We start from the raw sequence: 283,618 nt of genomic DNA, 5'->3' as shown, positions 1-283,618 counted from the left end.
CAACATTTCAGTCCTCAATGATGTGAATGGAAGCTCTTTAAACTTGTATTTTCCTGTAACGCTTCTTAGAAATGCTCTCCAGAATGGGTCTTCTCACTCTGATTTCTCACTGGACTTCTGTTTTCAGCATTACTGTTTAAAATCCCATCTCAGAGGTTTGACTTGCGTGTGGTGTGCCATGCCCAGGAGCACTTCACTAATTGCTGTATCGCCGACGGACCTGGTAGTACACCACACAGTTTCAACATCGTTGGCTCAGGTGCAAACAGAATTTCGTAAGAGTTTTACGAGTTTGACAGCACATTGCTGAAGTAGGGAGGAGACAGGCAATTCATCAGCTGCAGAGAGTCTCCAAGCCGTAAGACATTACTCTTTCCATGCTTGGTATGGAGAACTATGTCAGCATTCAAGCCTTGCCTCGAGAGGCTCCTCACCCCACTGTCAGTGTGCGACCCCAACTACTTGTTGTTGAACTACTGAGTCTTTGCTAACAATTATGCCTGATGGATCCCCAAAACTTCCCAAACCTCCACAAACACTGTCAGATGGAAGCAGATTTGACTGTCATTGTATGAAACAAGATGCTAATAACTAATAGGCAATTTATTTGATGCTATCAGCTTCATGATTATCCACCTCAGAGACATGGCCTAAGAAAAAGTGAATAAAATGTATGGGCTAGATCCTCATCTCTGCAGATCTGCCTCATTAACACCATCGGTGCAAGGGAGATTTTCACAATCTGACAATTCATGTGAAGGACCCATGTCAGTCACCGGGAAAGCTGCACTTCATCGAAAACAGGAGGTGTGCCATAAAACATTTGGTGTACAAGGTGGGAGTTGAGTGTAGAGGCAAAAGGGCCCAGGAATGGTAAAGTATTAAGCTTAATTTCCCACCTGTCTTGAAGACTCTCTGTTGGGTAGTGCTTATTGTAAGAGCGAGTCTGTGCTTGAGTGTCTTTTGGCACATGTCGTGTTGGGTTTTTTTATCAAACTCAAGTGAGGGAAAAGCTGGGCACTCAGACACACAACCTGTGCTTGCTCGGGTCTTCCCAAGCTGATGCTGGCCTGCAGTGAGCACAGGGTAGGGCAGAGTTTTCCACCAAGGGTCGCAAGACATTTTGGGTCCCTTGGACAGGTACATGCTTGGAGGTCCCTCAGAGCAGGAGGTCTAGTGGCCTGCTCTCACCCAATGTCACCCAGTAACAAAAAACAGTCAAAAATAGCAGCCACCCTTGGCAGTAACAAGGAATGTAATAGGTCCAATAGTCAGAAAAGGCATAACACTCCTGAAATCTGCCCATCACCTTTCCCCCCACTCTATACCTTCTTACACAGACAGTTATTCTCAAAGCCATCACCTCCAAGCACGCACCCGTCTTGCTGGATGCAGGAAGGAGTGTTCCCCAGCACCCCGCTCTGACCCTGGCCAGGACAAGGGCTGCTTTGCCACCATTCACCTGCAGCTAGTGCAGGAATGCGACCTTATGGACAAGCTAGGAGTTCACCTCACTTTTCTACACCCATCACCCTTAGTTCATTACCTCATGCCCCGAAACTTTCTGCTTGTAAGTCTCTTTGCAGAGGTCCAAGTAACTTTCATGGTGCTCCATCAGAGCACCAGCTTTCAGGGCAATTTTTTTTTCCAAGCTTCCCTCGTTTGCATTCCCGGTGACAAGGGCTGGCGCATCGCATAAAGACAATTTCATACCTGTTTATTATGGGGAAGGACACATGCATCTGTAACTGATTTGACAGGAGACAGCATGACAGCTGTTTTACAGGATTCTCCATTGAAATAGCAAATGAGAGCCTTGCTAGCATGTATGGGACATATTTATATCCTAAACAAAAGGGCAATAACGTACATAGTGACAAGCCTTGTTTGTACACAGCTTTCAGCAAGTTTGTGCCAAGCGCTGGCTCCCAGCCAGGCTCACGGCTGGTACAATCTGGCACAGCCCCACTGACTCCAAGGCAGCTGCATCAATTTACACCACGGAAGAAATGAGGGATAATTTTCTCAGTTACACACCAGAATTACAAGAGAGGGGAAAAAAACCCTGATGATCTGCAGGAAGGCTGAGGGCAAGCAGCATCTCAGCCTGCCACGTGCTGGAGGGGGATAACTGTGAGCATGTTTGCAAGGCTCGGCAGTTGGATTTGTGTGTGTTGTCGGGGCTAGCAATAAAAATACAACCATTTTACAAGCCACAGATAGCTGTCCGCATCCAGCATGGCAAATGGCTCTTAATACGGCAGCCACCTTGTTTTCAACCTGTTTAAATGGGAGATAGGTACAGAGGGAAAAGCTGCACCTCTGTGGATGCTTCCACACAGGGAAATGGGGACAGGGCTCTCCTGTACCCCAGGGCCTCTAGTCATTCTGCAAATAGCAATTTTCTCACCCAGGGAGGAGGTATGAAGGGAAATAGAGGGAAAAGAGGGATGACGATCACCTCCAGCCCTCACTCGGTCCCCAGCCATCTGTGTAATGCCAAAGAATGCTTCAGGGAAGAGGCTGATGGCAGGACATTAGTGATCACACCACCAAGCCAAATTTTGACTGAAACTAGCAAAGTTAACAACCTTTGCCATAACATTAGTGGCTTTTTTTAACAGCAGCACGCTGTCAGGAGCACAGTGAGTGTTAATGCCATTTCCAGGCACTAGTTCAACATGCTTTATAGAGGTCTCCACCTTAAGTCTATTTTAAATTGATTTTTATAACTCAATGACCAAATTAAAAAATAACGTGGTCACTTAGTCCTGCTCTCTAGAGAAGGCATTGCTTCTCCATGGGTATCTCCATAGCACCTTGCACCACCAGGCTGTTGTCTTGACTTAGACATTTGCACACTGATTCAGTAAGAAGAGAAAGAAGTCACTGTTATTGTTTATTAAAGTATAGTATAACCCCCTTGTATCAGTTCCTCACGTATAGCCAGAAAGCTGCCCAACAAATGACACTGTCAGAAGGCTGGGAATTACAGAGTGGCCCAACCAGGTAACTTTGCCTTCACCTTGGCAAAAAGTCATGCAGAACACAGGAAAACACATAGGACATAAATCTTAGCAAGAAGCTCCCATAGATCTACATTCATGCCTATATCACAAGGTTTATGACGATCTTGAAGCTGGCTTATTATGTCAAAGATAGGTATGTTAAGAGAAAAGGTCCAGGGTTTTTTGTTTTAGTTTCCATTAAGGCAGGAACAGACATCTCATTAGCTTTAATTTTAGTTTTCCAATACTAAAACCAACTTTCTTGTCAGGAAATTGAGATAATATTGCCTCCAGCTATTAAAAGCAACAATATGGGTATCATATGCTAAAAACCCCAGGAACAATGGCAAAACAAGAAGCCAGTGTAAGCAAATGGATGAGGCAACAAAAACTGAATGAGACATTTTCAAACATTTAATGATTACATGTCAAAGCACAATTTAAATGTCACAGCGCCTTATGTGTTCATGAAGAGGAAAACAAAATGACTGAGAACTCCTGGCTAAAATAGTCTTGTTCCTGGCACTGATTGATATTCTTGAATGGAGGACTTGATGGATTATGATTTTTGCAAGAGAATCATTACACGCCAGGTGCACAAATAGAGAAGTACAGCTTGTTGACACCTCTGTGCAAAATAAAGCCATTCTAGGAATTTTGATTCATTATATCTCTATTAGGAATCAATCCAACTGACCTAAATTTTGCATCATAAATCAGATTAAGAAACCAGGCTGGATATCAGCAAAGGCTGTACGTCCTTGGTTTAAAACCACTCCACTATATCCAGCACACCATTATTATTCTAAATGCAATAATCTATACCGTATAATTTAGGTCAACTTGATTTCAGAGTAGGCAAGAGCATTTCTACCCACTCACCTGCATAGGAATGTAATAATTTTAGGGACATTATTTGTCTTTTTGTATATGGGTTGTTTGGGTTTTTTTTATTTTCACATTCACTGCTCAAGATGTGGGGGAGAAAAATACAACAACATGCATAAAATACTGCAGGAAGATCATAAAGCAACTTTGGACATCCTTAAAGTAGAGCCATATCATTTTCTTAGATGGGTAATTACAGTAAATGGGATTTGCACAGCTAAGTAGAGAGGCATTGATTTTTGCTGGCTGGCCACAGCGCTTAACAGAAGCCAGGTGGGTTTGTGATGCTGCCCAAAAGGCTTTGACAACTGAAAATCTCCCCCCCCCAAAGTATATAGGAGCGTATAGGTCTGGCTGAAAGTCAAAGGGATTTGCATCCAAGTCTGAGGTGCTTTTGAAACTATCCCCGTTGGTATCAACCTGGAATTTGGAGTAAGTTTTAAAAGGAAAGATGGCAGCATTTTCTGCATAAAATTAGACAAGTTCATTAACCCTGAGGATTTTTTGTTTAACTTTGAGGAGCTGCGCCGCTCGCTCCTCTTTGAGCTGCACAAGCAAACCCAGGGGTATGGCACCAGTCTTTGATGATGAAAGAGCTACGAGCAGAAACAAAATGGGCTTTTGAAAGCTTCAAGCCCATGACAGCTGCAAGAGAGCAATAATTCAGGAAATGTCTTGGGTAAAATCAGCTTGAATGACTTGATGCTTTGTTTTATCATTATGAACATAAAGGAGTTTCTTTTAGTTATCAGCTGCAAATCTCAAGGGGCTCCCTGCAAGATTTGATAATAACATGCCTTGAATAGAAATGGCTGCAAGTGGCAGCAGAGTACCAATAGAAAAGGGACTTTTTACCCACAAGTGTCAGTTCTGTCACTAAAACATGAGAATCCCTAGCTTGACACCTACACCCTATTCCCAGCGCTGCCTCTAACCCCAGCAGGGCAAGTCTCTCTCCACCCTTCAATGTACTCATCCATAAAACAGGGATGTCACAGCTGGATATTTACCTTCCAATGGAAAGTTCCTGGGAAAACTCCAAGTGAGGAGATTTGTTGCTACAACCCCACGTTTTTTGGTGGTCTCTTATACCTGTGCATGGGGAATGGGGAATAAAATGTCCTGTCAGTGTTGGATAGTTTTGCAGACACTTTGCCAAGGCATAGGCACCAAGGCATGGGGGCTCAGCCCTGCAGAGCACCCCCATGCCTGGGGGAGCTGGTTCCCATCCAAACACCATGCTGCGATCAGGCAGAGTCAAATCAACAAGTATTTTTCTAATAGCATTTCTACACTGGGCTTGCATGGACCCATTTCCAGATGAGATGGCCCTTTTTCTGGTGAAGTATTTACACACACCATGTGCTGATTTTGTTTTGACCCGTAGCCTTTTTGTGCCTTTAAAGAGGTTTCCTATGATGGGCATAGCTGAGATGGTCCCAGACTCTGAGCCTGGGCAGGACCAGTCTCCACCCCCATGGATGGATAATACGCTGACCCTACCCTTGCCCCAGCAGAGCCCCCCCCAGCCTCAAGACAGCTCAGCATGAGCCCAGAAGAGCACAACTTAGCACTGGGGAAGATGCCAAAGGCAGTGATTATCAGCTGCGCTAGCTGGTAGCATTTACACCTGCAGTGGAAACAGGCTTTAAAGGGAACATAAATGTTCTTGGCTCCTTCCTCAACCATTCTTTTACCCAGCACAGCAGTGTGAAGGGACTAAATAAACATTAAAAATCATACCTACTCTGTATTCTGCAAAATAAGACCCTACCAACTTTCTTTTTATCTTTTTAACACAAGACAATGAATTCTCTTAAGGCTTCTCTGACTTTTTTCCAAGTCCTCATATATACTTTCTTAACAAAAAACTAAGTTGAGCCTTTCTTCCAGAACATTTGGAGAAATGACAAGACCGGATAACAGGTTGCCCATATCCCTTAAGTATACATATATTTGCTGACTATCTGCGAGGAAGCCAATAAAAGATTTAAAAAGCTATAAACAGTAACAATAACACTTTTGCAGTGGGAAGGCTTGTGACGAACATTGTGTTGAGAAGGTTACTTACATTTCTTCAGTAATTTCTCCCTGTGATTTAGTAGCATTTTTGATCTAAATGGTTAATGGTGGAGAAGCACAACTGCCAGTGTCACAGTCTTCAGGGGACTTTGAAACGCCTTGGCTGAAAAGCATCTCTCCTGAATGCAGTTGCACTGTTGCTGCTTCCCAGAGCACTGGGTTTAACTTTTTTAATCCATTCCCAAACTCGCCCAAGTACTGGCAGCACCGAGGTGCTACGATGGGTGATCTGAGGATGCTCTGGGAGCACCGTGCCGGCGTCACCTAATTCCCCCATCAAACACTGCAAAGTCCCATTGCGCCATGTCCCCATCACTGGCAACACCAACATTATTTTCACAGAAAATAAAGACTTTCAGATAGACACAATTTAAATAATATAGTCTTGGCTTTTTAAAGGGAAAGAAACAAACCATTCAAAAGCGGAATTATTTCTTTCTCGGAATATTTCAAAGTCATGTCAGTCTATCCATTACCCAAGACAAATTACTTTGACAGCACTATCTACTCTTGACATTTGAGTTGTCTCTCTAGCCTATTATATTTTAGCACAGGCATAAAATATTGTTCAGACAGTATGGTTAGTCTAAAAGAGTAAATCTAACTGCTTTGAAATGGCCTATTAGGAGATGAACTCTCAGTTTAGCTGCAGGCAGAGAATTAATCCAGTGTTTTTCTTAGTTCTTCAATGGCAATCTTTTCTTCCCCGCTAACTAAACGCTCTTTATTTGCAGGGATGTAAAAAGGGAGTAATCTTCAGAAGGAAAGGGGGCAAATTAAACAGAAATCAGAGGGGAAACACTCACTAAGAAATTCTGACACATGACTTCGTTAGAGGACATGTGTCTGGGCTCTCCTGTTGTGGCAGAAATGGAGACAGGGTTAAATTTTTACTTCAGTCCTGAGAACAATTACACATATAACTTACTCAGCCTCCTGCATGCCTTAAAATGGAACACCTGCCTCTGTTCTCTGGCTTGGTATATTGTAAATATTCGGTTATAAAAAGGTACACCCTGGGGGATCCCTTCCCAGGGCGCAGCCGCTCCCGAATCCCGAAGGTGGGAGCGCTGCAGGGTCCCAGCCTCTCTCCCACCCGCCCGGGCTCCAGCTGGTTCAGCAGGGGAGAGCACTGCTGCTCAGCTCGCAAGGGTTTCCCACCACCTTACAGCTTAACCTTCGGCCATGGGAGTGGTGTGAGCTTGTGCTTGGCCACAACACCCTCTCACACATGTGTAGATAGGTGGTTTTTAATAAACAAATGGTCTCAGCTGCTTCAGAGGAATTAATTTCAATTCTGCCCTGAAGCTGCTCCTCTCTTTAGCACCTGCCTTTTCAGTGCTTGCCTTTACATTACAAGTTTAACGTTTGTCTATTTAACGTCTGCTATTCAGCAGCTACTTGTGTTGCCTCTGATGCATCACTTCGCAGCTTCTGCAGGAGAAGACCTGAAATTAGAGCCACACATGTATTTACAAGGCCCAATTAAACACCTTCAAGTAACTCGCTCCCCACCGAGTGTGTGACAGGCGTTTTGCACAGGGTATCCTGAGTGAGCAGCAGGTCTCAATGCTTATCCAGAGACCTCACAAGGAAGCAGATTTCCCATCAGGCCCGGCTGATCCACATCAGCCATGCAGCAGGTGGTGGCACCCCAAGGAGATGAGCAGTGGCAGGGTGGACACCGAGACACGGGACCGTAGCAGGGGACATTACCAAGAGCCACCTCGAAGCGCAGCGATGGGCAGAAACACCCTGTGATGTTGAAGAGGTGCCAGCCCTGGCCAGCAGCACCTCCTGCCCAAGGCGCCCAATGTCCCTGTCCCCACAGGCTGTACTCAGAGGCTATGACCGAGCCCCCGGCAGCACCAGTTGCCCAGGGACCCGCTGGCCCTGGGGTCTTCAGCTGCTCCCCAGGAGGATGTGTGCTGCAGCAGCGGCAGGACTGGGCTGCTGTAGCTGAAGGCAGGCATTGCCACCCTGTGGAGAGAGGAGCGGTGAGCTCAGCTGGAGAAGGCTTTCAGCACCGCCTGGCACTGCCACCTCCTCGGGACCCCACCGCTGGAGCCCTGAGCTGCCCCAAAATGCCAGCACAGAGGAGGCTCACAGGCCTCCATCACAGAAGGCTCGAGGCCCTGCATGGCAGGTCTCTCCCCGCATTGCTGGGGCTGCAGGAGAGCACGGTTCGACATTTGGCTGCTCCCACTGATATGTACCTGGCAGCTGTCTCACCCTCAAGCTTGGTCAGCCTCTGCATCTCCTGGTTCAGACCGCATCCTGGAGGAGATGTGGTCAAAAGGATGCCCACCGAGGTTCCTGAGGTTCCCCAGAAAGCTGAGGAAGAGCATAGGGTGAAGCACAGCATCCCAGCAGCTCCCAAGGGTAGGAGCATCCCATGTTTCCTTTTGTGGCTGCCCCGGGATGTGTCCATCCGATAACTCCAAGAGGCTGGCAGGACCTGTGATACATCTGAAAAACCAAATTGCAAATCAAATGCCTGAGAAACAGCCACCTACCAGCAGCACCAGAGCTTGCTGAAGCAGTATCCAGAGCCTCTGCATATCCCCTGTGACAAATCCCAGCAACACTTACCATGTGGCAAATCCACCTTTATCCCCCTTGTCCCTGGATGATGGTGAGGTTTAAATGCTTCTATGCTTCCCACATCATGAGGTCATTTGCTAAAACACATTTATCCTTGTGACAGCTTCGCTTTGTGTAATTATCTGCTTATCAGCCATCAGCCTACTCTTACTAACATGCTTGCCTCTCTTCTTTTTTATTCATTGTGCCTGATTAGTCTTGAAGATAGATGATATCGGATTAAATGAGCTTCCTGGGCCAATCAATCAGCTCCGGAGATGGCACCTCACATTGCTCGATGAAACTCCCCGGTTGCCCTACCTGCGCCGGGTGATTACCTCTCCCTTCCCCCGGGACTGCAGCAAAAGGATCCAGGAGGCATTTGTTTTGCTTTCTTTAATTGAAAGGTGAAAACTCCCCTAATTAATGATCCAACTACAGGGCCTCATTGTGTCATTACTCCTTATTGATGAAAAAGGAATAACAGCCATCGCATAAATTAGGGCAGGCACGTTAGGGCCATCGTGGTGCTCCTAAATTGCATGTGTTGTCTTGTGAAGGACTGAGCATGAAGGGGCTCATTACGAGTGGCCTGATGATAGAAAGGGACACCCAGCATTACTGTCCCCTGCTATTACATGTGTCTGAGTTACACACCCTGTTGGTAAGCCAGGAGGTATTTGTGCCCTTTCTCATGCACCCTTGGGAGCCACTCCAGAAGCTCTTTTGCTGGTAGGTAGACATTTTTGACCCCCCAGTTCCTCATGGCTATAGTTATATGAAGTTATAGCCGTCTTTTTTTCTTACCCAGCATTGTCCTCTACTCAAACTGTTCCTTCTCCACCCCCATGTCTTTGTCAGAGAGAGCACTCAAAGACAAGTGCTCCTGTCCCTGCTTACCAAGCACTCAGCCTCCTCTGCAGGATAAGCTCTCCCCTCTGCTCTGTTTCTATCAGTCTTTCTCTGTAGCCGTTCCAGGATGAATTCATCTTTCTTGAGGACGTGTGACCCAAATATGCAGTATTCCAGGCAAGGAGTTGTACAGACCTTGTGTGCTAGTAATGATATCTCACTTTCCTGTTTTTGGGGAAGTCCGTCCCCTCCTAAGGTTACAGTTGACTGATACCTGGAGGAAAGGGGGTGGTTGCCCTCACTAGCTCCCAGGCCCCAGCGTGTACCACGAGCTCCCGGCACTGTCTCGAGTGCCCAAATGCAGGACTTTGTACTTCTCACAACATTTCGTTCCATTTCTGCTGGTTCTTGAACAAAAATACTGTGATTCTGCTCTCCACTGACCAGATCTCCTGAATGTGTCTCAGTGGCTAATGCAATAAATACTGTCTTGCCTTTTGGGCCATTAAGGAAACGTCATTAAAAAAAAAATCTGTCCTATGACCTACCTTTGAGAAAAGTCTTTATTAAGCTCCTTGCTTGCTGTTGTCTGCCTGCAAACTAATTCCCTATATCAACCTTATTTGTTCATCTGTTGAGAACCAACTTTTCTAGTTCCACCAAGGACTTCTTGTAAAGTACTTTCTCAAGAGCACATTTCCAGGGAGGAGATTTACTGCATTTGTGTTGAGGGTGTTAGCTTAGCCAAGGAGAGAAAAAAGTCAGGCTAATCTGGCATGAACTTTCTGACACCACCTTGCAGGATTTTGCCTTGCCAACCTTCCTTTTAAACTGTTTGGGACTCTGATCCTCTCTCTACAGAAATCAAAGCTGCCTTTTCTACTGTTTCAATAGTCCGTGGATCAAATCTTCCTTCTGGCAGCAGCCTCTGAAGTGTGAAACAACTTGCCATGTTCTAATCTTTCCCAGATCTCTACCCTGTGTGGTGCCACCTCCCACCCCAGCCTTGTTCTCCCCCTAAAGATGGGAGGACACTCAACCAGTCTGAGGATAAGAGGAAGAGACAGGGAAATAATATTTGCCTTTGAAAAAATTGTAAGGGAAACTGAAGGGAAACTTTCTCCAGTTGCATGAAACCCACCTTCATGCAGAAAACTGAAGAGTTTAAAGACTTATGGAGACCTTCCCACCGGAACATCGATCCACCTGTCCCAGCTCGCTGCACAGCATACGCTGGGCAAACACCTCTGCTACAGCAGAAGTGGTACAGCAGAGGCTACAGCCTAGTCTGTCTCAAACTCTGCTCAGACGAAGATGACATCTACTACTGACTGCTCATACTGTACTGAGCAAGAGGCGGACGAGAGGTATCACTGGAGCACAAACAATTATCATGAAGGTGTCTTCAGGGCACATGAGCTGTATATGCACACACAAAACTATTTAAGTACATTATAAAATGTCTCACCTTCTGAACTACTCCAAACCAGCCATGGGGATTCTGCAAGCCAAGCAATTGTAGGGGAGGGAGATCCAGGAAAGACTGGCATTTTTATATAGGCAATAAATCCTACTTCATGAAGAAACATGTTGAGGTAAAATTGCCAGTGGCTGTTTTAATAAGTATTTATGATACATAAAGGGATTTGATTCATAAACGCAGTAATTATGCCTTTACTACAAAGCAGTACAAATATAAAGCCTCCTACCTATTACATTGAAACTGTAATTGCATCTCATTAAAGAATATAAGCAAATCAAAATTAAAAACTGTGGGGGGGGGGGGAGGGAGAGAAGTACTACCCAAAACCTTGGTGGTTGAACATTATGGGCTTTGTGTTGTGCCATTCAATCAGCCTAAATACCTCGTAAAATGGAGTGAAGCCCTGAAGATCTGGGTGGTGTTCCTGCAACCCAGAAGAAGGTTTTGCTCACCTAGGACTGAAGTTTTCAAAGAGACCTGTCCACTTCAAAGGCATAAAAGAAACCTTAGCTTTAACCTCAGATGAGCGGGAATTCCACCAGTGCCTTCTACACAGCCACAACTACACCACTCCAGCCATGACAGAGCCACAAAGGAAGGTTAAAGCCTTCCCTGTCCAAACACAGCTGAGTGATAGGCTGAAATAAGCATTTTAAATCCTATTTAAGTACATGCACCTGAAGACAGAGTCTTTCACACTGTGGCACCAGAGAGGTGTAACATCACTGTATTCCTGTACTGCAGGCACCAGGTAGGTAGAGGGTAAATTAATGTCACATAGAGAAATAACAGCGTTGGGGTTCAGGCACTGGTCACAGAGGCACAAGAGCCTAGTGAAATCCCTGATGGTTTTATCCCCCTCCAGGCTAACCCCATCCTGTGTGGCCTTCACCAGGACTCCTATGGGTTCCTCACTGGGTCTTCCTTCAGCATCTCTGGAGTTTCAGCCTTTTCCCCTCTGCTACATTCACTTAATTGGTGTGATTTTGGGGCGAGGGGCTCTCCCTCCTCCCAGCTGCACCTCGTTCCTGGCTAGTTTGGGTCTCTGAAGGCATCTGGCTCCACTCACTATGTTCAAGACAAGCTTCTTGTGGTCCAGCACAGCTTTCATTGACCCAACTTACTTCAGCCCCAACACCTGCCCACCTCGGTGGCTGGCCTTGCTACGAGAGCACCTCCACAACATGCTGGAGCAGTGCTGGAGTTATTGACGCAACTTTCCTACCTAATGTTCTTTGGTCTAATCGCTTTTCTTAAACTGCACAAACACAATCTCTGCATCACGATCAATTATTTAACAGAAAATGATGCATTGAGTTAGAAACTAAATGCCATTTAATATGCTCCAGGAATTCTAATTGAGAGATTTCACTGTATTGCTAATGAAAACTTTAACTTTGCAGCGTTTTTAAATCTTCCTTGAATATAGATAAGCCAATATCTATATACTTTCTTTTAATGTCTGGAATTATTTTGCCATTTTAATGTAATCAGTCTTTCTATTTTGAAGAGGGTGCCCTTGTAGGTTATTTGTTTTCCTTCTGTTTTGCAAATTGTTCCCTTTTCAAGATTGTTTGTTTAGTGTCAAGAGGTTATTAAACAAACCAAGCACAGTCCTTAAACTAATCAGCTAGAAGTGACAGTAGAGATCAGGAATAATGCAATATTAAAGAGGTTACTTTTAAAATTGATCTGAAAATGTAACGTATTGGGGGGGGAAAGGGAAGCACATGCAATTAAAGTTGAAAGGATGAGCTGGAGGGACCAGATGCCTGAAGAGCACGAGCCAGGAGCCCCCATTGATGGGAAGAGTTGAGCTCCGACACCCTGCAGCTGATTTCCACATTCATACATGCTCTCCCCACCTCAATGACTCAAGCAAAAACCCCAGGGGCCTTGGAAACAAGTGAGGGCTGCCTTTCCACCAGCGTTTGCTTTCAGTTGTTATCAGTCTTTGGGATCTTTCCGCAAGTACTTTGTGTGCTACCACAGCTCAGGGTGGACCCGGACTCATGAGGACACTACAATTCATCTTTCTCTGCAGTGAAGGCTGAGGGGTCTGTAAGTCTGTCTCCCTCCAACAGGCTGCTTATTAGCTAATTAACACAAATCACTGCAGGTCTCTGCCCAGGTCTTCTGGAGTGCGACTTCTCACATGCCTTTCTCAATGCCCTCTTTGAAGTGGTGTTGTGGCACAGTAGTGTTCCCCAGGGTTTACTCACTTTCTAGTCTCTCTTTCCACTTGCCCACAGCTGGCCAAACCACAGAAGGGGAAGGAAAAGAAAACTGTCCACTAAGGGACTGTCTGAAGGACTTTTAGTCTTAGTCATTTCAGCTGGATACTAATCCTTATGTAGCGAGGACTGTACCTCTGCCAAGGACCCAGCAAACTCCCGGCACTCTAAGTAGCATTTTCCATCCCAAGGGCTTTACATCCCCTCCACTGACTTCTGCCTGGGGAAGGCTGTGCAGGCACAGGACCTGTGTAAGTGGCCCTCAACACAGCAGTTTGTTGAAGTAACTGTGTTGAAACTTCACAGTTTGTGAAGTACCTAGGAGCTACCTGCCCAACACTGCCCATACCAAGAGCCTTCGTTCCCACCAGCCAGCTACAAACAACCCTCACGGCGCCCGATGTTCAGTTTAATCAGCTTAGAGCTCCTGATCGAGGCAGAGCAGAGAGCTCTGGGGTCCCTGGTTTCAAACACAGCTCATAGAAAAGCTGACATGTTGAATTAACATAAAATCACCCTCCCATCGTCATTTTGGGCAAAAGATCCTCCAGCCAGGCTATTTATACCGGAGACACGCAGCGCAGAACATGGCACGAGTCCTCTGGTGCTGCTCGCTCCTGGTGCTAATTGTTCGGGAAGTGTCACCAGGATCATCGCTCCGCTCATGTTGTGACCGGCTTTGGGGAAATTAATTTAAAGGGAGCAGCTGGTAACAGTCCTGTGCTTTCAGAGGCAGCAGCGCCATGCCTTACAGTGTGTTTCCATCTCGCGTTAGGGTGCAACAAGCAGTGGCAGAGAGTCCCTGTGTGTGGCGCTCACTTTTGCATCTTTAATAAAGAGTAAACACCTAAATTCTCACCTCTGTAGTTCAGGAGTTGCCTAGAAATCCCCCTCTGGCCCCTCCGCGGGCTGGTCAGCAAGGGGCATGGCAAACAGCCTCCAGCAAAGCTGCTGCTGCAGGAGCTGCTGGCTGGGCACTTGCATGATGCTATAAGTGGGGTTTGGGGATCTGGGGTTTTTTTTATTCTTCTTGATGTCACATGAAATCAGATTTAAGCTGAAGTGAACAAAATAACCCATTCATGGGTGGAGATTTAGTAAATTTACTGGTCTCGTCATAACTTAAAACTTCCCTGTTTATTTAAAGCAGCTGAGGGGAAAGAAGGAAGGGTGGAAGGGCAAAATCTGGCAAGAAAGTTGCTGTTGTAAGCCTGGGTGGTGACTGCTGCTGTCTTTATCACAGAGGGGGGCTCTTAAAAGCAGAAATGATATAACCACCGAGCCAGCCATCAACTAAGTGCCACTTTCCTTTTTTAAGCTATTCTGTTTACAGTTGTCTTCAGAAAAGGGAAATAAAATATGCATTAAGAAAGACCCACAATCACAAATGAGGAATAGGACACCGCAAAGAGGACAAACACCACAATCTAAGTCACTTTCTTTGTTACAATCCTGGGATAAACAAAGCTGCTTAATAAATATTGATATTGTTTGTACATCTTGCCTTTGGAAATGAATAGTCGAGTGATGCTCTAGCTCCTTTCCCTCCCTGGAGAGACACTAGGCTCAACACATGTGCGTGTATATGCACCCCAAACTATTTTCCAGAGAAAGCTGGAAAACAAGTCCACAGCACCATTAAAATATCCGTAATGGGTTTTGGAAGTGTTTGGCCAACACGACCCTTTACTCAGCTGTCTGCAGAATGCCTAGGAAAATCAAGCTTTCCCAGTGCAGAATAATCATGGTGACTCGCATGCTGGGACCTAGTGTTTGCCCAAGGAGTTAATGCAGGGCGGCTCTGAGGGTCCCCTTCGATAATCCCCTTTGGCAGGACAGGGTGCACTGCTGTACCTCTAAAGGCTCCTTTGTAAACCTGAAGCCAGTTTGGTTTCCACCCCAAACTGGTCTTTACTTTCCTTGGGACATCTCTAACAAAGCCTGCCGAGTCCTGGCTTCATGTTTCAAGCTAGTACCGCAGATCCAAGCATCACTTTTTCTTCTATGTCTCCCACCTCTGTCCCGTGTAAAAGCTCATCCATTGCTACAGACTCGGCTTTGCTTCAAACCGCTGTACTCCCAAAAGAGCTCTGTGCTCAACAGCCGGCCCCTCATGCCGTCTCTAAAAAAGGACACGGTGACATTCCCACAGCGGTGTTTGGTCTCACTCGTTCCAGCTGAAGCTTTTTAAACATGTGTCAATGTTTATGTAAATATTGAAGCAAAGCTCCAAGGCAGGGAGGCCGAGTGCATCCCCTGCAGTCACAGGGCTGGGATGCAATGAGCTCCCGCTCACCAGGCCGCCCCACCTGGCATCCTAACACAGCGTCCCTTAATTCACAGCACGACCGGGAACACCCAGAAACCACCACGGTGATGGCAAAGGCACAGCTAAATTGCCTCCAGGCTCCCCTCCTGCTCCCGTCAGGAGACGTCAAGCCAGTCCTAACTCCAGCCGGCATCTCCAGCACAGCCGTCGGGAGCAGCAGCTTTTTCCCTCCTGTCTCCACGGGCAAGGACGATGCTTCCCCAGCACCAAGGGTACTGCTGCCACATCAAGCGGCTGACTGCCAGCCGGACTCTGCATTTTCCTCCATCCTATCTTCTGCAGAGCCCCTGCAGTAGAAACCTGCAAAACAAGAGGCCAGGCGACATCAGGGGATGTCAACAGAGGACCTGGCCTCTCGTTTTGCAGGTTTTTACTGCAGGGGCGCCGCAGAAGACAGGATGGGGGAAAATGCTCAATCCTATGGAGGAATTGCTCGTTCCTTCAAGGATTTAAAAATAATGAGCATAACTCTGCCAAAGTCTACTGTCCCAAATAGCGATGAAGCGCTGGATTTGGTGACGTCCCAGCAGGTCAGCACCAATTCAGCACCCTAGTAATGCACAGGGGATGGTCACCAAAAGAGTTGGTCTCCTCTTCCTTGCTGGAGTCAATGGGGAAACTTCAGTATGTTTGAAGCAGGCTGCCAGCACTCCCACAAGATATTTAGCCACTCCGAGTCTCACCAGGAGCCTATGGTGCTGGAGTTGAACTTTTCTCTCCTTGTTTTTGGCTTGAGATTGAATTCCAGAGCCTTGTGCACATTCCCACCAGATACTCTCCTTCAAAATGCTCAGGCAGTTGCCCATGATTGAGCTGAGGCAATTTAACAGCTTGCCAGGCTGGGCTCGAGGGCAGCTGCCCCTTCAGCTGGAAGTTTCCTCTTCACACCTGATGGGTGGTAACCATGTGCAAATCCTGTCGTTGCTGTAAAAATTCAGAGTCTGGCTCCAATGGGCTTTAGTGGCTCAGGCCTTGGGGAAACCACCTTCCTGGAGGTTCAAGCTAACACATTTGCCCTCTCAATTCAACAGCCCTGACTGTGAGGGTAGACCTCCCAGCTGAAGGGACAGTTGCTTCCTAGACCACCCTGGTTCAGTCGCTCACAATCACGAGGCCATGCCCTGACCTCCATCAGGCAGTTACACCTCGGCCATCAGCTCCAGCATCCATGCCATGATGGGCTCAGCGACAGCAGCTTCATGTTTCGGGCTTTGTCTGGCTGTTCTTCACCAAGCACCGACCCTCATCAGGGCAGAAACGTGGCTGGTGAGTGAAGGCGCTCAGGACCACAGCCCCAGCTGCCCTCGGTCACCCTGCTCTGATGGAGGGAGAGCAAGGGGGTGAGCTACACCCGCCAGGATGGGGAAGGAGAGCAGAAAGCATCAGCTTGAAACACGCTGACGTCCTTGCACAAAAACAATGCACATCGGGACGCACAGCCAATGCACCCTCCACAGTCGTCATGCTGGAAAGTGGATGCTTTAGACAGGAATTCAGTGTTAAACCATGAATAAACCCAGTGGCACCCACCTACCCCTGCAAAGGCTTTGCTGGGTTCTGGAGACACTGGCAGTCCCTCTCCCTCCCCACCAGAGCAGGACCAAGGATTAATTTGTGAAGCTACTTCATTCTCCTCCATACCTTTTTTTTTTAGTATGTACCACATCTGTTTGTTTTCTCTGTTAGTCAGATGGTGACATGAACCACTAAAAACTCTCTTCTAAATGTGCACGTCTCGTTTAAACTACCTGGAGGTGTTTAATTATGGCTTAGCTCTAGCACACGCTGCCGCTGTTGCTGAATCTTATTTTATACAAGCGCCTGGGCGAACCCCAAGGCTCTGCGCCCTTTCCAGCTCTACACCACTAGGATTACATAGGGATGTACATAAAGGATATTTACAGTGCCCTCGGCCTCCCCCTGCTCTCTCTAGCAAAAGGCATGGCTTAGCATCATTTATTGTGTATATTTTTTACCATCACCTTACCAGCTTCTCTGGTGGTGGAGAGGTAATTTGCATTTAGCAGCCTCCCTTGAAGAGAAAGCAAAAATCAACATTCAGGTGTAGGTAGTACAAGACGTAGAAGATAATATAACACTCTTTGCTCTCACACTGACCGTGCATCATCCTTCCCCAAGTTTTTGCCCGCAAAGCTTCAGCAGAGGCAGCGTGCAGATTTCCTCTGAAACAGCAGCTGGGGGTGAAACCATTGAGCGCAGCCAGTGTGTGCACAAACCACTACACAAGCAAGCCCGGTGGGTGTCTGCATTAGCAGGTAATGCTTGATGCACCCTTCTTCCCATCCCCATCCATGCTCTTCAGCGCTCCTTATGCACAGAGTATTATTTGCTTTAGACTCCAATTTTTTGCAGGTCACAGACCCCATTGCTCTAATCTCTCCAGATAACACTGGTTCGCCTCAATCTTGATGTGTTTGTTATCCCTCTAATTTTGGGGTGAGATCAAGGATGAAATTACACCTGAGAGATGATACCCACCATGAAGTATAGGCACTGAATACAGGGGTGGGGTTTTCTGGTTTAGTTTAGTTGCCCCAAACCCTGCTGGGAATATTTAAAAAAGGCTTTACCTTGAGGATTGCTATTAGCAGATGTTTCCCCACCCTGCACCAAAATTTGAGAATCACAGGGCAGAAGAACAGCATCAGATCCTTGTCTTTTCTCTCCCTCCCTGCTCCATGCAATGAGGAACAGGTTAATGTTGGTTTGAATTAAAATCATTTTGATCAACAGACCATACGGACCCCTTTTGAAGTAGGTGGGCGTTCTGCCAGGTTTTTGCCTGCTCCGTTCGAAGCACAGCCTCACCTCCTCACCCCCTGGCTACACGGACTCCCGCTTCCCGCACAGGCTAAAATAGAACCGTCCCACAGAGATCACACCCCCGCGGCAGCTCCCGGACAGCCGCGACTGCACCAAGAAATGCAAATTTGAAGTGTGGTTATTTGGGGCTGAAGATGCTTTCGCTTCTCTATTCCAGACATGGTCTTTTTATAAGCACTGTAGTACTTGTAAAGCCAGGGCTTGGCTGCTTGTACCAAAGCACGGGTACAGCGGAGGGATCCCTGAACACAAAGCAAAGTGACTTGTGTTGCTCTCCAGGTCCAGGCTCACAGACCCCCTTTTCTCCACGGGATTTGAAGGGGGAGAGAACAAGAAAGCTGGGAAAGTCCAGAGGTAGGCAGACATGTCCCACCGTACAGAAGGGGGGAGCAGCTAACGAAGCAATGAGGCAGCAGCTCAAATGGAGAGAAAGAGGAATTGCTGTGCATAGCAGATATCAAATCTGGGGAACTCATCACTGCAGGATGATGGCGTGGACACCCACACCACACGTGGTTTGGAAAGCAAACTCATGGATGAAACAATACGAAGTCACCACCTCAGGCTCAGAAAGTCTGAGCCAGGTCCCAGCAGGCTGGGAGCAGGTTTGGGAAGGTATCCCAAAGGCACACTCACTCTCCGAGGCTCCCAAAGGTATAACTTACTTTGCTGTGAGAGTCAGAGACCCAAACTCTGCTGTCCAAGACACGCTAGCAGTGCAACCCTGCGCCACTCCATAACTTCTACAATTTCTGTTTGTTAACCCTGGACCATGGCCCCACCACACACCACGCAGGCCACAAACACCAAATCATCCCTACCTGGTGTGAGCAGAGGACAAATGGCACGGGATGGAGACAGAGACCAAGGAGCATGGGAACACAGCAGAAAGCCTGTGGTCGGGGTGGTGGCAGTGAGCTGGGCACCCCCGCTCCAGCCACGTTTTCATGGACACCAGAGCACAGAGGACAGAGACAGTATATGGTGGAGGAGGTGAGATGAATGACCTAGCCAAAGAAAGGGTGATTTTTCTTCCTAGAGACACATACGGATCATATTTTATTTCAGTTATAGAGGTGGAAAGTCCAAATAGCTCCATGAGTTATGACTAGCTCTACAGCAATGCATGTTGTTATCACTGAATTAAAAGTGGTCCCTGTCAGCCAGGAGGCAACACCCCAGCGAGAGGTTCCCAGGGGAGGCAGGAGGAGGAACCCTCCAGCAGGCAGAAAAGGCAGGCACCACTGGAGACTGCCTTTACACCTGTACTCTGCTAGCATATTGCAAGTCAGTCAGCCCTGAAGTATCATCCAAGCTGCATAGCTAATGCCAAATTTTAATCAGTGTTACTCTTGGGCCATACGGACTAGCTGCCAGCAGGTCAGTACAGCCTGCTGGTGGTCACCGCAAGTGACACTAGACCTGAGGTGTGCAGGAGAAGCAGGAAAATCTGATATGCTGTTCCCCTGTGCCAAGCCTAACTCCATCTTTCTGTTGATCACTTTACTGACACAACTAATAAGTTCACAAATCCAATTGAACACCAGGGAAGAGCCACATGTTACAAAACCACCAGATGAGGAACCAAGAAGAAGAAAAAGAAACTTTTTTTTTTATTTAAGCCCAGAGTCAATCTGGGAGTGATATGTAATAAATATATTAACCAGCTGGATAGCGAGCCCAGCAATGGTCTGCTAGTTCTGCAGTACCTCTGCCAGCTTTCTCTGACATGAATTTCTAATGCAATTGAATCTGATTTCACTTCCCAATGATCTCATTTCAGTCACCGCCACATACCCCACCGCCCCATTGCGCGAAGCCGGTGACACCGGCTCAGCCGAATGTCAAGCCGGCGGTGGCTGATAGGGCTACATCCCCCTCCGATGGGCTCAGCCCTGCGAGGTGCTGGGCTCTGCCCGGTTCGGCTGCGAGGAGCGCGGGTCCTGACGGCGGCTGATGCATCGCAGGAGTCACTGTTTGTGACTCTTAATGAAGCGTGAGTCAGCACCGCCACTGTAAACTCCGTCCTGCAGAGGCTTAAATATAGAAACTCTGGCCCAGGATGGAAACAAGGATAGTCAGACTGTTGTGAATGAAGTAAAAGCAAACTCCAGCTGAGACTTGAAAAGCGTGAGTGTTTTTTACAGTGTTTTTTTTTTTTTTGAACAAAATTGTCATTTTTCTCTTTTGTGATCTCAGTTGATAGCAGAGAAAAAAAAATCCACAAGCAGGGTACCCAAACTATGCCGTGTTCTCCCCTTTCTTTTTACATTTCAAAGCTTTTCTTTCAGTGAACGCTATATTTTCCATGTGTAGAATTGGCACACCTGGAAGAGCACTAGCACTTGGAGACCTCGGAAAGCCCCCCCAAAACCAGAGGTGTAGGGCAAAGGGGCTATTAAGTGGGAAATTAAGTGATAGGGATCCAGGGAGACAGAGCTTTGAGATAAACCTCTGCATCACTCACACATATCCACTAATGGCGAGTTACACAGGAAAAAGGCTTGAGGTTATGTTATGTTATTTGTTTTTTAACAGAAAACCTGTAGATTATACAGATAAAAATACAGTAGAAAGTTTTGAGGCATCCTCACTTTGAGCGGGGGGCATTACAGTGAAAGCAGTGAGTGTTCGGCCCCCCTCAGGCTCAGCCCCACGGTGCCGTGTGCTGGTGCACCAGGCACATACAGGCAGGGCTCCTGGAGCTCAGAGGTATATAAGTTTCTCATATCCGTGGACTTCAAAGGGATCCGAGTGTTAAATGCCTTTGGAAACCTGACCAGCAGGTCTGAGTTTCCATCTTCTTACCATAGATGTAAAAATAATGTGCTCAGATAGATTTGTAGGGGTAATGCCAAAAGGGCATCCAGTGCAGTGATAACACCTTTGCCGGTCACTCAGTAGGACTTGGAGGGATCCTGGGCAGCACGAGCTGCAACAGTCTGGAGCTACGAAAACAGGGATGATCCAGGGCTTAGATCCAGGGGCTCACTCCTGACAAGAGCCCTTCCACAAGCACCACCCTGCACACCCCCCATCACTCCGCGCACCTCCATCTCCTCCTCACCCCAAAACCCCCGCACCTCAGAGCCTGGAAGGGATGCTATTTGCTACTTGTCCCTGCTGTGATACCGAAGCGTGCAGCCAAGCAGAGCAGAGCACCAGTGGGGTAGAGACCCCTCCATCACCAGCTAAACGCCGTGGCCCTGGCCCCGGCCCCAGCCCCGGCCCCGGCCCCAGCCCCAGCCCCGGCCCGGAAGCGCTGCCATTCCTGGCCATCGCACACCCTCTTTTCAGGAGGGACCCTTAAGGTCAGCCCCATCCCTGATGCATCACCCACAAAAAAAAGCCCTCTCGGGGGGGGGGGGGGGGGACGGGACGGACACGGCAAGCTGGGAAGACCCCAACAGGAAAATCTAGCCCTTCCGAAATGGACCTAACAGAGATGTAGGCACTCCGGTGTGCAGTGACAGCATCACCTGGGACACAGAAATGCACCAAGCTTTGTTTTTAGAGGGCTCTATTACAGACAGGCAGATGGGTATGTATATAACTCTGCAGATAGATACACAGAGAAAGAAAGGGTGAAGGAAAATCAATAGTGCATATGATCTTGAGAAGTCATCTGGCTTGGCTCCTCATCCCAGCACAGCTATGCTACAGCCAAATCTGATGGATGTCTAATGCACTCTCAGAGACCTTCTGTGCTGGAGATCCACAGCAACCTGCTCCCACGCCTCACCATCCAAAAGCTTCTCTTTCTGTCTGACCTTGCTGCTGCATCTCAAGGCCCTCACTCTTTCCTATCCAAAATGAGCACAAAGAACACATATCCCTCCCTCTCTTGCCCTTAAGGACCATCCCCATGTGCCCCCTACACCCTCTTCTGCAGGCTGAGCAACCCAGTCCATCCCTCTTTCCTCTCCGGTTGCATTTTCCAGGTTGTCAGACTGGAAATGTGGTTGTCTCTTGGACCATCCCCAGCTTTCTCACAGCTTTCTGGTGGCATGGTGCCCACGAGTGGAGACTGCACCAGGTGAGATCTTCCCAGAGCCCAGGAGAACAGGATTACTTCACGTCCCTTGGAGGCTCTGCTCCAGCTTGCACATCTCAATATGTGCATGTCTCAATACGTATGCTGGCCTTTTCCACAGCATACACAGTCACCTCATGTTTAGTCAGTGGTCCTCCATATCCTCTCTGAGAAGCAGCTCCCTGGCTACTGCTCCCAACCATCCCCTCTGCTCCTCTGGCTTCCCAGCATGTGTCCATGCCATGGGCTGCCTCCAGGTAGAGGTAACTTGCACCTCTTGAATTCTCTCCTGGATTTTTACATCCCTTTCCTCTGTTTTGTCAAGGTCATTTTGAATTTAATCCTCTTCTCCGCCTTCATGTCATCTGCAGATTTCATAGGCAGGTCTTCTACTTAATCAGTCCCAGCACTAACGATGGCACTGAACAGAGCAGAGCACAGGACACACGCTGGCACCGTCCCACACAACACGGATTCTCCTGGCAATGCATCATCCATAACTGGTCTCATGGTATGTTACCAATGGGCTTTGAAATCACTGTATAGGAGATTCATCTAAGTCACATGACCAATATTTGTAATATTCACACAGCTGTTTTGAATGTAATTTGCTACAGTTGCAGATCATTTTCTTATTTATCAGCAATAAAAGAGAGAAAGGACGAAGACAGCTTCACATCTGTTAAATCCGCAGTTTTCTCTGCTTTACCTGAGGCCGACTCTGATGCCTGCCCAGGGAATTGCCACCAACAGAGAAGCCCACAGGGAAACACATGGGAAATCACCAGGCCACTCTGCCCTTAGAAGACTTGTATTCGTGCCTTGTAGGTACAGTGAGTTTAAAATATCCGAGGGCAGTGACTGACCTCAGTTTGCAGACAGGGACGATCGCTCAGTCTTACCCCAAAACCCTCTGTGAACCACGAGCCTTATTCCCCCCCGTCCGCTCCCTCCCACCACCAGTCTGTGACAGCTCAGACAAATTTTTAAAAACTCAGCTCTGCCATTGTTCATACTTCCATTTGACAGCACAGTTCATGGATTTTTCAGGCCAGAGGGGACTGTTATATTCACCTCGTTTGACCTTCTTAAGCAATCCAGGCTCTCATATTTCACTCAGAGATTTACAGGAGCGAATCAAGTGATAAACACTTACAGATACCTCAAAATTTAGCTATTGCAATGAATCCCTGCCTGCCTGACAAGTTTGCTTTTCTATTGCTTGGAGAAAGTAGCTGGAGAAATCTAGTATGAGAAGCAAGCTCCATTTTTCAATTTAAAGTCTGCTGGAATACAGAGGTTTCCGGTGGCTACAAGCTGGCATGAATTCATTCTTTCTCCAGGCATCTTGCTTCCATGAAACAAACTGCTTCCCATTTAAGACCCATCTAAGAAAGTAAAACTTGGCAGTCCCATTAGTCCACTAATAGAAAAGCAAAAGTAAAAGGACAGCTTGTGGTTAGTTGTAGGTAGTTAGTTAGTGCACTAACTCAAAAGAAAATTAGCTTGGACAAGCTATCAAGAATTCTGCTTCATCGTTGTGCCTGAAATCAAAGATGCATCTTGTATACTGCTCATCTTCCATTCTCTAAAACCATCACACAGCCCCTGCGTACATGGGGATCACACTAGTCTACAATTGCTTCAGTTTTACCTCTGTTGCTTCAGTTATACCTCCCTGGCTTTTTTTTTTTTTCCTTCGGAAGGATGGTAGTGGGAAACAGAAGAGGAAATCTGAATTGCAGTTCTCAGAAAACACCAACGACAAATTAATTCAAAAGCCATGTATTTGATTTGTGCTGTTTTGAAGTAAAAGCACATCCATCCCATGCTCTGCTCCACAGGCTTCAAAGACTGTACATATCAATACAGAGGCTTATTGATTATGCCAAGACCAAATCGAATAACTTCATGAGAACTGAGAACAGCAACAAAAAAGACCACCACCACAAAATCCCAACCAAAGATTAAACCTAACCTTGATCCTGCCCCACTAAAGCCACTGAGCACCTGCCCGCCAGCTTCAATGGGGATCAGACCAACCCCACAGAGAACATCTAGTCCACCAGCCACGTGCCTTTTCTTGAGCCCGTCCACCTAGAGAGCAGAGCTGTTACAGACCTGGGGAGGCTAATGAGTCCAAATGTAAGGAAAAACAGGCAACAAAATCTCGTGTAGGTGGCCTTCTCAATTAAGTATTTTGAGACTAAGACCCAATTACTCCTTACAATGTCCCCCTGATTTTGCTGCCTTAGGGAAAGATGTTGGAAAAGATTTGAGCAGAACTCATTTTGATGCTGCAAAAGGCGATTTTAGGCAGAGAGTCACCGCAGGGTTCAGTAGTTGTGGACTCTTGTCCTGTCTTAGGTTGCCAAAACAACTTTCCCCTGGAAGAGAGAAAACATGATGTCTCTGAGCAGCCTTCCTGTCCCATCTCCCTTCTCATAGCTTTGAGCAAACTTTGTTTGAAGAAAGATTATTTAGATCCCCCAATCAGAAGTTAATTAAAGCTAAGACTCTTTTAAAGACCTGCCTTGCTTTGATCCAAATACGTATTTCTTTTACAATCAGGTTCTCTTTGCATCAGTTTGAGCCTTTTTTTAGGACCAGCTGGAACACCCTTCCTCTTTTCCACCATAATTCTGAAAGCAATATAAAGTGCAAATAGCCATTGAGACACAGCCTATGCTCAACAGAGACACACTTCTGTGTTGTCTTCCTACCCGCCACAGACAGCCGAGGCTTCGGTAGAACCTGATGCAGCACCATGACTCACTCAGCCTTTAATGGCTTTACTGGGATCACAGCAGTATTTTTACTATGTACAGCAGTGTCTTTCGGAGACTTCACAGTGTATGCCGTCAATATGTAATAACACTATGCATCGTGAATTATGGAGTTGCCGGAATCAATGGGATTTTGCATATTAATTGCAAACACACCCAAAAAGACAAAGGAATTTATTGTCTTAATTAGTGTTTCAGCTCTAATAACGTTCAAGCTTCATTCTCACACAAATTGATAAATAGCAGCACAGCATTACTCCTCAAGGATGCTTTGCCTTTTGAGAGGGGATGCTAAAAGTTTACGATCCAAGCTCGCTCAGCTGCAGCGATGCGCTCAGCAGGGTCTTGGAGGAGTTGAGCTTCAGAGATATTCGACACCTCTTTTTCCTAAGCAGGTTGCTAGATGCTGGCAAAAGCAGCTACTCCACCCTCTCCGCAGATGCTAATGGTGTTTCCACTGAAAGGTATTTATATAGTGACACTTACTGGGCAGGACACAAAATGGAGCTGGACCATTTCTGTCTCTAGGGTGCAAAGACTGAGATTCACTATAACACATCCCCAAACACTACATAACAGGAACCAGTTGCCACACTGGCAATCTGAGGGTAGCTACATGTAATGTACTTAAGGATTGATTCTGACTCCACGGATGCTGAGAAAAACTAAGTTTGAAAAGAATTAGATCAGTGCACCTGCAAGCAGACTTTGGTCCTTGGGCTCCCAGCTCCCAGCAAAGACAGCTCCATGAAAAATGAGGTGCCAGGAGAAGGAGAAACAAACGTCAAGAATTCAACTGTATACCAAAACAAAACAGAGAGAAACCCACCTGGATCTGATCTCCATCACCTCATGCATTCACATGCTGCAGCACAGCACGGCTGACGTGAAGTTTCAGGAACAGCATTACAATAATGAGGGAAGAGCAAGACACTACCTGAAAAGCAGCTTCCTCCCCAAGGAGTTAGAACATTTTCTGCATTATCATACCATCAAAATTGCATCTGAAAACTAAGATTGGACAAAGAATCATTGTTCATAAAGCCTGTGCAGAGAATAGCTCACATCTTCAAACAAGTTATTCTCCTGGGCCTTTTTCCCCCCCATTCTCAGCAGCAGATCTCTCCTCTTCAGGATGGGGATCACATCACAACACTTAAGCAATAAGCAATTTATTGACAAAGAGAAATGGCACCAAGAAAACATTTCAGCTGCATTCAAGACTGGGGTTGGATATTTTTTTGTTTGTTTTTCTAGACATGATCTGGCAGCTGCAAGCAAAAAGAAGAGCCAGAATCATGTGAGTGTTGCCTCTCCGGGAGGAGCAGAGCCAAAGGCTGCAGGCAAGCCATGCTCTCCATGTCACCATCCTCACAGCACACTGGAGGAAATAATCCTGCATTAACAGGGCAGTGGATCACAGAGATCAAACAGGCCGTTTCTGTTTCTACCCTAGCTCATGCCAAAAAAACAAAACAGGAGCAAACGGAACACAGAGAGGGATACGCCATCAGCCCCCTGTGAAGAAAATCCACTCCCATTTATTAGAATATAGAGCTGTGCCACACAGGTTAATGGTTAATTCAGGCTGGTTTATAATTGGAAGAACCCAAATAAGATGGGCATTTATGGTTTTGTCTACAAGGAAACAGGGCCATAACTCACAGCTCCTTCAGAATTACGCTCTGCAAAAGCTCGAGGGCGAGATCCCACCGAGCACCCTGTGGCGGGGGCCAGGACGCAGCAGTGGCTCGGCACCTCTCAGGCTGTGACCTGAAAACACCAGCTCTCAGGGCTTCAGCCTGAAACACAGGGCGAAGGAAGGGGAATTCCGATGTACGTTCAAGCCTAGGACATCAAATCACACTGCAGCCTCAGCTCCTTGTCTACCCAGGAGGTAACAACGCCTCGGTCCCACGGGCTTTTTTCCAGGGAACCAGCATTGCCCTCTACTGGCCTCTTCGTCACTCATGGTTAAGGCCGGTAACAAATTGGTCCTACATCAATAGGAATCAGAAGGAGCTCAGGCCCCTGCTTTAATTCCCCAGGCAGCCTTCAAAAATGAAGCTCACTCGAGAGCAAGTGTGCTCAAGAAACAGTGAAGCATCTCCCCCGCTTCTGCTGTGGCACCAAGGCATTAACCTCTGAACTGGCACAGGCTTGGTCGAGAGAAATGGGCGCCCGCTTGCATGTTAGCCATAGCTTATAATCAAGCTGAACCTCTTTCTGCCATTAGACGTGAAACCAGCTGAGGGAATGCTCTCACCTGTAAGTGCCAGGGTGTCCACACAGTAACTGTTTACCTCTCTCATCTGTAATTAATCTTCCAAGTCTCTGCACGATGCAGACATTTGCAGTAAAAAGGACCAAACTCTTTGGAGTCTCAAAGTCAGTGAACATTCAGTTAGTCTTTATTTTATTCTGACAGGCTCCTTTATCCCAGAGACAATACCAAGACATGGGATCTTAGCAGGAATTTCTCCCAGAGTTCAGTCCAATCACAAGGAAAAAAAAATGGCATGTTACCAAAACCCAAGGTATTTAACACAAACATATTAGATTTAAAATAGACATATATGCCATTTTGCTTATGTCCTCCACAGACCCCTTTAATAAAATTAGTCTGTGGCATAAACTGAAAAAGATCACCTGAGCATCCACCAAACCCATCCTCCCTACGTTGAGTTCACAGATTACACCCATCCAGGCATCGTAAGCCACTGAAGGAGCCAAATAAGGAGATAAGCAAGCATCAAATCACTGAGAAAAATGTCCAGAGTGAGTTTCAAAAGCAGTAAGCCCAAGTCCAAAGCGTGGTTCAACGCATGTGTGTAAAGCCATGAAGCACACAAAGCAGCACTTTGCTTTTCTAACAGCAAAAGGGAAAGAGGAGAACCCAGACGTGGGACTGTCCTGCCTGTGGACCAGTGTGGCCCCATCAACCCAGGCCCTGCTCTGCAAGGGGATGAGCATCAAGGAGAAAATCTGCAAGCCCAGATCTTGGAAAACACAGAGGCACCAGACTTTGCACGGGACACCAGACACTCAGCTGCTCTTGCAGCACAGCTTCCTCAGGAAACTCCTTCTGTACACTGGCTGGCGAAAACTTAGCCCCAGCAGCTAACCTGCTTCACTCAAGCCAAAGCAGGATTTCCTCACCCATCTCACCAGAGACTCGCCAGGAGCTCCCCAAGCCAACAAAGGTCAAAATAGAAGAAAACAAGTGCCCAGCCACAAGCCCGCTGGCTTGCGGGAGAGCAGAGCAACCTGAACGCCCTCCTCCAGGGAATGGCCGCAGACAAGGGGTGGCTGGCACCCCTCTCGGGGCTCTCAGCAGCATCCCCATTTCCCCTTCTGTGGTGTTTTGTGTGCTTGGATGTCTCCCTGCTGCCCTCTTTTCCAGGGATCCCTTCCATAGCCAGTGCTGCCCAGGCCCAGTACAAGGGTCAAGGATTCACATCAGTAGCACAAAGATTGGGGATTTGTTGCTGCAATATCCAAGATGCTTTGAGAGCATGAACACCTGTCTATTTTTTTTAACCTTAACTTTTTTATTATTATTTTAACGTGAGAGCGCAACTGGGCACAAAACAGCAGTACCCTTTGTCTAAAACTCCGACCTTCCACTCCTTTCAGGGAGGTTGCCCTATTCGCATCACATCTGATCACCTCACAATTTTAAAAAGAATTTGTTTTACTCATCAAGTTAAGATAACACTTTGAGGGGTCAAACCTCCAGAGCAGACACTGGCTAATGGTTGTTTGAGATGCCAGTATCATTTGGGAAAACCAGTCCCAGAGAAAGCTGAAGCCAGCCTCTGAGTAATTCTCCTCCTCCGACCCGAACCAGGGGACCAGGGTATCCCCGCTACAAACAGCCCCTTCTCCTTGTGCCATGAAACATGTAGAACCCACGGACCACATCCAAGGGGAGGAGGACTCGGTCGAAGCCCAGAGGGTTGGGATCCCACCGCAGGCTGCTTGCTGGGCTGCGCGTCACCCTGCTCTCGCCCGCAGCCACCCGCAGCTCAGGGACTGCCATCCCCATCCACGACGCTGCCCCTGCTTTTCTGGATAGCTGCACCACCAAGCACTAAAGTTTTTCATCTCCCAATTGCTTTTCCCTGTGTTACTTCAGGAAAAAAACAACCCACACACTGAGCTACCATCACGATGACCGGGATGGAGGAGCCTGTCCAAGCACCACCGCCACAGACGCTGGGTGAGAGCCATCAGCCCCCCACAGAGGCAATCTCCGAGGTCCCTGCGATGGGGAGAGGAAACAAAAAAGCCTGCAAGCGCCAAGGGAGACGTTCATTCTATCGATTGTGTAAACTGTCAGTGGAGTGGCAACGAGCATTTTTTTTTGTTTCTATCCCAGGGAATAATCCAGCCTGATAATTAGTACATAAGAGATAAGTGGAAAATGAGACATCTAGCGAGGGTGGTTCAAGCCTCCTCATGACATTGATAATGTGCAGATACATAGATCACTGTCGGGGCAAACCGCCACTGTGAGCCTGTGTCTTCCCATTGCCTCATCAATCCATCATTCGCTTAGCTACTGACACCTTGGCAGGCTCACACCACCAGCCCTGCATTTGAATTGCGAGGAGCAGGCTCCACCAGGGAAAACAGATTTAAAAATCTAAGATTCAAATTTGTTTAAGTATTGTGAACAGCAATTCCCTTGCAAGGCATCTTCATTGCCCTTTTGCCAAGGGGGAACAGTTGGGTCTTTGTTAGAAGTACAAATTGCTTCTTAATGCAAAGGATAAAGCAGAGCCCAGGCACCTCCTTAGAATTCCTCCTGGCTCCTGCTAATGCTGCTGCATGTCAATTTTAATTTTTTGAAATTTAAACCGAGGGCTTTGTGTCTAAGCTCCATTTTGTCGAAGGGGAGGGGAGGAATAGTCAAAAAGGATTACGGATCCGTGGGGAATTGAGGATCCATAGCAATTATACTTCATTTGGGTCTCAGACACTGGTTTTAATCATATTCTAAATAGTACAAATCGACAAGACATTAGAGATTGATAAACGTCTAACACATGTACCTTGTTATGAACTCTGCTTCCCTCAGCTGGGGGATGTTTGAGGACAGGATGAAGGGAGGAACTGCTCTCTCTCTCTGACCCTCCTCTTCCAGCCAAGGAGAAGACAATACCCACCGAGGACTAGGTAGGAGACAGAAGAGACTGTAAGAGCTCGGTCATCATTGGGCTATCCCAAAGTGGGGCTGGAACAAGTTATCCCGGCTGTGGTTCCCCCTCCTCCTGCAAAGTCAGGGCAGGGGCAAAGCTCAGCCTTGGCCGAGCAGTTGCAGGCCAGCTCCTGTCTCTCCTACTTGTGAAACTCCACTAAGGCTGCAAAGGGCGGTCAGCTGATAGGAAGGTGGGACCTTCAGGAGGGAAAAGTGGAATGACAAGACAACAAAATGAAAGTAAGAGCTTTTGTAAATCAACTTAGCTCTTTTAGCTTCAGCAGAGCAACCCAAATTTACCCAAACTGAGGAGGTTACCTACTGGGGTGATGATGAAAGATGCACCTCCTCCACCAAAGGCTCAGGACCGCACGCACTAGTTACACATCTGTGAGCTTGTAAAAAGACACAGAGCGGCTGGGATTTACTGAGGACCAGCAGGAGAAAACTTTTCCAAATGGTCTGAATCCGTCAGTCTTCAGCGAGCTTTCTCTGCCAGCGCGTCTCGGGGACTGTGCAGACCCACCTAGGGTCAGGTGTGGTTTCCAACCCATATACGCACTGCAAGCGTGGGGGTTTGGACAGACTCTCTCCCCCGCTGCCTTCTTACACTTGTCAAGCGTGTTACAGAAACACGGCTTTCTATAATAGCCGATTAAACCGCTTTTCTTGTACTTCACTAACCTCTACATCAGGCTCAGACCCAGTAAATCTGTTTAGGAGATCTGCTCCACATCCCCACTTTCACCTCTTGATGACTGTGTGCTGCTTTTTTACAAAACTTTTTTCCCTCTCCCTCTGCTTTTTCCCAGCCCCCTTGAAGCATAATCAAGACCTAGCCAAGGTGCTCCAACCTAACTTTAAATTTTGCCGCAGGGACTGAAGTGACCCCCCCCTTTACCTCCCACCCTCCCGTGGCACCACCACAGCGCTCCTTTGCAGCACTGGAAGAGACAGACAGCAAAAAGGCATTGTCTAAAAACATAATTTAATGTGATATTTCGGTGATAGTGGTCAATGACTGAATTCTTTTGCAGACAGGAACAGGTTTGACGTTCGTGACACCATCATTCACACCAGCATTGCATTGCACAGAAAAGAAAAGTTTACGCTTGACCCCATACAAACAAAGTAGCAGAGGAAAAACCAGTTATGGTCCAGTCCCACTTGGTGAATAGCTGATCTGAAAATTCATCATCATAATTAATACTCATTGACAAAAAAAAAGTGACCAGTACAAATTCCGTGTGCGGCACAGTCCAAACTCAGGGCTCTCTTACAGCCCCGGGAACCACTCGAGAGTTTCAAGCTGCTGAGTTCCTTGTGTGACACAGAAAACACCGAGGCTGACAAAGGGAGAGGGGGGTTCAGAGCAAATGGGGGAGAGCAAGGAAGGGGATCGCTTTGTTTCACTTCTATTTCGTTTCCACATGGGTAAAAAAAAAAACAAACATAGAAACTGATAATGAAGCTAGTGACCTGCGGAGACAGCGGACACCGGGAGGAACAGCGGCACGATGGGGTATGGAAACGCCAACCAGCCCAACACACATCGGTGGCGGGGCCAGTTGTGTCGTGCTGTTTGTTATGTGTTAATCGGGGTATAAAAGAAAGCCAGAGAAAGTGCTGTACTTATTGTTGTTGCCTCCGTGTGCTTTGCCTCCGTCCAGCTTGACGTACACCTCATCGCCGGAGTCCAGGTGCAGCACCACGCTGTTGCTGGCGTAGTCGTAGTTCTGGTCCGCGTCTTGGGCAATGGCACTGGCCCGCACCTGCCAACACAGCCGCGGGGTCCATCAGCCCCCCTCGCCCCTCTCCCCCAGCCCCTCCACCACCCCCGTGCCCTCCCTCCCGCCCCTCTCCTCGCTTCTCCTTCCCCCCACAGCCCGGCAGGAAAGTTTGCAAGCCGAGAGTCTGGAGTTTGTGGCGGCTCTAAAGCTGCTCCCCGCCGCGCACCCCCGCCCCGACGGCGGGGACGATGCTCCGGCTGCTCCATTCCCCGGGAGCGGCGGCGGCCGGTGCCCGCGGGCGGCCCCGGAGCCGGGAGCGGGTGGGACCCGGAGCCGGCGGGGGGGACCCGGGGCGCGGAGGGCGGGCCGGGGAGCGGCGGGGACCCACCTGCCCGTTCTTGCAGAGGTCGGCCCACATGCTGGTGCCGTCGCCGCCGCGCATGAGGATGTGGTAGGTGAAGAAGTAGATGCCCCGCACCTGGCAGGTGAACTTGCCGCTGGCCGGGTCGTAGTGGTTGCCCAGGTTGGTCACCACGTCGTCGAACTTGAGGACCTCGTAGCCTTCGTGGGGGCTCTTCAGCCCCACGTAGAAGGCGATGCGCGGCCCGCTGAAGGCGGCGCTCAGCCCGCCCGCCGCCTCGCCGCCCGCCGCCGCCCCGCCGCCGCTCCCGCCGCCGCCCGCGCCCGCCAGCGCCAGCCCGGGCAGCCCCGGCTTCCCCGCGTCGCCCCGCTCCCCCGGCGGGCCCCGCGGACCCGGCGGCCCCGGCTCCCCGGGGGGCCCGCGGGGGCCCGGCTTGCCCGGCCGGCCCGGCTCCCCCTTGGGTCCCTGGACGAAGGGCGGCGGGGGGTTGGCGCCCAGGTCCTGCAGGGCCTCCACGGCGGCGGTGCTGCCGGGACCGGGCGGGCGGCCGCCGCTGTAGGGGTCGCAGATCATGCGGCAGGTGCCCATCATCTCGTAGTGGGCGCCGCTCTCGGCGGGCGCCTGCAGCAGCAGCAGGGGCACGGCGACGAGCAGGGCGACGGCCATGGCCAGGGCGAGCCCGGCGGCGGCCAGCAGCCGCCTCCTCCGCTGCCAGAGCCGGCCGGCGACGGCGAGCAGGTCCTCCTTGCCGTGCGAGGCAATGGTGGCGCGGGGGGCCGGCCGCTCCCTGCGGGGGACGGCAAGAAAAGGCGGTGAGCCCCCCGCCGGCGGCGCCTCCCCGCCCGGCCCCCGCCTCAGCCCGCCCGCCGGCCGGCCGCTCGCCCCGCCATGCCGCCGCCGAGAGCCGCCGCCGCCGCCGCCGCCCCGCTCCGCTCCGAGGGGACGCGGCGCCCCGACCGCCCGGCGGGGCTGGGCCGGCGCCCGGCTCTGCCCCTCGCCCCCGCGGGGGGGACGGGCCCGCCCGCCCCAGTCGCCGCCCCGACGTGGGGGGCGCGGAGCCGAGCGGGGCGGACCCAGGGACCCACCTGCGGGGCCGGGGCGGAGCCGCCCGGGGGGCCTCGGGGCTGCGCCGCCGCTGCGGGGGGCCGGGGCCGGGCGGAGGGGAGAGGCGGCGGCGCGTCCCGCACGCCCCCGGGCTCTCCGGCCCCCCGACGGCTGGCACTGGTGTGGGGGGCATCCCCTCCCGCCCCACCGGCACCGGCGGAGTCCCTGCGGGTACCGCCCAAACTGCGCCCCACTGAAACCGGGACGGTCGGGGATGCATCGCGTTGCCCCGTTCACCTGCCGCCCGAAACCGCCTCCTCCCTCCATCATTCCTCCATCATCCCTCCATCATCCCTCCATCATCCCTCCATCATCCCTCCATCCCTCCCTGCCCGCGGCAGGACGGCCCGGGCGGCAGCCGGAGCCCCCGGTCCCGCCGGGGTTCCCTCCCTGCCGCCGCCCAGCCGCACCGCATTCTGCGGGAGTGGGTCGGGGACAGCCCCGCGCCGGCCACAGCTTGCCCCGGCGTGCTCCCCGTGGCTTCCTCAGCCTCCCCCCCGCCAGCCTCGGCGGCCCAACGACGGGCAGGACAACATCGCGGGTGGATCTTGCTCCTCAACACGTCCAAGTGTGACTGAAGTTCGTTCCACCCGTCCCGATTTCCCGAGGGCAGGCAGGTGGAAGGGGAGCCCTGCGAAGAAATACCTTAGAGCAGAGTTTAGGTTCGGTTACAGCAGAGGATTTTCTATGTTTCCCTGAGTAATGATGGGTCCAAATCAAGTGGGTTTTCCTCCAATGGAGAAATTGTGATTAATTGCCTTTGATTTTCTGAATAAACGCTGGTAGTGCAGCGGGAGCTCTTGCACTGTTAACTGCCTGCAGGGATCTCGCCTCTGGGAAGGAAGCTGAGATCTTACCCACGCATCTCGTAGCGCTGGGTTAAGAACCCGTCCTAGAAGGAAAGAAGATACTGTACAGAGATTACATAGATTTCCTAAGGGCAACATTTCGGGGTCTCCCGCTTCCTTGGTGCATAAGAAGGGTGAATTTCCACGGGTTCACCAGAGTTGAAGGCAGGCTGTTTTGTCTTAAAACAGGCAAAGCTGCAGGTCGTAGGAAGCCAGCCGCTCAGCCTGATCCAAGGCTTGTTGAAGCTGATGGCCTGGAGGCATCACAGGCAAACGGGGACATACAGGCTTCTTCCAAGAACTGCAGAAATGCCCTAAAAGGACTTGGGACTCTTCTGTTAGCTTTCCTTGAAATTTAAGGAGGGGACATCAAGGCTTTCCCATCTGGAACGCACGCACTTCAGGACCAGATCTCATCTCAGTTACATCCCTGTGTGCATCCAGCATTTTTTCCTGGAGTTATTCGGGCTTTGCTCTGCTGCTGCTGAGATCAGGATTCAGCCCTGCCCCTCCAAGTCTCTCTGATTATTTTTTTTTCCCCACATCTGTGTATTTGAAGCTGGAAGGGAAACTAATCTTGCAAATGAAAACCTTTCCCTGAGAATTGTATAGATAGTCGTATTAGAGTAACTGTGTCTATTACTTAGCACAATGCAGCTAAATGTTTTAAGAGACGAGGTTGTGACAAAGGTGTAAGTCCTTTTCCTCTCCTCTGAATTAACAGTTGCATCCCACGGTGTTATTTAATAAGCCCCCACACTTGTTTAAAGCCTTGTAAAATGATTTCTAATAGTTGTTTCTGTTACAGCCCTAGTATAATTTTCCATATATTAACCGTGCTAAATACAAATAAATTCACAAATAAATTACACTGCTTTGCTGATCATCCCTCCTTAAGCTTCTGTTAATTTCCCTTTTGTTCTGGTATTTGTCACTAGCTCGGCTCTCCCCCTGTATGTGAATCCAGAGCTCTGCAACCCCCCCTAACCTGGCTTTTTAATCTCCTGTTTTCCAAAGGCAGCAGCCACATTGTAGCTTTTCTAACCCTTTTCTGAATAATTAAATTCTTGTATCATCTGGGCTTTGTTGCAACTTCCCTATTTGCATTAACTCACTTTTATAATGAGGTGGCTGGTGCTGGGAACTCTGTTCCAAATGGAGGCTCACCAGCCCCTTCTGCAAAGCCAGAACAATTTTCTGTGACGGGGTCTGTTATTCGCATGGATCAACAAGGACAGATGAAGAAGAAGAAACATATTCTAACTTTCAGCAGGACAAAATTGGCACAGTTCTTAATAAGGACAGTTGAGCAATTGAAGAAGCCAGCAGAGAAGATTACAGAGATAGCAGCAGTTAGGTTACATGTCAAATTCTTGCAATTTTGTTTGGGAATAATTTAATTATTCCTCTGTGATGCAGTGAGATGAACTGATCACCTACTTAATCCCTCCATCAGATTACTTTAAGTCACACAGTGTGACTTTAACATGGAACACATCATCTCCAGTAGGATCTACGTTCTACGTTCCTGGAGACCTGGAGTTACGGGCTGACTGGTGTCATGCATCTTGTCTCCCAAGAAGTAGCACTGTGATCGGTGAGGCAGCTGGTACCACCCACTGATGCTGCACTAGTAAATGTTTAGGAATATAGTCACAAAAAGCTACATGGCAACACTCAGTTTACAATTTTGATCCGGGCTGCTGCACCCTGTTAGGTGCCTGCTTTCTGTACACAGAGGGACGCACCACAGCAGTACATGGAGCAGCGAATTACCAGATTAGCTAATCAGGCGGTGTCTGAGGTACTGCCTGCCCTGCCAGGAGGTGCCTTTCTTCCTTTGAAGTCCCAAGTACCAAAGCCTCCTCTCAAGTTAGGCACTTCACATCTTTCGAAAAGCGAGTCAGGTTGGTGCTCCATTGCAGGCTACTCAGGGCTGGCAAGACTCAAGTGCCTCTGGGTGTGCCCAGAGAGATAAAGGCACCCGCGGAGCATCCCTGGTGAAACACAAAGGGTGTCTGGATCTTGGCATTAGATGATGGCTGAACAGGAGCTTTGTTGATTGCCGTTGTTGGCCAAAGCAATAGTTAAACACCTAAAAGCTTGCGTGGATCTAACTCGAAACTTCATTTTCAGATGTGGTGTAAGGACTTGGGAACCTGACCACTCAGGGAAGCGTTTGACAGGTCAGGCACAATTCCCAAATTTAGACAGTCAAGAGCCCAGACACTTCACATTGAAGATCCAAAATTCCAGGGGCACATGAATTTCCATCCGTTACCTCCTCCTTAATTTCTACTTCAAGGCACAGCCACCCAGCTCAGGATGCTAGTAACTCCCAAAAGATGTTTCTGCTCCATCAGATTCATCAGCTCCATCTGCTCCATCAGATCCATCTCTCACAGGCATTTCCAGAGAGTATCTGCTGGATCCAGCCTCTTGCTACTATCACATGCACTTGTCACTACACACGAGGTAGAGGTGAGGACACCAACCTGGGATGTTGGAGACCTGTTCCAGTCTTTCACCCTTTACCAGATTTGGAGCAGGTTTCTAAAACTATCTTTCCAGTCTTCCAGGAGAATAGTCTCAGCCTTCCAGCTGCAGGGTGTTGTGAGCTGGATCTTCTTCAGCTCATTCTTTAGGATGTATTCTGCTGTAAAAATAGTGAAATATTCACAGAGGCAGAGGAAGGAAGAATAATTCCACAGGCTGGTTAGGGCTCCCTCCCGAGAGACACAAAGAAAGCAAGCCAATGACTGAAGGAGCTCAGGGCTGAGCTTTCAAACCATACCTGTCCCCAAGGCTGAGCCACCTCACATGGTACGACCAGAGCCTGTCCGTCCAGGGGCAAACACGGGACACTCCTCAGGGCTGCGGCTCGCCATCTGTATTTCACAGGGAGGTTGTCAGCAGGGTGACAAGGAGGAGATCTGGGTTCAGCTTAATTTGCTGCCTGAGAAATCCTAACCTGTGTTCCCAAGGAGGCTGCCACAATCTTCCAGGGTGCAAGCTACCCAGGGGAGATGGGGAGAGCAGGGAGGAGAGCACCGCGTGCCCTTACGTTGAATCTGTTCCTCTTTGCATAAAAATAGTTAAAGATTCATTGAGCTAGAAGGAGAGGAAGACCAAAGGTGAGTATAATTTTTAGTTTAGTAGTGGGAGCACCTACCCGATCCGGAGTTTCAGTCTGTCTCCAAGAGCTGTTTGTGAATTCCAGCCAGGAAGGTGAGGTACAAATGCAACATGAAAGAGAGCGGGTGGCTCAGCCATGCACAATTCCCCTTCCTGAAGGACCATCCCAGCTGCTGAACTAAAGACACTTCTGCACTGTCTCCCTTTTCTCTCAGAAGGTTTGCTTTTTTTTTTTTTTTTTCCCTTCTCAGCTACACATCCTCAACACAAACTTAGCTCATGAACTGAAGCACATGGTTTTCTCCACAGCCAGCAAGAGCTGGACCATCCCCTGACCAAATCTGTAACGCCAGCAGGACCCAGCAGGACTCAGACCCACTGTGGTGGGGGCGTTTCTGGGCACACGTGCAAGTTGACCATCGTACATTTGAGGCTCCTGGAGACTGAAGGTAGCTGTCTCCCCAGTTAGGTGCCTCTAGGCTGGGACAGGAGCTGAGGGAACATTTTTATTTCAAACTTAGGTGCTTAAATTCTTCTTTAATCCCTTCTTTTGGTTCCTTCTGGATTTGACCCTTAACTTGAAAATGTAAAAAGAGCCGTACCAGCTCAGACCTCTTGCTTAGCAAAAATGTCAAGATCAAAGTAAGTCTATGGTAATACTTCCCTGGTATTTTCTCTCAACCTCCAGCAATCCATGGCTTAAGGACCTCCTGAGCCGAAGTAAAATACTTCTAAGAAGCTGAAACCAAGATTACTGTGAGTAAAGGCACAGACCTTGGGTCAGTACCCTCACCCATCCCAGTGAGTAGCTTTGTTTTGCAATCTTTCGTCATGATTGATGGACATTATGGATAACATTATCCTCTGATCCTCTGAAGTGCTTCATTCATTGTCTTCCTCACATCACAAGGCTTACAGATATTTCTCATTGCCAGAATTAACTATCTGGAACTCCATGTATTCAACAGCTAGTAAAACATAAGATATATAGTCCTTATGCTAAAATGTTCACATTTCTTGCTGAAAGCAAATTTGAATCTGTTAATGTTCAGAATGCATGTAATATTATTTTCATTCACAAAATATAAAAGATAATGATACTGATTATTTTTGCTTAATGGAGAGAAAAGTTTAGAAATGGTTAGGCTTATTGTATTAACTGCCATCGTTCCCCACAAATACTGTGCACTTCTTTTTGACCTAAGTTGGGATTTCCAACAGTACTTGTCCTAACAGCACAATGCTGAATTTACTTCCACTTGATGGACCCAGTGGGTAGATGGGGTCCTGCACAGCAGAAAAAGCCTTTTATTGCATAGAACAAGGACAGGAGCTGGCTCTTGTCTTACTGTCTGTAAGGCAGAGTTGCAGTAGCCCACAGAAGCTTGTGCTGATGTAGCTATATATAAAATTCGGTCCATATAGCCAGAATCAGCCCCCTTGCACAGACACAGTATCTATTACAGATCCTGAGCAAGAAGTTTGCGTACAATCCAAACAGACATTGCAGTTGGATAGGCTTTGTTGTATGTATTGATCACTGTGAACTGCTGCTATTTGCACTTTACCATATCCACTTGCTGCACATGGAAGACAAAATCTGCTGGCTCTCTCTTTGCAAGGGGGTGTTTCGGCAAATACATTTAGCTGTTTACAAGAGAGCAGTTCACGAACCTCAGCCCTGCCTTCAGGGTGCTGCTTGGAGAAATACCAAAAGGTGTGGAGGGAATCAGTGAAAGCCAAATGCCTTCGCATCCCCCCAAACAGGTGCTGTTCACCAAACTCAGGAGAACTCAGAGCAACTGAACCTTGCTTCCCACTTTTGAGCCAGTGGGACTTTTGCCCTTGCCTTCTCTCAGAGCAGGGTCACACCCTGAAGTTAATTCATCAAAGCTTAGATAAATTCTGTGGGTACAGAGAAACCTCACACAATGACTGAAGCTGGTATTGAAGGTGCCTGGTCCAAACACACGTGGCTGCTCACATCCCCAAGAAACTGTTAGGAACGGTACAGGAGCAGCAGCTGATACCTGGCCCCAGCAGCTGGGGTGATGGAGGAGGTGTTACAGGAGCTCCAAGCCGTTTGGGAGCTCCCTGTTCCCAGAGCAGGTCTTCAGCTGGAGCTAAAGGAGGTTTAGAGAGAAGCAAAACTGTCCTTAACAAAAGGCAGGATCTGAGCAACCTCACCTATCAAACTATCAGGTTTGAATGACGTCTTGCTTAAAAACAGTAAATTAAAATGAAGCGAGAGGCCAAGTTTGCTTGCCCTTAAGCAGCTGAAGGCTGGAATTTGGGTCACAGAGAGAGCAAATTCAACTCTCCTTGCCTAATTCTCTGCTTCTCGGTATGTGTTTACAAACTGCTTGAGGAGAAACAGGTTGGCCCTAGATTTGTCTTGTTCAATTTGTCTCCTTAGATAACTAATGCTTTTCCAGTGTGACAGCTGGAATAACTCTGGACTATCTATACAACCAAGCATCTGCTTTTTTAATTGAGCTAGGGCCTTCTGTACAAAATACAAATAATGAAATAATAATTAAGCACATTTATAGCAAACATAAGATTAACCTGAATTTGGAAGTCTAGTAGAAGCCTTCTGAATATAACACGTGTGCACTTGGCCAAGCTGCTCAGCAATGTGTGTGTGTATTAAAGCAAACCCCTGGCAGGCCTCCAGCTGAAAGTCACCCATCTCCTTTCCGAACCCTCTGAAATGCCTGGCAGGACTCAACTCTCAAGCCTTCATGACTTCAGAAGAGGGAAGGGGGAGGCTGGAAGGTCAGAGCGTTAAAATCAGTCCATTTATGCAGATCCCTTGTCTTAATTTAGCAAAATTTCCACACCCAACCATGAGGCTGATTATTTCTATTCTGTGAAGGGAAAAATTGCTGCAGGGAATTGATGTGCATGGGCAGCTGGTTTCACCAGGATGAAAGACACACATTAAAAATGCTTTTGAAGTGCATTTGGGCTTCCCTCTGGGAGTTTACTAGACCTGCAGTCAGGTACCAGAGAGAATTTGTTCCCAGAAGGCAAAGACAAGAATAAAATTAGTAAGAAATAATAGCCAAACCCACAGGTGTCACAGATGGCGTTGAATGGACATCTGTTGGAGTAACATTCAGTTGCCATGATAAACTTTAGCCTTACGTCCTCCAGAATTAAATGTATTCCACTGTTAATCATGTAGCATGAAGAGGAAGATGTGAGGATTGCAGACCCAAAGCTAAGGATGTCAGGAATTGGCTTTACACCTCCGTCAGGTGTAGGAAACACACAGCGAGCAGGGTGTAAATGCTGGCGGAAGGCATATGGACGAGGTGGGGCAGATGGTCCGGCTCCGTGATGCTTTGCTGGGGTTTACTGGTGCCTAGTGGAGAGGAGTTGTTCTGCTGAGCAGAGGTAGCTCTAAGGCTTGTGCAGAGACAAGTTGCTTTGTTATGTTCAGACAAATAGCTCCAGATGAAGAGGTTTGACTGCCACTTCGGGACTAAGGGTAATTTGGGGTATAGTGAGAGAGGAGACACAGAGCTGGAGGCAAAGGTCAAGGAGAATCAGTCCTGTCACAGTAGCATGGATCAGCCGGACAAGGTCACATACCTCTGGGATACTCAAGGAATTAATAACCAGACTAACTGTGACAATTGTTTTTTAAAAAGCCTGGTTAAGCTGAGAGAAAGAGTAACTGTGAGAGAAAACCACGGATTTCTGTAAAAATGAAGCTTTAAATAAGCACCAAACCAAAGTAGGCAGGATGGTTTTGCAAGATTAAAAAAAAAAAAGTTTGATTAAAACATGGTAAAATTGTCCCAAAATATGTAGCCATCTGTGATGACTCTTCAATATAAACCCAAATTAAAAGCATGACAATGGGCTTTATTTAGAAACATCCTGACCTTTCTCGTATGACTCCTGTCCTGCCTTCTCGTTACTTGTCATTCTCAGTCACTGTATCTTGCTTAAATGAAAAGTGTAAGCTCTCCAGGGCATAGGACTGCATCTCTTTTTTTTTTTTTCTTCCACTCTGTACAACAATGCATGCAGCAGGGAGACTCTTAAAACTGTTAAGTAAAAGACAAATAAAACATTTAATCTCGAATTTTGCAACTTTACTGAATTTCTTCACAAGAAAAAAAACAAACAAACAACTAGTGTGGATATTAGTAAGAAGTTATTTGCTCACATAAGTAAAAGTTAAGCTAAAGAATAATCACAGAAAAGCAGTGCTCTCCTTGGTAATGATGTTTATTAAATCGCAGGACGGTTCTTGGGGGGGAGCAGTGGAAGCCCATTGCTTGGGATTCTGAGCGCGAGGCTGGGCAAAGGCAGAGACCGCACTGCAGGGCTCAGTGCCCCGCTGGCAGGAAGACGGATGAGAAGCCCTAACAGTCTTCTCTATTTTGTTCTTCTATGATCCTTATAAGAGAGATTGATGCTGACAGCATCCAGGTGGTGCGTCCGTGACTCAGCTGTCACGTCACTGCTTACGGCTTAAAGCCAGTGAGTCAAGGAATGAAAAACAGGTGGAAGGAGGAGGAGAGCCCTCCCGAAGTGCTCACCTCCAGCCATCTCTCGCTAAGCTGGCGGGGCCAATTGCAGACCACAGGGACATGGAAGAAGGAGAGGCAATGACAGAAGGAACGGCTGGTCACCTTCCTCCAAGGGCAGCAGGGTTGCAAGCCATTCTCCACGCCTTACGTGGTGTGGAAGAAAAGCCTGGTGTGAGTTAATGGACTTCTGCGAGCCAGAAGCGCCCACCCCATGTGGTAGGTCTGAGGCCCGCTGACTCTTGTAACTACGCTCCGTAGGCAAAGCTGTAGATGAAGTAAATAGTGAATCCATCTAGTTTAGTTCATGCTGGGCAGAAAAAGTAACATCACAGATGTCTGGCCACATATTTTCACCCATACAAAGTTTACTATTATGGATCTGATTTCAAGTGACACCCTAAATCCTGTTCTGAGAATGGCTCCTCAATGTGCTAGTGACTGTGACAACAGACACCGTTTCTCTGAAAATCCAGGAAGTCCTGGAAGACAGAAGCAAGACTCCGTGGAGGCAGAGTCCTAGGTTCAGGTGGCTTCTGAGACCCTGCTGTCTGTCTGGGAAGGTTCACAAAAGAAATCTGCCACACCTGAGATCTAAAGCTGAATGTAATTTTTTTGCCACTGCCTTGATTGCAAGGCTAGCCTCTTGTAATTCACAGTAGCAGAAGGTCAATGGCATCTCTAGAAGGTGGGTACTCCACCTTTGTCTCTGCCTTTGGTCACGATCGGTGTCTAACACATGGAAATCTCTCCAGGGATGGAAACTTCATAACATTTTCCAGCATCTGTTCTTAATTTCTCTGTTGCAGTTTAAGCCTCTAATTCCTTGTCTTATCCATCATGGACAGAGAGAGCAGGTAATTCCCTCCTTTTTGGTAGTAGCCTTTCACGCACTTGACAATTGCTACTTTGCTTCCCTGGTCAGTCTGTCCTTCAGAAGCTCAGTCCATTCCACCTTTCTTCATCACTGTTCTTTTCTAGAGCTTTGGTCATTCCCACTGCTCCCCCTGGACTTTCTCCCATGGTCCATGTGATTTTTTATGTGCAGTCCTCAAGACTGGGCACAGGAGTCTTCGGCCAAATCTTTCTATTAATCTATTGCATAAGAGCACATCATTGTTGACTTGTATCCAGCTTGTGACCCCCATCACCCACAAACCCTTCTCCAAAGAGCAGTCAGTGCCCTGTGCATGCCTGAATGTGTCACCTCCCAGTTGTCCCTGGTGAATGACATTCTGGTCTCCTTCCCATGCGAACTTTGATTTGCCGCTATTGTTTGGACATCTCTGCCTCTCCTTCAGCCTGCCAGCTGTCACCACCTGCCTGTAAGTTTAATAAGTGCTCCCTATCCCATCATCAGTGTCTTTACTAGTGATATAAATAGTACCAGACCCCTAGAGAGTCCCACCTTCCCTTTTGGCAATGACCAGCTGATACCTTCTCTGTTCAGCTCAGTTTTGTAGCCATCCTACAATGTTTTGGACGTTCCTGCAATGTTAGGAACAATCTTCCCTAGTTTCCTTACAAGAATATTGTGTGTGACAGTGTTAAAAGCTTTTTACACCTACTGCTTTGCTACACACAGAAAGAAGATTATATTGGTGTGACATGACTGATTCTTGCCAAAAAGAAAAGTGTGCTGACTATCATTTGTCCTTTTCTTACATGAGTACTGCATGTTTTGGTAGCTGCCAGGAAGCTTGTCATGCATTGGCACCCTCTTGTGCAAAGTGCTACGCAAACTCGTAACCAAAAGATGGGTCCTGAACCAAGAAATTCACAACCCAATTAATCTTAATTTTTTCTCCAAAAGAAAATTCCAGCTCCTTCCTTATCAGACTTCACACTGAAACATCTAGAAAAAGGAGACTATTCATTCTGCAAACCTGTTTTATCACAAAAGGACACGACCACTTCTTTCCAAGGAGTCCCAAACAAGTAGTTATTACTGGCATCATCAAGAGCCATATCTAAGCCTTGATTTTAACTACATTAAGCCTTGCTTAAGGCCAAAAGGCATCATCTGTCTGCAGCCCCCTCACTGTCTGCTCACTCACTGTCTGCTCCACCTAGGATGCAAGTCAGGCAGTTCTTTGGTTTTCAAACCTGACTGCTTCCAGTATGAGTGACACATCTTATGGTGACACAACTGCTGCAGGGTCTGCAGGAATTGTCTGAAAGCCAAGAGCTCTGTCCAAAGGAAGGAAAAACAGCAAGGATATAGTTATGTGAAGTGAATGAGTAAAAGGCATCAACTCCAAAACTGCAAGGCACAGTAACTGAAAATGTGGCGTTTTGCACTGCTTCTGCTGTGTAAAGTAAACCAATTTTAAGAAGTGCTAAATCATGGCACTGGTTGTGGCGAGCAATGAAACTTGATCTTATTTTATGGAGTTTTGATCTTCACAGGCACAAGGAAGACTGTTATCAAGCTAAAGTATTCCAGCCAGATAGTCTCTGACTGTATGTTTGCAGAGCACCTGTCACAGCAAAACGTGGGCTCTGCTGTTGCTTCTGCAACCAAAGACTTAGTAACAACTAGTGTTGTTTATACGTGCAAAGCATTTGGAATGAATTACAGTTTTGTGCTCTATTTAAGTGTACGTTTAATTACTTTTGATTAGGATAAAGAGGATCATTTTCTTTTACCAATTCTCGGAATATTCAGAACATGTGGAAACTAAAGCAATTCTTTGCATACCAGGTTATTAGTGTAAACTTCAACATTTCCACAGAAAATGCTCTGTGAGTGGGGAATGGCTGAGGCACCTGGCATGACGTGGATGACCTGGGACCTTGGTGCCACAGAAATGGCCAGACATGCAAACCTTTCCCTACAGTAGAGAGAGCTGTTGCTCCACCACGAATATTTGCCCAGCTTCTAGGTGTTTAGAGGCCAGAGTGCCAAAAAGTCCAAATTGGAAACACTTACTTTACCCATCCATCTTGCCTTCTCCCATGCAGCAGCTTTCTGAGATGAAGTGCTCATGACCCTGCCGTCAGCCCTGGCTGGTACCAGCAGGGAATGGGGGTCTGTTCTGGCTCAGCATAGCAGGTGCCCCTGCAATGCAGCTCACTCTCCATCTGCCTCACAGCTCTATTAAATCATGCCTTTAAAGGCTGTCGTTCAGGGCCCTCTGCTTGTTTTGTGGGGACTTTGCTGAGGTGGACCCCAGCCTGCCTGAAGATGGAGCTCACTGCTTTAGCAGCTGGCAAAACCCAGCTCCAGAGAGGAGGCGGAGGTCATCAGCCCAGAAACTGGCCAGTGTGGGTGGCCCCACAGTGCCTTGCTCAACTTTGCTGTCACATGCACAGCTCTAAAACCCTCTCCTCTAGCCAGACCTTCAAAGCACATGAAGCACACACTTCCATAACTAACATTAAAACAATTCTTCTTCTCTGTGGGACAAACTTGGAGAGGAGAGGAGAGGAGAGGAGAGGAGAGGAGAGGAGAGGAGAGGAGAGGAGAGGAGAGGAGAGGAGAGGAGAGGAGAGAGAAGAGAAGAGAAGAGAAGAGAAGAGAAGAGAAGAGAAGAGAAGAGAAGAGAAGAGAAGAGAAGAGAAGAGAAGAGAAGAGAAGAGAAGAGAGAAGGAAAAGCCAATGCAATGAGTCCAGCATCGTCATCATGGGATCACAGCAAGTATATCATCTTTTATCAGGGAAGGACTACACTACAGCCAGGGATGAAGCACAGGCAGGCTGGTTTTGCAGCTGAACACAGCCCCAAGGCTCCACACGGGACCTCCCAGCACCACGCTGACCCAGTGGATCCATGCTGATGGAATCGGGAAGCAGGCACAATGCCAGTGATTTACTGGGAGTGCAGGAGGCTGCTCGCTTTAATATATGGCACATATGGCATCAGAGTGTTAATGGAATTTATACTGTAAAAAAATTATCTCCACACAAAGTATGGAATTACTTGGGAGGATTTATGCAACAGACATAAAATCCAGTGGAAACAGTCTAACCTTTCTGAGGCTTATTAAGTTTTCTCTTTATTTATGGAAATGTCTTAATTTATGCAAGGTGAACGCAGAAAAAATGCTATAGATTTAGTCAGAACCTAGCTCTTGCTATTTATAGACTTTCACAGCTATATTCTGCTCTTGTTTACATCGGGAGTAAAATTATTTGAAGTCACTGGGCCCAATCCAAAATCAGCCACATGACTCTGTTGAATGCGTACCAGCTCTATGGTATCAGTTGACCCCAAAGTGATGCTAATAATGAGCAAAAAATGTGAAGAAAAAAATTTCAGTAACAAAGAATGTTAGAAAAAATTGCTTTGTATCCTGCTTACCCTTGGTGTACATATTACATGAAATATACATCAAAGCAACACTCTTCCATCTTTGCCTGTATGCAAGGAGTAAGATGTAGAACTCCCTGAGGACAACAGGGTTTTCCTGGGGTCCCCAGGACAGGATGGTGCTTACTCCTTGGTGGCGAGGAGGATCTTTAGCCATGTTACTAAAGAAAAGATGACACTTCAGTAACCACGCTGTCTCTCCATCAGTGCTTACCCCATACCCACAGTTTCAATCAAACTGTGACAATGTCCTTCAAAAAATTATGGTCCTACAAGTGTCATGAAAATCAGAGAGGCATAAATCAGTGCTCTGGTGAGAGGAGACAGTCTCCCCAAGGGTTACACCATCTCTGGCAGGACTGGCCAGCCAAGGAGGACACTTTCAGCCAGCCACCAGGAGTGTCACACACAGGTTGGCATTTGTAGCATAGAGGAAGGAGGTGAATGGAGGGGGAAAAAACACACAAATCCATTGGAAAACAGGCTTCTGTTCTTCATCAGTCAACACACCTTATTCAACACATCTAAATCCTGCACAAATTCCATCCTGTACTTTTCCACAGCTGTATCACTGAAGCATCTAAATTTCCTACAGACACTAATGAATGCAACCTTAACCTTAAAATACCCCCCCGAGGTCAGCTGGGGTTATTAACCAGAGGTGACAATAAATGAGCTCCAATAAATCTTGCTCTGGTGTCTTCTGACACCATCACCCCATTCCTCTGCTTCAACTTCTCCCCAAAGTCACCGCCATGCAGCTAACAGAGGGGAACTGGGGCTGGCTCCCCAGTGCCTCCAGCTTCCCAGCCTACATCCCAGAAGCAGGAAAAACAGCACCAACAAAGCCTGGCATCTTGTAAAAGAAACTTGTAAGTCAGCGTTCCCGAAGCCAGGTGCATAATGCGAATGCAGGAGGAAATCAAATGACATTGGGCAGAGAGTCTCTGGCCTGGCCTTTGGAGACCTTGCCCCTGGAAATGAGTTTGAAGTGAAGCAGTGTGTCTTTTCCTCTGATTATTAAAAGCAAAGGATTTTTAAAGCTCCTTGATGAGCAACTGTCCTCGCCCCATGGGGGAGGGGAGAGTCCAGGGTAGGGCCAGCCAGCAGGAGGGGGAATTTGGGCCTCAGAGCCCAGATTTTGCCAGTCTGGCTGAGGGTGAGCAGAACACGGCGCATCCTGCCGGAGAACCAGCCCCTCAAGGGAGGCATGGACCCAGGCTTTCTCAGCCGCTTTCCCTGCTCTCTCCAGCCAAGGGAAATTAGGGTCAGCTCCAGGCTCTGAAGAAGCATTCTCTGCCACGCTTTTGGACCATCTCCTCCAGCCGCACCAGCACCACTTCTGCTTTCTTCGTTGTTGCCCCCCATCTGGTGCCGTTTTCCCCACCCGAGCTGTGTCTCACTCCTGTCCTCCCTTCTCCATCCTCTGCCCCACCTCCATCTCAGTTCTCTCATACCCCAACTCCCACTGCAGCTCTTCAGGTTCCTCACCTCTCCCCACTGTGTCCAAACCCACTGAGGTCTGTTCCCTACACCAAATCTAACCCCCAGCTCTCATTTAACACTCTCATCCTTCTGCTCCACACCCCTCCCTATGGCAGCATCCCAGCACGGTCCATTCCTCCTGCATCCACCCTGGGAGCATGAAGAGTACCAGGAGACAGTCCCCAGGCTGTGCCCAACATCCCAGCGGGATGGGCAGGGAGGGGGAAAACCTGGTCAGTAAAGGTCTCTCCCGTCACCCTCCGGAGCGGTGCACACAAGGCCCAGGGGCTGTGCTGGGCACTGGCAGAATCCCTCGGGAAAGGAGCTGCTGGCCCCCCTGTCTCTCTCCTATGCACATGTGAACCGAGACTTTTCAGGCTTAGCACTTCACCCAATCTGAGATTTTAAATAGGGGTGATACAGCCTGGAGAGCATCTCTGCCATCACACTTGGAGCTTCCACTCCAAAGCACGGAGTTTCTTGCAGGCAAAACATCCGTAGCAATTTCTATAATATAGATAAATCATCTGTTTTTCTCTAAATGTTTTCCCAAGAATAACTGTATTCTGCTAGCTGAAAATCAGCATTGCTACATACAAACAAATATAATATGACCATGTGTATGTACCAGCCACAAGCTGAAAAGCTTCCATGCCAAGAGCTAATGTTTGATAAAGTTATAACCAAATGAAACCATAATCTTATCATGAAAAATGTTTAGAAATCTTAACTGTAGATATCACAGTCTGTATTACAACAGGATAAGGACTAATTTCTACATCATTCTGTATCACAGAGAAATCCAAAAACAATGTTCGTATTTCACTTATTCTTCACTGCACCGAAACTCCCTTTCAAATCAAATCAATGTTAGCTGAAAGTAATGTTTTGCCACAAAAAAAGGATCTTCAGATTTGTTCTGCTTCCATCATTTCAGTTATACTTTTCACAATTATTTTGAATGATGCCCTGCAAATCCTACCGTGTGCTACAAAACCGCTTCAGCATCTCCCATCTCCCATCTCTCTGAACTCATCTGTTTTCCCTTTGCCGTTATCTCATCAAACTGTGCAACACAGTCATCTCTGCCTCTTCTGTAACGCACATCGACCCAGAACAAATAGAGGGAAAATATTATTAAATGTGATTCTTTTAACCAGGATCTTATGCGTGCTCTCTAAACGGTATCTGATGTAGCGCGTATGTAGATCTGCCTTTGAAAGTGTCATTTGGGGGAGATGCCTGGAGGATTCCCATCCTCCAAGTTTGCCAACACCACCGGCATTTCACTGCAAACACATTTAGACAGATGGGTGGGCAAGATGGCTTTTACAAACTCCCAGCCAGGACTTCTGCAAAAGCTGTGTTTGCCTGCTTAACAGTTATAAAAATGGAAAAGAAGAGGGTGGAAAATGTGATAAGCGATCCATCTGCATTACTGAGCAGCTTTAACTGCTTGCGCATCGCAGCTGGTGCGGTGGTACAGCCCCGCGCGGGGACGGAGCGGGCTCGTTGCTGCAGCAGCGCCATCGCTGAGCCCCGCAGAGCCGCCACGAAATCCCACCGCAATTCCCGTCCCCATTAACAGCAAAATATGTAGAACAAAGGTGCTGAAAGGATATAGCCAGCTTTTCTCACTGACCTGTCAGAAGAGGGGTTGTGTACTACCTGGTGTAAAAATGAAGTTCAGCTATTTCAAGGATGTGGGATCAGACCCTCATGTCATGTCCATCTTGTCCCAGCTGCTCTGCTCCCAGGTTCAGTGGGTGTCTTGCTTGTTTGCTGACAGCCCGGTGGGGTCCATGGAGACCTCTCGGCTGGTTGCAGTACCATCCTTGTTGTTCGTTATACACAGTTTTAGACTTAGGCAGTGTTTTATAGGACACGTAAAGCCAAGGCAGGGGGCCTGCCCCAGTTAAGGCAGGGGCCGTGACCCTGCAAACACCAAATCCCATCACTCAGTGACTCCAGAGAAGGGACAGGCAGGTGGCACTTTGGATAAAGGCTGTACAGCACAAGGACCTGACTCCCTGACCCCTCCTCACATTCCTACTGTATACTCATATGTATTGTATGAATATATATATTGTATATTCGTATTGTCTTACTCACCCATGCATGAATTATCTAGCCCACTTCAGCCTCCACAGCAAGGCATGAGTCCTGCCTCCACCTGCCAGGGCTGGTGTTGATGAAGCTGACTCCCCAAAATAACAAGCCAAATCCCTCTCCTGACTCAGTGTGGAGTTTCCCAAGGATCTCGAGGGAAAAAAAGTATCAATGCAAAACCTAAGCACAGCAGCAGGGCTTGCACCAGCAGCTGTAATCGCACCGGAGGGCACAAATGAAGAGCAATTCAGCCAGAATAGGGAAGCACAGGACATCACCGCGCTGCCAACAGCAGCTCCCAGAGGGGCATAACCGGTGCCTTTGGCTCCTTCCAACCCCCAGGCTCTGCTTTGCACCCTTCTGCAACGTGCTGCTGTCGGGTTATTCGGCTCCCTCTCTGCAAGCATCCTGGCTACCGGGCTGCGTTGTGATCCCACTGCGGCTGTTTGCTTGTAGGTACTGTAACATGAAGGTGCAAAACCTCAGCGTTTAGTGCTTCAATGTGTATTGCTTGTGGGTTTGGGGTGGCGAAGGTGTGACGGGTGAAATTGCCCTTGTCCTCAGGGCAAACAAAGATCCAACTCCAGGTACAGTTCTCCAGGCAGGATGGTGTATGTGCTTGACAAACCTTGGTTTAGGTCCCTCAGGATCAAAGTGAGAAACAACTTTAATCCATCACCCTAAGTAATGATGGAGAAATGGGAAAAATCAAAAAGACCCCCAAAATTTGAGAGTATTTATTTCCAAGGCAGTATTTAAAAATAAAGATCTGAAGGTTTAAGTGCCTGATCATTTAGATAGCCACACTCTTTGCAAATCTCTTGCAAAAATAAAAAAAAATAGGAGGCTGAAATAAAAGAATTAAAAAAAAAAACCCAAACAAATAAACGCTGCTGCACTGACAAGGCATTTCACTGGCCACTGTAGTTTCGTGAGCTCATGCCCAGCCCCACGGCCAGGCAGACACTGGAGACAGCTGGGACCCAGCCGACGGGAGAATCCTGAGGAGGAAAGGAAAGCGGGGTTTATGGTCCAAACCCTCCGTATTTTGGCCTCCTGGCACACTGTTTGTCAGCGAGGTGACTGAGGGACACAGGGCACATGAAAGGCTGCTCCAGGTGAGAGGGAGCTGGGCACAGGTAAGCACAATTCACCAGCAGTGGTTGCAAGGTGCCACAGAAAGACAAAATCCTGCTGCCGAGCTGGCACTGGAGAACTTCTCCTGGACTTGAACCTTGTTTTAAGAAAACAAAACCCCTGTATCGCTGCTCAGGAGACCGTGATGTGTCCGAAGGCTGGCAGCGGCACCGGTCGCACGTCACTCAGCCTGTACACGGCACCACGCAAGGCTCCCTTTGAGCGACAGCTCTGCAGCGGGAGCCGAGCTGCACAACCCATCCTCGACACAGATATCAAAAGAGAAACAAAGCGCTTCAAATTTGTCACTGCCTGTTCTTCATCTGTGTGATCCAGCTCACGCTTTGCTTTAGCACAGCAATATCCTCTGGGGTCTCCTTATAAACCTCCCCGGGGAGCCGTGCCTCCTGCACCGCAGCCATTCCCACCCCACATCCCCAGCATGGCCACTGCAGGGACCCTGGCCCCAAATCCTCCTCTCCTTCTCTCCATTTCCCTTAAGAGATGTTAGCCTTAAATCAATGTTGACTTAAATGTTTTAATCACTGGTACGGAGTTCCTCCTCCTGGTTTTATTAATTCATCAACGATTTGTGATGCTTTGCATTATTAGCATCAGCACTTCCTTATGCAGTGGCCATCAGAGGTTGAACTTGTCGCAGCTGCATCCCAGTGTCACACCAGTAATCCTTTTCCAAGTTAATTGGCTCCGGCATGCTGCACACACCATTGCATAAAGCTCTGGTTTTACCTCTCCGGCAGCATGAACAGCTTTGCTCCTGGGCTGACGTCCCTACGCTGGCAGTGTGGAGCCTCCCAAGCTCATGTCAGACACCCCGGCACGCTCACACCAACCAAGCCCGACACAGCGCAGGCAGCCTGGAGGGCTGGGTATCAGGATGAGTGCAGACAGCTAAAAATAGTTCAGAAACTGCAAAACCAGGGCATCCACCTGGACACCAAGCAAGTGACTTCCTTCCTTCCAGGGATCACATGCAACTGGTGTCTCTGCAGAGTCAGGCGGAGAAGGAGGATAATTCAGAGCACCCACATCACTGCTGTGTTCTGGGGGAACATCTCTCCATCACCTATAGAGAGTCTCAGAAACCAAGCCTTTAAATCAGGTGCCTGAAATCAGACAGCACAAATAGCCCGTTTTTATTCACTGTCCACAGCACTTCGTTATTCAGTAAATGACTTTATTTAGTAGCTCATATTAGAGAAAAAGAGTTTTATACAAAAATAGAGCCAGAACACCCCATTACACATCCCAGGCTATGCTGCATGATAAATTTGGGGACCCCTTGGACCTCGCCGGAAAGGACTCACAGAGGCTGAGCCCGTTCTCAGGCGCAGCATCTGCTCTCCAATACAGGTGGCACGTGTGTTTGACTCTGCCATCCCCACTGCTGGATCTAGCGCTGGGAAGGGGAATTCATCAGTGTACTGAGTAGTTTCAGTTCTGAGCAGGTAAGGCTTAATACAAGTGATCAGAAGGAGAAACGATCCTTTAAAATGGAAAGCAAAGATGAAGAAACGAGTAGGGCAGCTCCCACCTGACCTGCCACTGCCCTCACCCACTCCGCAACCATTTTTTCAGGAATCTCTGTTTCCTCTGCTATCATCTTCCCATCAAGTCTCTTCTCTGTCCTTTGATCCTCTTTTTCCCTCTCTCGGCCACGGGATGCGATGCTTTCCCTCTTCACTGGCACAGAGGCCCCGTTCTCCAGCAGGAGCGGAGCTGCTTGTGTGGAGTGCTGGTGACATAGTGTGGCTGGGCTGGTTAATCACACATATTCCCAAGAGCTATCAAAGCTGGTTGGATACGAGATCTGATCTAACACAAAATACTCATAGTGTTGCCCAAAACTTACACAAGCCAGCGAGGGCTGTGGTTATCCACCTGCTATAGGTTCAGCCTTTCTGCCTGGTATGGTTAGAGGTTGAAGTCTGAAGGGTTCTACACTATTGATATATAATTATATACATGCATGAAGTATTATTTAACACACTATCTCAACTTAAAAAATATTCTGATTTAAGCTTGTACTTGATATTTACATATAAAATTCTCAGCTTACCGCTGCCTGCAGGCCCTACAGTTCAGTAACACTCTTAATTAAGGCACTGATGGGGCTCGGTGTTTAAGACTATGCTTAAATCTATTGACTTAATAAAATTAAATATGCTTAACTATTTATTGCTGACCAGTGCAGACAAGTGTGGGTAATCTATTCCATTCACACTCAGCCTGTGCACTTCTGGGGGCAGACCTTGGCTTTGTGTTTAATTTGTGTAGCATCAAACAGAATGGTGGGGCCAGGCTCTTTGGCACCACAAGTAAGATGCCGTTTCACTGGCATCATTATACTGATTTAAGGCAAAAGGACTTCTTCCATGCTAAAGCACGTGCATAAATTGTTATCAACTTATTTATTAATTGTTATCAATTGTTCAAGCCTGTGTTTGTGAACTTTACCAGCCCAGAGCCTAGATATACCCTACGGCAGCAGGTCGAGGGCAGCTGCAGCACCTGCGAGTGCTTCCAGCAGAACATAGTCGGGCTATGGCATAGCTGCACAGCGGTACCCAGAAAATATACAAGTCCTTCCTTGTGCCCTCATGCCAAACTGACATTTCAGAACTGCGATATTGAGTCATTTAAATACTGCCAGTTTATGCGGCATCTCAGTTATCCTTTAATAGTATACTTACTTACTTTTTTCTCAGAAGAGAGTGGTGTCTAATCTTGTCAGGATTTTCTTAAGTAATTCTGCCTTAGGGTAAAGAGTACTTTTTTATACAACAGCGATGGATCTATATGGCTTTAAGAGGCAGATTCTCCTAACACTCAGGGCCTGGCTTAGAGGAGGCTCCTGAACTGATTCTGTCAAAAAGTGTTTGCATTTTCTTCAGGGCGAGTTAGAAAAGGGAAAAAAACCTAAATGCGTTGTGACATTTGTATTTCGAGTGTTATCTGTCAAATATGCCAGGACCAGATCACAAATTTCCTAAAGATTGTCTTGGCTATCCAGCCTATCAATAGCAATCGGGAGCTCAGATACGATCCAGGCGGAAAGGCACATTGATAGAGTGCAATGACAGATTTCTCATTAGGACAGAGGAGGAACAGGGGGCAGCTAACGGCATCTTTAAAATTGCACATGGGTCTTCTCGGTAACTGAGGTCTGACAGACCAGTTTGCAAAAATCAGAGAGGAAACAGAAACCAGAAGGTTGCCCGAGGCCATGGTCGTGCTACCTGGAGCTGATCAGTGGCTTTGTCACGCAAGTCTTTCATCCCTTACGTTCTCTGCTGCTGTGGGTGAAATTACTCTGTAGGAAGCCTTGACCTTTCACTTCCTATTTATATGTTATTTTGGAGAAATGGATCTCTTCCAGTCCCCATTCCTCTGAAACCAGCTACGAGCAGAGAGACTATGCAGGGAAAGGCCAGCAATGCCACTGGTGGCTGAGGGATGCTGAGGAGCGGAGCCGTCCCAGGATGGGCATCCCCACCTGCAGAGCCCCAGCCCTGGGACCGGCTGCAGCACCACCCTGGGTACCTGCTCCGGCAGGACAAACAGCGCTTACGGAGGACGTCCAAGAGCAGCCTTGCATATGCCCAGTCAAAATCAGCGGCAGCAGAGGACAGAGGCTGCTTAGATTTTACATTGCTTCCTCTGTTTAGTCCCCCAGGTTCGTTATTGATTCCACCTGTGACATTACACAAAAGCCCCCATCGACTACAGGACCATTTTGGATGATTTCTGATACTCCAGCAGCATCAAATTAGATCTGCTTCAAGATGATCTGCCAGCTCTGCCTCTCCATCACACCGCATGGCTGTTTCCAAAGCACCCTATTCTAATACTCTGTTTTAATACTGTGCAGAGAGGAGATCTGCATATATGAAATTAAAATTCATTGTGCTGATTACATTCCTAGGTTAAATGTATTGGCACCACTGGTAAAACAGCGAGTGCCCACTGAACGCAAGATGCCGTGCATTGTATTAGCTACACGGATTTGTAGACGAGGAATGCACAAATTGATGGCACATTGTACTCTTAACATTATAATGAAAATGCCAATGAAATGTAATGCTGTGTAGAGAGAGGTGAGTTGTTCCCAAGTACAGTAACAGTCAGGCTGTGCTGGGGGAAAAAGGTGTTGGTGTGTTTGTTGCTGAATGTTCTTGAGAGCCCATGTGGTAAAGTGATGCCGGTCTGTTTGACCACGGGTGACATTATCCTTACTAAGAGCGTGCTTGCTCCAAGGTTTTCCAGGGATCGTCAATACCCTGGGTCCTGCTACAGATGCTGTCAACCATTTAATTATGGATGCTTAATCACTGGTGGTGGATTAGCCCCTGGTCTCCTCCAAACACGAGCATGTACGTGCAACAAAGCCTGAGTTTCAGAGCACAGGCAGCGAGCTCCCAGGTAACTTCGATTTCCCATAAGGTTGTCCCTGTGCGATGAATACCTTTCAGTCACATCCAGGTGGACGGGAAGAGGCTTCAGCAGGTGTTTGCTTCTCACATAGCGAATCCTTCTTCAGAGCCAGAGCAGGGCACGGCCTGCAGGAAAGATTCTGCAGTGGACTGCGTTTTTGTGGGGTTTGAGAAATCACTTGAGTATGCAATGAGCTGAGGGACCGGTTCAACATGCAATATTGCAGGAGGGACCACGATTCCCCCTGTACCATATGACGTGGAGCCTATACGCCATGTGCATCTTGCCTCCCCCAAGGTTGCCGGGGGGATGCTCTGCAAAGCACCGAATCTTAAAACCAGCTGATGCTGAGCACCAGCCCCTCTTTTCCCTCCCAGTTTAATTCCAACCTGGTCCTTGTAGCCCCTGCCTCCACAACCTCTAACTTACACTGCACACAGACACTAAGCTTTTGTAATCCTTCCTCTCCAGTGGGTCAAGATATTAATCACTGACTCCGCGAACGGGAATCATTGGCCACCACAAGATTGATGGAGTCCCCGGAGGGCAGGTGGGATGGTGAGGTGGCACACGGAATGACTCTTAAAAGATAGCTACCATCTATTTCACAGTATTGATAGATTTGAATATCAGCTGTGTACCTGTTATGAATAGTTTACAAAATTTAAGGGACTTTTAATAGCCATGTTTTAGCTGTAATTCCACTTTCCTACCAAAATCTAATGTCTTCTGAATCCTGTCACTGCTGACATAAACAGCTTCTGTTTCTCCCTTCAAAAGAGGCAAAAATAACCCATCAGTAATATGGAATATAAAGGGTAGATTCATTTTTTAGCATCATCAGGATGCCAGAGCCAGGATATAGAAACAGATGTGAGTGCTATGGCACGGCCCCGTCGCATGTGCTGCTGGGAGGCATCGATGCAGAGCAGAATAGAAGCATTTCTCTATTTTGTTTTGTATTGTGGAATCAGAGGGTTTTACAGGCATCATAACCACTGGGAATAAATCGTACAGGGCAATAAGGGGCAGTTTGGAGACTCGGCAGGAACAGCCCCAGAGAGCAGCAAGGATGCTTGCTGGAGCAGTAAGCCAGACTGCCCCGGGCAGGACCAGTCTGAACACTCAGCCTGGAACAAAAATCAGTGCTTCTGCTCTGAAAAGGCTCCCAACTCATCCCAGCACAGCCAGAAACCTCTGGCCACCCCTGCACCTCCCAGCACTGCCCCGACGTCAGCCCAGCACCGGCCTCCGGGCTCACCCAGACATCCCCGTGAGATGTGTGCTGACCTCCAGAGAGATCTGTCAGCGGTGGGGAGTGCACCAACAGCCTAAAGGAAAAATCAGGGCCTGGGCTGGGCATTCTGGGACATCTCACTGTCACCGTACCTAAATACCATCTTCTCCCAGCTACAGAAATGGCCCCTGGCCTGAGATCCCAGAGTGCAAACCCCAAGGAGCAGAACTGGTTCCATAACTTCAGGAACTCCCCTCCATCAGAGCATCAATCAGGCTGAAAATGATGCTGCCCACCATAAATGCTCTGGGTGTCCTTCTGTCCAGTTGTAAATACATAGCGCAAGTTCCCTTTGGAGATGAAATCACGCGAATAAGACAACTCCAGAAATCCGCAGCAAGGTCATCCCAGGACACGCCATTACCACCTCTAGTGCTTTGCTAATGGGTTGGATAAATATTTAAATCACATATTAGCTTTCTCACTAGCTACTTGCAAAGCACCTAGATCAGCAGGAGACTCGGGCTCTGCAGCCCACCAGGGAGCTATCAACCCGCTGGGCAGCACAGAGTTCATTCCTGATGGTGAAGAGGAGGGATAGGCACCGTGGGGGACGAAGGGATGTCCAGCAGCGTGCCGAGAGCTGGGTGCTCAGCACCTTGTGCCACTACAGGACCAGCCTCGTGGGGTGGGACACGGTCCCGGTCTGCTCTGCCACCGCTCAGCTGAGCTGGGGACTCACAGGGGTACTTTGGTATCTGCTTGAAAATACATTCAAGCCCTTCCTCTTGATGGACACATTTGCAGTATAAATAGTTATGTCCTCTTTATTTCACTCTGAGGTTTAATTAATATATAAATCAAATGCTTATAAAACTCAGAAATGCTTGGGAAGAAGTAAAATTTAATTAGTTTGCCCACACAACTCCATATGTCAACTGTTAGCTCAATTACTCTTTGCCATGAAATACTGACTGCACTTTCCCGTATTGGTAATTTCCCTCTATCTTGGAGTCATGGTTAATCAACACCCTGAACTGAACACACACACTCGTGTTAAATTAAATATTGAGCACAAGGAGCAAGAACCTCCTTAATGAAATCACAGCTGGATTTTGCTCAGAAATGAGATCCTCATGTAATACTGGGGCAGATGATGATCTCTGGGGTGCGGGGCAGGTTATCACCCTGCTCCGGGACGTGCTGCCGGACCGGCTCGCAGGAGGTGCACCACCACGCTCACGCTGTCACATCGAGGGCTGGAGGAAATATATCTCTGTTCGGGTTTTCTCAGGATGGGAGAGGGATGGGGCAGATGCCGGTCAGGCAGGGACTGGAGAAGACCCAGGGAGGCTGGGGATGAAGCACAGGCAGGCAATAGATACGCTGTGATCGGCTCACACTCGTGCAAAGTGCAGGTGTGCAGCAGTTAAAGACGGTGACAAGCTACCAGTGCACACATTAAGTACACATTAAAAGCACGTTTAGGTCAGCCCCCAGTCTGGCAGCGAGAGTCAGTACAAATGAGCACCGCCGCTGCATTTATTCCTATTTCAAAATGTTCAAGTGACAACAAAATGTCAAAATTATCATCTGGAAAAGGGCCAACAAACTCCCCACCCCTCCGGGGCCCCCCTCCTCCCCATCCCCAGCCCAAGGGCTCCGAAAGCCCCCTTGGCTCATGCCCCACGGGGCGCAGCCGAGCTCTGTGCCGAGCTGTGCCGGCTCACACCCCCGCGGCTTTCTCGCCGGCCAGCCGTGCCGTGGGGTGACTTGGGAGTGACCCTTGCTGGCTGGGCCACGGCGCCCGGCGTGCTTGGCTGCTCCCGGCACAATAGCTGGCGGGTGGCATCCATGGGCTCCTGGCCGGGCCCATCCCGCTGAGGCCGGATCCTGCCCGCCTGTGGGAAGCGGGGGGATGTGGCCACGAGCGCGGCACCGTGGCCGATGGGAGCGTTCGGTGGGGAGGAGGATGCTGGTGGGTGGCTATGCTGTAGCAGAGGGTGCAGCAGTCAAGTGGAAATTAAGAAAGCTGGGGGGATGCACTAAACCATTTCAGCACCTTCAGGAGAACTCCCGTAGAATAAAGATGTCTCTAACTAAAAAATACTTTAAATGAAGCCCTTTTTCTTCCCATTTGTGCCGCTTGCCTGTATATAATTTTCCTGTTTGTGCTGTGAATACAGACTATTCATTTTCCCTAAAACTGTTTTCTTACCCATTTTGCTTTCCAAAGCTGGTGCAGGAGCAGAGCCCAGCAGCAGCCACCATGCAGGAGCCACCAGCGCTGCCTGTCCATGGCTTCTGCTCGGAGCCATTTGCACCGGACTTTCACAGTCCTGGAAACTTTCCCACCCACTTTCCTTCCCAAGGCAAGGGCCCGCTTGTCACTAACGCCTTGGTTTGCCCTCAGGGTTTGGGTTTTGCTCCCCTCCCTGTAAGGGGGGAGCTGCAGACCTCGCTGAGACGATGCTGGGAAGCCATAAGCCTTGGATCAAGCCCTCCCAGTTTACTGTACATAGTTCAAATCTCCCCTAAGCCCATGAGATCAGGTGAGAGCCCCATTTCCCTGTGCAATGTGACCGTCTCCAAAAAAATTCTAATTTCAAGCTTAAAACTGCTTTGGGGGGGTGGTTGTTGGGGTTTTTTTTAAGCTGTCCTGATATAAACAGAACTGGAACCTAGAAGCAAAATAAAATAATTTTCATCCTCTAACTTCTTTCTTCAGGCAATCTGCTTGTTTCTTTAATTCAAAATAGCTCTTCATATTCAAGTCTCATTTTATTTAATCTTCTTTTTCAATTAAATTCAATTGTCAGTGATCTTCTTAACTTCCTATGCTTCCCTGCGTGGCTAATACAGACAAATTTTGCATTTGTTCCTTTCACTTTCCTTTTTTTTTTTCCCAAGCTGGTGACGTTTTGCTTAACGAAACCATCTCCTGGCAGAGACAACTGGGTAAGAGCAGAGCCACGGCTCCGACCCTGAAGCACATCCACGTTGCCCGAACACAAGCAATGGCCACTAAACCAGCACTGCTGGGAGGGGGAATGTGTTTTCCACTGGCCGGCTGCCACTGCTTGACATCGGGGTGTTCGTGGTCCCCGTGGGCAGGGAGCAAACCCGGAGCCGTGGGGCGGTGAGGCTGGGGCAGGCTTTCCACCTTCATCGGCCAGCACTGGGTTAGAGGAAAAGGAGCGTCCCTCTGCTTTTTGAAGTGTCCCTTCAAAACACAGCCTTTACTTCTTCAGCCTTTCTAGAGGGATAAAAGGAAGTGTTTCATCAAAAGCATGGTGTTAAACATGGGTTACAAGTACCTGGGGAGTTCAGACCAAGTCTTTCAAGTGTCCAATATTTAATGCATTGCAATGCCTGCAATGGAGCCGCAGGGTAGCTCCGAGCTACATATAAGATGTTTTTTTCTTAATAAACCCTTTCACAGAGCCTTCCCCAGGACACCCGGCGCTCCAGACACACGAGCACAGCCCACCGCCCCACATCGCCTCCAGCCTCGTCCCTCCTGCAAGCCGTGCACCAACTCTGAAGTCCCACCCGGGTCGCTGCAGCCAGACACTACCCTCGGTCAGGATGGGGAGACCTGGGGAAAACTGGGACCATTCAACAGAGAAGGAAAGCAGCTGTCAGCAGGAAGGAGAATTTTTGGGACAGTTTTGTCCACAGCTGTGAAGCAGGCAGGGAGCAGAGTGGGGAGGCAATGCTGGGAGGCCCTTCCCTTGGAGGTGGTGAAGGTATCACCCATCAAGAAGACTGGGGGCAGTGAGCAGACTTCGGACAACGCTTAGAAAGGGACGAAGTCAGGAAAGCTGCAGCAGCCAAAGGATAAATCTCAATATAGAGAGGTGATGTATGTTGGTCAGCCACATCTTTATCTGGCCACCTCTCTGGTGTAAGAGTGTACAAGGCAGCTGGGAGCACCCTGTCCTGCCCAGTGGCCACCAGACCTGGCATTTGCAGAGGAGATGCTCCTATGGGATTTGCTCGGTTATTGTATTACAAGTGTTTTGCTGCTTTTATGCTGTAGCAAAGCCTGGCTGTTTCACCATCGGTGTCGTCACGATGCTTTCAGCACTTCTGGAAAGGTTATAGGAACCAGAGGACCAGTGATCAGATGAGAAATTCAGTTTCCACCATCTTTTTTAAATACTAATAAATACTTAGTCTCTCTGGTTATAATAAAAAGCTAGACGCAGCCCTCAAGTGCATTTCAAAGACGGAAAGACCAGAAGGCAAAGAAAAAAGGCTCCCAATTTTATTATTTTGTATAATCAGAGTATAATTGGAGAGCAGACACTGTCTGTAGCATGCTGCCATTGGGGACTCTGGATTTTTAATAAGAAATCCATGGGGGAATTAGACGCTGTTTTGGTGGTGTTGTGGCTGACTTACAGGGATGCACCTAGAGCCAGAATCCGTGCCCCAAGTCTCTGTACTTCACCGAAAGCAAAAAATTTAGGCGCTGTTTGTAAATCTCTGCAAAAACTGGGTCTGCCGTGGAAACAGTGATAGCCCCTTAATTATAGCAGCGCTTGTGGGAGCTGTGATAATTAGGAGTTTCTGGTGTTCTGGCAATCAAAGCGGTTTCTATTCTCTTCTTTAATTAATTCAGGCTTTTATCTATGAAAGTGGAGATGAATTAAGGTTCTGCTCTGGGCAAAGTGCAATGATGCTTGTGCAGCCCTGGCAGGGTGAAGCCGCCAGACCCCAGGACTTGGGCAAAGTCCCCCACACTGCAGCATCCCTGGCCTGCGGTTCTCAGTATTTCGGGAAAATGAAGGGATAAGGCCACAGGGAGACGTGCCCCGAGCAGGACCCGTCACGTCACACGCGTATCGCAGGGGCCTGCTGCACGGGGACGTGCGTCCATGTATCCATGGCAGAGGACAGACTGCCTGCCAGCGGGAATTCATGTGCAGCAGATAACAGACACCCGGCATTATCACCTCCCCACAGTGGAAAGGGTGAGTCAAGCTGCGTAAAAATCATAGGATTGGTATAAAATCATGATTATTTTTTTTTGTTGAAAGGAAATTAATGTTTTATTTTGCCCTGGGGCAGGTGATTTGGGGAAGTTTTGTCTGGCAAACCCCTAGGGCTGGGAAATCACACTGAAAATCCATGTGACTGTTAGAAGATGACGACAGCAGTACGGGATTTGTGGTAAAATCATGCGATATGACCAAAGCGGATGCCCTCACAATGGGAAATTGCACATGCATGGATGGCAGAGAGAGGTTTTTAGCTGTAAGTAAAACCTCCAGCTGATGGGATGACCTCGGTACTGGAAACGGGAGCGTCTGCCCACCACCAGAGCTGAAGGCGGTAGCCCAACCCAGTGTATTGCAATCAACCCACACAGATAATTAATTAAATCCAGCCTTGTCAATGTTATCAAGGAGCTGCCTGGAAATGATCCTTTACATCAAAGTCTATTTTTCATATCCAATAAATCAGGACCCATCCTGGACAAGCAATGCTCCGGTTTGGGGCATCTCCATGCCCTCATCATTTCCCATGTAGTGAATTCTGCTGCAGGTTCCCAAACCATGGGCTCAGCACTAGAGCCGTGCCCCAGAGCAGCTTAGTGTTGGATTAAACTCTTCTCCTGGAAAGAAACTGCATTTCAACATCCACCCTCTTTCATTTTTGGTCTTTTTCTCCTTTTCCTACTAGATGGCGCCTGCATGACAGGCGGGGACGAACCCGGCAGTGCCAGCGCAGAGCATCTCTACCAGGTCTCCTCCGCGAAGGGCTGATAAATGACATTTTTCTCCGAAAAGCCAGGCAGCTGCAAAAGCGATAACCTGCCAGGAGCTGATTAGCAGCAGGAGGCCGCTTTTTGGTAGCACTGCATTAACTGTGCTTTCTGAACGACTTCCCCAGGGGATGCTGCCAGACCCCCTGGGGGGCACGGGGCCCGGCCAGAAGCTGAATCCGGGGTACCGCGGGTGTATGTAAGCCCTGTACGGACACTTCCAGCCCGAGCATCCTCCTGAGCACCCTGGCAGCACGGCCGTGCCAGGGTGCTCAGGGTGCTCAGGAGGATGCTCGGGCTGGAAGTGTCCAGCACGGCTGTGCAGCCACTTCAATAGCCCTGTCCAAAATCCAGGCATTTCACTGTCATTTCTGCATCATCCATGGCAGACACGCAGCCAACGGCGGGGAGCAGGCTATCGGCGTGGGTGCGGACCCCCCCAGTTGACTTCAAGCACTGTACAGCCCACAACGCTGCCGCACAGCCCTCAGGTGGGAGGAGGGCTGAGGGGTATCGCACATCCCTCCCCACCTAGGATATTCTGGCAGGGATACGGCAGTGCTTTGTCCTGCCTGAAACCTTCCCGTAAGCCATTCCCCTCTGCCTGCTCCCTCCTTGCAGCTCCGAGGACACGGCCAGGTCTGTCCCCAGCACCGACAGGATTCAGCATCACCCCCAGTACTTCCAGATAACCCCAGCAGAGTCGAGGGACAACATAAGCTACTTCTCCTTCACCCAACGAAGATGCTGTTTGTGCAACTCTGGCTTCACAGAGCTATCGCAGCTCCCCCTGCGCCCATTTTTGCAGCCCCCAGCTCATTCCCCCTGCACATGCTCTCTGTTTCACAACCGCGCCGAATTCATTTCTGGCCTCTGCTTGCTGGCAATAATTAACCACACGTTATCAACTCCATCTCGCCGGCATTGTACAAACACCTTTCCAGCCTCTCGGCTCCTTTCTGGGCTCGGCAGTTTCGGCACTGCCAGGCCACGTGCCAGTCCAAAGCGCCAAACCCGCCTGACGCTCCTGTTGTACTTATAACCCAATTTCTGAAGCCAAACAATATCGCTGCATCCCAAGAAAGCAGCTTTCAGCCCAAAACACAGTTCTGGAAAGGCCAGAGGAGGAGCTACGTTTACCGACTGCCCTGCCAGATAGGTTTGGTTTGCAAACGGTAAGTGCCACTTACTACCGCTGGATTTCAGGGGAAAGCAGAGCCATTCCCTTGCTGTAACACTGCGGGTGGCAGGGTGAGAGAGTGTCCCCGAGCTCTCGTGCTTTTGTCACGATATTTGCTCAAGCGCTGCCGCATTGCCCGTGGCCTCTGGTGCACACCAGCCCTGGGGCTGGCACGTACACCTCCGTGATGCACTCAAGGGAGCTGGCGAGGGGGAAGCGGCACGGGGGGGCTCAGGGACCACCGCGTTGGTGTCTGGGTACACCGATGCTCAGGCATGCCCTGGGACAGGGGAGGGCCACCCGCCTTATTGATTAGGTGTGGGACAGGAGGCGAGCTGGCCCGGTGCACCCCTCCACGTGGCCACCTCGGATGGCTCGAGCATCCCAGCCAGAGCCCCGAGACACAGCATGGGAGGTGGGGGCTCCCCACGCCTCCCTGGCCCGGCAGCCAGGAGCTGCCGAGGTTCATCTGCTCACCCGTGCCACGCTGTGCCGGCACATGGGCACCGACGGAGCCTGCCAGCCCCAGCCCTGAGCAGGTCCAAAGCAATTGCCCGGCCCCGCGGGGGGGAGGACGGGGAGGAGGGGGCGCAGGTGGCACCGCAGCCGAGGAGACGGCGGGGGCACGGCCAGCCAGGCACGGGGACACAGATGGTGCTGCTGGAGAGCCGTGGCTCCGACCACCGAGTGATGGGCCAGGAAAGATGACTGCTGGGACAAGAAGGGTCCAGCTGACACAAGGAAAACCCTTGCTCAGGAGCAGCAAGGAGGAAGAGGCAAAAAACCAGATAAACACACAGAAACACCGGCCAAGTCCTGCATGAGTCCTGCACATTGGGTATCTCTGGGTAGAAGAGAAATGAAGCCACCTTGCAAGCCCACATCAGGTCACCTCATCAGAAAGACGGTCCCCAGGGGCGTTTCTTGAGCAACCAATAAAGACAGTCAAGGACCGGGAGCTGGGGAGGCTTTAGCTACCGAGACGTCTGCAGGAAAAATGGAGCTGCAGGACTCAAAACATCCAGCAACCAGGTGGCCTGGACAGGGCTGGCCACGGGTTTGAGAAGAGGGAGACAGGTATAAAATGGGCGTTCATTTTGAGGTGCTTCTTTGTGACAGGAAGGTGGAAAAGCAGGGGATATTTTGGTGAAAATGATGGGGAAAAAAACTCCCAAGTTTGCTGTTCTATGAAAAGGAAGTGAAATCTCAAGAAAAAAAGCAGATTTCAGTGCTTTGGGATAAATGAACCCCTGAGGGCTGGTCATTACCTGAGGAAATGATCGTAAGCCTGTAACAGCAGCCTTGCCCTGTGCAAGGGAAAGGTAGAGACACACACTGTGCAACCGCAGCATTACGGAGACCTGAAAGATCAAAGAGGAATCATGTAAAATGAATCGCAATGGCCAAGGCAAACAAGGCAATGACTACGGGTTCCATAAATAAATTAAAAGGCAAAATTTGTCCTTTACATAATGCGGGAGTGCAGGTAAGAAGATACAGAAAGCACAGGAGGTTTCAATGATTTCTTTCCTTCAGTCTCCACAAAGGGCTGATGATGGCATATAAATTAAGTAACATTAAGATACACATGAGGAGGCAGGGGCCACAACAGGGAAGAAGGGGGTAAGGAGTAATCTGGGTCTCTTGGCTGCATTCAGTCACAGATGGACTTCACGGAGACATGATGACGTACAGATATCCCAACGATCCTCCTTCTCCAAACCAAGCCAGTATGTTTTTTCTCCTCTCCAGCACTCCCCAATACCCAGGGAACGCACAGCATCTTGAAGGTTGCAGCTTTGAACGCCTCCAGCCTCTGAATCTTTCTCTTATCCAAGGTCCCGGTGCCAGGAGCCACCAATGCAAGCTTTCCCCAGCAATCCCACATCTTCACTGCAGCCTCCCCACATCAGCAGCTTTCTTGTATCTCTCACCCCATGGATGTGAGAGTGGATGTGAGAGGCAGTGGGTACCCCCCCGAGCCAGGATGGCCCCAGCCGGCAGCCAGCCCCGTTTGCAGGCAGCACAGAGGCAGGAGAGGGGGGACATGTGCAGAGGACAACGGCGAGAACAGGCTGAGATGGTTAAAACCACGGCCTGCCCAGAGAGGGTGAAGAAGCGGTGCTTGTTTCATCCCAAAAACACACATCCCGTGTGCGAGGTGGGCACAGAGAGGCTGGCAGTCAGCAAAGATCAGGAGATGAGGAAAACCCTGCTAGCTGCAGAGGCGGTGAAGCACACGGGGCTGGGTTCAGGGGGCTGCACGTCCCTCCGCGCAGGCTTCAAAACCAGAGGGCACCAGCATCTCCCCAGCTATGCCCCGCTTTGGGGACGGACGAGGCAATCCCTTCGGGTCCTCTCCTCTACTGAGTGAGTGAACCAAAGCTCCAGAGGGATTTTTTTTTTTAAATCCCCGTGGGTTTCACCCAGCGGTTTTGCCTGAAGACGCTACTTTTAGTGCCAGCTCTCAGCAGTCTAACAGCATGCTACCGCTGGTCTATCGGAGCCGGGCGGCGCGGCTGCGTTAGGGGTGGCTGCACCAGGACGACTCTTCCCCGGTGCGGGGGTAAGAACCATTATCTGCTCCACACCCCGTGGCACAGCTTTTAACAGCAAGTGCGCGGCCCCTGATAGCATGGAGAGAGGCGCACCGAGCCGCACCCTCCCATTAAAATGAAACACTGGCTGGCTCTGAAATGCACTTACAAATAGAGAATTAAGGTCTGCCTTAGACTCCTGCCTGTAATGGATACCGTGCCCGCTGCAGCCCCGGCAGCGATGCCCTCCCGTCCGTGCGGGTTTAACCCCGGGCATGGCAGTGCCACCCGGGCGGGGAGCGGGGCTGCCGGTGGGGCCAGGGCTGGAGGGCTCCTGCACCCTCACCCCTGGGCCGGGCAGCGCTGGGCCATGCGGTGAGCCTGGCTGGGCAGAGCCGGGCCGGGCCGGGCCACGCCGTGCCGTGCCGAGCCGGGCCGGGCCGTGCCGTGCCGGGCCACGCCGTACCGTGCCGAGCCGGGCCACGCCGTGCCGTGCCGTGCCGCGCCGAGCCGAGCGGCGCGGATGCCGGGCGGCCGCCGGCGGGCACATGGGCAGGAGGGCGGAGCCCGCGGCCTGACATCACCGCCGGGCTCTCCGCTACCGGACGGCTCCGCTCGCCCTCCCGCCGCCCGGCGCCGCGCAGAGGTGAGCACCGCGGGGGGGACGGCCACGGCCGCGGCGGGATTCGCCCTTGCGGGGACGGCGCGGAGCGGCGCGGCTGCCCCACGACCGGGGCCCGGCGGCGGCGGGGCTCGAACCGGCAGCCCCGGGGCCGCGCCGGGCGTGCGGCGCGGGGCTCGGCTCGGCTCGGCTCGGCTCGGCTCGGCTCGGCTCGGCTCGGCTCGGCGGCGCCGCCGGGGGTGCCCCCGTGGAGCGCTCGGTCCCGGAGCCCCGTCCCGCCGGCACCCCCCGGGGCTCGGGCAGGGGGGTCCGGGCCGGCCGCGGCAGCGGCCCCCAGGGCGGTCTCGGCCGTGGCCGCCTCGGTGCGAGTCTCGGGTTTGGGGCTGGGGCCAGGTCCCGGCCAGAAATTTCCGAGGGGGCCGGCGTGTCCCGGATCCGGGTGATCACCGGGAAAAGGCCGGTGGGATGCTGGTCCCGGCGGGGCTGCGGTGAGGGGGCTCTGCTGGCAGCCCTTTCCCTGCCTGACAGGTCCGTGCGGGTGCGGGAAAGCCCCTGGCACCGGGCACAGCCCCGCCCGCAGCCGGTTTTGCTGTTGCAAGTAGACCGGTGGTGCCCGGTGGGGTGGCAAGGTGTAGATGGATGCCCCAGTCGGGCCGTGTCCCTCGGAGAGCAGCTTCCCCTTAGCTTTTACTTTTTCATTCTCAGCTCGCCAAATGCTTTGAGGAGATCGAGTGGCTTCTTCCAGCTAGGAAGAAATCAGCACCGAGATATAAAAAAATCTTGGGAAAAATCTTGGCCAGGGCCCACGGTCCCTCAGAGGCGAGCAGGGAGCGGATGTATAGTTTCTATACTGATGCAGGGGCTTATAAGAGGTACACAGGTTGGATGCTCTATGGGGAGGACTTCAGCATTTGGTCTGTGTCGGAGTGACGAAGGATGAAAGCTGTGAAGGAATCGGCGAGGTGACTTTGTAGTAGGACCATCGCATAGGTGATGTGACCTGGGGTGGGACTGTCCCTGTCCCGTGACCTTGGCTGGGGGTAACCTCTGCCCGGTGGGGTGCGTGGGGCTGTGACCGCCCCTTTGCTGAACAACGGGGAGCTTGGGGGAGCGTTGGTGCTCGTAACGCCTGCACCCCGCTGAGCCGAGCGTAGGATGGACGGGTACTGAGGACCCCAGATCATTTCCTTCAGTATATTCTGAATAAAACCATAGCACAGAAAAATGCTCCCATGGGCTGAGAAGATGGAGGACTAATAAGATTTAAATACTATATCAAGCTTAAGTTTTCTCCTCTTTTAAAATCACATTTGCTATGAAACAAATGTACAATAATACAAGATCCCATAGTCACTGCACGTATTTGATTTCCTCCATAATTGTAAAGAAGAAAATGTTGATGACTCAACAAGTCTCTGTATAAAAAAAACCACACCAAACCCCAGGAAAACATGCTTTTTGAAAGCATAATAATTTTTTTGTTTGTTTGCTTTGCTTTTTATTTTTGTTTTTGGTTTGTTTTGCTTTTTATTGTCAGGAACTATGCTTTGACTGTGACCTTGTAACATCACACCCAGAAATAGAAGCAGGTTTAGATTCAGGGGAAACACATTTTTTCCGACGGTGGGAGAAGTAGGCCAGCCATGCCGGCTGTCTCGAGAGGTGGGGAAGGCACTGGCAGCTGTGGTAAGAGATGTCACATACTAAGAATTAAAACCCACCAATTTGCTATCTATGTTTACCATCACTGATTAGAGTTAGCTTTTGGTCAAACCCACCATGGGGGCAAATGCTAATTACTTCCAAATTTTAAGTTACTGCTTCTTCATCGGGTAGTTTTCCCTGCAGCCCTACAGTGGATTAAGCAGTTTCCCATCTTCATCTAAGTTTAAGTGAAATGCAGCTTAACTGAAAGGATAAAACATTTTGAAAGCATGTCAGTGACGTGGGAGCTTACACCCCATTTCCAAAAGCCCTTAGGTACTTCAGGGCCTAAATCACTTGAACATTTTGAAAATTTTGCCCAGGGTTTAAGGAACTGAGACGGAAATTCCTCCCATCCTTTTTCCAGGTTCTCAGATTTTCAGTGAGTCTCTCTAAAGCCTTGATTGTGTAAACACTTGCTCATGCATTTCCATTTAGTTCATATGAATACACCGCTGTAGTCTTTGGAAAAAAAGTCCTAAGAGCTCCCCACGGACTGTAGGCTTCAAGAATCAGGGTCTGTAGATAACGTGTCCACCACGAAAGTATGCTGATGCCAACTACTGTTCATGTGCAAGCTCTAGTAGATACCAACATGCATCGCTTCAGGTACTTAGAATAAATTAACTTCTCACTGCAAGGGTGTCCTTGCCAAAGGTGGGTGCAGGAGGCAGCGCTCCAGCAGAGCTGGCTTTAAAAAAGACCATCAAAGATGGCTTTAAAGACCATCAAAGAAGGATCCCAGATGGACAGAACCGACCAGGCAGGCAGCATCAGTCCCCTCTGCAGCAGCCAGTGTAGCTTGGCACAGGATGGCTCTCCTGAGCGGTGGTGAAATACGTGGTATTTGTACTTGTCCAGCACCCGCGGGTCTCGCTAAGTCCTTGGGGTCCTTGGGGGAAGGCATGTTGTTCACACTCACACGTGCACACGTGCACACACATGCACCAGACTTCCTTCACCCTGGAGAAGGTAACCCTGAGCTGGAAGCTTCTGCCGCTGCTTTATACAGAGGTCTTCTCCTTCCCAGATACCTTTCCTGCCCATCACAGCTTCTCAGCACAGCAGCTATGTCTGTGGCATGCCTTGAACATGCCCCTGGGAAGATAGTGTGCTCAGGCAAGGCAAGTGCTACATCCACAAGGCAGCAGGATCACCATAGTCATCGTCCTTCCGTGGTCCTTTGCTGGTGAAGCCACCTGCTGCCTTCTCTTGCTTTTCCTCCAGCTCCTCCCAAAGCCACGTTTCTGCCGGACACAGGGACACAGCCAGGGGCAGGAATGGGAAAGCAGGGTGCTGTGGGTCCCAGCATCTCGGGGCAGTGAGCTGACTTTCAGTGGAGAGCATCTCTCCCACCCATCTGCCTCCCCAGACAGGGCCACCTGGTCAGCCGGTCCCATTTACCCCATCTCTCCCAGTAGCTTCCCAGGAGCTGCTGGGAAAGGCAGATGAGGCAGAGGGTGGCCCTACGCCAGCTTCATTGCCTTTCCTGGGCAGAGCACCCCGTTTTCACGGCTGTGCGTATTCAGGGCTGGCTCAGAGCTACCTCCGTGCACTGTGTGCCCTGCCTGTGCTCCGAGGGAGGAAAGCAAGAGATCAGCAGGAGCCGGGCTGACCCCATGCCGTCGGTTGTGTCTTCCCTCCACCTCAACCTGCCTCCCGGGCATCTTCTCCTGATGTGTGGTCCTGTGCATCCTCTGAGTCACTGTGAGAGGTAAAATCAGAAAGGCGAGGAAGTGCTGATCTTGGAGACCCTTCTAACAGGCACTGCAGCGCGCAAATAGCCAATCCAAATATTTTCATGCGCACGCAGCACAATTCCTCTGTGTCTTTATTGGAAAGAAATAAAGAGGTTTTAAACAGCCGGAGCCTGCCAGCTCCCTGCAGTGACTGCTGAAGTCAGGTCTCACCATCTCCGAAGCCCTCGAGCTCCCAGCAGAAGGGCACACGCTGCCCGGAGAGGAGCAGAAGAGATTTTCCCCAGCTGGGTTCAGGCAGGAGCACCTCCTCCCATCGTGTCTGGCCACAGCATGTTATTAGATCTACCTGAGAAGTTTCCAGCACCCGGGATTTTGGCTGCTTTCCCGCTCTCCCTGCACCTCAGGGAGGGGAATGCTCAGAAATGGGTGAGTCTCTGAGATAGTCATTAACCTGGTAAGAGCAGCAAGTGAATTAAGACCCTAAAAGAAAGCAAGAGAAGCCACATAAGACTTAAGTACAGCACCTGAAGTTGTTGTAAACCACCCCTTTATGTCACTTAAGAACTGTGAGATGGTAAGCAGGGAAAATAACTTTCTCATTCAGAGTCACATCAGTCAGATAAAGTCCTGTGTGCTATGTCAGCATCAGCACTGCTCTACCAAAACCCCGTCGTGCTTCAAGTCTGTGCTCTCCACAGTCTTACCATGAAACCTCTGGGCTTCCCAGACTTTCAGATTCCCATTTTATGAAGTTTTATTACAGGGCAGGTTCTTCTCGGGCCTCTCATGACTCTATTGACACAGCAGGCACAGGCAGCAAGATCATTTTGTGGAAGAGCAGAGGAAGCTCTTCAGGCAAGGACTTTGCTGCAGAGGAGTGGTAACTGCAAAGGGAGGCCCCTTGCCTTTGGAGAAAAATTCGGGAGAGTTTGGGGCTACCTATGATGGAACCTGTTGGTAACTGTGCTTAAAAGTACATGGTTTTGATGAAGAGGGCAAGCCAAAAGTTTCTTTTCCAGTTCCATATTGTAGGCGGGTGATTTTTCTGGTCAGCATTAATGTTGCCCATTTAACCTTGGGAAAGGAAATTGTCCCTGCAAAGTGACCACAGGCTGATGTAATTCTATAGGAAAACTGTAGCCAAAATGTCTGAGCTTGTAGGGAAAAAAGAGACTATTTGTCCCGGTGGGAAATTCTAGTAGCCCTTTCTCCTCTGCTTTCCACTGCTTTGAAAGATGTTTTTGAATTTTGGTCACGGTGAAGAACATCCCGTGGTCAGGGACATGCCTTTGGCTTCACTGCTGGCTTCCAAAACCAACATCCTCAATATTTATCAATGTTTAAACCAGAGGGTATATGGAGTGGGGAGGGTCAGTGCCTATCAGCCCGTGTTTTCACTAGTGGGTGATGGAGTCGGGAGGCACGTACTGAATTTGCAGGTGACACTGAGCTGGGAGGGATTGGAAATGTTTTAGAGGAGGAGAGACTAAGAATTAAAGTTTGTGGCAAATGGGAGAAATGGTCTAAAAAAACAGGGCACATGTTATGTCCTGTGTGGTAGGACTCACTGACCGCATGGACACCGGGTGAGCGACCGGCCAGGCAGCGGCTGCGGGGAGCCAGAGGACGGGGTGATGGGCACCGTGATCCATGAGTCAACAGCGTCACGCAATTGTGCAAAAGCAAACAGCATGCTAGGATGAAGAAAGAGAAGTGGCACATAGGGGAAGTGGTGTCTCTGCTCCGGCCGGTGCATTTTAGGGGCTTGATTGGAAAATGCAGTTCTGGGCATCCTCCAAGAAAAATGAGAGCAAGGGAGAGAGGCTGAGTTGTCGGACACTCAGCAAATAGCAGCTCTGAAGAAAGAGTTGGGTTTCACTCGAGCAGGAAAAGCTGAAGGGAGACGTGACACCCGTTTGCAAAATGCAGAATGTGTCTGCGGAGAAGGAGGGGTCAAATCATTTGCTGTGTCCTTTGGGGCTAAGGGAGGAAGCCGTGAGGTTAATTGGAGAGATAGAGGGGAGAAAGCTGTGCTCTGCAGGAGCAGTTTTAACAGATAAACACCTGATAAATGAGCTAATCAGATAAACACCAGCCCTGGGCACCTGTGAATGCAAAGTGCAGTGGGGTGGAGAGCTGGAGAGCGGTGGCAGGGGGACATGCAGCAACCCTGGGAGTCCGTGGCAGATCTGGAGTCACAGCAAACCCAGGAGCCCACAGCAGGTTTGGGGTCACAGCAACCCCGTGGGTCCCATGGCCAGGTCTGTCCCCACCATATCGCAGGGGACAGCCTCAGCACCCATCTCCCCCAGGGCAGGTCCCTGTCCCACCTCCCCACCCCGGCGTTATGGGTGCTGGGTGAACAGCCCCCCGTTCCCATCAGCGCTCCCTGCCCCGTGTGCCCCATGGGCAAAGGGGCCGAAGGACGGTGGTGGGGGAAGCCCGGCTCCCAGCATTTCCTCATTCTCATGGCCTGGCTGGCGTCCCGGGTAGGTTTGCAACATGGCATTTCTGGCTGAAGTAACACCGACGGGTGATTTATTCCCTTTGCCAGTTCCTGGTTTGCGCTGTTGAGGAGTTAACTCTGCTCTGGAAGGAGAGAGGGAAAGAGGCAGCAAGCCTGGTTTCGCCCCCCCTCCTTCCCTTGCCTGCAGAGCAGAGGGGTTATTTCCAGTCAGCCTGGGCAGAACTGAAAGGTCTCTTGAAATATGCATCAGAGCTGGGGATAAAGCAGCTTTGGATAAGCCCTTTTCTTACTTAAATCTGTTCCAGACCCAGCAGGTACGTGGTACTCGCTGTGCTCCTTGGAGGGACGCTCCGGGTGTGGGAAAGAGACTTAAATGTTTTATTTTCCCTGGAAACAAAATGGCTGTAGCCAAAAAGTGAGTATTTCTGCTCACAGCAAGACCTGAGTGGTGACTTCAGGCGCTGAATGCTCCTCTCCAGCTGGAGCTTCTTGAGGGTTAACGCAGCAGGAGATGCAGGCGGCAGGACACTGAGCAGAGGGCTCTGCAAACAGAAGCTGTAGGGCTTCAGCTTCATGATTCAAAGGTCCCTCCATGCAGATTGAAAGTCCCCTGGGGGCAGAGATCACCCCTGTCCCTCCGGGGTGTGTGTTTGTGGGACCATGCTCCATGGAGCTGGGTGCCAGCCGTGGCCGGCGGAGCCCAAAGGGACAGTCCTGGTGCAGAAAGCAGGACGTTCCTCTGCAATGACTTGACCAGGGGCTCTGCTGCATCATTTGATTCCTCCTGTGGTTTGCTGGCCTTTCAACCCATGTGCTCAGTAGGGGATGTAGATAATAATCATGTGTTTTATCTCAAATAATCCCCAATGCAGAAGCTGAAGCACAGAGGAGGCTGTGTGATGACTTGCACTGGGTTGAATCCGCAGCTACTCGAGACTCAGTTGTGGTCAGTCTGAACAAAACCTGACCTCAGGGGAAGACACAAAAGTGGTTGTTTTAGCCAAGGTACCGCAGGCTCAGGCTCTGTACATGAGGCTGAGCTCGGAGATGAGCTTTTGTGCAAACAGGAACCAGTTTGGTTGCATTACTTGGAGTTGCTTCTGAGATTGCTGCCCTGTTCTTCAGCACAGTTTGACTCAGTGATATGTTTAAGACACCGCTTTTTTTATTAGAGTTATTGTAAAACTAAGTTGTCTTTTATCTGATAAATCTGCATACCAAGACCCAGTGAAATGGGTCTTGATTTTTTTGGCCAGAACTGGTGAAGCCTGTGTCTTGCCACCACAGGTCCATCCTTCTTCAGGGTTTGCAACTCAAACACGGCCAGACGGCGAGTTCCGGGAACCAGCTAGGCTATCCTCCTGTACCAGAGGAAATGAAAGGGGCCCAAAAAGAAGGTCTCGTTGTTAAAGACTTGGTCAAGGATATCAGGGTCTTCCCAGGCAAACTCGCTGGAGTCCCGTTATCGTTAGTATCTTGGTCCCCCATGTCTGTTGAAAGAGGATAACGACTGAGCCGGCTCCCCGTTAGCGGTGGGGAATTCTGCTTGGCAGATTGACTCTGCTGTGAGCCCAGAGACACCTGGGCAGGCTCCTGCAGCCTGGCTCCGTCCAGAGCGGCTGTCCTGCTGCAAAACCTGAGCGAGGCTGCTCAGCGTGGGCGGGGAGGCAGAAGAACCTTGTTTGCCTGGCACTGAGCCTAAGCTAACAGCCTCTGCCAAGCCTCAGGTGCAAAATACATTGAATTATCCGTGTTTTTCTTCTGTGAGAGCCCCTCCCTCCCTCTGCCTGGGCAACAGAGATTTGACTGCTTCGTTTCACCCAGCTTTTGTCTGTCTGATCTCATTCTTTGGGGCAGGAGTGGCCTTCTGGCCAGTTTTGGTAGGGTGCCTAGCAGAGCAGAGCTCCCCATCTTGCTCGTTGCCCATCACTGCTATTGTCCTGCAAATAATAGCAGTAATTGCAATGCAGTCATCAAACTGCACACAGGAACAGGCGTGATAGAGCTGGACATAGCATCCCCGTGCAGTGATATAAGGGTGTCGTTAATAGTCTAGCTGAAGGGCAGCTTTACATTGTTTTAGATATTTTAATTATGGAACTGCTTCCCGGTTAGGATTGAAGCTAATTTCCTTCCACTGGGCTGTGCTTTAAATCATCTTGTAGCTTCCTCGGTAAGAAACTGATCTCCTTGAATTGCACATGCCATAACTCAGCAGGCGTAGAGCTTCCTAGGTAGGTAAGATCAATAAATGAGGTTTATCTAAGGCTGCAGCATGCTGAAGATGTGTCCAAGCACCACGGTATTCACTCTTGGCCTCCTCTGCCTCCGAGTGACTCCGCAGCATCCTGGCCACGGTGCTTTGCGCTAATTTTGGGTGGGTTGACCTTGCCATGAAGAATTAGCTTTGGGAGGGAGACTTTTAAGCAGGTAACACATTGTTCATAGGTGCAGAAAAAGCAGCGTGAACATGGTAAGTCAGCGGAGGCAGCGGGAGAGGGGGGGTCTGTGTGCTCCAGAGAGATACAGAAGTGAAAAAACTGTTGCCTAATCAGGCACTTCATTTCCAGGCATCTGTTAGGCAGAGACCACGGTGTTTGTCTTGGTGAAATGTGTTTACAGTGAAAGAGGGATTTTCTCCTCCTTCCTTGGGAGGATTTCGGTGTGTGGCAGTGATGGCAGTGCCACCCGCGGTGGCAGACAGCAGCTGGCGGCGGGGACCAAGCTGCCCTCCCACCACGGGCTGTGCAGCAGGGATGGGTCCTGCTCCAAAGCCCCAGCAGCCAAAGTATGACACAAATAATCACACCAAAATCCACAGAAAACATTTTGAGGCTTCTTACTTTTTAACTATCCTGCTGACTTCAAAGGCCATTTAATGCTATCATCCTTTTTAATCAAAATAACTGGAGACAGCAAAGCTGTTTATCTCCAAATATTGCCAACATCTCTCTACATGCTCAGTGGCAGTTACAGGACGGAGAAAACACACTACAAGAAAATTTGCTTGCAGCAAAATTCGCGTCCCCGTGGGAGCACGGAGAGAGCTTTTGAGGTGCTTTAGGCTGATTACAAAATGAGTCTGCGGGTAACAACCGCTTTGTCACCCTGAATGTTGATTTCTCTCCCCTTGGTCGAGAGCCAGAGACGTGTCTCTATTTTGGGATAACATTTTGTTAGTACAGGTGGTGGAAAAGGAGGGGAAGGGTAGGAAAGAAAGCTGGTTAGGCTGAACAATAGTGTTGGCCCAAGAACAAATAGTTCTGGCCACGAATAAATTTAGGTGGAGCAAGAAGGTTTCTAAAAAGTAAAGCAGTGAGCTTTTGATCAAGCGCTTGATAGGAAGGAGCCATAAAAAAAACAACACGACAGCTTTTCAGATAGAGCTGCTTTACTTTATGTTAGGGGTTTTGCAGCACGGCTGGTTGTGGATGAAGAGGACTGGTCCGTATTGCTCTCCAGCGTTCCCATTGACCTGAGCTCCACTTGCGAGGTTGCTCTTCACCACGAGAAATCCCAGGCATTCCCTTCTCCCTACTCACCGATGTGTTTCTTTTCCAAGCTGACAGCCCTTGTTATCGCTCTCAATCTTTCCCTGTGGCCCCCTTCTAGTTTTATTCCCTCTTTTTTTGCAGGGGAGTGTGCAGAACTGCACTGTGCAGTTCAGCGTATGGATTTATACAGTGGTATAGTAGTGGTTTCTGTGTTGTTTTGTATGCCTTTCCCACCAATTCCTGGATGAAACATCCTAGTGAGTGTGATATACATGGAATATAGCTAAGGCAGGGGTGTGTGCACAGGCAGCAGCCTGGGTTACCCCAGCTGACACAGCCAGCATCACCAAATCAGCCTGGCAGCACACAAACCCTTCTGCAGGTGTGGAACAGAAGCAGAAACCTTCAGAATGAAGTATGAGTAATTCTGAGTTTAACAGGACTCTCTTACTCACCTAGAGCATGAGAGAAAGTTTACGTGATATGTGGGGAGCAGAGGAAAGGTGTTTAATTAAAGGGGAGAAGTCATCACGCCTTTCTTTGGCACCTGTTTTCTCCTGAGAGCACTTCTTCCATGAACACGCACCTTTGGTCGCTGGGACAGGGGGTGCTTGGTGAGAGGCAAGGAGAGCAGACAGACCTCTGCCATAGTAACGGTATTGTCACCATAGCCATGATTTTTTGTATCCAGAACAGTGAATTATAGTTTTGAGCTCCATCTGCTGAAGGTGCTTTGTAGGCTTTCCAGGAGGAGCAGGACTGAGAGATCGTGGTTGCTTTGTGAGAGATCTTCTCCCCGAGTAACTCAGGCTGTCTTTGATGTGTGCCTGCCAGGGAGCACCGAGCTGGTACTTTCAGAGTACTGTGACCTGCAGATCTTTTTTCCTGAGTGGTTTTAACAAATTTACAGCTCATTAAAGTATACGTATAGTTAGGGGGGGTTATGCCCATGGGCAGCTGTTGCCATGTGTCAGTAGTGAATTTTGGTGCTCAGGCACTTTGAATGAGGAGATCCTTCTGCAGATTCTTCTCAATAAAGATTGACTGTCCTAAACGATCATCACCCACAAGCTCCATCTTCTCGGTATTCACTCCCTTTCCCAGATCACTTATGAGCATGTTGAAGAACACAGATTCCTCAGGGAAATCCCTTGATAACTTCTTCCCATTATGAAAATTATTTATTTCTTCTTACCCTTTGTTTCCCGTTGGTAACTATTCATGCAGAAGTGCCCTTCCCCTTTGCACCACTACTGCTCCAATCCCAGAAAAGCCTTGGGTGAAGGACGTTTCCAAAAGCCTATGAAAAACAGCCTGTGCCAGGGACCAGGTCACCCCATCAGAGTGGCCACCTTCACTTTGAAAGACCTTGACTAGCTATAAGGCAACACTGTACTCTACCAAAACCAGGTTGTCGCGGTCCCTGATATATCCTGAGTTTGTTAATTATGGTCTTTATCATAATCTCTACCAGTGTCCCCAATACAAAAGCCAGATGTCCTGGTGTGTAAGTTCCCTGGGCTACCTCCTGAGCCCTTTAAAAATCTGCTCCTAAGGAATTTGCCATTCTTTAAGGGCAAATTTGCCAATCCTTAAGCCGGGAGGCAGATTTGAGCCACCGGTGGCACAGCCCATCAGCAGCCTGGCAGTTCCCTGCCTGAGTTTCATCTGTCCTCCAGGGCTGGCTGGTGTGCTGCCCGCGAATTTATTGATCTGCTTAAAACCTCTCCGTGGCCTCAATATCTAATCTGTTACGGAGAGCAGAGTGTTACAGGGCAAAATTCATTAACGTTTGTAAAGCTCATCAAGATCTTTCATGAGCAAATCCCATCATGTTTTAATATATTTTTTTTAAATGTCACAAGTAAGTTTTCATTACTCATTGAAGAGCTGAAGCAAACAGTGCTTGCCAGACCCAGATATTGGAAGAGGCAAAGGCTGCAACTCTCTTCGTTTACCACTTTTAGGACACTTTCATTTCAGCTTAAACTCCCTGCCTCGATTCTGTTCCTTCAGATCAGAAGCCACCCCCCCAGCTCTCCCAAATGTGGGCTCAGGGATCCCCATGGACCCCTGGACTTTTCAGAAGACGCCAGCTGGCTCCATGGGGCTCTGAGAGTTGCCGGTCCTGGTCACTGTTAGGATTGCACTGGCAGCATGAGATGCCAGCATGAAGAACAGCAAAGGATGGATGAGTGCAGCCGCAGGTGTTGGATCGCACAAACACGGGAAACCTTCCTAAAACCCTTCGCCTCCAACCCAGTGTTGTGTTTTGTCCCCCTCCGATGGTGCTTGTACATTACTGCACACTTGCTGGTGGGTTTGGCAGACGGGTCCTGGGCTACTGGGACCAAAACCACGTGCCCTTCTGTTCAAGTGGCCTAACTGGCATTTTTCCCCATGACCGCAGATGTGGTCTGGGTCTCTGCAAGAGCTTCATAACGAACTTGCATTTCCCCTTGTTTTTCTTGCCAGGATGTCTGGAGGAGACATGGCCAAACCCCTCCTGGGCCATCGGAGCACGGATGGTGACCCCAGCATCACGCCTGCGGCCGGCCGCACCATCGGGGTGCTGGGGAGCGGGGACTTTGCGCGGTCGTTGGCCATCCGCCTGGTGTGCTCCGGCTTCAAGGTGGTGGTCGGCAGCCGCAACCCGAAGCGCAAAGCCGGCCTCTTCCCTTCTGCAGCAGAAGTCACCTTCCAGGCTGACGCAGTGAAGAAGACGGATGTCATTTTTGTGGCGGTTTTCAGAGAACATTACTCCACCCTCTGTGACCTGGCTGATGTGCTGGCGGGCAAGATCCTGGTGGACGTTAGTAACAACACCGAGATCAACCATCACAAGGAATCCAACGCTGAGTACTTGGCTTCCCTGTTCCCAGCCTGCACCGTGGTCAAGGGGTTTAACGTGGTTTCTGCGTGGACGCTGCAGTCAGGTGCCAGGGATGGAAATAAGCAGGTATTGTTTTCTTCTAAGAAGGGCCAAATCCCAACTGCTTCAGCAGCTGAGGGCTGGCAGCGTCAGCAAATGGCCTGAGGCTCCAGGAAAAGGGGTCTGAGTGCTGGCTGTGGCATCCAGAGACCACCCCATAGCTTCTGCATTTGTTCGCTCAGAAATGAAGTACCCCCACTTCATGCTTTCTAGTCTTTGGAGCCTCTGCCTAAGTGAAAAGTAGTATTTTATGGTCTGTTTATCTAAACACAGCCAGTAAAACAAACTGGTGGTGCACACATGAAAGGAAACCTGTCCAGGAGAGAGGTCTCTGGCAGCCATGGTAAATCCCCATCAGAAAGTCTGCCAGGAAGCATGATGCTCGGTGGAATAACGTAGGCTTCCTTTAGCACAGCATCCCTCCTGACGCACTCGTTCCCAGCAGCCTGATCTCTCTTTGCCCTGTGTGTATCTTTGTGTTTGTTGCAGGTTCTGATTTGCTCAAATAACCAAGAAGCCAAGCGCATTGTAGCAGAAATTGCTCAAGTCATGGGATTCACCCCTGTGGACATGGGCTGCATGTCATCAGCCTGTGAGATCGAGAACATTCCCCTGCGCCTCTTGCCAGCCTGGAAAATCCCCATCTTTTTGGCTCTAGGGCTCTTTCTTTGCTTCTTCACTTACAACCTGATCCGGCAGGTCATCCACCCTTACATCAGGGAGCAGAAGAACAAGTTGTACAAGATCCCCATCGAGGTGGTCAACACAACGCTGCCGTGTGTGGCCTACGTCATGCTGTCTCTCGTCTACCTGCCCGGGGTGCTGGCAGCCTGCTCGCAGCTCTACTACGGCACCAAATACAGGCGCTTTCCAGATTGGCTCGACCAGTGGCTCCAGCACCGAAAGCAAATTGGTCTCCTCAGCTTCTTCTGCGCGGCTTTGCATGCCGTGTACAGCCTCTGTCTGCCCATGCGCCGCTCCCACCGCTACCAGTTAATCGAGATGGCCGTCAAGCAGGTAACGTGGGTACTCTTCAGCTCAGCCCCTGTAGTAATCTTCCACACACATCCAGATGTTGGGTAGCAGGCTTAATTACTTGGCCTTTGCATTCACTTTACCAAGCATGTGTGGGACAGTGGGAAGAAGCTGTTACCTCTATGAGCACTTTTTCCACGAGGCAATCGCACACCACGTACCGGGCACGCACCCGTCCGCACTGAGGACCAGCCATCTTAGCAGGGTATTGCCCGCGCATTTACGGCCAGGGCTAGGATCAACCCCTCCGTGCCACTGCTCCCGAGAAGCACAGACAAGCCTTTGAAACCAGCCTCGCCCAGCACCTCAGACTGGGGCAGAGGCAGGAAAAATGCCAGGAGAGGAGAAATCCAGTGGTGGAGGGAGCAGAGCTGCCCTCAACTTTTCTCTCTAGATTTTGGGAGATCCCTGTTTGCTCGCACGGATGTTCACAGTAGGTGCTGGCTGGAGTGACCAAGCCATAACCTGGGCGTTGTTTTGTAGGAGCTGTGTCCTCATCACAGGGTGCCCCCAGGAGTTTAACAAAATGATGATGGTGAAGAACTGGTCATAGTCTAAGAGAACGAGGAAATGGAAAAGGACCTTATTGCCTTATTGAGACTCTCGGCAATGTTTATCCAGTGTGAGATTGCTATCTTCTTCAGGCAATTCAGCCAGCTCTGTTACCTGGCAATGCCATGGGAAAATGTGATTCTGCCCTTCTCCTGCCCCTGGCTCCTTGCTGCTCCACCCTGCTCCCTCCTGGGGTGGCACAAGCTTTGTGCAGCTGAGCGGGTAAACCTGACCAAGGAGTTGCCCCATAACCAGTCTGCTTTCTGCGCTGGGATATTTGCCTGAGTGTTTCCAAATGCTTGTCCCAACAGAGAGGAGGGAAGGGGCCGTGGGGGCAGCGGGGAGCAGGACGGCTGCTTTCGGCAGCAGTGCCTGTTCAGAGCATCCATCAAACAACATCCCCAGCCTCTCGGCTCCAGCCTTGAGCAGGTCCTTCTCAATTGCCGCAGTCGCACATTAATCTTGGGCAAGCATCCTCTGTTCATTTCCCCTCTACCTCCTGTTTTCTGGCAACATCTTTGTTTAGTAAATTAAACCCATTTAATGGGCTGAAGAGGACGGTTTTAAATGTTGCTCTTTGCCATGCAGCATAAAACCCATCTTCCCTTCCATTAGCATGAACAATTTCCCCCCTAAATGCACTTAAAACAAAGGTTATTAGGAGACTACTGCATATTCAAGCATCTGTATTTGTTTTCATGGCTTTAAACTGACTTCTCATTCTAATTATCTTTCCAAATGTGACTTTGGGGCTTGCTGCTGTGGTTACGGGCCGTGGGAGCTGAGAGCACTCAGCAGTGCTTCCCAGCAGGCTTCAGATCTGGTCTAGCTTGGCCAAACGGCGGTGGGATAAGAGAGCATTTTCACACCTCCCAAAACGCAGGGGCAGATAGCGCTGGAGGTGTGAATAGGACCCAGTGTTCATCCAGGAAACCTGCTTCCAAAACCAAAATGAATACAGATAAAGTTCAGTTCCTCTGTTCCTAAGCGCTCCGTTTTAACAAACCTTCATTGTCATGCCAGGCTGTGGAGAAGAAGATGAATATCTGGGTAGAGGAGGAAGTCTGGAGGATGGAGATTTATATCTCTGTTGGAATAATTGCCCTGGGCTTGCTGTCGTTACTTGCCATCACTTCACTTCCATCCATCGCAAACTCTCTCAACTGGAGGGAATTCAGTTTCATTCAGGTAAAGTTGACATTTGCCAATGCCAGAGAGTGATTTTGCAGTCAGAGCCAGGGCCTCACGCAGACCATGGAGGGTAGAGGTTGACCTGCCATCCCAGCACGTCCCTGCTCCGGCACGGCCACCGCAAGCTGCACCCTGGTGTCAGGGGCAAACCCTGCCACTCCGCACCTCCCCGTGTGTGCTGGAGCCGTGGAGCTCCCCCCCCGGGAGGTGACACCGAGCAGCGATGGCGGGGCAGCGGGATGCGGTGTGTCCCATGGGGCCGTGGGGATGGCGGGGCAGCGGGATGTGGTGTGTCCCAGGGGGCCGCAGCGATGGCGGGGCAGCGGGATGTGGTGTGTCCCGGGGGACCGTGGGAATGGCGGGGCAGCGGGATGCGGTGTGTCCCGGGGGGGCCGTGGGGATGGCAGGGCAGCAGGATGCGATGTGTCCCGTGGGGCCGCGGCGATGGCGGGGCAGCGGGATGCGGTGTGTCCCAGGGGGCTGCGGCAATGGCGGGGCAGTGGGATGCGATGTGTCCTGGGGGGCCATGGGGATGGCGGGGCAGCGGGATGCGGTGCGTCCCGGGGGGCCATGGGGATGGCAGGGCAGCGGGATGCGGTGTGTCCCGTGGGGCCATGGGGATGGCGGGGCAGCGGGATGCGGTGTGTCCCGGGGGGCTGCGGCAATGGCGGGGCAGTGGGATGCGGTCTGTCCTGGGGGGCTGCGGCAATGGCGGGGCAGTGGGATGCGATGTGTCCTGGGGGGCCATGGGGATGGTGGGGCAGCGGGATGCAATGTGTGCCGGGGGGCCATGGGGATGGCGGGGCAGCGGGATGCGGTGTGTCCCTGGGGGCCGTGGGGATGGCAGGGCAGCGGGATGCGGTGTGTCCCGGGGGGCTGCGGCAATGGCGGGGCAGTGGGATGCGGTCTGTCCTGGGGGGCTGCGGCAATGGTGGGGCAGCGGGATGCGATGTGTCCTGGGGGGCCATGGGGATGGCGGGGCAGCAGGATGCGGTGTGTCCCGGGGGCCGCAGTGATGGCGGGGCAGCGGGATGCGGTGTGTCCCGGGGGGCTGCGGCAATGGCGGGGCAGCGGGATGCGGTGTGTCCCGGGGGGCCATGGGGGTGGCAGGGCAGCGGGATGCGGTGTGTCCCGGGGGGCCATGGGGGTGGCAGGGCAGCGGGATGCGGTGTGTCCCGGGGGGCTGCGGCGATGGCGGGGCAGCGGGATGCGGTGTGTCCCGGGGGGCTGCAGCGATAGCGGGGCAGCGGGATGCGGTGTGTCCCGGGGGGGCCGCGCTGCTCTCAGGCAGAGCTTGCCTCGTCTGCGGAGGGTCCCACTGTCTGGGGGGAAAGGAAAATGTAATGTGTCATGGGCATCCACGTGAGGATTAGTGGCAGGCTTTGCAGGAGGGAGTCTTTAATGTCTTGGCTGAAGTTCTTTCTCACCCTGCATTTAGCAGCATTACTTAGAGATCCTGAGAAAAAAACAGCCTGGGCTTTGCCTGCAGGCTTTTGCCCTGCAGAGTCCTCCTTTCCCCCTCTGTGCCCGTGAGCAGCACTGCTGGTCACAGCTAAAAACCTCCCAAATTCACACAGGGCAGACAGGCAGAAAGCCTTGGGGTCATTTGGAGAGCTCAGGGTTGTTCCCTTCCGTGGGCAAGATCCCCCTTGGAGCCGGTCGCGTGTCAGTCACGCACAGCGTGTCGGCAGTGCTGCCGGGAGTTTGCACCAGGCTCGGGAGGGCGGGCAGGTAACCTGCCCTGGGGAGAGCTGGCCGTGGGACACAGATCTGCCCTTGCATTTCAGGGAGAGTGAGCTTCTGAAGAGACAACGGTTCGGAAAGCACCTGGGAGGACAGTGCAGGGAGAGGTCAGGTTTGGCAGAGCTTGCATGCACCCAAATATTCAATAGACAGGTTTGAAAAGACCTAGACTGGTGTATAAAGATGCCAGAGCTCAAGAAGCACAGAGAACTGGGTGTGGTTTCAATGAAAAGTCTATGTCCGATTCTAGAAGGTGAATTAGGAGCGCAGGGGTAATTTTTCTTTCTCCAAAGTCATTCAGTGGTTTAGGAGCCTTCGTCCCACTTGCAGCGATGTCCAGGCTCCCAAGGGCCAAATTCCAGCAGTGACGGGAGTCCACCACGTGGGACATTCACAAACCCCAAACTCGGGGGCTGCAGCGCTCTCGGGGATGTGCTTGGAGCCAGGCTTAGGGCTAACTAATGGCGACAGCAGGGCATGAACCTTCAAGTATTCCCCGCACATTAGCGCTCAATTTGAGGCCAAATTCCACTCACCATGTCACTGTCGTATCCCATAGTCCTAAACCCCCTTGTTACTTGTGTCTCCTACATCACTGCTGCTTAGCGTGCGCCAGGCTTCAAGTCCCGCTGCGGTGACCCGCGTGGCACCCCGACACGCGTGAGCCCCCGTGGGACCCCGTCCCCCCACACCTCCCCTGCGGAGCCTGCCCGCGCATCACGCCTAACCCTTCAGAAGGGTTCGGGGGTGCAGAGGTGAATGTCTATCATCCAGCCTCTCCTGCTGAAGCTCTTCAGCAGCATATAAATAATTCAATATTCATTAGAGCAGGAGTTTGAAGCCTGCTCCCCTGCTTCCCACACAAGTGCCCTGATCACCAAATGAGCAAGTCAGTTTGTCTTTTTTCCTCTCTTGCTAGTGAGTAATTATTTACACTGAGTAGAAGAGCCTCACCAGGAGAGCTCAACCCCAAGAGATCGTCCCTCGGGGAGAAGGGAGACTTGGTTTTAAACCTCTCTTTCAGATCGGACAACGGGAGCATATTAATTCTCTCCACCGTGTCCAGGGGAGGGCTGCAGCCGCTGGGGCATTGGATAAATTGATCCTGGCTTAGGCATCTCATAGCAGGAATCCCAAATGAAGGGAAGTATCTCCTTGCAGCCTGGAAGGAGGCTTTGTAACCTTTTCCTTTGGCTCCTCAGGCAGCCCAGCAGCTCTCCTGGAGGGTGCTGGCGGTGTGTCATGTAATATATACGTTGTCACGGCAGGCAATGCTGCCGCCTCCTGCCAGCGTGCATAACACGACTGTCGCATCTGCCCTGCGGGACCCCTTCCCGCGTCTTTCTAAGGGTAGGTCAGCGCTGGGACACGACACATACGCGATGATGTTCGGCTCCAAAATAGCTCTTGGCTGCCCCACGTGGGAACTGGCTGGCTTAGTTCGTGGAAAGATACTCACACCTATTTCTGTCCGCATGGGATAAAGCATCTCCAGCTGATCACATGCAGGAGAGGCACAGCTGGTATTGTGCCCCGCTGTGGAAATATCATGTAAAAAGAGCAGGTTACAGATCTCTTAGCATGTTAGCTTCTGTTTATTTTTTTTTTAAATGAGGACTCTTTTAAATTATTTACTCTTCAATAAGTTGGTGATACCTTCCTTGAGGAAATTAAGAGCACAGCTACTGCTCCCAGGCTCCAGAGGTTAACATTCATGCGGCGCAATGGGATCCTCCCTCAATTAATGCACAGCGGCGCAATGTAAATACAAGGGGTGAAGCGCGAGGCTGCAGAGGTTTGGGATGTCTGGCACTTGACCCTTTTACAGTGCATCAGAGGCATCGTGGTTTCCCATGCCTGGGAAAAGTGAAAGATAGGGAAAATGGGGAGCGCAGCTGCCCCGGCCGGGTGTCTCCCAGAAAATGCAGCAGTTTGTTGCCATCTGAGTTGAACCGGCTAGTGTGTTTGAGAGATGCTCAACCAAAAGCCACATCAGAGAGAGGGCTGGGGCTTGTTACAAATCCAGGAGCCACTTCAGTCCCCTCCTTACCCAGAGCTTCCCAAGTCTGACATTTTCCAGCAGCAGTGTGTGCACCTGTATTAGTGTCACGGGATACTGCCACGCTCTCAAAATACACATCTGTTGCCTGATGGGCTGAAAAATCACGTTTGGTGTGTTGCTAAGGCTTTAGGGAAAAAAAACAGTTCATTTTTATAGTAGTTCCTGCACATATACAAATTTCAATTAAATATAGTTAAATTGGATACACAGTTCCCCTATATGTCCAGTTTTGATTAACAGAAAATGTACAGGATCTAGACACTGGGTAACAGGAATGATTTGTATGTAATTCAACTTACAGGAGGCATTTTTAATGTTCCCCAGTGATTTACAAATCAACTCTAATTGGCTGAGAAGTAAAAATGCGTATGATTGCCTTCCCACCCTGAGAAGTCCTCCTGGAATTTGAAGGTTGAATTGACCTGGTTTCTTTCGTAGCTCGTGTATCGCAAGATAGAAAGCATCTGTCATCAGACCTTTTCTAACCCTCCCGTCGACGAAGCGCGAGGCAGAGCCGCTTCCGCGGAGCTAATGACTTCATGGGACCGACGGCAGCAGAAGTCAGAAACGTATTTGGGTCAGGAAGGGGCCGTTGGCTTTGGACGCTGCCCAGACATTTCTAAATGAGCCACATGCGACTGAATCACCTTCGCTGATGCATTACAGAGAGCCTCAGACACCAAGGAGATGGAGGAGATAGATACAAGAGTTAATACAGAATAGAAAATATATGCGAAGCCTGCATGTGAAGATACCATCTTCGTACAGCCGTCTTCCAGAGGGCTTTAACACCGCCTTACGTGGGTGGTGGTCCCATATTCCCCGTGCTGTGACAGTGCAAAAGAAACCCTTGCCACTGTTTAAAACAAAAAAAAAGAAAAGTTTCCTAGCCAGAAATGGCGTTGAGAGGATAAATGAGAGCAGAGCTTCAAAGCTCAGTGCAGTATCAGGGCTAAGCACGCTGCAAATCAGCCCCCGCGGGGTGCTCAGTAGCCTCTGCGCTGTAGTATACTGAGTACTAGTGAGCTGTACATACTGAGCCAAGCTGCGATCAGCCAAACTTTTGTCTTTTCATGCGCTTATAGATCAACCTGTACCCAGCTGACAGCTTGTCTGGTGGGTGCAGCCGCCGGACCCTGCTGACCACAGGTCCTACAGCCAGCTGATGGCATTGGGACCCCCCTGGGCACGCTGCTCTGCCCCAGCCCCCAGGCTCTCACCGGACAGCCCCTCGTTTGTGCTAGGAGCGGATCAGCCCATTGCTGCGGTCTGAGGAGCTGCCAGTGCCTGTTTCCAGCCGCGACCAGCTTATCCACGCAGTTTTTGCCAATTATTAGCTTTTTGGTTTCACGTGCCCCACTGTCTGCACGCAGAGGTGGGTCACTGAGCGCCAGTGATGGTTTGTCACCTTTTGTCCTACTAATTTCCACTCCTGCTCTCCCCCGGGTACCAGCAGCAGCTGAAAGAGGAACAAACTCATTATCTCCAGCCCTGACACCTCTGCCACGCATAGAGCCCCACTCGGGCTGGCTCCGAAATCACCCTCTGCCCAGGGCAGAAAGTGTCTGCTGCCCTTGGACATCACTCTGTCCCCTTTCCCCCACCCTGCTCTACATCTCTGCTCTGCCAGATGAGCCTCAAGCTGGTACTTCCAACCTTTTGACACCCAGGGATTTTATTGCCGGCTGGAGAGAATCTCAGAGTCGGTAAATGATGGATGAGCTATGGGTCAAGTCCCACTGTTAGGTTCAGCTGCGATCGTGGCATATTCCAGCAAACTCCTCCTTAATTTTCCAAGTGAAACCAATCCTGACCCTGTTTGGGTTTGCTGCTTGTTACCACTTTGGCTTAGGAATCGGACGTGGCTTTTGGTAAGACGGACAGCTGTCCCTGGACAACAGGATGGATGCGGGGATGCACGCAGGACTGAGGTTCAGCTCACAGGTCTGCTCCTGACTCCTGGCACGACCTTGAGTAATGCTCAACTGTAACACAGAGAGGAGAGTTCCCTAACTTGGCAGGGTGTTGTACGGGTGAAATCTTGGCAGGACTGGGTGACACCCACATGACTGCCCGATAGGCGCTGTAAAAGTGAAGTACCTAGATCTGGTAGCACGTTTCGGAGCTCTCCTCCCCTCCCCTGCCCAGTCCTCTCAGCTGCCTAAATGATTAGCTCTGAAGGTTAGAGGATCCTTGGTCTAGTTTGTTGGTAACAACATGGTACATTTTAAAAAGTTATCTGGGCTTTTGAATAGTTTCCCAACAACCAAAAATAGGAAGGGATGCTTTGAATTGAGTAGTTTTCTAGCTGAGATTATTTTTTCAAGAGAAAATGATGAGTCCTTCCTCCTGTCTTGCCCTGGTCCCTTATTTCCCTGCTGTGTCCTCTTTCCTGGACATACCTTCAGGAAGACCGTGTTTCTTGCTGATCTCTGACTAGCTGCACCAAGGCCAATATTTTGACTTGTAAAGGCTTCCGTCCCTAAGTTAGGGACATCAGCAGCAAAATTTTCCCTGTCTAGGCATCTTGAAATGCGGTTGTTATTGCAGGCCTAGACTGAGCATTTGAAGCAGGGCAGCAGAGCGGTATGCTGCACCCGTGCTTTTCTTTGACAATACAGCAGCAAAGGCTTGTACCCGAGATGCCTCTGGGAGTGAGCGGCCGGCTCCCGCCGAGTGCCAGCGGGCAGCGGGAGCTGGCAAGCTCGGGAGCCACCACCTCTGACGCTGGCAGGAAGCCACTGGCGAGGGGACCACGGCTTAAAACTCCTCTTGAGAGCAACCCTCAGAGGGAGCTGGAGATCTTCAGGCAAAATGTTGTCTCCGCGGGTGCTTGGGAGGGATGATCTCAGCTGAAAGTGGGGGAAGTTCTTGCCTGCAGAACGGGGGATGGGTTCTTGCTGCCTCCCTGAGTGGATAAAGGGCTCTCGACTCCCCATTTCAAGGACTTCATCCGTCATACAGCATGACGGTCTGGCTCACGAACCAACACAGATCTCTAGAACAGAGAGGGAAACCCTTCAGGGCTGTTGCTCACCTCAGACCAGAGCACTCCTCTCTCCACAATCTCATTTTCCTGTAGATGACAGCAGTTACCTGAAGGTGTCCTTGCTCTGTGCGAGGCTACAGCTTCCCCGACTTCTGACGGTGCCAACTGCTGGTCCAGAGCCACGATGCTGATGCTTCACCCCGCCGGCCAGCAGCCTCTCGCCAGCCACGGACCAGCAGGCAGCGGAGCTGGCAGCTGCGGCTCGGGAGGAGCATTTGTGAGCTGCCCGCGGTTACGTGCTCGGCAGGGGCTGGGGGCTGCTGCTTCGCACGGAGGCAGGAGCCCACCTCTCAGCCAAGTTGGCAGCATCTTCTGGGAAACTCCTGCTGAGTTTCTAATATCACACTTAACCTCTGATTAGAAAAAGAAAAATGCAGTCTGGCACGCTACCCGGGAAAGGTTTCCAGTAGCGTTTTGTTCTGTCCAAGAAACGCAGGAATACTCATTGCTTTCTCGGTGCTATGTACACTTACAGGATAGAATAAAAAAAATGGGAAAATAGACAGGCACGAGGTCCTCTGCTAACTGGCGTGTGTTCCTCTTCCTTTTAGTCCACCCTTGGATTTATTGCCTTGGTAATCAGCACTCTGCACACACTCACGTACGGATGGTCGAGGGCCTTCGATGAGAACCAGTACAAATTCTACCTGCCTCCGACCTACACCCTCACGCTGCTCGTCCCGTGCACTGTGATCCTAGCAAAAATCATCTTCAGTTTGCCCTGCATCCAGCACAGACTTCTGCGGATCAGGAGGGGCTGGGAGAAGGGGAGATACGTGAAGTTTGTTCTGCCCAGCACAACGGGGGAGTATTCAAGTGGGGAGACCTCTAGCAACGTCTAACAGAGCCCCGGCTGCGACAGAGGATTTCAAAGCCCTATCGACATTTCTATAAAGGTGTTTCTTTTTCTTAAATATATGTATGTTTTGGTATAATTGCATTGTGGATAAATAATAAAATTTGGTGACTTTAGAAAATGGATGACCATGAAACTAGTTGAGACAGTAGTAGTTAAATTATATTGCCGATATGCTAGGACAATTATTGCCTTAAAATGACTGTGAAAGCTGAGCAGGCAGCACTAATATACATGGGAAACGGATGGACTCTGTTAGTCAGATCAGTCACTTGAGGTGCTGGCTGGCCACCCCCCGGACCAGTACGTCTTGGTTGCTTCCCTAGCTGCTCTCATAAATTTCAATGCCTTTTTTTTTTTTTAAATATGAAGTAGCACAAATTTTCTGGGTTTTATGACAGCAAAGATATCCTGCCTCTTGAGTGTCTGGATCAGTCAAGGCAGTGAGGTTTAGAAAGATGAATTGCCTCTGGTTTTGGTCTCCTCAGTGAACTCTATGGACAAGTAAGAACAGCAATATCCATGTTACGTAGCGTCTGCAGATTTTACTAAAAGCATCCAAACCTGACAGCAAGTCCAAGTATCCCTGTTCTCTCAAATACAGAGAGCACTTCTGGTCCTGTAAGCTGTGCCTGGTGCACGTTTATAAGCTATGGAAATAAAGCACCTTTTCCAGCAGTATAGAAGCATTTGAAGAGAGAGGTGTCCCTAACATCACACGTCTGGTCTGCACTGCTGGCTCTGAGCTGACAGCTGCTGCATGTTCTCTGTTTTACTAAGCCAAAGTTTCAAGCAGTATTTGATGGAAATAGAGTGAAGATAATTATGGGAAAGACCTGCTGCTTCACAAAATTACATGGAGAAAACCAAGGCCTTCCAGCTGGCCTTCCATCAAATAACAGGGTGAAGCTTTTAGAAATCATTGGCACCTGAACATGCCCATTTATGCAGACAAAACAGCAGCTCTAAACCCATTGCTTTCACTAGCAATAGTAAGATCTTCGAACGGTCTTGCAAAGGGATCAGCAAGTCTTGACAACAACATGAAAATACAGCAGTTGTACATTTTGGGCACAGCCCTTCATTGCCTTGCACCATAAAAAGCCACTTGCTAGATCGTAAAGCACTTCTGACTTCACACCCGCTTTGGACAAAGTACAGGGCAATGAAGATTTCTGTCCTAATTTCATTTTCCAGCTGTCACTTTCTATCCCTTCAAGCTCTTGCCCTTTATCAGAATAATTCTTTAGGTTTTGGACATCCAAATCACCAAACGGAGAATGGACAACCATTCACAAAAGCTCATTTAAAAGCAAGCAATCGGGATGACACAAGAAGACTACCTCAGTAAGGTCAGATACAAGGAGATGGCTACAACAGCCTCACTTTCCTACAGTTAAGTAAAAGACTCCACTCAGTGTTCAGCATTGCTTTGAAAAACAGCTGTCAGCATCAAACGCGGTACGGTTTGTGGGACAAGAAAGTACTTGTTACTAGACCAGTTAATATCAGTGGGGGGGGGGAATGATCAACTTTGGGGCACATAAGCCCTTCTGCAAGCCAACATTGCTTCTGTAACCTGGATGACTTCTACACAGAGTACCTTAAGAATTCCCTGTTTAACCTCCAGTAACTACAGTGGGTAATATTCTCCAAATACTGCTCACGGTGCCGGTGATGATACTGAGGGATTTCAGTTCTTGCCCGAGGCTTACAGTTAAGTCTCCAAACGCCACTTCTTTTTGCTAAATAGAAAGAAATCAGCATGAGGGAAACGCCTAGATTTCACAATCAGCTGGTTTTTTTGTTTTGTGGGTTTTTTGGCAACACAGGGAAGATACTGTTCTTTCCCACTGTCCCCTTCAGAAAGCTGCGGTTATTCAGGCTTCCCCAGCCACCTCCCCAGCCTAGCCCAGACCCGCACCTGATGAAATCACTCACCAAGCAGATTGATTACCCAGCACTATTTATTTGTGGTTGAATGATAGGTTAAGTTTCCACATGGATTTGAGACAGTTTCACCTGAGTATAATTCCACTCACTCCAGTTTAACTCATCCTTGAGGGAAAACTGGATTCAGCAAGCTTTTTCTTTTAGTCTTCTCTTCATCATCAAGCAAAGTCAACATGAAAGCACCAGTTTACACATTTTCTGGTTAAAACAGTGTATTGCAATGCCTCTTTTTCCCACCTAAGCTTCTTTTCACATCTTTGGGTCAGGCAGGACTACTGCCTGGTGGCAAAAAAAAAGGATTAGGAGGCAGGGAAAGAACATTACACAGGCTTGCAGGCTTTGTCTTCAAGGGGAAAGGCGTGGGTTTACTGTGAGTTGCTGCAAGGTTAAAGACTCATTTTTCTGCCCAGCAGAAGTAAGGTTTGCACCTTTGCTTTGTTTACATGACTTTCACACCCACATACCCTTTCCCATCGATGGCAAAGGGACAGTTTTCATGAGCAGAAGCGGAGTCACACCCGGACCTACCTGAGGAGCTGGCTCCATTCGTGAGTCAGCACGGTGCTTTTCAGATGGACACAAGCCCAGGTGGACAGACGAGCCAGCTCAAAATCCCTGCAGCTCCACAGCATCTAAAAAAAGGCTGGTCAAGTGTCTCCAGCTAATGCCCGTGCCAACATACTGGCCAGCCAGTCACCATCCCTTTTAAAGACTGAAACCAGTTCCTATAAATGCAGAACAGCATTTCAAATGGTGCCCTCTGTAGGCATCTGCTCCTTAAAACCTCTGACACAACAGCTGCAGTAATTTCTTCTGATTCTGGAAGACTGAAAAGTGGTGTGAGGAATTTTTCAATTATCTTTTCCCTATGAATTTTTTTATGTGGATAGAGGGTTTAGTGAGGTTAGCTTAAAATTTACCAATTAACTGGTTTTGTACTTGGAGTTTCTCTCTTTCTCTCTGTATATACGTACACACACATATATATATTATTGCAGAATATATAGCTGTAATGTAAATTCTTTATATTTTTATTTTCTGTATTGCCTACTATGTGCCTCTGGGATATGTAAGAACCAACTGAAAAGCTGTAAGAGTAAGGCCAGTTTTAATCACTGGCATCTGTAGTTGTATAAAAGATATTCTGAACAGGTCTATATAATTATATCAGAACGCATTTGAGTCTTTTTTCCCTCCTCCTCCTCCTCCACAATACCATTACTTTAATAGCAGTAGTAGAGTAGTGTGATTATCTAGAATTTAACCACTAGGAAATAAAACCCACTACAGCCAGCAGCTGGTGAAGTCTCATTATCAAGGTAATAAGTGAAAATGATCATTGCTGTGATTCGTGGTGCCAGGGCCTCAATTACGGAGTTCCTACGCACGTGGGAGGGCCCAGGTGTGTACAGACATTTCATTACAAGAGGGCAGTGATATTACACAGCACTTGTAGCACAGGATCAAACACGCTTCATTCACTAAAGAAAAAGTGCTGCTGATCCAGTGTTCAAGGACGAAGGAGTTCCAGATGAGGGTTTATGGGACTGGAAAGAAAAAGGGAGTCTTAATACTATCAATTTGTTCTCCGTTTCTTAAGTCACTTCTTCATAGAAGTGGCATGCCAGATCAACCAACTTCTGGATCTGCAGCGTTGCATTTTAATGAGCTAATTTGTAAGTTGATTTTAATGAGTTCATTTAAATTCCTGTGCTGAAGATTAACCTCTGCAGGTACAGTTCTCTCACTCCTTCTGTTTTATAATACAAGGCTTTTAACAGTGCAATTGGTTTCTTGTTCTTCAGGGATTTACTTACAAAGTGATATATCAAACTACGGTTAACTCTTTAGGGGATGCAGTCGCTTCAGAACCTCCATGCAATGTATTTCCTCCCGTCTCCACGGTGGCCAGCGCAGCTGCGTGACCTGCTACAATCAGCAACAAAAGTCTGGTGTTATCCTTGAGCTCAAAATTTCACGCACTGAGCTAGCGGGATCTGCAGACTGTGCCTCAGGTTTGAGGAATGAGATTTGTTACACTAGGACAGTTTTATCCGTTTATTGTGCCTTAATAAGCAGCATCAGTTTTGCAGAATTTCTGCACAAGGTTTTTTAGTGCAAGTCAGAACCATGCGTACTGTAAAGCTGAGCATGCAATACACAGCAGGAAGATACCATCTATGATTAGGGACAGTTCTTGTTAGCAGAGCCTGCGCAGGACTTTCATAATCAAAGACTAAAAATAACTGTTGTGTGTGGCCAGTCAGGAGGATCACATATTACAAGGCACAGTATTACAGGAACGTTTCAAAGACTTAAAGTGGCACTACAGCAGTCCTCTTAGAAAGATAATCTGCTTTAGATTTAGAAACCTCAGCAGCGGAGGATCCGCTACAGCTGCTGTTCTGCTGGTTAGTTACTCTTGTTATCTGTTTCCCATATCTGATCTGCAATTAGCTAGCTTCAGCTGCTGCCGCAGCTCGCCAGCCGGCTGGCTTAAAGAGCTATCTACAATCAGATGCCTGCATTTAAGTAGCTGCCTCATTCAGTGCTCCAGAAAACAAAGTTACTGTACAAGATTCAAGTCTGTTTTCTGCAAAACTAGGTTTATGTGATTTGGGAGGGATGGGGCAGGGTGTGAAGAAATGGCCAGGAGATACTAACTGCTAGGATAGGAGGCTTTCGTTTCTAGAGTGCTGCTTTCACTCTAAAACCAACTGATGTCCTCCAGTTGGATGGACACAAATACATGCATAGAGCCAAAGGTGGGACCTCAAAGTACTGTGAAAAACAGACCGATACCACATCTTCCATTTTAAAAAACGCGGTTCACTGAAGAAAAGCTCTGTGTCCCATCCTTTCCCCCTCTGCATCACCAGCCCAAACACCCACCTTGGCTCCCAGCTATCTGCCAAACATGCCATGCTTCAAGACAAGGTCCTGGTCCCCAGCAAAGCAGAACTGGGTGCTGTGCAGAAGTAAGAGAAGCGAGAATAACACCTCCCGAACAACCCGCACCACCGTGCTGGCTGCACCCATGCATACAGTAGTCTTCCTCTGCAGACAGCACAAGACTGCACAGCTGCAATCTCCCATGCATCACCTCCGGACTGTGAACGGTTGTTGAGGGTTATAGCAATAGCTTGGAATCAATAAGCAGTTCTCATACACAGCAAGCTGTGGTAAACCCCTAGCATGACACCAGTGCTACAAGGCTAGAAGAAAGGAACTAAAGCAGCAGCCCAAAACAGAAAGAAGGAAGAATTTAGGTCACCCAGGCTCTACCTGCCACTTAACTTCCCTCTCTTCGATAGTCTCCCTGGCGTCTGAAAGCTGCTGCAAGAAAAGCGACAGGAATCTCAGCAGAAAGCTCTGTCGCACCTTGTCCCTGTGCAACAATTCAAATTTACCCTTTTAACCCGGCAACATCTATGCACACTTCAATCACTGACAGCATAAAGCTGTGCACAGTGCTTGGGTTTGGGCTCTGAAACTCATATCCCATCTCAGTTCATCGCAGCTCAGAAAGCGTGGCCCAGAGAACGCGGTGCCAGGTTCTCCTCAGCCCTTGCACTACAAGGAAGAAATAGTAGGGGCTTAGGGTCAGAAGCATGGAGGATACATTTGTTGTGTGTTTAAGCTGTGTTGCTGAAGATGTTTTGCTCTGCTTTGCATGTGTGTCTGTTCTGGGTGGTTTTCCTTGTGTTTAAAAAAAATAGGCATACTTAAAGTCTACTTTACAAAACCTCAGCAAATTAACACTGATCTTTTCCAGACAATTCTTCAAATGAATGTTCTGCAAATGCCTCCTCACAGCATGCAAAGATTTAGATACGCTGGAACTGGCTCCACAAAGGATGCTCTCTAACAAGAGGAATTTAAGCACTGATACCAGTTCAATTTGCCGCTTTTTGATTTTAATATAAAAAGAAATATTTTCTGCAAGGAAGGATTCAGCTTTCATCACCAGAACCCTAGTACAGACTTTGCAGGCTAAACCAATTCACGGATAAGCACTTTTCATAAACATTACATATTTCTTGGCTTACACAGGTTCTGGAGAATGAAAGAACAGGCTGTGCTGACATCTGGTGGCTTTTTCTGCAGACAAAGACAGTTTATGGCACTAGGTCTTGGCTTTTCACTGCGTATTTTTTGCATTCCCGATGTAACTTCTCTCGTTGCCTTCCAAGATACAAAGCATTATGATAAAAACATTTTTGTTTCCACTGCCCAGTGGACAGTGCTGTCCTATGCAAGTCCTCCTGTAAAGCAAGAAAGGATCCTTTGTTGTGCACTATTAGCAACAGTGTAGAAAAGGTCTCCTCTTTATTTCAAAGCGTATTTCTTTATGAATACAAAACAACCGTACATTCACTGCCACGGGAAATGCTGCTGTTGTATATCAGATGAGGTGTAAACCTAACGATGAAAGCACTGCAAATCAGCAGAGGTGGCAGCAAGAAGCAAAGGGAAGTGGCAAGGAAAACACGCAAAGGTGTGCCTGTTTCTCTAACTCAATAGGAAAGTAGGCAGTAGGAAAAAGTCAATGTCCTAATAATATGAAAAGTAGTAAAATTGTCTTCTGGGCATCATTGCCTGGTTCATTAATCATTTGCAAATCTGTGCCAAGTAGTACTTCGAAAAAGAAGCCAGGGAAGTAGGATCGGGTGCCAACCAGCAAGACTGAGCTCAGTCCAAACTGTTCAATAAGCAAAAGTGTGCCCTTGCCTTAAGCATTTGCAATGCCTCCAGCCGGCTGAAGTTCCTCTGAAGCCAGGATCCTATCAGTCACATGAGACCAAGAACACGTGTCGCATGTTCTGTTTTCTCACTCTTGACCTCTGGACACTCAGGATTTCTGTGGCTATTAGCTTTCAAGGATGGGACCCATGGATGTCCTGTCATGGCTGTGGTAACTCTTGGATTCTTACTTGCAAGCTCGGTTTTAAGTAAATGATCTGTCAGGGGATGTGCTGAATACTCCCAGAGACTGAAAGAGAAACACTACAGCTTACAACTTCTTTCTGGATCACCTCTAAGCCAGAATGTTTACATCTGATAAAGCAGCTCCCCAGCTTTAACAGTGGTGCATATCAGATCTTTGAGGACTTCTTTATGCCACTGGTAACTGTCAACATTTAACTCGGCTACCCATGTCAGCAATTTTCTTAGCTCTTGCTTCTTCAAGAGGCAACATAACTACCTCCGGACAGAAAAATACACAAAAACTGCAGCATGCAGAAAATACAACATGACAGAGTGAGAAAAAACAAGATGCCTGTTCAGCAGTTTATGAGTTCCATTCCAAAAATTATTAAAATGCACCATTTTCATACCTTTAGTGGTATAAAAAGCAGCACTACTCCAGGATTTCTGTGCCAAGAGTGTTGTACAGTCAAGATTTTGTGTGCTTATTCAGTTACACTGTTACCTCTTCTTCCTCTTCATGGCAATTCCTTTCCTAATTTCCTCTCTTCTCCTTTAGTAGCTGTTCTTCCACACCTCCTAACAAAAACTTCAGTCTCTCTGAAGCGATTTTCTTTCTCCAAGAAACACCCAAGCCCCACACACCCTGCCGGCTTCCAGTTTGACTGTCTTTCCCTGCTACAGTGCAATAACCCAGGAAAAGTTGCATTGTATTTCAGCATCCTCTCTGGATGCTGTTCTTTTTCTTTAAAAAAAAAAAAAAAAAAAGGCTAGTGAAAGGCTCCACGGACATCATACTGAAAGATGAATTCTTATTAACCCCACGATGTCTAAGAACACTAGCAAAGCGATATGATTTACCCCACGTAAACGGAGAAGCCAATTACACATTATGGAGAAGCCACCTTTGGCTACCAGTAATTGTAAACTAATGCAGTTCATGACTTCTGCCAGGGTAACAAACCATGGTACCAACTCTGTAGGTGGTTTCCTTCAATAGAAAGAGGATTTCATAATAACATGGGCAAAGACATCTCAGACTTCAGTAATTTATTAGCCAGTGTTTACAGATTTCATTCAGTACTCAACGACCCTGGAATCAAACCTACTTTGATACAAGGCATCCCACCGAAAAACGTTGGAACAGCATCTATCTTAACAAGTTCTCCGTTAGTATCTACGGTTTTGTGGGGTTTATTTGAAAGAACCATTATTAAACGTCCAATGAAAAAAAAACACAGTAGAAAAACACTTCAGGAAGAATCCAGTTTAGAAGTGTGGTCATTGAGAGCATTACAAAAGGCTCTACTGTGCTGCTGCAGAAAGGAGCCAATGAAGTGCCATTGCCAGAGCGAACAGAGCTCACAAAGCAGTAGTTTAACTCTTCCCTTGGAAAGAGAAGCTAATGTGGAGTGCCAGACACATCATCCTTGAATATTTGCATTAAAACTTTTACCATTTTCTCATTGATGCTGTAGAATTGCTCCTTCACTGTGCCACACTCAATGTGGCACTGAACATTTGTAACTGTACTAGCCCAGAAAGGACAATCGTTAAAATTTGGTGACTCTTTCAAACACAAGTGCCTTAGAGAAAATAGATCACAAAAATAATCCAAATCTGTCTGAAAGGGCTGGAGAACAAATTCAAATCCCCAGAACAGGAGGAATCATGTTTGGGGAGCAGGTACCAGCAACAGAAAGGCCACCTGGACAGAAAGAGGAGGTAAGTAGTAAGTTCTCCTCACAAATTCATCAGAGGATGCATAACAGCATCTAAATCCCAAGAGAACACAGGTGACTTCAGTGCCACAGGACTCCTCCTTACAAGAAAAAGATACAACCACCCTTTTAACTGCATATGACAAAGTGGTAAACTACGTTCACAAGAGAATAAAACTCTGTTTGAAGCAAAGCTGTTGGTGAGTAACACCAGCTACTGAAACCAGCTTAAACCAGAGAGTTGTCAGGAAGGATGAAGAAAATGAGGTGGGAACAATGCACAGAGGTTTCTTCGGCCCTACATCTAAAGTAAAGAGAACTTTTATTTTAGATACTTTGGAAATCACACATCTGCTTTCACTATCACATAACAACAACAAAAAAAAAAAAAGCAAAGCTCTAGGAAACAGTAAGCTTACTTCTCTGGAAAGTCTCTAGTGGAAATGGTGTTGTCATCTCTCACCCAGAGCTGAGGGTAGATGACTGGATCTAAAGCAATTGCACATGAGGTCTCATTTGATTTAGCAGAGCCTATGCCCAAAAAGCCTGCTAAAGCAGAGAGCCAGCATCACTTCTATTTCAGTGAAGAGAGGCTTAAAGGCACAGTGTCCCATCTTGGTAACCCCTCAAAGCAGTTTCATAAGCAGTGTCTATCTAAAGGTACTTTATTGGATGCATGATTATTTTTTCTTATTCTTGATTTGGTTAATGTAGTAGGAAAGCCTGGAATTACCAAGAACTAATACATAGCAACAGAGTATTTGGCTCTTGGAAAGCCAGAAAGAATCAATTCCAGTCTTGAAGACATGTGGCTTGCAGACTGGGCCTCTCCTCGCAGTAATGCAATCATTCAGGTTTTATTCTTAAAACCGAAACCATGAGCTTCACTCTGTTTGGAAAAATGCCCGATTCCTACTTATGCACACTGATGTCCTGGCAGAACTCAGGTTGCTACCTCGCACATGAAGGCGTCTCCGTGAAGTAAAGCTAGAAACAGGTGAGCTGGTCCTTGAACACAAAAGCCTCCCAACAGTCATTTGTCCCTTCCAGCATGCTGAAGAGGGCTGGAAGAGAGTATAAAGGAAAGCATTCACCAGTGGGGAGCATGAAACACTTGCCAGTCTGCACCACTTAAACAAAAGAGACCAAACATAAAATGAGAGAAGTAAAGCTATGACTTGAAACAGAGAGATTCTCCTCTCAAGCTCTCTAAAATACCCAGTGATTTGGTCATAAAACGTTTCCATTTTCATTGGAAGTTAGTACTGTGATGGGATCTTACTGTGCATTGTATAATCTCCGTACGCAGCTAATGTCTGCTGTAGGATCACACCAAGAACGCGTGTCACAGGTCAGAGATTGCACTGCCTGCATCGTAAGAGGCAAGCAAAGGAAAAAGAAATGCAAGGAAAAAAAGAGTCTTTTATGTCCCACAGTTTTACTTCTCTCAGTCTTAGCATATTGACAGAAATTAATTTCTATAGGAAGGGAATTGCACTGTTTGCAAAGCAATCCTCTAGGATTTATTGATCTTTAAGAAAAATCTCATTAAGCAGAATAAGGAAAATTTACAACAGGTATGGGAAAACAAAACAATCTCTTGGGATCTTCACCAGGCCGAAACAGGATTAGCTTTGTAGTTTCTGTAATCTTCCTCACAGAAGAATGCTAATTCAGTCTCATTTGCTAGAACGAATAAAAAATTAAATATTTAGCACACCAGTAAATGAACCACCCAACAGCCAGCTATTTACAATCTTAGAAGACAATTGGCAACTTTTTGGTCAAAGACAATTATAAATCACCACATGCTTCTTTCCCCCCCCTCATGTTTTTACAAAAAAAGGTTCCGGTATTAAAGATGTTTAACCTTGTTAAAAAAAAAAAAAAAAACAAAAACAACCAAGAACCTGAATGGAAGTAAATATGTACACAAGACCCCTCAAGATTTGTTTAACACAGCCTTCAGAATTGTTTGTATAAGCATTCAGCAAATTAAGTGATTGCATTTCTAACGCCTTCAAATGCTAGAAAAATAATGAAGCATGATTTTCTCTTTTTTTGTGCATTTTTCTGTTAGGAAAGGGAAAAAGAAACTATTTTTTCCATTAAATTAGCCTGTAGGTACAATAATTTAATACTTAGAGGATCAGTAGAATATTTTACAGATCACTTTACATTCTCCCTCATGACCCATCAAATATGTGTCTGAAGAAGTTAATTTTTTGCCCTGCTGATGATTAATTCATGAGGCTTCAACAATATGCAAAGTGAAAGACACAAATTGGCTTCTCCAGCAATACCTTCAAATACCTCTAATTATTCACAGGGGATATGGCAGAGCTAAAGGACCCACAAAGGTTCAGAGCAGTCACAATTCTTTCAACCCAGTAGGTCAAGGACTTCCTCTTCTAAAACAATAAGTCAGCAACATTACTAATTCAGAACAGAGACAAATCTGATGGAAAGCCTTCACAATTATTAAACATGGAATTCTTTAAGGTGCTGAGCCAGTAAGTTCCACATTCGTTTTTTAAATTAAACCTGAAGTTAATGAAGTCTGCCTGTCTTGTAAAAAAGAAAAAAAAAGAGCAGAAGGGGTTTTAGAATCTCAGCTAGAAAACAAACAAGACTGTTTGCAATGAATACTGAACACTTTATTAACATACACCCTGCTCTTAAAAAAAAAAACAAAAAACAAGCAAGCATTAACTTTGCTGACTAGATAATAGCTGTAATAATAATCACTACCACAGAGGCTTTCCTGAGGATACTTATCTAATGTCCTCATAATTTATAACTCTCTAGCCCAACCCTGTAAAGTGCCAAGGGCAATCAACTGCAGCTCAGAAAAAATGTTCTGCATGTCTCAGAATTTCCCAGATTTTCTAATGGCAATTCTCTGTTTTATTCTAGTAAATCTTGTCCAGACTGGAAAAAACATAATACGTCAATAGGAGGTTTCAAATCTTCTTACTGATTTAAATTAAACTGTACAAAATGAGGACTCGTCGTATACGGTATCATACTTCACTTCCTTCGTTTACTCTTTTCCACTTCTTGTTGAAGAAGGAGGACTTCTTCAAGATTTTACTACAAAGACCCCACTCCTAACTTACCTAATTTTCATATCAAGATATGCTGGAACATATCAAAATTCAAAATGGTGTAATGGCATGCTGCATTTTACGAAGCAAGGGTTTTTCTTTTCTATCACAAATACCCATGAAATACTAATGACTAATTGCTGTTATTCTGAAAAAAATAAAAAGCAGCTGTAAATTGTTTTCTGCCCTGAATAAGCCACCCCTTTCTTTGTACAGAGACACAGAAGAGGCCGGTCTATTCTGATTTCCTTTCACTGTAATATTTACTCTGATGTTTTGACACCTTTTTCAAGATTGCATCCAACTGTTTCACTGCTGTAGCTACAAACCTAGTTTCAAAGATGGATAATTTATACAAATATTTACCAATGCCTTTTTGAAAGAAGGCAGCTCTGGACAATGTTGTCTCTAATTCAACGTTTGGCACTGTCATCAGTCCCTCTCCTGAACTGCATTGCCTCTTATGCCTTATGCATGATAAAAATCATGCTTAAATGAATCTTCTGCTAACTAAATTACAAATCTGTAAGACCTGAATGCCAGTAATCCTCCTTCCTGAGGAACCTTTTTTTTTTTTCTCTCCGGATAAAAAGACCTGGTTTAGTACAAACAGCCAGAGAATAACTATCATTCGTATTATAGGAACACCCGAAGACCCTTATGAAAGGTATACTGAGGCCGGTTGCAGTGCACACCAGAGAAAAACATTAGAGACATCCCAACTCACTTAAAACCAGAAAGTAAATGGCAGGAAACAAAAGAGCCAAGAAACCTATGGGAAAGAAATCCCATTCACTAGCTGAGGAGCAATCAGAGGGCATCAGGAACAGGAGGGAGCTTTCTGTGCGACACCCCTGCACTTAGAGCGCAGGCAGTTATGCGTTTCAGCTAGGCAAATCAGATTCAAATGAGCGAATGTCCATATCAAGGTGGAATGCAACTACATCCCTTAAGTACCCTGCTGCCACAAAGTCATTCAGCCACATTTACGAGAAGCCCAAAGGACATCCAGGGACCATCGATTTTATCATGACAGACATTTCTTTACATTATTACCAAAAGACATGCCCTATATGTAGTCCCCTGTCAAAATGTGAGAAATCAGGTCAAGTTTCAACTCTTTGCTATGTTCAGCACATTCTCTAAATGATAACTGCTTGAGCTTTCCTTAGCAATCTACCTATCAAGCACTGTATGCTGCACATTAAACAAATCTAATCTTATTTCATTATTCCATGCTGGTTCCACTACTTACATTTCTAACCAAAACATCAGTTTAAATGTTACTGATAAGACTAAGCAGACATAGTACTAATAACCTATCTGTCAATCATTTAAAATTACTCTCAGCAGAATTATAAGCATACCCTCTAAAAATCACAATTTGCATTCTGAACATTTGGAGTGCAGATACCTGCTGCCCTCAGTCCAATGATTTGAATGTACATTATCCCCCCTTCTTCCCTGAATAATTATCAAGTAGTGTAAAGAGCATCAGGAATAGCATTTACTTTTCAGCAGGCTATCCAAACATAATCAGCCAGTTATCAGTTTAATGACAACCACAATGAACAGCACCTTCAGTCAATACAAATGTACTCCTACCTACTCCAGCTGCTTTCAGCGTACTGTCTTCTTTCAAAATCAGTTTGTCATCATCTTCCAAACTCACTACAAGTTCACCGGTCTACAAATCAGAGAACCAGAATACAAAGATAAGAATAAGAATTTACTGACTGTCTCTGCCCGAGTCTTGTTTGACGGTGCAGAGATCCGCCTGCATTAAAGCATGTAAAAGGGGAAGAATACAGCTAATAATCATACCTTAGATTTGTGTGCTTGGTGAATAATCTTCATTGTATCTGAAAGAAAATACAATGTTTTCCTAAAATAAGGCTTAATAGGCAGGTAACACCAAAAGCTGTACTTGGGGAAGGAGAGACAAACAACGAGGTGAGGTTCAAAATCTTTTATTAACAACAATTTTGTGTATTCAGTCTAAAAGAGGAGAAAACATCTTAATTTCCCAGTCCTGCAGCCACAGTTTTAAACCAGTCAATCCAACATTAAGGTACCACATCCTATTGGGCTTCTGTCTGCTGCCTGAATTACAATAACTAACTAACGACCATCCCAATTGCCAGTCAAAACACATGAATTTAAATGCAAGTTAGGGTGTTTTAGCCTAACAGGTTTTACACATGCAATTGGGGCAGGACAAACAGCATTTATGCACTGTCAACTACTACAGTTAAGTTGATAGGCAGCAAGTGATTAAGATACAGTAACCTGACCACTTCAGATCATTCCTTGAAATTTTCCTTCTCATGAAGAAAGCACACATGTAGAAATTTTGTTAAGCAAGTCCCTTTTCCATGAACACGTACAGCCTCTCCTCTTTTTAATGCTATACCCTCTTCAGTAATATTTATCTCTGACACATTTGTGCAGTGTAGCACTTTAAGAAATTATGCTGTACAAAAAAAAGAAATATCACTTTCTTCTGGCAATGTGGGCAGGGCTTTGTTAACAGAAATGAAAAACTGGAGAAAATAATGTGGTCACTAAAGCAAGTAGATGAGTGCAAAGATCCAGAGGGAACGGAAGTCAGAAGATGCCCACGCAGCGCTAAAAAAAAAACCAAAAAAAACAAAAAAAACAAACTCCAAAGCCTTTGTGTTTGAACAAATTCAGAATAATATATCAATCCCTTCCCAGCAAAGACACAAAAACCAGTTCTGTTTCCCTGGTCATTTTCTGTTCTAGTTTCATTTTGTGCATTAACTGAACACTATGGGTTGAAATAGTCTGGTAAGAGAAGGATGCCATAAAGTTAAATATAGGCTAAAACGACGACTTTCAAACTACCGAGAGCAAGTATTCAGATGTTCAGAATAACAGAGGTCACGTTCCCATTCAGAAGTTTGCTTCCATACCACTCTGGCCCATTTTGAACGTTTTATTTACAACATTACAGAAGGTGAAAACTACTCTGTTTTGAAAACTACCCCACTGCAGGAGTTACTGAAAAGGCAGCCTTAGCATGCTGTACTAATTGCAGTACTAGAAGCAAGACACATATTAAATTGCAGTTCTCGGATCCATCTTGTGTAGAAGCATTGAAAAAAGACCAAGCAATCCCAGCAAAAATATATTGCAATCATGAAACCTTTCCACCACAGCAAATACAATCCAGCCTCTGCCTGTTCGTTTTAAGCTTCTCCATCCACTTTGTCACATTCCCTTTTCTCTAGTCTTTGCCCAGTCATTCTCTGAACTATTGTCTCAATTTTACTTCTTCACAACTCCACCACTGGCATCCAGCAGTTTACCGTATCTTTATCTGAGCTATTAAATGGCTTCCCTAACTCTGTTTCAGAGACGAAACTACAGTCTCTTCGCATCCTAGCTAAAAAGCCTTATGTCCTCTCAGTTGCCTTTGCTGTATCATCCCAATTTAGTCCCACTCAATCATATTCCCAGATTTTTACCTTTCCTTTTCTGGTAATAGATATCCTGTGACAACAGGTAAGAAATCACTTTTCTAAGTCTGATTCTATGAAGTATCTACCATATTGCTCCACATTCACGGGGAAAAAAAAAATAAATTGAGAAGCAGCTTATGAGACAAGTTGGCACCTAGGCTGCCATCATCGGTGAAAAGATGGCAATGATCAGGTAGGAGAAGAGTGACTGAGAAGAGTTCTAGACAAAGGACAAGAATGATGTGTACAAAGAAATGAAGAGAAAATGAAAGTCCTAAGCTTTGAGATGTGAGTTAGAGCACCAAGCCAAGAGGAAAAATGTGACGGCATTATATATGATGTCGAGAGAACAAAGTGGTGCCGGATTCTGGAGAGAAGGCAGCTGCAATAGGCACAAGGTAAGAGACAGCCAGGTCCAACTGAGATTCCTGGCACTGCCAAACAAAGCAGAACGAAAAATCTGACTCTTACCAGCACTATTCATGCAGAAGTCTCACTGCCCTTTTATCACCAACATACAAGAAAGACAGCAGAGCACACAAGAGATGCCGAAAACATGAACCTGGATCATTCACAGCCTGAGGGGAAGGTGAGGAACTTGGCTTTGATTTTTCTGTGTGAAAATTTCCATGCAGCTAGCACCATCCCACTAAAAGTAGGTGCCCACTTAACTGGTGTAACAGGTTTTAAAGTTCTGCAGTGTTTTTCACCCACATTACGCTTAGTCCTACACAGCACAATCAGTTGCTCAGCCACAACGTATGCCTTGGGAAAAACTACACTGATCCTCTGAGTGATGAAAGAGCTAGCAACAGGGATAGGCAGCACCAGGAATACAACTGATAGCAGCAGTCCTCCATCGGACCCCTTCATCTATCCAAAGCCACAGGTATTAGGGGGAGGAAGGGCACCTCCAAATTCAACTTACAGTTACCTAGATTTTAAGACCTTAAGTAGTATCTTAAAAATAATAGTAATGTTCAAGTCCTTGCCACTGACATACTGTAAATCTTAATCCCTAACTCTTTCTGCTTTAATTTTGCACTTTCACCATCAGCAAGAACACAGAATGAAATACTTTTTTTTTTTTTTTTTTTTTTTTTTTAAACAGGCAAATAGGCTCTATTACCATTCACATGTATTAAACATGTTCCTCATTCAATTCTTTGAATTGCTGTAGAGGAAGGAATTTGTCAACTCCAAGAACATGGGAGACAGAAGATCACTTGCAGCAAAACTCCAAGGGAACTTTCAGAATTGCCAAGCTTAGCAAAAGATATGTTACGGACATCCGAGTTAACAACCTCCAAGAAAGGAAGTACTCTAGTCTATTTTGAAAGTATATTCTGTCCCAAACAGATCAATTGCACATGTTCACACCAATCTTCACAAAAAGCAAATATACACATAGCTTTACATTAGAGGATGAAGTCAGCCTAAATTTCACACCAGGCTCTTTCATTCCATCAGCTTGTATTTAAGAGCTTTCATACCTACTTTGAGCAAAGTTCCCCTGCTTCTCTTATATCGTGTAAATTATTTAAGTCTTAAGCATTTTCCATTTACTGCCTTCAGCTCCGACTACACCATCTTTTCTGACTTCACAATTAGTAAACAGATACTGAAATACATAAGCACAGAGAACTACAATTTCAAAGCATTTGAGATCACAAGCTGCTCACTAGAGTAAAAACAGGCATTCATAAAAGTAATAAAAAATTAATACCAAAACCCATCAGTACCAATTAGCAAATAATGTATGCAGCCTAATTCTACGATTAATACAGAACTTCAAAATAATGGTCAAGTTCTGTGGACGTGATCCCAGTGGCATAACCCCAGCTACAAGAGCTGGATAGAGTTGCAATGTAGGCAGGCACTGCCACCAGCATGAGTATTCTACAGCAGTTGTCTTCTAAATTGTATAGAAACTGGTATAAAATATTATGTCTGCATTTTACAGGAATTAAAACAAGAAAAAACCCCACGTACCATACTTGTAATTTTTGAAAGGAGGAGGAAGTCCTGTCCTTGAAGGCACATCTATTAAAATAAAAGCACCAAGTTAAAACAAAGTTGTCTTTTTTTTTTATTTCCAGTATTTTATTTTCCATTATTTTATGCATGCATCCTGGACATCTTTTACATCAAAATAAATCCACAACACAGGAGACTTGTTTGAGCATCAAGCACTAAGCACAACCTTTGGCTCAGATTCTATAGTTACTCCATATCTGATTAACTTCACTTGAGCATGAAGTCCCTCTGAACAAAACGACCCACGAGGACAGTGAGTCAATGCAATTAGGATGTGATCACGGGATTCTGATCCTTCAGAACTCCGCCAGGAGCAACCTGTTAATGGTTTGCACAGCATCTCTCTCTACCTTATACAAACAGCTGACAAGTGTCATTCATAACTGAATCGTTCAGTAAACACAGTCATGGGAACCAGCCAGAAAAAAGAAGCCAAACTGTAGAAAATTAACTCTTTAGCCACATGCAGGACACAGCCCATAAGCAACTGCAAGAACACTAACACCCTCCCTGGTGCCAGTGTTCCCAGTGACACCCCGGGATTTAACCAGGGCGTTGGAAGGCACAGCCACTTGTGGGGTGCGCAGCAGCAAGGCAATTGAAACCATAATTTCATCAGTAGTTTAACAATTTATCTAAAACTCCCTCTTCGAAACAGATTATAGCAGAGGAAGGAACACGTCTCCTTTTGGACCAGGACAGCACTATCCATCCATCTGTGGAATGAGGTTCCAAAAAGTCTTGTTCAAGACAGTAGCTTTGTCTCAAGTAACAGCGAGCCGCACACATCAAAAGCAAGTTTCTTAGCACTGCTTTTTATTTTATTCTTCATAACAGCAGCTGTACCATATGTTCTGAAAGTGCTTGTAGTTTTCTAAAAGCATCCTAAGATCTTGCCATGCCTATCACTGTCCTGAAAGTTGCTGAAAACACAATACAGCTGTGAGGCCCAGGGCAATATCCTAGGAGTTGCTCAAATGTTATCAACTATAACAGTTTGAGACTTGTTTAAGCTGACTTCATGCAAAAAAATTATGTTATTCTGCACCCTTTGAATGTCTCCATTTAGGTGTGTAGAAATACATCTGCAAGATTAGGGTAACACCCTAACTACTGAGTCGCTGCGTGGGCTGGTCTACATTAATTAACTTTTAGATACACCGTCACTTCAACCAGGCTTCTAAAACATAAAACTCATAGATGAGTAAATCTGCACCACAAAGCTCAAAATGGAGACAGAAACTCAGAAGCAAACATGCACAGTGAGACCTCGCAGTGTCAAAAACAATTTTTCAAGATCCTCTCTTCTCACAAATAGCAAACAGACTTGTGTTCCCACATTCCACATATTGGTATAGTTCCTAAGGATCAAAGGCTCTCTAAATTCTATTAATTTACTCCTGTTAATTTATGAATAGCTGCCAGACAGCACCACTCAAGGAGCCTGAGGCACTGAGCCAAATGCAGCAATGCCCTCGTCTCTTTTTGACTAAACAATGGGGACTTGGGCAGGGGAAGCAGTCTTCGCAAATTTAGGCATGGCACACTGACCATGGAAGCTCTGATTAACTCCAGACCTCTTATCCAAGGGAGGAGAGTACACAGGGGATGTAAATACAAATCTGGCATCTCTGCCAAAGCCACAGAATTCCCATTCATTTGCTCCCCTCCACTTCCTGGTGCATAGACTGGGACTGAAGCGAATGAATACGACAACCGCCCCTTACCCTTCCGCACAAAAGTAATGAACTGCTTTACTGTCTGGTCCAAGTTAACTCCATGATACACCACAGGTCTGAAGTTCCGGTGTTCGAAAGAGCGAACAAGACGGACTGTGATGGTTGAGTTTTCTGCTGACATGAGAATTAATTCTGAATAACCTGGAAAACATTAAAAAGAGGAATTATTGCCTTTCCTCTGTGTATGAGCACAGCTAGAAAACAAGGTGCAGGTGGGCCTCATGCAAAGATTAAAACATTGTGAGAAATTCAATAGCATTATGTTTCTCAGGACTTAACCTCTATTATTTTACAGAAGCAGTAACAGGATGTCAAAACAAACAAACAGGGTTACCTAGGACATTATTGATACTGCACACCAAATAGTCCAGTATTTGTACCTGTGCTGTGTACTACAGCACCAGACCCCCTACTAAACACACAAAAATGTTATGGATAAATGCAAGAATGTCGCCTGGGTTTTAAGTGACTGAAGACTTTACCTGCTGGGTGAGTAACCTTGTGCTCTAGAAGAATGTACCAACGTGAACAAAACCAAAACCTTTTTAATATCCTTATGTTGTAGCGAGCATAATACCCTGAAAAATGCCTAAGCTGTTACACAATGCTCATTTTCACCTCCCCCACGTACACATGCAAATAATTCTCCTGGTATACTACATAATTAAGGGGTTTAATTTAATATATAATAGTAAGTCTTTAGAATAGCTCTACAGGGCTTATACCACTTTAACAGAGAGCAGAACCTACAACAGAATCACCTTATCAACCCAAGCCCCTCTTGAAACAAGCCCACGCGTTATTTCGTTGGGTTCTTTCTCTCCACAGGAAACCAAGCTATTTCCTACGCCAACAACCTTCTCTTTTTGGTGCTGGTATTCCTCAACAACTTTGCTCTCTGGTCACACACGAAACTGCCGTGGCTGCTGCAGCAATGAGCAAAGACTGCAGTCTAAGTGCTGCAACATCAGCCAGGGGCACAGCACAACCTCTGCATCTCCTGTCCCTAAGCAGCCATTTCAGTCCCCACTTCCAGTCCCACAAGGGATTCTCTCACCCATTCATTCCTTTGGGGGGGTGGGTTGGGTGTAGGGGGCTTTTTTTTGCCTTTTTTGTTGTGGGGGGAAATTATTTAAGTGCCCCACCATCATGCAGGTATCCAGGTACCTCCCAGTCTTTGCGATATTGGTCCTAGCTGTATCCTGGCAAAGTAAACCAGCAATATTTTCTTCAAATACTTTCTGCAGAACAGGGACACAGACCCTCCAGATCACAAGGCAATTTTATATCCCCTTGGTTAATAATTCACAGAGCTTTAATTCAATTTTCATTGTAAATAAGCTGTGATACGCAAACACAAGTTGCCAATCAAGAAATGCATACTCCTCTGCACCTGAAAATAACGAGATTTATATTAAACAGCAAAGACGGATATTTTCTTGATGCTATTCCACATGGGCTTGAGATCTGGAGGGGAGGGCACAGCACAGAGTAAAGAAAAGGGGACAGCGTTTCAATTTCTCCTGAGTGGCATGGAAGAACACTGTAGGCATACAGACTTGGGAGCACAATTAGAAATCGCGAATTTTCACATTTACTGCACAGACAGCCAGGGCCGGGAGCAGGTACCACCCAGCTCCTCCTCAGGGACAACATGGGAGGTTCGCCTCAGGGCGCTGCCCGGATCAGAGGGGCTGACGAAGAACACTTCTTGTGAGGACGAACCTCCCCCGGGCCTGCCCGGCTCCCGCCTGCCGGCAGCGGCACCAGGGCCCGCACACCCCCCCAGGCCGAGCGCCCTCCCCTCAGCCCTCACGCCGGCCCCGACCGTTAGCGGCCCTCAGCCTTACTACCGACTCCCCCGCCGACACTTCCGGGTCTCTCTCCTCGCCCCGCCTCACACCACCCCACCAATCACATCCTGCCGGTGCCACCCACCGCGCCGAGGGATTGGCTGCGAGGCGTCCTGTCCCCGCCCCCTCCTCCCTCCTCGGGGCTGGGCGGGGCTCTGGGCGACCACGCCCCCGAGCCCCCACCTCGTTGACGAGCGCCGCGCCGCGGCCCCCCCCGAAGCCAGCCCCTCCCGCGCCGCCCTCGGATTGGCCCTTTGCCTGGCTTCTCCCCGCCCCCTGCAGGTGCCGATTGGGCGCCGTGTTGGCCGTGGCGCTGGGATTGGCCAGCGAGCGCTCTGGCGAGGGGCGAAGCGGCCGAGCGGCGGGGGTGGCGCGGCAGACGCCGGGGGGTCGCGGTGGTGCAGAGCGGGTCGCCATGTCTGAGGTACGGGCGCTGCCGGGGAGGCGGCGGGGAACCGGCGGGCGGCGGTACCTTCCTCCCTTCCTCCCTCCCTCCCTCTCTCTCTCCCTCTCCCCCGCGTTTGGCAGCGGCAGCCCGCGGGTGCTCACCGCGGCCCCGGGGCCTCCCCTTCCCCTCTAGGCCGCGTTCCAGAAAGCCGCCGAGGAGGTGAAGCAGCTCAAGTCCCAACCCACGGACCAGGAGATGCTCGACATCTACAGCCACTACAAACAGGCCACGGTGGGCGACGTGAACACGGGTAGGTACCGCCTCGGCCCCCCCCGCCCGGCCTCTGTGCCAGGGCCCCCGGCGGGCGGGGGCGACGCGGTTGCGGCCTGGGGCTGAGCTGGAGGCGCTTGGGGAGGCCAAGCCTCTCCCTTGTTGAGTGCCTCGCTTCGTGTAATCCTGTGGTTTAGCAAAAATGACTCAATACCGATTTGGCATGGGTTTATATGTAGGCAGGCATAAGCTGACCTGATAAGGGTTTGTGCAATTTTTGGATGAACCCAGCTGCAGTCATCTAAATCGTTAAGCAATGCTCCGAGAATCCTTTGTGTTAGCTTTGTGCAAATATTGGGTCTGGGATTTTTGGAGACCTCTATCAGTAAGCAGCTGCTTAGGTCAAGGGATGTTGCTTTAATACAAACACTTCTCAGTTAAACAGGCTTAAACAGCAAGACAAACTATGTAAGTGTGGAATTGTAGTACAGGGCGGGGGGGCAGTTTGTGTAAACTGAATTGGCTACTAAAAATAATATTGCAAAGCCAATGCAGAAGAAAACGATGCAGATGTGTGTAACAGGAGAAACTCCTGTAGGAGCTGCAATTAAATATAACATCTTGGAAGGACCGTAGCAGAAATATCTCTGTAGGTACACTATGCAAAATCTCCCCTGCTGCTTCTGTTGCTACGCTTCTGTCACTGGCAGCTCAGACTAGGAATAACACTTAGAATGAAGCCTGTCTCTACTGACCTTGTGTTACACTTGAGTAACTAGAATTAGAAAGGAAAAAGGTCATTTGTTTGGAGCGCTGGCCTCCTGACCCAGTTGCCAGTGAAGTTTATTGGGTGTTGACTGGATTCAAAGCTGACAGTGAAGTGTGCAGGAAGTGGTAAGTGCGGGCGCTTGCCGTCTCTTTTTTTTTTTTCCCCAAGATGGACGGCGTTGAGGGAGAGAGGAACTGACTTTGGTTTTAAGATATGATCCTTTTGGTGTGGCTGGACTTCAGCATTATTAATGTTTGCCAAGCTGAAATGGTGCTATAGACCTGTTAATATACCGACATTTCTGTGTTCTTGTGAAGCAGTAGCCAACAGGAGTTGGCTAGAAAAGCAATCCGTGTAAGAGTGAGCTAGTAGGGATTTTGTTAGAGAAGTGGAGCTGCCAACTAGCTCTGCAGGTCACATTGCCATGTGAGCAGCGCAAGGGTATTTTTGTGGCTAATGTACAGGCTACTGTCCAGTTCCATTTGTTAATCCTAAAGGTTGTCTTTAAGGAGACAGAGAAGAAGTAAAAACACAGAGAGGACTTTATGTGAAGAATAACCATACACACATCCATATCTCATTCATTTCTTCTCTATTTGGCTACAATGTGGCCTGTAACGAAGCCAGTTAGCATTCAGTGCTTATACTCCTAGATGACAGCACAAATGAAGAGCTATATGTTAGAAACATACCATTAACTTGACGATAATGAGTTCTAAGCTGTATGCTACTAGCTTTTGATTTCATCGTCTCTGTGTGTAATGGACCTTAGGGCATTTCTGCTTTGGTTTAGAGCTGATGATGTTCTTTAATTGGGTAGCTGTTATGCAACAGCAGTCTCTTCAGAAAGTATGATAAAACCAAATCACACTGTTTGGTGCTCCTCTGCTCAAATGCTGCTGTCTTAAGGGAACTTGACAGAGAATCTCTCTGTTGCCACCGATGGCATTCCAACATGCTCCCTTCAGCATCAGAGGTGATCTCCTGACTACAGGTTAGTAAGTAAGAGCTGCAGAGGTGAATCACTGTATTTTATTGTAGTTAAGAGCTAAATAGCCTTCAGGCAAGGAGTAGGTATTACTTACACCCAGACCATGCAAACTAATTCTGCTGCTTATCCTGTCTTTCTCAGACCGCCCTGGTATGCTGGACTTCAAAGGCAAAGCAAAGTGGGATGCCTGGAATGCATTGAAAGGTAAGTGTCTGCTTAAAAAATAAAAATTAATACATAAAACCACAGGGAAGCTAGTCAGAAAAGCATATGTGGTTCAGCAAGAAATAAAATAGTGTTGCCTTATAAGACAAGAGTTCTAGAAGTTCAGAATGCTGTGATAATAAATTCTTACTTTAGATTATCTCTGCAAGGCAGAAGTAATCCTGAAAAATGTAGCCTGCGTGAAAGAGAATTAAGGTGCAAAATGCCCAGCTGGCCCAAGATGTTACACAAAGGAGAACTGCAGCAGCAGAAACCTAAATCTGTTTTCCAGGTCGCAGCCTAGTACCCCAGAGACTGAGCTCTCCCTCCAGTTGTTGTGTTTCTTCTAAAGCTTTCTTAACTGGAAGATGCAACTGGACTCTGCTCGAAATGAGGAGCCAAACAAGTGGTCTAATCTATGCAAATGGGATTTTTCTGGTGTTTTAAGGAGCCAGCGCTACATCTAAATGCAGTCTAAGTTGATTGAGTAGCTTTCCTGTAATAATTGTGAATGGCAGTGATAGAACTAATACACTGTTTAGTTGGTATCTATACAAATGTAACTTTGCCTCGAAACACTGTTTTCTCTTGACTGCTGAACACATTTGTTTAAAACTTCAATACTAGATTCACAGGCAAGTGACCTTCTTATCACCTTTGCTCTCTGGTAGCACGCAGCTGTGTGCTGCAGCAAGGAATTGTGGCTTGTAAGTAAAAGGTATCCTAATCTGTAAAAGGTGTCTGACTGCTTCCTGTGTTCTGTCCCTCAGGAATGTCCAAAGAAGATGCAATGAAAGCTTACATAGCAAAAGTGGAAGAACTAAAGGGCAAATATGGCATCTGAGGACTGGATATAGCAGCCGCTTGCACACCTGAAACATGCCTTATTTCTAATACTGTGGAAAAATGGTTTCTGACAATAATTTTAAATACCTAATCTATTATAGTCGGTTTTCCTCATGCCTGTAGTTCAGAGGAAGTTGTGTACCTGCCTAATGTACTGACACGTTACAAATTCCTTCTGGGAACAAAATCTGGAACTCATTAAAGTGCATTTGGTACTTTAGCTGTTGTGATGATCATCCCTTAGAGATTATTCTGAGCTCAGCCCTTAATTGCCATGTTGCAGCCGTCAAACGCTTCTTTGTAAGGCGCCAGCCAGCCTCTCCAGTCCATGTGCCACTAGAGGGGGCTCAATAATCTGTGTTTTGTGCAATGCGGACTTGTGTCCAAACCAGCCCTGTAATGTCTGAGACTGCTTTGCCTCCTTTCTCATGGGGATGAGTGGCAACCCACAAAAGCCGAAGCGCCACGTGAAGAGGCTAGGTCTAATGCTGTCTATACCAAGAACAAGGTGCTCGATACTTGTTGCCTGGGGCTTTCAGAGACTTAATCAACAATTGCCAAACCGTCTTTCATAAAACACCTCTTGGAGATGTTATTCCCCAGCAACAATGTCAGGGTTCTGGAGAGAAGGCAAATACTCGGCAGCTGAACACAAAAGCCTCCCTGTGAAAGAAAAGGTTCTCCGGGCAGCAGAGTTGTTGATGCCCTTGATAGCGTACTGCTGGAAACAGAGCGCTGCTGTTGCCATGTACTGAGGCTACAGTGAGGGGCAAATCAAGTATACGTTGGCTTAACGCTTACAAGGCTGTTCAAACAGGAAGACTTACAGTGATCATCAGCAAAAGTTTTATACAAAACACACAGGTGTGACCATGTCTAGTAGGCCTTTAGCTTTTCTGTCTGCCTAGCATAGTCTGCTGGAGTTGCTGAGGCCAGAAGGGGAGACTGCTTTTAAAATGTGGCACTGAGCTATTCCAGCGTAGACCGTGCGAGAATAAAGTCACAACCTTGTACAGGATTAAGGTGTTCGAATTCCTGCTGTACCGGTTAGTGTCTGAACAGGTGAGGACTTCAAATCAAACTGCCTTCAGAGAAGCAAGTGAAGTATAGAAATACATAGGGATGAAATCTGTCATTACATATCTGTCTAGATAAAGACATAGTTCTGTACTAAGTTACGCCGGCTTTGCTGTGTGTAGTATCTAACCTGTATTTTCTTATGCCACTGGGGAGAAATGGAGATAACTTTACCTTACATGCTTTCAAAAATTATAACTTCCCCCTTTGCTACTTTTAATGGGAAATGCCCTTGGAGCTACTTGTTCACCCCTTAAAATGTGTTAGGGTAAGGAAGGGTTTGTTCCCTGTTCTCATAAGGAAAAAGGTTGCTTATTCTATTCTTCCCTGTTCTTCTGGAAAAGTAATGTTAGCATTTGGGTTTTTTACCTCCTCTTGTATCCTCTGTTAGTCATTTCAGATTGCATTGATTACGCTCACCTTGCAGAAGAGGGGTAAGAGCAGATGTTCAGTGTAAGAGATGATCAGAGCTCTTTGCCAGCCCTAAATTCCACAGCCAGCTCCATCTTCACAGCTGTATTTTGTGAAGCTGGTTATCCTTGGAGGATCCTGGCAACCTGCAGCAGAATGTAACTCATACTGGTAAATGCTTCCACCTCTGCTCTTGTTTGCTGGAAGCCGACGTACTGTGAGTGTGCCGTGCTTTGCTAACGTGCTTTCTGTCAAAAGGGGTGTTTTCAGAATTTTTGATTGCTAAAGCAGTGCAATTGCATTCTGTCTAAAGAGTGGGCTGGGAGTAGCAAGTTCTACATCCTACTCTTCTTTCGGCTTGATTTCCCTTGTGAGACTTAACTAATCATTACAGTGCTGCTCTCCTTTCTCATACCTGTCTGGCATTAGGAAAACATTGCTGTGTACACAGTGCTTATCCCAGAGAGGGACTGGTCTTGGCCAGGCTTTTATATGTTGCCTTGTACTTAAAATTAATTCTGTTTGCCACTCTGTACAAGTGATGGAGAACTCTACCTTGAATGTCTTATTTGGATACTTCATTTTTACTGTAGTAACGCTTTCTTCCTGCTTGCAGCTTCACCTTCCTTAGGAAAGTAACATCAGTGGTCTTACTATTTGGAGTAAGCTGAAAAATTCAAGTTGTGGAAGTAAGAGCTGTGCAGTAAGAGACCGTACAAAGGCACTAAGGCAGAAACTAAGGTACTGATGTCTGTGCACGGCGTTTGTGATGAGAAGGAGCAACACAAAAGTTGGCTGCGCAGCCACTAACTGGGGGTACTGCCACTGCAGGGAGAGTGTTGGAAAAAGACTGAACTGAGTCGGGGGGGCTGGGTGTTTGGCGGCAGGGTGAATGTCTGTAAATGCACGGGCTGCTGGGCTGTCTGAAAACATTGCTGGCTTACTGGCCGCGTAGTGCTTGCTGGTATGGAGTATCAGACTGCTGGGCTGCATAAGTAGCACTTCGGCAGTAGTGATGATAGGACAAGAGTGGCTTAAGGACATCTACAAACAGATTTGTAGGTGGAGGTAATTGCTTTTATTAAACTAATAGAGTGGTAAAAATAGACAACCGTTAAGGTATGTAGCCTTGAGATTTGAAGCCGACGTAGCAAGCCTTAAACCAAAATATAACTTCAGAACCATTGCTTTGCCTGTAATAAGGTAGTCTTGATGGAGGAACAGATGCTTTTGATGGCTGGGCTGTGCTGCAAAACAGGGGATTGTTCTGACACCCGTTCAGGGAGTCGCTATTTCCTCTTGTTAGATCAAAGCAAGGGCAGCAACATCCTGATCCTTGCAGCGCTCGCGAAGGGGAAGGGACGTGCGCTGAAACGAGCCCAGCGCGCAGGAGGTCAGAGGCCAGCTGGCACGCATGCACTCAGGTCTGGTTTGCTGAGTTTGCAGAGTGTGCAGGACGGAATCTGGACTTTGGATATGGCAATAATAAATGTTAACTTGCGTCTGCGATAAGACAGCGTTCCTTCTATTGCACTGCTACTATTAGCTCTTCAGAGAAACTAGCTGATTGGTACCCAGTGTGATTAGAGATAAGCTGTAAAGGGGATGTTGTTTTCCTTGGGGTTTTCTTTCTTGTGGGTTTTCCTTGCTTTTAACAAACATATGTGAAGGTGCAATACCCCTAAGCACAGATTTAACAAATCGGTACTGCTGTGCTGCTTAAGGGTTGTAGCAGATTTTCCAGCCCCGTGAAGTTAAGTTTTCTGTTTGAGTAAAAACTACTCTGAGGCTGACTGCAGTGGGCAACTATCTGTCAAAATTCGTCAGTCCTCGTCTGGAGTGATCTTGTTTCACAATGCAAGTATTTTAACCTTTGAACTTATTTGACCCCGATGATACTGCTAAAAATAAATTACAGTTGTATTTGCTGTTGTTTAAAATATTTGCTCTGCCCCCTGAGCATTCAGAGCAAACAATATTGGGCAATACCACTTTGGGGTCACTGGGCATCTGAGCCGTCTTGTGGGATTGGTGGGATTGATTATAAATTGGGGGAGACAAAAAAGAAAAGGCATTTTGGCTTGGATAGGTTTCTAAATACCACAGCTGTCATCCAAAAAAGGTTATGCAGTCTTCCAAGTTGTCAAAGCTGCTTAGAGGTAAGACAAGTTGATATTACATAGGCATAACACATTTGAGTGAGAGTCATAGTAATAAACTCAGAAGTGTAAAAGTTGATAGAATAGAACAAAAGATAGAATCTGATTTTTTTTTTTTTTGTCTACCCAGAAGTATAGGTTAGACATTAGGAAAAACTTCTTCACCGAAAGGGTGGTCAGGCAGTGGCACAGGCTGTCCAGGGAAGTGGTTGAGTCCCCATCCCTGGAGGTATTTAAAAGACGGATAGACGTGGTGCTCGAGGACATGGTATAGTGGTGAACTTGGCAGTGCTGGGTTAACGGTTGGACTCAATGATCTTAAGGGTCTTTTCCAACCTTAACGATTCTGTGATTCTATAGGAAGTATCTTCAGGCTCAGATCTAGAAATTAGCCAGTCTTCAGCTGCTCATTTAAAGTGCAAATAACATCAATCCATTCTAGGCACGAGTCTGTCTTTACTGTTTTTAAGATGAGGTGGTGTTTCCTCTAGAGCCAGCATATCTGTGAAAATTAAACACGGCTTAGTTGTGTTATTCTAGAATGGAGAATTCACGTGGAGTTTGGCTTCCATGGTCTTTTAACTTTCATTCCCATTTCCACCTGTGGCGTCTAGATTTTTGGTTAGTCCCAATACACGTACATTTATTTTTTTCAAGGTCTGACCCTCTTAATGCTTGTTAGCGCTGATTGATCTCTTACAACCATCCCACCATCCACTTTAGTTTTAGAGCAGTCCTTTGCTATCTCAAGAATACCTAAAGATGTAGAGTTGTTTTCAAAATCATCCAATATGTCTTGCCTCTGAAGTCTGAAAGCTTTCCTATGCTTTAGACTGTCTGGAATAATGGGGAAGCCATTCAAAAATGCAGTATCATTAATGAGCATGGGCCTGAGGAGGAACAGCTGGTCAAAATTCCTGGGGCTTGTCAAACTTATGAAAGAGGTGATATGAAGAACTGCCTGAAAGTGGAATCAGTGGCTCAACAAATCCCTTCCAATCCTTATGTTAGCAAGGATTCCTTCAGCTCTAAGTACTGCCACTGCAGCGAAAAGATCCTTACTGCTATGTCAAAGAGCCCAGAGCCCGCACGGGGATATCGAATGATCTCCCTGCCCAGTTGGTTCTGAGCCTGGAGCTTGTTCTGTTTGCAAGCCCAGATTGCCTCGGACAGGTGATCCCACACCCTGGAAAGAATGAAAATAACATTACTTGGCTAGCGCAGCTGGGGAGACACCTTGTTTGTCTCCACCAAAGTGTGCGAGACGCTGACTTGTACCGTGTTCCCCGAAAGGCGGAGGCAGTGGTACGCCATCTCCTCTTAGCACATGCTGCTCGTGTGAGTGAGTTCTGAATCCGAAAGGTGAGCTCACCAGTTCAACATACTTGGTATTTTTAAATCCGAGTATTTAGCTGCATTGATCTGAGTTTTTACTGAGAGAAGAAACATATATGACAGCTGAGAAACTGAATAACATGATTTCCCCCAGCTTACATAGTATTGAAATACAGACCCAAGTTTTTCTAGTAGTGCTAAAGGGGCTGGAGTTTTATTTTCTGTATTGAATGTATATTTTAAAGCATCCATTTGCTGCAATGGACAGATGCGAATAGCTTGAGGTATGTCCTAAGCCAGTGGAACTATTGCCAGAGGTGCCTGAAAAGGGCTGAATGTGAAGCAGAACGAGGGAGCACTTCGTGTTGGGTCTCTGCAATACGATGCTGACATAGGTCCAGGAACCGATCAGAAGTGAAAAAACAATTCTTTCCAGGATACAAAATGTATTCCTTTAAGCCTGTTCTTCTGCTTGAAGTCTCTCTTCTTATTCTTAGAGTTAGTTGGGGCGGGGGGGAAGTCACTGTAATGAACTGGCAAATTATCAGCCTGTTTCTAACCCAGCTAGCAGTGCCTTAACAGGTACCGTTCGATTTGGATGAACGACAGGATCCCGGACCCCGGCGGCGGGCGTTATTGCCATGTCCAGCAGGCCAGGTCTCTGCGCACGTCCAGCAGCGCGTGGGAGAGCCTGGGGCTGCAGCCCGTGGCGGGGGGCAGTCCGCCTTCCCACGGCACCGGGGAGGCGTCCAGGCAGGAGGCAAAGCGAAACCACCCGGCCCAGGAGCCGTCCCCTCTTTACGTGCTTAACCGCATCTCTTTTACGCGCTCGGACGAGGCTGTCGGCTTGGCTGCCGTCACCTGCAGTGATGGGAGGAAAATGGTGAGCTAAGGCAGATGTGACAAGGGGTTGGTCCGAGCTGTACGGGCCCTGGTACAGCCCAAACCCCCCTTATGTTACCGGCGCTGCCTGGGGCACTGTTGGCTGAGGGTGACCGTGCCTGTGGTCCCAGAAGCTGCCTGTTTTGAGCAGCTTGCCAGCAACTTGCTGACTTTTTGCCCCATTCCAGAAGCTCTGTTTCAGCCCAGCGAGGTTGAACCCAGCCTGAGCTGAATGCAGCTTCTTCAACTTGGGTTTTCAATCTACTGCCAGAAAAAAAAACAACCCTGCAAAAGAACAGTGACACAAGACAGCTAGCCTCTTCCTTCTTCCTCATAAAGCTTTCTACATGCTCACTTTTTGGGGAATATATGAATAAAACCATTTTGCCCCTCATACAGGGCATGTCCCAAAGTCTCAGTCTGCGAGATCCTGAAGATCAGCTTGTCTCCAAGATCAGGTCAACTTTTGCCTGGAAAGACACCTTGAAATAGGGATCTGATGAAAATGAGGATTTAAATACCTCGCCAGATCAGTTGCTATGCCAAGAATTAAAGATGTGATCAGAAAGAATTTTGTTCAACAGACAAATGCATTTACAGAAGTGACCTGCAGCAACTTTGAGATGAGACGAACCCACGCTGGTGGTGACTCAGTCACTTGTGTTCTGCTTTACCTTGAAGTAAAATACTTCATGGGGTAACCGTTCCCTAAGCCCCGGGGACTCGGACTTCAGTCCTGAACCTTCTCCGGGCTTCTGCAGGAGAAAAGCTGGAACAGATTCTTCAGCGTTACACTCATCGTGGTTTTAAATGAACCAGATGAAACTCTTTCCATGTTTTACAGCAGTCTCTGGTAATTTCCATTATTTATGAACACGTTTCCCTGAAAACTTTCTCTCCAGGGATAGGATGTGAAATACCCACTTAAACAATAGAGAAAAGGGACTTTCTAAACAAAATACTGAAACTGGCAATATACCAAGAACTCTGCATGAACACAGCTGAACCAAAAATACATCTGAAGTGCTTTAAAGGTCGCTTACTGTGTTGTTATGATGTACGTAATGTATTTTTCAGGCAAAAAAAAAAAATCTTATTTTTCCTTTTAAAGTACTGAGCTCTTTTTATTGTAAAACACCGTCTTCCCATACAATTTTCCAAAATAATCTTGAGGCATTTTTCCACAATTTGTCTTTTCTTCAATCAATTCTGTTTTTTTTTTTTTTATCTTGACAAGACAGATAATATATATTTGGCTTGTTTTGTTATGAGACAGTGAAGATAGATAAACTCATTTTTCCATTTGAAAAAGGTACACAGTTCCAGCAGGCTCCATAAATCCAGGCAGCTTTACCAGAAGGTATCTCCAGCCGAGCGACAGCAGAAACAAAGAGGCCATAAACTGTTAGTAACTGTTCTGTTAACGCAGCCGTAACCATCGTCCTCCCCTCGGTGACTTCAGTAACGAGTGAACCCAAAAGCACCAATTCAATACTGATCTTAATTACAGGTCACGTTTAATTCTGGTTTGTATTTTATATTGGGGGAAACGAAATGAAGTACAACATATTAAAGCAATTTTGTGTTTGCAGCAAAAGTACCATCCCCAAACCATCCTTTTCCTCAATGAGGCAGCTTGGCAGGTACCTGTAGATCTGCTAAAGGATCCAAGCGTGACAGGGAGCAGGTTTAGTTTCAAAAGTAACCACTTTAGGCTCCTCGTTCTACAAAGGTTTTTCTGCACGTGTTTACTCATGTGAACCTTACCACAGGCTTTTACAGAAAAATATTGTCTTGTTCAGCTGCATACACCTTACTATTAAGAACTATTTTTTTTAAATTGCTGAAGTCATTAGGATAACTCATGGTTTTTTTCTGTGCTTAATAATTTTGCTTATTGGGGGCCAAATGTTACAGACAGCGTAAGTTACGGGAGGTTTTTGCCAGATAGGAGGTGGTGTATTTTGTCCGGCCCGAGCCCGCGTTTGCTTCGCGCGGTTACGTGCAAGCAGCGTTTGTTCAGTTCCTGCAGCAAATGAGACAACAAGACCCGCTTGTGCTTTTTGAGCCAAAAATACATAAATATTGTTACATTTGGAACTTAGAAGTGGAAGGGTGTAACAGGGAATGCATGCGATCTGTCTGAACGCTGCGATACAGAAATGCCGCTTAACCTGTGGAATAAATAGCCCAGGATGTTCATAAAACTATTCTATCATCTGATGAACCTAAAATGAAAGGGATGTGGCGAGCATCAAGTCTGCGAGCTTGGATAACATGCTCAAAAACAAAAAATGTTGCAGACCACAAACCCACAAAAGAAGTTTTAACAACAGACCTTGCAAAAATTTGCCGTGTTGCAAAAGCGGAAAATCCCAATGCAGTGTTTGATAGAAATATAATCTAATAGTGTATACAACTTCGAAGAGAACGATTAAACAGAAGATTTGGAAGGAAGAGAGAAAGAAAAAGGTCAGAATTTATCATTAAAATGCGATGTATGAAAACTCAAGTAAACATCTTGTTCAGAACACTCACCCTTACTAGAAACTGTGTTACAGAGAACTCCCCCAGCCGAATCGTAGCAGATATATATCTATTTTTAAAGGAAACACAGAAAGCGCTCATGAAATTGTGCAGAGACTAAAATAACGAGACAATCTATATAAACAACTGATTTGTTCAGAAATGGAAGCTGGAAGAAGGGTAAAGTTACGGTAACTTCCACCGCCCCGTGTTGGAGAAGGAGATCCTTCCAGCTCCTTTCGGCTAGAAAGGGAATGGTCAAATTCCGACCCCGGCTGCGTCCGAGGGAGGCCCAGACCAAGGACCCGTGAGCCGATCCCCTGCAGCCCGTGCAGTCGCTGCAGGCCTCTCCGCTGGAATCGCAGTCAGAATTTGGCAGTAAAACAAGAGTTTCTGATGACACAGCAAAACCCAACTTCCTTGGGCTTTTTTTTTAAAGCTGTTTCTGACCAAAAAGAAAAAAAGTAGTGAAGCAATCAGTAATTCATTAGAGGACGGCAAAACACGAGTGAGAAAAAGAGCAAGGGCATAAAACTTTATGAGGAGAGAGGTTTTTGCTGACGATACAGGTAGAGATACATAAGGAGAAGTATGCAGGTAATAGATAAGAGCGTGCACACAGCCCAAGGTGAGAGGCCGCCATCGCAGCGGGCAAGGAGGAGAGCGAACACGGGGAGCAGAGGCCGGCGGGCCGCTGCCGGGGAAGGGAAGGGCGGGAGGGGCGGTTTTGCGTGGAAGGGCAGGACGGGGTGGTTTTGCGTGGAAGGGCGGGCGGGGGTGGTTTTGCGTTCCGCGGCCGGGTACCGCCGCGCACAGCACCGCAACGCCGGCGGCCGATGCTGAGGCGGTGCGGGGGGGGGCTCCTTCGCAACGCGCTTCTGGCGCAGCGCGGCCCCCCGGGTGGGCAGGTCCCCGCGGGTGGGCAGGTCCCCGCGGGTGGACGGGTCCCCGCGGGCGGGCCCCGGGCTCGCTCCCCGTCCCGCGAAGGCCTGGCGTCGAGGCCACGGACGCTGCCTCGGGAAACAAAGCCCGAGCTGCCCGGCAGCGGGTGGCACAGAGGCAAACGGGGCGGGGGCCGCTGCCCCCCGGGGCGGCCGTGCTCTAGGCCCGTGCCCGGGCTGAGAGCGGCGCTGCCTTCCTCCGGCCCGGCCCGGCCCCGCTCCGCCCGTCGGGGCCGCGCCGCTGACTCAGCCGCGGGGGGGCCCGGAGGGCGCCCCGGCCCCGCGGGCGGGGCGGCAGCGCTGCCCGCCGCCCTCCGGGAACATAAAAGGCCGCGGCCGGAGCCCGCCCGCGTCTTTCGGCGCTGCCGGCAGCATGACGGCCATCGGGGCGCAGGTACGTCCCGGCTCCGGGTACCGGGGCCGCGCATCGCCCCGCCGGGGGGGCTCCCGCTCCGGCTTCTCCCTGCGCGGCCGCCCCGACCCTCCCCGCTTCCCGACCGCCCCTTCCCGGAGCGGCGGCGGCTCCCCCGGCTCCGCGGCTCTCCCCTCGCCGCCGCACCTGGCTCTCGGAGCCCCACCGCCGGCCGTGCGGGGCTGCTGCGGGGTGCGCGGCGTGTCTTGTAACTGAAGGTCGGGGCCCCTTGGAGGGTGTTCGGTGAGGAGGGGGTGTGCGTTGCCCACGCGGGTCCGTGGGGGCTGCAGCCGGGACACCCCCCCCCGCTCCCGGCCCGGGGTGAGGAGCCGGGTCCGGACCGCTGTTGCTGCCGGCAAGAGGAGGAGAGCCCGGCTGGCTGCCGCCCAGAAGGGCTGTGGGAAAAGAAGGGCAGTGCTGGTAATGGGGCGCCCTCCCCGGCCCCGCGTCTGCCGCCTCCCCGGCCCAGCCGCCGGCCTCCCTCCTCCCGGGGCCGGCGGTTTCCTCCAGCCCCGCCGGAGCAGGCGGCCGCCCCGCGGGGGCCGCGGGGCAGGGATCCTGCTCAGCCCACGGCCTTTGTGATCCCGCACCCGGGCCTTGACGTGGGAGCATTGTCCCTGCAGCTGGGAAGCAGGAGAACTTCACCCACCCTTCCTTTCTCCTGGGTGCAGCCTCTGACCGCATCGCCTTCCCCCGCGAGAAGGGGTTTGATGTGCGCGAGCAAATCGCTCCAAATGCTGAAGCCCCGCAGCTTTGTCCCTCTGGTTTCATTTCAGCCTAAAGGAGTACTGTTAACTCAGGTGGTTTTCTTCCCCCCTACTCTCCTTTAAGGCGCAGAGGCTGCTGGCGCACCGGAGACCACAGAAGTCCTTCTTTGAGACGCTCATCAGGAGCCTGATCATCTTGTGCGTGGCGATAGCGGTGGTCTTGTCGTCCATCTCCGTCTGCGATGGCCGCTGGCTTTTCGCAAGGGGCCAGCTCTTCGGACTGTGGCACTTCTGCACCGTTAGCAACAGCAGCGTCCTGAAGTGCGTCACCGACCTCAGCCTGGCCCAGGTGGAGGGGCTGAGCGTGGGGGCGATTCCCATAAGAAGCATGGTGTCCTTCGCCGTCGTGGTCGCCATATTTGGCCTGGAGCTCCTGATGGTGTCCCAAGTCTGCGAGGACGCCAACGCAAGGCGGAAGTGGTCGATGGGCTCGGTTCTCATCCTTGTCTCGTTTTTGCTGTCAGCCACCGGGGTTCTGAGCTTCTCCATCCTCGTGAAGGATCACCTCACCTTCACGGGCTTCACGCTGACGTACTGGTGCGAGTTCGTTGCCGCCTTTCTCTTCTTCCTTAATGGGATCAGTGGACTTCACATCAACAGCCTCACACACCCTAGGAACAGGGTAGGCAAAATCTAGGCGCAAAGGGTGTACCTCCACCTTTGTGTAATCAGCTTTGCCAATTAGAGTGGAAAAAAGGGAGTCTAATGAAGTTTGAAAAGGACACCGTGTCTTAAATTGTGTGCAAGGAGGGGAAGCATGAGTCAATCTTCGTGCCTGTAGAAGACATACCCACCCACTGGTCAGCGCGGAGGGCCGCGCAACACGAGCAAAGCAGAGACTGAGACTGGCTGCCACTGAAATGCGTTTTTCTGGAGGAGTGGTTTAAAGAAGATGGCGTCCCGTTAAGCGTGCGGAGGGGTGGCAGGCTGCAATCTGCACGTGCGGGCTCAGTTTTGAGGCTTACACGAAGCCTGTACTGTTTGGTGTTGCGGGGCTTTCCCCCATACTCTGGAGCCTGTGAAGGATGTGACACAACTTCGGTGTGTCTTATGGCTTTGCTCTGTCTCAGGGACAGTTGATTTGTGCCTGGCCGTGCTCACTGGCTTGGAGTGAAAATCTTCACTGGATCCCACTCCTCCATTTCTCTTTCAAAAGAGAAGGCGCACAGATCTCGATCTGGTCACCCATTTTATGTCCTGCTGGCACGTTCCCTGCATCTGTCCTTTCCTCTGTGAGTTTTTCTGGGACACCTCTGACAGGCGCAGAGAGATGTCGCTGTCTTGGGGCCAAGGACAGGTGTTGGTGGTGCAGGTGGACGGGGAAGGGTCGCGGTGCCTTCCTTGGGCAGCAGCGCATGTTCTGCGCTCGCGGCCTCTCCCGGCCGTCACCACTCCTCTGCCGCCCCTGTAGGACACGTGCCAGTCAGTCACCCAAGCCTGCTCCCTCACAGCCCTTGCAAAGTTCTCTGTGATGGGGCATTGCTCTTCCTCGTTTCTTTTTTGGGGCAAGAGGGACGAGCTCTGCAGGGGCTCTAGGTGGGCGTTGTGGCTGGGCAGACCACGCTGAGACCACCGCATCTTCTGGGGCGTGTTTTGTTTGTCAGGGTTTCCCACTGGGGCAATGCGAAATCTCCTCATCCTGTAGCTGAGAGTCTCCTGTAACATTTCTTCTGGGAGGAGAAAGCTCTAGATCCTCCTGACCAGACCAAGTCCTTTTCATCCCCTTATTAACACTGGGCCTGGAAGGAGAAGCAGCCCAAGATTGCCTAAGAAGGGGCTGATGGGGACAGCTCTAATCTGTCACAGCTGATGGAAATCCAGAGAGACTTGGCCAAATTATATTAAGGCTGGTCTTCCTCCTGCCAATGCCTGAGCCAAGATCTTCAGAATTGCTGCAGCTCTGAAGTTCCCTGTGCTGTCTGATGTAAGAGAAGACTTTGGAGGTTGGGTTGTCCCGTGTGTATCCTCCCTGCCCAACATACAGCCTGCTGTTGCCCACAGATAAAAATGTTTTCAGAGTATTTCAGGGTCTCTGTTTTAATGTTTGTTTTGTATCAGCTGGTAAAACTGCCTGTATTTTTGTTTTAGGACAAATGTTTCTGCATGTTTCATCTCTGTAGCTTGTCTGATAGCTGTTGAGTAAGGTTTTCATTTCCTGTGCAGCAAGTTTGACACAATTTTTCACCTGAAACAAAAGCAGTGTAGCACAAAGGCTGAGAAGGCTGTGTAGGCGAGCCACGAGTAAACAGCTTGGTGTTTGAAAGCCACGAGTCGTAAGTCCTGCCTTGCTGAATGTGCTCCTGTGGACTCGCTGGCTGTCGTGAGGACAGTCTCCGTTCCTTCTCAGATTTCCATAACTTGTTAAGATGACACTCCTAAGCCTGTTTTGTGATGCAGTTTCAGACCAGGCTTGCTCTGGACAGTGCCAGTTGTGCTTTTGCACACAAGTCTGCCCGTCTTTCTGGTGAGATAGTGCACAGAGCTGTGCTACCCAGCCAGCCTCTGCAGCTCTTGCAGTGTTCGGGGCTCTGTCAGGGTTTATTGACCCTGTCTCAAGGACAAGGACTTGCGCCCTTAACCTGCCTCTGGAAAACTGCACTGTGACTGTGGCTCTCTTTTGTGAAGGTGCTTTTGGGTTGCTGAATTGCACCGTTGAAGACGTGCTAGTGGGCTGAACTTGCAGATACTTGTGTGAGCAGTGCTGTTGGCTTTAGCAGAGCTACTTACCCCAGAGAGAGTCTGCAAGGTCCGGTCCCAAACTGTTGCACTGTGGTGTTACCAGGTGGTAGAGTGCCTTAACTAACCAATGCATCAGTTGTGGTGCGTAAGGGTGCCCATGCCAGGCAGGACAGTTCCCCTGCACGAGGTCAAGGGTGTCCATGGCTTGTCTAGAAACATGGATGTAACTTCAGAGTGCCTTCTCGGTGACGTCCAAAACTGGAAATCAATTCTGCATGGGCTCCCTTTCGTGCTAGTGGCAGGCTGTGCCCCCAGCCCCTTCCCTGGGAGAAGGCAGCCATAGCCAGGCCGAGTCCCAGCCTGGTGCCTCCTGCTCGGGGTAGGGGGAGGCAATGGACAATTGGCCATTGAGTTCACCCAAGACTTGGTGCAATTGTGAATGATTTTAGGATGCCCTTTGGTAGCTGAAGAAGAGGCCTTTTGTTGGGGGTAGGGAATCCTCTAGGGAAAATACAGTAACTTTTTTTCCAACTGGCTTTATATAGTACTGCTTGACTTACTAATACTGGGAGAAGATGCGTTTTGGTGGCTAAATACTACAGAAGAGGGGTGATTGTCTCAGAGATATCCTTATATACAGCAACTGGTGCAGCAGTGGGTAACTGTTCACTTTCTGAAGCCTGTGGAAGTGTCAAGCAATATTCCTGAAGTTTGTTAAATAAATGTCTTTGAAATAAGATAACTGTAATTCTCTCTTTTTTTTTTTTTTTTTTTTTATCTTTAGATATCGGGGTGCAGATTTAAGGGGATGAGTGGGGTTTATGTAATCTCCCAGGCGCCGATTCTGCGTGTTTACCCAGCTGGACCGATGAAGAAATGACTGCTTGGCGCTTTGCCGAGCTCTGACCAAGGAAGCCGAGGCTGCGTAGCTGCTGCGCGCTCCTCTCTCCTTTCCCCTCCAACTTGTCCGCACCAACCCAAGCAGGCAGCGCCGCTTTCTTGTCTTGCAAAACAAGAGGGGCAGTCAGCTGTGCTGCTTCGTGGGAATTAGAGATAACCTTGTAGGCTCTTAATGATTTCCTGCTGTTGCATGTGCTCTGTTTACCAGCTAAAGAGCTCTTTCCTGTGTCCTTCACCTCCCTTTTCCCACACCGCACCCTGTGTCTGAAGCATCCTTGCTCTTTTCCCCAGCTTTGCTTATTTGGCCCGCAGAAGCGGTATCTGAGCACAAATGTATTTGTACAGTTTTTCCCCAAGCTCACTGTACTAAGAGGTTTGGTTAAATGTCAGGAAAACAGATTTCCAGCTTCATCACTGAATTAGTTTATGTAATCTCGAGTCAGTTAATTAGCACCTGGTGTTCTCTTTCTGGTGGGAGAGGCCAGTGGCCTGTCTCGGATGGTTTAATATCTCTTAAAAACAGGATAATGAACATCTCCTCTTGTTAATGAGCTGTTCAGACTTGCTCAGTTACTAACTTTAATTGAAAACTTGTGCACAGACCATTGCTTGTGGCTAAGAATAAGGAAATAATGGTACAGGACATGCTAACTAGGGAGATATCCTGGACTGGTATTTTGATTTTAAGTCTACAGTACCTCCATCAGCTGTGCTTGGAGGGACACCTGGTTTGGGGGTTGAGCTTTGCTTGCTTTTGTCAGCTTACACATGTAAAAAGGGCCTCCTTTCTGGGTGAAAGAAAGGTCTGCCCCGGGGGGTGTCCTGGAAGGGGTGTTTGCTGGATTCCTGGGGCCTTTCACCTTCATGTGGATCCAACCCTCTGCATTGGCACCACCCCCTTCTGAAACAGTTCATTTCAGCTCCCCCGATGCCCAGCGAGGCGTTGCACAATGTAATTACTCACTGCACAACAATACTGCTGCTTGATTCCGGCAGTTTTGGTGGGAACTTCCTCGTTGCTGTGTTAGGAGAGAAAATCCATTCATCGCTTCCCCTTCAGTTCAGCCTTAGGTCTTAGACTGCTGGTGTTCGGGCTGCTGGAGCTGCTGCTTGCACCGCTGGCTTGCAGAGCTGCAACTGGCTTCTCAGGGCACCTGGAGTGAACAGCCAGAGGCTGCCACCAGTGTCCCAGAGCAATCACTACTTGTCTGAAAGATGGTACTCAAGTCCTATGTACTGATAACAAATGCCTGCTTTACATTGAATACCCAGGAGCAAGTATAGAGAAAGGGAAGTTGGTAAACTCTGAATATGGAGTTTGTGTTCAGCCTGTGTCAGTCGTTTCAGGCCACTGACGCTGGAGTCTGCGTGCCTCGCATCCGTTCATCTCCCACTTTTTGCATTGCTCACTGAGATTTACTTCCCTGTTCCTCTGCTTATAAACATGTCAGCGTTCCCGGAGCCAAGCAGCTCTTTTCTTCAATGTTCTTCAGTACAGTTAATCAAGAGAGATCCCCAGCAGGGAAGGGTGCTTTTGCATCGCCTGTGCAGAAGATGGGCGAGGTGAAAACCCATCCCGCTGCGGTGGTGTTTGGCAGCAGCTTTCTACATCCAGGTCACAGCACCGTGACGCCTGGGGCTGCCAGCTTCTGGCACCTGCCCGAGTGGGCTTGCTCTTCCCAAAGAGCCGAGGACTCCGAATGCCAGCTGACATCCGAGGGTTTTTATGGAGCCTCAGCTCTTCATACAAACCAGGCCAGTGCCCGACGCCTGAAGCAAACATGTAGTACAGAATCTGGGAATTTTGGGGGTTATTTTGGTTATTTCAGGCAAGTCAAATAAAACCAAAATGGCCATGTAAAACAACTTATGCTAGAATGCTTTTTAAATACAAAAACCAGCAGCGTTTTATTTTGGGGCATGTGGTTCGCCCCTGTTTCACCAGGACTCCTGTACAAACAGGCATCCCGCTCAGCCTGGGCTCCACCCGACCTTGTGCCATCGGTGCGGGTCCTAACTACGCACTGCAGGGCTGAGCTCTTACACTGGCTTGTTGGAGAGCCGATAATTGCATCAGATCTAATTAATTACATGTTATTGTATCTCTGAATCTATATTTCTTCATTTATGCCAGAAGGCGGCACTTGCATTTAAAACATCTGCTTTGGCTTGACTGATAAATGTTTAATTTTCAGACAGGGAATATACAAGTTGCCTCATTCTTCTTGGTCTTATTTGTAGGCCAGAGAGAAAATTAGGCTAATGGTTGTATCTTTTTGGAAGCATCTGACTTGCTAAATGCGCTGGGACAGAGTGAACCCCCAAGAAGGCTGGAGGCTCTGTTTGGCTTGAGTAAGTCAGCAAGAAGTGAGATCTCCCACCCAAATGTGCATGGAGAGGCTTTCACTTCTCCCTCGGTCACGGGACTGATCCTGCTTCTGCTCTTCCTTCCACTTGCTTTGGCTGAGTTTTAAAGGACAAAGTCGACTCAAAACCTTGCCATTTCATAAAACGTAAGTTTAAAATTAATTCCTGGAAACCCTTGCCAGTTCACTGCTTTGTATTTGATTTTTTTTCCTGGTTTTAAAGAGGTTCAACTCTCTTGCTACTGGGTGACCTGCATCAGCAGGCAAAGCCGATCGGGCAGGGGAGGCCAGAGCGAACCCTTCCTCGCCTGGCTGCCGTCAGGGGTGCTGCTGCCTGCGGTGCCGGCTTCGCCGGCGGGATACAGGCTGTGCCGTCTAACTGTCGGCGCCGGCAGGGAAATAACAGGCATTTCTCCTGAACCTCAGGGTTTGAAACAGTGCTAACAGCACTCAAAAACCTGCTTCTGCACAGGTAATTTAACTTTGAAAGCATCCTTTGAATTCCTCTGCGTGTTTGTCTTCTGGTAAAATGGCAGAAGTCTACCATGAGGGTTTGGTGTGAATAAAAGCTCGTTAGAGCGGTTTTGGCAGAGCGGTTGAGGAATGCCGCTCGATCAGCATTTGACATACCACGCGCGTTTTGCCAATGTCTTGTAGGTGACCAGGAGGAGGGAGAAGTGTGATAAATGCCACTAGCTTTCTGTTCAGTCATCTTTGCCCTTCAAGAAAACCAGGCACGTATTGCCCCAACTGGGGAAATGCAGATACAAAATCAAGTAGGAGGCTTGATTGCATTTGTCGGATTAATTCTTTTATCCCTTTCCAACTCAAACCAGGGAAATTTGCTTAACAATTTTATCCTTAAGAACATAAAGCTGTAATAGAAGCTTGGATACCTTGTGACAGCATATTACAGTGCAGTCTTGCAGATTTCAGCACACTGAGCAAGAGTAAAGAGACTGTAAAGAGATTTTTGCCAGACACTGGGCTGTTGTTTTTCATAAGATACCTTGTACTGCCCAGTTCAGTTGAGTTTTAATGTCCCAAGGGCTTTCATTGCTTCCTTTCAAAGACTAGCAGGACAAGTCTCAGAGGCACAGACACAATAAGAAAGAGCCATCTTACTACAGTTTTCTTGGTCACCCTTGGAATATGCTATAATAGCTTTTTTTTTTACCGTTTCAAAAAACATACAAAAATCCAAACTGGACCACTGTTACTTCCAAGATCTAGACAGTTAGAAGAGGCAAAGGAAGAAAACCCTCTGAACCTGCCACCATCACTGGACCGTACCTGAGCAATGGATATGCAGCTGGATAGGAAGCATTAGCTCAGCCATGCTTTATGTTCTCAGTGTCCATCATCCATTACCACAACAGAAACACTCTGAATCTTGGTAAATTTTAGGGATGAATTAATTTTGCATTTCGAATCCATGAGCTGTGTCAAAGGATGGCACGGAACCTTCGTCGTACAAAAGTGAATGTCCTCCCACCTTCAACAGCAGATGAAATAGAGAACATCTAAAACTCACCAGCCTGGCTTAGCCTGGAACATGTTGGAGAGCCACATGGAAAATGAAAGGTCACGTTTAAGGTAGAAATATCAGCTGAAAAATATTGGTGTGGAAAGAAACACAAATTACTCTGGCCAGAAACCCAAGGAAGAGCATAATGTTTCAGCCCATTTTGCCTTGCAAAATAACTCTGGTTCTACACAGGATATAGATGAACAGATGTGCTTCAAGAACCGTTGATCTACAGCCAAGTCCCACTTTTGGATACATACACAGGACTCCCAGCATGGTCCATGGGACTTAATCATGTGTATCTGAGCATGGAGGTATCCTCCAGGCGTACAGTGTTAAAGCATGCTTGATCTTTGGAGGGTTGCCCTCCTGTGCTCTGGTGGGCTCGACCTCACCATCTGCATCTCTTGAGTTAAGCCACTTCCTCCATTACTTGCTGAGGTGCTGAGATGCTGACGCAAGTGTTTGCTTAAATGCCACTGCCTCCATTTTCTCTGAACTTCCAGCTGAACCTAGGTAGAAAGGTCACAAAATACTTAGTTCAGCTAGTTTATCTTGGAGCCTTGCATTGCGGAGAGCAGTGTAACAGGAAAAGGAGAGCGGGTTACCTTTGCCAAGGTTTGCGTTTATCTATTTAAGCCCCATTTTAAGGGGTTAGAGTAGGGCCTGTTTTTTGTCACTTCTAGTGATGCTGTTGTTGCAGCTACACAATTTTCTGTTAACCTGTTTCCCTGTTTAATTGCTGGTGAAACTGTTCAGAGTCTAGCTGGCCTTAGTAAGCATTTGGTTTAGATTTTTCCAAGATTTTTATTTTAGTTATAAAAACGGGACATTTTGGCACTCTAAGGTAAAAAAATGCAGTTTTTCTTTTCAAAACAACTTTTTCTGAACCCTGTTAAAGGATCAGTCAAAGTATTCCAAACCCTTCCTCCATTTCTAAGTGACTTTTTCTTCCAACCTTAGGCACTAATGTTCTTTTTTCCTTCCAATAACCTCAGGATCTCCCAGGTTTGGATGATGTTTCCCCCCACCTCTCCCAGCAGCAGCATTTCAGAGCGCAAGTTCTAGCCCAGAAGCCTGGGAGTTATCATATGACTACAAAGGAAACAGTCCCTCTTCCCAAAGCTTTACCTTATGAGAGTCCTAATAAACTCGGACTGGATACAGCTTTTGATAAATTCCTTCCCAAGGATCAAGCAAAGAAATCAGCCATGGGATGACAGATAATAGCACCAGACTGTCAGCGTGACCGTGTGCGGGATGGTACTCCCACTCTCCGTTCCCAGACAGGAGTAATGCTATATCTGATTTACGAAAGGGCTGCAATAGTTGAGAGGTGAAGTTTGCATCTGGCATACAATTACTTAGGCTTGCCAGGTCGAGGAGGTATTTTTTGAGTGACATTAGGTAGCTGGGAAGAAAACCCTCAGATAAAAAGTGTAGTTCATTGGAGAACGTATCCTACTGATTAATGAGGCATGCTTGAGCAATAAAAAAGAATGTTATATACACGATACTCACCTCACCATTGAGAAAACAATAAAGTACAGCCACGACAAAGCCCTAAAAGATAAAAGAACTGTGGTCACAGAATGAGAACTGCAGTTTCAGCTTTTGAATGGGGATGAGGCATCTCAAGGGAAATCAGACAGCTTACTTTTGCCATTGAGACTCCGCTCTGTTGCAGAGTTATACTTCTTTTTCTTCTTTTAAAGAAATAATAGCTTGTCAGATATTACCTGGAATGATCCAAGAGCCAATTCGAAAAACAGCTGAATTTCCATTGTGCCGCTGCTTGCGTCTTCGGGGAAAAAAGCGAAGATGATGTAGTGGACCCCAAAGAGAGGGATGAGGAGAAGTGTGGACTTTGCAAGTCTCCTGAGAATGAAAACAGAGGGGAAAGCCGGTGTAGAAGGAGGAAGAGGAGCTCGGGTGGGCTCACATGGCATAAAGTTGCAATGTAAGGGACATACTTGTATTGGTTGAAATCACTGCTCCGTCCTTCAGGGGAGCTGAGCTTCCTCATCAAGATTCTTAAAATGTTGACAAAAAGAATGAAATTAATCTGAAAAAAAAAAAACAAAAGGAAGGATGTGAAAAAAACCCTAAACAACAAAACCAAATGCCCAGTAACCACTTGCGTAACTGCCAGGTATCAGCACAGCCAGTTTGGGGTATTTTGGCTGAGCCGGCAGAATAGAGGGGCTGGGGCTGGCCTGCCTGTGTCCCTGTCCCTATTCCAGTCCCTGTCCCTGCCTCTCCAGCCTGCCCGGCTGCCCTGGGCTCCGGTGTTGGCTGCTTTCCCTGCGGGTTTGCTGCAGCTTTAGTTATGGGGATGATCAGGGCTTATTGTCCAGGCAAATCACCAAAGGGCAGGGAGACCAGGTGCACCGGTAGGATCCCTTCTGGCTGTGGGGTTCAGACAGCCCCTGTGCAGTCTGGCCACGCTTTGGATGCCAGTAAAGGGACAGCACCGGAGCTACCGCTTGCTAACTGGGACTGCAAACGCCAAAAGAGACAGCGTGGTTTGGGATGATGGAGGCAAAATGGTTAAAAGTGGGGATAGGAGAGAGTTGACACTGAAATTCTTCCTTTTGCATTTTCCCCCTCTCCAAGGGTGGATATCAGATAAAAATGCTGATCTGCTGCTCTGTTTGGGCAAAGGTGAAGCAATAGCTGTTTCTGTTCATTTGATCCTCAGGCAAAGAGCGGGAGTCGCAGGGGAGGCAGAGCTGAGCCCCTCGCTCCCATGGCATCAGGGCGCGACCTGGGCTTTATCTGCCCTTTGCATCAGGGCTCCGACCTCCGACAGCGCCCACAGCCCTTTTGCAACACCCTGCACCATGGCAGGCCCGTAAACCTTCCCTGCGCTTGGAAACACCATCGCAGTGATGCATCCTCTTCATGGCGGCTTGTACCTGCCCGTGGGTGTCGGAGCAGGGCGCTGGGGTGGTGGGTTTCCCTAAGAGAAGCCGGTCTCCTTTAGATGGAACAGACCCAGGATGGCCCTGGGTTCCTGAAATTATTGTGGATGAAGAAGGAGCAACTGTGACCGCATGGTCTGGGCTGCTGAGGGTGTCTGGAGAGGGCTGGAAGGTTGGGGAGCTGGGGAGGGGTGAGGAAAGGAGCAGAGCTGGGAGGAGCTAGGGGTGGGGAACATGAAGGGAAGACTGAAATATTTTGGGGGTGTTGGGGGTAAAAGGAGGTTCAAGTCTGAGGATTCTGGGGTTTTTAACCCAGCAGGCCAGGCATGAGCAGTGTAAGCTGAGCAGGACTTTTTGCTGATAAAGAACTACTGGGGAAGGGAGGACGGCGGGATTCCTGCTGGGAGGGATTGCCGTGGGCAGCACAGCGATGAATGTTAGCCTAGGAGCACAAAGGAGTTTATCGGTGTTGATTTTCTGCCCTTTGAACTGCTAATGTGCGCTGTGAGGAATAAAGAGATTAGATCTGGATTCTGAAGGACTGGCTGTTTGTTTGTCTGTGGCTATGGGCTTGAGAAAAGCCTCTTTTAGGTAAAGAAGCAGAGTCATGCAGACGGCTCCTGCCTTAAGTGGCTAAGCTAGATGTGATCAGGATTTTGGGGAAACTTGGAAGGGGATAGCGGGGTGGCCCTCAAAAAATAAACTAAGATTGTCCTTTTTGCCTCGCAGAATGGGCTTTGTCGGCATTTAAATATTGCTGAGTGGCTCCTGGAGCATAAGGGTTGACTCATTAAGAAAAATAAATGCTGTGGCCTCATTAAGTTGATCATGAATCATTTGTGTGGCCTTCTGCTTGTCTCGTGGGGCTGAAGGATTGCTCAGTGGTAAACAGGAGCAGAACTTTAACCCACCATCTCTGCTGCTCGGGTTTCCGAGAAAGCGTGCAAGTATTGCAGTTTGTGTTTTGCAAACATAACGGCTCCTACTGGCAACACAAAAACCTCGACCAGCTCTTGGGGTCTCACTTGGAGTGTCAGCAGGTTACCTGAGAGTAACTAGCAGCTTGAGTGTTTCTGTACTAGGCTTTCAGAAGGATCATGGCCGAGTGGTCTGCCCCAGAGCATCTCACTTGGGCAGAACAACCACCTCCAAGAAGCAGCTCCAGCCCCTTGGTACCTAAGGCTCTGAAGGTGAGCACCAGCAAACGCTCAAACCATAGGTGTTGAGTATTATTTGTACCAAACTGTACTTTACATCGCTACTGCCTTGTGCTGGGCAGGTTCACACTGAGTTTCAATGCCTATGCCTTATTTCAGCGAGCCATACCATAATAGTATAATTGCACTCCACTAACATGTGGTGCGTGCAGCCTGTGAGCTGCTTTCATTGCTGAAAACAAAAGCTAATGGTCATGTAAGGCAAGTTGTTTTTGGCTTTGCTGAGAGGGGCATTGACCGGAAGACACAAAGGCGATTGTACTGAAATGTACAGCCACTTCGTTTCTCCTCCGGAGCCTTCCTTGAAACAGTCCAAAACAAGCTTCCACAAGCCAGCCAAGTTCATATGAAATCAACAGGATGTGGAAACCTGATCTTCTTCGGGCTCTTGCTTCTTGGGAGGACACTCGAGCTTTCCTTGTGAACTTAGCTTCGGGGCATCAGTTACTGACTAAATCCTGCTGAGCAGAAGTTGCTTAAGCAGTAATTCATGTGTCACACCAGTTCAGGCACATGCCTAAGATCAGTTCATTAACACACTTCTAAAGCATGTTGACTAGATGATCTCTGACTTCACAATATTTGAAAATACAGTTTGAATCTGCTTGTCCCAGAAAAGACTTACAAAAATAGACAGAACTACAGGGCCTCTAATGATCCACCAGGTATTGGCATTAGTGTTAATGTCCCAACACCTGTAAAAATAGAAGAGAAGGTGCAGTCAGTTATCAAAACACTGGTGTCTTTTCAAGAGGGTTTGGCCTGTTTTGCACTTCAGATAGGTGCCCATTCCCTTCTTCTACAAAATTAATTTCCTGTTCTCACTTAGCTGCACAACATTACTGACAGAAAACTGCCCACCTGCATGGGACGAAAGTACATCCTGCCCTTAAAGTACAACCACTGTTCAAAATTTTGGAAGGGAGAAGAGAAAGGAACAAAGTTTCACTGATCAGAAAGTCAAATGCAGATGCTGAAAACATTGTGGGCTGAATTCATACTTGAAGGCTGCCTCCTACCCTTGAAAATGCTCAGATGAAATTTGAGGCTCTTTCTTAGGTTGCTCAGTCGGACCTCTACTCCCGCCCACGCCAGGATCCAGGCTCGCACCACAGCGGGGTGGTGGTTGGTTTGCTTGGCTGCCAGCGGTGAGGAACGAGCAGGGCCCCGTGGCGCAGCCTGCGCGGGGGCTGCATGCTCCCCGCTGCGTGTCACCTTCCCCCCTCCACGCAACTTACCCAATATTTTCATGGAGCTGCCTGGCAGTCGCCCATGCGGCCACAAACACGGTCGGGGCACCTGCGATTGGAAAAGCTAGTTATTGCTCCACAAGTCCATCCCAAAAGCAAAACAAACCCACAGTTATTCTTACTGAAAGGAGAACCAGTACCCCATCCGAGGGCGATGAACCACCAGAGGAACTTCCTTTCCAAGAAGAAAGAAATAACCAGGAGAGTGTGGAGGTACAGTCCCTCCACGAGGAGCCAGCTGTAGTTAGACATGATGCAATACTGAAAGAAGACCATGGTGAGCTTACACCCAGCCTGAGGAAAGAGAGGATAATTAGCTTCTGCCTGGGTTTGTATCTACCTTCTAACAGAGAGAGCGCTGTAAATAAATCTTGGCAAATAGAGATTTTATAGCAATTAGGGGACTAAACGGGTGGCCTTGAGACAGGCATTCACATGACAAGAAAGCAGGACTGGCACTGGTAAGTGCATTCATCAGATGCCTCACTGGCAAGAACCAAACGTGTCATGGACACATGGGTTTGGGTTACTGTCTCACTTAGAGGAGTTTCACTATTACTACCTTATTAGTATCAGCAGCACTAATACCACCTTAGAGAAGCATGTGAATGTATTTGTCAGTCTTGTTTTCCTAAAAAAAAGGGTCGATAAAACAAGTTAAAATTTGCTCAAATGTTCTTGTTCAGCGACAAAAATCCAGCAAAACTGGGGGGGATAAAACAAAAAAAAAGCCTTCCCCACCCCTCCCCCCAATTCTTATCTTTTGGTTTAAAGCACTGAACATTGTCTCCAGTGCTCCCCCTTCCCCAGTTTTCAAGATGTTTTGTTGCCAATAAAAAGAAAAAGGAAAAAACAATTCAAGATTTGGGAGTTTCCTTTTCCTGGTGCTCTGGTTGCAAACCCGTATCTCGCTATGAGGTCTCACACTGTAGTATAAGCCAGCAGTATTTAATGTGTTCTCATACTTTTACTGCCAGACCCATCTACCAGGATTTAAAATCCACGTCAGAATCTCCACCCTGGTGGTGCATCCTGTGTTCACAGCCTGAGACACCCACGTCTAGGCATTTCTGGGTCAATGTGCTGAACTCCTGGTGCCTTCTGTGGCCATCTAGTCAATGCAATCAAGATGATGAATGCAGGTACCTACTTCAGACTGACCTGGATGCCCTCTGCTCCAATACTTGGAAGGGCATCTATAGCCAGAAGGAACTACACCTGGGTTTCTGTGTGTATGCTCCAGCCTGGGCTGCTCTTGTGTCCTCATACCACCGTCACCCACGCAGAATCCTCCCAAACAGGGAAATCTCAGCCAGGAACAACCAACATGCAGATCAAGCGATGGAGAAGGGACAGGGCATACCTTTCCTCTCCCATAACCCCTCATGCTGAATGGAAATCTGAGACAGAGATTTCCTTCCCTGCACACGAACTACTGCTGGGATCCTGCTGGGAAACTGAGGCATGGAGCAAGCTGGAAGGCAGAGGGTTACCGTGTATGCCCTGCAGTAATTTGTGTCTTCAGAGGAAAACAAAACAGCATCTTTGATGAAGATGGATGAGGCTCGCAAAATGAATGATGTGAAGAGATGCATGTGGATGTAGTTCCTCGTACAGCGAAGTCTTCTGTTACAAAAAGAGAGAGAGATCCTGTGAAGTTACACTCCTAGCCAACGCGAGTAGCTTGTGGCTGTAAACAGCAGGTTTCAATCCTTATTAATATTAAACTGACAAATTAAGAACGCTGTTTTTCTGTCTGTGAAAGGAAGACTAATGCATTTCCCAAGAGGGATATCCTAGGGAGAACCTTAAAAAGCTAAAGTCGCATTTGCTCCACTTAGGTATTAAAACAAGCTGAACGTTGCCAGAAGAATTGCGAACTCACGCCAATATGCTTGGTCTAGCTTCCCTCCCTCCTTTCTGGAGTAACATGAACCCAAGGTGTTTATCCACACCTGGGTGGATTTATTTGGTTTGCCTGCACAGTGCGCTTGTGCCTGCAATGTTTTCTGTATTAAATCTTCACATAATCTGGGTCTGGAGGCTGTGCAGCCTGAAGACGAGTTTGCAAACTAGTTGGGGTTCCTTCTGCCAGGAGATGCTGCCCTGACACTTACTGTGAGGGAAATTCATTTCACTGAATAAGCAGCAAAGTACAAAGTCCAGGTTATAAGGATGCATGAAGATAAGCTGACTGTCAGATCGCTGCTGTAAACCTGAAACACCTTCCCAGAAGTCAGTGCAGTGGCACTTAGGGCAAAGTTTTAGCCAGAGTCTCAAGTGGGGAAAAGACACTCTGCCTGAGGGACACTGAAGTCATGGTAAGACCTCAGCAGGGAGGCGGTGCAAACACCAGTCTGCAAAATACATCCAGCTACATTTTGGAAAGAACAGGAGAGCACAACATGAGGAGCAGCCCTGACATTTTTTGGGAGAAAAGACTCAGAGATCATTTTTGTCACTGATTTCGGTGAAGGTTTTCAGAAATACTGCTGTTTTTAACTTGCCCTGAAAGCCAACAGAAGGATCTGTGTCGGCTGAGATGACCAGAAGTCCTGGCCAAATGCAAACCAGAGATGCTTCTCCTCACCTAAAAGAGACCAGGACCACTAAGGCTATCGTCAGCGTCACGAGGGAGGTGCAGTATCCGACAGTGTACATGGTCTTCAGAGTCATGAAATAGGAACGCTGCAGGGGAACATATATTCACATCTTTACCTTTGACTGCTTAGTAGAAATCAGCCCATACCAAGAGAAAGGTGTCTCCTCCTATTTAACAAATAAATTTTCTTGCAAAATCAGCTCCTGAAGTTTTACCCTGAGCAACCCGTTCTGATCATTTGGAGGAAGGATTTATGCTGAAAAACACCTGTAACAATAGCCCCACCTGAGTTAAATCACAACATCATTCAGTCTCTCCTTAACATGTTCCTCCCCCAGGGCCCCAAAGCAGCAGATCTGTGGCCACAGGCACGCAGACTCACTCTCGCCTCGTTTGTCGTGTCATTGACATTGTAGCCACAAGCGATATCGGGTCTCGGATATGGGTCTGACCAACCCTCGCTCGTACAATTTCGGTAGACAAAACCTGTGTGGTAACAACAAAAAAGACAAAACCAGGTGTGATCATTTCCAATTGTATCTTTGTTTTCCTCAGCGGTCAGTCACCAACGTGTAGGGTTGCTCCAAGAGCAAAGAGAATATTCTCCCCCAGGCAGTACACTCTGCATAGCTGGAGGTGAAACACAGCTGAGCTAATGATGTTGATACTTGCCTAGCATACTTGTGTAGGTCATAATATTGTTTGCCCACTCAGGGATGACTGTGATGGATGTGTTTTTATTAATTGCAACATAAATAATACTGTTCGGTACATCTGGTATTTCTTGGCCAGTATTTCAAGATCAGCAAACACATGACTTGTTCAATCACAGAATCATACTCCATGCAAACCTGATGCTTTTCCTGAATGCTCCCACCTACGTACTGTGGTTTGTCATGGTCTGAAGAGAACACAAAACTTTAGATGGTCACAGATTTTTGGTGAGATTTAAATGAAAACTAAAAGGCTTGCCCCCACAGCCAGATCTGGGCGTTATCTTACACTGTTGATTTCCTTGCTTACTTGTAAATTAAAGGCTAGGATGGGATTCCCCTCACTTAAGTTAGCCTTCTGGAAGCTGAATGCTTGAGTCCAACTGTGTCCCTCGTGGCTGTCTTTCCAATCAGAGGAGAAAAAGAGGCATTTGCAGAATTTATGTCCTTTTCAGACAGACATCCGCAGAGAGCAGTTTGTCTGACCCACTTCTGCTGGGCCGTCTGATTTTAGACTCCTAAAGCTGAGCGAGATGGATCCCCAGCAAGTTGCACGTGGTTGAATAGGACAGGTTTGAACACGTCCGTATTCATGTTTGGCACTGAAGTGGAAGTGGGAAGTCCTCCCCTACACACCTTACCATCTCTTTGGAAGAAAATGACCCTAGCGGGCAGGTAGGTTGCGCGCTGAAAAGAAGAGAAGCTTTTACAAAGAAGTAAAACCACTTCCTGCTGTTCTAATCACATTAATCTGTCAGGTAGGAGCCACGCTTTAGAAACATGGAGTGAAATCCTGGCTTTGCTGCCGTAATGGCAATATTAGCAAAGCCTTGCAGAGGGCCTGAAATCAGCAGTCCTTCTTAGTAGAAGCCTTGCCAGAAGGCACCATAAAAGCCTATTTTTGCCCATACATTTAGCCATAGGCACTCTAAGGCATCCAGTTCCTGCAAAACATCCCTGCAATGTTGAGGGAACGGAGGGAGATGCATATGCATCAGTGCTTGGCACTGGTTTATGCTCTTTGGAGCCCTGCTGGGACCGCCAGGGCAGGGTCAGGGTTCCTGCTACCTCTGGGCTAATTCTGGTGACCTGACAGCATGTCTGCACTTGGTCTAAACTCACCTTTATAAAACTGCAAGGCACAGCAAACATGCTGAGATCTCCAAGTGGGAAGAGCTCTGGGTGTGCCAGTATCAGACTATTATTCTGATGCTTTTATGAATATCTTGTTCCAGCTTAGCATCTTTGGAAGGGCCAGGCTTGCTTTTTAAGCCAGGTTTTCTATACCCTGCTGCAGTGCAGCAACAACAGGAGAGAAACAGCTCTCCCAAACAGTTCTCCCCAACCTGCCTTGGCACCCAGCAAGGGAGTGGTATGGTGGCAAATCCTCTACTTCAGCTACAATTATTGACACATGTACTTAGAGCAGAGCGTTGTGCTTGTAAACGTGCCTGTAACTGGTTTGTGCCCGAGGATGTCAAAGCAGATCAGACAAGAAGAGGTGAAGTTCTGTGTTGGTGTATGCATGCAGCTGAGTTATATGCAAAGCATGGGAGGTTATCCAGGGCATGTTATATTGATGGACATGAGCACAATTTTAACAATGCTACTTGCTTATGGGTGACACACACACTGGGGAAACAGCGTGCCCTGCTCAGAGCAGACTTGCGGTCTGCAGTCTGTCTAAGGATGGGTGCTTGGTGTTTACTCATGCCTTGGAGGCTCTTGGAGTTGCCTAGGCGAGGGGGGACACTGGCTAAAGGGGTGGCTGTGGAACTGGAGACATTTGATCTGACCTTCTCCTCTGCTTTTGAATCCCCACAGTCGTCACATCTTTCCTCATTTCTTACCTGAGACATAATGTGCAGGTCTGGATGTGAACTTCAGTTATGTTACCTGGTTCCAGATTATTTTGCTTCTTTGGTCTGTTATGTGGGAAGGGGCCAGAGAGTCTGGGCTGCAAATGCAAGTCTAGATGTCAGCACAAAGCTCAACAGCACAGAGACCAGGGTTTGGTCAGAGCTCAGAGCTATCTGTGTCCCTAAACATATGGGTCTTTGGCATTTGTGGCTGCCCATCTGCTTTGTAAGTGGTGAGGAGAGAAAACTTTTGCTTTTTTTTCCAAGCAAACAGATCTTTGTTTTTCTTTCGCAAAATTGCTTCAAACGGGGCAATGACTGTAGCAGTAATTAAACACATGAGTCACAAGCCAACCACAGCATAAAATCAGAGAAGAATGTGGCTATGAGAATGAGAAGAAACTATTGCTGACTTTGACCCAAAATGCCAGATGCAGAGACCGAAATAAGATGCAAACGCCAATGGACCATGCCTTGGGTTTCTGGTTTGGACACTGTCACTCTGATTATTGCTTATCAGAAGTGGTTCGGGTCTCAGCTTCTCGATAAGGAGGGCAACTAAAGTTTAAAGCTGTTAGACTATCTTCAAGATAATGCAGTGCACATTTGAGATGTAATTATGACCTTTGAATGTACAAATTCCTGTTTTCCTCCCGTGCGAGGGCCAGAGACAGGGAGTGGTTCCCTCTAGTGGCTGTACCAGCAGGGAGTTCGTTTAATACATTTAAGGGCCGGTATCGCTATGCTAAAGATTTGGGAGTGCATGCCAGACAGATGATTTTCTCAGCGATCTGTGTCTTTGTGTAGTTTATCCTCTGTCTTTAAACCAGATTATAGGATTCAATGGGCAGCTGCTGTTTGTGTGTACAGAAAGTAGCACGGTATTTATTTTAATCGGAATGGCTCATGTCTGATTTTATTTGAAGAGCACTAAGTGCTTCTCCTCTGACTTATCTAATCTTTATTAGACAATCTAATACTTTGTCTCCCATTCCTCCTTCCATAAAATGAATCTGTCTCCTTTTCTGTAAGTACTGGACCTCAGTAATCCGTGTCCTATAACCGAAGAATGCAAAACCCTCTTCCGATTTGAATCATTAACTCGCTAAAGAGAAATGTAAGCACATTTCTTGGGCATTGCTGAGAAGTAGGACTGAACAGAAAGCAGGCAGAAACTCCTACTTAATGGCTCATGATTACTGTAGTATACTAGGAATAAATTTCACTTCATTTCTAGCTTAGAAATCCCAGAGAAGGGACAACAAGCATTGCTTGAGCTCATCTCTTTTTGAGCTCATCTCTCTTCTGTTGAGCTTGAGCTCATCTCTTTTTGAACCCGAGTTCCCATGAATTTGTGCCACTTGTGTGGAGCCTGTCACAGCCAAGGGATGAACCCGCAATGCAGATTTCCTCTTGACGGAGGCAAAAAAAGGATCTTTTCCCCGTACCTGGCTGGCTGTTTTGCCAAAACTTGTATGAACGTAACGCTGTGTGAAGTTTTGTCCCTGTGAAGCTCAGCTGAGATCAGCCACTGGCTCTAAGAGTTAGAAGGGGAAAGACAGACAGAAATACATAAACACAGAGCCTGAGTGGAAAAAACTCTTTCTTTTAAGAAACCATGCTAAAAAACTGGTTTTCAGGATAGCATTTATTTCCTGCTCTTTTCTCCACCTGGCTAAGAAAAATAAACACTTAAAACATCTTTCTACGTTAATTCCAGGCTTTCCCACCTTTAGTTTAGTGTTGCAAATGGAGCTGCTAAGTGACCATCGGTCTTTAAAAGAAGCAGGGACACAATTTCACTTCAAGTTCAGACCTGACAGTGGCCTCTCTGTAAATAACACATTTAAAAATAAAATAACAATAAAAACCATCTGGGCAAGACAAGCATATTTTTAGTGTTACCTTTTTTGCCAGTCAGCATCTGGAAGAACTCTGGGCAGTGAGCATTGACAGTCTGTCCCACGGTGGACGAAGGCCAGCAGCTCATGTTATCCCACATTCCAGCACATCTGCCTGGGGGGGCAAAAGCAACACGTCATGCAGCATCTCCCAGTGATGAAACACCATGAAATGTCTCCCAGCAATGAAACACTATGAAATATCTCTGAGCAACAAAGCACCATGCAATGTCTCCCAAGGACCAAGGCAGCTACAGGAACAAAGATGCTCAGTACTCTGAAAAGCAAGCTGGATGAGACAGAGCACGTCCTGCTGAGACCTGTCGAGACCTGGATAGGACAGAACAGGTCTTGCTTGCTTCAAACCAGCCCCAGCAAGATCCAGGCCCATCCCATTCTGGTCCTTGACTCCACTGGTCTCTACTAGCCAGACAAAGAGCAACTGGGGCCATTGTGAACTTTGCATCAGGCCCTTGGCTACCTATCTGTCTTCTGGTAACTATTGAATGGCCCTGGAAAGATGAAGGAAACCAGATGTGCATTTTTTAGCTCACTTTTCAGTCTTTCTAAAGCTTCCACTTTGAGTTATCCTGATGTTTTCCTTACATAACCCTTTGTAAATGGAAAAAGATACAACTCAACTAGGAGTTTAAACAGCTTCAAAATGATACTGGGGAAAAGGGAGAGAGGAACGGTATCAATGTCATCCTTGTACCACCATAAATACTCCTCCGCTTCTTCACCTCCTACATTATGCCAAGACTGCACTGGAGTGAACAACACCAACGGACCACTTGCTGGGCTTGGCTGTGGGTCTCAATGGCTTTTCTGCTGCAGGGGAGCAAAACTTCGCCAAGCTTTGCCAGCCCCTGGGACTGTAAAGGGAAGATCATCACATTTACAGGCCAAAGTAAAACGTGGGTTCACACCAATATGCTGGCATAATCTGCCTGTACTGTTGTTCTTTCTGAGGCCAGGCCTCTGACAGTGTGACCTGCCTGTTGGAGGACCCATCTCAGAGCAGCCATTGAACCTGGAGTCCCACTGGGCTCTCTGCAGGCATGAGCCCATGGCTCAGTTGCCCTCCCTGCACCTTCTGCCACCTGAGGCCTCCATCACCTGCAGGGACTGACTGACACTGCCCAGATTCACCGAATTTCCCTCAGTTAGGTGCAGGGGCTACTTATTTTAAGTCTGGGCTTGTCATGATCCCCTCCTACAGTCAGGGTGTGAGGGAGGCTTTTCCAGCTGCTCCCTCAGCTTGGCTGTGTTGCCTTCTGGCAGGGCTGGTAGAGATGCATCAGGGAGCTGATGGTCAGTGGAGCACAGCATGATGGTGATCTCAACTTAGACATCTTGCTTAGGTGCAAGAAGCTGGCATGGATGAATTTTGGCCTGCGGTGCAGAGTGTTAATAAAGAAGTCCTACAGCTGATGCCCCTTGTGCTACAGTGAAACTGCAATCCCAGTCTTTCTTATTTTGCTCTTCTCCAGACATAGGCTGAAATCATTCAGGCTGGTTCCCTTTTGCCTCCGCTCACTGTCATTGGTTTTAGCAAAGCCTTCTCTCTGGGTTTTGTAACATGACAGGGAAAAAAAGAGGCCACTGGAGCATGCCAGGACCACCCTACGCCTGGCGGGTCCCGGTGTGTGCTGAATGCCTTGCACGCTCACTGAAAGCAGAGGGGAGGAAGTGCTGAGCCCTCTCTTCAAACGCTTCATGCTTTATAAGGCCAGCCTCCATTAGCCTGATGAAAATATTTACATTTCTAGAAACATATTGATTTCCTCCTGCGTAACAGTCCTAGTGCCTGGAAATACAGAGCTTTTCACAGCCAGGGCACCTCAGCTCTGGTGTCCGCTCTGTGCCAATGTTTGTAGGACTTGGTTACCATTTGCTTCAAAGCAATAGTTTAACAGCAAATGAAACATCACCTTGGGTGATATTTATGCCTAGCTGTGCTGTATTGCTTGGGTTATCAAACCTTCATGCCAACACCACTGGCATAAAGCCCTCAAATCAGACTCAGCGCACAGAAAAACCTGGCAAAATTATGATGTTGGGATGGTCTCTTTCCAGGAGGAGAAAACAAAAGCCAGCCGAGCCTTTCCTCCTGCAGGTGGGCTTCTTGCCATTCCTCGCAGAGCAAAGCCGGTGCCACCCACCCCAGCTAGCTAAAGAGCCTCCTGGGTGGAGGCAGAGCACAGCAGCACCTCCCTGACATCCCTGTGCTCTTTGGGACCTCCCTCAAGTAGCAAACAGAGCCTTCCCCTAGCAGCAATACACAGTGTCACCACAACCAGAGGTCCCAGACCTCCAGCAGCTTCCCTCCCCTGCTCCCTGCAGCTGAGAGAATTGTCCCATCTTCGCCTGTGCGCAAAAAAGAGCATAACCATGACTTGGGTTACATTAATGTAACACTTGCTCCTCCAAGCTAACGGTATCACAAGGGCAGAGTCCCTTTTTCCTTACACTGCAGGAGGATAAGAAACACTTAACTGCTCAGGTGCTTTGTGCCTGATTCACCTGCAACTGATCCTGCGTGTTTGTGCCATTTTCACAGAGACGTGAGCACGGCAGCGGAGACAGCACTGTGGAAGCTTGGCCCCTGCTTTGCCCTTCTTTCTGCCTGCACCAGTCAAAGCTCCTGGGGTAGGTGCAGGAAGGATGGGGTATGGAAGGCGATCTACACCCTGCAAAGCTGCCTTTCCCTCTCCCTGTGTGACCCACCGAGGACACGCACTGAATCCCCACAGCTTTGTTTCTCTCTTCTTCAAACTGCAGTCCCTGTACGGGTTTTTCTGCACACAGACCTCAGACATGCAGATAATCAAAGGCTGGGGGTATTTTCAGATGCATTATTTCCCAGAATAAAAGCATTACTCCATAATTTACCAAGGTAACAAACCCTCCTTGAGTAAAGACCAGCAGAGGGAAATTCCTGAGCTCTCTCTTTGGGATTCATTACTTGGGGAAAGATGTGCATCTTACCCCTGTTTATTCTTCTGGGGTTTCACTGCCAGAAGTTGTGTCTGCAGAGTTACAGAGACAGAGGGGCTTAGTCACTCTGGCCATTTTCATCTTAAAGCTACATGGGTAGCCCCGAGCCCATGGCAGTATGCCTTGTTTGATCTGACTCATAGTTAAAAGAGCAATTTTGACAGCCATTGGAAATGCTTTCTCAAAGATTTAACCCAATCCTATACTTTTAACTTCTCTCTCTGTAGATTTGGGGAGAGGGGCATAGAGGGTAGAATGATCCCGTTTAAAAATTTCCAGTAACAAAAGGCCTTGGGGGAATTTTTAAGATTTGGATCCAACTTAAAACTGGATTGAGTCTCTGCTGAGGAGCTACTATTTGACTGAGATAAAATGAGACCATCTGTAAAACGGTGACTGCTAATGCTAGTGCTGGTCCACGCATGCACGGTCCTGTGAAGTTTAACTTGCTTGCATCTTTGGAGCTCTGGTGCAGAGGAAATGCAGAGCTCAACATTAGAGCCATGTCACAGGATCAAAGCAGAAAAATAGATGGGTTGTCAAACCACCCTCCTCTTTGGTGGAGGGCGCCGGGGAAGGAAACAAGCAATACTCATTTATTCATATCATCCAGCTTCTTATATGTAATGGGACAGATCTGTGTTCTGGAGTATCTGGCAACCTGCCGTGAGGTACCCTGTCACTGCTACATGGGCATTGTGCTGGTTTTATCTGGGATAGAGTTAATTTTCTTCATAGAAGCTGGTATGGGGCTATGTTTTGGATTTGTGCTGAAACAGTGTTGATAACGCAGGGATGTTTTAGTTACTGCTGAGCAGTGCTGACACAGAGTCAGGGCCTTTTCTGCCTCCCACCCCACCCCACCAGCGAGGGGGCTGGGGGGCACAAGAAGCTGGGAGGGGGCACAGCTGGGACAGCTGACCCCAACTGACCAAAGGGCTGTTCCACACCATATGGCGTCACGCTCAGCATATAAAGCTGGGGGAAGAAGGAAGGAAGGGGGGGACATTTGGAGTGATGGCGTTTGTCTTCCCAAGTCACTGTTATGTGTGATGGAGCCCTGCTTTCCTAGGGATGGCTGACCACCTGCCTGCCGATGGGAAGTAGTGAATGGATTCCTTGTTTTGCTTTGCTTCGCTTCTGTGTGCAGCTTTTGCTTTACCTATTAAACTGTCTTTATCTCAACCCACGAGTTTTCTCACTTTTACTCTACCAATTCTCTCCCTCATCCCACCGGGGGGGAGGGAGTGAGCGGCTGTGGGGTGCGTAGTTGCCGGTGGGGTTAAACCAGGACAAGTGTAATGCCATGGAGCCGTGCTCGCACCCATCAGTCTGCAAGGCTCATAGGGACAAAACAAAGACAGAGAAAAATGCTAGGCATCCTAAGAAACCAGGCAATAGATCTTCCCTCTGAGTCCTGCCTTTGGGCCAGGTCATAGCGAAACAGTTCTGCGTCTCCAACACTCTCTGCTAGAGAGGAAGGCTTTGAAACTAAGAAAAAGCCTCAGCTCTTGCTCCACACAGTAGCTTGTCTCTGGACAGGACACCCTGCACACAGGACATCTCATGGGAGCTCCTTCACCTTCCACACTGGTGAGGACCTTGCCATGTCATGGTCCACAAAAGTCACCCAGAAACAGTTCAGTCTGCGAGATGCTGTGAATGACACAAACCCATCCTTAGTGCTGATGGCTGGTCACGCACGAAAAATAGTCACGTCTGTTGCCTCCATCCACATACTCTGTGAGATGCTGACCCAGCTGCTGCCTGGGGGAGCTAACACTCAATTCATAGGCAAGCTTCAATAATTGCTTGCAGTTATCTCTCTGAGACCCCTTGCACATGAACGCACTTGCTCAGCTGTGAAACGGAAGTTGTCTACCTGATGAGGACTCAGTACCACACGACCTTCCCAGGCCAAAAAACTCCTTTATATGATGATAAATCCTCTCTGAAATGCAAGAGCTTTGTTACGTTACAGTAAGTTAGAGCAAGGAGGAAGCAACGAGGACCTTCAGGCCACGTGATTTAAATGTTGGCTGCTGGTATTCATTGATTTTGAAGGCAAATACTGTTAAGTAAATTTGCACTTACTGGGCTGACTATAAAAATATCCTTGTACAACATGAGAAGAATTCCAAATCCTCTGCAATTTGCAAGATTTTGTTGCTGATGTGCTCCCTAGTTGTGAGGACTGCAGTTGAGCAGCTGAGTTAGAAGGCTCCTACGACTCTTGCTGTCACGGTAAGGTCAAAATCCCACTCTCAGAGCCTTATAACAGATTTTACCTGGTTTTCTGCTCCTAAATGAGAGATGCATGCCTCCTATGGGAAGGAATGTGGAGGTATCTGATTTTGAGGCCACTCAGCTCACTTGAGAGCAGTTTTTACTGTGCACATTCATTCAGTCTTTACCTGAGCTCAGGAGCGGATCGATTTCGGGCGTTCTGTTCTTCGCCTCCAGGGAAAGAGTCTCAGCACAGTTCTCTTCCTCCTTTTTCAGGACACTCAGGAGGTCACAGACAGGCGGGACAGCTCTGATCTGCAAATTTTAAAAGCAGTGGAATCACTTTTCCTTTTAGAACTTGCATCCCCTCAACAGGATTTACCCTTCTTATGCTCATATTCCCCATGCAACCCTATCAACTGATTGTGGGTAAGATTTCCTTGAAATACAGTCAATTTCCTTCAAATACAGTCAATTTTCCTAATTAAGTCTGCTTTTCTATAGTAGCATCAGGCAAGCACAGACTGAGTTTCTGCCTTGTCCCTTTTGCTAACATTACTGTTATTGAGAAAAATGAATGTGTTATTCTGCTAAGTTAAGTACATGAGCAGGATGTTCTTCCAAAAGACTGCAGAAACATCCAGGGCACTGCTGGACTCTCCTAGAGCAACAGAGAATTAATTGCTTGCCCCTGGCAGGTCATTTTTCCTGGGCACAAGTGATCCAAATATGTCCACTAGTCGCAGACCACCCAGGCCTGTTTCACTGCTACTGACCATGAAGCTGCGGGAGCCAACCTGAAAGCAGAATCTCACCCAGATTTTTAGAATCATAGAATCGTTTAGGTTGGAAAAGACCTTTAAGATCATCAAGTCCAACCGTTAACCTAGCGCTGCCAAGTCCACCACTAAACCATGTCCTTGAGCACCACATCTACCTGTCTTTTAAATACCTCCAGGGATGGGGACTCCACCACTTCCCTGGGCAGCCTGTGCCACTGCCTGACTGCCCTTTCGGTGAAGAAATTTTTCCAAATATCCAACCTAAACCTCCCCTGGCGCAGCTTGAGGCCATTTCCTCTCGTCCTATCCCTTGTTGCTTGGCAGAAGAGACCGACCCCCACCTCGCTACAACCTCCTTTCAGGCAGTTGTAGAGAGCGATAAGGTCTCCCCCCAGCCTCCTCTTCTCCAGGCTAAACAACCCCAGCTCCCTCAGCCGCTCCCCATAAGACTTGTGCTCCAGACCCTTCACCAGCTTCGTTGCCCTTCTCTGGCCACGCTCCAGCCCCTCCATGTCCTTCTTGGAGTGAGGGGCCCAAAACTGAACACAGGACTCGAGGTGTGGCCTCACCAGTGCCGAGTCCAGGGGCACTATCACCTCCCTGGTCCTGCTGGCCACACTATTCCTGATACAAGCCAGGATGACATTGGCCTTCTTCTTGGCCACCTGGGCACACTGCTGGCTCATGTTCAGCCAGCTGTCGACCAACACCCCCAGGTCCTTTTCCGCCAGGCAGCTCTCCAGCCACTCCTCCCCAAGCCTGCAGCGTTGCATGGGGTTGTTGTGACCCAAGTGCAGGACCCGGCACTGAGCCTTGTTGAACCTCACACAGTTGGCCCCGGCCCAACGATCCAGCCTGTCCAGGTCCCTCTGTAGGGCCTTCCTACCCTCTGGCAGATCAACACTCCCACCCAGCTTGGTGTCATCTGCAAACTTACTGAGGGTGCACTTGATCCCCTCATCCAGATAATTTTGTGAGAACCTAGACAGTAATTTGTCCTAAGGTCATTTTCTCACCTTTCCGTCTTGCCCCATCCTCCTTCCTCACAAAGCAGTGTGGAAATGTTAGTCTTAACTCAGTCCTGATGTAGCAATTAAATGTGCATATGTTATATGTAGCTGGACCAAAATGAATGTACAAAACATCTACTGACCAATAAAATGGCATGTATTAAAAATCATTGCAAAATGATTTGCAGGACAAGGTCCCAGTTGTTATGTCTTGCAGTAAAAAAGTACTTTTACCATTTCTATTATTTTACCGGTTTCTATTATTTTTGACAATAAAAATACTGAATATAGGCGGGTTTCCATTATAACAAATTAGATAATTCCTCCCTCATGAACATAACCAAAAATCTTCATAAATTCCCACCATGTAACTTATATGTACATATACATATATGCACATATACATATATGCATATGTATATACACACACATACTTAAAAGATTACAAGCAAGTCATCAGGATGTATTATTTGGAAAGTATCAGATGATAGAATTTTTTTATATACTTTGTGCAGGGAAAGTTAACCCAGCAGCATCATATTACTACTCAACCTAATCAATCTTGTAGCATTGCTGATCACTTTCAGATTAGATTTAAGAGAGAGAATGATCACTGAAAACTGTGTAATGAGAACTATTACTTTTCTACAATTAAATTTCAGCCTAACAGACATCAGTGACTATATTCCCACTCATTTTGGCTGGAAGTATTCTGGGTATTGTATTTCTGAACAAAGTTTGATCTTTTCAGCAGTGTATCATGCCTCATCTAATTGGTCTGTTGCGTTTAACTTCAGCATCTTTCTCCCCTGTCTTTGTGCAGCACGAAATAAATAAAGTAAAACCCATTTCGTTTTGCATAATATGTAATGAATTTTCTGGAATCACATATGCAAACAATTCAGATGAAATAAACTACCCTCTGATGCCAGGATTTAAATGCATTTTTAATGCATGTAATATTTGAAAAAAATAGATTCTTAAGATCCGTTTAATCTTTGAAAAAAATAGAACTGTCTGACTGGAGTAACATGTCTAAAGAAATGTAATTGCATTTAGTAGTTTCAGCTGTTATTTGAAGGCTGAATTTGATATTTTCTAAATATTGACAGATTTTTTTAAACATGCATTATTTATCACTCTCTACTGTTATCTATTTGATTACCAATAGTAAAGCAATTTAGTACATTTTCAGAGTTCACAAGTACAAATGTGACAGTTAAGACCTACAACATACTTCTGCTGTGGTATTTCTGTCCAAAAGTTGCCTTGAAAATATATTAAAAAACAATGTTAGTGCCGAGCATTTGAAGCGGCCAACAGAACCGGTCTGGCTCGCATGCGGGTCGTTCAAGCTAATACTAAACATATATAAAAATAAATGCTAGCAATCACGTTAGTAACGATCTCAGAAACAGGAAAATTGTTCACCTTAAAAAAGGCTATACATCTTGTGGGCACTGTTTCCTTTTAAGAAATGTAGGTCCTAAGAAACCTTTTGTTCTAGAGACTCAAAGACTACGTTATTTCTTTATGGCTCGAATGAGGCCGCACGCTTTTAGCACATTCAGCTGTGAAGACCACCCTGATGATCTGATCGAGCATTATTTTCTTACATAAAATGTGTTGCTCGAGCAGGAATCTGGTGTAGTTAATGCCTTACAATTACGGTTTTACCCCGCCAAGTGATGTCCACCCTACTCTTCTGATCAGATACCGCTGTCTGGTCATAGACATGCGGGTAACCAGATTTTAAACCCAGAGGAAGCAGAGAGCCGCCAGGCGCTGTTTGAAAGACCTTGTTTTCCACAAACGCTGTCCCTCGGTCGGTCCTTGCCAATGCTGGCATCCGACGGGGCAGGCTGGGCGCGAGCGGGGCCGCCGCGGGTCCGGCGCGGCTGTTTGCCGGGCGACGCGAAATCCCGTTTCCCGTGCCACGGCCAGATAACCCCGCGCCGCTACCGGCTGCGCTCAGTCTCGCTCGTGTTTACCGTCCACAACTGGGAGCAAACAGCCTGCCCCCGTGCCTTGAAATCGAGGAGGAAAACGGGCTCCTCTACACGCGCTTTCTTCGTCTCTTCCTAAACAGTTCGCTGAAACAACTCCCAGCTCACAGGCTGTCAGATTTTGATGAGGGGGCAAGACATTTGCATATTTTGTTTAAAGAAAATATAAGGTACCAAAACCATTCCAAACAGAAATAGCTGTGATAACTAGATGTCCAGAACAGGCAGAAAGCTGCAGTTTGTGATGTTGATAGCAACAGCCAACTACAGCTTTTAACCTGTGAAATGAATGGATCTAAAGACTATTTAATATAAATATTTGCAGCCACAGAATTCACAGCCATTTAATTTGAAAGTAAGTGGGTTTAGTTTAATGACAGGATTTAAAGGAGAACAAAAGACGCCTGGCAAAATCAAAATAGGTATTTTGAAGGATTAGAAAGAGAACAAGTGGAAGAAGATGCTCCCAGTGGCACCCTGAGCAATGACATCTATTTACAGAGTCCCTTAAGTAATACCTAAGAATAAGAAAACAAAATGACAAGAAAACCATCACAGTCACTATTTTTATTGTGGAAGAAGATCAAAAGGCATAAAAATTTGCAGATTGCATTCACTCTGCAATTAAAATGTCTAGGCAGAGCTTGGGTTTTCTCAGAGTTTGAACCAAATCCTCTGCTGGGAGAAATAGATTGATTTTTCCATTAGTTGCAATGAAACAGTGATTTTTTACATTTGCCGAGAGTTTGATCCTTTCCCAACTTCTCACACCCAAGCTGGACATATTTCAGTCTTGGTTTTATATGCTTTCAAAATACGAATAAACTGAGCAGCACCTGGAGATCACAGCCTCACAGATTCAGATGCAGCTGTCCTTCCCGACCGGTCTGAGCGCCCGGAGCTCACCAGTGACAATCTGCCACATTAATTCCCAGTAAAGTGATAAAGCTAAAAGAAAGAAACCAAACTTTGTGGGTCAAACATCGCTTTGCATTCCTTCCATCTGAGGCAAGGGAGGCTTTGGTAGTGGTGGGCATTCCCCCTTAGGGGACTGCTTGCTGGTGTAAATCAGTAAAACTTCTCTAAATGGCATAAAATCTTTTCTCCTTCATCACAGAACCTGCTAGGCTTACCAAAGCAGGTTAGTAACACTACTGTCTTTAAATAGATGGGGAAACTGAGGCATGCCGCTGTCTTTATATAGGTGGGGAAACTGAGGCATCCAGCATCTAGCTGTCTGGCCACTGTCAATTATTGCAGGAAGCAGCAGAAGCAAAAATAAAATAAAAAAATCCCAGCTTCTACACAGACCTTTTTAAACAAAGACACCACAACTTCATGGAATAGAGCTGCACTTACTCAGACAACATGTGATTCCATGCAATGGGGAACAAATAGCTCTGAACACCTACCAGGACGGTTGAAATCCAGAAGATGATCACCCAGATGGTCCACATAGTCAATCACCGGCTGTTTCCTTCATCCCTCGCACACCAGAGGTCACCAGGCTGTCTGTGTGCTCTCCAGCGTGGCTCTTAGCTCTTTCACTTCATCCCTTTCCCTCCTCGCTTTTTTTCCTTCCCAGCTTTGACCATCCTTAGCCAATGTTTCTCTCCAGCTGCTGAGCCCTAGAGAGCATCAGCAGTGACAGGACCCCCCCCACCCCGTCCACCCCCCAAGCTCTCCTCCTCCTCTGCAGGAGCCTCCTGTCCCAAGAATAACAGCACCTCTGTTGAGCATGTTCCTACTATCGTCTGCCTCCCTTCCTGGCTATTATTCACTGTTATCGACGGGTGTCGCTGGGGAATGATCATTCCTCATGCTCCCATGATAAGGGACCAAGGAGGACTCCTGTGTAAGAAGGATGTCAGCCCCACAATGGCAGAGGTAATCGATGGAGGGGAAATACAGCCCTGGAATAAGAGCCCTGCTGAGAAACAGGGTTGGAGGAATGTGATTCAGGCTGCCTGCACTGCTTCTGCTCCCGACAGCTCTGCACATGCCTCCCGCGGCGAGCACACATCCCCGAGAGCCAGAAATCAGGAGGCTGGCAGAGCCTGCTGCAGGAGAGCCGGCTACCCACGCCTCCCACCCAGCCCGGGCGAGCGCAGCTGCCGGAGCTGAAGACGACCTCGAGTCTGGGGTAGGCACCAGAGAAAGGGCAAACGGGACCTCGTCTTCCTACCCCTTCCAAAGAGGACTCTAACTGCTCCCTAGACTTTACCCTCTCATCCAACATCCAGAGAAACAGCCAGTCTGCATTTTGTCCCGAGGCTATAGGCTGCAATATGTCATGGCGTTTGGGTCCCTGTGGTACCTCGTGGTGGGATGCAGATCCGAGCCATCCCAGGTTCCCCATAGGCGGTTCCTCAGCAGTCCCCTTCCCTGGCAGCAGAGCACCCTTTGTTTTTCCAGGTTGCGTTTCTGCAGCAAAACTATTGTAAAGGGGCTGTGTGCTTGCCCTGGGTGTGGGCTCCCAGCTGCCAGGGCAGGCGCTCCAAACCCTTGCTTGCCAAGTTTGCTCATAGAACAATAATGAATATGGCCTCAAAAAAGAGCCGAAGTTTGCACTGTGCACTAGTGCCCTTTCTCAAAGCACTGCAGTCCTCAGCTTGGTCAAGTGTCTCGAAACATCTTTTACCATCTTTTCCAATTCACCACTGCCCGTCACACCAGACAGGTCAAATGTGATGAGGGGCTGCCCAAAACTCAGGGTCTGCTCTCCTGTCTACTGAGGGTGTGCTCCAGATCTACCGGTAAACTCAGTGACTACGGCCATGAAGCATCTGGCTCGTTACCTGTGCACTGAAAATCCAACTATTGCATTAAGCAAGTCATCCGCTGAGCACCGCAATGAAGGAATCCCGGTTTCCCAGTGAGTGTTGCCCTTTCCCGTGCCCACTGTGACCACAGTAACTCCAGCTCCTCTCTACGTGTGCTCCTTAGGACAGCTGAGTTGCAATTCTCTCTGTCTCCCTGCACACCACCCTTATCTCTCCCCACATCCCCCGAGCAGGAATCAGGCAAGCAGCAGTATTTGCTCTGCCTCCATGCTACATCTGTCCTGCCCAGCCGCCTGGTTCGCCTGTTGCTGACTGCCCAGCTGCCAGGCTCGCACAGCATCATTTCCCTCGCAAAGGGTAAATGTTTCAGTCTTCCTTGCCCCTGCCCACACTAAACTTGTAGTAACTCTCATTTCTTGAAGAGCTCTGCTTTCCCACAGAGTTTGGCTGAAATCGGTCGAAGGGTTAAACAAATTGTTAAAAGGGGGTCTGAGAGGCAGCCAGACAATGTCATTACAGTAGTCTGAAGAAACCACATTGGCAACGCCGCATCATCTCAGTGGGGTGCCGAGTCATCCTCTCTCTTCCTTTGGCTCAGGAAATATTTTATTGTTCCATTGATATTGTAACAGTTTCCCCTGAAAGCCACCGCTCTTGCTCGTGTTTGTGAAATCGAGGGAGCTGTGCTCCTGAACGTACTTCTGAATGCGGGGCATTTTCTGAAACAGGCAATGGCTGCCCGGGAGTTTCAGAGAGACGATGTTGGATTTAAACATCAACAGTGTGAATGAGGAGCCTAATATTTTGTGACCTGCCATTGTATTCATGTGCAGCCTGAGCATTTGAAAGAAGCTGGATGCAAAATAAAACTTGGAAAATTCTCACCTGTGCAAACCATTGCTTGATTCGCAGCGCGGCAGATGTCAGCCCAGCGGGACAGACACCACGGGCTGGGAGACCTAAGGGCAGCAGCAGGCTACAGAGAATTATTAATAAGAATTCGCATATCCTGAAACAAGGCGTTTCTTTAATTAAACAACGTAGCGTTGCACTTGGCTCTGTGCATCTACCTGCATCGTTCCTACTCAGTATATCCGTTTTAAATTTGTCACAGCTGCAATTTCTTTCCAGTCTGCAATCTAAACCAGAAATGAAACATCAGAATTTGTTCATGCAATCTTGAAAGACTTTTAATTGTAACTTTAGTAGTAAATAAAAGAAAGTACTTTGCTTTGTATTACTCTGATTGTAGGATTGTTTACTTATCAAACACTAACTAACTTTGATATTCAATATTTATTTATTAATACTTAAAATTTCCATTAGTGCTTCAGTCTAATAATTCATTTTTCTCCCTCCTTTGTTAAATAATTAAATTGTGTGCAATGCCTCTATTACAGCTTGACAATCAGGCCACGCATTTTTCATCTGATGTTTGGAGTATAGAGATAAAACTGAAGTGAGAATCGCCTATTTAAATCCTAGTTCACAATCTTTATTTATACTAGCCATCCCAAGGAAATCTGGAGATTTGTTGGCTGATAATCCCCTCTTTTCACCTACCTTTTTCACTGATTTGCTACCTCTCAGGAAACCTTACAGAGTGCTTTTCCAGAGGTGCATTGTATTCAGCTCCTCTGATGTGGAAGCGGAGATGGATTCTGGTTTACACTCAACTATCACTGTCCGAAGAGACAAACGTACATGCGAATTGTGTTGCTGTGGGAGGAGAAATATGTTAACACGCTATTTGTTGTACTATGTTCCCACGGCCTTTTTCTTGGAAACAGGAACAAAAACCCGGCAAACCCATAGACCTAAACAAGTTCAGCGTGAGACACTGTGATTAAGCTCTGGAGCTGGCAAGTCTATTTTCCGTGCCAAACCGTGCCACTCAAAAAACGTAGCATTTTGCAGAGACATCTCCCCTTGCCCCTGGGAGCTGATTCGGGCAGCCCAGCCCCCTGCAAGGGCTCTCCAGCAGATCCATTCGGCAAGAGAAAATAATTTCAGCCATCTCCCCAGCTTGTCAGGTGGAGAATAAACTGTCTGCCTTAGTCTGTTTACTCAGCTGAGGTAAATAGATAGTTTGGAAAAGCGCTAGCTTGCTTTCTCCCCTGATGCTTGAAATGGTCAAAGCTCCACCAAAGGCAGATAGTTGCACACATGGGGCTAGGAGGAGGAGGAGGTGCACCCAGGGAAGGGTGCAGGAAAGGTGAGACAGGAGGTTTGGCAGGCAGGAGGTGTTTTAGGTACCTCTCTGAGGGGCGACGTGCCTTTAGGGTGATGTAGCACGCTGGGGCACATCCAGAGGCGAGGTGAGGACCAGCTCCGACAGAAAACGGGCTGTGAAATGGTGGGGTAGTGAGCTGCCGGAGTTCACACAAAGCTGGTGTAGAAGCTGATCCTGAACTTTCTCCTAAACCCAGCTTGAATGCTACCATCTCCCCAGCCTCGTCAAGGGTGTAGGCATCAGTCTTTCCTAATCAGCAATCGCATTTTACTAAGTACGGGAACTACGTTCTGGGAGCTGAATTTTATCACCTGAAGTTTCTCTTCCTTTCGTTTTTATTCAAACTGAGCGTCGCACTACTTTCAGTCACATTTTACCTCTGTGTTAGAAATGCTGAAAGGGTAAAATTTCATTCTTAGAATATGTAAGAAAAAAATATTTCTGGCTTTCTATATTAAGTGTCCTTGAGACATCATGAAAAAAATGGCAGGGCTATGAACACAGTTTGTCCCAAATGCACATTCATGCCCAAGACAAACGTAATACACCCATGGCAGAAGGAGCTGGGACAGCCAATACTCTCAAATTTATTTTTGATATCAGTGCAGATTTCTTTGGTGTTAATCTTTCTCTTTGCTCCTCCACTGACTCTGTTGGGAGTCTGGAGGGCTTACAGGTTTGGGACAACATTTACGAGGGATGCCAGGGTGTCTTCAGCAAAAGAGGTTTGTGTCTACCCAGGCCAGCAATGCTGCTCTCTTTAATTCAGCATTTCTCCGTCTCATCAATCTGTCCGGATCTCCTGTCTGAAGGAAAAAAAAAGAAGAAAATTGTGTTTTCCCTTCTCCCCTGTACACATGCAGGTAAAAGTAAAATAATTTATTGGTGGAAAGAGCAATACAGTGTTATCAGGATTATGTTTCAAGGGACTGCTCTTTAATACTGAAAAGTGAGAATATGTAGGCAGTGGTGAAAGAGATGGTCTTTTTTTAAAAAATCGCAATAAAACTTGCAAAGTCTGTTTTAAAGCAGCGCAGGCCCCGACGGGCACCGCAGGATCCCGGCTGGCCTTGCATCGCCTCACCTCAGGGAAGAGCCTTTATCTGAGGAAGGACAATTTATGTGTTAACAGACGAGTGTTTTTGAAGAAAAAAGTGCCTCTGCCGTGTCTGCGGCCAAACTGTGGAGTCTGAAAACGACGCTTACTAGGAAAAAAAAGGTGGTTTTGTTTCTTTTTTGTATTTTTGCCCTCAGAGCCAGCTGCACTGCGGCGCTGACTCCGGGCAGTCCCCGAGGGGATCTCCCCGCCCCCCCCGCCGCCCCGAATCGGCGCTCCCGCGCGCGGCGCCCCAGCGCCCACCCCCCCGCAGCCGCGAATGGTGCGGCCCAGTTGGGCTGCCCCGTTGCCTAGCAACCGGCGCGGCCCGCCGCGGCGCTGAGGTGAGGGCCGGGCCGGGCCGGGCCGGGCCGGGCGGCGGAGCGGGGTGTCCGGCTGCGGGGCTGCCTGGGGCCGGCAGCCGCTGTGAGGGGAGGAGCGGGGTGAGCAGGGGCTCCCTCCCGGCCGGGAGAACGCGTGGGGCGGAGGAGGGGGGGGATCGTCTCGGCCTGCGGCGCGGCGCTTGCAGAGGCCCAAAGGGCGGGACGTCAGGCTCCCCTGCGGTTCAGGGGAGGTGTGGCACCGGCGGGGGGACGTGTGGTGAAGCTGCAAGCCCTTTCTGCCCGCTAAGAAACTCTGCTGGCCTAATTATATAGAGCGGACCTCAAAAGCACGTTTTCCATTGCTCCTAAAGCACGTCGATGCTTTTGCAAGCCTCACGCAGTATGTAATGGCGTTAAACTGCGTCCCTGTCTGGTGGTGAGGTGTGCGAGGAGCTCTGTGAGACACAAAGGGATTAGAAAGGCCAAGTGCTGACAGAAGAAGGGGGATAGCCTGGCCTGAGGGGATTTGGGGTGAGTTTTGCCATTGCCTTCAAGGGAACCAGGGTTTCACATCCCCAGAGTTCTCCCGTCGGTGGCTTTGCACAAAAAAAAAAAAAAAAAAAAAAAAAAAAAAAAAAAGTCACGTTAACGGTAGACACAGGTATCCTGGAAAACTTAAGAACATCAATCTACCAGTCAGAGATCCCAGGACCTTGGCACGTTAACATTCGTCCTGTATTCACCCTTTGAGGAATACTGCAGTGTGTTATTAAAGTTGGTGAGTGCTGTTGGTGGTGTCACTTTAAATTACTGATAAGATTACACCGGGAATCCTTTGCTAATATAAGTCTGTCTACAGCTTTTCAAAACTTGTATTCCTGATGGGGAATGCTGACCAAGAGAAGGAGGACAGCGGTTGTATAAATTAAAGTTGAATAACACGAGTGGAAAGAATGTAAGCCTTATGTTTAGATTTTTTTCAGCATGTTTTTGTCCGAGTTTCATTGGTCTCACTACCTCAGAAGGAATTTACTGTTGTGCTCAATAATGCGGTTCCTCTTACAGATTTTCTGTTGCAAGTGGAAAATTTGTACTTGGACCCATGGAGTGGAAAATCTTATTGAGGCCAGGGTACTGGTAGCACAATATTTTAAGCTTGCTTATTTATTATTTAATACTGTGCAAGGCCATAAATCAAAACAGCACTTTATGAGCTTGAAGCACCTCTCAACTTGTGCCTGAAAGATCTAAAGCAGACTAGAAAACCAAACAAATACCAGAGATGAGACCATAAAATGTAATGGGGGAGGTGGAGCACTGGGTGAGTTCAAGTGCGCATTGATATTGATGCGGCACCACCCTGAGCAGCGCACCCACTTTCCTGTTCATGAAGAACACATACAAAATTAAGGGTTTTCAGTCCCTTCTTGAGGACTGAAAAACCCAGCATGGCTTTTGAACTCGGTACTTTTTCCAAAAGTATCTTGTCTTTTTCTCCATGCAGTTCTCCGGTTCATAGGAAAGCCAAGGGCTACGGGCTATATTTATGAAGATAATTTCTTGTGGATGGATTGTTTCTAGTGTCCTTATTGTGTAATATTTGCACTTGTCATTAGAGAAGCTTATGTTCTGATAACTGTGCTTACTTAACACAGGATCTATAATGCCCGTGGCCTTCTGGGTTTACAGTTATCTTCACTAAACAAATAACCCAGATGATGCTATCCAAACAAAAGATTCAAATGCCAATTTTCTTATGCTTCATATTAATATTTAAAAATTAAAAATGAATCTGCAAGGTAACAGCCCAAACACTCAGGAGAGATTGGAAGAACATCTCTGCAGAAATCAGTTTGGATAGTGGAATTATCAGGAGAACCTTCTCTCCTTCTCTGTGCTGGGGGACATGAAGGAAGAGAGAGGTGTTTTACACAGTCCTGAAAGCCAAGTGTCCCCAATCATCCTTAGAACAGACGAAGATGCCCAAAATGCTAGGGCTTGTGGTGGCAGCAAGGTTTCCTGGAATCACTCTGTCCTTGTACTTAGCACACGCACAGTAATCTGCTTCAGTAGGAAAAAAAGTAACTCCCTCTCCTAAATGTTTTTAGGCAGTTTTAGGCAACAGATGTTACCAGTGCAAGGGAAGACATTTTGATCATTGTGTTATTTTGATTTGACCCCAGGTGCTGAGGAATTTTAGTGCGATTCAGACTCCATTTCTGTCCTAACATGGACGTGGTTCAATCGGCCACCACAGAAATCACAATCACTAAGAAATCCTTCAAGAAAATACCCAGTGTCCTTCTGAGCAGCCTAGTGGAAGAACCTAAAAAGAGACAGGCTGTCCCCAATCACCTGCTGGAATCAAGTAAGTTTCTGCTCTCTGACTGTTCCCCAACCTTGGAAGAATCTTAAGAGGCACTTCTCTATTTTTTTTTTTCTTTGCAACTCACAGGCAAAACTCCCATCCTGTTGCTTAAATTGCATCTTCCTGTGAGCCCCAATCATAGGAGAGGTAGTCAGGAAAGAAGTAATGGCTGTACTGATCCTGGCTGACCCTAAAGTTTTGGGGTGGCTTGTTGATGCCAAGAGATAAACTGGCGACAGGCTTGTGGCTCTGCTGGGGTAGTAGATGCTGCCTTAACTTTCCGTTTAAAGAGTCATGCCTGCTTAACAGGAGAAATAATCTCTGGCTCATTTTTTGCTCTATAATACATTGGGTGCAACATAAATAAACTTAATCGATGTAAGTAACAGTCATCATGTGTGTTTCACCTGTTTTATTATCCATCTCTGTAGAGATTTATTCAGAACTTCAGAGGAGCAAGGTTATACAGGCTGAGCCTGCTGTGTTACACTATGGAGGGTACGAAGTTGGAAAACATCACCAACAGACGCTTGTAAGTGTCAGAGCAGGGATCCTCTTGGGGCTCATAAAAGGATAAGAGAAGCCGAGTAGACTGCTTGTGGTCATGAGGCCTTTTGCTCTATGGAGTGCTCTAAAAAGCAGCACTTAAAATCAGTTGCCCTGCGGTAACAAAACAAGCGAGTACCACGCTGTGTGCATCACTGTCCTCTACAGTCTCTGTTTTACCTTTCTGTTTCCCGTGTCTGCACGCAGTGTTAGTGGTGTGTGACTTGCACGTCGTGAATGAAGGACTCATGCTTTAACTCCGTAAGAGGCTGTTTTCAAAATGTACTTGGACCATCACTCTGTCTGCAAATATGTTCACTGGTGGGAAAAGTTTGAAAGCACCCCTGGCCTTCTGCCAAGAGCAAATTAATCTAAGGAAAGAAACTCAGTGCATACGTTTGATTACCTTTCCTTGTGAATAGTTTGGGTATTTCCTTTTCTCCTTTCTGCTTTCCCTTTGTCTGCCGCCTTTGTTCATGTGGTAAGCCTTTTGAGGCAGAGGTTGGGTGATTACAGTGGACTAAGTTCTCCAGATATAATGAAAGTAAACAAGATGCAGGGGGCTTTACAGGCTGAACTGTCACCATCCAAAGGTTTGTTGCTTTGTGATCCAAAACAAAGCCATGGAATATTACATCATTTCTGTTGCTTCAGACCTCTATAAAAGCAAAGTCAATAGGTTGATTCATCTTTTGTTCCTTCTGCACATAAGCAAAACAGGACCAGAATTTGATTCAACAGTAGCGTCTTCTTAGCAAGACTAACTGTTATTCCTAGGTAAGGAATTGTGAATTAGTTCCAAAGAATAAAAATGCAGGACGCAAGGTTTACATAATTTTCTTTTAAATTCAGAGCGTATTCAGAATTATTTCTGCTAAAGTAAAAATTATTACTTCCTTGTTTAATACAGCTTCTTTGCTATGGATAGTCTCACAAAAAGTACAGTTGGCATTCTCAATTGACCTCTTTTATTGTGAAGTGTTTTGCGGTTTTGGTTTTCTTTTGTTCTACAGAAGCTGATAAATATTTCTGGCGATGTAATAAACCTTCACATAATACCACCCCAGACAAAGTACTTTCAGATCAAATATAACAAAACAGTAAGTATCAGAAAGCCTTCATACTGCTCTTTGCATGCAGCACTGGTTTTGTGTCATATAAGTGGCTTTTACATGCATTCTATCCTATTTTGGGTCGTTTTCTAGCATCGGCTTGTCCCTGGCTTGTCATATGCAGTTACTGTTGATTTTTGTCCCGATGAGTGGCGGTATTACTATGACTGCATCCGAATTCACTGTCAGGTGAGGATTTATTATAAAATATATTTACAGTTGTAATGGAATGAAACAGCTATTAGGACATGATGATAATGATAAAGGCACAGTTAATTGCCTAGAGCCACATGTGTTTATTCCCAGTAAGTCTGGATTGGAGTATTTTGTTATAAGCATTTAAAATTTTTCTCTCTGTAAACATCCCAGAGCTGTGGGTAGAATATCTTCCTTATTCTGTTATTCTTTGCCAGTAGATCAGTCTTTGTGCCACACTGATGTAACGTCTTAGCTGAGCAGGCTTGGAGGTGCTCCAGATAGTTGCTGAAAGTATGGAAAGACAGGTGGATACTGAAAGCAGGTAGAATATCAGTATCCTGAGGTGCAACACGGTGGTGATCTTGAAGATGTTTTATGCCCACTTACTGGCCAACTACTACAGAAACTTTTTCTTTCCGTAACATTTATTCATGGTAAGAAATAAATATTCACTCACTTTTTTTTGCAGGGAGAAGATACATTAGTTGTTCCTGTACATGCTTACCCTGCTGTGAATGTTGTCGAGTTTCCATCATTTATAAATCTGTCTGATGTGTCAGTTGGTCAGAGGTGAGTTAAGGACAGACATTTGTCCACATTTTGTGAGGCATCGTAAAAATCTGAAAAATCTCATTTTCCTCTATTTGTACAACTTAACATCTTGCAAGCTTTAAGGAAGTCAGCTACCATCTGAACTGCAAAATAATTCCATATATTAATTGTTTCAGGCACACATTTACAGGACAGTAAATGCTGCGCAAACTGAACATATACATAGATGGAACTGGGGTTTCAGCTAGTCTAAAGTGGTGATGACTCACTTTGTTCATCTCATGGTGAAGCAATACGGATGCTGTTCATCATCTGTACACTCCCAAGTGCTATGTCTTTTTAGTGTTAATAAGTCCTAAGTGAATGGATCTTCCTTTCAAGATGAAGGGGTCTGGAAATGAAGGCATGAGCTGGTAATGGTAGGTGTAAGTGACAGCAAATAGCTAACCTCAGTCCAGGGACTGATCAGTCATTAGATTTGCTTCTTCTATTTAAAAATGTTTAAAGTGATCTTCTCATGTGGAGCTCTAAATGGCATAGACTTCATCTTACCCTTTCTGTAGTATAGATGTACCACTGACTGTTCTCATTAAATAATCGGTAATAATTGTTAATAGGAACGGGGAAGGGAAAAAAGGAGAAGGGAGATCCTGTTGATTAGGGTCTAGTTCTGTAGTATCTTGACTATATTAGTTGTAATTATGGTAGTTTGTGTTAGTGTAAAGATTTAAGTGAATTCTAGGAACTGAAGGTCTTAGTGGCTATGTTGTGTCTTAGCCTGTGAGTTGGAAGTAAACTCATGAATTTTACTGAAGCGCAGAAATACAAATAGGCAAGGCACGTACATGGAAAATGCAAAATTCTGCAGTAAAAATGAGCCCAGCATTGTAGAATGAATATTTGTGGGTTTTTGTTTGTTTGTTTTTCTAATCCCCCTTAATCTATTAAACTCTAGTGAATCTGTCAGAAGTGACATTACATTACAGCTTTCTCACAGGACTGAACATAACCGCTGACATTCTAGGCATGATGTGATTCTCTTTATTTACTCCATTTTCAAAACAAGTGCTGAAGTATATAGAATTTTCATACTCTCAGAACACAGAGAAGAGATTAGGCGGAGTTCAAAATACGATTTTAAGTAATGGGAAAATTTTTCAGCACAACAGCGTTGGTCAGAGATGCCCCTGAGGGAATTTGGGAGAGCTCCTGAAGAGAAAACTGATGGTTTCAGACTTCAATTTTTACCAGTATTTTTCATCATTAGGCTATTAAAAACTTTCCTAAAAATGAAAGCTTTCTGAGATACTTGGTACTGTACAGAATCCAAAGGACTATGGGCTCAATCCATAGCCCACTGAGGTCAATGGAAAAACTTATTTTTACTTCCATAAGTGTAGGATAAGACCTATATTCTACCACCCAGCTTTCCCCTTAGGTACAGAAGATCCATAAGGCAACACGTGGCATAATTGTCTTGTTTCTAAGGTAAAGTGCTTACTGTACAAGCCGCACTATACCGTAAAACAAATTGCCTCCCCAGTCTGCTGTTACATCTTCTTCACAAACGGGTCATATTAAGGCAGAGAAAAAAGGACTTTGCTATTATTGTTTATTTCCTTAGGCATTTCAAAATGTGCTTTCCAAAGGAACACTGTGTATAACATGCATTCTTTGCTAATCAGCAGGATAGGATTTCAGTCGGACAGTTTACAAAAAACAGAAATAAGCCTGGGTAAATTGGTCTTGATTTGTAGGGTGATGGATGGTGTTACACCAATGCTTTTGTGTTTCAATTTGATATGTGAAAATAGAGGCATACAAAAGCAAGACAGCTTGAAAAGATGTGTGCTAATACCCCTCACACAACCAGTGTGAGACATAAAGGGCTTTTATGAAAATCAGGCCATGGCATCATTATTTCTGCAGCGGTTAAAGTCCAGTCATTGTGATGTGTTGGATTTTTCCACACTTCTGAAGACTGCACGGTCTTTTTTCTCATCATCTTCCACAAGGAGGGCCATGGGAGGAGGCTGATTTCTGGTTCTGTACTTACTGTTGCTCCAGTTTGGACCTGTTTGTACCTGCTAGATATTGCAGTTTGTAAGAATTTGAGGATACACAGAAATAATTTCCAGAAAGTAAATTTTATAAATTTTTCTGTAATCAGATTCTGTATGGGTAGGAGAAAGTAAGTCAAGATGTAAAATATCCAGCATTCAAATCAAGATTTAGCTCTCATTTCCTCACTGAGTGAAAGATCTGAAATATTTTGCTATTTTGGAACTATGAGGAATGACTATTTTCACATTAATAAGTAACTTATCCCTCTGAACACAGATAAATTCAGTGCATGTTGTGTATAATATAATTTTCCAGCTTGTAATTGATGATCAACTGTAGCTTCATTAATTTCTTTCTTTCTTTCTCTCTTTTCAGTAAGGAGTATGTTATCCCGTTGCAGTGCAGCTGTCCAGTAGATTTTGAATTCCACATTGATTTTATTCAGCCTCACAGAGCCTTCACTGTCCAGCCAACATTTGGTAGATTGAACTTATTTAAAATTCTAAATGTTAAATCCGTATTTATTACGTGTAGTTACTTGTGACAGTGCATTCACTGCTGTGCAGAAAAAGCCTTTGCCTCAGAGTGTTTCCAAGTAAATGCAGGCTGATAAATATTAGTCATATGCAGCCTCATGGCAAATAGCCCTCTGTGACTGGTAGATTTCTTTTGTCAATGCCCAGCTACAGACCTCTGGCAAAATATGGGACGTCCCATACAGTCCATCTGGCCTTTGTCTTCTGTCTCTGCCAGTGGGGTCTTTGGCAAGGAGAGAGGCAGGAAGCCCAGCATTCACCTCTTTATCACACCTTTCCCCAAGGACTGTCTGGCTCCTGCCCCATTAAAGGAACAGATACCTCTCTTTGTGGAATAGGTATGCATCATGTTACTTGGTTGGAGGCACAGAGGAAATAAAAGGTGACCTCTGCTCTATCAAACACATCCCCGCACCTGCTTTTCCCTAGTGGTCTGGAAGAATTTGATAGAATTGTGTCTGCTGCTTCAGGAGCCATTACAGTGATGGGCACAAAACACACCGCTGCAGGTGTTTCATGGGACAGCAGTGAATACTGGATTTAGGCAGGGACTTTGGGCCACCGTATGCTCGGCTGTTTTCATGCCTGATGCTGGAGAGGGCTCTGCTTGAGGCAAACATAACTATTTGCAGGTCAGTTGCTAGCATTGTTACATTTGCCAGGTGCCGGCAGAAGCATGTAAGTGCCCAGGTGTTCTGACAAAAACGTGTAAGTGAATGAGACCTGGCTGCATAATTCACTTAGGCAGTCCGGTCAATTCCATGAAAATGCTTAAAGATCTAAATAAATAAAAACCTTCATAAGTCTGGCAGTTAATGCCATTTGTGACACTGGAATTTAAACTTTGATTATTTACGCACTTCAGTAAAAGTTGCTGTTGTTCCTGTATGTACCATGATAGGAATTTGCCCTATCTTGTCAGATGGATTTTCATTCTTCAGAGGCAGTAGTTGGATTCTATTAGATGTGTGGTTCACAAAGATGAACTATGCTGCTGCTTTGTTTTGGGTCATTCTTTCAGGATAATATTCGTTCTTACTTTGTGCTTAAAGAAGTTTTGATATATCAAGGGAGGAAAGGAATAATATTACACAACTGAGTAAAACTAGGGAGAAGTTGTAAAATTCATCAGGAAGTTTTTTGGTTTTTGCACAGTCATAGACAAAGTGGCTGGAACTAATTCATGCTTTCTAAGTTGGCTTAGTTCTTGGGAGAAAGGGGAACAAAAATATCCCAGAAAAAAACATCAACCCAGCAAAAGTTAAGTCAGAAACTTTGGTAGCTAGAAACTCTGAGGTGCTGAAGGCCATCTGAAAAGCACTAAGAAGTTTCAGCTCCTACTCAAGCCATTGTGCTCCGAGATCAGTAATGATTAAATACTCTTACAAATTACACACACACACAAAACCCAATGAAACTAACTGGTGTTTAAAGCTACAGGATGCAGAAAACCAGGCAATGGTCACTTTACAAAGATGAGAAATTAATATTTGTGATGAGCTGAATAAACTCCTTGTTGCAGAAATGCTGAGGAGCATCAAGGCCTCTATCCTGAGATTGCACTGAATGTTTAGGGATATGAAGGGTGGTTAAAGTGGTTGAGAAAATAATGGAATACGTAATAAGGAAATAAGACCAAGTAGAGACAGGTAATGCATCAAATCCAGATGATTCCCCCAACTTGGAAGAGCACAGAGGAATGTGTTTATAATGCTTTGCTCATGAAAGCAGCAAGTGCCAGAGACTTAAGACTGGCAGATGCAAGTGAAGAATTTCTACATATAAACAGGCAATCATTTTCATAACAGTAGGAAATATTATAGTCTTACTGTTGAATCTCTCTGCTATTGCAAAATATCTCCTATTATCTGGCAATGGATAGTTCTTGAAAGACACTCTGAGACCTGAAATATTTTCCAGGCTTACTGCCATCCATTCAAACATCAATATTGTTAAAAAAAAATGTAGTCCAGGATCAACTTCAGCACACTTAAGTGGGCTCACGTTAGATGGACGCTTATTGGTTTTCTCCTCTAATCACAGGAATCATTCCAGGCAATGGGAAAGTGGAAGTAACCGTGAAATATTCCCCGCTTGAGTATGGAACAGCACAAATGACAATGCAGTTACGGATTTCACAGTTTCACTCAAAACCCTATGTATGTGTATTCACAGGAACATCAACACCGCATGTGGGTCTAATGTATGTATGGCTGGCTGATCTTTGAGTATTTTTGCCCAGTGCTAGAAAATACCTATGTAATAGGATTTCATGCCATTTTGCTGTAATCATTTTAAGCATTTGTATTTATGGAGACTTAAAATGCACTGATGTAATTCGACTGTTAATACATGTATCTGCTCTCTTACATCATTTGCTCAGAACACCCTTAATCTGTATGAAGTGAAACTGTACCAAAATAAAAATAATCAGAAGTTACATATCCTTAAAGAAGCTTTGAGCATCCCCAGCTTCTATTATGCCTGCTCTATGTTATTCTTACTGCAAGGCCTTGCAAGATACTGTTTTTTTTGAGCAATAAGGTCTTTTGGGCTGTACTTAATTTTTTGTGAACTCTGAAGATTAGAAAGTTTGGTTCCAGTTGTAACTTGGGAGGGAAATTTCCAGTCTCCTTGTATATCTAAAGGGGATATAAATGCATGTAATAGACTTATATGCCATTTACAGAGTACTTATAAGAGCAATATCTGTCCTTCTGACACCTAGAAAAGAACATTTTGACAAACAACGAAGTCATCCAGAGAAAAAAGCTGCATCTGCAGGAAAGTCCGTGGTGTGGAGAAGAGACAAATTCAGCCAACCACGATCAAGGCCTATTCAAAAAGTAAAGGTGTGAAGAGATAATAATCACAAGTACTTTTCTGGGCTGAAAATCTTCCTTGTTTCTATTTCTTCCTATTAATTTATATCTCGTAGGAAATTGAATACCAGAACCTCAGATTCCCCACAGACTTGTCAAATCCATATGCTGTAGCTACTGTTTTGAATCAGGAACCAGGCAAATTGAAGATTAAGGACTTGAAAGAAGGTAATGTAATTAAGCAACATAAACTTGGTCTTAGCATTATTTGTGGGTTTCTGATGAGGAACTCAGCTTCAGAATTGCTGAGGTGATGTGACTGTAGTTTCTGTGAGAAATCTCACCTTAGCTTTATGTATTAATGAGTTCAGTTATCATAATGGGTGGATTTCCCAATTAAAAATTCAATCAAGTTTGAGGTGTGATATGGCCTTCTGCTATTCCTGCAGCCCTTTGCCAAAGCAGTGAAGGGATAAAAACAAGACAGATGAAGGAAGCCATGTTTCAACTAAAAGTCAAACAAAATATTAAGGAAGAGGAAGCAAATCATCTGAAGTGGTAAGTGTTAGTTAACCACATTAATAACACTGGGGTTTGCTTAACTAAGGCCTCTATGAAAGATGTATGCAATAGTGTGTAATGATGCTATTTCATGTCCTGATAGGTTTGTTTTTACAGCTCAGTTACTGATGGTTTACTTTCATTTTTTTCTCTTCTGCCTAAGAGCAATCTCAGCAGTAATCCGTAGTAGTACCCAGTGAGGTCTTTGATTGTGTTATGGTTGCATTCAGAAAGAAACCTGCTGAAAACCTGGTTCACCTAACCTTGTTCTCATGCCCCTAGGGGCAAAGAAAACTTTTGTCATGGTTGTCAATAAATCAAGGCTAAAACGTATAATGGAGTGAACAGAATTGCACATGTACATCAAATGGTATAAAGCAAAACACATAGTTGTGTGTTGTGTGTTGTGTGTTGTGTGTTGTGTGTGTAAGCACACCGTGATTTCATTTGCAATCCATGGATCTGCTCTTATGCTAAATGTTGGACCCCTAGACGCATTAGAAAGAGGACAGTAAGTCTGTTAGCCTTTAAATAAAGAAAACTGTGCATTAAGTAAAGCATTTTTCTTGCCTCCACTGTAAACGCAGGCAAGTTCATAAAGGCAAAGATCCAATCTCTGTGGAATTTAAAAAAGAGATTATTGAAAACCGACAGAGCGAAGAAGAGCAATACAAGGTTAGTCTTTGCTGTTTTTTCTATAAATTTAAAATCAAACTTATACTTCCAGGTTATGTAGCGCACTAGGGAATTGTATCAAGCTCTCTACATCTTCAGTTTTTTTCATACATCAATGCGAACCTATACTAGCTGTACTTCTTCCTGCAGTTAGATCTTTATTATGCCTGTGTATTACTGTTCCTGAGGTGGTTTTATCTTGGAGGTAGTCAGAGAGAAGGATAAGTTATTAATGGAAATGTAACAAGATATTTGCCCAGCCAGCAGATTTGCACCCAGCCACATCACAGTGCAACATTGCAGCGTAATCCTGTCAGCACCGTGGCTGCATCCAACCTTCTGTTCATATTGTACCTCTCTGAAGAGCTGAGGAATGGCTTGCAGTCAAAGAGCTAAACCCAGTCATCGCTCTCAGGCAGAGCCATGGGGAGATAATTCATCAGGTTGTTCTTCGACACCTTCACCCTCCCTCTCTTTGGTTTCTTCCAGTCACCCCAGGCTGCAGGTCATCTTCCATGGAGGTGACAGCAGCAATAGTTTGTGGCAGGAAATATTTTTCCCCAGGTGGCACAGCCTTCAGGGACAGGTGGGGCTTGTCCCTCTTATCCTGCCTCCTGGATATTCAAGTAGCTTCTGGCATCCCACTGACTTCCAAGGAGCTGTTTATAGGAGTCAAATTATTTATAGATAGGGTAAAGGCTTAATTTATAGCTTAATTTATGCCTTAATTAGGCACTGTGAATTAATTCATACATTATATTTAATACTAACAAAGGAGGAAGTGAGTAAAAAGGGGATTAAATTGTGAGATTGTTGTATCACTGAATTAGATGTATCTTAACTTTATTTAGAAACATTTTACCTGTTGGCCATAGAGGCTGTGGAGATCTCTGGCTGGTTTCACAGTTGCCCCCATGACTTTCTGACAGAGGCATATTTTTGCTCATGATGTCAGTTTGTTCACCTTGAGTGTCATTAGGCCTCACAGAGTATTTATTGTCCCTCCATGATTTGCTCAAGTGGCCACTATGTTATACGGCCTGGGAGTGGCTGTCCTGGAGACCTTTAACTGGTCTGTCTTCCATTGTCCGAACTAAAACCTCAGTCCATGAAAATCATGGGAATTTCACTCTGCAAAATAACCCCAAGGTCTTTGTTTAAGATGTAATGGTATGCTGGAAATGAAACAATAAGTAAGTAGGAGTGGGATGGAAGAGGCACAATGAAAAGAAGCACTGGTATTCATTCATCCAGCATGCCTGAACACTTTGAGAGGGTCTCAAAGAAGTGAAGTGATATCAGTAATAAACTGTTTCACACATGAACAGATAAAAGAGCTGGCACCATTGGAAACCATGACAGAGGTGTTCACAGAACATGGGAAAGCTGCAGGAAATTTCTGTAGTGCTGTCATCTGGGAAGATCTGTTTGGGTGCTAACTGACGGTGTTGGTTCTGTCACCCCTCTCTGGCTGATTCTGGCTATGCAAAGCGAACTGTGTTTCATTAGGGCAGGAATCTGATTGAAACTCAGACTCAAAAAGACATTATTTTGCTTTGTTTGACTTGCTCAAGGGTTGCAGTAATCACACCCTAGAAGGGAGTGAAGCCTGTGTTTTGTCAAGCACCTCCAGAATGTTACATTGTAAGTGAGTTCCACTAATTGTAAGGGAGAAAAGAATTCACTGAATGCTTTGTACTAATGTGATTGTTCTTCCTGGTGACAAATTAGATCCAAAGAGGAGATCCTATCATAGAACAGGAGTTTCAAAGGAACAAAGTAGAAGTTTCTTTCAGACGTGTTATCCGGCCTGTTGACCAGGTTTGTTTATATGTTATTATTGCCTGCTATATGTTATTTTCACCTGTTAAGGTAACAGCCAGCCATAGGTATTTAGCACTGAATACTTTTCCTCCTAATATTCCCATTTCTGTGTCAGTGTCTTATTTCCCATTTTACTTTTAGGACAGTAGGGCAAGCACTGTGCTACATGCACGACTCGTCTTCTGATGATCTAATATGAGAGACAAGTGGAAATCTGCAGGCCTAACCTGAGATTCACATTGCTTGTTTCTGAAAGTTCTCTCAGGAGTAGCTTTCTCATGCCTAAACATAAGGTTAAGCATATCACAAGATTTGCAAGCTTTACCTGCAGGTCAGATTGACAGGAACCTTTCCGGTACTTAGATTTTTTTTGTCCTTCTCTGTGGTGTGAAGTACTTCCTAAGATCCATTTTCTAGGACTATTGGGAGCTTTGTTTAATAGATACCCTGCTACAGAAGGAACTTTGAATGTTAGCAACACAAAGGATCCTTACGGAACGTAATAGCTGTGGGAGCTGGTCTTCTACTGTACTCTTACGCCTGTTACAAAGTGCTGAAAATTCTTTGGTGAGGCCTGGTATGGGGTTGTGTGGAGTTGGTGTTCTGAGGACCTTCCTAATCTAAACACTGGTTGAGCAGCTGCCCTCCTGTTGAGAGGTACTGTACTGTGGGGCCGCTGGAGTCTCTTCTAGTGCCACATTCTTCTGTCACATCAATTTAAAACTGGAGAGGAGATAATGCATCAGGAAAGAGATTGACTTGTGTTCAAAGACTGTTCTGACAATCTAAGGCATTAAACGTAGAGACATCACCCCTATCTCAAGAGCCAGAGATCAGTAGATGTGGGGAGGTTATTCTGGGGAATTATCACTCCCAGTTTACCCTGGTCTTTCACCCTTCTGTGGGTATGCGCTACCAGCCATTATTGGAGACAGGCTGCTGGTTTTGCTGGGCCCCTGGTTTGAGCCCTTACAGCTATTCCAACTTCACATCTGTGCAAGATGAAGTGTGTACTCAGTAGAGACCTAGTCCATTCTCTCCACTGTCTGACTGCCCATGTATTGCACTTAAGTTGTAGTATGTGGTTGTCATTTATGTGTCATTATGTGTCATTTATGTATAATGCAGACCATGCTACATTATCTCTGCATTCCCCATACTGCATCTGCAAATATTTGGTGATTACCTCCCATTAAACCCTGCAGTGAAGACTTCTGGTTAAACGGCAATCCTGTGAGCGTTTTCACTTGACTTAATTTCAGTGTTTGGAAATAACATATAGATTCAGGCCAAGGAATGGCTTGGGCTGGAGAAAATTCCTCCCTGTCTAGTTGTAAAAGGGGTGTCCTTTTTCTTTTCTTTTTCTTTTTTTAAAAAATACCATGCAGCATCCAAGTGTCCATCCCACATTTGACTTGCTCCGTAATGACCCTTGGGACCACAGAAACAGGATGTTGAGGAAATTCCAACAAGCAGCATACAAGGTAACGTGAACAGCCGGAATGCAGTGTGATGGCATGATGCCTTGGAAAGAGCACAAAAGAACATGCAAACTAGCACGTAAGGAATCTTCACAGCTAGCCAGGGATTTGATAGTTTGATAAATATGTCCCTGCTTCACCAGGAAATAAGGATCTTGAGTAAGTTTTGTATTCAGCTGGTGCTTCTGCTAGTGCTTAGTACTGCAATCAATACTAAACAAATGCAGATGAATTTAGATTAAAAAAAACCAAACACTTTTGCACAAAAAAGAGATTTCAAAATGCATATAGATACTGTGCCCAGTTTTGGTCCCCTGGTACAAGAAAGACATGGATAAGCTGGAGTGAGTTCACTGTAGAGCCACCAAGATGGTTGGGGTCTGGAGCACTCTCTGTGAGGAGACTCTGTGAGGAGACGCTTACTCAGCCTGGAGAGGGAAAGTGGTGGGAGAAACCAGCACCTTCCAACACCTCTGAGGAGGTTGTTGATGATGGAGCCAGGATCTTTGCAATGGTGCATGATGGGAGCATGGGAAACAATGGGCATAAATTCAAATAAGAGCAGTATAGACTGTATACAAGGAAAGCCTTTTTCACTGTAAGGACAGTCAGTTGTTGGAGCAGGTTGCCCAGAGAGGTTGTACAGTCTATATCCTTGGACATTTTCAAGACCAGACTGGATAAAGTCCTGAGCAACCTGGTCTGATTTCATCACTGACCTTGCTTGGAGCAGGAGGTTGGACTAGGACCTCCTAAGATCCCTTCCAACCTGAAGGCTAAAGACTAAATCAGTAAAATCATTTACCTCATTGGATGTAAATATTATCTTGCCTCCCCACTGCTCATTTCCCAGTAAATCTAAATGCAGCAAGCAATATGGACATTTCCTGCTCTCACAGTACCCAGTTTGGATACTCTTCTCCAATCTATTCACTATATTAGGCTCGATACGGAGGTTCTGAAATGACATGCTCTTTCCTGTATTGCACAAATAAGGAGGTGGCTAAATGGCCCCTCCCGTGTTAAAGCCTAGGACTCTTCATTGTTACCCCGTGATACATGGCACCAGGCGAATTGCACAGTGCAGATTACTGCTTATTCTCCTCATTCACAGAGCCACAAGTATTCATATGGCCCTGATCAACTGACTGTTTACCCATTGTTACATCTGTATATGCCGATAGACACAGTTGAAGGATTAGGACCTAGCCAAAAAAAGTCTAATTAACCTATAAGACTAAATGAAGGTTTGAACTGTTTTTGTTGTATAACATTACTGTAGAGCTGAGATCCATTCTACATCTCTTCGTCCTCATTTTCTCCCTCCTGAACAGAAAACTATAGTGAAAATTCTGAAATAGAGAGGTCTGAGTGAGCTCTCTAGAATAAATACAGTTGTAACATATGTATATTTCTATGGCTGTAAATCTTAGAGTGTTCAGCTTAATATTAAACTTCAAAATCATTCTCTCAGACTGTGATTCAGATGCGGCTAAATCGTGTACTGCTTCTGTTCCGTGGGCTAACCAGAGAAGCCAGAGGTTTGGAGGAAGACTCTGTGTCTGGTAAGGAGTAGAAGAATAAGTTGGTATTTTGGCCACGAATTATGATAATTCAGGTTGTACTGCAGTGGGTCAGGTCTGTTACATACATACTGACATGTAAATGTAAAGACAGAGACCCTACAAAGGAGTCTTCAAGCAAAAAAGAGAAGTATGACAAGGTAGAAATGGCTGTAGTCAAAATATGTCTATTTTTCATGCACATTATTTACAAGATTTAAAAAATGTGATTAACTCTTCTTAGGAGCCTTGCAGCTTATCTACTTAATAACAGGGCAGAAGCTGTGAATGCTCCATCGTTGGAAGTGCTCAGGGTCAGGTTGGATGGGGCTTTGAGCAACCTGATCTAGCGATAGATGTCCCTGCCCCGGGCAAGAGGGCTGGACTAGATAATCTGTAAAGGTCCCTTCCAACCCAAACCATGCTATGATTCTACTTATAGGCCTGAGGAACAAGGAGAGGGCAGATGGGACTGTATGAGAAACACAGGTAGGTAAACAGATCAGGTGGAGCGCAGGGGTTAGAGGCATAGGATAAGAGGAGTTTATCGCCTGGGGGATGGGAGAGGGAAGGACACCTGCATGTGATGAAGGCAAGATAGCTGAGCTCAGTGAAATGAGATCGTAGGAACCATGAGATACATGACTAGGTGTCCAGTACTGGGTTGAGTTTTCCTCCTTATCATTTTCTCATACAAGTGCTTTCAAGCAATCACTTTTCTTTTCAGTGAAATGAAAGTGCTGGCCTGGAAAAGTCACTTGTTCTTTCACAGTCATAGAAGGAAACCGGCCTTGGATGGGAGTCACAGTTGGGTATACTGGGGACAGAAGAGTATACATGTCTCTTATTTCCCACTCCCTCATACACACACAATTTGACAACTGCTGAAACACCTTTCCATATCAGGCCTTTTCCTGCCTCTGCAAGTAGGCACTTCTAATTCCCAGTATGCAGGAGTTGCAGGGATGCTTCAAGTAGGAGGCATAATGGCAGTTAGTGTAAGAGAGGCCCTCTGACTTGTCTCTGCCTTGCTGAGTGGAATGAGATAGAGGACCATGCTGGAATGAGGGGGCTGTAATGTCCTTTTAGAAAAGGGGAAATTAGATCTGTCTGCTAGTCAAGGTATTGTGCCTGCTGTCTTGTAGATGTGGCATTTAAAGCCTTTAGGAAATATTACGTTACTTCTTATATTAAAATGACTAGACGCATCCTGTCTTAGGAAAATATTAAATATATTTTGTGGATTGATTCTATTTTTGAAACAGCGTATTAAGATGTATTACAAAATCTTAATATTTGCTTTCCATTCATGACAGAAAGCAGGAGTTTCAGCAAACCAGAGAAAAGTGAAGAATGTAAGGGCATTTCTTCCAGCATATCTGAAGATCGTATATTGCCTTTTGAATTCCCCTTTTACAGTTCCCATGAATTGCACCGTGACTTGGTAGGTATAGTAACTAAAATGGTGGCCAACATTCAAGATAAAATTTTGTTTAAGACATTGGTCCCAGGCCCAGTACTGCCTTTATTAAAATTTCACAATATGACTGATGTTCTGGGGTTCCCACAAATTAATTCAGGACCTCAGATTTACTAAGGGTGCTGCTGAAAACAATAAAAAGATCTTTGCATTCTCTTAATGGCATTCTAAAGTTCTGAGTAATACATTAATGATCAGGGTTAGTTAACATCCGTGATTTTGCAGAAGAAAAGAAATGAAAAATAACTGAAATGCCAAAGTCCAAGAAAGGACAGGAGAAATATCAAACGAAATGTTTGCGTAATTATTTCCATATGTTTTCAAGTGGCTGTGCTGATGGATTGCTGCCAATGCAAAACAAAATGCCCACCATATTACTGGGTTTTAAATACTGTATTCTTTCAGGCACCTGATGCTCTTGGCCTAGTTCCTATTGAATCTGTAGATGTGAAAGTCAGACACATTCTTCCTTTTTATGACTTGAAGGTGAGTCAGTACAGCTTCCTCAGCTGTTTCGCATTTCTGTCTTTCACCAGTCTGGTTATCTATGTTTTCTGCCTGATTCAGTGACTCCATTGTGCAGCCCAGTAGAAATGTTACCTTAATATGGCTGTGTGATTAACATGCTTTCATTAAAAGCAAATCTCTCCTGTTTCCGTAAGGAACACGCTTATAGTCAGCAATAGTCCCCTCTCTCCAGACAGAGAGATGAATCACCTCAGCTGAAATTATTGTATCTCAAACAGCAAAATCCTTCTATGAATGAGGATACTGCAAGCCCTGCATGCCACACAGTTTTCCTTTGATTGAGAGTTGTATAAAAGTGACATTATAAAAGTGTCCTTCCTTTTAGAAAGTAATGGAAGTCTGCTGTTTATTTGGCATCCAGTTCTGCATGCTTAGTTCCTTCATTCCAACATAGGAAATGCAAACATGTCATTCTTGAAATATATAATGTTTTTTCAACTTCATGAGGACAGAAACATTTTTTTCTCCTGACTTCTAAACCCTTTTCTTTCAAATTTTTGAATAGCAGAAGACCGAATTCTGCACCCCATCAAAGTAAAAATATTTCCTCAGGTTCAAATCAATGCAGATTTTGGCTCAACGTCCACTTCCTTTTTTTTCAGGTGGTGTGACAAGTCTAGAAGCTTTCTTGTAGTGTCTTTTCCCCTTATTACGCATTGGTTCATCTATCAGTATTACATATATTACTTAACACAGCCTTTCTCCACCCCATTAAGTTCAGTGTATTTGATCAAGAAACTGTTAAATCCTTGGTCTTTCATAGAAAAGAAAGAATGGAAATATTCCTTTACGCACTCATTCAGCTTGTCCTGGTGAAGTGTGGCTTCTCAAAGTTTTGGTCATATACCACATTCCAGAATAGTGATCCAAATATCTTTTACCACAGAGATGTGATGTATCTGCGATAAAGCTGGAATGTTCCATTCCATCTATGAGTTAATAAAAAATTATTATTGTCATCTCCTGCAGCACACTTTTTTTCTTTGTACTTAGGTTCCTCAGCATTTCAGCATTATGAAGTATCAGCCATTTTGTACACACCATGCAGCCACAAGTTACAAGCCTCGAAAACTTTCCCGACCGCTGAGGCAGGGAGCCCAGGTAACAAGTCATCTCAAATACAAACTTTGCTGAAGTCACTCCCAACTCTACATTTCTACAATTATTTGATTAATTTTGTCTCAACATTTTATACCAAAAGGCTTACTACACTCTGAAAACCTTTGATGTCTGTGTTTTTCAAGGATGAGTTAATTCAAGTAGTTGCTTCTCCTGAGGGGCAGATTGACCTGGTCTCCCAGAGGACGGACTTTCACAAACCATCCCCAGAACAAGTAGCAGAAAGGGATATCAGCCTTTTAAAACTGGTTCCTCCTCAAGCTTTAGTCTACCCTACAGTGAGCAACCCACTTCGCATTTTTGTAAGTAGAAGTTGACTTCCACCAAGAACCTAAGAAAGGAGAGGAAAAGGTGTTTGTTTCATCAGAAGCCTGATGTGGAATTGGTGGGCAATTCTTGTACTCAGATTGGCATATAAAACTATCCAGAGTGAGAATAATCCTTCAAGGTGCAAGCCCTGGTAGTCACAGAGCTCATCCCACTGAGAGGGACACCATTTCACTTTAAGGTGGAATTTGATCAGTTTAGGGGGGGGATGATAAGGCAAAGTTCCCAGTGATGGCAGAGAACCGGAGACCCTTCCAGTCTCACGCTCCACAAATGGTCACTTATCCTAGGATTCCCTGGAACACTATGGGGCCCCTCCCTTCTTCTCCATTTGTTTTCTCATTTGGATGTTAGAAGCAAAACTGTGATCTTGGCATCTCATTCCTTCTATAACCTCATGCTCTTGCCCAGGTAGGTGGGACAGGTGCAGTCCTTCTGTTCAGCTAGGGGACTGCAGTTCTGCCTGATCCTTAGGTAAACTGAGAAAAGTGAAATCACACTCTTTGCTCACATTGTGTCCTGCTGCCTTAGAGCTTCCAATAGTTCTCATAGCATCCCAAAACCACATTTCTAAATTATTAGGCACAGAGCTTCAAAAAATCACAACCGCATGCGTGGGAGGATTTTCTGTTACTTAATTGTCATGTAGATTGTGCTATTTGGCACCGGCTACAGAAGGTATTTCCCACACAGTGCAGCACAGCCTGGAGGTCCCTGAGGTGTCTCTGAGCAGGCAGAGACAGATGTATAGCTCAGTGAAGTGCTGTGCGTGGGTACAGGCAGCATCTCCAAGCCAGCATGGCACTGTGCCTGACTCGGGTGGCTCTGTCTTTCAGCTGCAATGGCCCAGAGCCCAGCGTGCTAGTCTGGTGGTCTTGGCATAACATGTATGGTATAGACTTGTCCTCCCTGCATGTGGCCAGGACTCCAGTGGGCTTACTGATGAGATCCTCTGTGCGTTTCTTTCATTCCTCTGTCACATCAATGTAAGAGCCAGGCACAGCCTGATCCCACACTACCCAGCATTAGACTTTATTCAGCAACAGATGCTAGTGCAGTGAAATGGCAGAATGCTCACTAGCTTCCGCCACAGTGAGGCCAGTTCCCATTCTTGGATTCTGAGCTGTTCAGAGAATCAGCAGTGGATTTTGGAGTAATCAGGCAATAGGGTTTTTTTCTGAACTTGGAAACAACACCTAAATTGCTGTATTTTAGACAGCAGAGAGTATGGATAAGCCAGGCAGATTATGGGTCTGTGATGAGGGGAAGAGACGGGAAATGGTCACACCGAACAGAACAGTCACAATGAGACAAAGGTGTGAGTCTGGGAAGACCATATTAATTGTAAGAACTGTATTTTCATTAGTTTAATTTTTTATAGTTCTCAGAATGATATTTTAAAATAATCTCTTCTTTGTTTTTAGAATCCCACTCCAGGATTAGTTCCAGTTTTACCTCCTTTGGCCTATTCTGAAACAAATATTGAATACCATCTTTGTCCTCATCCGAAATATACCTTTACTAAGGAATGCCCCAAAGGATCCAGTATTCCAGTCACACAAAAGAAATTTCTGCATCACAAGGTATGGCCTTTTGGGTTTATTGTATGAGTATCTGGCTTGAGTATGTCCTTGATGAGAATTTGCTCCAAGGAATCAAAAAGGAAGATGAAGAGTCATCCTAGAGAGAAGACATTTGCAAATATAAATTATGCATGCACCTAAATAGTCAGTACATGGGTCAGAATAACTTGTTCTTGTTAGGCTTTATCTATGTGTTTTATTTATCCCTGAGTATCTCTCTGCTCTTTCCTTCTTTTCACTGTCTATTATATTTTCATGACCTTGCAGTGGAGGAAGCATCTTTTAAATATGGAGAACTGCAGCTCCACAGATTCAGTTCTCAGCCAAGAAGTCGGATGTCCTGTCCTGCAAGCCTCTCTCCCCACTGCGTTATGTGTTAGAGGTGTGATTGCTGTAGCATTTGTCATTTCAGGAAGTGATTTCTGGAGTAATGGAATGGAGAAGATTCTTGCCAGTGGTGTATTCCGCTTTTTCTAACACTCCCACATTGACAAGTACAACACCTAGGTAAGAAAGAATTTGAGTATACAGTACCTCTACGCTGCACCAGTTTCTGCTGTCTGTAACTACATTGACCAGTAACTAGTCCTACAGATAAAAGTGGGCCTACGGGTGGAATTAATTGCTGCTCAGAAATCCAAAACCAATGGAGAAAACCCCTGCTGACCTCCTTGAAGAGTGGGTTAAGAACAATATCATTAGAGGGAATACCTAGCCCTGGAAGGAGAGCTCCAGTCTGGACTTTCAATAACATCTCTCCTGAATGCTTTTTGATTCAGTGTCAGAAGACCCCAGGAGGTACAAACTCTGTCTGTCCTGCAGAAGTATGAACAGTAAAACCTTTAACATATGGGCACCTGCACCCAGTGGTAGCCAGCATCTCTCAGGCTCACGTTCCCTCATATCACAGCAGTTTCTGCTGTACTCAGATTTTCCAGGAATATTTAAAAGTACATCGTCTTCATTGTAACTACAACTACTGTGAAGCTTCAAAATATAAGCATTGAGTGCGGTTACTCTCTGTCCATCTTAAACTAATACCATTTCCATCACAGGGATCCTTACAGTTTAGATATGCTTCCAAGAGATGTACCACCAATGCTGTGTGATTTACCTGAGAGAGACAGGGAGAACATAATTGACCAGTAAGTTTCTCCTCTGTTTTGTATTCAGTGTGATTGGCTATGTCTTAACCACTTGTGTGGATGGGTCTAAATCTGTCCTGAGAGATCCTCAAAGGCAAAAGCACAAAGTCCCTCTGGCATAAAACATACTTTTTTTTTGTTGGCTAAATAATACTTTTAAAATGATAAAGCCTGATTGTTCTTAATCTTACGAATTTTTAGTGAGACAGATGAAACTGAGTTCGAAATGATTCTTACTCCAGAGATGGTGAGAGCTGAATTTCCACAAATTGGGCAGGCACTCTCAGAAGATGGCAAAGAGAAATCAGCAAAAGAAGAAAGGTAGGTAGAATTTGAAATTAAGGGAGAGGAATGGGAAGGAATCAGAAGACAAGCATCCCCTCCAGAATTACGTAGAAAGTCATACTGAGACGCTCTAGGGGCTCCATCACAAGTGGGATGCAGATCTGGTACTTTGAGCAAATTTGCACTGCAAATGCGATCTCTGGATTGGACTTCAGGAACCAGCTGTGAATGTGACACACTGCCCTGGATGTCTCTGACTTCAGTTTTATCGATATGATCTAACGCTTGAGACAGTTTTCTTGCCTTCACAGAGATACTCAATGTTCTTGGACCAGTGGCATTTCCTTTTCAGTGACCCTTTTGGTTAGGTATTTATTAATGCTGGCACAGGAATGAGCCCTTAGAATTTCCCCCTGGCATGGTGCTTTTTTCTCAGGCTCTTCCTGGAGCGGGTCAGACTTGCTCTGCTGTCCAAGCTTCAGACTTCACCAACGCGCATTGTGTTTTAGGCATGCAGCACAACATGTAAAATAACTTGCATTCATAAACACAGAATTACCTGCTCCCTAAAATGTTGTAAACTGGCCACTGTAAGGGCCAAATTCTGCCTTTTGCCCCAGTGTTGCCAGGCCAATGTCCTGAGTTTGCAGCTCAGCAGAGAAACCTTGAGGGGGAAGCTGAGAACAAGGAAAGCTCTGAGGAACCAGTGGGTCTTTGATGGGGTTGATGATTACCACCATGGTTTCAGAGCAGCGTTTCAGAACTGCCCAGCAGTTCTGTGGGGCTGGAAGCAGAAGTGAGTGCACTGTGTGAAATTGGGGGTATGTGATGTTGCAGGAAGGATGGAAGGAGGTGTATGAGCTGGTTAGTGGGACACTGGGGACACTGGGACACTTGAGCAGCAGGCAGTATCGGTAGGATAAGTGATTGCAGAGCAACACAGGAGAAAGTGCTGAGTTCTAACCCTGTGTTTTCACAGGTACCTTGTGTGACTTGAAGCAAGTAAATTAATCTTCCTGTCCAACAGTTGCCCCCTCTTTAAAGTGGTCATGATGTGGCTTAGATGTCAGGATGTGGGTGGCTGAAACTTTCAGAGCCATCAAGAGATTTGAATGTCTCATTTTCTTTAATTTTAGAGGGAAATTATTTGATTGACATTCAAATCCTGGGCAACTGTCAGCCATTAAACTCTAAAACAGTGATGCGTATTATGAGCTCTCTGACAAAACACTGATTGCTGTATTGTGATTACTACAGCATTGATTGAAAATAATTTGCTGTAAAAAGGCAGGTGTGTCTGACTCAGTGCCGCTTTTTGCATTTTATGACACTCTGCTTGTCAGAACATGGGGATTTGGGATAGCTTGTGTAACTAAAGAGTGACTTTTTTCTCCACAGTGATAGAGTGTTGGGTGGTGCTTTTCCTGGGTAAGTAGTTTTATGACCATAAGGTTCTTTCTTTTTGAAGTCTTAAATGTTTTCTTCAAAAATGAAAATACTTCTATATATTAAACACCTCTGGGTGTTGATACTTACTTGTTGAAAGCTTCCCTATTTGTTTGGCTTTGTAAAGAGGGAAACAAAAATTTATTAGCAAACAATGAAGTCCCAATCCTTTCTTTTGTCACTGGAAAGTTCTTTGTTGCTATTGATGGGGTGGTGTTTCACTAGATGACAGAGCACACATTGCTCCTTTACAGCAGTTTCAGCATTTTATCCTTAAGGCAAATCAGTTTTTCATGTGGATGCTCTTGTTCTGGCCGTTACATCATCTACTCCTTCATAGATAAAATGTAAAACTCAGTCTAGTACGTGTTTACCTATCAGGTGGTTGGCTTTCCTAACTGGCCAAGCCAAGAGTGAATGTTCTTTTCACAGTTTCACTCCTCTTCCAGTTCTGCATAAGTAACAGAATGCGCTCTGTGTTCATTATAAAAAAGAGAGAAATTATGTGTGAGTGTCTCTTCCTTTGTTTTTGTCAGCATTCCTAAGTAGCTCCCCTGGCTATTATAAATACAAATGACTTCTTAAACTTCTTGCAGAGACCCGCACAGCCATCCAGATGGACATTTTCAACCCCAAAACAACGAGCTCAGAGAGAAGGTTCAAAAACATGTGGAGAAAATGAAGCTGAAAGCACTTAATAAAACCCTTATTCTGGGATAAAGTAGTTTTACGAAGTCCATAGTTTGGCATTGCTTATCCTGTTAATGCGTGAGGCCTCCTATGTCCCAGCTACATGTACTTATGTTCAGTGAGGTCAGCAACTTCTTATGCAAAGAGAAGAGAACGACCAGTAATGCCACCTCTGTCTGTAAAGGACTCTCACTGCGACCATTACCCCAAACACAGTAACTGCTCCAATGAGAATCCTCAGCTATGTACCTGCTCATTTTGTCCTGATGTGAAGGATCAGAAAAGCACAGTTCTACCATGTAAATAGTTTGGTAATTAAGTCACAGCCCACTGTTTTCAAATAAAATATGAAAAGTCCTCATGACCAAATTTTTCCGATTTTGTTTTTCTAGTTATGATCTGTCCTTGAATTTTTGCAGGTAAGTAAGTCACTAAGTCTCAGACTTGACTGCAAATCATACACTTGAGATTTTTAATGAAAGGCAAGACTTGAACACAGTTACTGTCCACAAAGATAATGTCCAAGCAGATTTCATTAGCTGTTGAGGGGTTTAATTCAATGCACAGCTCTCTTGGCAAAAGGGTGCATGGATTGAGGCAATGAACTCCAGAGCCTCGTGAGAGATCTGTAATGCTCGGGGTGTATTCCCTAGGAAAGGCGATTTCTCAGCATATCACCTTTCAGCTGAGATGTCTCCTACTTTCTTGTGGGCAAGCTGGACATCAGACAAAATCAGTTTTATCCATAGTGAGTTGATGGCTCATTTTGAAGAGTGGTCCAGGCTATTTGTGCTGAAAAGCTCATATCTTGTATACTAAAAGGCATGGAAAATGCAGCAATACGTACTACATTCCTAGGAGCCATACTTCTTTCCAGACATACTTAAAACCCGTAAGAAAAGAAGTTTATTCCAGAGAGAGGACATTAGTGTAGACAAACTGTAAAAAGCCCAGGGAGACAGAAAATGGGACAGTAGGGTGAAAATAAAGCCGCAGAATAGCCTGTGTTGTACATACTATCTCTGCTCACTTCAAAGAAATAAAAAGCTGTTAAGTTTCTGCTAACTGTCTAATTGGCAAGGGATTGTTCAGAATGCAGGTCTGGATATCTGCAGAGTTTCTCTGACTACAAACAAGTGCTTAAATATGTACACATTGCTTTTTTCTTCTGCATGTCCTGAGGAAGGCAGCTGATCTTTTAAGAGGCGCACTGAGACGAGCATGTTTCTTAACATGACCGTGATAAAAACGTTCTCACAGTTTACAGTGAAAGCATTCACAGTTCATAATTCACAGTTTAGGTTAAATCAAGCATAGATAATTCTTAGGAACTGTTATCCATCAGCTCAATTTCAGTGTCTAGTAAAGATGGAGTAAGTGTTCAGAAACAAGGATGATTAATCAGAGTTGATCTCTTTTTTTTTTTTACAGCAGTATCCTCTTTCCTCCCTTCTCCAGAGTTTCCTGGTCATCCCAATGGAAATTAGTCATGTTTCTCCATTCGCCAGTGGTAGACGCCAGCCTTCAAAGAAATGAACCTCCTTTCTATTTAAGTAAGTGATCTCCTTTCTGTGTTTTAAGGCTTTTATGGGCCAGGTTTCAGTGTGCAGAGAAGGTAAGAAAAAGCTGTTACCTTGCCCTAAATTGTTCCTACAATACAAAGGGACTGTTTCAACAGCTAGTAATGCACAGACTTCTGTGCTTTATATCCCTCCAGGATACCTCATAATATGAGGTTGACTCTTCTCAAGGTGATAAGCTATCAGAGGCAATCCAGCTGTGTCTAAGAACACGAAATTTGGCTAAATAATTAGAAGTCTCAGATTTTCATGTATGAGGCCACTTAAGTATTCTCCTGGTTGACTACAGAACACTTTCAGAAATGAGATATAAACCATAAGAATTATAATCTACAGAACACTTTCAGAAATGGGATATAAACCATAAGAATTATAACCTACAGTTGGTGGTTATTCATAGTTCTATGCCTGTTCAGTGTTTCATGAAAAGGACTGAGGTATTACAGAAAATAAATGGGAAGAAAAAGGAATGATGTAATGGAAATTGTGCTTTTGGTGTAACATTACCCAGTGCACTGGAATATTTCTGACAGTTGTTCTTATCTGGATTATCATTTATAATGTACTGAACCAGAGCATAAATTTTGGAGTGCATTTTTATGTATAAAAGACATATATATAGTTGTTTCTAACAGACTGCTAATACCTGTCAATAAACACTTGGATGCCTTATAGGGTCTTTTTTAAGGATCAGCTAGCAGGATTCAATAGCAATTGTGTGAAATGTCAATATTCAACATCAGTGCTATTTACAACAGCATTAGTGCGAACTTCAGCCTTAAGGCTATGTTTTTACAAACTGTGGAAAACAGGTTATTAAGGCATCTTTTAATCTGCTTTCTTATGCCCTTACTAAAGATGCAAATCACACTCTTTCGAAGGAAATGTAGCGTTCAGTTCTAGATTAATCCCATGAACGTGCAGATTGAGTTTACGTACAGATTTCAAACTAAGATGAATTAATATGTTATATATAGCCATATCTCCATACATTCTAATCTTGTGGATTGCCTTATTTTGGGAATCAAAGGGCTGCATTCTTACTGATTTAAGTGGGAAAGTAAGAATGTGTAAATTGATATGCAGAATGTAACAAGTTTATTTCCATTCATTGCAAATAAAATTGCTGCTGCTTCCCTTGTTTGGAAAGGATTAATTGGCTAAATGACGATGCAACAGTTTTACCGATTAAGATACATCCATCTTGCCTGAAAAAGCCTGTCTTATTAGCAAGGTTAATAAACAGTGACTGATGCTTTAGCTTTTCTCCCTTTTATTACATAAGAAATGAACATTAACTTCTAAATCAAATAAAAGGTGCATTTTAAAAATTAAGAAAATGTTAATGTTTTTATATGGAAATGATCCATGAGCTTCAGTGCTCAGTAGCTGGGTGATTAATCTCACTTACCGTTCCACGATGAGGGAAAACCCATCAAGGTCTTTAAAATGTAAATTAATTGTATTTTATAAGAAGGCTGGGAAAAAACCAGCAGTGTGTGTCTGATGTAAAGAAATTGTATTTTCAGCTGGTAAGAATAGTTTCATGAACCCCAAACTAAAGAAACTTTGTTACCTTTGGATTTGTAGTGCAAGGTTCAGTTATTGCAAGCTCCAGTTGAAGTTTTTCTTGCGGTCTGAGCAGTTGTTTGGTCTCTCTCCTGCACAGGTTTTCTTGTGTCTAATGAGAGCTATGCTCACACTGCATCCTTTGCCTTATGGAAACACTGTGAAGGCTTCTCTCCAGCTGTTTAACCATGGAGGATTTTAACTCTTGCTGAAACCTCTCCTGCTCCTTCAGTTTGGTTGGAAATAGCTGGCAGGTTTAGAATTTATCAGGTGAGGTATACACAAATGGTGTCATTTCCTTAGAAAGCTGGATAAAGGCAGAGAATAAGGACTTTTCTGTGTACTAGTGTGAGTAAATTTCTTTGCAAATGTAATTGTGAAGTGCTGCTCTGCAACCAGTAAGTGCATAATTCGTACAGTTCCTGGAGAAACACCAAACAGGTGATGTGCTGAGGGCTTCTATGACCTCTGAAAACCAGCTGTCACTGATGTACCTAAGTTTTGCATAGAAGTTATTTTAAAGCAGAATTAGTTTAAAAATTGTTTTTTCCTCCTCTGTTTTCTGCTTCTCCTGCTGTCAGCCTGCACGCTGAGTGCCAGTGCTGGTTGCTGGGAATGAGTCCTCTTCCTCAAGTGGTTGTGGCTAGCAGTTTACAGTGATAAGACAGCCTTCTCAAAATCTTTGGTTTTTTTTTTTCTGAAATGTAAAAAGCCTTCAGAGAAGACTTTTAAAGCAATGAGCAGTGTCTACAGCGGTTTGGTATCAGCTCTTCTAGCCTGAGCAACCTCTGCAACCTTCTCCAGCTCTGCCTGCTGCCAAAGAGTGGTCAGTGGTAGCTGCTTTGGTGTAGGGCCCTGGAGAGCCGTCAGGAATACAGTGCTACAGTCACATACGATTCTTCTCTGGGCCTTGTGGTGTGGGGTGCAGCCAGTAGCAGGGTCGCAGTGTGTGTTCAGAGGAGACCTCTGTGCAGACCTCTCACATACCCCAGGAATGAATCCCATACATACCGCTCCCACAGACTGAAGGACTTGGTCAAAACTCTCTTGTGATTCTTCATTTTTATGGACATCTCAAGTAACACATGTCATTTCTACAAAGCTGGAATTCATCAGAAGTCTCCCATAAATACTGCTGTACTGAGCCATCCTTTCGTTGGCTATGTCCTTTTGTGTCCTCTAAGAAAGTTGACTTCATCAAAACCAAAATCAGTGCAATGTCATAGCAATAACTTCAACAACAAAAAAGATCCAGAAATCACATGATTTGGCTAAAAAAAGCCAGACACATCTGATAGGACTATCTTGTGCCGCTTGACACCTGCAGAAGCTAATTGGCCGTGAGGGGCTTCCCAGATTATGTCTGTATGACCACAGCAGGGACTTGAAAATTAAATCAAGCAGCTCCTGAAGAACTCCAGGTGATTTCAGAACACCTGCAGGAAGTATTTTTCCAAAGCACTGGTACATCAAAAAAAAAAAAATCTTCTGATGAGCTGCTCACTTGTGCCAGGCACTGTTTAGTTCCAGCACATTCATGTGTTACCATCCAAAGCTTAAGCTGCATTTAAGTGGGCGAGGGCTCTCCAGGGCGAAGAGCGATAGCACGTCCTTCTGTCTTTAAAGAAATAAAATTTTCAGGACCCGATCCTACTGTTAGTTGAGCACATTTTTAAATGGTTACAATTTTTTCCTGTTGTTAGAAGGCCTTTCTAACTACTTCAGTCAGGTTCTATGAGTTTTTAATTGCACAAGGGACTGAGTTAACAGTGCATTATTTTTAATCAGTTTATTTTATCTGGCTTCAGAATTCTGAACCAAATTATACCTCCATCACCAACTAATTACTGGTTTATAATCATTTCACAGTGTGGAGTCTCCGGTAATTCACTGTGCGTTGCCTACAAATCAACAATGCACTTTGTCACCTTGGGGATATTGGTTGTATGTATTGTTGGCTGAGTGTCAGGGCACCAGGTGAAGAAACCAAGGCTTATTTCCCTTGAGTTTGGATTTGCATGATTAGTTCTCTGTATTGTTACCCTGAAAATGGACATCAAGTATCAAGAGAGAATTGCTTTCAAACAATTCTCTCTTTGCTTCCCTGCCTCTGAAGCACCTTTCCCTGCAGGCAGCATCGTGTTTCAACAAACTTGCTACTTTGGTAACACAGTAGTCACAGATGTCCCCATGCAGGTATTGTGAGCAGTCACGAACTGTCATTCTATCTATTGGTACAGGAAGGCCAGATACAGCTCAGGATGCTGAAAAGTGTTGTTGATGGACAGTGTCCACCAGCAGAGCTGGTAGGCGAAAAGCTTCTGATTCCCCCTGTAGCTAACAGAACAGGAAATCTCAAATTTCTGACATTCAGCTCTTCCTGCTAATAACCCCTCCATGTCAACGGGAGGAGTATTTCCATCCACTGCTGGAACACAGCATAATTTGTAGTAGCTGTTTGGTAACACTGTAGAACAGCTGAAAAGGAACAAAGCAGCTGTGTCTGTATGACAGTAATACCCGCCTCCGTCAGTCATTTATCCCTTCTGGAAGCACCTCTCCAGCTGCTTGTATGCACTCTTCCTCAACGGATCCTTCCTCCTGGAAAGTGCTGAAGATCCTACTGATGAGTTGTCTTTCAAACCTGCCTTCCAGAAACACAGTGCTGGGGTCCTAGCCCAGCGAGGGTTTCCTGTCCGCAGCCTTCCCTTTTAATCCGCACCACTGGAAATACTGGCTTATGGAACCAGGGGAATTTCAGTGCCATTCCCAGTGCATCATCCATCATTTTGCTATCAGTCAATTTAGCATAGTCACGTTCTTGCCTTGCTGAAAGCAGGTGATAGAGGAGCTGTGAGCTTCTATTCATGGTGCTGATATAAGCATTCACACGCTTGCTGGGAGGAGTGACTCAAGCTAAACTGGATGGTTCAAATCCTAGTAGCAAAACAGGCAGGCATCAGTGCAGAGTGATCACCGACATCAGTGTCTGGCATCCACGGAGGCTCACCGTGCCCACGTTTAAATCAACCTTGATTAAAACCGGCATGGACAGCTTTTTTTTGTGCTGCAGTCAGACTTCCCACCTTAGCAGAGACATGCTTGAAGACTCCTGCATTTTAGAGTGCAACTCTACTTCTTCAGGATTAAAAGTTAACAGTGAACAAAAATAACTGTTATATATAACAAGTGATCCTGATTACTCGATTAACCAGCAGGAAAAGGAAGAGTGGAGATCTGAAAGAGCACCCCTGGGTATCAGCCTGAAGGTTCAGCTGATGTAAACTGATCCAGCCGTCTCTTGAGAACACACAGAATTTTCAATGTTGTGTTGTTTGTAGTTCATATTTAGGAAGTGAGGGAAGAGGAGGTTCATATGGTTTCAGTGTTACAAATGAGTGTCAAAAGGCAAGACTGCTGGCCAGATCTTCAGCCAGTGTGCTCAGTAATGCCAAACACAGACATTTAAAGCTCAAGCCAGATCTCCAGAAGGTCTGAATTATTTTTAATCAATCTGCATTTCTTTCTCTTTTACTTCTGTTTTCTGAGCTGCAGGTTATGCTCAGAGTACATTCTCAAGCTTTTTCTGAAATGATGAAAGCTGGAACCTTAATTTCAAATATATTAAATTAAAACCCGTGTTGCTTAATCATCCGCAAAACAGTCATTTATAACAGCAGCAGACACTGTGAGAGTCCAGACTGTTACTGCTGGTGTCCTAAAACTGGTATCAATAAAGATGAACCAGCTTCACTTGAAGACTGGTTTAGGGTCTGGTCCTGTTCTTACGGGAATAATCGAGCCTCTGAAAAATCACCATGTTTAGCTATATTTGATTCTTTCTGTCTGTCAGTGTTGTTTGAAATGACAGGCTGTCATCCTTGATGCTTTCTGGTCCGAAGAAGGTGCAATAAGGGAGTAGCAGGCCTCAAGAAAACTTCAGCCGAATACCTCTATAAGAATTAAACTGTAAACAGCAGAGTCTGTGTTAACATTAAAACTACTTTTCTGCCATTTTCTTTGGAGACTCAAATACTGTGTTGGTCAGAAGAAATTCCTGGTCACATCTGGACTGGGTGTGATGATCGTGGCTATGTGTAGCCATTGTTGGATTCATTACCCTGATGTGTGATTTGGAAGACTCTGTTTATACCAATGGGCAGATAAAAGGGAAGTTAGTTTTGCAGAAGTGACATACTGAATTTTCTTCAGAAGTTTTTGAGTTTTGGCTCTGATCTGCCTTGGCTGAAAACAACAGGCATTTTGTAGCTGACATCGATGACATTAGTATTAGCCCATTTAGGCTATCATGTTTCTTGCTACATTAAACATTTGCCATTGACATAATCCTATATTTAAGGTGATAGATTGAAACTTGGTACATGAGAGATCACTTCATCCTGCTAGGCTGGGATTACACAGGAGGGGCCTGACAGTAGCCTGCATTCCTTGGAAAGCCTTTACTTTGTTCCGCTGTTAAATGCTGTTAAATGTTCTCTGTCAAATCCTGTGTGTTTATAATGGCATCAGATGCTGCTGCGAATCACTGAGGGAGCAGATGGCAAGGAATACAAGTACCTAACTCCCTTTGATGCCCCTGGCAGTGAAGCATCCAAATATCTTCATAGATTTGAGCCAAAGAGCTGTGCCAGAATGCAAACAAAGGAATTGGTAACCTCAGACATTGCAGCAGCTTGCTGACGGTGGACAGTTCTCCTTTCAGTCTCTCAGACCCCACAGGTTGTTTGCGCTTATTGCTCTGGAGTGTGTTAGACTCCCAAAGGGACAGAGCAACATTACTAATTTATACTAATCACTCTAAAAATAACCAAAAAGCTGTGGAAAAATATCAGGGAGGAGGCAATGGAAAAGCACAACTATCCTATCTGCTCTTCCAGCCCTTCAAACATACCAGACCACAGTGAAAATCTCCTTTTTAATGAAACATGGTGACATAACTTTGTAAGTACCCTGAAAGATGTCAAAATTTCCCACTCTCTCTAGTGATGGCATCTCACACAGGAGAAGTAAAGCTATTCATGTACTTTCGGAAAAGAAGTGATGACTTATTACTGTGATTATGGTTATTATTTAAGTGAGTGTCTAGAACATCTGTTCCAGGAGTTGGAGATTGATGTACGATTGAATGTCACTGCTAAGGTGGATTTTATGTATTAGGTTAAAATAAATATTCAAGGTAGGGAGGATACGTAGTGAAAGAAAGCGCTTCCCGAAAGGATGAACTGAGAATAGATAAAGTCTATGAAAGCGGCCCAGTTGAAAAATATTTTCCAAAAGGGTCTCTTCATCAAATCGGAACAATCCAAGTCTGATAAAATGTTGATAAAGAAAACCAAAGGGGGGCATCTGTGATGGAAAGATGTGCCTGTGTTTGATCACTGTTTTTTTTGTCTTTAAGCAAAAGTTACTGGATGAGACTGAACACACTGACGATGCAAGAGGTCACGATAATCTCTCTTATCCTTAAGACAAGTGAATATACTAGTCTGTCTCCGTTAAGGTATGCAAATGTGAGGAAGTGATGTTTGCAATCTGATTTAAGGCCATTGAAAGTAAAGAAATCCAGACACAATGACACAAAGACACAAATAACTATTTACATCGGCAATCATTTGTTTAACCTGCAGGCAGAACTCAGATCAGTTTAAAGTCATTTATATACAGCTCAGCACTGGGAAGTCTTGCATAGGTCTGGACTCTTGTTTAGTTTTGTAATTTCTACATTTGCCTATCTCTTATCTTGTTCCCTTTGAGTGTTTGCTGCACTTGCTATGTGTAACAGAAACAGTGTCCATAAATACCCAACAGAAGTCTAACAACACAAAGCTTTCCACTGATAGCAATGAAATAATACCTTCTTGGCATGGAGCACTCTTGGAAGGCTTGCTTACAGATAATATACTGGAGGCGAATTCTTACACTGCCAACAGTAGGACAGTCCTGGAGTTTCATGGAGAAGACCTTGATAATGTTTTAATTTTTTATTTAAAAAAAAATAACTCAATGTAATATTGGAGTTACTGGTCCTTTGTCTTCACCCATGGTAGCCAGATCTCAGAAAGCTACTTGGTTCTAATGGACTCTTCTTTAGCTGGAAAGGTTCCTGGTCACTTGTAACACTTGAACCACTGAATGCTTTAAGGATTGCTGCCTTTTACAAATATTCCCCATAAGGGTCTTTTTCAAATACGTTCTTCCTGTGACTGACGTGTAACGTGACAGTTTTGCATTTTCTTATGTTATGCTAGACACTGCCAAGGAGATATTTTGTTTCTTATAAAAGTCTTTCTCTCTTTTCTCTTTGCTTAAAGATATGATTATACTTCTGGTTTTCTTCAGCAAGAAAGGCTTGACTGTTTTTCAGACCCATGCGGTCCAGATAACCTGTTTTCAACTGTTTATTTGGGGACTTAACTGTTTGTTTGAAGAATTCTTATCATCTTTTCTTTAATGAGATTAGCAGCAGCAGCTCAGCTCTAAACACATCAGTAATCATTGCTAATGAAAGTATCCATATCATCACCTTATTCACATTTCCAGGTAAGGCTCTAGTTCACATTGCAGAAAACAGATACTAATTTATGTAAAATCTGCAGCTATAGGCTTGAACAGATACCTCAATGGCTGTTAGCAATCTCAAATTGGAGTTATTCTGATTTAGATCCTGATTCTGATTTAGACCAGCCTTCAGCTGCTGAAAGGATTTCTGTAGAACTGCATTAGTTTCTATCTAACCCTGTTAGCTGCATTCTGTATACGCAAGATTTTCAAAAAAGGCTGTAGATATTTTGTGTGACCAACATTAGACACTACGGGAGGGGTATGAGCTTATGGACTCCATGTGATTGTAAGGTGTCTCCAGCCAGGCATCCAGAATTTCTAATCAGTTTTAGAATTTGGCTTGAGTGAGTTCATTAAAAGGCAGCAATTCATATCAGAAAAGTATTTGATAAAAAGCTAACTGTCTCTGCGCTATGTATCTAATGCATTTTGAAAGCTTTCAATTTAATGTATTTTAGTTTATTTGCAGCTACTTGAGTAATGTAAGAGGGAACAGCTTGTTTCCTTTGGAATGGAGATACTATTTGTGAAATAGCCTTTCCAGGAGTGAGTCACTGATGAAAGGAGGAAGTTCATTTAATATGCTCCCATGAAAACTACAAAGAGAAAATTGAGTTTTCAGTTTGCCTGAAAGAAAACTGAGTGTTGACATAGTCTGGCAGCATTAAATATGGGATCTTCAGCTGCCACATGAAATAAACTCTTTCCTTTTGTTCTGATTTTGATGGCACTCAAAGCAAAAGGTGATATCTGGATTGTCAAAGGTTTAGCATCTCAAACTGCTGAGCCAAACTCAGTCCTTGCTAGAAACAAGTGCAGTATGAAGTATTTGATCCAGTCACATGTAATTAACTCTGCAGCAGAGCCATCTCCACAGTAGTAGGGGATCTGGCAGTAGAGAGTGCACAGATTGCGAGTCCAGGGAGCCCATGCATCCAGGGCACCATCAGGTGCCCACCCAGAGCAGTTCTTTCCTGAGCATGCCCTGGTCTGGCTGTGAGTCTGAGGTGGAGCCAGACACCACTTCTGCTTGTGCACATCCAATGTGCCTCTGGACTGCCTGCACAGGCACAGAAAGGACCTCCTGTGAGACACCTTCCCCCCCAGCAAGCTCAGACGACAAGTCCTGCGTGCCCATGCTGGAAAGTAATGCTGCTGTGAGAACAGATGAAACCAGCCCTGGAATTCATCTCCACTGAATTCATTTGGTGGTTGTCTGATCAGCACTGTTGGGATCAGTCCTGTTGGGATTTACTGACTTTGACTAATAATTGTCATGATAGGTTTATTTTAATTATAGTCAAGGTCAGAGGCTTCATCTAGGACTCTTCTTATTACACATGAACCATTACTAGACCCTTCTTATTAGAGCCTTTGTTTTGTAGACTATACATCTGAAGTCATGAAACTATTCATTCAGAAAGAAGACCGTCTCTTAGTTCTTAACTGTTGAGTCCTGATTGACTCATGACAGCTTCCACTCAGCAGAACGTAACTTTTTTATCTTTCCTTCTAGGCCTTTTCAGCATGTTCTGCCAGATTCAGGCCTACCCTCCAGTGGATGTATTTTTTGCGCTTTGATCTGACTTAAATTTTCTATAAGAAAAAGCATTACTGAAAACTACCAACCAAAATCACACAGTACGACTGGGAAAGCTGAACCGTTTTCAAGAAGATAATTAAGTCTAGTGGGCCTTTGCTCTGCTCCTCTGAACAAAAGATTTTGTGGTAACAGACGTATTAGAAACAAATGCAGGAACTGGAAAGAGAGGAGGTTTTTCAGCTCTAAGCTAATTTCCAGGAATAAAACAGATGCAAAAGAGCTTGGACAAAGAGAAGGAACAGGGCTGCTATTGTATTTGCAGTTTGAAATCAATCATGACTTTATTGGCCGTGGTGCTTAGAAGAGGAACATTTTCTCAGTAAACAGTACCTTTGCCTTTTTCACACTCACTTGTGAATGGCATATCCCATCTCACCAGCTTTTGCTTGTAGATGGGGTAGGACAGGCTTTTGTTACAACTATTAGCCTACAGGCTACATTGGGACTCTCTGAGCTTGCCTTTGTTGAAGAAGCATCCCCAGATGGCACTTTATTTGAAACAAATGGATCATTTTAGCCTTTTGCAAAAGAACTCACCTAAAAAAGAATTATACAGGACTCCGTTTCTATCTATAGTTTCTCTTGCCACCCCAGCGGATGTCACGAAAAAGACAACGGAGCAGTTCTGCTGGTGGAGATCTACAAATCGACCCGGTTTGGCATCTGCCCCCCCAGCCACGGTAAATGCGAGCGTGAGGGAGCGGGGTGTACAGCTGGGAGGGTAGCTGCCCTCACAGTACAGCCGCTGCGCTGTGCCGAATGGTTCAGTGGGGTGGACTTGACCCTTGCCTTACGCCCACCTTCCAGTCCTCCAGCGATGTGTAATGGAACACCAAGCCGTGGTCATATCCTGTAGGGGGATAGGGGGACTTCTCACCCCACCCTGTTGCTTTGTGTCATGGGAACAGAAGAATGGCCGTAAGGGTTCAGACCAAGAGTTATCCCGGTATCCATAAGCAACCACTTAGGGAAGAATAAGGACAAGCACTTACAGTACTCTCCCAGAACTCTCCCAGCCTCCAACTGTTCTCATCTCAAGGATTTCCTGAGCCTGATGCGCTAAACCTCAACAAACCTCTTCTCTTAGTACTTGTCCATTCTCCCCTTGAATCCACGTGACTTTTTGCCATTCCAGTTCCCTTTGGCAAGGGGCTCCAGAGTTCTGTTACCGTGGCATAAAGACCCTTCTCTCATGTTTTCCCCAAAGATTCACAATTTTCTTTTATGTGGGAGAGAATGATAGGAACATTCCTGCCTTGGAGATTTCCTGACTCTTTTCTGTCTTTGTTTATTTTATTTTTTTTTTAATTTAAAACATTATGCTCTTGCACCTAGTCTTTGTGTGCATTTCCCAGCAGAAACAATTTTGACTACTGATTGGCTGCAAGGTAGCATGTATCTCAGTTATTGACACATAAATTCAATGGTAATGCCAACCTTAAGCTTATGTTCTAATGATTAATTTGCTTGTAGGGAAACAAGTTCTTAATGATGTCAATAAGGAAAAGGCTAAAAGCAAAATCTCCCTTAAACCTTTGAATTAGAACTGTAACAGAGAAATAAGGGGGGAAAAGGTTTTCATTTGTTTTTCTTTATATGTGAAACCCCAATTTTGTAGGAATTCTCTTGAGCAGAAGAGGAGATACTTTTTTTTTTTTTTTATGTAAAATAATCAGCCTTTCTCTTTTTTGTATCAACAGGCTTTGCCATAGGCAACTACTGGAATGAGGACCCCATAAAAGATTGGAAACTGATTGGAAGGTAAGGGAAAGAGCATGGAGCTATGGTATCTCTCAAAGAGAAATCCTTCAGTGGAAGACCACCAACCTCTCTTAGAGAAACAAAGAGAAAAATATCTGTTTATAATGATAGGGTAACTTTATATTCTTCTAGCAGCAGAGAATTTATACTCCCTAGCATTGGGAGGGTAAGGAGAAAAACAAGATAAACTGGAAATCTGAGTTTACACTAAGTTAGGGGAGAACACCAGGAAAGCAGCCCTATTTTTCTGATGGTCAGAAGATAGCAGACATGCTTTTTGCAATCTTTTTGGCAAGATCTCTCAGCTGAAGTGCTGAGTAACCAGAATGATATTTTCCATTTCTTTGAGAGCACTTCTGTTCACAACTTTACCATAAAAATGCTGTTCTTGGAAGAGCAGATCACTCCCAGCCATGCACACTCCCAGTCAGTGTCTTTTATGATATTCCTACAGCACCACATAAAGCTGAAGATTTAACAGATGACTCAGTTTCAAATCTGAAGACAGAAATCACATCTAGAATTTGACTTCAGTGATTTTGATTTGCACCCCTCAAGATTTTTGGCCAGAAATATTTCATGTCCAAACCAAGGTGCTATAGTGGAACAGCGATCCCCAGTGAGAGCTTTCTGCTGCCATCAGTAGCAAACCTGTTAATGGCATAGGAACTGACATGGATCTCTCTCCATCAGCTCTGTGCTTTCTGCTCTGTTAGTTAGCATCTTCTTATGCAAAATGCCAGACCAATAGACTTGACTTTCCATTCCTTGTCTTTACTCATAATGCCTTTCCTGTTCCAACTTATTTCTAACTTAGATTGCCACCTTGCATGTACTGTCTACCAGCAGGACAAGCCTCAATTGCTTATTCGTCCGCAGCTTATTCTGAGCAGTGTCTAAGCATGAGCCTTAGGGTATTGTGGCTCCTGTCTCCCACTGAAACTGCTCCTATTGGGTACACCGACACGAAACAGTCTGTGAACTTTTGTAGTTCAGTGTTCAGTCAGAACATGACTGAATACTTGCCCCTGGCCCCTTGCCAGGCCACTGCACACTGATCCTGACAGTATTTTAGGCTTCAAATTCCTTCCCAACAATATTTTATGACTTTTTTTTCTCTTCCTCTTTTTTTTCCCAAGACCTATTTTGCTGGGGTTACTCATGTTTATTGTATATATGTCTTTTTAAAGGAAAGTAAACTAACAAAAAACCGTCTCACATAGCTGAGGTCACTATTAAACATACCTTAATCCATCCACTTGTAACACCAGCTGTTGGATCTCTCTTTAAATTAGATCATAAGTAAGTTCTTCAGGGATGGGCCCGTATTGTGGGAGAATGTAAACAAGTGAGTTCAAGCGAAGATATGATATGACTAGCAATCCTTTTTTAATTTGTTGCTTGCTGCAATCTGGAAACAAAGTTGCATCACGTACATCACAACAACTGTGAGCCAGACAGGGCTAGCAGCAGCAAATCTATTGCACTGAAAACACCCTCTTTTTAAGGTAAAAAATGCTGACCACTTTGCTAATATGAGAAAGTTTACCTCCACTGGGTCTTCCTTTGTATACAGTGGCAGAAGTAGTTCATCAGAAATGACAGCTGCTCTCTAGCCAGGTGAAAAACTGATATCTTAATTGTTGTGCCAAAAAGAGACTATAGTGAACAAAGGTAGCTCCAAGCCACAAAACTGAGGACACCAAGACCAAGGGACACAAAGTCCTTTCCCCCATGGTTCCTTTGTAACACAGGGTGCTATAACACAGAGATATGAATTCTTATTTTCTGGACAGCAGGTAGCTCATTTCTTTATTGATTTTTTCCCAATCTCAAGCCCTTTCAGAGTCTACTAGAACATACAATAGGATAGCACTGTACAAAAAGTAAAGAGTACAAAAATTAGTATAGCCCTTCTGCTAGTAATGTTCCCTGTCTGGGTTAAGGAAACTGTCTCCACCTGTGACAGTGCCCCTCCTTCCTTCCCGGCTTGTGAGGAACAACAGACACTTGTGCCTTCTCGCTGCAGGGGGAGAATTTAATCTCTCATTGACAAATACTTCCTCAGAAAAATATGTTCTGTTCCTTAAATTTCCTGTGTATTAAATTTGACCTGGTAAAGGGTGGTTATAAATTAAGGTAGTGAGCCTGAAGTTTTAGAAACTGAGTGGCAGAAGCTAGATGATTTTCCAGACAAATGTTTTTTCTAGTGCAAGTGCACAGTGAAAAAATAAGAATTTGATGTCCAGAGCTCCAAGTGGTTGCACTGAAATGCTACTTCCTAAACCTTTGTGAGTATTTAATATGCAACAATTGAATTTACCCAAGAACGAACAGTATTTGCCATCTGAAATGAAACTCAAAAAAGAGCAAGAATATAACAACTGCTACCTTTTTCCTAAAGCAAAAAATATGATTTTCTTTTGGAGGTTGTATGTTTTGGGTTTTTTGAACCGTAAAAGTCTAATCACAAGAGCAGTAAACAATGACTCCAGTTAGCACAAGCCCAGATGTAGCGCTGGCTTCCCTGATTCAATAACACTATCTCTCCTGCTTTCTAAATAAGACCAGGGCCACAAATACACTGCAAACATTGGCTTGGAAACCAGAAACCAGCTAGGATTCCTCATTGTATTATCGAGCCAGTTGTTTAACTTCTCTACCCCAGTTTCCGCTCTTGGAAATGGGCTTTAATAGCATTAGTGTTATGTATGTTGAACTGCAGGTCAGACAATCAGCTGCTCTGTATTTGGCTCCACTAAATGTAATGGAGCCAAAATAGTTTGCAACAGCCAATGATGTGTTTCTAGTCACTTATTCTGATACTCCTCAATGCTAAGCATTTGCTTACTTTTCTATGCACTTCTCTTTTTATCCATAATGGAGGACATCTACCCTTGAGTACCAATCTCAATGTACCACTTATGACTTTACATACCGCTTATGCACTTTTATCACTTACCAAAGATTTAGGTGACAGAAGAAGTCTTTGGGAGAAGTTTTCTCTAGGACATAGCTTAGAGAGCCTCCCATACCAGCAAGGATACCTGCACCTGCACACAAAAGTAGTGTAGGAAAGACCTGGAAAATCTGGGCTATTTTGCAAGGCCCTTGCTATTGTATTGCTGTCAGTGACTGACCTGAGCACCGTGCTCAGCATCAGGTGGGATGCTCACAGATTAATATAGCGCTGTGGATGGTATCTCTGCTGTTGTCACCAATAAAATATCTATGTAAATCTTAGCTGGATTCAGGACTGCTAACACTTAAACAGATGCCAGGATCTCAGTCCTGGCCAGCAGAGGCCACTAAGAGACTATAGGAGGAGCTGTTGTATAAGGCCCTGGAGGCCTTGTTGTTCAGCGTGCTCGCTGCCGGAGAGATAGCATCTGGGCTGTGGATTAGGACTTTTACTAAAAAGAAAGAAATCTTCTGAGGATTTTCAAAATTTCCAAGATTTTAAAAATAATCGTGGGGTAAATATTGCTTTTGCCACTGGTCGGCACTCTGAGTGAGCTGGTACTTGCCAGCAATGAGCTGGAGCAGGCGCAGAGGGAAAACTCTTTTTATAAAGAGTTGCAGGATACTCTGCTACTTGTGCACAGTACTAGGGAGGACACTGTAACTACACCGTGCAGTTTGGTACAGTTAGCCAAAGACAGACTGTCAGCATGCTTGTGTCAGGGTTTAATGGTCAAGCTGAGATGTCGGCTGTCACCCCTTTCGGATGGACAGCTCAGGTGTAGCCCACGGGGCCCAGCCGTCTGTGTCACAGGGATGTGGTGAAGTGGCTCAGGTGGGCTTTGAATCTGCTGAGTTTACTGTAATCTCATGTTCCTCTGGATGGGGATTTTGTGTTTGTGAGTGGCAGTGTTAGCTTACTCCAAAGCTGTCTTCTTTCCTCAAGTTTTTCTCAGCCCTTCTGGGTTTTATAAAACTCAGCTAATACCATCATGTCTTTCCCCACTCCAAACAATTTATTGTTCTGTGCCCAACCTCATTCAGTTCTAGGGTACATATTGCTGTGAAGGGGGAAGCATCAGGTAAAGGAAGCCAATTTTGGCTTAGTAACCTACTTCCACAGTACTGTGCAATTCCTTTAAGTCTTGAGCTTGTTTGTGTGCTGCAGCTGCTCACGATGAGCTAAGAAAAGTCATCTGAAAATTCACCCAGTGCACATCTTCAAGTGCAAAACCCTGCCATGGAGCAGTTCTGCCTGCTCAAAGAGGTTTCAGGACACTATTGGGTTCAGCGCTGATTCTGCTGTGAACAGGCTTTTCACTGACCTTTCTGGAGCTTTGAAGGCAGCACTTCCCCAAATTCAGGTCTTCATTTTAGAGCATCAGCTCTTTGCTGAAAGCACACCCTGAAAAGAGGTGGTAGGAGCTCTTCAGAGGGAGCTCTTCAGTCAGGCTGTATACATTTTCCTTTCTCAGAGAAAAGGCTAAGCACGCTACGCAGAAACTCAGTAGGAGCTGGGAGGCGCAGCCTCGCAGAGAGGCGAGATACTGTCATTGCTCCTTGGCAATAACTTGGCTGGAGGAAAGTGGCTTCTGACTGACTGAATTCCCAGCCCTGTGCCAGCCTGGCTGTGCCATTGCAAACTGTGCCTGTGCCAGCTTTGGCAGCCCACGCTCCAAGTGGGAGATGGCAAGCAGGTGTTCCCGTGTCAGGATTCATTACGATGATGGGGTGTCTGAGCAGGCAAAAATGCAAACGGCATTCCTCACAGTTTCATATGTGTTGCTCTTGTTGTTACTCTGTAGGTCTCAATTTGATCTGCGTCCCACGCTGTGTCAAATACAGACCACAGCCATGAAGAGTGCTCAGGCAAATCTGCATTTTAAATGGACTTTATTAAAGGTGCAGTTATGACCGAGCCCTGCAGCAGAAAGAAAGGAGCAGAAAGTCTCAGTTTTTACCTCCCTCCTTTCTGTTTGGGGAGAGAAAGTGTAGCAGATTACTTCCTTAAAGCCCAGGTGTAAAGAAAGTAGCTTCATAGGGATGGTGTTATTAGGTAAAGCAGGTACAGTTTATCAAGAAACTCTTTTGTTCTGTGACACTTCAGATGGGAAGTGTCAGGTAAACAAGATGTAGCCCTCCAAGAAACTTAACCAAGAGAATTCCTCTTTCCTGGTTTCACCATTGCTGGGGAGGTACCCGCTGGGACAGCATTTCTGTAGTTCATGAATCATCTTCCTCCACTGCTTGACACTTTTAATGTGTTTCACAAAGGTTGAGCACTTGACTTCCTTAAAGAAGAGGTTTCTGTGAGCTCAGTCAAGTCCTTTAAGCACTTAAAATACAGCAAGATGTACATTGTACAGATTACCATCTAAGCTATAAATTATTAATAAGCTTGTTCTGGAGCTTCATCATGCACTTGAAAGGCAATTTTTACAGCCTAATGTGTGTTAGTAGCCTGTACCAGCATGCTCCTTCATTCAGCAAAGTAGAAAAGGATTTGAAAGGATGTGGAGACAATTTTTTTTCCTAGGGTTTTCTTGCTTGCTTTTCACTAACTGACATAACAAAATCTGTAAAATATTTCATCCTCCAAGAAATGCGTTGTGCTATTTTTAGACTGAAGATATTGTATCTTGTGCTCACAGATCCTGTTGCAGATACAATTGTTCAAACAGAAAAATGGAATAAACTCATAACAATGGCAACATTTAAAACAAACAGATTTAATATGCTGTGCTTCTGAGATTAAAATGTATAGTGCAATAACAGAAGTTGCACTTGGGAAAGACTTTTAAAAATAAACTGAAGTTCCCCTGGGTTATTTCAGTTCTCTGATGACTCTGTTATGCAGTCTTAATTTCAGCAAGATTTGATTTTTCAGGTGAGAAATTATTTTTCCTCAATCCAGATTGCAAATTAGCTACCAAATCTAGTCTGTATACTAACATCAATGGCAGGGTACAAAGCTGCCTTGTGACAGCATCCAGGGATCAATCCGAGGCAGACAGGTCATGACTACTCTCAGGTTATCTCTGCTCTTGCTCTGTTTCCTGTAGCCTGCCTTCCTGAAGTAAAAGCTGTTGTGTTCAGCAGGTGGCACCAGCTGCTTACGGGTCAGCGCACGCTCCAAGATGACACAAAGGTGTCCTAATGTGTCTTGTGAGAAAAGCTGAGTCGTCCCTAGAGCCAGGAAAGTGACAGCTCCAATGCACAGGCCATCTCCAGAAGCACTGGAAAATGCTGTTCTCACTGTAAGGGAAGTTTATTTTTTCTCTCCCTCTGCTACCGTCACAGATTGCACTTTGTATTCTTTCACTTTCTCGTGCCTTACCTGTGCAGTTCTATAATTTGGGTATGCAAGACACAGCTTTTCTCAGTGCTCTGCTAACCCAGATGTCCACTGCAACTGCCAGTGTCGGAGCCGTGTGGGATTTGCTGGCAGGAAGGGCAGGGCTGGGCAAGGGGCACTGGGCCACACCGCCCTTTTACCTGCTGCGGTGGATACTCTGCATCCTACTGCACTGCCCTCACATTAATGGCCCCGCTGTAGAAAGAACAAGTGGGTGTGTGAAATAATTTGCTGTTACTGGTTTTGTTATATTGCCCAAAGTACCAGCTGTTCAGTGCCTCTCTTTACTGCCCGTTGTGCAAAAGCAGTGAGAAGCCGTGAACCAGGCAGACACAGGGCACAGTATGGGGGAGTGAGCGCAGTGAAGCAGAGCCTTTAAAAGCAAGGGTCATGTACTCCCAGCCCGGCTTTGCACATATTCCCAACTAAAGCCCTGGTCTTGCAATCTTCCGCATGTGATGATTATTTTTCACACGATAAGAAATCCCATTAGCTTTACCAGTCCAGACCAGGTTTACAGATAATACTAGTTAGTCCTAAATTAGGCATGGTTTAGCTAGTCAGTATCCTACAGCTAGGCTTGAGTGGTATTGTTTTATGCCAATGGAATGATTCCCAAAAAGGATATACATTCGTAATTATTTTCATGACAAAATTGCACATCTCCAGCCAGAATAATCTACCTGGCTGAACAATGTAACACGGGCTCATTTTAGCTGCCCAGCTCATATTTTATTTCTGGACAGAACCGGACAGAATGGAGGAGCCATTCCCATGGAGCTTTCCCTAGGGAAATGCACTCCAGACTCGGTGGGAGTGTTTGCTTGAGAACAGACAGTAGGAGTAGGTACAAGGGTTTTGCCCTATGTTAGGCAGAGTCTGGATACGGCTTTGCTTGGCAGGGTGAACAGGGCATGGATGGAGAGTATGAGCCCAGGGGAAGCTAAACAATCATTCCTTGTCAAGTGACAAGGAGTGACAACAGAGGCAACTACTTCAATCAGGTCTTGATACAGAAGTCATTCTGTTAACGCAAGGAGTAAGGTTTTATCCTTATGTAAGTGCTTTCTATTTTGCTGTGGATGCACAGAGAAAAGACATAGTGCACCTCTAATATTTGCTAGCATTAACGTGGGAATTTCACACTGGTCACCAAGCCTGAAGCCACAAGAAAGTTAGAAAGTCATCTTCAGTAAACCCTTTGATATCTCATTGGTATGCACTTAAATGGATATTTCAGATTAATTCCTTTGCATATTCTCTATAGTTAAAAGAAGAAGCGTTGGCAGTGGTTTTTCATAACTCCCCACCTTTAAAGTGGGTTGCCTTAGTTACCATGGCCAGCTTGAGAGACAGCAGATTTAGTACTAATACATTTTCAAAGCCCTGCAGTTTCTGTAAAATCTCTGTGTCATAATCAGCTACGACATATGCTTTTATCATAGCGTTAATAAGCTACAGTGGTGATGTCTAGTCAAGTTAAATCAAAGGTGAAGATTGTTACAGGCCAGAACCATAGCCTTGGGTCATTACCTAGTGACTGTCCTGTGTATATTGGGAGAAACAGGTTGTGGAATTTCCCTGTAATTGAAAATAAGATTGGCTTCAAGTGGCTCAGATATCTGGTGCTTGGAAGCAGCCTGCTGCAGTCAAGATCATGCTTTCCCGGTAGGAAACTGACAGGTCTTAACTTGTCCTCTTGATCGGTGATTCAGTATTACCTCTGACATTTAAGAAAACTGCAGGAAACAATTATTCTTTAAAGGGTAGCTACTACCATCACAAACACGAGTTAACAGAGGTCTCAAAGGCTATTGATTTATCTCGTTCTCATGAGCCCGGTATTTGGTTTGAGAACAGCTCTCTGTGTAACCTGTTGTGATAAAAGTAATTTTTCACCTCTACTCCTCTTTTTCTTTTGTTCAACTTCTAAAATTTTAAGTAGCATGAGCTAAAATTTAAAGAAATTTTGTATTATTTGTGTAATTGTTTAAAGTTCCTAAAACCTCTCTGGATCTAGAAAGAAACTGTCTCTTCACAAGGGAAAGAGTTGGCAGCAAAGGAACAAGCAGTGCCCAAGAGTGTGGCTATTGCCGAGCTCAGGCTCCTGGGGGACAGGGCGGGATGGGACGTGGGGTTTTGCTTTCATGGAAGCATCTCCTTCGCTAAGCAGCAGCTGCGGCCGCGCTGCAGGGCTGACAGTGCTCTGTTCGTTTGCACGGAGGGAGCTCTCTTCTTATCCTTTAGCCTGAACCTAGGGGTTTGTGATCAGCTGAGTGAAGAATAAGAAAAACCAAACAATCGTAGTTTATTTATGAAATTAGCCAGTGCGTATTTCGCTGCAGCCCCACTGTTTTTCCTACTCCATAAGCTGCCACCTGTTGGTGCTCCTAAACTGCATAACTCTCTTGAGTTTGAGCTAAATATCTCAAACTCTTACAGAGTAATAATTTGAAGGAGGTGAACACTGGATCTACCTTTTATTATAGCTTCTCCTGGTAGCAAAAGCAACTTCTAAGTCTTCAAAGAGACAAAAGAGCCTGCCTTTTTTTCAGAAGCTTGTGTTTTTCTGAAAAGTCAGACTTTGGGGCTGAGATTCTCTCTGTGAAGTCCCACCCCATGGCTGAAATGTCATACTGAAAATGTTTTACAAAGCTTTAACTAGCTGTAGGAAAAAATAAATAACAAGTCAGCCTCAGTCTCGTCCCAGTTAGAAAAAAAACAGGTGTGTTTTTGCAGGTAAGCATATCTCCTGGTATATCTAATTGTGCAAACTAACCATGGCGTGTTTTTTAATGTATGATATCAAGAGGGCAGGGAGCTGTTAGATCCATCAGTTTCTCATCTTTCTTCCCCGCCTTACAAACAGAAATGCCCTCTGGGGTCAGACCAGAGCTCCACTTGCTCTCCGTGCTGATCGGAGTTGCTGTTTAGGGAGAGAGCGTGAGCCCAGTCGTTTCCTGCAGTGCTTTCCCCTCAGCCTCCCCCAGCATCCACAGCTGTTGTGTCCGTGATGGTAGGGAGTACATTTATGGGCCTTGTTGCTTGACCATTCATCTAATCCCTTTTCGGACCCGCTGATACCATCTGCCTTGCAGCCTCCTCCAAGTTCTAGAGGTTTACTGCCCACTGTGTAAAGAAGTGCTTTCTTAAGCGTGTTTTATAATGATTTATCTTTGCAACACCCCCAGAAAGAACAGCACATTCATCCTCTTTTGACAGAAGGGGAAGATTAAGGGGTTTGTTTCCAAAAGTACCTGCTAATAGTAGATGTCTCATGCATGAGTTTGTCTAATGTGAGACATTTGAGGCTTGATTTTTTCAGATGCCTGAACTGATTTCTATCCCAGATCAGTCATGCGCAATGATTAACATACAAATGAGGATCACTTGCGGTATTGTTTGATTTATTGACTGACCCATAATTAAATACTAATTCCATGGCAAAGCGGGGGCCAAACCTGGTTCTTCCCAGTCATGGCCAACTTCCTTTTCTTGGAGGTTTCTGTCAGGCTCATCATTTGTTACCTTGTGCAGCCAGTATCAAAAAGGGGCCACAATAAAAGCTGGCATCATTCACTGATGTTCCAGACTTATCCCCTGAACAAAGAGTAGCATTTGCCTGATCCAGGGAAAACTGCAGTGGAAAACAGTGTAGAACTGTACAATTACAGCCTGCCCTTGAGGCATAGACAGAAAGGTAGAGAATTAATATTGCTGGGTTACTCCCAGCATCTCAAAAACTCTCTTAGGGTTCCCAAATAATGCTGCATTCCCTAATGCATAATTCTCAGTATTTCAAAATCTGAACCCCCTCAATATCCCCATCAAAATCAAAAAAGCAGGAGAAAAAAAGTACTCTTATTCTTCCCAGCAGTGAGTGTCCAGAACCAACAGGTTGTTTCTGCCTCATGTCCTTCTGTATTAAGCAGCAAGCAATCACAGTAGGAGTTGGTTAGGTCTGCTGAAGAAAGGGACCACAGTGACAGCTGGAGCGAGCCAGGCCCCTCCAGGGGCAGCCTCCTTTTCGGTGGTGGGTTTGCAGCCTGGACCCCTTTTCAGCAGCGGTTCATCATGTTCATCATGTGTGTGACGAGCTCCCTCGCTCTCACCCCTTTCCCCGCTCGGCTGCGATGACTGCCCCCTCCCCAGCAGGCTACCGGTGAGGCCGGGGCCGGGCGGCCGCCGGGGAAGCCAGGCCGGCCGGGAGGGCCGCCTGCCCCTCTCCTGCGAGAGCGGGGAGCGCCCCGAGCCCGGCCCGGGGAGCCGCGGCCCGGCGCGGCGCTGGGCGCCGCCTGCCCCGCCGCCGCCGCCTGCCGCCGCGGCGCGGCCTGCCCCGCCGGTGCTTCGCGGCGCGCCCGCTGGGGGGCGCCATAGCGCGGCGGGGCGGGGCCGGGCCGGGCCGGGCGGGTGCCCCGGCGGGGCCGGGCGGGGGCGGCTGCGGCAGCGGCGCGGGGCCGGCGCACTCGGCAGGGGCGACCCCTCGGAGCCCGGGGGCTCCGGAGCGCACCATGAATCCCGCGGCTGCTTCCCGCCCCGCCGCCCGGCGGTCGGGCGCCCTGCCGCGGATGCTGCTCTCGTCGGTGGCACGGACGCTGCTGTGGCTCGGTCCCGTCTACCTGGCGGGGTACCTGGGGCTGAGCGGCAGCTGGGTGCTGCTGGGGCTGGCGCTGTGGCTGTGCTGGGGACACAACCGGCGGTGGAAGCGCCACCGGCTGGCTGCCGCCTTCGCGCTGCTGGAGGACGAGCGGGAGGCGGTGCGCCGGGGCCTGGCCGCCCGGCACCTGCCGGCTTGGGTGAGTGGGGACCGGCGGTGGGGGTGCGCTGCCGCCGGCCCCCCGCAGCAGCGTGGGAGCCCCGGGGAGCGGGGACGCTGCGGGCTCCCGGCGGCGGCGGCGGGCGTGCGTGGCTGGGGAGCGCCGGGAATGAGGTGTTCCGTGGTGAGCAGCTGAAGGGAAAGAAAAAAAGAGGTGGCAGCGATGCCCTGGACCGAGCGGTAACGTCTCTGACTTTGAAGTCTTGCTCAGTAAAGTGAGTGCCGAACTGGAACTTGTCTTAGTCCAGGAAATGTGCACGTTGCTGTAAGCATGCTTGTAAAATAGACGGCTGTATCCCCGGAGAAGTCTTTCAAATATGTGCTGTTGCACTGCAGGTATTTTGGTGTAGAGGATGCTTATTTTAGACCTTCTCATCTAGAAAGTTTTCTCCCCTTCTTTTTAGTGTCATTTTAAAAAAAAAAAAAAAAGAATCTATAAGCATAATATTCTCTGCTTGCTAAAAACCAAATATTTAACTTTAAAGAGTCATCTCTTAATGGTATGGAAAGCCAGCCCTGGTTCTTCACATTTGTTCCTAGCCACTCTAGGTTTTAAAGTGAAGAAACTTGAAAATCTAACTGCACGTTTATTCTACATCTTTGGTTATTTGTTGGGTAGCCTCGGTTGGCTAATGGAAAAGGATGATGAGGGGTTTTTCTTCTTCATCGTCATTTGCTTAGCATTTAAAAACATGTCAGGGACTGGTAGGGAAATGCTCTTGTAAGAAAGAGAATATCAAAGAGCTCTATTTGTAAAGACTGTTGCATGGAGACATTTATAGTCAGCAAACTGTTTTATATAGCCTACAGCACTTGGCTCTCCTTAATACTGTGGGAAATGAAGGCAGTCAGTGAAAAGTGAGGCCAGGGTCTCCTAGCAGAGCTGGTGCAGCTCCTCGCACACGTTCCCTCCCGCCGGGCGCAGAAGTTTGTCTTTGAATGAGGTTTCTGCTTGTTTGTATTGACGGAGCATTTAAAACAACTCAGAGCATTAATGAGTGTGGTGGTGTCAGCTCTTGCCCCGATGCTGTGAGAACAGTGTTGTGTTTTATCCTCAAGCACCCTGAATCTTGGTAATGAGAAACTGAGTCTCTTAGTCATCACTGAAAAATCAGAATCGCCCCCCCCAACACACACAATCTCAAAAATTCTCAGGTTTTGTGGCTGAAAGTGTCAGGCTTCATTAGTGCACAGGCAGGCGGTCGATGGAAGGGATTATTGACTGCCCTGTACTCCGCACTCGCAGGGCTGCACCGAGAGCGCCGCGTCCCCCAAGCACAGGAGAGGTTTTGACAACCGGGGAGACTCCCGCAAAGCCCACCGGGATGGTCGGGGGCTGGAGCACCTGGTGTGTGAGGGGAGGCTGATGGAGCTGGCGCGGGGCTCAGCCTCCTTCAGGAGAAGGGAAGGCTTAGGGGGGGTCTGACCGCTGTGTCCCACTGCCTAGCCCGTGCCCACAGGGAGGCTGGAGTCAGACTCTCTCCAGAGGCCTCACTCCTGACTTGTCAGTTCTTGGAGCTGGCTGCTGGAAGGCGGGATGTAGGACCTAAAGATAAAGGGGCTGCACCGTGTGCTTTTAGTTTTAGCTTTTATCCATATTGCCACTTCTCCTCCTTTCCCTTTCTGTGTTGGTAACTTGTTCTTCATCAGTTGTGGTGTTTGCTTCTGCACCACACCGGTACTTGATGTTTTTTTAACTCCTCAGTTTTAATTTTCCTTCTATCCCCTTCCTCAATTTGATCTTACACTTCTCCCCTGTGCCAGTCTGGGAGGCTGATTCTCACCTGCTGTCTGTTCAGTTTATTCTCTGTGGTGTTGTCTTTCCTTATCTTTCATTTTTGCCTTTCAGTGTTCATGAGCCTTCAGTTGAAACAGCTCTAAAAATGTCCCTTGTGTTCTTCTCTCCTGACTTGCAGAGGTGGGAGTAGGAATATAGTTCAGGCTAGGGGGAGCATGGGTTGAATTTGCAGTGTTGTAATCCTGGGAAAGGTTCTGGAGGCGTGAAGCAATGGCAGTGTCTTAGGGGACTGGTAAATAGCTGTCTTCTTGTGTGCTCTGTAGTAAAATGAGGAAGATCCGTCCAGTGAAGAGTTAAGACCAATCATTGATTGCACTAGTTGGTTAAAAAACGTTCTCCCTAATTGCAGTGCAGTGACTCCTTCAACTGTGGCTCGGGCTCCCCTCAGTCCTGGTATCAGTTGTTAGGAGATGCATTCTTATCGCAGCCTTTCCTTCAGGGGGGATGCTCATGAGGGTTTTCCTCATCTACTTAACCATCTGTTTCAGGGAATTTGCAGGGTTATTTTGCAGCACCAGTTTCTTGGCTGAAACCAGCCAGTGAGTTTGGAATAGAGGCATTCCTGTGCTAGACAGCTTACGTGGGCAGGCTGTGCTTCCTTAGGAAACCAGGCTGGAAATCTGCTCGTGTTGAGTAGAGTGTGATCTGTGTCTTGGAGAGGTGAAACTTTCTGACTTCAGCCTGTGCAGCCTTTAGCCTGAGAGTTGTAAAACCAGTCAGTGCCTGGAGCAGAGGTGGCTGGGCTTCCACCTTCGTGCTGGCTCCTGGGGGTGGTGGTGACTTCATAGAATCATGGAATGGTTTGGGTTGGAAGGGACCTTAAAGATCGTCTGGTTCCAACCCCCTGCCATGGGCAGAGACACCTTCCACCAGTCCAGGTTGCTCAAAGCTCCATCTGACCTGGCCTTGAACACTTCCAGGGATGGGGCATCCACAACTTCTCTGGGCAACCTGTTCCAGTGTCTCACCACCCTCATAGCGAAGAATTTCTTCCTTATGTCTAATCTGAATCTACCCTCTTTTGGCTTCTCCATGCTGCTTTTGCAGCTATTAGCAGATTGCAGGTGACAACATCCAAGTATGCTGGGCTTCTTCCTGATGTCAAATTCCTTTTACCAGCAGAAATTGATATTACTGGGCACAGATCAGTCCTTTTAAAACTTTGCCTGTTAATTACTTGCTCATGCAAAAGGCTTGTTTAGACTTTTTTTTTTGCCCCAGCACAGGGAGCTAAAAAACCTGTCCTTTAAAAAAACCAACCAACCAACAATAAACAAAAAAACCCACCAAAACCACCAAAAAACCCCAACAAAACCCCAAACAAACAGAAAACCCCTGGTGGATAGATTCCTGTGTTGTGTTTGAACAGAATGGCACTGACATGGTTTTTGCTATTGCTATGATTGTTGGTGTAGCCTGCTCCAGGGCAAGGTAGAGCCATGCAGAAGCGTATACATTTTCTTTACTTGCTAGTAATTGGCCCTTACCTGGTGTTTTTGATCTTCAAAGCTCTTTTCAAATGCTAAGTAATTTTTGCAGCATTCCTAAAATATTGGCAAGAAGTATGCCTGCTTTTGTAGATGGGGAAAACATTTTGATAGTGTGACTTGCCCAAGGCTACAGGATTAAGTCTTATTCTGGGATGGTGTTAACTTTGGCAGCTCTTGGTGGCTGGTTCTGGGCTTAGTAGGAAGTGTTTGGGCCTTCTCTTACCTGTGCTGTCCTGATGATAAACTCGAGGACAAGACCTTTCTGCCAGGGCTCTCCCCAGTAACAAGGGTCAGAAGTGAGTCTGAAGGCCAGAGCACATGGTTAAAAAGTATGGAACTGCAGATATTTTTTATCCAAAACATATTAGGACACGATAAGTTCTTGGAGTAAGCTGTTGGGTCAAGAACAGAGCTTGGTGGTGTCACTGGGCTGAACTAGAGCAGAACTCATTTTCTGCTAGTGGGACATGCACGTTATGGGAATACCCAGTGGATAGGAAAGGCTTTGCTCAGAGCTTATGTCTTACTAGACAGCGGATAATCTAGATGCAACACTTGGATAGCAAGCTCTGCTTCTTCTGCAGAACTGCCCATTGAATTCATACCATTGAGTGCAGCTGACCTTTGGTATTGGGAACCCACTGAAATTTGGTGGCCTTTCATAATAGGCAGAAAACTGTTTTTCACCAGAGACATGTAGTCGGCCGATTTCTGTGGTGTTTGCCTCTGTGAGAGCCCTGTTGTGTTAGCCAAGGAGCTCCTGGTGGTCTTTGGTACCCCGTAGCTACAGCAGTCCTATTTCTTCCGTCCATCAAAGCAAACAGAGGCACAGAGTGCCTGGGTAGGAGCTGTGTTGCAGACACATGAATGAGAGGGTGTCGAGTGGGATGGAAGAGGTACCACAAATGGCTGCTAAACCTATCACGGCAGTCTGAGGTGTGACACGGTGACATGTGATTCATTGCGGTCGCTTTTGGAGTTTGCCCTGGGCTGTCTGGTTTGGGTGTCTGGGGCTCAAATAGTGAATTCAATTTTGCTTTTTCTTAAGGTGGGTCTAGCTGCTGCCGCCTCCTCACGGTTTCTGCCTGTTTCCTGGTGCTCCTGTGTGCTGTTCCAACTCTCTTTAGCCACCGGCTTGCTTCTTGGTTGCCTCTTGCAGTTGCATCTCTAGCAGCTTCGGCTCTAGTGAATAATCCCAGCCAACTTTAGTGGTTTATATTGTGCTACATTTCTCCCCTTAACGTTGGTGGATCTCACACATGGACTGTGACTTTCTCATTGCGATGTGGTGGCCTAACTGTTGCCCTGAGTCCTGGTCTGCCCTTCCTTTTGGGTCACATCCCTCTCCTCGCTGTAAGGTCTTTTGAAGGACAGGTCACTACGCTACTTCCATCCCTGCTCTACCCTGCCTGTGACTGACCCGGGGCTGTGGCACAAATGCTGCGGGATGCTGGCGCTTGGCAGCTGCGTTGGAGCTGGGAATCAGCTGCCTTCAGGCTACCCAGGATTTATGTGCCCTGGCGGAGGGCCTTTTGGTGAAAGATGAAAGGCTGGCAGGTGAAGTGGAGGTCCCCTGATTCACATAATCTGCCTTACTGTAAAATGTCAGTGGCGATTTGTCAGTACTGATTGTCCCTTCTAGTGCTGTATTCTGACTTTATCATGCAAATAGAGCTGGGTAGGCTGACATTTCAGTGAACTTGCATTGTCTTATTTAATGGAAAAGTTTCTATTTAGAGCATCAAAAGAAAATGCTTATAAAGAATATGGTAATATCACTTTGGTTTTTTTAATATAATAATTGGAGATAATTTGAAGGGTTATTTGAGCAAGGGAAATGGGCTCTGAAATCACACATGAAGCTGGAATAAAAGGCAAGCTGCTGTCCATTCCATCCAAACATCTCTGAGCACCTCTCTGAAAGCTGCTGAATTAAACAGTAAGCCCTTTGACTGAAGAGTGTAATTCACAGCTCTTGTATAAGGAGGTAATGTATTGTCCTACCCGATTACTGTTACCAGGCTAGATGGTAGTCGAAGGAGTCCCTTTGTATTCAGGTGCTCTTGTAGAGCTGAGCAGTGCCTGAATGCCCGTTCTGAGAAGCTGCTGCACCATCCTTCCCTTCTGCAGGAACCTGCTACCAGCTTGTAGCACTGACTGAAAATACCACATCCATAATACTTTAATGTGTGATTGTAGTGAGGTAATTGTGGCTCGTCACTCAACAGCTTCTTGGTGAGGTTTGAGATCAGTTAGTTACTTGAGAGTGGCCTCATATCCGACTGTCCTGATGGCGATTAAACAAGTCATCACTTCAGGGAACTGGAGGGATTTTGTAATGGACACATACACCTTGTTGGCATTTGATGTGTCCAACTTGAAAACATGATGCATGAGTGACTACCACATTTTAATTTGTCCTTAGCATCTTAAAAAAGAGATGACAACACTGGACTGTTACACATGATAGTGTATGCTAATTGGCTTGAACTCCTACAGTGCTTTTTTCCCTGAAGCCATTGGCACCGTGTTAGTACTAGTGGCGAAATGCTGCCACAACCAATAAACTGAGTTTCCCAAGCAGGTTCTTGTTTTCCAAAGTGCGGTGTCCTGGTTGAGGTGAGCCAGTACAGGAAACAAACAGGTCCTGCACAGCTCGTGATCTTGAAGGGAAGCAGGTTTTCATGGCTTCCCAAGGCATGACCAAGAGAGAGTTGAGAAATCTAATGCTGCTTTACATCACGAACAGGATGTGACACTTGCTTTCATCATATACATGTGCCCAGAGGCATACTGGTACATCAATGCACGTGTGTTCTTTTACATTTTACTATTTTTTACTGTTTTATTTGCCTTTTACAATTTTTCAAGGAAGTAGTAAATTATAAAGCATGTATGTATGAGGGCAGAGGGATCTCAGTGTACTCTAAAACTTGTTCCACGCTCTGCAGTATCTTTTGCGTATGTTGCAGTGTGCTGAAATAGATGGCATGTGGCACTCACTTTATTTTTCTTTGCATCCAGGTTCATTTCCCTGATGTTGAACGAGTGGAGTGGCTGAACAAGGTGAGCAGCTCTGAACTGCAGTTTGTGAGGCCATCTGCTCTGAGCTGCATCACAGCACAAACTCTGCGAGCCAAGTCTGAGGAAGTTGCCAAGTCACTGCAATAAGGCTCAATCATATCAGTGTCTGTGCTTAAGTGTTGGAGCCACTGAGTTGCCACTGAGGTTTTGGTGAGAGCCAAATGTGTGCCTGGTTGATGATTTTGACCACAACACTTCATTCTGAGCTCAGACAAAAAAAAAAAAAAAAGCCAGTGTGTGTGTGTCTGTGTGTATCTATGTAGATGTGTATATATGTGTACATACATATGTGTGTATGTATCATTATTATTTTAGCAAAAATAGTGGCATCTCCTCTTACCAGAGAGGTTCCCAGAGAGCTCTGAGGCAGGTGCTCCCATCAGCAGGCATAGTCAAGCTTTCACTGGAACTGGACTCTGTGGAATTCAAAGCAAAACAGCTGAACTTCCAAATTAGCATCCAGTAACTATCTTGTTTTTCTTTTTAGCAAACTTTCTTTTTGATGTAAAAGCTCATCTCACTTCTCTCTAAATAAACCTAACTCCAGGGAACTTTGTGACACTTTAATTAGGGACTGTTGTGCTTTAGAGACTTTAACCCTGGGCACTGCAGGCTCAGCCCCTGTGGTTAGAAGCAGTCAATAGACTCTATGGTGCTGAAAACACCCTTCAGTTCCTAAAACAAAGTCCTTTTCTGAGGACTGAGACGGATCTTTCCATAAGGATTACTTAAGAGCACAAATGTGACTTGGTATTGTAAAAAGACAGACATTAATAGCCAGGTGTTCTGTGATGTGTGTGTCTGTTTCTCTTGCACAAAGAATCTTCAGTGTGTTTCCGCTTTTGCTGTTCTTTAGGTCCTTGTACAGGCTTGGCCATACTTTGCAACAATCATGGAAAAAGCATTTAAAGAAGTTCTTGAACCAAAAATCAGAGCAAAGAATGTACATCTGAAAACATGCACCTTTACCAAGATCCACTTTGGCGAGAAGGTAGTGTGAATCCTTTGCAACACTCGCAGTTCAGTCTTTTCTGAAAAGTTCAGATGCAAGGGAGTCTGATGCTCAGCTCTTTAATAGCTCTGAGTGATTAACAGAGTGGTATTGGTACAACACTGCTGCCTCCTTTGTTCCCTCCTCATGTTGACTTGAGCGTCTTCACCGTGAAGGAAAGATCATATAGGAGACACACACATCCCTTCCCACCGGCTGTCGGTATCATGGGAGACTGGAGATAGAAAAAGGGGCACGTATCCACATTTCTTTCTGTTATACCCTTGCAAGAGGAGTCTTCAGTGCTTCCTAAGGCTTGCAGCACGGGCTACTTGCAACCAGCCCTGTATTTGAGGACTGCCAAGGCTGCTCACACTGCCACTTCAAGGGAAAAACTTGTGTGGTTTACTCATAGTTTACATGCAGTTGTGCAAAGTGTTTCATGAATGCTTCTGTACTCAAACTGATTGAAGTGAGTAGGGCTTTTCATTAACTATGTCATATCTTTGTCTTTATTTCAGTGCCCGAGAATCAACGGAATAAAAGCCTACACCAAAGAAATCGATAGAAGACAAGTTATCCTAGACCTGCAGATATGGTAACATTGCATCATTGATTATGTAGAAGGTTCTTAACTCACTGCCCATTTGACACCTGTGTGTGATTTGTCATGCTGGACTGGACATGTGGGCCTCTAAGATCAGCATGAAGTGGAGATATCCTTATCTTATATCAGCCTAGAATGATATGAGATAATCTCTCCGCCAGCTGGATTTCCTCAGTACTTACAGAGGTGAGATGCTGTGCATCAGCCTTTGAGTCAGAAAGCAGTGTCACCTGCACAGGGCTAGGCGTTACCTACTCTGGCCCGTCACTGCTGCCCATCACTACTGCCATGGGTATAAGAACGTGCCCCTTGGCTTTGCTGTTCATGGCAGTAAGAACCCAAGTTTTGGAACTGCACTTCCTGTTCTGACAGCTCTGACAGCTCTCAGGCATGGAGGCGCTTGGTCTGTCTTGCCCCACTACGGTTCCTCTGCAGTCCAACCTCTCCAGTTCTTCCGGAACTACTTGCGCTATTTATTTTTTAATTCCTTCCCCTAGATTAATCCTCTTGTTTTACTCACCATTTCATCATAGAATACCAGGTTGGAAGGGACCTCAAGGATCATCTGGTCCAACCTTTCTAGGCAAGAGCACAGTCTAGACGAGATGGCCCAGCACCCTGTCCAGCTGAGTCTTAAACATGTCCAGTGTAGCGGAGTCAACTGCTTCCCTGGGGAGATTATTTCAATGGTTGACTGTTCTCATCGTGAAAAATTTTCCTCTCGTATCCAATCAGAATCTCCCTGGGAATAACTTGTACCCATTACCCCTTGTCCTCACCACGTGACTCCTTGTAAAAAGGGAGTCTCCATCTTCTTTGTAACTACATTTGTTCCATGTGCCACCCAACACATTTGCTTCTTTTGATTACAGCTCTTCTCTGAGCAGAAAACTGCCTCTAGTTCTATTAACAACAGCAACAACAAAATTAGATAAAACATTTGATACCTCCCAGGTTGTTTTGAATAAGCTTGTGTGTTTTGTTAACATCAGAGCTACTGCAGAGCTAAACTCTCTCCTGGTTTAGCCTGGAGAATGGAATTACTGGGGGAATTACCACTTGCATGCTGATGTAGCTCTGTAAGTTTAGTGGGTGATTGAGCTGCCTAATTTAAATGGCTTTTCTTCATGGTAGTGCCAGGAAAAAGCAATGTGAAATTACGGAGTGTCTTGGCAACAGCACAGAGCAGCTCAGAACTGTGCCTGCTGCTTAATGTGGCAATGGCGTGGCAGCATCCCCAGCCCTGGCAGAGCACCATCGCTCCCTGCAAAATGACATGCTTGATTTTCAGCCAGAACATGTTGTGCTTCAGTGCTGTCAGTGAAGTGCTCTTCGTAATAGCCAGAGCAGTTTTCGGGCCTTTGGCAAATCATTCGTGCTTTCCACACTGAGATCGAGGGATTTGATGCCTTTAAGGCTCTGCAGGAGGCTGCTACTGCTCTCTGTTAAACTACCTCTCCAGGCTGCTTCTCCCACATACTCATTTTCACTGTCTTTTAACAATCCTCTGCAGAGGGATTCCCCCACCTCCTCGTTCCTGTCCCTCTGGCACACCCATCAGCATCTCCAAACTGACCAAACACTTCTGTTCCTCTTCCTGACGATAGCTTAACCTGAACTGTCATCTGATGACCCAAGTATTTTCTGTATTCGCGCAGGAGTGTTCAGTCTACCTTGTCCCTCTGATGGGGGTCTCTTCTCCTGGGCTGTGTTAATACATTAACATCATTTTCTGCAACTAAGCTGGGTGTTGTGCATTGTACAGCGTCTGCAGGAGGTAGTGTATTACTTCCAGGAATGGGGAGAAGCAAATCTATAAGCAGTGGTGTTATTTACCTGCCTTTTTCTGGATTGCCAAAGGAACATGTTTTTTTTTCTTAGTCAAAGAAATGGGCAATCTCCACTTTTCTGGAGTGAGGCAAACCCCCATTGCAAAACAGGCTCTCTTAGCTACACGAATAGCAGCGAGTGTCTGCGCTAGCGCAGCTGGTGTTGGGAGAAGAGCTGCTTAGAGGAGATGGACATGAGCTGCCCCAACGAGGCTGCCGCCCTTTGCGCTACCTCTGGGTTGCTGCATGCTGGTGAGGTTTAAATGGCTGGATCTGTCCACAGAGCTGCGTCCTGGCATCGCAGCTCTGGAGAAGAGAAGTGCTGTGGGTGCCAGTGTGGTGCACTTTGCAATGCTGAGACCGCAGTGACTGACTTGGGGTAGGTTTCAGAGAAGCGTAGCTATGTTGCAGCGGACATTAAAGGATTAACATGTCTGCATGTTATAAACATGACTCCATTGCCTCGGTGCTTGCTAGCTGTAATTTTGTGGGAGTTCCCTCACTGGTGAGCCCACGTGAGCATGGCCTGTTGGCTGGCTCACCACTGCATGCAGCGCTGACCAGGGCGGCTGCGGCAGGAAAGGCCGAGCGGCCACTTCACGCAGGGTGCTGTAATCCTGGTGGACAGCACTCCTGCCTTGGCAGCGGCTCTGCCCAGCTCCACTGCTGAGTTACCCTTCGTGTTAGGCAGTGTCTTGCATCCAGAAATCTCAGCGTGCTCTGTAAATGCTTCTTGCTTTCGGTCTCACGGCAGTACAGGAGGAGGGATTTTTTTCCTTCAGTTTTATCAGGGAGGTAACTAGTCTCTGAAGCCCAGAGTCTTTGATTTGGCCAAGGAAAAACACAGGAAAAGGGCAAGAGTAGAAAAAGCCTTTCCCTCTTAGCCTTTCTTTGTGATCTGTATGGAATCATTTGTGTAGTTTTAATAGCGACTTGTAGACATATGGTCCATCAAGTGTTTTGTTTAATCTGTGCTCCTGACCTCCATAACATGATGCAGTGCTGAATGCTGTGGTTCAGGTCTGTGCTGTGTGAAGAAGAGCTTCCTTTCCTCTGTGTTAAATTTGTGATGTGATATCACAAATTGCATCCTTTGCTTGGGAACTGTGAAAAATAGCACTTAGAGGTCCCTTACTTGTATGGGCAGTAGCTGTCAGCAGAGCCAGTGATGCAGTAGATCTGGTATTGCATGGAGTTACCAAAAGGAACTTGAGAAGCTGCTTTAATTAAATCTGTTAACAACAGCTTACATGTCCATAGCATCAGAGCACTGGGAATGGTTATGTAGATCACTGTCTCATTACAGTCTTGACTGTCCCACATGAAAGGACTATACTTGAGTTTTTGGCAGGAAAACCAAGGCTCAGAGGTAATTACTTTTGGCAAAGGCAAGGAAGAAGGCTATTAGTCTTCTTTCCAAATCTTTTGCTTGGGCCCTGAGATGATGCATCCAATTGGTGTAAATTAAGTTCTGTAAATTTTGTCACAGCTTATAGGACTGAACAGAAATGTTGACATAATCACTGCTTACCATCAGGTCTCCTGTACAGACAAAGTTTGTTGCTTTTCTGTTTGAAGGTCCTGGTGTCTGTATTCTGTTCACGTGTCAGCTTTCCAGGGCAAATATACCTGATCTACGGCTTTCACATGACACACAAGAAAGTATCAGGGTTCTTGCAGCAGCTAAATGAAATATGAGATCCCCACCAGGCTGGGATTTGAAATCCCCAAATCTGAAATATGAGATCCCAGCTGGAAATGAACTGGCAATACTCTGGGGTCTCCAAACAATTTGCCCTAGATCTAAACCATGAATCTGTCCCCTGAGCATAGGGAGCTGACAGTTGCATTCTCCAAGTGAATTAATGTCAAAGCATTCCAGAAATGTTCTCCGAAACTGCATTTTTCAAAATGGGAACTTTTCAAGCGCAGCCACTTTACCTCCTACAGCTGCTTTTCTTCCCACTAATTCTGCAATTGCCTGAGCTGCTGTGCAGCCATGTAATCTTTGGCTATAATCATCAAAGTATTTGAAGGCACTATTACCTCCCAGAAGAATATCTTGCAATCCAGTTGCTTCCTATTTCATTAATCTGATTTAGTACTCATAATAATTTTTCACTGGAAATGTTTTGAATTTTCATTTCTGTGCTCTTCTGTGGCATTTACAATACATGAGATGTCATAGAAGAATAGTGTAATAATTAATATGTATTAAAAAATATGTATGCATTCCAATTTGCTCTTAAAAGAGAATCTCTGGACTTCCGAACTGGCAAGTTTTCAGATCTGGAAAGGGAGTCTCTGTCACCTAGTGCAGAATTGGAGAAAGTAGTCAAAAGAAGTGTGCAACAATACTTTGAGCTTTGGTGGAGTTTGGGTCAACTGAGTTTGTAGGGTCTTACAAGAAACTAAAAGCATTTTGGAAACTGGTCAGTCTTGAGCAGAAGAGGAACGCTTACCCTCAGGAGCCTGACTTGATAGGCAAAGGGGAAAGGCGGAGGTGGTCTGGTTTTTCTCATACCCTGTGGTACTCGGTCACGTTTTCTTATCTCTCTTATTTGTCTAATACTGCTTGCTCATTTACTCAAGTCCAGAGTCAGGCAGACTGAGCAGTAGTCTGCTTTACAGAGCGCTTGAGAAAGCTGGACCAAAGGGGACTTTTAGCATGCAGGCCGATGAGAAGATGGGGCCGGTGGGGAGTTACTTTACAGGGGGGAATTGCACATGCCTTTTTTAAAGGGATACATAGCCATCCAGGTTAGTCAAATTTGTCAGTATGTGCTCTTGTAGCATCCCTGCCTTCAGCCAATGGATTGCCATTGTGTTATAAACACTGGAGCCAGCTTTCCCACCCAAGTACAGAAGAGAGACAGATACGTGCACTTGCACAAGCTTCTCCAGTTCTCATCCATGGCACAGGCATGCTTATCTCCATCACCTTGTGCAATAGGTGCTTTAGGAGAGAAGCGGGTGGTTCTTCCAGCCTTCACAGGTGGGTAGAGCATGGTCCTGTGGGTAGTGGCAGAGGGGCAAAGGAAGCCCTACGTGCTTTTGAGTGTCAAGGCTTGAGTGAGGCTCAGGTGTGCTGTGTCTGGGGGAGGACGGCAGAGAGCACAGCAAGGTTACACTGAGCGGAGGGGGCAGAAGAAAGCACGAGCAGCTTGGACTGGAAATGAGGAGTAAAACTAATGAACAAAGAGGGCATCCTTCCTACCAAGCTCCCTGGTGTGGGGGTGATGCCTGTATGAAGCAAACTTAAGGATAATTAAAGGCTCAGGCTCTGATAAAAGGAGTAAAGGCTTCTCTGACATCTAGACTCTAAAAGACAATTGCACGTATTGAAGAAAGAGACATCTAGGACTGGGTGGGAAGAGCTTTTGACTGCGTGGAAAGGCATAAAGGTTGTAAGTTGAAACACCACAACTATTATTTGTTGTGTTGGACACTGGCAACAGCTGAATTAAATCCTCTTGGATTAATTACTGCAAATTGAGGAACCCATTTTGGCTTCTCATTTAGACTTTTATTGTGACAAAGCTCCATTAGTACCCAGTGTAATGAGCTGTAAGATAATGTCAAAATTGTAGAAATTAATAAACGTAAAAATAAGTTTGTTTAATTATGTGACTAACTTATAAGGAGGATCGTGTTAATTTTGGCATGGCCCATGAGGTTGGTTATTTAAGAAATGAGAATGCTCTAACATTAAAGGCTTTAATTTGCGTGTTGATGAGCTTTTAAAATTCTGTTAAGTGACTATCTGTAAACAAATATTTGAGAACTTTGCTTGCAAAAATGGAGACATTCACAGGGTTACACATTCTTGGCAGGTTTTTTTGGGGGGGGAGGGAATCTGTCTATGTGCAAATTACAGTGTGAATTAGTGGCAACTGCACCACTATTTGCCCATATACATGTGGTCAGAGCAAAAATCTTGACTTTTTTCTTTGATTATGGGGTGAAATTATGCATGCAGGCGGCAAGCACAGCACATTCACTGTGCTGCGGTACCTTTACACCCTGCTTTACCTGCAGGGTGTTTGTGTGTCTGCACCCAGAAAGAGCTGCTTCTCAGAGGACTGAAGGGGAACTTGGTAGCTCCCTTCAATTGTTTTCTGCCAGAGGCATCAACAAATCTGCTAGGTTCTGCTCTCTGGGGAGTGGCTATCGGTTTCTGCATAAGGTGATGTTTGTACTTTAATAAAAGTCTAAGGTGGTGTCCAAATTGCGAAAGTACCGCACTCGGCATTCGATTTATTTAAAGCCTGATGTTCTCCATAGCAACTGACCAAAATCTGATCTAAGTCGTTGTCTTTTAATTGAGCCTCAAGGAAACCAGGTTATTTTTAGTGATGAATTTGTCCTTCAAGTGGGCTTTTGGGTTGTGGGCAAGGGTGATCTATGGACTTTTTGGTTATGGGCAAGGTGAGGACCCCATATGTAATGGCAAGATGGCTCTGCATCAGTTTGGGAGCTGGGTCACCAGGTTGTGGGGTGGGATCAGGCCTTTGGCAGAGAAGGGAGCAAGAGGGCAATTGCTGTGACTTTGAATTTTGAATGAGCCTGTTCATCCCCTCCTTGGAGCAAGCTTGCCTCCGCCAACTGCCAGTCTTAAGAATGGAAAAGTAACCTTGAAATACAGATGTTGCTTTGACATTTTGCAGGTAGATCAATATCCCAGCTGACTGCAGGGTTTCTCTTGTGAAGATCTGACCCTTGTTCAATGTGCTCAACTTTCCCTTTCCAGTTGCTTGAAAATCCGTCTCTGCCTGTGGGGTCATGTTGTCAATCATCATTAAACTAATTTCATTTATACTCTGTACAGCCCAAAATTTCTCATTGGACTATTGCAAACTGTGGAATAATGTGAGAATTTTCTTTCAGTTACATAGGGGACTGTGAGATTCACATGGACATATCGAAATTTAATCTTGGAGTGAAAGGCATACAGGTGCGTGCAGTGCTCATGTTGTCTCTTCAAGGCTGCGTGTGGCAGGAGGTAGCATGTCCCAGTGGGGAGGTCGTGACACTTAACTGGGAAACCACTAACTAGCAGGCTTGGAATGATTGCTTTATCTCCTTGTGTTTTGGCTGGGGAAATGATGCCTTCCATGGAAAGCACCTAAATACCACTTCTAAGCTTCTTAGTGTGACTCTTAAGCAGAACCTGTGCTAGAGCATTGAGCTCATGGAGGCCAGCTTCTGCCACTGGAGTTCAGAGGAGCTGCATGTTGGTGGAGAACTTCAAAAGAGCCAGTTCTGCTAGGGTGTTCATAAACTGGTATAGATTAGACCAACAGCGTGTTCTGACAATGTTGAAAGCTAACAAGCAGATCGGTCCATTGTATGACAGTCAGGATTGCAGAGAGACTCCACAAACTTAGAAAGCATTGCCTGATGTCAATAGCAATGGTTTGGGGGGGGGGGGGAGGAGGTTATTGTTGTTATTAAATTCTAAATAAAATAACTTCAAGTTGGACTTTTAAAATTATCTCCATCACTGAAAAGCTCACAGTTTTGAAACTGCATCCTGAGAGTACCTTCAGACTCAGTTTTCCTTGGTCTATTCTATTTGCAGTTGTATGGGACGTTGCGGGTGATACTGGAACCTCTTCTAACTGATGCACCTTTTATTGGAGCGGTGACCTTGTTTTTTATGCAGAAACCGGTGAGTCAGTAGTGAACTGCACTCTGCAGCCTTCTTGCTTCTTGGTCTGTCTTAATGCACGGATAGGTCTTCAGTGAGTGGCACAAGCTGTCCATCACTGGTAACCCAAACTGCGTAACTGTGAGTGCCTCACAGTGCAGGTGTTGGAATAGCAAATTCCTGATTGTTCAATGCTCCTCTTGAGCTCCAAGAGGTCAGGAATTAATTTGCCCTATTCTTTTGTAGCAGTGCCTAAAAAGTTACTTGCTTCCCTCTAAGAATGGGAGGACTTTCTGATGGTGAGAGCATGGGAGCCATTTCCTAGGTCTTTGCTGCACAGTTCCTGGCAGGTGGATTTTAAATCTTCCCATTTGTAGATTTTAAATGCAGTCATCTTGGGGACCATTCAGTCATGGTCGTGCTTTGAAAGCTTGCCTGTTTAAGGTCATATGCCTTGTAGTTGATTTGTGGTTTAATAAAATATGAGAAACCTTCTAGTCTTCTAAGAACCAGTTATCCTATAGCACACAACTTTCCTTGCTTGTGGGTTATCCTCTGCCTGAGTTCATGGAAGTCATACGTTTTTGATCTTGGATGAGGTGTTTCTGTGTTCAGATGTAATAGGATTATTTTAGCACATGAAAAAAAAAAAAGTTTATTGTGCGAATAGAAATACAGACTCCTGAAGTCGGGTGGTGTTTGTAAATCCCCCTGCCTCAGGGTAGAGGCCAACCCCTACGTGAAAGGATGAGGAAACAACTTCAAAGTCTAGATAGAGCTGCTGGATTTACTACGCATGACCCCAGGGCATCTGCCGGTGGCCATTGCTAGGGGATGAATGCTGCGTTTCCCTGTGCTTGCAGGATGGGTCCCGGTGATGCTCTCATTTTGGGTGTGGGAGCTAAAATAGATAAGGGAATTGCTACCAGCGGTTGGTTTCAATGTATAGATGCAGTCACTTACTGGTGCAGGTTTTTGCTTTCTTTAAACAGCTGGCTTTGGTTTAGAAGCATTTGCTTCCCCTTTAAATTCTGCCTTTGTTCTGAAATAAATTTTAATGGTCCTGTATCATTTTTCTCCCTGATCTTGTTGTAGCACTTGGAAATCAACTGGGCGGGCATGAGTAACCTCCTGGATGTCCCAGGGATTAAGTGAGTGTCTGTTTTGCTTTGCTTTATTCTTCTTTAAAAAGCCTTTGGAAGTTGGGATGGCTTTCTCCAATAATCATGAAAGTTATTCTCAAGAGTGGTGTGTAAAAGGTGTTACGCTGATACTCATACCATCATATCTGGCTGTGGAGTTTGCAAAACCTGAGGAGGGTGCTTTTTGCATTCTGTCAAAATTGCTTCAATCACTTCATTGTGTTTGGGACTTAGGATGGAAATAGTAAATCCCTGAAACTACAATCACCTATAAAGTAAAAAAAATGAGCCCTTCTCTTTCCTTTGTGCCAGTTACTTATAAAGGTAGATGAGCAGACCTAGGTGACAGGTAGTCTGTGCTTATGTTTATTTATCTTAAAGTGAAAAAAGACTGGGTATCACAGAGTTGCAGTCCTTCTGACGAACTGAAATACAATCCATGATAAAGAAAACTGCACCAGACTTATAAGGAGAAATGTTCTTCTCTTTCTGTGTCATCTGTTCACCCTTTAGGTTCTTCAGAAAATGTAGCTCTTCCCCAGTGCCTCTTGGGTTGATCTTGTACATAAAACTTGCACAGCAAGGATGACAATCTTAGCGGTTTTCAGTATTGTAAGTTTTAAACTGTTTCTCCAGATTGGAGATTCACTTTGTCCTTGTTCCTTAGTGTAAGGAGAAAATTCTGTTATGCAAGAACAAAATATATTGGGTTACTCAGCCATTGCCTTCCTCCCTTCAAATGCAAATACAGACACTTCTGTTCCCCTCTCTTCCTCTGCAGCTCATGGTTTGCAGACTCATAGGAAGTGGCTGGCTACTTTAGGTGCCAGTTTATGCATTAAAGGGTCTCTGAAGACCTTTGATGTTGAGTGAGAGGAAGCTTTCTTTTTCTCTTAATTTGAGGCCAGAGTGGCCTGTTGCCCTGAAGTTTGCCCTGAGAGCTCCAGTTTTTATCAGAGGAACTAATCTGTTATTTTCTAACGTGGTTTCCTTAATCCTTGCAGAGAGAAGGCATGTAGGTGTTCCAACCTACAGCCTCTCATATAATTAAGTGCAAATTTGGTGTCCTAAATTTTCACTCCCTGGTTCTCTCACAGGGATTTGAACACAGAAACCCTCACTTGTTCATCAGCACTATACATGAAAGCCAGGAGCAAAACATGCCTGACCATGAATAGGCTGAAGTACAGGTTGAACAAGAGCTCTCCCTTTCAAATGAATCGGGCTTAATTAAGAGAGTAAAGAAACTGGATGCAGATGTCTGTCCTCATGTGCAAGCTGTGTTTAGTTGGGTGTACCCTGAGACTCGAGAGAAGGGACAATTCTGTGACCTTCCTGTGTGGGTTTTTTGACAGAAAAGCCAACAGCCTGACCAAGGGCTTTCAAGCTCCTGGTTTCACATTTGGAGTAGGAGAGGACTTTCCTTCTGTGTGAACCCAGCCTCATCTGTGAACTGTGACGGTTTTGTTGCACAGTCTTACCCTGAGAAGCTGCCTTACAAGCAGCTTTATCAAGAGGATGAAAGTCTTTTGGATGTTTGGTGCTCTTGGGTTTTCCTCTTAATATTGTCTCTTGCTCATGCCGAGTTGTAGTAGTGTGTTGAAATTCTCTCATTAATCACCTGGAGAGTACCGGCCATCTCTGATAGCCATATACTTCTTGCTCAGGAGAAATAGGTCAAATTAGTTGTCCCTGCCATAGAAATAGAGCAATTCTGAAGAAAAGACTTAAACCGAAAAGCTAAAAATGTGTAAATTTTAACTAAACTGGAAAGTTCCCTAAACTCCAATACAGACAGTACCATCAGCTCAGCCAGTGTGATCTTCTGTGTGCCAAAGGTCCACCTACTTCAAACAAGATTTTCCTTCTTGGTGCAAAATATACCAAGATACAGAATCTCATCTTTTGCTTGGTCTTCTATTTAAAAAAAAAAAAAAAAAAAAAAAGCCAAACTAATTTTGTTTTGAATGTGGCTGGCTTCTCCTTCCATTTTACGGTAAGGTCTCAGCATGTGGCCAAGAGCAGACAGCAGTGTGTGCTGGGGCCATGTTCTAAGCCTAAAAACAAGCTACCTCGAGGTCTTGAGCCCCCTGTGAAATGCTGAAAATTCCCGATTCCCTCACCTTGTCCGTCTCTGGTGTTGACATTCCCAAGGAAACCCAGAAGGCACATGAGTTGGTATGACTTGTTTGGGTGTGTGACGGTCTCATCATGTGGCCTAAGCTCCCATTCATCATTTACAACCTGCTAGAGCCAAATTCGCATCCAGCTCCCTAGACTGGAGCATCCCTGCGTGCAAGTGGGCACTTGCACCACGTGTGCCACAAGGCAATGGCGATTATGTGCAGAACGATAGGGAATAAGATTGAAAGGGATCTTGAGAGGCGCCCCGTGCTCATATTCTCCTCTGCAGCAGCTCAGCTGGATGCAAATTATTGGTAGGAGACAGCCTAACCTTCCACAGTGATCCACATGCACCCTTGGTGATTGGTTCTGGTGTGGAACTGTCCTCTCCATTTCCTCTTATTCTAAGCTAAATGTCACAAGCATGAGTTTCTTCTGCCCATGTGCAGTTGTATGTAGGCACTCCTTCATAGAGTTGTAGAATTGTTAAGGCTGGAAAAGTCCCTTAAGATCATCAAGTCCAACCATAAACGTAACACTGCCAAGTGTGCCACTAAACCATGTCTGTAAGCACCATATCCACACGCCTTGTAAATACCTCCAGGGATGGGGACTCAACCACTTCCCTGGGCAGCCTGTGCCAGTGCCTGACTGCCCTTTGGGGGAAGGTCAGCAGTATCACACATTTCACAGTGCCCATTTCTTTCGCTGTGCCTCATTCTTTCATTCTAACTGAAATTGTGATCAATTGTAGAGATTTAGGTTGCTTTTTTTCCCCCCACCTGCAGTGTAATGTCAGACTCCCTAATTCAAGACTTCATTGCTGCACGGCTGGTTCTACCGAACAGGATCACAGTGCCTCTGAAAAAGAACATGAACATTGCCCACTTGAGGTTCCCTATCCCGCATGTGAGTGTTTTTTTCAGTGAGGGCGTTAATCTACCTGAGTGTGCATCTGCCACAACGTGGATGCGTGCAAGCTTAGTGTCTTAGGTTCCTGCATCAGCTGTTTCAACCTGGATTGTAGGCTTTCTGTAGGTAATACTTCAGAAATGTAAAAGCAGATGTTGGATAGTTCATAATTTTGGGCGGGAAGGGTCCTTATACATGGCATAAGAAGTCTGTTTGGACACTGAGTTCATTTACCAATTTAAACCTTTAGTCTCATTTGAGAATACCACAGATCTTCAGTTAGAGAAGGTAAATACATGAGCTATGAGTGTCAGGCTACTTAATTTTTTTTTACTAATGCTGTGAAGGGGTGTAAATAGGGAGCTCAGAGGGTGACATCTCTTTGTTACAGGACAAAAATCAGAAAAAAAAAAAAAAAAAAAAAACCAACGACAAATCTCCTAAGTGCTTGGCATATCCAGATCTTCAGTCTCCTTCATCCATCAAATACCTAATATACTCATTAATGAGTGTAAATATAAATGAATGACAAAGGGGTGCTCCCTATTGCAAACTTGCATCACCAAATTGAAGTTGAATGGCCGCTCTGCAATAAAATAAGAACCTGCCAATGGGTGCTTAGTTCCTCCTTCCATCAGTGGGAATTGATCTTTACACTTGATTTGACTGTGGCTGTAATCCTGTGTGCATATGTATGTTTCTGATTTAAAAATAAGTTGAAGAATATTTCCTAGCCAATTGTCTAGATTGGATTGTGTATCTGTTGAAGTTTGGGGTTTTTTATTTTTTTTTTTTTGCTCTAGGTAAATGGTAGAAAAAGTGTTTTAATACAGCTGTCATTGGAAATATACTGCATCAAAATACATGTCTTTGCAAAACTGTCATGGTGACTACCCTTGCTGCCTGAAATAACTAGCTTTAGGAGGCAGCATATTATAATTATCCAAAGATCGCATTTTCATGACCAATTTTGTATCTTATTTTATTCAGGGAGTAATAAGGGTTCATCTGCTAGAAGCTGAAAACCTTGTCCAGAAAGACAGTTTCCTTGGTGCAATCAGGGGGAAGTCTGACCCGTATGCTCTTCTTCGCATTGGCACGGTGCAGTATCGAAGCAAGACAGTTTCCCGAGATCTTAATCCCATTTGGAATGAGACATTTGAGGTACTGAATCTTTTGATCTTTCCATCTGTAGGATGCACAGCCGTTTACCTCCCTGTGCTTGGAGGACCTTCTCTTAGCTGATTGCACTGGAGCAGGTGGACTTCCTTGTTACGTGATTGAGGCATTTCTGTCCCTCAAACAAGTTCAAATTTACATTGCAAACTTGAAATGTCATTCAGGTTGATCTGATTTACATATGTGGGTTTTTGGAGGAGGTGCAAAGCACTGCTTTAAATATCAATCAGTGCAGCAGTCTGTGCAGCTGTAGTCTATTCTAGCATTAATTCTTCTCTGCTTATTGGAGATACCAGTTTGAGGGGTTTAACTTGTAGTTCAAAACCAAGCAAACTGATTTTGAAATATTTTCACCTATAATCAATTTATTTGTTATGCAATTAGCCACGAAAAAGCAGGGAATGTCCTTAACGTGTTATACAGCTGTGAAGGGTCATGTTCCTGTCCACAGCCTGAGCCTATATGAACCTATGTGAGTGCTTTTTATTTTTAATCAATACCTCTTTCTCCTACAGTTTGTTGTTCATGAAGTGCCTGGTCAGGACTTAGAAGTGGACTTGTATGATGAAGATCCGGATAAAGATGACTTTATGGGCAGGTAAATTAGCATGACCCTTGCTCGAGATCCGGTAACCTCTGCAAGGGAACACCCAGGTTATTCATACCAGAAATTTAATATTGAAGGAAGCTATTCCCTTTGGCCAGATATGGATACCAAGTTATTAGTTCCTAGTGCAACTGACTTTGAACAAGGTAGAGAACGGTCCCAGACTCCTGCAGGGAATCCTAGGAAGCCACTAGAAGTGATAGTTACTACATGACTTGAGATTTACTTCAAATTTATTTTAGCTTCGGCAGTATTTCAAGGGGGAGACTTCAGAAGTGTAAGTGCGTTGCAGTGCACACGCACACAGGTAATGCAGAGAAGTTGTTATTTGGAACAGATTTGAGCGTGGGCTTTTTTGGTGGTGGTTTCTTCTCCCTCCAACAGCAGTATGCCGTATACCTAAATATACACTGAAATGTTTGCTTTTTGTCTTTCAGCTTGCTTATAAGCTTAGTGGATGTAATGAATGACAGAACTGTTGATGAGGTAAAGATCACAGCTTATTTCTAAATGTGGCTGGTGATGTATGCTTACATGTACTCATTTGTGCTCTCCCTCTGCTACTACATTGTTTCTGTGTGCTTAAAGCGTCCTTGCACGCTTGCACTGTGGTATTTTCACGAAAAGAAAATACCTTTGCTCAGAAAACTTAAAGTAGCCGTTACAATAATTTTTACAATCAAGCTGGCAACCTCAGACAGCCCTGAGGTTATGCTGAGCCAGCAGTGGGGTATCTTGTGTTGATATCTCATGTCCTGTATGTACCAAATGCTTTGTACAAGGCTACAGATAAAGTTTGGTGAAGCAGTCTGATTGCTGAGGGAAGAAATCATCCGATCTTAGTGTGGTTTATGCTGCTACCCATCACTCTGCAAACAATGCCAGAGTGCCTGTCTTGTGCTGCTGCTGGTTAGAAATATCCATGTGCTTTGCATGTATATGGGTATCTTATTTTTGTTTTTTCTGGCTTTTCTGGCTGGCTCTTTCTACGCAAGCGAAGGTGCTCAAAGTACAATTCATATTGTCTATTGTACATAAGTCTCAGACTGCAACATATATATAAAAATTCTGCCTCACAGTTCTCCAGTTACTCTTTGTTGTCTCCATTTAGTGGTTTCCTTTAAGTAAGACAACAAGCGGACACTTGCATTTAAAACTGGAGTGGCTTTCTCTGGTAAATGACCAAGAAAAGCTACATGAGGTGAGTATATTTGCTTAAAGGATTCAGATACTCTGATCCCTGTCCAGTGATCAACAAAGGAGTGTGTAAAATTAGGAACCCCAGGCAAACTCACGGGAGTTTATTTTTGTCTGACAAAGTTTTGATGTTATTTCCCCCCGCCGCCCCTCCTGAAGAGGAAGGGTGTTTGCTTGCCCCAGGTCCCTTGGCAATGGAGGAGTAACTCAAATCTGGCAGCTCTTCTTGCTTGAATTAGCAAAGCTTCGTTTGACTCACTGCAAAGCGGCCTCTCACAGTTCCCTCCTTTGATAATTTTTCCCTTCCCTCTTCATCTAGGATCTGTGCAGGACCCCTGTCTATAACCTGTACCAGTCATAGACAGATACCCAGTACTGGTGCTTGGTAGGGCCATGGTTCCAAATGGTGTCTCACTTGTCCAGCAGAATTGCTTGGATAAAGCCCATCTCCCAAGGATGCTGTTTCTTCATAATCAAGCAAAAGCATTTGAGTTCCACTGAAGTGAATAAAATTTGTTTCCAGGCTTTGTTCCGCTGACACTGGATTACTGATGTGGATGTATGTGGTTGAGCATGTTTTTAGGTGTCTTGCTGCACTGGGGAATCCAACCAGTTCTGCACTAGAGAGATTTGAGAGCATTAAGGCCAGTGAATTGAAAAAACTTACTTCTTAGTAAAGACCTCTTCTTGCTGGTCTGCTTACAACTGTCATGCTGTATTGGCTTGTGCTCCTCTAAATTCCAAGTTTTAGGAGAAAGGTGAAGAGCTGCTTAGCTTTCAGAAACTGTCCTTTGAATTTGTGTTGTGCTTTATGTTGTCCTTGATGGGTGATCATGCCTACCTTGTGTTTTGTTTTGTTTTGTTTTATCTTTCCTGGCCTTTGCAGGATAAGAAGGGTCTGTCTACAGCTATTCTGATAGTCTACTTGGACAGCGCCTTCAACCTTCCAGTAAGTACAAACCACATGCAGGCAGCCTTCACTCCTAACCTTTTTTTTAAAGCCCACAAATTAATTGTTTTTAAATACTCTTTTACTAATTCAGAAAAACCACTTTGAGTATTCGAATGGTGAATGTGGAGCAAAGAAGATCAAAAATAATAAGTACCTCAAGGTAAAATTTATATTCTTCTCCTATGCTTGCAAAACAACATTCTGGATTATGTGGTATCGTAGCAACTGAAACTAGCTGTGGTTAAAAAGAAATAATCCCTCCAGTGTCAGAATCTAAGTGACCAGGGGTTCAAGGTAGTGATTGAAAGCCCACCCCAGTGAAAGTCTAGGAGGTCCAACAGGGAATGCAGCACAGAAATACTTGATTGTGTGTGCAGTTGTCTTTATTTTTATTTTATACGTTGGACAGAGAGCCTCCAGACATCAGACCAAGTCACGTTATCCTTTCCGCTGCTGCAGGGGTTCTTTCCATGCTGAGCGGTTCCAGCTTGACCTCCCAGACTGGCATGGGAGGAATATGCTTGTTCGTGGTAATCTTCCTGTCCATTGGAGACCCGACCACCAGATTCCTTCCCCCTCAGTTTTAGAGGGATTCAGAAGCCACTCTGTCATTCATGCCTCCTCTCTCTTTGCTTCTGTTTACGTTTTCCCCCAAATACTGCGTTTTGCCACTGTGATGTAAATGGTGGGTATGGGGAAGAATGTCTGTCTCCCTTTTTTTTTTCCTTGAACAAGCTACACACAACCACAGCTCTGAGCAATGGATAAAGCTTCCCATTCTCTCTGAGTAGCTCCCCTCCTAAATGCAATCTTTACAATTTAGATGAGTTACCAGCACTGTGATATACATCACACTTGATAATCCTTAATTCTGGACTTCATGGTATCCACTGACCATATCCTCAGCCTTAACTTCTATAGCATTAGTGCAGAGAAGCACAGTGCAAGAGGTTCAGTGTTATTGCTTCTGGAAAGGAGTTGTTACTTGATGCCGAAGACTCGCTTCTAGCTGCTGTACAGCAAGTCCTGAGCCTTGGAAGCCAATTCTGAGAGCCCTGTTTCATTCAGGAATGATGAAGACTTCCCACTGAGCCTTCAGCTCTCTTCTCGGTTTCCTCCCAGCTTCTAACAAGTTTTTAACTGCTCATCTACTGAAACCTAAATACATAAAACTTCGGCTTAAATCTGTACTGTTGATGGTAGAGGGTAAGACTGTGCTGTTATGGCTCGAGTCTTTCTTGTGTACTGCACTCTTCAGATGTCCTGCATCTGAAAACTGTTGTCAGCTTTCCATCAACTTATTTCAAGTAAGAGTAGCAGTTTCATATTGCTTCCTGTAAACTATAAATGTCTCTTTTTTTTTTTTTTTTTCCTACTTTCTTTTTTTTTCCTTGTATTAAATGACAGAAGATGGAACGAGAACCTTCCTCCTTCGTCCTGCTCACACTAGGAAACAAGACTCAGAAAAGCAAGGTGAGGCTGTTTGACTTCTGGTTTCCTTAAATACTTTCTATTTTACAGGTGACTACCTCCAAGTAGCCCCTAGGAAGGGTAGGACTAGGGAAGCTGATGTGAAGAGCTGTAGTTATGGTCATAGCTGCAGAGGCCGGGAGGTGGGGGTCAACCAACATGTGGAAGCACTGTGTCACTGGGTTGTGCTTGATTAGTGGGTGTCTGATCAGCTGCTGTACAGATGTGTGTTTGTGCTCATGGCCACGAGGTCATGTTGGTCAAGATACTCTAGTTCTGCGAGGGTTGAAGAGGAAAAAATGATAGGTCTCCAATCTGCCTCATGCTGTCTCAGGGCAGAGTGTCATTTGCATCAAACTGGCATTTGTTCCCTCATCAGAGTCTCCTGGTTCCTGTGTTTCACAGTTTTACTGATTTTTTTTTTTTTTTTTTTTTTAACCTGATAAGATGTATCTGGATCTCCTCCACCTTGCTTTCAGTTCCTTTTTCATTATTTAATATTTAGTTTTGCCTGATGAGTACGAGCAACAGCAGAGTTCTGCCCTTCCGGTAGCTGCCGTGTTTATTGCCCCACAGCTGGATGAGGGCGGCCCTATGTTCTTTTGGACACCCAACAAATAGGAATGAACCCTGTTGGCTACACACAGGCATATGGGACTGGCACCTATTTTCCTTTGTTTCTTCCACCTGCTCCATCCAGAAATTGGGTTCTGCTTGCATTTTACCTTTTTTGGCTTTCCCTCTTCCCCACCACATCACCTGCCTCTCCCAAGCTGGGTCAGACTTCCAGCTTTCCCCTGCTCCTTTCCTCTTGCTGCCAGCACTCGTGGCCTGGCAGAAGCAGCTGCTTTACGGAGCAGCCTCAACCGCAGCCCCCGTGGGTGCTTTCCGTGCTCTTTCATCCTTGAAGTGGATGGCACTGAAGCTGTGCTCTCCTACTCTTCCTGTGAGCTCTACACCCCTCACACTGCCCCTTTAGCTTTCCTACCCTTCCCTGCCAGCTCGCTGCAGCTTTGGGACCTGGCTCTGGGTGCCTGCAGGCTGGAAGCAGTGCTCTGGCTCCCTGGGTGGAGAGGTGGGAAGGGAGGGAGCAGTGCCTCGCTGCAGGTGAGGCAGGCTGCTGGTCCAGGTTGGAGCCAGCTGCAGCTCACCAGACTTGTTCTTCGGCATTTCCACACCCCACAGAACTCGTTCAGGTTTTGCCAGAGACTTTGCTTCTGCACGCTTCTGACCTGGAAATTTCACTCTCTCCACACAGCTGGGGTGTAGCATCACTGAATGAATCAAGAGGGTCACTATGACCCTCTCTGGTGATCAGCGTCATGGTATTCCTTGCTGCTTACAGAGTAAGCTAACATATATGCCACAATCTTCTTGTTGCAGACCTGCAATTTCAGCAAAGATCCCACGTGGGGCCAGGCTTTCACCTTCTTTGTCCACAGTGCTCATTCCCAGTCCCTCCATGTTGAGGTGAGAGAAAAGCCTTTCCTTTGAAGACTGAGTGCACATCCGTAGGAAGAAACCTCTTTTATGTGGATGTGATCTCAGTGCTGGTTGTTTCTGTGTGCTTGTACTGGAATCCTCCGACTTCAAAGGTGGAAGAAGCACCTGTTGTTGCACAGGCGATTCTCTGTTGGGTGATGCTGGTATCTGTCTTTGCTCTAGGATCACGTAACGCATAATATCTTAGTTCAAAACATGGGACATTTCTGGCTGCAAAGTGCAAAGGAGGTTTTATACAGATCTGTGTGTAGTAAAGCCATGAATACTTTGCTGTCAGGAATCGCAGCCTTCATAATTGTCAACCAGAGTCTTATCTCTTCACCTTGGTATTTTGGCTCGGTAAGAAATCCTGTGTCTCACTAGCATAGATTGCAGTCACAGCCAGTTCTATGGCTGTTCACTCGGCTACAGAAGTGGATTTGAACTTAGAAGGTGCATTGAGGTTATATAGGCTAAACAAACTGTTACCTAAAAAGCTTGTAAAGGTTTAGGCCAGTTGTCATCCCAGCTGCCTGGGACGTTTTCCCCAGAGGAAGTAAAGAAAGGCAAGTAAATCCCAGGGCCTAGTCTTTCTGCTAAGGCAGTTCCTTCTCTGCATAGTTAGAGATGAGATTTTTTACTCCAAACATACTAATTTGTTACACTTTTGAAATGCTGGCATCACCCATTTGGAAGTAACCATACTTGATAGTATGTCCTGAAGTAAATAAGCTAATTTTGGTCTCTGTCTGAAATACCTTCTTACTTTGCTTTTCCCAGTGGTATGCTTTCCAGTTTGCCATCTAATAAATCTTCCCCCTGCTAGATAAAAGACAAGGATCGGGATAGTGCCCTGGGAACTTCAGTGGTATGTCTCTCCCAGTTACTTAAGGACCCAAACATGACTCTGGATCAGAGATTTCAGCTGGATCATTCCAGTTCAGACAGCTTCATTAAGATGAAACTTGTGTTGCGGGTAAGTTGTTTTTTGCCATATTCACTTGGATTCCCCAACCAAAGCACCCAATTCTAACCAGGCAAAAGAGATAAAAGGTTGGTGTGGAGAAATGCAGCTTTGCTTCACAGACGAGTAGAAAGTAGAAGTGTGACAAGGTCTTTAAGGGCAATTAATAGCACATGGTGGAGCTGAGAGGTATCCCTGAGGCTTCCTAAAACTTAGTGCGGTGCCATTGCTGAAAATCTCCTCATGACAATAAAGAGTTGGACTGAGAAAATCTAAGCTGGGGAAATCAAAGCTGCTAAACAGTAAGAGAGACTGATGCTTAGGAGGTGTTTTCTCATCGTGCTCTGGGTCCGTGTTTAGACACTGTTAAATACATACACAGCAGGACAAGGGAAGAGAACATCACAGCTAATCCCATAGGCCTCTTTCACCTCTAACGGCAGATTCCTGCTGTTACAGTTTTGTGGTGAAATTTCATCCTAGCTGGTAATGCCGGCATTAACCCCGGTGCTTTGGGAGCAGCACTCATTTCTGTCCCTTGTGATTTTTAGGCCTTGAATGTTGAAGAAGCCGATCCACAAAGAGTCAAGGCTGGTGTCAACGTCTCAAAGCAAGGTCCTGTGCGTATTGTGGAGAAGGGTGGAAACCAGCAGAAGTTTGTCTCCCCGCCAAACCCAGAAGTCTCAAAAGTACCTCCTGTGAGAAGAGACTCTGCAGCACTTGAATCCCTGCTGAAAAAGGACAGCAGAGAAGACCTGGACACAAATGACAGTTCAGCCGCACCTGTACCAAGTGAAACTGTTGCTGGCCTTACCGAGGTGGAGTGTGAGCAAAATTCAGAGCATCGCCCATCATCAGCATTGCAGACCAGAGCAGTGGTAGTGCCCGCGTTGCCGGTCGTACAGGAACTGAGGCTTGCGCCCAGTGTTGCTTCGCTGGGTTCTCTGCCTTCTTCTTGCTTTGAATTAAGTAGCAGCAATCTGGACCTTCATAAGTAGGTGTCCTTCCGGCTGATTTGTTCTTCTCTTGGGTCCCATAACACTCATGATTTTAGCAACAGGGTATTGGAAGTCTGAATATCCCACTTCTGTAAAAACAAACTCTTGATAAGCGTATCTGGCTGCTTAAAGTTTTGGATGCTGTGTTTTATCCAACAAATTTTAAGACTCTCATAATGCTGCAAACAAAGTTTTTGTGGCTAGGTGTGCTTGTGTGTGTGTCCTTCCCACAGTGCGAAGCGTGAGGCTGCAGGTAGTCTGCTCCGTCAAGGAGGATGGAGCGCTGGATCTGTCTCTCCTGGGATGCGGAATGGAGCTAGTAGAATCCTTAGGGAACTGAAGCAGCAGAGAAGGTCCATCTCAGCTAAGAGAGCATCAGAGCAGTTATCAACCTGAACATCAAACCCAGCTCTAGCTGTTTCAGTCTAGTGCTTCTGGACTGGCGAAGTCTCTAGCTCTGAAAAGGGCCTAATTTAGAAACCATTTTAAAGCCATTTTTAAGCAATGTTTTGGATTTGAAACCACTTCAATAACATGCAGAATAAGATATAAAAAAGGTCCCATTTTTCCCATATACAGACATCCTCGAAGGAGCTGTGTACCATGCTAGCCTGTACAGCAGGCCCATTAGGTGCTTTTCTGGCCATTTGTGCCGTGGGACTGAAATCAGGTACCTGTACAGAAGGCCGGGTAGGCAGCGCTGGCACTAACGGGAATGTTGTTTCTGTGGAGCCTCTCTGGTCCAGTGCTTTCTAGATAGCAAACCTTAGGATGCCAGAAAGAAGGATAGCGCCCTGAAAGGTGGTCTTAGTTGAAAATGCATCACCAGCTTCTGAAGCTCGTGTCCTGTTTCATGCTGCTAGGTCTGTGCATGTGGTCTGTTAAATAGCTGTATTTAAAATCTCTGACTGTGCAACTGTCTTGCAGCGGGACCGAAATGCCTCTGGGAGAGATTCAGCTCACGGTGCGGTATGCGTCGATACGGCAGAGTCTGGTGGTGCTGGTGAATGGCTGCAGGTAACGCTGGCGTCTGCTTGCACCTCGCTGTAAAGGAAAGGGGAGGAGCTCTCCGAGCTTGTGTCATCCAGCAGAGCTGGAGCAGAACCACGCGCGGCGTAAGCTGCCCAGCCGAGGCGCCTGAGCGTTGGCTGGCTTCCATCTGTGCAGCCTCACTGAGCCCGGGCAGGTGGAAACCACCAGCTCTGGGCAATGCCAGCAGCAGGTCTGCGAGAGCGGCCAGTGAGTAGCGCTCATGGCAGCAGAGGTGCTTTAACTTTCATCCTCCCAAAACTTCCTCTGAACAGCATTGACAAGGGATGCGTGTCTTGGGGTGTCGTGATGGGCATCACGACAAGGATTGACACCTATGACTGCATTTGTAAATGTTAATTTAGGAACCCCAATAAGTGGCCACACACTCAGTGGGGAAAACTTTGTTTAACTTCACATCCTTAAAGTTTTATTTGCTTATGTTCCAACTCCCAAGATAAATGTTTTTGGCCCATCAGCCCATGAAGGGTTGGTCTGATTCCAAGAGAGACAAGGTATTAAAACACCCGGTGGGAGAACCTGCCTCGCTTGTCAACGCTGTGTTTCTTTTAACAGAAACCTAGTACCCTCTTCCAATCGTGGAGTAGATCCGTATGTTCGTATATACCTGCTTCCAGATAGAAGATGGACAAGCAGGAAGAAGACTTCCGTGAAGAAAAAAACTCTGAACCCCCAATATGATGAGAAGTAAGAAAATATTAATTATGATCGCTGCTGAAATAGTTACGATCTCTCTATAATGAAAGGGCTTACCTAAGGTGTGCTCCTGCTGCGCTGAAGGATTGTCTCCTAGGAACATTGGCAGGGCTTCTGAAAAAAAATGGCACTTTACACGTGGTTTGCAAACACTTAGGGCTGGCCTTGCTCTGCGTGTGGCGTTGTCTGTCCCCCCGCGGAGGGCACACCTTCTTCCCACCCCCTTCCCCGCTCCTAGCAGACGCAGGCTGCGCTTGCTTCTTTCCGCATAGACGTTCCCCTACCCACGTTTAACTCCCTGTCATTGCAGAGGCAATCCTTCCATTTGGGTACCTCTTTGCCTGATGCTTATTCTGACATCTTTCCAAAAGTCGAAGGCAGAAATAGGTCCTGTTGAGAAACAGCCTCTTGAGACTGGAGCATTCTTTGGCCAGACGGATGGATGTTGTCACTGAGACCTGGTGGGAGCAGGGTAAAACGCTGCCAGACAGCTGGCATGTCCAGAGCTTTGTCACTGAAATGGAATGTGGTTTGTATAAAACCACAGTCACGCTTCGACACAGAGCTCTTCTGAGAGCTGGTTTTAATCCCATATTTAGAGGAAGGTACGCACACATGAAAATACGTGAATATTGGGTGATGCTGGGTGACTCGTTTTTTTCCTGTGTTGGGTCCTTTCTGTGTATGTCAGAATAGGTCAGAAACGGAGAAAAGATTTTAAAATATTTCATCTTAACACTCAAAACGCTAGAGTTGTGGATTTCGCTTCTGCCTACTCTCAGGTAACTCCAGTGACGTAGCGCCCGCGGGGCTGTCAGGAACAGCATCTCTTTCCTCGCCCTCGGTACTGAGGTGTCCCGCACATCCTCAGTCGGGTACAGGAGGCTGAGCAGTACGTAGCTCCAAAACACATGACCTGGTTTACGGCTCTGACTTGAGGAAAAGCTGTTCAGGTGGGCAGGACTTAAGCAATTTAGCGTGGACAAAACTCACTTGCCATGAGATGATGTGTGCCAGAGGCGTGAGTCAGAGCCATTAAGGATTTAATTGCCACAGGTTGCAACCTTTGTCATCTCTTAATGTGGTGTAAGCCTACTTTGTAAACTTGGGGGGTTGGCGCAGCGATTTCCTCTGAGTAATCAAGGTTGCATGGAAAACATGCTGATCTTCCGCGGAGGGGGAAAATGATGGTAAATAGCTTCTCATCACGGATGCAGGCGTTCCTCCTTCCCCCTGGCAGGGTGAACAGTCGGAACGACAGTGCCGTAGTCTTTCCCGAGGCCTGGAAGAGATTTCTTAGAATGTGAATAAAATCTCGCTATAGAATTGCCGTTTCTGCGTCTTCCTTCTCGGTTAAAGTTCTGGCCACTGATGCTGTGTTCTGCCGCTGTTCTGGCCACTGATGGATCTTATGGGATTTTAACTTTTGACTTAAGTCTCTCCTTTCAAAACTTTACTTTTAGGTTTGAATTTTTTGAATCTTTGGAAGATGTCAAGAAAAGGACGCTGGACGTTGCAGTGAAAAACAGCAGGCCGTTCATTTCACAGGAAAGGAAGGAGCTGGGGAAAGTAAGTTTAAAGAAGTTACGCTACTGATTTAATAGAGCTGAATGGTCTGAGCGATTCCCGTAATCCCGAAATGCGGTTCCACTTGCTAAGTCTCAGTAACAGGACGAGCAATCTGGAAACAACTTCTGCTGCCAGATTTTCCTCTGAAATCAGGCTGTACGGTCTCGCGTGATTCGCGTGCCGTGCTGCTTCATTTCAGAAGGGAGCTCCCGAAATACAAACGTTTCTGGGATCCGCCGCTGCCCGTTTGGGGAACGGCTCCAATAGCGCAAACACGGAGCTGGCAAAGCCGTGTGCCTAAAAACCCAGAATTTGCCAAGGGTGCTTTAAGCTTTCCGTGAACAACTTGGATTCTGTGACAAGTAAACTGGAATCCCTTCTCCAGTGACATTTCCAAGTAGCGCTGCTGAGAGACCGAGCGGCAGTGCCGCGGCCGGCTGACGCCTGCGTCCTGGGAATGCGGGAAGCGCCTTTCCCCGAGCCTGAGCTGCAGCCCTGCGACTTGGAAGGGGCTCTGGCTTGGGAGGAGCGCTAGCTTAGCTACTCAGTTTGTACGCTGGCTAATAGCCAAAGAAATAAAATTTGCTTTTTAAAGGTGCGGATTGACTTGTCGCAGGAGGACTTAATAAAAGGTTTTGCACAATGGTAAGTTTCCCTCCCCGTACTTTCCCACCCTGCTAACTGCTTTGCTGGGAGTCGCGCGACTGCTGCTGGAGCGCTGGGGATGGGCTGCCTGTTGTGGTGAGCAAGAAGGACGTTTGACCGGCAAAGGCGGGACTAACTTCAGCTAATTGGGCAGTTTTAGCCGAGTTGTGTGTCAGTCCAGGTGCTAGTGCAATACCTGCCCTGCGAAAGCGTTTTAATAAGAGGCCGAGATATCAATTATAGTCTTCAGCATATTTTAAGTTACCATAAAAGTCACTGGGACACATAAGTAAAAGAATTACGTTTATTAAAGTGACCTGGCAACAAATTTTAACTTGGATAAAGATCTAAACTAAATTAATACTCTGATCAGCAGTATATATATATGATAAAACTTTAATTACAAAGCATTTATAGAAACCATTATAGTAAGTCACTTACAGCTTTGCTTGCATGTTCATTGTGGTTCAGACTTAAACCTTAAGCGCTGGTCTGAGGCAGAGATTAAGACCCAGGGTTTTTTTCCCTTCTACGTCAGTAGTTGATGGCAGTAGTTCCTCTTTCTCCTTCACCGGAGGCCAAGGAATGCAGCGTGGGTAGTGCAGGAGGTTGCCACCCGCCTGGGCAGGGAGCCCCTCCTGGCCAGCAGGAGAGGGAAACCGCGGTCCCTGGCCCAGCTCGCCTCTGGCTCAGGTGAGGCTACGGCAATTAGGGAGCAGGAGAGGAATGACGCAGCCCAAGTCCTGGCGCGGAGCTGAAGCTGGAGGCCGCCTCTGCGGCCTCCTTTGCCGCGCCGCCCGTGAAGCACAGGCAATAAAGCAGCCCAGTTTCTCTCCCTTGCGCCAGTTAAAACTTTAAAGAAAGCCTTAAACTACTGTAATTACTTATTGTGTCTGTCTTGCAGGTACGAGCTGACGAGGAGCAGACGCAAGAAAAATTGATGTCTTCTCGTGTACATAAGTTACTAATTTTTCAACTTTGTATGAATGTACATACCGCTTTTGTAATTAATGTGTTTTGGACAGTCACTGCAAATTCGAAGCAGTCTCCAGCTCGGGCCGTGCAAATGTAGGATCCTACTCAGAGGTTCGTTCTCACTGAAGTAAAAAACCAACCAAACCAAAAAACCACATTGGGAGTAATTTGTCCCTAAATAGTAAAAGTCCTTTATTTTTGCCGTTTCTGGCGTATCTCCCCCAAAGAACCCTTAGGAATGAATGCTCTCGTAAGGAAGCGTTGTACCTGGAGGTGTTTTAGACCGTCAGCTAAGTGTCGCTGCTTTGCTCGGCCGTCTCATTTCCCCAGGATCCTCTTCATGTTGCTTTAACACAGAAGCATCGTACTTTTAAAAGAGTAAATTTTCAAACAGCGTTCTCCAGCTGTAGGGCTACAGAACCCCTTGGAAGGGACTGCTTAAGACTCTAATAGCAATTGGTTTTTTTGAGAAACTAAGAAATTGATATTCTGCTGTTCGAAAGTGTCCTAGCAGATTGTGGCTGCAGGTATGTATATAATGAGCTTCCAAAGGCAGGGAGATAAGTTTACCAAGATGTCATTAAGGTTTTAGTTTGTGATGCCTTAACATGTTTTGTTCTTTGCTACAGTACATTTCAAAATCTTGTAAACCTTGATAGTAAAGCATTCTGCCTGAGGAACAGCGGAGTTTTGTAAACTAAGCTTTATTAATATCGGGGCAAAATATACCAAAATATTTTTGGAATATTGGTGTACTTGTTTCTGTACAATAAACTTCTAACTGTCTTGCATAAGAAAGTTGATCAATGCCTTTCTAAACCTGACTTTTGAAATATAACTGTGCTAACTTCAATGGGCAGAAGCCCATAAACCACCCCCTGAAGCAAGTTTCAAATCGTTTTGGCCTAGATTACGTTAATCCAGTCTGCCTCGGTCCATAACTCCCTGAATAACAGCATCTTCATGTCCCAAACTCAGCTGAAGACATAAACGGCATTTTAACAGAGGCTCTTCAGAAAACCAGGATCGGCAAATGCTGGAAGCGCCATGGTAAAGCAGCTGGAGCACCTTTATCTCGTACAACATCCAAAACGCTCAGTGGTTGTGGTAGGGCTGGCTTTGCGCTGGGCTCAGTTTCCCAGCCTGATGCAGAGTGTGGTGGTGCTCTCTCAGCTTGTCACGCTTATAGTAAGTTTTTTTTAAATTGACCATGAAACGAGAATTAAGAAAAATGAAAAAAAATGCAGCAGCTTTTATTTATGTCAAAAAACCTGAAACTGTTGATGAGGGTAACGGAGGTTCGAGGTAGCTCACGTCATATGTCACGTCCTACGCATCGACAGGTGAGAGAAATCCTGCTGGAGAAGAGCAGGCTGGCTCCTAACCAGCTGCCAGTTTCAGGTTCCGCACCGTAGGTAAAATATCATCCAGGTTACTGATCTCTGAAACAGAAGGAAAAGCAAAATGCTAAAGCGTAGGTACCTAGAACATCCTCAAGTTCAGACAAAATTCGAAGTTAAATGTTAGAAGTACAGCTAAGGAATAAACTAAACTAAACTGATTTCTTTTCAAGAGCATTAAAAGGTGTGAGGAGTTTATCTTATGAGTAATACGATTGAATATATGCCACCCCATGTTCAAGGAAAACCAAGTATTTTGGTTTGTTTCTGAGGAAAGATGGAAAGAAGAGGAGAGCGAGGCAAAAGTTAGCACCTTCCCTCACATCCTCCTTGTGTTTCAGCGCACCAGGAGTAAACAAAACACTTGGTAGCTATTTAAAGCTTTGGGAGGAAGCGTTGGCATGAAGATAATGACAACTGTTGCAAATATTACTCACCTAGAAGACGGAGCAAATCTTGAATGAGAGCTTGAAATGGCGGAAAGAAGCACTCGTGTTCTTCTAGCTTATTGATTATGCTGAAATGCGCAAGTGAGGCTGTCAGGTAACAGGGGCAAGGCCAGTTTAAGTTCACCTCCGCGGCTGTTTTGCTGTACTATGGCATGACTTTCTGCAAACACCCCTACTTCGTAGCATATAAAACCATCTACACCAAAATTGTTCTCGGGTTCTGAAACCTGCAGCCAACAAGTGTTAGCTGTCAAAAGAAGATCTTTAATTTCACTATTTATCCCCTATATACATCCTTCCTTTCCTCCTTATGTGGCACCAGGTAATTTTTGGACTGGAACATGAGCCTACCCATGCTAACCACGCTGCCTGGGGGCGGCCGGTGTAACTGCCTCAGAGCTGGAGCGAGGACTCTTTTGTCAGCAGCCGTTCTCTGGTTAAAACCGAGGAGCGCGGAAAGGTTGAGGGAGCTCGTGTTGTTAACTCGGCGGGCGTCAGACGCTGCCTGCTGCAACTCATGTTTAGTACGTTTGCAGAGTCCGTGCCGAATGCAAGCTCTTAGGGCCTGCTACCAAGGCTACCTACGTTGTCAGCTGCTGAAGATGGAACAAGATTTGTCCAGCTCCCGACACACTGGTAGGCAGCTTGAGGCATACGTTCTCCTGGCAACTAATGCCCTTCCATACTGCAGTGGCACCTTGCGCCACTTTCTCCTCCCCGCCCACGTGCGGTATTTGCTTTGCCTCCTTACGAAACGCACGTCCTGTTAAGGCTGATTTGATCTCACCACCTCCATGCAAACCAACAAAGTGTTTTGGAACCTTCCGGCCTTAATTTTTCTCTTTGCCAGCTTTATCCTTTTGAAAGCATTCCAGATGTGTTGCACGTAGGACAGCAGTAACTCCTTTACTGTCACAGCTCGCTGACTTTGTAACAAATAATTAAAGTTTCTTTCAGTATCGCTTTTAGCCAGTTCTCTCAACTACAAAATTTGATGTTTGAAGCACGGTCACCAGTGGAACAGCCCCAGGTACCTGTGGACGTCTTGGGTCCCCAGAAGCCGCTGTACCTGCTCAGTCACGTTCTCGTTAATGATGTCACACAGTTTCCCAACAGTATCCACTACCACAGTGGGTGGAGCTGAACTGTCTGGAAAAACAAACACGTCATGTTTCTTCTAACAGTAGTACCAGGGAGGTCTCTTAGACACAATCCAATTCTTGCAGGTGCCCAGATTTTGTTCGGTTTTCACACATCCAGGCACACAAGTTCCATCATTCACAGAAAGCAGAAAATAAACGAGCGTTAGCTAGGAATGGTGAATCTCTCACTAATCCTTTAATGGCTAAAAAACTTGTCAGAGCCGCGTATTTTCAGAGCAGAGATGGCGCTCCAGTGCGCCCTACAACGTCAGTGGAAATTACATAGAGAGAGAGGGTTCTTCATTAAGTTCCTGTAACGCAGCAGAGGCACGGTACAGGGGCTAGGCCAGCCAGGAGCCTGCTCAATAAATACTCTGTTAACAGCCAGAACTTGTTTTGGTATTGGGTTTTACCTGCTTTGACTGCTGTGATGGAAGGTAACAGGCTCCTTGTCCTTGTCTCCCCCGATGGCACAAGACCAAGGCTCGGGGAAGGCATCCTTTGCGCTCCAACGGTTTGCAATTATGAGGGAGATGTGAGGCTTCCCCGTCTCCTGCGCGGGCCGGCGGCAGGGAGGCCGCTTCCCTCCTCGAGCGCGGCCTTGGCAGCCCAGGAGCCGGCCTCTCGGGCTGTACGCCCTACAGCGCAGCCACGTTACCTCTGCCTTTAAACCCAAGGGCAGCAGCAGCGGCTGCTCTCCAGAAGTGCAAACCAGAAGAGAAGGGCACTGGGAAGTAACCAAGTATGCCTCTGAGTACCGGCACTTCGTTTTTGGCAGTCAGCAACAACTTTTTTTACATTTGGCAACATAAGGAGGAAGTTTCTGAGGACTGGACATAATTGTACTTGAATGAATTACTGAGTAGAAATCTACAGCAAAGGCTGAGTTATTTTTTCTTAAACTTGGTATCTTTCAAGTAGAGAATGAAAGATGGTCAAGAAGAATTACGAAGTCAGCTCACAGGAAACAAAGCTTTATGAAAAAAAAAAATTTAAAATTCAATTTTACTTGTTATTCCTTTCTTCTGCCTCCCTGGTATTCCCCAGCAACTGCTAAAGGCTTACAAATAATGGGGGGTTGCTATTTAAACTCCCAATCGACAGCAACCTATTTTTATCTTCACAGTGAAGAATTTACCTAGTTTACTCCTATCGTCTATGAAGAGATCAGCCTTTCACTTGCCTTATTCTTCCTCTGGAGATGGTCTGAACAAATGCTAGGTGCTAAGTCTTTACCTAGTTCCAGGAGCTCATGGAGATTTCTCATAGCGTTGCTCATTTCCCCGAGCCTTGTGTAAACCTCGTTCATTCGGGGATAAACGCCATTCAGAGAATTCACGTCAAACAACTTCTGGAAGTGAGAGACTATGGCAAACAGGGTTGGTAAGGACGGTGTCTGGCTGTTCTGTGGCAAGCAGAAAGAAGAACTCATCAACGGTATTGCTTAACAAAGCAAGGATTCTTTCAAACCGTGAAACATTCTTAAAACTAGTCTATGAAGAAAAGCAGGTGTAACTTCCCTCATTAAATCACGGCATTTCAAATATTCTTAAATCTGAAGACCTATTTTAAAGAGAGTTTTCAGACACAAATATCCAGCAAACCAAAACCACTCTTTTGAAAGCTTTCTTCTCTGTTGCTTGGCAGGTACGTTTATGTATTCTCAGCGCTGACAGAGAAACAGACAGAACAGGGTAATACCCGAGGCTACAGGGCAATGCAAATTCATCGTTGGTCAAATGACTTGGATGAAAGCAGTCTTCTCCAAGGTGAATTTATCCATTACGTTAAAACAGGCTTTGACCATTGAATACCTTCAAACAGCTATTTCTTAAACCCCGCGAGGCTTTCACATGCGCAAGTCTAATCACTGTGTGAAGAATGCAGTTATGAATTCCACAGTAACTTGTGATTATAAACCCCTGGTAAGAATTACCTTTTCCTTATTTTCTATGTCTTCCAAAATTGCATCTACTATGAACTGGAGGTCTTCGACTCGTATGGATTCTCTGTTATCCTGTGGGTCTGCAGCGTGCCAGGGCACCAATTCCAGGGACAGTTTTCTCAAGGACCTATGCAAATCCTTTTGAAAGAAGGGAGGGGACCCAACTTATTTTAGTAACTTCTTAAAGTTGTTTTTATTATAGAAACACGCAGATTTTCTGTTTCTCATACGCAAAAACGTTCCAGTACTGGAGACAGGAAGGTTTTAGTTTTCATGGAATTTAAGCACAGTATCTTGCTTACATTCTTTGATTTAAAAAGAACACCGAGAGTCTAAAAATTAAAGTACTTCATATATTATAGTTTCAGTGAAACAAGAGGTGTTGGTCACAGCGAGTTTGGTTTTAACAAAATTACTTCGCTTGTATTTAGATCAAAAAGTTACTGTTCTGGCAAGACAAAAGGAAGAAAAAGAAGAGAACGCATCATCATTAATATGTGAAGTACATCATAGACTCTAAAGCGTAAGCGTCTTCTTAGGGACTCAGCCAGTGAACAAAAACATTTAGACGATATACAGAGAGGAATCTCTCTGGCCTGTAGGCACACTGCACGTTTTTCACTTTACTATGGTTTTAAAGTGGTATATAAATGGACAGCAAAATTATTTTTAAAATTTAACACCAAGTCAGGCAATAACAAAATCTACACAGAGAAAAAAACCCTTACATATAGGGAGAGACCGCGGGGTGGTCAGCAGATTAAAGCCAAGTACAAGAACGCGTTACCTTGAGGGCCATTAGCTGATCTGCCCACATTTCGATAGTGAGTGGAAGGTGCTCAAATCCACATTCCTGTCCATTCTCTTTAACGTAATTTTGCGCTGGCCCTTTGCTGCGCCTGTATATTAATGGAGGAGCTCTTGGACTTCGCAAAATAGCATCAATATGGGATAAAACCTTCAACACCAAATAACAAGTGTTATTGCTCAAATATGTATGCCATTTTATAATAAGATCCCTCTCCACCACAGTCATAACTGTCTAAACATTAAATCATAAATAGCTCCAGTAAGTTACTACTGATGAATTTTACAGATGCATTCAATATGTAACAGATTCAAAGATTTTAAAACATACTAGCTAGAAGATACGTAAAAGTAATGCAAACATACTTCCCTTTGAGGGATATTTAACATTTATCCACTTGAGGCATTGTTACTTCCACAGTTTACATTTTGCTAAGTTTTATTATATTTGTTTGGGGTTTTTTTTATTCAAAGAAAAATAAAAGCCAGTATCTCCTCGGTCATGTTTAAAACCATAACATAAGGATCTGTTTTGCCCAAGACCTTGAACAAATCCCCTGTCCTGAAAAGACTTCAGCTAAATCATTGATTTGATGTTTGCCAACCTAGCCTCTGCTTCCTTGCTGTATTTTCAGGTAGTTTACACTGAGACAGAACAATTAAGAACAAGCCTACATTAACTGCCAAATCCAGAACATTCTGCATCGTGTGCAGGGGACTTCATATGAACTCTTAGATTCAGAATAGCACGCTTCAGTTTACACAGGTAAACAAAAGTCATGTATTGTATTTCATTGTAACAGTGCTAGATACACACACGGTACAGATAAAATTTGCATACCTTTAAGTATTGCTGGCAAACTGCCTGCAGCTGATCTACTCCTGCGATACTCTCAGGTTCTTTCTTTTCTTCTGTTCTTTCTCCGGTGCTACTCCCCGAAGATCTACACGCCAAATACGTGCAGTGGGTTACACAAGTAGCCTTAGCAGGAGATACTGCTTTCAACTTGATTAAAGACCCAGGTATGTAGCACATATACTTACACCTACAAAGTAAAATCTCCATTTTATGATGCCTGCTAATAGAATTCCATCAAACTGAACTAGCTGAAGAATATGATACCTAATGTAAATATAACTAATTTATCTCAAGTCTCCAGGCTGAGGTTGTTCCAGACTGCATGCTAATTTAGAAGGGACACCACCAGCCGTACAGTTGTTCTGTGACCAGAGGTTCTGCTATGGCTGATGACTTAAAATCCAGAATTTTACTCAAAAGGGTCAAATTTCATGCGTGGAGTCTTTATCTGCTTCTGCTTGAACATCTTTCCTGGCTTACTATATATAGCTCGCTACCCTTCTTGTCCAATCTAAGGTGACTTTCTCTAAAACTACCGTCTAAATCATACCCGCTGCATGAGAGAAAAGACCATTTAAATATACACGACGTAAAATGAAGAACTGAACATTTTTTTAAAAGTTTAAGTGATGTCTTTTTCAGGCTATAAAATGTTTAGCATTCAGTCTACACATGCACAAATGATTAAGTGAAATTACAGATAAAAACGCTTTGTCAATACTGGATCTCTAAAACCTTCAATGTATTTTCTTAGCAGTGTTTCAGAAAAAAAAAAAAAACTAACTCAATTTCTAAGAATAATATGGACATAACTTCAGTAGCTGCAACGTTTTGCCAATTCATACTTTCTCATTCATAATCCATAATGTAACCAGCAGCTTTCTTCATAGCTCACGGAAGCAGCCAACGCCACAGTTTGGTCCTGTCCATATTGCCTGCGACAGCACTCAAATCAAATCCAGAAAGACGAAATGAAATAAAAGAGGCGCGCTGCCGTGCCCCCATTCGGAGACCATGCCGTCATTTCACAGACTCACAGGGTGTCTTTGGAGATACAGCAGCATTTGCTGCCCATAACCAGGCTCCGAGGCACAGCAACAGGTACATGCCTTACAAGCCACTACCTACGTTCCAGGTTACAGAGTATCTTTGCCTTAAGAAGTTCAGAGGAGTCATCAAAGTTCCTGAAGGAATATACTTACTGGCTAGTTTTCTTTAAAGTTTTCTCTAGTTTCTTCACTTGGTGCTTGTAAAGTTTTAATTCCTGTGCGGTTGGTCTGTTAGAAAGAAAAAGTACCATGTTATATGTCTTGCATTTGAAGGGATCGATAAAACTCAGCCAAGCGAAAAAGTAAGAAAGCTTTGCCAGTGCTGCAGCATCATTCTGGAAATGAAATTCTGCAACATTTCTACATCGCAACAAGAAGAAACAGCAAAATAACCATTAGCAGTTGTTGCTATTCACAGGGTAGGGAGGGAAGGTTGACTGTTGCCACCATATCTTACCTCTATGCATCGCTTTTAAAGGCAGATTTCATACCATATTTTTACAATTGCTGGTGCTTTCAGTTTCTTTCTTTGTAAAGCAAAGTCTACCCAAGTACCCTTACACAGAACAATACTTATCTTTCCTCACCTTATTTCCAAATCTTTCTTGAGATTTATATTTTCAAGCAAAAGCTGTTCATTCCTGGCTTTTGTTTCAATGAGTTGTTTCTGGAAAGACTGCAACATAGACTGCGTTATTTCTTTTATTTCACTCATTCCACAATCTACAAGCTTGAAGACTTTAAAGTACCTATGCGTTAAGAAGGGTTCCCATTTGCCTATATAGCAAGGCAGCGCGGATGAGGAATCAGTCGACTAAGATCAAGAGCCTGCTGCATTAGACCGCAGGTGGAGAACCTGTGATTAAGGAGGTCTACTCAGCAAAGACGGCTCACAACATAGTACCGAATCTTTGCATAAAGACAGCGAACCCTGCCCAGAGAGGTTACAAATTAAGATGACGTGATAAGAACAAGGGGATAGAAATCAAACACATATACGTTTCTACATGGCTCTTGAAGGATTACCACTAGAGATCCGCACTGACTTAATCTGAGCAGTTCCATACCGTGAGCAGTGCTCTATAATTAGGAGTAGCATCTAGATTTAAGAATTCTTCCTTGCTTTTTACTTCTCTCTGTTCCTGGTCTTCATCTTTTTTATATTGCCTGTTGGGAAAAATAGTTTTAGCTTACTGTAATTCATTACCTCAAAGATCTGAGTTGGCTTAGTTAGCAGTTGCATACGATAATAATGTTTCCATAAACTGCAACGTAAATAGAAGTTCTGCCCTAAGATCCACTGCTCTTCTCTATTATTTCTGGGAAGCCGTTTCATATACTAATTAAGTGCACTTATTCCTTGAGAGAAATTCCCGTACAAACAAATCCCATTTCAGCTTTCATCTCAATCATCTCAAATGATAGGAATGTCTCAGGTATCTGCTTGTTGCTTGGCACCATGTAGGCACCGCGACAGAACCAAAAAGCTGGTATTCCTTTTGTTTGGGGAGCTCAGCTGACTGAGCACTGCTAATGCAGTAATTCTTCTGCCTGTGAACCACGGCAAAAGGGGAAGGGAAGAAAGAAAAAAGAAAGAATTATAGCTCAAGTGTCCAAATACCCCCAGCTTCCCAGCTGTCCTGGCCTCCTGACTGAGCGGCTGCTTAGCCTGACTGACAACTATTCCCCAGATGAATCCAAACTTCCACAACCATCACAATCCTTTGCTGTTTCTTACATGCTAGTGACATCTGGAACACAGAATATTTACCATTACAAGCTTCAAGAACAGTAAGGAATAAGAAAATTTTGAACAGTAGGGCCATAAGGCATTAGATAAGACCTACCTTAGCTCCTTTTTCATCTGACGAATTTGAGATTCATAATAATCAATTAGACAAAGGAACCTGAAGAAAGGAAAAACGGTATTCTGAATTCCAGATATTCTCAAAAAAACCATGCCTGAGAGATACTGTGACCGCCCCATAGGAACAGGCCAGCTTACAGAACTGCACTGCACTTCAGAAGTGACCGCATCGAATAGCGGGTTCTCCCTCATATCAAACACACACAGTCACAGTTTTCCAAAACAGAAAAGTAGAGACATTAACTCTGTACTAGACTAAAAGCAGCAAAATTATTCAAGAGGAGACAAAAGCTAAATCCTCCTGACAGCCTCCTCATCTTGTGGCTATGTTTACCCAGCAATCTTAACAGCATGGCACAGTCCCGAGCGCTAGGGCTCAGCAACCATCGCGGGAGGTAGAGAGCACAGGTCCCACACAGCCGCAGAACATCCAAACTAAAGAAGAAACTAAACTAAAGAAGAAACTAAAGTGCTTTCAAACTAAGTGGTTGCAAAAAACAGAGCCACAAAAAACTGAACAGCTGAGAAACTGCTTTTCCTCTTGAGCAGTCCGAGATCGTCTGTTTTGGAGAGACAGATGAGAAAGCACAGCGAACCAAATTCAGCGATCCTTCTCATACAGTGAGGGCAGGAGAAAAGGGGTGCACAGACACAATCCCTTTTAAATGCTTCCCAGGTAAGCGTTACTAGACAGACCTGGAAAACCAGGCGACATCGGCACAATAACCTGATGGCTGCCAGAGGTCTAAGAATTGGCAAATCTCCGATTATAGCAGAACTGTGGAGACGTTACTGCAAGAGACATCGGCTTGGAATACTTTCTCAGAACTGTCACTGTAGCACCTGGGAAGCCTTACAGCAAGCCCGCAGGCAGCAGCTGCAAAGACCAGTTGCACTTCAGAAGTCACTGCAAACTGGACAGTTTTTTGGGATTGGTTTTTTTTTTTTGGGGGGGGGGGTGTTTTTTTAATTTACATTTTAAAATGTTAGAACCCCAGGATGAGATCACCCTAGCAGAAACTGCAGTTCCAGAGCAGAGTGAATCATTCCCTTCTCTTTGCTGACACCTAGTGTATACAGGGGCTGATAATTTTTACTTTCTGCCATAGATTTATCCAGCTCACATTTATTATACAAGAAAAAAATTACTGCATTGATGTACCTTTTCAAGAATTCCTATTTCACGCCGCACTCCTAAGGTCTCCAGCGTTTGGTATTTTTTTCATATAAATATCAAAAACAGTTAGTTACTTTAAAATCCATTCCTTCATTTAATGTTACAGGTCATTCACCAATATAAGAAAATTGCTTACTGCTGATCTAGAACAGACTTGGGAGCTCTTTTGCAAAACCGACAAAACATTTTGTTTTGAGTGGCAACGCGCCGTTGCTCCTCCATCCCAACTTTGCACAGCTCCTTCTGCAAACGGGCAATGATCTCTTCCTGTTCTTGAAGCTTTTCCTGCTGCTGTTGATATTTTGCCTGTGAAGAGATAATGGGAGCATTATGAAATTATTCTAACCCACAAGCTGGAGACTGTGCTGTACCTGCCCAAGTAGGCACCTGGTCCCAGGGAAGCTTAGTACTTGGTTCTTAGCCATGCTGAAAGGCAGTGGAAGAAGGATACAGATATTTTTCTAAGTTATCGCTAGAAAATTCTGTATGCATTGAAAAGTCCTAGCTATAAATAGTGTACTAACTTTGCTAACTTTATTTTGATCAATGTAAATATTTTTAGAGCTTCTAAAACAAGTCAAAAGTTTGAATCCTCAGACAGCACTGTCTGAATTACCTGTGAAACCTGTTGATCTTTTTGAAGTTCTCTGACTTGATTCTGTTGCTGGCAAACTTTAGCAATCGTCTCATCTTCCAGCTGACAAATTTTGGACTTAATGTTTTTCACCACATTTTCCAAATCATTAGCCCGTTGTTCTTGTCGAGATGCCCGACCTCGTTCCTGTCGTATCTCATCTCTGAAAAAAATAAATAAATGCTTGATTTAAACTAAATGCATTTCACTAAAGACAGTGAAGGAAGCACAGGCCTGACAAACATTATCTGATGATACTCAATGACAGCCTGTGGCAGCAGGTATGGGAAATATGCTGGTATGGGAAGCAGCAGATGATGAAATAACATAAGAGCTCAAAAGGAACGAGGCCAGCATTGCTGCATATTGGACAAAAATCTCAGGAAAAAGGTCTTAGGCCCTGGGTGTGACAAGAGCTCCAGCTGGCAGGAGATGGACACTGACAATGCTTTTGCTTTGCATTAGCAAGTAAGTTCCTTCCACTGCATCTTACCTAAGATGACGATTAGCCTCCATAAGCCCCTGCATCATTTTCTGCTGTCGGTCAGTGTCTTCCACCAGTGTTTTTAATGCAAGTCTTATTCCTAGAGAAGACTGACTGTCTAAGACAATCATATCTGGAGATACATAAAATAAGCAAAGTCATAATGAAAGGTTTTAATAGCTGAAGAAGGTTGCATCTCTGCTACCATTTGCAAGTGATGGCTTTAGAGATGCCTTACGAACTCAGGCTTACTATTTCCAAATACAAAAACTTGTAAAATTAGCATTTCCTTACCCGATATATTTCTGCAGCTTTGGGGGGCAGCAAGACTCACCGGTTTCAACCCACGACGCATTAATAGCTTGTTTAAGTTTTCCCATTCTGCCTTCTCCTGCTGCAGTGGGGAGAAGGGGAAGAAGAGACAAACCTGAGCTGTCGAGATCCGCTCACGGTCTCCTGTCCTTCCCGTTGTGCAGGCAGCGGAGGATAACAAATGCCCCCAAATAAAAACAAACCCCAAGCCCCCAGGGAGCCCCAGACACTACAGGAGGGCTTGTGAGACTTTCCAATAGGAGCTACCAAAAATATTGGGAAAGGGTGTACTTGACAATATACAGAACGCTCAGTTTCCCTGATCGCTATTAGAAAGAGAAATGTGTGCGATGAGTAAAATCTACCTTTCTGAACAACCCTGACAACGGGCCCCGGGTAACCCCCAGGCACCGGGGGTGCCCTGGGCCCCGACCCCCGCCCCAGCCCCGAGAGGAGCCCTCAGAGGAGGCGGGCGCCTGCTTCAGCGCTTCACTGTTCGATTGCTTTCTTTTCGTTCCGTTTTTAACCGCCAGGCAGTAACAACCGCCACCTCGGGTCCGCCACCGTACCTCTGTCATGGCGAGGGACGCCCGCCCTCGGACCGCCGGCGAAGGGGACCGGGCCCCGCGCCGCCGCCCGCCGGCGGCCACCGGGAGGCAGGAGAGGAAAGGGGTCGGTTACCAAGACGCGGAGCCTCAGCGGATCCCGGGGCGGCGGCGCGGCTGCCCGCGGCGGGAAGGCGCGGAGCCGGTCGGGAGGGCGGTGGGGAACGGCCCGCCCGCCGCCGCCGGCGCTGAGGGGAGGGCAGGGAGGCGGGAAGGAGGCGGGCGGCCGCGGGGCGGCGCTGGTCGTACGCCGCCATTTTGAGGCGCGGGGAGCCGAGGGGGAGGAGAGCCCCGCCGAGGTAGGAGTGGGGCCCGGAGCGGCGGGGCGTGGGGCCGGTTGCCCGCCCGCGGAGGCCTGATCTCTCCTCAGGCGCCTGGCAGCCGCCCTCCCCTCCCCTCCCCTCCCTTCCCGCCCCGGGGACGCCCCGATATGCATCGCCTGGCGAGACGGCCGGGCTGAGGGAGGGCTCCCCGGGCCCCTTGGAGGCCGCCTGGCCGCTACAGGAGGAGGAGGAGGGGGAAGCGGACCGCGTCTCCGGCGGCGGGTGGTTCCGCCTGCTGCCGCGGCCCGGCCCGGAGCAGGGGCGGGAGGTGCGGGGAAGCCTCCCTGGTCGCCGCCGGGCCGGCCGGGGGCTCGGAGAGGATGGAGGGTCACGGCGATCAGCACCGAGCTGTTTGAGGAGGGATTTAGAAAGGTGGCTGTCAGGACCTAATTTAAAAAAACCCCATCAAACCTCTTTGCTGGCAATAAACGTGGGCGGTGGGGAGAAATTTGCCGTCTCTGGAGCTCGCGTCCTGCCCAGCGCACCGGCCGCCGCTGCCTGGGCACGGATTAGGTGGATGCGGAGCGGTAATCCTACCCTAGTTTTAAAAACAAGTCCTTATGGATAAAGAAGTAAATCTAATTTGGGGCTGCTGACTTGATTAACGCAGCGGAGCGAGGCGGTCGGGTTAGCACAAATGCCCTGCCTTGGGCTGGAGGCAGCGGTGACGGAGGGCTAGCTGCGGTCGGCATCTGCTAGCCCTCTAGTAGCGTGCAGCTTTCCCTGCGGGCGCTGATGGTATCGGCTGTCAGAAAACATAAAGCTGGCCTAGAGCTTGGGTTCAGGTTTGATTTAAAAAAAAAAGTGTATTACCACATTACTATGATTTAAAAAAAAAAAGGGAAATTGCGTGTTCTGCGGCATTTCAGCCCTTTCGGCATCGATCCTAAATTACCTGCTAAAATTCACGCAGCAGGGTGGCGACTGCCAGGGTGCTGCCGTCTCTGTGGGTAGGCTGCAGATGTGCTCCAGTGCCGCCTCTTCTGGCATTTCATTTTGTGGCCGAGGCCACTGCTTGTGGCGACGAGCTGGGTCCGTCCTGAGCCCCCGCGCCCGCTCCTTGGAGGAGCAGGGGCCGGGGGAAGCGCCGCAATGCGCCCCGCCGGCCTTCCCCCGTGCCGCGGGATGCGAGCCTTCCGAGAAACCAACCCGGGCCTTTAGGAACAACCAAAACAACCTCCTCGGGATTTACTACGTGGGGCAGACTGCTCACTACTGTGAGAATTAAATCCTTAGATCTTTAAAACGTTTTCACTGTTTTTAAAACTTATTTTTCAGTTTATGGACAGAAGCATGTGTAATTACTGACAAAACCAGACAGTAATACAGCAGTGTACGTGAGCATGCTTTAAAATAGAAGCTTAAGACAGAGTGAAGGAGGTTTAATTTTTGAATGCACACTCCTCTGTTATGCTGAAGAGAGACCCTAGAACTTACAACTTTAATTCCTTTTTAACTGAAAAGTACAATTTATCAAAAATTCACTTATTTTCACTTACTTAAATTATGCTTATTGATATGCACAGGCAATGCAGATGGCTCTTAAATTAATTTGTTTAGTGAAAATAATAAATTAAAAATAAGTCAGCAGTGTTGTAAAACATGGTCGTGGTCTAAAAACCTCATAAGTAAGAAACAAGTGACATATTTGTGGTTCGCATAGACTTTATGACTGAATTGCCAGGTCAAATTGCTAATGCAATTGTTGAAACCTGCTGCAGTGGTTTGGAAAAATGAGTAGGTTGAAATTGTTGCCCGTGCTATTTCACTTTCCCTGAGGCGGCAACAGTCCCTAGTTTGTTACGGTTTGTGGCTGCGATGGGTAGCTCTGGGTTTGGTTCCTGCTTTGGTCACGTTGTCCATTTCTAAGCTTTTGCTGACAAGTTAGGCAAACCATTTTTCTGTCAAATAACTGACAAAGTTATGATGTGCTAATAAAGTTAGGATAAATTGCACTTACTAATTTTGTAAAAGAATATTTACGTTTGCCTTTCTGTCTAAGAGGAAAAATTATGTTTGTAGTTCATCATATATAGGGCAGTTCATGACACTTAAAAATGTCCTTTATCTTAAATGGAGAAAACGAGGAAAATTTAGGCCTCAACACTTCTATGCTGCTATTCTGCTTTTCTTTTTTTATTGCTGCTAATTGGATTAAAAGCCATTTTGGTTACTATGGCATCCCGTGAAGAGATTACTGTCTGTGACGATGAAGTAAGGTAAAAAATCAGAACTGTGGTATGAGCAGATTTGGAAAGATATCCACAGTACCAGTGGTCACTTATGACTGGATGTAAGCTTTAAAAATTACTTACATGAAAGGATATCTTGCCAGATCTCCTCCCCTGTGGGTGTTTGTGTGCGCGGAGTTGCATTTCTGAATGCTGTAGGTAATGTTTATGAGAAAGGTTACAGACAAATCTGTTAAAACAGATAATAGCTAAACTGGACATCCTGACTATTTTTTCAAGTTTAAAAGGCTAAAACGCTTTCTCAGAGACCAATCAAACTACGGTATTTTAGCACCTGGCAAGAGATCACAGAACTGTCCAGGAGCATCTGAATTCTAAGTATAAATTTGTAACCGTACTGTCACCTGAAACGGAAGCTGTAGAGGTTAGGTGGATATATATGCCTTTGTATGGTGTTTGTCGAAGTGAGCCTGTTTAACTGTCTGTTTGTATTTTGTGGTATTTTGTCATATTTGAATGTTTGAAAAACATGAAAATATGAGCAGTTCTGTAAGCCTATTCTTTCAAATCTCAATCTCTCTTTCAAATCTCAGGGCAACTTGCCCTGAAACAGTAAAGCTTTGAACTATAGAAATCTGTATTTTAACTCTGTCAATGACAATTAATTTACTTTGTTGGTGTTTCCATAGGTCTCGGTACAGCCACTTAGAGAAGATGACAGATTTGGTGGCTGTTTGGGAAGTCGCTTTAAGTGATGGTGTTCATAAGATTGAATTTGAACATGGGACCACTTCAGGAAAACGTGTTGTCTATGTTGATGGAAAGGTGAAATTGCTATGTGCTCAAAATTCACTATGATACAGATTATATAAGCGCACTTCCATGCGACAGGCATCAGAACAAACAAAAGACTAATAAATGCAAGTGAGGTATAACTTCAGTTGGTTAACTTTACCTAATTTAATGAACTGCCTCGTTCTTTTTTTTTTCAGTTACAATTAAGGTGTGAGTATTCATGAAGTGCTTTGCTGTCCTTGGGCAGAGGCACTCTAGACATACAAAATAGCGTGTATTCGTTCATTCTGAAATAATAGTTAAGTACTGAGCTGTTTCCCAAATTCTAGTTCAGTTTTTTTGATACTAAAACATGTATTCAGCTTTATCAGTTAATACCCATTGTCTTTGTTTTATTCTACAGGAAGAAATAAGAAAAGAATGGATGTTTAAATTAGTGGGTAAAGAAACGTTCACTGTTGGAGCAGCCAAAACAAAAGCTACTATTAACATTGACGCAGTCAGTGGCTTTGCGTATGAATATACTTTGGAGATCAATGGAAAGAGCCTCAAGAAGTATATGGAGAACAGGTCAAAAACAACCAACACTTGGGTTCTGAGCCTGGGTGGTACGGACTATAGGGTTGTTCTGGGTAAGTAAACATGGAGTGACTTCATGTTGCTGCTTTTCAATAAGCTTGTATACATTTAATAACTGGTCATTAGGAGAAAGCACAGTTCAGTGGCTAGCGCTGTTGCAGTGTAAAATCCTGAGTAGTCTGGAAGTTTGGAATTAGATGCCAAAGTCGGAAAAAATAATGGTCTTGTTAAACCTGTGTGAGCCTGCTGTCAGTGTTCTGTTCTACAGCAGCATGGTCTAGATTTAAAAAAAGAAAAAAAAGGTTGGAAGGAGTTGTGGCTTCTGTATCCATAGAGCTGCCATAGCAAGGCAATTCTCCAGGTGAAGCATGGTACAGAAGTGTTATCTGCGATGTGATCAAACCCGCTGTGTGTGTAAGTTTGTTAACCGGGTAAGCAGGCTTTCTTCCAAAAATCATAAGCCAAAGTCAAGGAGTCTTGAACTGAGGAAGTGCAACAATGTTGTTCTACATTTTTGATAGATTAATCAGCATCCTTTTTTCTGCATCACTTCTACAAGTTTATCACCTCTACAAGTCTTCTGCATCACAAACTACAAGTTTATTTTAAAAACTTCAGATGACGTTTCTTCACTTTCTTAATAGCAAGGCAATACATTTCATCTCTTCTGGCCCCCTTTCCCAAATACATTACAAGCAGATGGGAGGAAGGGGTCCCCCGAGGAATTTGTCTGTGGCATCTAATGGGAAAATTTGCACTTAGGTATTGCTGTATGGTTAGACCTGAAGACAAGAGATCTTGGGCTACGATTTCTTCTTAAGCCTCGGGACAGAATGAACTGCCCTAAGATGAAGAGGGGCAGGGAAGAAAGACAATTTTAATGCCAGAAACAGATTAGTCTCCTTACAGGCTTTTAATCTCCCTATGCTTACTTAAAAGGCAGGCAGCATTCAGCTCTCTACTGATATCCTGTGGATGGCGGTGTCAGTAATGTGAATTCTAGAGCAAAGTAATTTAAGGAGGATGTGCTGGGAGAGGTAAAAGAATATTCTGTTTCAAATGAAAAAAAAGTCTTAAGATTGATATTTAAAGTGGTACTTGGGTTTTCAAGGAGATTTTAAGAATACAGACAGTTTGATGGATGTTAAATAATGCTGCTTTTGAATTCAACCAACCTGGAAAAACCCATTGATGACAGAGCCTCCCATCTCTCCAATATAAGAACAAACCCTGTAGCACAGGTACTATGGCTAATTAGGAATTTCTTTTGGGAACTGACAGTAAAATTCAACACCAAATTTTTAAAATTCCTAGATCTTCTTGTCTGTAGGGGGGGAAAATATCTTGCTCTTTCTACTTTTTGTTTTCTTTTTCGTTCACAGAAAAGGACACTATGGACGTGTGGTGCAACGGTCAGAAAATGGAAACAGCGGTACGTGATCATTTCGGAAGGCTTTTCACGGGCTATGGCTAGATCACCAACGCCTAGCAAAACGAGCCACAGAGGGGCACGTTACCTCACTTTACCACCAAGTATGAGCGTAGGCCTAGCCAGCCAGTACACTATGAGTCTGTTCCGAATGTCCTTCGCTGTACTTTACAACTGACAGTATTTCATTTAGGATGCCAAACATCTATCTGTTTAAGGATAAACAATGCTTTTGTTTACACTTTTTAGACAAGCAAAATAAATCTTCTGGGTCGGTTGTCCAGGGTTTTTAGGGAGAAAACTTTCGGGGGAGCGGGAGGGACCTGAGTTTGATGCGGAGTGTAGAGCCACCTCATCCAAACCTGCTCGTGTTAGTGGTGACTGAAAGTTGAAGACATGTAGTCTGTTATGACTCACGATTTTTTTCCACCTGGAGATGGTCCCTAACACTGAGGGCTTAAGAGTTTCATTGGAACAAATCAAATCTTTTGTCTTTCTGTCACATCTGCATTAATTTTTAGAGCAGGTTGACAGCTAGAAGGCTTTATCTATTCGCTGTCTTTTTATATTATGATGGGTTTCAATATGCCTATTATGTAGGCTTCCCCATCCTTGAAGGATGTGCTTTCTTACCAGAGGGTTGCCAGTGTGATTACCACTGCCGCAAGTAATCCCCTGGATGAGTACAAATTGTAAAATCAACAGTTTTGCTATACTTGAGAAGAGGATGAAAAGATTGACCAAATGTTTCTTCGGTAATGAGTGGAAGAAACGTCCTCGCTCAGTGAATCAGAACTTCTGCTCTTGATGGTTCTCAGCCTTTTCTATAATGCAATAAATGCACTAGGAGATATTCTTGCAAGCTACGAGTACAGGTTTAGTTGTGCAACTGTGCTCGCGTTAGAGCGGCACACAGATTTTTCTGCTCTCCCAAAGATCATGACAGAAACACAGCCGTGTGTGGCAAAATCCGTAACAAGCAATTATAGAACTGCAGCAGGAGCTGCGCATCCAAAATACGCAACTGTTGCACTCAATTTGGGGATCTCTGTGGCCTGCTGTAGAAGGCACCACTAAATCCTTCGTGTTTTACTGCCACTTGAGTGCAGGTTTGTGTGGTATTTATTGGCTGTACTGCACAGCTCGGAAGGGAACTCTCTCTTCTGTTTTTGTTTTACTGACCTGGATCAACGATATTAATTCACAAGCTCCAACTTCACCATTTCTGATTATGTGAAATTCTGGTTGTCATCTAATACCCACAAATCTTTAAGTGGATGCCTTGACAAAGCCCTGCCTGAGATTCTGCAGCCTTCTTCCGCGTTTGCGCTGTATTTGTCGCAGGTACCTACAGCTGCTCTCATTGTGGGAACTAGAAGTGTTCTTGACTTTGGAAACAGTCTGATGCACTCAAGCTTTTATTTTACTGAAATAGCACATGCCTGGTTTTATTCTTGTCTCCTTTCTCCCAGGGTGAATTTGTAGAAGATGGGACTGAAACTCACTTCAGTGTTGGTGATCACAGCTGTTGCATTAAGGCTGTCAGTAGTGGAAAACGAAAGGAAGGAATTATTCATACTCTTATTGTGGATGACAGAGAAATCCCAGAGGCTGTGGAGTAGCCTCTAGTTAACTGATTATTGTAGGACTGAGATCAGGAATTTTCAATTACTGTGGTAATTATTTTAATATGTACTACTTGGTACATCTAGTTTGTGCTGGGTTTATTTTCTAGTTTCTGTATATGAAATTATTCTTTTTGAGGACCAGATGGAAATCATTATTTCAACCTCTTACATTACCAGTTTTTAAAAAACTATATGTACATATAGAATATATATTATATCGTAAAGTGCAGAGAGCACAGGTGAACATAAGTAGAAATGATATACTAGAAAAAAAATCTCGCTATAATAAAATGCAAGATAAATATTCAGTAAGACTGAATCTTTATAAACTGCGGGTGTGTGTGGAGGGAGGAGAAGCATGTGCTGGGCATTCAAGTAAGCTGTTAAAATTTTCTCAGTAATTATTTTTTCTATTAAACTGACTACCAACGTTTTTCAGGTGTGGTTAAGAAGAGTTACAAAGTTATTAATGAAATACATTGTTACCAGTACTTGTGCAACAATATTAAAATAATACTGCACTATGAAAACTGTTCTTTATTCCGAGCAAGAGAAAAGATGTTACCTGGTGCCAAAAAAAATTATTTGAGATTTTCTGAAAACCGATGCTTGTTAGAAATTGTTGGAGTAGTTCAGAAACTGTACTGAGTTTTTTCAAGAAAGAAAACAGAAAAAAAATAGTTCCTGCCATGAAATTCTTTTAAAAAAAAAAAATGAAACCTCTTGAAGGAAGCTGAAATAAGAGCTTATTCTTGTTCAATGCTGCCTAACAAACCCTAAATCTACAGCTATGTGTTTTCCTGGCAGTAGTGTGTGAATCAAGAAACATGAGGAAAAATGGGACAGAAATAGAGGAGAAGAATTTGTTGCTTAAATGGAAAAGTTAGAATACAAATAGGCTAATTCTGTTGTCAGCCTTCGAGCAAACTATCTAAAAGCAACCTTGGGATTTCTGTGAGAACAAGACTCATATGCATTAGATGGTTCTTAAAAGTTTGGGGGGGATCCCATTTAACGTTACACTAGAGCATAGGCTTGCACACTACAAAAGCTACCCTTTTGCAACAATGTATACATAGCTAATCTTAAAAATAATTAAAAGGTATTATTAAATTCATTTAAAAGTTTGTTTTGCAATGGTTCAAAAAATTTTCCACTTGTAACCTCACTTAGAGTTCAGAATTAGACTTTTGTAACTTAATTTCTTTTGGACTTGTGAGTGGTTCCTGGCACTATGACTCCTGTCTTGGGAGCTGCAGGTGCAGTACGTATGTGCTGGGAATTCATTAACAAATTATTTTGAAAAGTTTTATTAAATGCTAATTTCATCTGTGTTTTAGGGTTCAGACTGCTCTCCATTAGTGCAGGGCTTTACATGTGGATGAAATGCTTTTCATATGACAATGTCATTTTTTTAATAGTTTTATGCGAGCCTTTCTTCTCCCCAAATAATTAGTTTTAACCATGGATGACTTTTCAGTCTAGAAGCAGATGTGACGTTCACAGAGGAGCCTTAACTTCTGTATTACAGCACTGTTACAAGCCGTTTGGGTGTTTAGTTAGGGCCATGACTGGTGGTTTTCAATGCTTCAGATTGGACAAATCTGGTAGTAGCTTTTAGTTTGGGGCAACAGACTTGTTTTAAACCCTGGTAATGTCAGACATCGTTTCAGGCTTCAGTACAGAAAGTTTCAGAGTACCTGAGAGCTGGACTTTTACATTGAAGTGAGTATAATAGCTCTTAGGCTTTTCCGTTTACTGGCTTCAGGTCACTACAGAAGCAATGTGGGGATATCTCGCTACAAGGCTGACGCTGTAATCTTTAAAAGATATTGGTAAAGGTAGATTAACTGAAGAGTAATTTCAAGCTGTAGCTTGAACCAGTTCTCTACTATTTTGTAGCCTTTCAAAGAGATCGAACACCACTGAGAAAGCTGAAGCTCAAATACCGTCCAAGTCACGTTCTTAAGACTATATGGAAGAAGAACAGGTTAGCTGACAGTGTCATTCATACTTTTTATTTTGAATACATGTAGCTATAATGCTCGGAATCTCTTACCGATAAAAACTTAACAGCAACTACTGTTAGAAATTATGAAGTATTGCCTTACATTTGTCATAACTATGTGTCCCTCAGTGGGGAACAGCTTTCACCTGATACATTCACCTGTTTAAGTCAAAAGAAAATTTAAGAATCAAAGGCACAACCAAGATTTCTTGGGTTTCACTAATATATGCAATATCTCAGATTAAGAAAATGTACTGGAAGAACGACAACCTACGCAAACATCAAGTGTACAGTCACGTGCGCAGAACACTTTAAGGCATAAAGTAAATGACCAGATAAATGTTAAACTGTATTTTGTGATGCTTTCCCTTCTGTTTCCATTCACGGATAATTTTGTTCTAATCTTCTTAAGGTGTTGCTTACTTTTTTTGTTCATGGGTATTTTGGAGCACTTTGCATGAGGCACTTTGATCCCAGCATGTTAGTAGGTAGAGCATCCTCTTAAAATCTAACTACTAGAGTTTGTTCTGAGGGGGTCTTCACAACAGCTATAGTTCTGATTAATTCTTACTCAGGGTGCTGCTGGTTTCCTCAGAGGGCCATATACCTCTCCCTCACTTGGGAACAGGTCAACAAATACTGTGGAAGGGCCCCAACACCGTTGCAAATGACAAAGGTGTCAGGATTGTTTACATCATCTACTAAGCTGTCATATACCTTAATGGCATCCCCCTCCACTGCTGGTGGCATAATATAAGACGGCTTGCCTTTAGTGTACAAGCCCGTTAATACCTCAGCCTCAAACACGTACATTTTAGAGTCTGTTTCCCACATATCTTTACCCTCGATGAGGCTTTTCGGGTTCCTTTTAAAGTAGATGCCAGCTCCGTATTTCTGTTCTGGAAAGAGAAAGAAAAACTTTAAGAAGGAAAAAAAAAAAAAAAAAGCCTTTAACAATTGGTTCTTTTGGGGTGGTAGTACTAAGAGAGTGCTTCTTGATGCAGTATGACATTTTATGTTACCGCTCAAGGCGTGCTATCCTTTCGGCAGTAAATTTGCATTACGTGGCCCTGATGCTAGCCCTGACCTCCCACTGGAATCGTGAGCAACGACAGCTGATGGCCATTCCGATTTAACTGTTACTCCAGTGGCGACCGTTCGGATTTAACTGTTAATCCAGCGACAGAAACATCAAGGTATAATGTACTTATATAAACACTTCTGTCGTCATGTACCAGGGACTCTGATAAGCACCAAAGAAGGGAAGTTTTTAGTAATGCAAACTACAAAAGCAGCTTTGGGATTTATAAGGAGAATGCTGCATAGAAATGCTATTACAGTATCACATGGAAAAGTGTAAAGAAATAAAACGAGACCATCATCCTGTTTATTACTTTGAAAGAGTGAAAATGTGCCACGCACGTTGCATAGACAAGGAAGGGCAAATCTCCACTTTTTGAACGGTTTATTGCCCGACATCCTAATTCTGTACTTGACAAGCAAAATATCGCGCCCTTCACCTATTGCAGGATGAGGTGCCAAATGCTGCTTCTTTCCATTTCTGAAAAGATCTGTCTACTACGCTGTCTACTACAACATTTCATGGACACCCCAACTTTCCTCCTAGGTGTACTCTAGTTTGAGTGGCAGCCGGCTCAGCCAGATGACCTGCTGTCTGGTCGCACCCGATCTGAGCAGGGGGTGAGGCTAGATGGCCTTCAGAAGCACCTTCCCGCCTCAGCTGTTCTGGGATTCCTTGGAACACGCTTGAAAGCATCAAGCGGCTGAATGCATGTTTGCAGCAAGTAAATAAGGATGTTGGCTTTCTTTAAAGAGTGATACAACAACATAAAACTCGGACGTGGCATTATGTGTGTATCAGCAATTCTGTCAACAGTGTCTGGGCTAGGCGAGGATCCAGGCTTATCCTCCCAGAGCCTTACTGACCCCGCAGTATCAGGAAGGAAAACCAGGAAAATCTTACTGTAGATAAAAAAGTAAGCTGAGTTGACTCTAAATGCAGGTAAGAAACACTTCTTGTTTAGGAATGCCATTTTTTCTGATTTTAATCCAACTTTAGTAGTCAGTCACTCTTCATTTTGATTAAAGACGCCAGAGCAAGTTATTACCTGTTGGTGGCGAATACATCCTGTGAAATCCAGTTTGGCACACCGAGCTACAGAACTGAGCAGGCACCTGCTGGTACAACTTGTGGGTTACATTGGAGGTACCTTGTTTTTCTTCTATTTTTTTTTTCATTTGTTGGAATGCAGCAGACAAAAGAGGATTATGTATCTTTTCAATCTGTAACATAAATAATAGTGTAGTTTAAGCAAACGGAGACCAATATCCGTGAAAGCCATGAGCGCTCTTGTTCAGGCTACGTTCTTCAGTGTAAGACCCTTTGATTTATCTTATGTGCACTGACCACGTAGCGGGTAAGGTATGCGAAGCGTGCAGCTGATCCACAGAAATTCTACTCATTCTAGCATACCAATCTCATATTTCTCTAGAGTCCTATAAAGGAACATTTGAAGCATCAAGTAAGTGACAGAATATACAATACAGTTAAAAGGATTTCTCAGAATTTAACCACAATTTTTAAGCGATCATTTGCATTATGTTTAAAATACTTTTTATTACATCTATAATAGACTACATCTATTTTAAGGATGAGGCTGATTTGATCTTAATTTTTAGAAGCAATACATTGAAATAGTTCATCTGAGTTTTTTAAGCATATGTTAAACATGTTAGTTCAAATACATCAGCTGAGATTTAGTTTTTCCATGAATACCCTCTTTACCTTGAGAACACAAAGTCCAGATTTTTCAAACTGTTTCTGTCTGTCTTTAAACTCCTGAAGGTGTGATTCCACCAGTGAAATCTGGATGTATTTAGTAGTATTTGTCCTGTCAAGATGTCCTTCCGAAAGCTGACCTGCTTCTGGTTGGGCTGGATACAAATGAAGGAGTAAAATTTTCATATATCATCATATCTGAAGCAAAGGCAAGGAGGAGGGATCCAATACTTTCGTTTGGTAGTTTAGTTAAGAACAAAGAATGTTAGATACACTTCAAAGTAATGCCAGAGGCTAATATTGAGAGGGATTGAGATAGATAGATAGATAGATAGATAAAAAAAAGTATTCACTTTTTCTACATTTATTAAAGAAACGAGAGAGAGAGAGAGAGAGAGAGAGAGAGAGAGAGGATCACAGAAAAGCAATTTATCTTCTCCGTTACATCCCTCCACAGCCCAGCTTTCATATAACGGTATCTATATTGAATGAGTATGCAAACACAAGGGAAAATGGGTCACTCGGTAGCTTTTTGTAATGCCACCAGTTCTATCCACTGTTGGTGAAAGTCGGGGCCTCTGGCAGGTCCTGCAACAGCGGTCCAGCTGCAGCTAGCAAAAGTGCTCCGCAAAGGTATGTGTTAATTAAAGTGCAAATTTTGTAAGTCTCCAGTGGCCAGGCTTTAAAGTGAAGCTGTCCTGGAGGAAGCCAGCGTTACAGCTGGCTGTACGACGACGGGCAGCCCCTGTGTAAACTCTGCCCTGCTGGGAGTATTGCCAAGTGAGTAACCGAAGCTAACAAAGGCTCTTTCAGGGGCTCGTATGATAAAAGTACTATTTTACAGTAATATCGGTAATTAAAGCAATGCACAGTATGTGTGTGAACTGAACGCACATCTGTCCACTCTCAGCAATATACAGATATATGTTGCTTCATACGTGACCTTATTTAGGCACTTATTTACTTAATTGGTCACTTATTTATTTTACATACCCATTAAGTACAGCAGTTCCTCTTGTTTGGCTGTAGTCTTCTCTTGCATGCGAAGCAGTAATTTTTCAGCTGCGAGCACTGCATCAGTCACAGCATCAGGGGGGCCCTGAAATTCCAGTCTTGCTTTTCCACCTCGCACTTCTTCCGATACACGTACGCTAGAATGCTGCTCTTGAGACAGTTCTGCAAACTCATTTTTACCGAGGCTAAAAATGTAGTTGTTTTCAATAATAGCACGGTGACTTTCCTGAATTTGTACCACACTTTGGATCCATGATTCTGCTGCTTCCAATGCTGTACATGTGTTCCCTTTAAGTTCAATAGCTACTTCATTATTTGCAGTCTCTTTTATGCTTGGACTGCTTGACTCTATACCTGGAAGAAAGATTTTTTTTTTTTTTTTTTTTTTTAATACAAGTGCATTGGAAGAGTGAAGCGCTTTCAAGTGCTGTCACAAATTCCTATACATAATCCAAGATATACAGTGCAAGAAACACACTACTCATCTGGTATGCTCAAAAAAAAAAGAGATTAGATACCAGGGAGTAAGGTTTCCAGGAAAAAAAATAACACACATGCAGAATTTATTTGCCTTCTGCTAAATGACTTCCAACAGGTTAGGCACTGACAATTTTTATGTTTGAAAAATCTTATAAGGGACTATCCAGTTCCATTCCTATTCATGTAAAAATGCAAAGCACTCACACATTTTTGCCTCCCCCTCTCCCCAAGACACATATGCAAATACGAAGTTCTGTCTAAAGGAATGTGATTTCAGATTCTCAAATCTGGAGTGCTCATTTACTTGAAATGCCCCTTCTCTTCATTACTTACTCAAATGATCACTTCTGTAGTAATATTGCTTCTTTTCCAGTTTGTGTGCTGCCAAATAAATTTTTCTCTGGAAAACCTTGAAAGAGAAAAGTTGCGGAGCAGTTTGCAGTCTCTGTTGTCAAATACGCAATTTGTCCCTTCAAAACCCTGTTAGATAAGCAGTTTACAGCTGTAGTTACACCACCCGCCCCCCATTCTGAAATTGTTAACAGCTGACATTTGTCAGCTTTTCCCAAAATGTTATTCCTGACAATATCACATGCATTCCTGTCCTTCTCCGTCTCCTAAGGTAAGACAGCTTACACACTGAGTGGCACCTTTACCAACTCCTTGTGGCATATCCAGAATTCATGGAACCACAGTAGATAAAGGTGTTAATTTCTTGCGGTTTAATGCTGATGAATCCTTACTCAGTTTTAAGATCCAGACTGTTCTCCTGCCTTTACCCCAAAGCTCCCCTTCACGATCGCCCCCGGAAAGCCTCTGAGAAGCGCTGCTCTGCTAGGTAGTGGATTTGGCATCTGGCAAATTGCCTTTCCTTCTTTTTTTCAGCAAAAAGAGTTTCTGCTGTGCCCTGATTATCAAGGGATTAAGTGATGAGCACATAGCTGTCATACAGCTTCCTTTGGAGTGTATGGGACTGTTACAGAACATGGATCTGATCTTAGAATCACAGAATCATAGACTGGTTTGGGTTGGAAGGGACCTTAAAGATCATCCAGTTCCAACCCCCCTCCACCTAGTTCCTGCACCTGTTGAAAGAATGGATGGTTGAAGTTAAATGGGAACAAAAGCAAACTCTACTTTTATTGTAGATGGCTATCTAAAATAGTTGTGTATTAATCACATCGGCCAAATATTCAAAAGGTGGGAAATGGCACACTGCAGTTGAAATTACCCAGTGTCTGTCTGCAACCCTTTTGTCATGTTAGGTTGTATAATTGATAGTCTTTTGCCCTAGGAACTTTGTAGAAAAAAAAAAAATAGTTAAAGAAATTTCCCAAGGAGGAATAAGCTTATTCCCTAATGAGTTAAGAGTAGACTCTTTCTTATAAATTTGCTGGTAGTCATGGGCATTTCAGAGCTCCCTCCCCTTGCTATCAGACCACAGGGTGAAGACTTCAGCTTTAGCAAAGAGAAAATAAAGTTTTGTAAAGATTAATAATACCTGTTAGTGAGACAGATAGTTTCATAAAGGGACCTGCTGCTCACAAATGTTGTAAGTAGTACGGAATTCAGATTATCTTAATTTCTAGTCATCTGCGGGAATCTATATCTACAGTTTGGGGTTTTCCTTATTGGTAGTTAACAACAAATTTGTTACCTGATAGGCATTGAAGTCATCTGGGCAAACAACAACCTGCACATCTATCTTCTTCTCAGGGTGTGCCCTGGCAAAATTTAAAACCTGTTCAATCATGATATCTGCCACTGTATCAAGAGGCAGCATTAATGACCAAATCCCATTTGCTGGAAAAGAAATTGAGGGAGACTGCAAGTCCTGAATGCGATGCAGGCATCTCGTCACTGCAACTTTTAATTCCTGCAGGAAAAACAAGTGGTTTAGTCCTCCTCACATCACTCAACATGAAAATCAATTAAAATCCAATCTAACTGATCACCACCTCACACGGTAACTCCCTGCGGCGGTATTGCTGCCATACAACGTGCAGCACAAGCTCGCAGCGCAGATTGTACCCTTTTGTTACTATGAGTTCCTTATAAGACGTAGAACATCTAAGATGAGACTCAAATTCATCCTGAAGAGCTGAACCCGCTTTTTGCAGCAGTCCTCTTGAAGCTGGAGGATAAAGCTCGCCATTCAGAGACACAGAATTAACAATAGCTGTAGTCTGGAAGAAAAGAGTGCAAAGTTTCAGTATACTTCAAGTTTACTCTTTCCAAGCTTTGCTGCTATAGCACTCTTTCTAGGAACAATTCCTTTAAAAAAGCCTGACTGCAGCAGATCAACTGTTTGAAAGGTTCTCTTACTACTACTAAGGGCAGCGCTGGAATACATTGAAGTATGCACCTTCTAGTGGCGGTAAATGCATACATTTTTTTTCAGTGCACATAAGACCTGTTCAAGTCATCGGAGTGTATTCAACAGAATTATTACCGCAGCTATAGAAGTGACCCATATGCGCCTCATCAAATGCAAATCTGCAGCCAGTTATCAATGAGCAGGAGAGAACTATGGCTGTCTCTGTTGTCCCAGCCCACGCAGACGCTCCCTGTGTTAGGGTAGCGAGCACTCGTCACCAAACTAGCGGGGTCAGTGCACGCAGGGGAACTGCAAAGCTGTGGTTGCTTCCAGTGCCCGGTGGAAACAGGAGATTCCCATAGTAGGTCTTCCATATTTCAAATTAAATATGTAAAATGCAAAACACTTGTTTATAGAATGCTCATGACAGCAGTAATTGTTCTAACTGTAAATGTTGAAGATTATCTAAAGATACAAGAGTTTGGAGCGTATTTTCCTCATAGTCTTGAAGGCATGTGGTATCTTTCAGTGCTGTAGACAGGGTTAATAAAATTCCCCACAATGTCAACTTTGCGATCCTTTGCTCTCACCTCAAAAATATGAACTTCCTATTCAATTAAGATACTTCTTTAAAATAAAAGTTATAAATTTTTTTAAGACACAATATTTGCTGAAAGCAAACGCCATTCCTGTGACGTAGCTTCCAGTCTAAGAGCTCTGTTGGATTACTATGACTAAACTCATGTACTTTGCATCAGATTCTCTAGCTAAAAAGTTAAATGAATCCATTTAAATGATGCACTTTTTAAAGGTAAGGTGCACATCATCTGTATAAGTTATTTTCAGCTCTTTCAGTGTTTGCCGAATAACTCCAGTAGGGACACCTATGAGAACATAAATTATAGGAAAAAAAGCAAGGCAAAAAATAAGAACAGACTTCTAGGGGATGCATGATAAAATGTGAACTCCCATGATGTTATAATAAGAAGATAAACATTAACATGGGGATATATTATTACTAGTCATCCAATCTTTAGCTGCTTCCTATTATCCCATAACAGTATGTATACAAAAAAAGAAATAAAAACATTCTAATGTTTAATACCCATTTAGAAAAAAACCCAAACACCTCCTTGCCACTATAATTTATTTACCATTTGTAAATTCTCATCAGGATAAGAAGAGCACTATTTAGTGGACTAATACAATACGTGTTCTGAACTCTCGGGCTCCAAATCCTGCAAAGACTTGGAGGCAACTCCATGTTGAACGTATTACGGGACAGACTTACTTTCTGCTCTTCAATGAGTCCTCGTATGATGCGCAAGCGAATGCCTCCATGTTTGATGAAAGATGAAGACTGGCTTGGTGAAGCTGAAAGAGTTTCCTGAAGTGAACTGGTATCACCCAGAAACTTTTCACAGGCCTTCTTCATTTCTGCAACTGTAGGCTCATAAATGTTCACCAGGCGGATTTCCCTGAGACACCTTGGTGGATTTGCCTCAACAAATTCCTTTATAGCCATTACAATCACTTCAGCACACAAACTGAGCGGGAAGCCAAAAACACCTGAACTCACTGCTGGGATAGCCACAGACTTTATAGCATTTTCTGGAGCACTAACGTACTTTAGAACATTCATAATAGCTTCCCGAAGTAGGTGACAACATCTTTCCTTTTCATAAAAGGTCCACTTTGGACCAACTGCATGAATAATTTTCTCACAAGGAAGCTTCCCTCCACCTGTCACTGCTATTTTGCCAGCTGTGAGTTTTCCATGCCTTTGAATATAAAGATTGCTTTGCTCTTGTATTTCTGGCCCTCCAGCATTCACAAGGGCTAAGGCAAGGCCTCCTCTATGCTCTAGGTATTCATTGGCTGCATTCACCAAAGCATCGGCCTTGTGTCTTGCGAGATCATCCTTGCAAACACAAATTTCAATTCCTTGTTTTAGTTTTTTCCTGTATACCTCAGTAGTGCATTTTGTACTTTTGAAGGTCAATATACAAGCAAACTTTTTGTAAATGAGATTACTTAGACATTCCCCTCTTTTCTTAAGAACTTCATAGGCATCTTTATTGATGGGGATCATCAAGCTGTCCTCATCCATTACCATGCTTGGCCCTAGGATACAAAATAATATAAAGTGAAATCCAAGATACTACTGTCAAAACATTGCTTTCTATATAGAAGTGTGGTTTATAGCTCTCAATTTTATCCTACTGTCATTACTTACCAATATTTGTTGGCATAGTCTGACCTTCTCCCTCCCCTTTTCATAGGCTTAGAAAGCCCAAGTAAGGAAAGACCTCGGTGTTGTTCATCATTCTGTTCAAATTAACCTCCCCACCTAGTAGCTCCTTTCCCACCCTTCCTCAAGACTTTCTCTTCTTTCTTTCCAATGCCGCATGAATCACAGCAGTATGAGTTTCAGGAAAGTGAAAAGTTCAAGTGCGCTCTGTGAGCTTAACAGACCTGGATTCCAAGAAACAGTCGGTCATGCTTTCCACTGTTCCCTGTAAGCCTGTGAATACTTTCAGTTTCATCTTTTCAATCAACAACCAGCTCCCTTCTGGTAACTGAACACAGGCAGACACAGGAGTGGCCAGCTGTTGATCAGTGTCCTCAGAGAGACCACACACCCTCCTCTGAAGCAGTCTGTCTTCAACATTATTTTCTTCTGACCTGGCAGATGTCAGACCTGGTGAAATGTGCCCTGAGCCCCCAAACAGCCCCCAAACACTCAGAGCCCTCTCAGCAGAGGGATTATCAGCATATAGCCTGCAGGTCCCTTGGGCAAATACCTTTTCCTTAGAAGCGGCTGATCGCTTCTCTTACCCTGTTCTTCCTCCAAAGGCACTAAACAATGACAACAACAAAATCACTGAGCCTGTGGTGACTTGAGGGTTTGGGTTTGCCTTACTGTTTACCTGAGGAGGAAGCTTGGTTAAGATGTGTCTCTTCCTGCTACTTGTTCTTCTCTCTCTCTCTCTCCTACTGTTTATTCTCCCCACCATTAGGCTGACACAACTAACCATTGTCAGGGACATAGTCTTAAATGAACCAGTGACATAATCCAAATTAAAAAAAACAAAACAACAAAACAAACTGCACCACAAAACTTAATTTGATTTAGAGCACCAACCTCAAAGACTGATGCAGCAGCACAACTGAATGGACTGAGAATAAATGGTGAGAAGGAAGAAAAAGGAGCAGACAAGTGTGAGAGGAACGTCTGAAACAGATGCTGTTACAGGGCTGTGTTAACTGGCGGCAGTGCCACTGCAATGCTGTGCTGCATTTGCCGCTGAAACTCCAGCTGAGAAAGCAAATGTGAAAAGCCACGCCATAATCAGGGCTTCAAAATGCTTGTAAAAGCAGAAAACACCACTTCTCCCCCCCTCCGCTTGTTTTGCTGAGAGGGCTGAAGCCTGCCTCTGCCCTCTCCAGGCCATTCTTAGCAGTTTGTTACTGGTTTCCAGCAAGGTCCAAGGGTGAGTACCGCAGGCCTTTGCAGAGTCAGCGACTCACAGCCACGCCGGCAGAGGAACACTTGCCGATATGATCATTTAACCGTGCCACGGAGATCTTATGCTGAGCTTTGTCTTTAATTCTGTGGCTCTTCTTCGGTCTGCAGTTAAAGCCCGCAAGCAAGTTCTTTCTTTGTAAAAACCTTATGAATTCAGAAGGGCTTTTTAAACCACTTTTTTTAGGGTACAAAAACAACGGTAAAGAGTGGGGCAGTTTTTATACTATCACTGTAGCTATACAGCCCTCTCCTGGCAGATGTCAGCAGTACTATATGCAGTAGTTACGTTAATTAGCGTAAATCAGTTTGTATGAGTTTAATCAAACTTTCCTCCAGGGTATGCTACCTACTTGTAAAAAGTCTAATGTTTGGCATGTATAAGGTATACACACTGATTCATCGAAACACTTCTGAGCTCTTATTTTTAAGAGAAATGCAAGCAAATCCTGTTGAAGTAATCAATGATAACGTCAGTCCATAACCACGTCCAATGCATACATTTCAGGTTGCTTTTGGCTATCCCACGTCAATGTTTTCCAGTTTGCTGGCTGTCGCTGGCAATTTTCAACTTAAATACAGCAACACACTTTGCAGATGGCTAAATGAGAGGCTTACCTAAACTGCTCTTCTCTTTCGAGGTCCCTGGACTGTAACTCTATTGCAAAAAAAAAACAAGAAAGAGAAAACTCACGTTACTGCCTGACGGGCTGCGCTCCCGCAGGAGCGGTTCTGTTGCGAGCAAAACCGGCAGCAGTATTCGTACTTCGCATGAAGTTTTCTAATATTTAAAATGCTCTTCAGAGCTGAAACGACCCTGACCGGAGCACCGCGGCTCAAGTCACCCACAGCTCCCTCCGGCTCCAGCTGACCCGTGAGAAGCCAGGAAATTTCACCTCACCCCAGCGCCAGGCCAGAGGACAACGCTTTTCGGGTTCCCCCCCCGCCGCCGGTGCCCAAACGGCCTCGGCAGCGGAGTGCGTTAAGCCCCGGCGGGCCCGTCCTGGCCTGCGGCACCGGGGCACTTCCAGCCGCGGCTCCCCGGGCCCGTGAGGGAGCTGCTGCCCCGCCAAGGGCCGCCCCGTGGCGGGACGGGCGCCAGCCCCGGCCCCTCGCCCCCCCCCCCCCCGCCCCAGCCCCGCTCTGTTACCTGGAAGATCCCCATTAACCGGCGCTGCGCGGCTCCGCCGTCTCCCCCTCAGCGCCGGGAGCTGGAGCGGGGCCCGGGGCGGGGAACCGCGGCCCCGAGCGGCGGAGCGGGAAACGAAAGCGAAAGCGGGCAGCGGCAGGGATCATGGCGGCGGCGCCGCTGCTGGTGCGGCTCTGCCCCGCGCCCGAGGCCGGCGAGAAGCCGCTGCTCAAGCTCCAGAGCTACTTCCAGTCAGGGAAGCGGTCGGGGGGCGGCGAGTGCGAGGTGCGGGCGGGCCCCGAGCCCGGCACCTACTGGGTGCACTTCCAGCAGGAGCGAGGTACGGGGACGGGGGAGAGGGGCTGGGGCGGGCGGCGGGGGCCCGCGGCTCGGCGCGGCCCTGTGGCCGGCGCTGAGGGGGTGAGCGGGAAGAGGCCGAGCCCCAGCCGCCGCGGCGGACGCTGTCCGCGCGGAGGTCCCGCAGCCCTGCGAGGGGGCGGGAAATGGCCGCCGAGGGCACCATCTTGTGCCCCTGGGCGGGCGAAGGGCAGGTGGTCTCCGTGGCTGCTTGTAGCCATCGAGTTTTCAGGTAACTTTATCAGCCTGCCTGTCCCCAAATCACTGCAGATAAGAAGAACGTGGAATCCCGCACGGATCACGTCTTGGAAATCGGTGCCAGATGCCTGAAGATTGTCATCCAGCCGGGAGAAGGGGACCCGAGCAAGGGCCGGTTTGCAGAGCAGGCCTCCCCCAGCGACTTCGTCCCTCCTGGCTCCTCACCGCCTCCGCAGGAGCAGCAGGCAGCCCAAGGCCATGGAGACATGGCAAGAGAAGTCATTACCAAAAAGGTAGAGCAGCGGTAACAAGCAGCGTCACTCCTTACCCACCCCGCTTGTAGCTCCACAAGTCCTTTGCGTTGCTTTATGTTGCACTTCAATATTTCATGCCAAGCAAATATCAGTTACGTTACCTTAGTCAATACAGTGGGGGCAGGGAGCGATTTTTGAGTGCTGGACCACAGGTCACCCACACGCGTTAACAGGCAGCATGTTCTCCAGCATGGCTTTGGCATGTGCCAACCACCACGTCCTGGCAGGTTTCGGGGGACAGTATGCACCAAGGACTGCTCCCAAAAGGTGGAAAAATTATATGAGGTTTGAATCCCTTCCTGCTACGCAGACCTCTAACACTATTTCAGCATGTTTTGCACCTTCCAACAGCCCTAATTACTTCCATCCCTTACCCCGGTGTTAAAAAAATCTGCTCTGATGGGACGTAGCACAACAAACATTATTTCAGACACATTGAACTAAAAGTTATGCAGGGAAGAAAAGATCGGCTGTGTGTTAGGGACACAGGGTACAGCCAGGCTACATGTTACATGACGTGGATGTGGCTCTACCGAGGCGCTGATACCTGGCCCAGAGGGTTTACTCTGTTTTGCGGTATAGCACGTGCTAACATATTGGTTATTTGACATCTGTAGCAGTGTACTGCAAATTTCCCTATCCTTCTGTCTGTGCAAAGTAGAGATGTCAACCTGTTTGTTATTATTTTTCAGAATCCTGTTTTCTGCCTTAATCCTGAGTTACTAAAGCATGACTTTTGGGAAGTTTTTAAAGAAAGATAGTAGAGAAAACTAGGAAGTCTAATATAATGAAAGAACAATGTAGCATAACTTATGTGTGCGGTTAAAAGATGTTGTGTCTCTGTCACCCGACACTAAGGGGACAGACCGGTTCTTTTGGGGTTCCTTGGCAGAATGATGATGGCACTAAGTTGTAGTGCCATTAAAGCTTTTTCTTTTTTTAACAGGATTTTATGATTAGCATAGCATAGAATTAATGAGCAGAATAGCACAGGATTTCTACAAGCAGAATCAGTGTAGTACAGTTTTATAAGTAGCGTAGCACAGAATTTAATAGCACAGCTTAGCTTATGGTTTCTTGTCACCTAGACCGTCTGTAGATCGGGTCAAATCTTAATACTTGGCTTGCGTATCAATGTAACAATCGTCATCTAGACTTGAAAAACACAGAATACGAGTCATTGACTCAGTCCTCGGAGGAAGCAGAGGACAGTGGAGGTGTCCCTGGCCGCTGGGGGATCACGGGTCTCACTGTCCAGCACCAGTTGCGGTCCAGGTTCCCACTCAGGACTTGTAACTGCTTGATTTGATATACAGTGCTCTGTGTGCTGTTATGCTTCCCTGTTCTGTGATGGGATCAGCACCACCTGGTTGGCAGAGTGCCTGGGAGCTTCAAGGCCGGTAAGGAGGGGAGTAGTCGGCTGGGTGCCCAGGAACCTTGAGGATGATAGGGAGGGGAAGAAGAAATCTGTTTGCTTTGTCTACTTGGTGTGCAGGACCTTCAGGGCCTGATAGCGAGGGGAAAAGGGACTAATATGTGACCAGCTGGGTCACAAAGAATGGCTGTTTGCCTTATAAAGCGGTGTTACTTATGCTAATGATATTAGGAGAGGTCAGAAGCAGAGGGTGCTGGTCACAGTCGCAAACTAAGTAGGAAAGTTATTGTCTCTGTTCCTGCAGTGCTGATGACATTAACAAATTTCATTTTTGCTGCTGACTTAGAAGCAGATTGCTTTACTTACGTGTGTGTAATGTCAGTATACATGACATAAAAGAAACAGTGTGCAAATGCATCTGTAGTAATCTGCCCCTACTGAGATTTACAGAGCTTTTCCTTACTCAAAATATAGAAGCAGCAAGCAGAGAACCTTAGAAAAAAACTATTGATAATCTTCTTGTCTTCTCTTTAGATATTTCTTACAGTATCTGCAACTTTGAATACCCGTATGTTCACTGAACAGCAAAGGCAGAAAATTACCGTTATATGTCCAAATATAAAAAGAGAAGGAAATCCTGATATTGATGGCTCTGAGAAACTGACAGGAGATTTTACAGATATTGAAAAAGCTTATCACTACTTTAAGGATATCCTTGCAGGCAATGACCCAAACCATGATTTTTCACATTCTGAAAGTAAGAATGGTTTGAAAGATGAAAATTGTCTGAATACTGAAGAAACGAATGAGCTTACAGTTTTGTCAGCTCTCTATGAATATTTCAGTCATACCTGCAAAGAACAAATCAAAGAACTACGTGAACGTTTTGGAGTGCGTATAAGAAATAAAGATCATGACAATGGAACCACGTCACTATGCTTAATTTCTGGTAAAAGTCCTGCGTCAATACAAAGAGCTAATGATTTTTTTATCAGAACTTTTCAGAAAAGTGTAGAAGATCTGAAACAGGAAAAAATTCCCGTAGCAAACAGTCACACATTAAATACGACAATAATGAAGTTAAATGCTAGGTTTAGTAATCTTCTTGCCAAAGAGGAAGGGAATCAACTGCTACTCCGTGGTCCAGCCAGTGAGATTTTAGCTGCCAAAAAATTTCTAGCAGAGGAAGGTGAGAACAGCCAAGCTGAAAAGAATATGAAAATATCATCTGAACTGTACAAATACAGGAATGGAATTGAAGTTGATGCTTATGTGTTTAAATTGTTGGAAACAATATTAAGCAAAGAAATTGAAGACATTAAAGACAAATTTGATACGGTAATAGAAAAGAAAGACAGTTCATATGGCGAGAAGATGCTCATAATATTTAGGCCCAGGATCAAAACTTCTGATATGTCTTCACATGCTGCTGAAAGTTTCATCAATGCATTTCAGAATGCCTTTGCAATGTTAAGAGAAAAGCTCATCAGCTCGAAGCTTTCAGAAGATCAGAAGAAAAGATTAAACATGCTACTTAATGGAAAACAACTGGAAGATCTGCATGTGAAACTTAAGAAGAAGGAAGACAAATTCATCTTAAGTGGTTTACCAAACCATCTTTATGCTGCTGAAAAGCACATTATGAACCTTCTTAACATTGAAGACTCAACACAAACTAAAAATAGGACACCACTGTGCTCTGATCTCGGCTATCAAGAAGCTACAGGAGCATCACAGAAGAAATACCATGGCAGGCAAAAGAATAATCTTTCTTCCGAAGGACAGGCTAAGGCAACAAAGACAGAAGACGATGAAGATATTTGTCCGATTTGCATGGACAGAATTAATAATAAAGAAACACTGAGAAAGTGCAATCATGCGTTTTGCAAAAGTTGCATCAACGAGGCCATGACTTATAAGCAAACTTGTCCTGTTTGTAATGCCGTCTATGGACTCGTGAAAGGAGACCAACCAGAGGGAACAATGTCAACTAGAACGGTGTCTTCATCTCTCCCTGGTTATCCCTATTGTGGTACTATTGAGATTACATACAGTATGCACGGTGGTATTCAAACTGTAAGTATATTTAAAGATTCATAAAAGACATTTTTCCCACAACAAAGCCAATATTGAATATAAAATTAACTATTTTTCCATCATTTTAATGCACGTCCAGGAGAGACATTTTTCTGTTCTGTACAAATCTGCAAGTGTTTAAATCAGTATTTTTGGGTGCAATTAACTAATATAGTAGGAATTAGATAGTCAAATGGTAGTCCTCCATTTTATATGCACCAGCACAGAGCTACCTGTCTTTAATTTGTACATTGGGAATAACTGAACTGAAATCTATAGAGTGATATCATGTAAACAAAATTTTGCGAGTATAATGAGGATTCTCTGAGGCATTCTCCTAGCTGCTGACACTAGTGGACAAAAATGAATAGCGGGCTGGCTTGTAAGCTTTCCAGGTGAGAAATCAGCTTACGTTATGTGCTTAGAGTCATGACTAGGACTGAAAATGGGATAAATGACAAAGTCAGGGGTGGGGTGACATGCATTTGAGAGAGCAAAGAGGAAAAACCAAATTTAACAATGGATGCATGATTGATGACAAGAAAATGTGAATGAAACTTATGTGAAAGAAATTGCCTAATGAGGAAAAAAACACCTCAAAGTCAGTCATCAGTCGTGCTATGTCCTCTGAATCAAAGACAGGATAAAAAGTATTGCAAAAGCTGGGATGTGTGATTTTCACACTTTCAAAGCATTTGTGGTATACAACGTGGTTTCGTTTTGTTTTGTTTTTCTACAAAACAGAGCAACCATCCAAATCCAGGGAAACCTTATAGTGCAACTTGTCGAACAGCATATTTACCTGACAATAAGGAAGGGCGAGAAATTCTGCAGCTCCTTGGAAGAGCCTTTGAGCAAAAATTGATTTTCACAGTGGGGCAGTCACGTACTACTGGCGCACAAGGTGTTATCACGTGGAATGATATTCATCACAAGACCTCCAGGACTGGAGGACCTACCAGGTAAGTAGTCTTCTCTTTATGTAATTTTATTGCTACTCACATGTGGCAGGAAGGCTACCCTGAATATTCTCCACATTAGAGCTTTCAGATTTTTTATAGCGGTGCAAGCCGTTGGCAAATCTAAAGTATCTGTCCTGGTTCGTCACTAACAAGGTGATTGTGGAATGCTCCATGGGTCCAGACTTGAATTGCCTTCACCCATTTGGACAGTTGGAACAAGGATGAGCTTAGTCTTCTGTTGCCCCTCAGGCCACTCATTCACCAGTGAGTTGTGTAAAGTACCTACCCAGTTAATAACTACTCTGATGAGAAACTAGTTCTAGTACAGGACAGGACAGCGAGCTCTTGATAGCAGCTAAGGTTGGAATTCTGATCTCAGCCTCTTCTGTTACCTGCTGTTTTGCACCAGGAGGTGCTGGTCCATTATGATCCCAGCAAAGATGGCGCTCAGACTCTGTAGAATATGATTTAAAATTCTACTCATTAAAGCTAACAGCAAGAAGAGAGAGATTGCAGTATAGATATGGTTATGTCCTTTTAGATAGGAAGGAACCCCGAGTTGCGCAGCATTTGGTGGGCCTCCGATCAGAGCACAGGATGCCATGCTGATCCCGTCCGTAGAAAGGGTTACCACGTTTTGGTTGTTCGAGCTATTACAGGATTTTCTTAGTAGAAGAGAAGTCTATTCAGCATTTCTTGAGGGCTTGCTGCACTTCTAGATAAAGGGAAGGACACGCAGGTGGCATAATCACCAGTACCATGTGGGAGCTGCCCGCAGCACTTAGTAGATGGAGCTGGCCGAGTCCGTCAGGCGGCCACAGGATGGGCGCAGCACAGCAGAGGCCTGAAGGCCATGCCGCACGGTGCGGCATAGCGGGGCGCAGGCCTGAGCCTGCCCAGGGTAACTCTTACGTGGATCACTAATTCCTCAGCATATAATGGTCTTCCGGTCAGGATCACTACGTCCCACCCCTTGATGCACAGGCAATCGACCTTTCTTTAACATAGGATTAACTGCAGGTTATATCAGTAAGCTGGCTCCTGGAAAAAATCTTACAGAGACAAGAGGGAGGCTCGGAACAGTCCTTTGAAGCTTGTTGCAGCCTCTCAGGGGCAGGTGTCTTTCTGCAAGTTCTAAAGATTGGTGTCTAGATCCTCCTTCCTGGGCTAGGACCATAAAAGAGCAAAAAGTATTGGGTTTACTTTATTCTCCACTCTGCCCAGATGCTCTCCCTAGTTATCCCTTCCTTCACACACACTTTTGGTGATGCGCTGCTTATATCCAGAGGTGCCATTATATTTGTGTTTTGAATGCCCACTTGGGTACACTTCAGGTATGATTTTTAGAAAGGTGCATACCCAAGCACCCTATCATTTTCAAGTGAGACAGCAGGCAGCTTTGAAAACCAAGTTCTTAGTGTCAGTTTGGACAACCAAGTTCGGCAGCTCCTTTTCCTAAGTTTTTAGCTTTACCCTGTCTGTACCACCTCTCTGATCTGTAAAGTAGGGTCTGTTGTCAGAGTAAGAAGTAAGTGCATAAAATTTGTGTTTTAAGAGATTTTGATGGGAAGGTTCTGTAGAGCTGTCAGCTGCTTCACTGCAGAAGTAGCCTGAACAATTCTTTTCTTCTCCTAGTTTTGGTTACCCTGATGCTGAGTATCTGCAGCGGGTTCGATCAGAATTGAAAGCAAGAGGAATCGAATAAAGAAATTTGTCAGCTGCTCTGAAGTGTAATAACTGAATGTGTGGCAATTAATTCACTATTCAAGCACTAAGAAGAAAAGCTACTTCGTTCAACTGCTGTACTTTTATTTTGTAGTCAGCTAAGAAACGTAACCTTTTCTCATCAAACAATATATGTTCTTTTTACACATCGTTTACTTCCTTGAATAATGCTTCCCTATATGCGTAACCTTTACGGTATTTGGGGCTTGTGAGAGCAGCATCAGTACTTGTTGCACTTGTCGAATATCAAATTGTATATCTTACTGTACCGGTGAATCTGATCTACGCTTTTTCCCAAGTCTTCAGTCTGACCAGCAAAACCGATAGATCCACTACGAGCTTTTACTTGATCAAACACTTACTTTAGCTTTGTGTTATTGTGTCTGTCATCCTGGATAGCATCACGTAACCCATCTGCTGGAAAATTTTTAGGTAGCTGTTATAGTATCAGCTGTGATCACCCTATGATCGTTTGCTTCTTTTCCTTTTCAGGGTAGAAATGGCATTAGCAGTTTGGGTTTTAAACATGAAATTAGCATGGATGAGGTATGAGGGGGTATGTGGATGCTGCTGTATTTTTAACCGTGCAGAAGGGCTGAATGCTCAGAGCCGCATTGGAGCAAATGAAAGTAACAGCGGCTGTGGCCATCTGCGACAGTGGGGTCCTGGGTCTGTGCCTTCCATCGTGTTTAAGCTTAAATACAACTTTTAAGTCAGCTTTGCAACCATAAAACCATATTCTTCCCATTGCTTCCAATATATGGTTTAAATTGTATCATAAAGATATTTTGTTGCTACTCTGCACTGTCTAAATAGCCTGCTAATTACCTCTGTGGTGGGGTGAAACAAATAGCTTTCACTTAATGCAGCCATAATTTGTAGTGAGTTAAACCGTTTTTGTTAGGCTGTTGAATATGACTAATAAATAAAATATAAAAATACCGTCTGCTCAGTTCTGCATTCTTCTGTATAGGTTTTTCCTCCTGTCCTAGATACATACAGTTGTGTATTTTTTTTTAAATTTAGGACTTTCCCAGCAACACCGTGATTTGGGGTGATTTGGACCCCGTGCCACCTCTTTTTTTAAGATTCCCACATTGTGAATAGGCAGTACTACTTCACTACCTTGACTTTCAGATTTCTTCGTGTTGGGCACTGCTTGGTTTCCGTGTGGGTCAGGATGACTTTCCCACCGTGATTTTGTTTCTCTGTATTTGTTTTCACATTTTGCACTAT

At 45.9% G+C, this 283,618-nt stretch overlaps 12 protein-coding genes across 29 annotated transcripts; 7 read left to right on the top strand and 5 right to left on the bottom strand.

Annotated features, from left to right (window-relative positions):
• Positions 1-31,917: 31,917 nt before the first annotated feature.
• On the bottom strand, positions 31,918-33,196 carry C1QL2 (complement C1q like 2; the record flags this gene model as incomplete). The annotated part of the gene is made up of 2 exons (XM_082311904.1): positions 32,444-33,196; positions 31,918-32,097 (listed from the first exon to the last, which is right to left on the bottom strand). The coding sequence occupies exons 1-2, from the start codon at positions 33,080-33,082 to the stop codon at positions 31,918-31,920; spliced, it is 819 nt and encodes a 272-aa protein (XP_082168030.1). The 5' UTR covers positions 33,083-33,196.
• A 33,639-nt stretch (positions 33,197-66,835) lies between these two features.
• STEAP3 (STEAP3 metalloreductase) lies at positions 66,836-89,925 on the top strand. The gene is made up of 5 exons (XM_082314157.1): positions 66,836-66,922; positions 78,739-79,222; positions 79,685-80,212; positions 81,806-81,970; positions 89,379-89,925. The coding sequence occupies exons 2-5, from the start codon at positions 78,740-78,742 to the stop codon at positions 89,667-89,669; spliced, it is 1,467 nt and encodes a 488-aa protein (XP_082170283.1). The 5' UTR covers positions 66,836-66,922; position 78,739; the 3' UTR covers positions 89,670-89,925.
• An 8,631-nt stretch (positions 89,926-98,556) lies between these two features.
• LOC309590839 (UPF0538 protein C2orf76 homolog) lies at positions 98,557-110,532 on the bottom strand. The gene is made up of 6 exons (XM_082312377.1): positions 110,505-110,532; positions 108,643-108,795; positions 106,871-106,921; positions 103,218-103,255; positions 102,999-103,080; positions 98,557-99,972 (listed from the first exon to the last, which is right to left on the bottom strand). Exons 2-6 carry the CDS (start codon positions 108,773-108,775, stop codon positions 99,896-99,898), a joined length of 381 nt encoding a protein of 126 aa, XP_082168503.1. The 5' UTR covers positions 108,776-108,795; positions 110,505-110,532; the 3' UTR covers positions 98,557-99,895.
• A 274-nt stretch (positions 110,533-110,806) lies between these two features.
• DBI (diazepam binding inhibitor, acyl-CoA binding protein) lies at positions 110,807-120,992 on the top strand. Of its 7 annotated transcripts, none has more exons than XR_014228228.1 (6): positions 110,807-110,931; positions 111,088-111,205; positions 113,067-113,129; positions 113,422-113,764; positions 113,900-114,483; positions 115,444-120,992. XR_014228228.1 is itself a non-coding variant. In XM_082312380.1 (4 exons), exons 1-4 carry the CDS (start codon positions 110,923-110,925, stop codon positions 113,971-113,973), a joined length of 264 nt encoding a protein of 87 aa, XP_082168506.1. In that variant the 5' UTR covers positions 110,807-110,922; the 3' UTR covers positions 113,974-120,992. The 7 variants fall into 7 exon arrangements, 1 of the variants encoding a protein (XP_082168506.1); XR_014228229.1 differs by having other exon boundaries at positions 113,900-115,037; XR_014228230.1 differs by having other exon boundaries at positions 113,900-115,634; positions 119,540-120,992.
• Positions 120,993-123,638: 2,646 nt separating this feature from the next.
• Positions 123,639-127,846, top strand: TMEM37 (transmembrane protein 37). Its single transcript, XM_082313215.1, has 2 exons — positions 123,639-123,700; positions 124,550-127,846. The coding sequence occupies exons 1-2, from the start codon at positions 123,680-123,682 to the stop codon at positions 125,120-125,122; spliced, it is 594 nt and encodes a 197-aa protein (XP_082169341.1). The 5' UTR covers positions 123,639-123,679; the 3' UTR covers positions 125,123-127,846.
• Positions 127,847-132,293: 4,447 nt separating this feature from the next.
• Positions 132,294-155,087, bottom strand: SCTR (secretin receptor; the record flags this gene model as incomplete). The annotated part of the gene is given in 18 exon segments (XM_082312247.1): positions 132,294-132,470; positions 133,480-133,521; positions 133,698-133,836; positions 133,932-134,023; positions 136,725-136,794; positions 137,338-137,398; positions 137,490-137,643; positions 138,843-138,975; positions 139,940-140,037; positions 140,334-140,437; positions 144,429-144,539; positions 149,839-149,965; positions 154,861-154,911; positions 154,915-154,965; positions 154,968-154,990; positions 154,993-155,023; positions 155,025-155,045; positions 155,049-155,087. Coding segments are annotated over 18 exon segments (1,524 nt in total).
• Positions 155,088-162,112: 7,025 nt separating this feature from the next.
• CFAP221 (cilia and flagella associated protein 221) lies at positions 162,113-184,817 on the top strand (the record flags this gene model as incomplete). Its single annotated transcript, XM_082311532.1, has 24 exons — positions 162,113-162,251; positions 162,683-162,783; positions 163,811-163,897; positions 164,003-164,098; positions 164,577-164,677; positions 167,099-167,202; positions 169,303-169,462; positions 169,988-170,111; positions 170,198-170,309; positions 170,531-170,639; positions 171,230-171,317; positions 173,049-173,138; positions 174,530-174,625; positions 176,097-176,187; positions 177,501-177,628; positions 178,070-178,150; positions 179,186-179,293; positions 179,437-179,613; positions 181,063-181,221; positions 181,634-181,728; positions 182,277-182,366; positions 182,568-182,687; positions 184,050-184,079; positions 184,694-184,817. The coding sequence occupies 24 exons, from the start codon at positions 162,113-162,115 to the stop codon at positions 184,815-184,817; spliced, it is 2,610 nt and encodes an 869-aa protein (XP_082167658.1).
• Positions 184,818-208,694: 23,877 nt separating this feature from the next.
• ESYT3 (extended synaptotagmin 3) lies at positions 208,695-242,397 on the top strand. The gene is made up of 23 exons (XM_082314722.1): positions 208,695-208,994; positions 215,327-215,368; positions 216,243-216,377; positions 216,899-216,975; positions 223,701-223,767; positions 224,395-224,484; positions 225,559-225,614; positions 228,518-228,638; positions 229,632-229,805; positions 230,336-230,418; positions 230,865-230,913; positions 231,539-231,628; positions 232,511-232,573; positions 232,668-232,736; positions 233,984-234,049; positions 235,430-235,516; positions 236,355-236,504; positions 237,044-237,486; positions 238,418-238,507; positions 239,096-239,227; positions 240,700-240,805; positions 241,401-241,450; positions 242,355-242,397. The coding sequence occupies exons 1-23, from the start codon at positions 208,710-208,712 to the stop codon at positions 242,389-242,391; spliced, it is 2,562 nt and encodes an 853-aa protein (XP_082170848.1). The 5' UTR covers positions 208,695-208,709; the 3' UTR covers positions 242,392-242,397.
• A 1,362-nt stretch (positions 242,398-243,759) lies between these two features.
• CEP70 (centrosomal protein 70) lies at positions 243,760-256,868 on the bottom strand. Of its 2 annotated transcripts, none has more exons than XM_082311976.1 (16): positions 256,374-256,868; positions 254,533-254,632; positions 254,248-254,371; positions 253,737-253,917; positions 253,257-253,426; positions 251,924-251,983; positions 251,144-251,243; positions 250,664-250,752; positions 250,230-250,304; positions 249,010-249,112; positions 248,149-248,319; positions 247,353-247,499; positions 246,653-246,821; positions 245,309-245,423; positions 244,263-244,342; positions 243,760-243,867 (listed from the first exon to the last, which is right to left on the bottom strand). In XM_082311976.1, the coding sequence occupies exons 2-16, from the start codon at positions 254,591-254,593 to the stop codon at positions 243,806-243,808; spliced, it is 1,707 nt and encodes a 568-aa protein (XP_082168102.1). In that variant the 5' UTR covers positions 254,594-254,632; positions 256,374-256,868; the 3' UTR covers positions 243,760-243,805. The 2 variants fall into 2 exon arrangements, with proteins under 2 accessions (XP_082168102.1, XP_082168101.1); XM_082311975.1 differs by lacking the exon at positions 256,374-256,868 and adding an exon at positions 255,120-255,178.
• Positions 255,383-264,009, top strand: FAIM (Fas apoptotic inhibitory molecule). 2 transcript variants are annotated; one of them, XM_082311978.1, is made up of 5 exons: positions 255,383-255,454; positions 258,360-258,495; positions 258,869-259,097; positions 260,427-260,476; positions 261,946-264,009. In XM_082311978.1, the coding sequence occupies exons 2-5, from the start codon at positions 258,385-258,387 to the stop codon at positions 262,093-262,095; spliced, it is 540 nt and encodes a 179-aa protein (XP_082168104.1). In that variant the 5' UTR covers positions 255,383-255,454; positions 258,360-258,384; the 3' UTR covers positions 262,096-264,009. The 2 variants fall into 2 exon arrangements, with proteins under 2 accessions (XP_082168104.1, XP_082168103.1); XM_082311977.1 differs by lacking the exon at positions 255,383-255,454 and having other exon boundaries at positions 257,581-258,495.
• On the bottom strand, positions 259,090-275,507 carry PARP9 (poly(ADP-ribose) polymerase family member 9). Of its 10 annotated transcripts, none has more exons than XM_082311966.1 (12): positions 275,397-275,435; positions 274,865-274,904; positions 273,866-274,039; positions 272,957-273,195; positions 272,012-272,844; positions 270,362-270,589; positions 270,061-270,279; positions 268,737-268,812; positions 267,903-268,277; positions 266,916-267,064; positions 266,239-266,413; positions 264,104-265,008 (listed from the first exon to the last, which is right to left on the bottom strand). In XM_082311966.1, the coding sequence occupies exons 4-12, from the start codon at positions 272,970-272,972 to the stop codon at positions 264,701-264,703; spliced, it is 2,379 nt and encodes a 792-aa protein (XP_082168092.1). In that variant the 5' UTR covers positions 272,973-273,195; positions 273,866-274,039; positions 274,865-274,904; positions 275,397-275,435; the 3' UTR covers positions 264,104-264,700. The 10 variants fall into 10 exon arrangements, with proteins under 10 accessions (XP_082168091.1, XP_082168092.1, XP_082168093.1 ...); XM_082311967.1 differs by lacking the exon at positions 275,397-275,435 and adding an exon at positions 275,013-275,138; XM_082311965.1 differs by lacking the exons at positions 272,957-273,195; positions 273,866-274,039 and adding an exon at positions 259,090-259,321 and having other exon boundaries at positions 264,921-265,008; positions 275,397-275,507.
• DTX3L (deltex E3 ubiquitin ligase 3L) lies at positions 275,499-283,284 on the top strand. Its single transcript, XM_082311974.1, has 5 exons — positions 275,499-275,715; positions 276,003-276,223; positions 278,154-279,695; positions 280,440-280,657; positions 282,293-283,284. Exons 1-5 carry the CDS (start codon positions 275,541-275,543, stop codon positions 282,360-282,362), a joined length of 2,226 nt encoding a protein of 741 aa, XP_082168100.1. The 5' UTR covers positions 275,499-275,540; the 3' UTR covers positions 282,363-283,284.
• The last annotated feature ends 334 nt before the right edge of the window (positions 283,285-283,618 follow it).

This window comes from Platalea leucorodia (assembly GCF_965183815.1).
Source record: "Platalea leucorodia genome assembly, chromosome: 5".
Classification (NCBI taxonomy): Eukaryota; Metazoa; Chordata; class Aves; order Pelecaniformes; family Threskiornithidae; genus Platalea; species Platalea leucorodia.
The sequence above is the reverse complement of the archived record's forward strand: the minus strand, read 5'-3'. Positions and strand labels throughout refer to the sequence as shown.

Bases quoted from the DNA above. Each gene is read 5' to 3' on its own strand.
- STEAP3 (XM_082314157.1), top strand. From the start codon at position 78,740: ATGTCTGGAGGAGACATGGCCAAACCCCTCCTGGGCCATCGGAGCACG. The intron at 79,223-79,684 runs GTATTGTTTTCT...TGTTTGTTGCAG, and splicing joins CCAGGGATGGAAATAAGCAG to GTTCTGATTTGCTCAAATAA. The intron at 81,971-89,378 runs GTAAAGTTGACA...TCTTCCTTTTAG, and splicing joins GGGAATTCAGTTTCATTCAG to TCCACCCTTGGATTTATTGC.
- LOC309590839 (XM_082312377.1), bottom strand. From the start codon at position 108,775: ATGTCAGCAGAAAACTCAACCATCACAGTCCGTCTTGTTCGCTCTTTC. The intron at 106,922-108,642 runs GTAAGGGGCGGT...TTATTTTAATAG, and splicing joins CATTACTTTTGTGCGGAAGG to ATGTGCCTTCAAGGACAGGA. The intron at 103,081-103,217 runs GTATGATTATTA...TCTGATTTGTAG, and splicing joins ACCAAGCACACAAATCTAAG to ACCGGTGAACTTGTAGTGAG.
- DBI (XM_082312380.1), top strand. The intron at 111,206-113,066 runs GTAGGTACCGCC...TGTCTTTCTCAG, and splicing joins GGTGGGCGACGTGAACACGG to ACCGCCCTGGTATGCTGGAC. The intron at 113,130-113,899 runs GTAAGTGTCTGC...TCTGTCCCTCAG, and splicing joins TGCCTGGAATGCATTGAAAG to GAATGTCCAAAGAAGATGCA.
- TMEM37 (XM_082313215.1), top strand. From the start codon at position 123,680: ATGACGGCCATCGGGGCGCAG. The intron at 123,701-124,549 runs GTACGTCCCGGC...CTCTCCTTTAAG, and splicing joins TGACGGCCATCGGGGCGCAG to GCGCAGAGGCTGCTGGCGCA.
- ESYT3 (XM_082314722.1), top strand. From the start codon at position 208,710: ATGAATCCCGCGGCTGCTTCCCGCCCCGCCGCCCGGCGGTCGGGCGCC. The intron at 216,976-223,700 runs GTAACATTGCAT...ATTTTCTTTCAG, and splicing joins ATCCTAGACCTGCAGATATG to TTACATAGGGGACTGTGAGA. The intron at 224,485-225,558 runs GTGAGTCAGTAG...ATCTTGTTGTAG, and splicing joins TGTTTTTTATGCAGAAACCG to CACTTGGAAATCAACTGGGC.
- CEP70 (XM_082311975.1), bottom strand. The intron at 250,305-250,663 runs GTGAGGAAAGAT...TCTTTCTAACAG, and splicing joins AAGAAAGATTTGGAAATAAG to ACCAACCGCACAGGAATTAA. The intron at 246,822-247,352 runs GTAATTCTTACC...TGCTTGCCACAG, and splicing joins ACATAGAAAATAAGGAAAAG to AACAGCCAGACACCGTCCTT.
- FAIM (XM_082311977.1), top strand. From the start codon at position 258,325: ATGACAATTAATTTACTTTGTTGGTGTTTCCATAGGTCTCGGTACAGC. The intron at 258,496-258,868 runs GTGAAATTGCTA...TTTATTCTACAG, and splicing joins TTGTCTATGTTGATGGAAAG to GAAGAAATAAGAAAAGAATG. The intron at 260,477-261,945 runs GTACGTGATCAT...CCTTTCTCCCAG, and splicing joins GTCAGAAAATGGAAACAGCG to GGTGAATTTGTAGAAGATGG.
- PARP9 (XM_082311964.1), bottom strand. The intron at 267,065-267,902 runs GTATGTAAAATA...ATTTGTATCCAG, and splicing joins GGAACTGCTGTACTTAATGG to CCCAACCAGAAGCAGGTCAG. The intron at 265,009-266,238 runs GTAATAACTTGC...TTCTCTTTCCAG, and splicing joins GATGTATTCGCCACCAACAG to AACAGAAATACGGAGCTGGC.
- DTX3L (XM_082311974.1), top strand. From the start codon at position 275,541: ATGGCGGCGGCGCCGCTGCTGGTGCGGCTCTGCCCCGCGCCCGAGGCC. The intron at 276,224-278,153 runs GTAGAGCAGCGG...TCTTCTCTTTAG, and splicing joins GAGAAGTCATTACCAAAAAG to ATATTTCTTACAGTATCTGC. The intron at 280,658-282,292 runs GTAAGTAGTCTT...TTCTTCTCCTAG, and splicing joins AGGACTGGAGGACCTACCAG to TTTTGGTTACCCTGATGCTG.